At 39.2% G+C, this 288358-nt stretch overlaps 4 protein-coding genes and 1 long non-coding RNA gene across 21 annotated transcripts; 1 reads left to right on the plus strand and 4 right to left on the minus strand.

Moving 5' to 3' along the window:
* Positions 1–2448: 2448 nt before the first annotated feature.
* ATF6 (activating transcription factor 6) lies at positions 2449–204189 on the minus strand. 8 transcript variants are annotated; one of them, XM_065543092.1, is made up of 16 exons: positions 204067–204189; positions 190707–190783; positions 186733–186820; positions 184677–184783; positions 176995–177124; positions 175939–176142; positions 165698–165918; positions 150017–150202; positions 148669–148760; positions 129199–129330; positions 124071–124184; positions 122662–122761; positions 109479–109546; positions 106464–106575; positions 56710–56794; positions 2449–7813 (listed from the first exon to the last, which is right to left on the minus strand). In XM_065543092.1, the coding sequence occupies exons 1-16, from the start codon at positions 204146–204148 to the stop codon at positions 7605–7607; spliced, it is 2007 nt and encodes a 668-aa protein (XP_065399164.1). In that variant the 5' UTR covers positions 204149–204189; the 3' UTR covers positions 2449–7604. The 8 variants fall into 8 exon arrangements, 5 of the variants coding, with proteins under 5 accessions (XP_065399164.1, XP_005541202.3, XP_065399168.1 ...); XM_005541145.4 differs by having other exon boundaries at positions 106464–106578; XM_065543096.1 differs by lacking the exon at positions 204067–204189 and adding an exon at positions 192032–192154 and having other exon boundaries at positions 106464–106578.
* A 10610-nt stretch (positions 204190–214799) lies between these two features.
* Positions 214800–223132, minus strand: DUSP12 (dual specificity phosphatase 12). 6 transcript variants are annotated; one of them, XM_074038909.1, is made up of 6 exons: positions 222756–223132; positions 221108–221213; positions 220904–221022; positions 220422–220518; positions 219294–219480; positions 214800–215174 (listed from the first exon to the last, which is right to left on the minus strand). In XM_074038909.1, the coding sequence occupies exons 2-6, from the start codon at positions 221173–221175 to the stop codon at positions 215013–215015; spliced, it is 633 nt and encodes a 210-aa protein (XP_073895010.1). In that variant the 5' UTR covers positions 221176–221213; positions 222756–223132; the 3' UTR covers positions 214800–215012. The 6 variants fall into 6 exon arrangements, 5 of the variants coding, with proteins under 5 accessions (XP_073895010.1, XP_073895009.1, XP_005541204.2 ...); XM_074038908.1 differs by having other exon boundaries at positions 219294–219376; positions 221108–221221; XM_005541147.4 differs by having other exon boundaries at positions 221108–221221.
* Positions 223133–247999: 24867 nt separating this feature from the next.
* On the minus strand, positions 248000–254605 carry FCRLB (Fc receptor like B). Of its 3 annotated transcripts, none has more exons than XM_065543104.1 (4): positions 254181–254602; positions 251714–251980; positions 250813–250999; positions 248000–250518 (listed from the first exon to the last, which is right to left on the minus strand). In XM_065543104.1, exons 1-4 carry the CDS (start codon positions 254467–254469, stop codon positions 249993–249995), a joined length of 1269 nt encoding a protein of 422 aa, XP_065399176.1. In that variant the 5' UTR covers positions 254470–254602; the 3' UTR covers positions 248000–249992. The 3 variants fall into 3 exon arrangements, with proteins under 3 accessions (XP_065399176.1, XP_015309955.2, XP_065399174.1); XM_015454469.3 differs by having other exon boundaries at positions 250813–251103; positions 254181–254601; XM_065543102.1 differs by having other exon boundaries at positions 250155–250518; positions 250813–250958; positions 254181–254605.
* On the plus strand, positions 251072–257571 carry LOC123575262 (uncharacterized). The gene is made up of 4 exons (XR_006700503.2): positions 251072–251208; positions 253730–253826; positions 254980–255306; positions 256580–257571. It is a non-coding gene; the product is annotated as an uncharacterized lncRNA (long non-coding RNA).
* Positions 257572–263319: 5748 nt separating this feature from the next.
* FCRLA (Fc receptor like A) lies at positions 263320–270745 on the minus strand. 3 transcript variants are annotated; one of them, XM_045398658.3, is made up of 6 exons: positions 270631–270745; positions 267153–267167; positions 266737–266889; positions 266175–266441; positions 265451–265735; positions 263320–264587 (listed from the first exon to the last, which is right to left on the minus strand). In XM_045398658.3, exons 1-6 carry the CDS (start codon positions 270707–270709, stop codon positions 264295–264297), a joined length of 1092 nt encoding a protein of 363 aa, XP_045254593.1. In that variant the 5' UTR covers positions 270710–270745; the 3' UTR covers positions 263320–264294. The 3 variants fall into 3 exon arrangements, with proteins under 3 accessions (XP_045254593.1, XP_005541206.2, XP_005541207.2); XM_005541149.5 differs by having other exon boundaries at positions 267153–267170; XM_005541150.5 differs by lacking the exon at positions 267153–267167.
* Between the last annotated feature and the right edge of the window lie 17613 nt (positions 270746–288358).

Here is a 288358-nt window from a genome sequence, read left to right on the forward strand (position 1 = left end):
ACTTGTAATCACAAGGCAGACGGTGGATACATCCTGGGATGGAGCTGGATGCCACACTTGGGTGGGCTCTTGGGTATGAGTAGAGTAGGAGAGTTGGGAGAGCCTAGGATCTTCAATTATGGAGGAACCAGCTTGTATCCACTCCACTGGGTAACTCATCCAAGATGGAGACAAGGACTGAGGTCTAGAAGAATTGGTGCAGCAGCCCAGCATGGGCTATGCATGCAGCCAGCATTGAGTTATGCCTTCTGAGTCACTCACAGAAAACCCTTGGGTACTGCTGGACCTTGCCTCTTAGCAACTCTCCCTCTTTCCTGAACATGCCTCAACACCCTGGTTGCCCGTGTTGTGTGGCTTGATTTCTTCCTCGCTCATTTGTCTCTTTATGACTTCAAAGGATGAACCACAATGTAGCATAGTAGAAAGAATGTGGCTTTAAAATCATGACAGACTTAATTTCAAATCTCAACTCTGCTATGTATTAGTTGTGAGATCCTGGGCAAGTTTTTAATCTCTTGTGACTATTTCTTCATCTGTAATTCACAGACATGGGTATTAATATTATTATGTCGATGATGAAGGCTTGCTGCAAAGCTCAAATGAGCTAATGCTTGTAAAGTCTTAGCATGATGCCTGGAAGGTTAAGTCTTCAATAAGCATCAGCTCCTACTATGAACTGAACCAAGAGCAGGGTTCTCTTTAGGCATTTGTACAGATCACGCTGAATGAATGTGATGGAGTGAAATATGCTATAGGTTTCCTATGGTGAGCAAAACATTGGAAGGGATTTAAATCTCTACCAAAATTGGACCAGTTAGGTAAATTACAGGGTAAATGCTAAAGAAACCCTCTACTTGTGATACCATGTATTATATAAACCAAATGTCATTTGTGGTTACCCTTTGAGATTCAAAACTTGACTTGAACCATATCCCACATAGAGTGAGAAGTCCCAGGGGGACAATGCCATAAAGATTGAGGGTGGGGGGGGGTGGAAGCAGTTTTTATTGCCCTGTTTCACCTGACATCCACTGACACTTCAGTGTATGAATTATCTTGCTGTGCTGTCTTTTTCTTCACTAGTTATACCACATTGAGTCCCACCCTCAGTCTCTCACTCCCAAGGCAACATTGATACAAAACTGTGTATCTGCTTTTACTGAAGAGTTGGGGGCAATGAAGAGGATTTGCATTTCAGCATCAAAGTTTGTAAAAGTCCTTTGCCCTCCCGCCACCAGGGAGTCTTTTCACGACACCCCCCTCAGGGTCTTTAGCCTCAAGCCCTAATTGCTTGGTCCCATTCCTTTTTTCTGCTGTCAACTCTCTACCCTCCAATCTCTGCTAACTTTCTCTGCAGAAGAGGTGATTTGAGGTTGGTCTCCTTCTAGATGGCGGGGCGGGGGGGGGGTCTCATTTTCTAAATAAGTCCATTAAAGTGTCTTCTGAAACAAATGTAGTTTTGCCTCTCAGAGAACCCTGATGTTATTGTCATTTTGTAATTTATGTATATGGCTCCATGGGCTGACTGTGAGCTCTTTTAGGGCATGAACTTATGCCAGATCTATGTATCAGGAGGTGGAATAATATAGTGGTGAATAATTCACATAATTGGCTGGGCCCAAATATTGGGTCCACTATTTTTTATTTTTATTTTGAGACAGGGTCTCACTCTCACCCAGGCGGGAGTGCAGTGGTGTGATCTCGGTTCATTGCAACCTCCACCTCCTGGGTTCAAGTGATCCTCCCACTTCAGCTCCCCATGTAGCTTGTAGCTGGGATTACAGGCACCCGCCACCATGCCTGGCTAATTTTTGTATTTTTTGTAGAAACAAGGTTTCACCATTTTGCTCGGCTGGTCTCAAACTCCTGAGCTCAGGTGATCCACCTGCCTTGGCCTCCCAGAGTGCTAGGATTACAGGCGTGAGTCACTGCAGCTGGCCAGCTCCATTACTTATTAATAACCATCTTACAAAATAGGATGTAGAGAAGATTGAAATAATATAGTTAAACCAGTGTCAGAGGCATTCATTGGGTGTTCAGCAAATGCCTGCATTAATTACTCCTGGACGGATCCCTTGCTGTCAGTCTGCAGTGACTAGTTTCAAGTGTGGTGGCATTTGCCATTGCAAGCTGGGAAGGGGCCTTTGGTGAGGACAAAATGCGTGACTGAGTAACCCAGTTTCCTGAAGACATAGAAAGATAAAATATGGGTTTTTAGATTTTTTTTCCTTGATAAGATTGTAGTTTGAATATCTGGACACTTAAATAAAGGAAATTTTTACTTAATTAGGCTTGGGAGAAGAGTGGAAAATAGTTCAACAGTTTCATCTTAACAGTAACACAAGCCACAAAGCCTTTTCAGGTTTCCTTTCTCATTACTAATCCCCCAACACTGAAGATTCATTTGGGGGCTTTTTTCTCTCTTTCTACAAACAGAATAAAACAAGGTAAGTTTAAAAATTCTTTATTTGAATTTTAGAGAAATAACAGGTATTATATTATAAAGACTTGCTTGAAAGTATGAAATAGTCTGTTGTTATTATTCCTTTAGGTTTTGCAAACCAACATCATTATTAAGGGAGAGAATGGTACATCTCTCCTCCTCATCTTTAACACGTTCTTCAATTGGCATGGGTACAACCTGAGCAAAAAGATCCTGGTGAAATGGTATCTCTGACATTCCCTCCTCAGTTCTAATGGCTCCATGGATGAAGCCCTACTGGACTTAGACCAGCCATACTTGCCAAAGTGGTAACAGGAAACCAGTGCCTCAAAGGCTAGTAGTGCATAGTAGTTTTCATCTAAAGCTCTGTTTCCCCATCATCTCCTCTGTCCTGGTGACTGGCCTGGAAATTATGGCAAGTATGAGTTAAAATGGACCAATATACAATTGCTGTGAAAGTCAACCTGCTAATCTCTAGCTGGGATTAACATAAAGGGGATATGCCAAGCCTCCTGGTTTATTCAACTTCATTGAGAGCAAACAGCACAACAGTGTTGTTTGTTGGCCTTGGCAAATGATAAACTATGATTTATTTACTCCCTAGTTACCAAGCCTAATATAATTAAAAGTATTTTAGTGTGCTAAATCTCTAATGCTTAAAGTTGGCAAACCAATATGTTGAGAATGGCACCCACTGTGTGACAGTGGCTGGCCATGACATGGATTCATACGTAAGATCAAATTTCCTAATCAGATACCTTTGTCATTCTTCTTTGCATAAATTCGATTGCATCTAATAACATAGATATTAGAACAAACTGCCGAAAGTTCTAGTCTTACCCAAAATAAACTGTTTTAAGCTTAGTCATTAAAAAGATAAGAACAGAACACACTTTACTTTCTTTTTTTTAGGTAGGAGAAAACTGCTTTTCTTTTACAAGCATAGTTCCTTTTGGATTCTGGCAACATCTTTTTGGATAGTCCAGTATTATTTCCTAGAAAATTAAAAATCAATCCCAGTCCCTGTGGGTGGAAGGAAATGGGAATATTCACTTCCAAATGTTATTAGGGGTGGGAATGAACATTTCTTATATTTCATTCTCTATCTTTTAGGCTTTATTCTTGTTTTTAAAAGTTATAATTGGTATTCATATTAGCAGCAACAATCCTAATTTCTGTAAGTTAAAACCACTCAGGACTGATGAAAATAACATTTTTGGTAAGGAATATGGAGTCCACAGGTGGTAATAAGTGTTTATCAATTTTGGCAATTAACAATCTTATTTAAGAGGTTAATTGGTATGAAATAGCCAATAGTTAATTGGTATGAAATAGCAAATAGCCAATGAAAAGATCTCAGTTGGCTGAAGGAAGCTGAGTCAGCCCATTAGTATGCCGTGGAAAGAGGGCTTTCATGGCTGGAAAATTTCCCATGACTTCAGAGTGAAAGGGGGCATCGGATCCAGCTCTAGCTCTTCAGGCTGTGAAAGCAAAAGTGGTTACTTCTAATATGTTGTTGAAAGTGAAAGTCACTTTGAAACTTTGCAATGTGTCAGAAAGTCAAATACAATTACAAGTTTTTCCTGTAATACATTTCTGTCAAGTTTCACAACCTGAGCTTAGTAAAATGGCAAGAATCAAAAAATAGTAGGAAAGTGGCAAAGAGCTTGAGAGTTTTCCAGTTTTAACGATGCTAAATGCTGCCACGGCAGTCTCACCAGCCTCTTGCTGCGGTGACTACCGGGGAATACACACTGGGGAGGAAGGTTCAGGCCAAGAGGATTTAATCAGGATGATGTTTGTTTAAAAAATGATTTGAAAAATCAATTTGAATCCCAAGTTCCTTGTCTGTTTCTAAATTTGCTTGGAACACTTAAGAATGACTCACATAACACTGCTTTCAAATACCTCCATGTCTACTTCTTACTGGCAAGAAATGGCAAAGAAATGCCAGTTTTGTGCTGGAACTTGTAGTCATTTTTTTTTTTTAATTAGATGATGCTCTGAGTTTTATAATTATGGTCTGAGTTTTATATTTATGGGGGATTTTTTACTTGTGAAAACACAAATCTCACCCAAAACTCAATGTGAAATTTCTGTACTACAAGCATGGCAAACAACAGATTTGTTTCAAGGTTGATCCTTTCACATTGACTCCTAACTTTGGAGTTAGTTTACACTAACACTCTAACGAAGCTGTGTCCCTGTACTGCTGGACATAAGTCAACCCCAAAGGGACAAGCTCCTAACATCTGACTCAGTAGTTAACATGAGGAAACATCCACTTACTTCCATTAAGCCTTAAAAATTTGGGACTTGCAGAAAGACTGTTCCTATCAGCCTCCACCATTACTTCTCGAGACTGCATTATTGTTAGCCCAAAGAGTACAAAATCATCTAATAACAGGAGGACCTGCCTCCTCCATGAGTTTATCTAATTGTCTCATAAGCTTGCAAAATCCCATTTAAAATTTAATAAATAAAAAATACACATATTACCCATAATTTCTGGCTGCAACCCCCAAAAGGCAATCCCACCCCCAAAAAAAAAATTAATCTGGCATAGCAACTTCTCATTTCCTAAAGGGCCTTGTGCATACAAACATTAAAATAAAAACTACAATTGTGCCTAGGGATTCATTATAGCTTTGCCAGCAATTTAGAAAGTAGATTGCTTCTTTGCATTTGTCAATTTCCTTTCACTCATTTCCTAAAACTCTACCCTTAGGAGAATCCTGTTCCCTCATCTCAAAGATCCATTCAAGAATAGGCAATGACAAAGAGCGGAAGGGCTAGTGAGACAGAAAAGAAGGCAAAGCTCCCAGGCTGCTCTGGGCGGCACCTCACAGGCACCCCTAGTTCTGTGGCAGGGCTGCCGGCCTGCTACCACCTTCCTGCTCTTCAGTGGAGACTCCCTCCCAACCGCTACCCACCTTTTCACCTGGAAGACAGGGACTAACGTTGGTGAATATGACATAACCAAAATCTTCCATCTGAGGAGTTGGTAAAATGATCACAGAAAAAGCTGGGAATCGAGAGATGAAGTAAAAGTGAAGCGCTAAGAAGAAGGCCACGAGATAGGTCCTTCTGTGATTCTACATCACGGAGAGGAGGGAAACTCTATTTATAATCACCCCACACAAACCAGGTTTACACTGACCATGATACCGTATGACAGTTCCAGCAAATGAGCAGCTTGGGGATGACTACGTTGCCACTGTCTACTAGCCATGGTCACAGCCTCTGGTGTGGCTAATTCATATTACAGTAATAGGAAGGGGCAGGGGCAGGAGAAATATCCCACGATAAGACTGCCCAGTTACCTGAAGGTCTTCTGGGCATTTGCCTTATATTCCTTGGCACCCATTAGAAGAATGGTCCCCAGGGAAAATGGTTCTTGTCTGAAAATCACCCAGGATAGCCAAATCTAAGGGAAGTGCTGCACTGACTTAAAAATGTTTGTAATGTGCAAAAAGAGGAAGGTTAATTAGCATTTTTCAAACTCCAGAATCCCAGGTAATACAACAATAAAGCCCTTCTTTTCCCTGCTCACAAAAGTTGAACTGATTTCCTTGGAAAGCATTTAACTAGCTTGGACAAAGAGGCACCAGTACAGAGAGTTAGAAGTGCTGATGGTTCTTTAAAATTATTTAGGAGCCAGGCCTAATTTCACAGGCAGAAAACTAACTAGCTATGTATAATCCTTGAGAGGTTGCTATAATTTCTCTTTCCCTTTCTTGCAAGCAAGAAGAGAAATTGATTGCTATAGTGTGGAACAAGAATAAATCTGACAAAGGCAAGTCAATGGGGGTAAGAAACAGTGTTTGTAGATGAGTTACACCAAAAAATGGAGAAGTTTTATAGGAGAGGGAGGAAGACTCACTTTAGAAACTGAAGGCAGCACATTAGAGAGGACATCACTGTCTCAGATCCATTTCTATGAATTTATCAAATGAAACATAATTGTCTACTATGGTGAAAAAAGAGGCATAGTACAGTAAAAATGAACACAACTTTTTTTTTTTTTTAACCATGGGAGGACAAAAGATTTAATTCCTTCACTGTCTTTTCATTCGAGAAAGTGAAAATCATTGCCATATTATGGGATACACTCCCTCAGCAGGAATCCACATTCAGTAATCAGGATTGTTTTAAGGAGCAAATACTTGTCAATTCTCCAGTGAAAAAGCTTTTGTCTTGTTTAAGTCTAAAGTTACTTCCATGTTCCTCAGCTGATTTTGGTATAATTTCAATAGAAGAATGAATGAAAATGAAAGCTTTGTCCTGTGGTCCATGAGGACCTATACCAGATTAGTAAAGAGAAAATATAAGTATGTGTGCTAATACTTAGTGGCCTAGAGTCCTCAAAATAAACAATAGCTGTGGCTTTAATCTCATACTGCAATCACATCAAACTTTCTATCTTTTAAACATGTGTATTAATAGAGCTATCTCCTCTCTTCGAACCCCACCACTGGCCCTTCCCTTACCCTTCTATTTTCTCAAATCTGTACACACTCCCTGACCCCCTTTGTTTAGGTGTGAGCCACAAATCCTAAGTAAAGATAAACTTTACCAACTGGGAGTTTTTCCTTTAGAAAGCTCCCAATTGTTTTGACTGTTTTTGGAGTGTTTTTGGCTGTTTTGGTTTTGAAATGTGTTTTCTCAAATAAGCACAATATCCAGAATGAGTTTGCATTAAATGAATGAAAAATCGAATCAGTGGAAACTATTTGAACATGCATGTGCGGCATAGCTTTAAATAAAATTCACTTTATGAATCAGTAAGTGAAATGGCAAAAAGGAGAGGTGGATATTATTTGAAAGAAGATGACTGTTTAAACACAAAACCAACACAGAGGGAAGAGAGGTTTAGAAAGGTACAGAAAAAAAAATCTACACCAGGTAACACCAGAGGATGCAGGGCTACATTTGTCACTGAAGAAACATTGTTCTCTTGTGTCTGAATTCCAGTGCTTTCCAAATAGATGGGAAGATGATGAAAAATGGAGCAGCTTCTTTTATTTCTTCTTCTTTCCTCCTTGAATTCTAGTACGAGACAGTTCTCTGCCTGCCACCAAGGCAGAAAGCAGCACTTCGCTCACCTGCTCTTCAGCCTGGCAGGGTCCCACGCTCAGTTTTCCAGCATAGCTGCAGGGTGCTATTGTAATGACTCAGGGATGGTGCTGACAGCGTGGGCTGCCTCTGTGGCTGCGGGAGGGGAGCCAAAGAAGGTGTTGGTTTGATTCCTCTGCTGATCTCGGAGGTAAGGAGGAACTGATGAGCTTTTGATGTGGAGGATCCTGGTGTCCATCACCTGACAGTCAATCTGCATCATCACTTCGTAGTCCTGCCCATTGATCACATTCTCTGCAGGCAGGAATACACACAAAGAATAAATATTCAATAGAATGTGCATCTCTGCCATAAGCTTTAGCCCCAGAAAGACAGAAATGTGTTTTAAGCCTGTGAACTGTCAATAAACTCTCAAGGGTACAGAGGGACTCTCAGTCACTAAGCAGAGCTACAGGTGGGCAGGGTGCCAGGATGGCCTGTCCTCTCCTAATTCTAGCTCCCAAACAACCTCCATTGACTAAACAAGGGCTAAAGCAACTGCCAGGGTTAATAACGCCACAGAGCATCTGTCCACAGACATCGTATATCTTGCATGCTTTCCGTGCAGTGTATTACTCTGGTTACAGCAACTGGAACAGAAGGGGTTTTTAGTGGGGAATACAGAGAATTCCTAAGTCCTCTTTCCTGCCTTCAACAATGGAAAGAAACAACCGTCAAAAGGACCAGCATTCCATGGGAATGGTAAGGAGACACTGGCCAAGTGTGCTTAGCTCCTATTCATCAGTAATATTTCCGACTTCATTAAGACACTTCCAACTACGAATGTAAAGGTTTGCCATTAGGAGCGCGAGGTACAGTGAAAACTGACAAGTTATAGACATCCGACAATTATGCTCTTTTCCAGAGATCACTTCTCTTCCATATTGAGGAGATCTTTATTTCCAGAGTTCCTGATTCCAGGCACAAAGTGTCAAGTACAATTCCAACATGGAATTAAAGGGAGTCTATAGAACTGGCAGGTAAGCTAGAGAGTGTGTGCAGAGGGAACGGGAAAACCATGCGGAGCCATGCTTTCTACATAAGGGGCAACTCATTATCATGAGTTTAAATACACACACAGACTATATTCCACTCCTACTTCCTACGAGGATAAAAGCTCTTGATTTTAGGGAGAGGACCAAATTACTCTCTGATTTGTAATTCTGGGTGGTCATTTTCCAACTTGTAGTCAATGAAACTTAGACATAAAACTGATGAGAAAATTATAAATAGATAATATTTTTCAAGCCCAGCTGAATAATCACAGCAATACAGTAAAAAGATGTGTGAACATGGAAGAATTCTGAGTAGGTAACAAGGCATCTGAGTTTGGCATTTTCATCTATGAATCCAGAGCGGGGTGTGGGGCTGGGGAAGAACTACTGGCGACAGCCTAGTTCTGTACTGCCTTTCTACGAAGATGACACACAGCCAACCAATGATTTTTAAAATTAAACGTTTGGCTTTTTCAAGAGAAAGAATTGAATTTAAATGTAGAATTATTTCTATTCTACTTTTTTAAAAAAAAATTTTAACTTTGACACTGAGCATGCCAAGCATTACAAATCTGGAGGAAGAAAATCCAAAGTCTGACATTTGATCTTCAGATTCCATTGTTACGTACAGGACAACTACGCTGTGGAGCTTGTCACTTAGGGAGCTAAAACAGGACTTTGGAGATCATCTAGTCCAGGGTGTCCTAAATTTGGGTCTAATTTATAGACTTCAGGGAGTCTGTAAGTTCCCTGAAATCATATGCAAAGTTTTGTGTGTGCATGTTTTTGGAGAGAGGGGCCATCAGATTCTGAATGGGGTCTGTGGCCCCCAAAAGTTAAAAATTACTAGACAGTTCTAATCTACCAATTCTAAGTGCCTTGAGCAGATGATATATTCTATTTTAAATCCAACAGAATACATAATTCCTCCACTTCTGTTGGTCACTCATTTGTTCCAATGTTTAAAATAGTCTTCATTGATGATAAATTTCCCATTACCAGTCTTGAAAATCTCTTCCATTATAGTTGAAGTTAATTTCCTTCTTTCCCAGCCTCAGCAGGGATGAAGAACAGCTGGTTGCTGCTATGTATTAACTAACCCTACCTATTCTTTAAGACCACTGTTACGGAAGCTTAACTCCAATTTCACAAGTACGGCTGCTTTGCAATGGCTATTACTTATCTTTACAGAAATAAATTTGAAAGTCTATAAGTTAGCCAATGTTTCTTATCACAGTGTTTTCCAAAAAGTAGGAGATGAAAGAAAGAAATCTTGTTAATGTGCTTGGAGTCATTTCATTTAGGACGCGTGACTAAGTTCAGATTTCAAGGCGACACACCAGTCATTTCCTTTTGGAACCATAGTCCCTCTCTCCCCATTTTAGAAAAACTGAAGGGCTGTGTGTGTGTGTGTGTGTGTGTGTGTGTGTGTGTACGCGCATGCACTGTGGAAGACCAAATAATGGAAAACACATGTATCAGAGACATGCAATACACATTACTAATTTTTACTGGTTTCCTGGATTAACTCAGAATCCAGATGACAGTTTAAGATCAAGACCAAGTTCTCTAATACAGCCCAAACCACCTGCAGAAGTCATTAGAGCCCATGTGCCTGTTATAGTTTAAACTGATAACTGGGGTTTTTTAAAGCTTTAAATATGAAGAAGAGATGGAAAACCTGGGAATATAAGCTCAGATGCTTTGAGGAACATGTAAAGCTGTGATCTGATTCCAAGACTCAGGAGTTCCTAGCCATGGTTGGAATGGCAATGTCATCTTAAGCCCAACCAGAAGGAGACTCAGGCTAGGTTTGGTCTAGGTGGCTTTAAAATGGGATCTCTTCCTCACACTCTTCTTCTGAAGGTAACAAATTCCGGACCAAGGAAACTATCAGCATTGCTAGAAGACGACTCTACCAGATAGCATGTGAATGCCTGAAGCTGAAGTCAGGAAGCTCCTTGACAAGTTGGATAGTTCAGCGTTTGGGGTAACATGCCATTAGGAGTCCCAACATAGCCACACCTCTATAAAGGATAAAGGAGTCACAGCAACATTCTCTGGTCTACTCTATGAGACATTATAAAAAGGTTCTTTGGGTGGCTTAGTACTAACACCCTTGGACAGTTAGTGAGGCAATCTCATCATTACTGATGAGGCTTTAATGATTTTAATTAAAGGAGGACACAATTTTAACAAAATTAAAGGAGGGCCACCAGCTTGTGGTAACTCACGGTCTTCGCAGGTCCCTCCCCTTGGTGGCTGGGCATCTGTTTATACAGTACGCACCCAGGAGCAGCAGAGAGCCCCCAAAACTCCTCTTAATCGTGGCAGATGAAGCTCCTGCTACCCTTTACTTTAAGGCTTTGAGTTCCGGCCACCCCTGGGAAGAAAGGCACCTTCAATCATTGCCTACAATTTGCCCGTCAGGGTGAATAAAAATTATCAGATCAAGTTTTAACTGCGGAAACAGAGAAGACTCTGGCTTTGATGGGAAGGAAAGGAAGGTCTCTTGAAGGAAAACACAGGCAGGGATGTGAAACACTGAGGATGAACCACACCCTTTCATTAAGGACCAGGTCTTCACTGCTAATATGCAGGGCTCTAGTAAAGAGAAAGCAGTAAAATCATGGGTTTTATGACAAAACAGAACATGGTCAACATTAGATCAGCGAGTTGTGAGAGCTGAGTTATGTGCAAAGACTGATGAACCATTTTTGTAAATGTAAATTTAATGAAAAAAGACCATGACTTATTTAGGAAAAATAGAACCAAATGGAATAGTACTGGAGTGAAAACGTTAAAGGTTCACTCTTCCATCAGCACACATTTGGGCACTGCACAAATGGTTCAAATCTTATGTTCTGGGCTTTCTGAGTAAACAAGAATGAGATAAACACTGAACTGAGTCAGGAAAAGGGTATAAAATATGATTAATTCAAATTCAAAATTAATCAGGCAAATAAAAAGGAAAGAGCTAAATGGCTTCAAACATGAGCAGTAAACTATGATTCTGAATGCCCAGAAGGGTTGGAGAAGCCAGAAAAAGTGTCTGGACATTGGAGGTGGAAAAACTCTAGGCAATGTGGAATTTCAAACAACCTGTTAACATGCAATAACTGAATTAAGCATGGCCTGCCAAGAGACTGTTAGCTGGGAGATGACTAACACACAAGCCAGAACCTTGACCATAAACAATTAAATATCTAAAAATTTCACACAAAGTTTAATATTAAAAAGTGGTAAGACTTCACCAGTACTTTGCAAAGAAGCATAAATCATGAGATTTCTATTCAGAATCAAACACTAATCCTAAAAAGAGGCAGCTTTCTCTGTGTAAAGTAGGCTGGTGACAGGTAGTGCTGCTGAATATGTGCCTGAATCCCCTGGGGTGTGGGATACGCATGTGTGGGGCATGGAAGGTAGATAAATATCCACTCACACATGGACCATGACAGACACCTTCAAAAAAAAAAAGAAAGAAAGAAAGAAAGAAAGGAAAAACAAGGGAGGTGGGAATATAATGAACAAGGAAATGGCAGAATGCCATGTTTTTACTGTGGTTTCTAAGAACTTCCCTAAGTTAACTCTACTATGCCATTCTTTTTTTTTTTTTTTTTTTTTGAGACGGAGTCTCATTGTCTCCCAGGCTGGAGTGCAGTGGCATGATTTCGGCTCACTGCAAGCTCCGCCTCCCGGGTTCACGCCATTCTCCTGCCTCAGCCTCCCAAGTAGCTGGGACTACAGGCGCCCGCCACCATGTCTGGCTAATTTTTTGTATTTTTAGTAGAGACAGGGTTTCACCATGTTAGCCAGGATGGTCTCGATCTCCTGACCTCGTGATCCACCCACCTCGGCCTCCCAAAGTGCTAGGATTACAGGCGTGAGCCACCGCGCCCAGCCAGCCATTCTTACCTCTAATTTTCAATCTGAGTCCTGGTTTTGACCATCCCTACACACCATGCACTGCATTTCTGTTAGTATTTTTTTCCTCTGCTTGGCAAACAAACAAACCCCTTCCTTTCCTGCTCTTTTCTGCCCAGTCTAGTTTTCTACTTAGTTCAATTCTGTTAATTCTCTGAGGCCCACTTCTTCTTAGAAACCTTCCATGGGAACTCCAGTATTGATCTTTTCCCTTATAACCAATTTATAAATGTTCCATTTAATTGAATAATGTTAAAATACCTTTAGAAATGAAGTTTGGCTCCCTTAAGAAGTGGCTGGCAAAAATTGAGGTGGGGTGAAATTGAAGCTGGTAGGGGAGGGTGGTAAAACTAGAGCCCCTCACTCATAAGTGGGAAGAACGCTGAGTGAGTAACAGTCAAACCGCAGATGGAGTAAGTGCTTTCAAACTGAAAAATCTTTCTGGAGTCTTAAGGGAAAACACATGCATGGGGCAAAGAGCTTCTAGCCACCACTATGTATTCCTTTTGCTGAAATAAATTAAAAACAGTTCCTCTGACAGGAGAGATGTAGGATGGGAAGTGTCCAAAGGCAGGGAGGGGAAAAAAGAGAGAGCATGAGTTTGACTGTGACAGAGCAGAATTTGTTCACTGTGATAAGGGTATTGTGGACACTGGGCAATGAGGATTCAGATAAGGAGAGCTTGTCTAGTTAGATGATCTATAATGATGTCACAGAACAAATGTATGGGCCTCACTAGAACAGTGTATGTAAAAACCACCAACCTTCCAGGGCACTCTAAGTGGTCATGATGATTGAAGGGTATTACTAAAATTTAGTGAGCAGGGGCCAGGGCTGCTGGCTGTTCTGTGACACACAGGGATAGTCCCATATGACAACTGTTCTGTATCTCATATAATTCATGCAGGTTAAAAAGAAATTTGATTATTACTAAATTAGTCTAGAAGCTCACTGTTTTACAATTAAATATAAAGTACTTTTACATGGGTTTAATATACCCTAAATTTCCAGGAATGAAACTACTGAATAATAATTTACTTAAGAAACACTTCGTGTTTCTGTGTGCTAAACACTGCTCATCTAATTCTTGTAACAAGCTCCTAAATGAGGAAGAATTATTATTATTCCTATTTTGTAGATGAGGAAATGAAACATGGAGACATCATGTGACTAGCCTCTCAGCTGGCAAACGGCCGGAGAGATTCAAACGTAAGCAGTATGGTTTCAGAATCCATTCTCACCACCATTCCACTTTTCTGGGAGTATTGTTTTTGTCTGAATTCAATCAAGAATTGTGTATCATTTCAGAAAATCACATCACCTATGGTCAAAGACGCTCTTGATATCTGGGTCACCATCAAGAACACCTGGATCAGTCCATATTTGTTACATTCACAGTGACAGTGCAGATCAGTGTAAGCATCTGACTTGTTCACTGTCTCCTAATGCAATAGAAGCATTATGATATATTATATATATGTATATATATAATGCCTGAACATGAAATATTCATTAATTCAACAAACATTTAGTGAATTCCTACCACGTGACAGGCACTGGGGGACACAGTAGTGAACAAAACAGAAAAAAAAATCCTGTCCTCATGGAGCTTAATTCTTATAAAAAAAGAGAGTGAGAGGGTGGATATAGAAAATAAAGAAAATCAGTTAAGTGTAGAGAATGATGAATAAGTGTTATGGGGGGAAAAAAGCATGGAAGGTGATTAGGGAGTGAGTGTGGAGAGTAGCTTGCAGTTTTAAGTGCGGGGACCACGGGAGGACCCTCTGAGAAGGTGACCTCTAAAGACCCAAGGAGGCAAAGGGAGAAGAGTTGCACACACAGGTCTGAGTTTCCAGGAGGACATTTTAGTGGAGAGGACTGGCAAGCAGTAAGAAATTGGGGTGAGGACTGATACTCTGCAGAGAAAACAGGGCTAGAACCTGTAGGTTTGGGAGTTATCTGTAGAAAAGAGATAGATGGAACCCTGGGGCCATAGGGTATCACTCTTGGGGAGAGAATGCTGGGAACACTTGTGTTAAGAAGGAGGGGTATAATGGGAAAAGAGAAGGTTGTGGTTCCATCAGCTAATTGGGAGAGCACTTCTAACTGAGAAACCACACTCAATTTGTGACCTTCACTAATTCATTCAACAATTATATGAGCACTGATTATAGACTGGTAATGGCCAGGTACTGTTACAGACTCATAAAGATTTAGATTTTGAATCCAAATTAGACAGAGGGAGGATTGCCTAAAGGAAAATGGACACCACAAAATGGATCCACAAAACCGTAGTCAACATTTGCTGAGTGGCTTAAGAAACTGGGAGGAATTACAGAAGATGAGTTTTTTTCCCTTGTGCAGCTTACTAAAGTTCTGTGAAAGCAGAAATTACATCTAAAATACTGGTAAACCATCAAGCAAATGCATTTCCTTAGGTCTTCTCTTATGACCAAAACTCTAGTAGCACCCCCAAATCATATCTGCTCTTTTCCTTCATAGTGTCTGTTACAAAGTGTAATTAAACTTTGGCTTATTTGCTTATTTAATAATGTGTGTCACCCCCACTAGATTATCCACTCCATAAATTCAGGGAGAACATCTGTTTTGTTCACCACTACATACCAAAGCTAGCACAGTGCCTGGCACCCAGCAGATGATGAAAATATAGAACACAACCTTCAGTACTGAGAAGGCTGTTCTCTAATACTTGCTAGTCAAGTCATCAAGAAATCCTTTGCTTTCTGAGAATTCAACCATTCTTGGCTCCAACTTGAGAAAGTGCCATCCCAGAATAGTTCCAGAAATGGTGGTTTTCTGGATTTCTAATATCCTCAAATACAAATTTAGACAATACTTTGTTAGGACTTTGTCCCTAAAACACAAAGTCACTTCTCTTCAACCTCAAGCTTATCTTTTGAATTCATAACCATCAACGACTCTTTGAAAGGTGACCCGATGACATTTCTCCCCTGGGAAATTTAGCAGCCTATGCTACAGAGGTCTAAGCTATATATGATCAAGTTCCTATAATATTTTCAATCAAGTTTAGCTCCCCTAGGGCTTTTGATAGTCTTCTAGGACTATTTCAGGAAATCTGGCTAATTCCATTAAAGTTCAGAGACTAATGGTACCAGATTTGCTTTTCACTGGACCTGGCTACTCTTTTCAAAAAATGCTGCCCACAACTGTGGGAGGCTTCTCCGTTAGATCACATAAAAGAGTACCCTTTCATCGATCTCAAACACTTCCTGAAATACCATTAAAAAGAATATGACTAACAAAATTATTATTCATTTTCTTCAAATTGAGTTTCTAGACTACCAAACTGACATCTGATTACGTAGTTACAATTAGTGCCTCAAAAACAGAAAACAAGTGAACTTCAGGTATGTGTACAAAGGGGCCCATGAGAAGACCGGGTTGGGGTAAAAAATCATTTTGAAGGCTGAGTGAACTAGCCCTGGAACCTGATTTACTGTCCTAAACACAGCTTGGAGGTTTAGCCTGGGGTCGTCAGCCAACATGAGGAATGGCCTATTACTTTCTGGCTTCTAATAATTAAATCACTGGTACCACGTACTAGAAAACTGTTTTATGTCACAATCTGAAATTCAAGACCCATAAAAACTAAACCAATGTTCAGAAGCACGTCCCTATAACATCTAGTAACCACGAAATAACTACCCTGAAGACAGATTAAGGACCAAACCTCTGCAATTACTACCCGTTAGGCCAAAGAGTACTCTTTCTTCTGAAAAACTATGGCTCTTTAATTGCATTTAAAATCAAGAGATGGGAATTACATGTTCTTCTCAGAGTATCAAAATGGCATTCTCTGCAATATCTCTGCCCATTGTGTTGGACAGGCTCAGCTTCTACAAGGAATCACTGAATTCAAATTCTAGAGCATGAAGGGACTTTAAAGGATAAGAGGACTGATACTACCAAATTACTCTCTGCCTATTAAAAAGTCTGGCACACGTTTTACTGATAAAATGGAATCTTAAAATATTTTCGATAGTTGTCACACAACACTACGAATATTCAGGGGAAAAATGTATTCAAAGGCTAGAATAACTGCCTTAAGTTAAAATGATTGAGATCTGACATGACATTATAATTTTAGACCAAATTATAAACAGAATTCTCTTATATGCAGTCAGAAAGCAGTCTGTATAACATTGAAGACAACTGTTCTTCAAATTTGTGTTTTCATAGGAGGGAGTGTCTCTTCCTGCTATGATTTGGATATTTGTCCCTCCAAATCTCATGTTGAAATTTGATCTCTAATGTTGGAGGTGGGGCTTAAGGGGAGGTATTTGGGTCATGGGACTGATCTCTCATGAAGAGGTTAATGTCCTCCCTCAGGGGTGAGCGAGTTCTTGATTTATTAGTTCCCATGGGAGCTGGTTGTTTAAAAAAGTCGGGTATCTTCCCTCTTTCTCTTGCTGCTTCTCTTATCATGTGATTTCTGTACACACAGGCTCCCCTTCACCTTCTGGCCATGAATAGAGGCAGCCTGAGGCCCTCACCAAAAACAGATGCTGGCACTATGCTTCTTGTACAGCCTGCAGAACTGTGAGCTAAATAAACCTCTTGTCTTTATATATTACCCAGCCTCAGGTATTCCTTTAAAGGAACACAAAACAGACTTACTACCATACCCACACAGGTAATAAAGCCTGTTGGAGGACAAAGAAACAGGTTGGACACCCCCATTACCAAACTCCTGAGGCCTCTCAGACACATCTACTTCTGTGCCTCAATTCAACTCAGACACACTCCTAGCAGTAATCACACTAGAATATCAGTTCCTGATGGGCAGGCATTTTTATCTGTTTATTCACCACTGAATCCCTAGTCCTTGACACACAGAAGGCACTCAATAAATATGTTTTGGAATAAATGAATGAATGAGGCCTTTGTTGTGTAGAAATGGTCCCATAGGAGGCTGATTTAAAGAGGGTGTGGGTGTCAGTGACCTCCTCTGCTAAACTCAAGAAACTGAGCTAAGCAAGAATTAGCATAAGTCAGCTGCCTCAGGAGAGACACGTTGTCCCATAGATTCAGTTTTTAACTAGATAATTCCTTTCCCCTCCAAAACAGGGTGAGAGTGGGGTTGAATACAGGGTGGAGACCAGGCTTACAAGTCAATGTATGAAACATTATTTGCCATGCTGGGTCTCATTTTCTCCACTGTCAGCAGTTCTCAGTCTGCATTGAACTTGGCTGCTTTTTAATCATATAATGTTCAGCAAAGCCTAGACGTTTGAGTACATTCAAGTGTTTACTTCCTTCAGTTCCTTACAACTGATCATTTTGTAGGCCTACATAAGTGAAACCAAGGAAACATCTTCATAAAAGTGTCTGGATTTATAAATAGTTTTATTGCTCCATTTAAGTTCTACAACATGCAGCCCTACATGCCGGCAAGTTTCATTAACAATAGGTAAGGCCAAATATATGTTGAGAACCTGCAATCGCGAATTCAATCTCATCCTTAGACGGAATCTAATCGCCTGTTGAGTCATTTAAAATTTTACTTTAAAAAAATTTTTAAAAATGTAAATTTTAAGTTTATCTTTTGAAAATAAAGGTGGGGACAACAGGATTCTTTAAAATCTTGCTTAAAAGACTAATACAGATACTACTCTCAGCAATACAATCATGGGAAAAAAGTAATTGATGACTGCCTTCTTTAAACAATTCTTATAAATGACTGAAGCTCACTTCGGTATTTTCAATATTCACTTTACTCCTGCAAATGAAGTGACCAGAAAAGATTAATTCTGGAAAAGATGGGTTAAAGGATTTTCTCGTTTGCTACTATTGGAAACCGATCTAGAAAAGTTGTCTAACAAAGTACGAAGAAAGGATCTCCATATTATTCAGATAAAAAGTACTGGAGGATTCATGATTGAACAGCTAGTAGGGGTCACGACCAAGTACAATTAAGGCACTGCTCTGCCATGAACTGATAATCCAAACCAAAAACATTAGGAACGTACCCTTTCTTCAGAGTCTCAAAAGGAATGGCTTAAGGTACTTTGGGAGGCTGAGGGGGGTGGATCACTTGATGTCAGGAGTTCGAGACCAGCCTGACCAACATGGCGAAGCCCCTATCTCTACTAAAAATACAAAATTAGCCAGATGTGGTGGTGCACGCCTATAATCACAGCTACTAGGGAGGCTGAGGCAGGAGAATCACTTGAACCCGGGAGGCAGAGGTGGTAGTGAGCCAAGATCATGCAATTGCACTCTAGCCTGGGCAAGAAGAGCAAAACTCTGCCTCAAAAAAAAAAAAGACATGGCTTAAGGACTATGGAATATTTTTGATTTCCATAATATGAAATAATTTGGAATATACTATCCTGCACATTAAATAATTGTTCCATTCTGTTAATTCTGATATACTACTACTTAAGCATATAAATAGCTTTTTTTAAGAAATTATCAAGATTTCTGAATTATTATAAAATGGATATAGACAAGTCATCTCTTGCTATGATTACACTATTATTCTGAGCCATAAAAACGAATTCTTCTTTTTAGCAGGTGACAAAGACTCTCCTTAAACTAACTCTAATCAGACTTCCCTAAGCCCCCTGCTCAAATGGGCCCAACCTTGGGCTTCCCTCTCGGTCCTTATAGAATGCAGTTTGAGCAAGAATCCGGCTAAAGTTTAACAAAAATCCTCCACCCCTTGGTATCTGATTACCCTCGACATCTAATCACCCTGGCCTGCCTTCAGCAAGAATTCTGCTGAGTCGATCCAGCAAGAATCTCCCTTACCTTTGACGTTTCCACTTAGTAATTTTCCATCTACTGACCCCCACACCCTGCTCCTTGGCTATAAATCCCTACTTGTCCTTGTCGGAGTCAGACTCCAGTCCAATCTCTCTCCCACACTGCAAGACTCCACTGCAGTAATCCTTGTATTGTTTACATAGCCTCCCTTGAATAAAGTCCTCTCTATTGTCTTCAACAGTGTCATGAATAATTTTTCTTTAACTCAAGGAAATCACTGCTCTTAGTCCTATTTCTATTTCTTTCAGAAAATGGGAGCAGTAATTCTTACACATATACTGAGTGAATTCTGGTATTATAGCTCTGTAGGTAAGAAACCAAATGGTATTTTAGAAAATTGAAAAGTGAATTAACCATAAAATGCTCTGATCAATAAATGTTGTATCTTATTTACTTAGGAAAGAGTAAGAATACAGAGTGAAGGATAACAGCCAGGGATGGAGTTCAGGGGTGAGAAGTTTCTTGCTCTCATTTGTTTTAGAAACTAAATTCACAAAATTAGAGATTTTTTGTTGGTTTTTTAGAAGACCTGCCACATTAAAAATTATAAATACTGAATGAAAAATGAGCAAAATTGAGTAAATATCACATTCCAGTGTTCCATTTGACTGTGAAGATAACAAACACTACTGAAAACCGAAAACTAGGCCTGCTCCATCCCCCAAGGGCCTTGCAGAATGTATGCAACACATGCTCTGAGAATAGCTTGGAGACCAAATTCCCAGAGATTCCTGGTTGTAACTATGGAACTCAAACCATAAAGAGATTTTTTAGCAAGGATGTCATTTTGACTTTTTGAACTCCAGAGAGTTTCTCATGCTCTCTTATGGAACAATTCCTAATAGGTGGCACTGATACAGCAAAAACATAGTCTTCCTGGAGGATCCATAGTTGTATCGCTGGAGTGTTAATACCAGGGTTAAAATCAAAGAGAATTCTTCCCCAGTCTCCTCCTAATATTCACTCCTGTTTGATAAAGACTCTGCAGGGGCCAGGTCTAGTGGCTCACGCCTGTAATCCCAGCACTTTGGGAGGCCAAAGCAGGCAGATTGCTTGAGTCCAGGAGGTCGAGAGCAACCGGGGCAACATGGAGTAATCCTGTCTCTATGAAAAATGCAAAAATTCGCTGGGCATGATGGTTTGTGTCTGTAGTCCCAGCTACTCAGGAGGCTAACACCTGAGCCTGGGAGATTGAGGTTGCAGAAAGCTGAGGTCTAGCCACTGCACTCCAGCCTGGGTGACAGACTGAGACCCTGTCTCAAAAAACAAATAAACCAACAAAAAAACAGACTCTGTGGGTCTGAAGTCAGGTACTCAGTAGCATCTTATGTAAGTACTTAAGTGGGAGACACAGACATGTGCTCATCAAAGCAAGTGGCCAAGGGATGAATGTTCCAGGGTAGTATCAGGGCAGGGACTGTTCAGATGAGATGTCTAACCAAATTCCCAATTATTTGTGATCATTCATTGAGCTAGCATGCGTGAAATGCTTATACAACACAGTTTCTATCTTTAAGCAGTGTATAATCAAGTTGGTAGGTAAAATACATATGGAAGAAAAATACTAGTAACAGTTCACAAGACCAGATATGAAACATTACAGGAAAATATAACAGTATGCCTATAACTAACACAAATTAACAAACAGTAAACTTGTTATTAGGATCCCATTTGTAGTTATATTGTAAAAGATAATTATAGTATCTCACAGTGAAAAGTCATTCAAGAATAAACACAGTAAGGATGGGATGGTGTTTTGGAAACTGCAAGACTTATCTGTGAAGTCCAAACATACCGGACTGGCATAGTGACAGCAGTAATGATTATAGTAAATTAAGGAAATTTCTGTCCAAACAAAGAAATTAATAGAACTGCCTTTAACCCAAGTGCAGATATATAAAAGTGCTTAAGGGTAAGGAGAAATAAATCCTTCTGGAGCAAATGGGAATGGAATAAGAAGAAGGTGACTGAGGGTATTGGTGTTTTGTTTTATTTTGTTTTCAAATAAATGCTTTGGTTTAAATTACTGATAGGATCCCAACTTCTGTAATTAACTTGCCGTTCTTACTTCTGCAGACTTGTTCTATCTTGCCATCATTTGCAGGTTCACTTTATCATAAGCCATGTGCAGCATATAATAGAAATGAGAATTATAAATCTTACTCAAGTTGTGTATTTAAGAGCTAGTATGTGTAAAGGAGCTTGGGGCGGTGCCTCCTATTCTTAAGGATATGGACACCACCTCAAGATAACTGTATTTTACTCTTTACAGAGGGAATTTTTAACAAAGAAATGAACCAGGCTGAGATACAATGCCAAACACTGCATTTAACCTTCTTTACCAAAACTTGTACAGAGCTGGATAACCAGTGGCCTGACTTATTGGTGCACTTCTTTTAGGTCTGATTACCACATGCAGATTTAATTCAGAGTGGCAAAGAGTGCTAGGCCATGTTGTACAAACACTTCCTTTCCTGATCCCCAGACACCATTATTGCTTATTTAGTTCCCCGGCCTTAAGTGGTCCTGCCTTCCGTTTTATTTGCCCACTGGATAACTCTGAGGAGGCAGTGGTGAGCGCTTCCTTGCAGCAGAGGCTGCATGAGATCAGATCCTCGACATGCTTGCTGATCCTGCAATATAACACAGTGAGATAACAAGCCTATGTTTTGCACAAATGTACGGGAAAGAATCAAACAGATGGTAATGATGATAAAAGGAGAGTTACAGAAATACTCATGTGTAGTTTATCTACAGAACAAACTGCATACCTTGTATGCATAGAACTGAACAAATTACAAAGAAAACCAGGCATTTCATTCATCCATGAGATGGATTCAAGATTAGAGCTGTGAAGAGCTCTGAAATGACACAGTCCCTTCATTGTGGACATTAAGAATCTGAGGTCCAGAAACACCTGGGTTTATTTTAAGTTCTGTAACTTATTCTCATTATTCCTCTGCTTGGAGACAGTCCAAGGGAAGGACTGCTCTTCATCCTCTATGATATGATGAAAAAGTTATTACCCTCTATGATACTGATGAAGAAATTGATGAAAAATTGATGAAAAAATTATTTTAAAAGTGCAAATTACATAAAAGTACCTTATTTAGCTGAGTTTTATTTCAGAACATTACTTACTTTTTCTGATTCTGGCCTAACTGGGCTCCAAACTGCATGTGGATCAGAAGACCAGTCTTGGTTTTAGCTCTGATGCTACTACACCATATCATTTTGGGGAAACTCACTTAGCTTCTTTGACTTTCTATCTTCTAATCTGTTTTCATTCATCAAATATTTATTGAGTGCCTGCTATGTGCCTAGCATGTTACAGGTGCTGGAGTGGAGAAGTGAACAACAAAACAGATGAAAGCCCTACCCTCCCAGCATTCATATTCTAGTGAGCAGACAGTAAGCAAGAGAAGTAAATATACAGTATGTTTGAAAATGATAAAGACTAAGGATAAAACTAAAGCATGGAAGGTGGATATGAAACGTTAGGGCTAGACTGGAATTTTGGAAAGAGTGGTCTGGGAAGTCTTGACCAGCAAGATGGCTTTTTTGTGTGTGTGAAAAGGTGATTTTTTGTTCAAGACCTGGCAGAACTGAGGGAGTTAGTCAAGCAGGTGTCTGGGGAGAGGGCATTACAGATAGGGGAAACAGCAGGTATAGAGGCCCTGAGGCAGGAGCGTCCCCTGAGTATCTGAGGAATAGTAAGAGGACCAGTGTGACTGAAGCAGAGAGAATCAAGGGAGGAGTAGGAGGCAATGAGGCTGGAGAAGAAACCAGCGGACCTTACAGGTTGTATTAGTCCGTTCTCACACTGTTATGAAGAAATACCTGAGACTGGGTCATTTATAAAGGAAAGATGTTTAATTGACTCAAAGTTCCACATTGCTGGGGAGGCCTCAGGAAACTTAGAATCATGGCAGAAGGCAAAGCAGAAGCAGGCACCCTTTTCACAAGGGGGCAGGACTGAGTGAGTACAAGCAGGAGAAATGTCAGACGCTCATAAAACCATCAGATCTCGTGAGACTCACTATCATGAGAACTGCATGGGGGAAACCGCCCCCATGATCCAGTTACCTCCACCTTGGTCCCAACCTTGACATGTGGGAATTATAATTGAAGATGAGGTCTTGGGGCTGGGCGCGATGGCTCATGCCTGTAATTCCAGCACTTTGGGGGGCCGAAGCGGGCGGATCATGAGGTCAGGAAATCATGACCAGCATGGCTAACATGGTGAAACCCCACCTCTATTAAAAATACAAAAATTAGCTGGGTGTCATGGTGCGTGCCTGTAATCCCAGCTACTTGGGAGACTGAGGCTGGAGAATCGCTTGAACCCTGGAGGCGGAGGTTGCAGTGACCTGAGATCGTGCCATGGCACTCCAGCCTGGGTGACAGAGTGAGGCTCTGTCTCAAAAAAAAAACAATGATGTTTTGGTTGGGGACACAGCCAAATCATATCACAGGTCACACAGATTTGGGCCTTTATCCTAGATAGATGTGACACAGTTGGAAGGTTTGAGCAGTCGCATCACGAACGGACTTAAATTTTAATAAGATCACTTTGATTAGTGACTTGCTTATTTCAAAGTATGTGATAATCACTCATATTTCCAAAATTCTTAAGGATTAAATATGATGACGTTTGTGAAGGACTTTCAGGATGTCAAGTGATATAAAATGGGAGTAATTGTTATTGTGTGGAGTCAGTGTGTGTGGCACAGTGGAGAGACATCAGGCTTTGGAATTACAGACTTCATCTATAACATGGGGATGTTAATACCTAACCCATAGGGTGGCTGCAAGAGTTAATAATGTCAAGTACTGTCCCTATCACATGCGCACACACCTCTGAATACAGCAAGAACTGAAAGGTGTCACTGCATTCTGGATCACAGGAAAGAGCCCTAGGAATCAGCCATCCTGGGGTCTAGCCCTTACCTTCCACTGCCTCACAGTCTTACGGAGAAGAAATAAACTGCATTCTTCATAGTTTGCTCATTTTCTTCATCTCCCCAATGGATGGGGGTTAACAATGGCTGCTGTTTTCCTGTGGTGGTGTGAGGGCTGAGGAGTTAATGCTTGTAACACCACTGTATGAAATGAGATACTGCAGAGTGTTTCTACTGTTAATACAAGTGTGACTAAGACTTACATTAAGGAGGAAGTGAAAGAACCCAGAGAAAGCTGTTGTATTGGAAACAACATAGCTTTATTTTGAAAACATTACCCAGAATCATTTCAGTTCTATGACTTAGTGGGGAAAAAAAAAAAAAAAAAAGATAAAGAAGAGGAAGAGGAGGAGGACATGACCAAAGAAGACAAAGAAGACAGTGGATGAGAATGATGACAAGCTCGTAGCGGCAGATCTCTATCACACAGTGGGAACGGTTCCAAAGGGGAAAATTTGGCAAGGACTAAACTTTCTTTAAGTCATCATTTAGTGCTAAGAAAGCACTAAAAATTGGCAAGTTTCTCATCCCTTTTTCATTTTTAAGACAAGTTATCCTAACCTGCTTCTTATAACAGCACTTCTCACCAGAATCCTTGACATCTCTTCTTTCTGCGCTTCTTAATAAAAACCCTGGGGCTCCTCCTGACTAAAAACAACTAGAACCGCCATGCAGTTCATATGGGTCACCACTCTTCTCTAAGGGAGCCCAGCTAAAGAACTGAAAACTGGGAAAACTGGGTTGGTTTATGATAGCAAATGCAGGCCATAAACTTTCTTAAAAGAACCTACCTTTCTTGGGATTTTTTAAAAACCAAGATTTTAAAGCAGAAAAGGCAAGTCTAAGTCCACACAACTTCTTCCACAGACCAACAGTGACTTGTTACTTTTACACTACACAAAGCTACCTAGACTACAGCTGGGCCTCACAAACCCCAGACAACTGTAAAGTTCAGTCAACACCCATATTTTTGCACTATCAGGCATTGTGTAATCCTAACAGAGCAATGAATATGTTTAATTTAACCTTTATTTTTTAAGCAGGGACTAAAAATACCCAATTTATATATAGCACAGCAGATTCAGTTGACAGGGTACAATAAACAAGGCCTTTTCTCAGATATGTAAGGCAGAGGTGATGCTCTCCTAATGGGAGTTTGTTCCTATGATCAATATGATTCAATTACATAAATATTTACTTAGCAGCTATTATGTGTTGGGCACTGAGAGATGAGTAAGACCTTGCCCCCGACCAAGGTGCTTGTCATCTAGGAAAAGAGGCAGCTATGTAAACTGACATCATCCAGGATAGGTGTGATACAGGTATGCATATCGTTCAACGAGAATAAAGAGGAAGGTGCCTCCTTAGCCTGGGGATGTGGAGAGGTGACAAAGAAGATTTTCTGGCCAGGCACGGTGGCTCATGCCTGTAATCCCAGCACTTTGGGAGGCCAAGGAGGGCGGATCACAAGGTCAAGAGATCAAGGCCATCCTGGCCAACATGGTGAAAGCCCGTCTCTACTAAAAAATACACAAAAATTAGCTGGGCATGGTGGCACACGCCTGCACTCCCAACTACTCGGGAGGCTGAGGCAGAAGAATTGCTTGAACCTGGGAGGCAGAGGTTGCAGTGAGCCAAGATTGCGCCACTGCACTCCAGCCTGGGCAACAGAGGGAGACTCCGTCTCAAAAAAAAAAAAACCTGAAGGAGGTGACACTTGAGACTAAAGGATTCTTCAGCCAGGTCTGAGGTGGGGGAAATTCTACAGAGGGATAAGCATTAGTAAATACATCAAGTCATGAGGTATGTTGTGCCAGGCAGTACTGAAATACAAAATATGAGTGGAAAGTGGGAAAATGAGGCTGGAGAGATAGAAAGAGGTGGTTCACATAGAGTTTAGAGTTTATCCCAAAGGCAATGAGGAGACAGAGGAAGGTTTTAAGGAAGTGAGAAACAGGATGGGATATGTATTTTATTAAAATAAGTCACTGGTGGTAATGTGGAAGATAGATCTGAAGAGAAGTGGTTGGACTTGGAATCCATTTTGAAGCTAAAGTTAATAGGATTGGCAGATGGATCAGAGGTGGATGAAAGAGAAGGCAAGGAATCAAGATTGTTCTAAGTTTCTGGCATGAGCACCTGGGAGACCTAAGATGGGTAGGAGTTTGGGAAGAAAAGTGAAGAGTTCAATTTTGAACATGCAGGTGTTCGAGAATGTTAGGGAGGCAGCTGAGGAAAGAGTCCTGAACTCAGGAAATAGCTACAAATCTGGGAGACATTAGCTCACAGATAATATTTAAAGCCATATGTGGCAGAAACTGCTCCCTGTCCTCCAAACTCCATCACTCTCTTTTTCCTCTAGCAAAAGAACTGCTCCATTTTAGCTGGAAGCCATAGCTACCTACCTAAAGACTACGTTTGCTAAATTGTCTTCAACAAGTTATCATCATGTGACTCAGTTCTGGCCAAGCAGATGAAACATGAAACTTCTGAGTCCTAAAGGGAAGGGATATGTTCTTCACTTCCTATTTTCTTCTTCCTGCTGGTTAGAATACTGACAGGATGCAGGGGCTGGAGTAGCCACCTGGGACCAGGAGATGGAGGCAGCATGTTGAGAACAGCAGAGTGCAGGAAAGAAAGAGCGTGGGTCTCCAGTACTAACAAGCTATCCTATCAGTCTTGGACCACCTCCCACACTTTTACAGGAAAAAGAAATCAACTTTCATCTTGTTTAGGCACCTGCATTCTGGGGCCTCTGTCATAGTAGCCTAAACTATATTGTAATTTATATACCATGTGATTGAATAAGACCACCTAATGTAAATGACGAGTTAATGGGTGCAGCAAACCAACACGGCACATGTATACATATGTAACAAACCTGCACGTTGCACACATGTACCCAAGAACTTAAAGTATAATAATAATTAAAAAAAAAAAAAAAGATCACCTAGGCAAAAGACTAGAGGGTCTAGGCCTTGGGATATTTCAATGTATAGGGTTTGGAAGAAGAGACAGAGTCAAATGAGACTGAGAAGCAGCAGCTAATGAAATAAGATGAAAAACAAAACTAGACAAGTGGTCTCAGTAGAAATCAAGTAAATAAAGTGTTCCAAGGTGATGTCAAATGTTGCTGGGAATAAGATGAGGATGCAGAAGATAATAATAGCATGATGGTGATGGAAACTTTGGTAAGTAGTTTCAGTGGAGTGATGAGATGAAAGCCTATTTGGAGTGGGTTAAAGAGAGAACAGCAGGACAGAAGGAAGGAACAGCAAGTCTAGATGAGTCTTTCAAGGAGTTGTGCTAAATAGGGTCCCAGAAAAGTGAGCTGGTGACTGGAGGGGAAACTAAAATTTAGGGAATTTTTTTAAAGTGAGCACTATTACTGTCAAACCCACTGCCACGAAAAGTTTTACTAAAAAGCAAGACTTCTGAAATACAGTGAAGTAGTTACATTTTTATAAAGGAGTAATTCTCTCTTTAAAAAGATAATCGAAACTCACCTTCTTAAAGGAATGGCAGCTTCCCTCATAATAAGCTGTTAAACTTTGAGATCTTTAAGGTTAGTATCACAACCTATTGCTACACTACAAATGGAAATAGTGGTGGTTTACGGAACTCATTTGGAAATCAGTGCCTACAACTTAAAAAAACATATTTGTTACAGTGTGACAACTTTCTTCTACTAACTGCTTGCCTGCCTTACATTTTTGGCACCAATGGGTAAAATTTTTCGTGAACTTTTCTCATCTGAAAAATATGACCATTTCCTTGAAAATCTTTATGCTTTTATGTTTCTCTGATATTCAAAGGGATATCTCTGATACTACGAAAATCACTAACATTTAGCAGGAAAGGAGATGGGGGAGGACTCTTAACTCTTCACACACAATACTCCATTTATAGGCAATTATTTCTTTAGATGTAATTCTAACATATTCAGTTATGTGAGTCCAAAAGGCAAATCTATACTTGACACTAGCCAAAAGAGCCCTGTAATTTCTATTAGTAGCCCAGAGTCTCATATAATACCTTAAACAAAAATGAGAGCAGAAGGTTTCATGTGAAAGATTCACAGACAGGGAATGGGATGAAGAAAGTGCACTCCAGGCAGGTGAACAGTAGATGCAAAGGCCCTGAGGTGGGAGTGTGCCTGGCATGTTCAGGGGACAGCAAAGAGGACTCTGTGCATGCAGAGGAGGAAGCAAGGGTAGAAGGCTAGAAAATGAGGTCAGAAAAGCAAGTGTGTTTGTGTACATGTGTGGGAAAGGGAGGCAGAACCATGTAGAGTTGTGCAGGCAATTGTCAGGGCTTTAGCTTTGACTCTGAGTGAGATGGAAAGCTACTGGTAAGTTTTCAACAGAGGAGTGACATTATTTTATTATTATTATTATACTTTAAGTTCTGGGATACATGTGCAGAACATGTAGGTTTATTACCTAGGTACACATGTGCCACGGTGGTTTGCTGCACCCATCAACCTGTCATCTACATTAGGTATTTCTCCTAACGCTCTCCCTCACCTTGTTCCCCACCCCTCGACAGGCCCCGATGTGTGATGTTCCCCTCCCTGTGTCCATGTGTTCTCATTGTTCAACTCTCACTTATGAGTGAGAACATGCGGTGTTTGGTTTTCTGTTCCTGTGTTAGTTTGCTGAGAATGATGGTTTCCAGCTTCATCCATGTCCCTGCAAAGTCCTTTGTCTTCTTATAAGAGCAGTAATTCTATTCGTCAGGGCTCTGCCTTCATGATCTAATAACCCCCCGAAAGGCTGATTTTCATATCATTACATTAGTGAAGAGATTTCAACATATGAATTTTAACAGGATACAAGTATTCCAACAGAGATGAATTATTTATGGTAATTATGGTGCTGAAGTAACCAGAGATAAAAGGCATTAAAGTGAATTTTTTTTTTTTTAATTGAGAGGGAGTCTCACTCTGTTGCCCAGGCTGGAGTGCAGTGGCACAATCTCTGCTTAATGCAATCTCTGCCTCCCGGGTTCATGTGATTCTCCCACCTCAGCATCCCGAGTAGCTGGGACTGACTAAAGGCGTGCCTCACCACACCTGGCCAATTTTTGTATTTTTAGTAGGAGTGACATGATTTAAGTCTTAACAGGATCACTCTAACATCAATGCTTTAGAAAGACTAAAGAATGCAAGGGTAAATACAGAAAATGTTAGGAATCTATTTCTGATGGTTTGGTCCAAAGTGGTAGTGCAAGAAGGTAAGAAGTAAGAGAGGTATGACTCAGGATGCATTTTAGAGTAGAGCCAGTAGAGTTTGCTGAGGGATTAGATACGGGATGTGGGAAGAAACAAAAGGGGTCAAGGATGACTGCAAGGAAAGTTTTTGGCTATGCAAAGTGAAGGATGGATATGCTTTACTGTGACCAGGAAGAGAAGACTACAGGAGAAGGTTGAGGGTGGAAACAGTTTGGTTAAGTGTGAACTGACAGGAATCATGGGTGAAGATATTTAACAGGCAGTTGGTTACATGCGGAGTTCAGGGATTAGAGTGGGTTTGGAGGTATACATTTTCCTTCCTGTTAAATATTTATAAAAATTTGAGTGTGGATATTAAACACACGCTGATTAAGTGCACAGCCAAGTCACTTACTGTCATAATTAGGGTCCCAAAACAGCTTGATAGGTAAGAAGAAAATGAGCACACTCCAACAAGATGAAATTTAATATGTCAAAATGTAAAATCCCATACAAATATATGATGAGAGAGATAGGGTAGAACAGAGACATGTTTGAAAAACATCTGTAACATTTTAAAGTAACTTAAAGAGTATAATAATTGGATTGTTTGCAACTCAATGGATAAATCCTTGAAGGGATGGATACCCCATTCTTCATGATGTAATTATTTCATGTTGCATACCTGTATCAAAACAGTACACGTACCCCATAAATATATACATCTACCATGTACCCACAAAAATTAAAAATTAAAAAAATTAAAAAAGAAAAACATCTGTAGGTTTTAGTCAAGTGTAAGTTTGACAAGTCAAAGGTGAAATATAACTCTTCCTCAAATTCATGCCAACTAAGGTTGTGTTAAGAACACAACAAAAAAGGTGATAGTTCCATTCTCCACCTGCTAATTAGCACACAAGTAGTAGTGTTGCATTCCATTCTGGGTTGCTTCGAACCTAGACCATAAGGGAGCAGATGAAGAAACTGTATTTCTACGAGCAGATGTGGAGAAGATGTGGCATACAAAATGGCCATCTTCAAAGACCTGGTAGCCTACCACATGAGGACGGCATTAAGGCTTTTTCTCTGACCCCTAAAAATACTGAATTAGAACCAATAATTGAAAAGATTGAAAAGCACAGATTCTGGAGCAGTAATAGAAATAAGTTTCTAACATTTATAAAGGAAATTTAAAGCATTAAAACATTATTTCCTACAATCTCATATGAGAAAACTACAACAGAGAAAAGTGCCATTAAAATGGCACAACAGCAATTACTTTTGCACCGACCTAATAATACAGCTAAGGAAGAGATGGGATTACACTTGTCTCTGTCTGTTCAGGTTGCTGTGACAAACTGTATACACAGGATGGCTTATAAAAACCAGAAATTTATTCCTCACAGTCTGGAGGCTGGGAAAAACCAGATCAAAGCACTGGCAGATTTAATGTCTGGTGAGGGTCCGCTTCCTGGTTCACAGATATTCATCTTCTTACTGTGTCTTCAAATGGCAGAAGGTGTGAGGAAGCTCTCCAGGGCCTATTTTATAAGAGCACCCCCATGCATGAGGGCTCTGTCCTCATGACCTAATCACCTACCAAAGGCTCCATATCACAGTATGGTAGGGATTTCAACATATAAATTTTGGGGGGCTACACTTAGTTTACAGGAACATCTATACCTACCTATCTCAAAAGTCCACGATTATATACAAGTCTAAAGCTCTGTCTGTCTCTCTCTGCACTCCCTGGATATTTTCAAGTGTGTAAAGAGGATTAGGGCATTCTTATTAACAAACGGAATAAAAAATATTCCACCTAGTTTATAAGTACTTGCTAATCTAAAGAGCTTTGTGACAATGTTGTACCAATTACTGAAACCCATTTGCATCTGTCTTTCTTTACAACTGAGTGCAGTACCTATTAGATTTCTCTATAAAACCAGATTATCTATAATGAAAGGTCACTTGAATCAAGGGTAGGGAGAGAAGTAATTCTGTTTTGGGGAAGAAACTTCTTGGGAGTGGTTATCACAATGGGTGATGCCCCTAGAACAAAGCAGAGAATGTGAAAGTTGGTCATGACTCTTCCCCTGTTTCTAGGAAAACATGGGTTACCTTAGGAACATGGATTTAATGCTCTCAGTGGTAGAATGATCTTACTCCATGGAAAACAATGCATTTATAACATGCTAAGTGCCATGAAAACATATCTGTTCTTTCCATAAGCATGTGTAAAATACAGGGGGAAAAAATCACTAGCTTAAAAACAAGAGGAAAAACAATTAGAAGGGAGTTTAGAAGAAGCAGAAACACTCAAATGGTATCGACTATGGAAGAAACTTAGTTGAACCCAGGATTCTGAGAATTATGGGACTTTACACAGAGGGAGTTGGCCATATACTTTCTTTAAAAGGGCACTGGAAAAGAACGTGGTATAGCCAACAGAAGCTTTGCCAACACCACTAGGAAATATCTAGGATTGGAAGGAGTCTCAGGCACAATAGCACACAGCTGCTATGTCACTTTGAAGCACTCACTCCTTCCTCTTGCAGAGCCCCTACTGCATCGTGGTTTCTAGCCCTAAAACCTAAGCATTTCCTGGTACTTCTTTGGTGCTTCTTATTTTTTTTCAAACTTTTTTTTAAAAAGTTTTGGTTCTGAAATGGCTCTTCTGTTAGAGGAGGATGGAGGAAGGTGGCAACAATCTACCAGCATTACAAATCCGAGGGAAGATCTGGTTTTGGGAGAACGTTTATGTAGCTTTACTCATGCCCAACCAGATAATGATCATAACCAGATCATTATCAATTCACACCTGAATGAATGTGGAAGTTCCTAATTGTGGCCCCTGATCATCCATGTCTAATCCAGCCTCTGTTTACATACAAGTTATCTTGTACACTGTCATGAGATTAATCTTTTCAACTATCATTTTTATTGTGTCTCTTGCTTTTTGATGGTCCCTGCTGTATTGTGAAGAGTGGTGGTGGGATGCTTCTTTATGGTAGTGATGCTGGAGCAGAGAAGTAAATGAAGTGAAGTGAGGCATGTAACCATCTGGGTAAGAGGTTTTTAGAAAGATGGAAAAGCCCTGAGGCATGCAGGAGCGTCAACACGGGGAAGAGCAAGAAAAACTGTGCTGGAGTGGAAGGTTAAGGGAGATGGCAATAGGAAATGAAATTGGAAAGATAGATAGAGATCCATTGAGTTATGGGAGACCAAAATTAGGAGTGCAGACTTTTATTATGAGTGTAACTCATGATGAGTTAGAAGAATAACTCAATAAGCCTTGCTGAACAAATGAATTAAAGTCCATTCAGGATCTCTTATTTTGTTACATTAGGGTTGAATTCTAAAGTATGATTTAAGAAGAAAAAATATTCTTTTGTATGTTGTACATGTTTAAATTAAAATCATCTTTACATTGGCCAAAGTTTTCCAATACTAAAATTCAACAGCAATCTTTATAAGTCAAGGGGAAAACATAAAGTTACACATAAAATTTTCTATTCTAATTGTGTCTTACAACTTTAATGCTATCTCTTGATAAAATGGATTAATAAGTAGCAAATGAATATGCAGACTAAAGATGCTTTAAAAATAATACATATACACATACACATATTTTAGGATGGAGACTTCTTTATATATCTTCAGATAAAATTATCACTTGTTTGCAGGATGGATATCAATGTTCTATATAAAAACACCATGACTTTTGCATTCTCCATGATTAAACAATAGATTCACTGAGTGTGATAGGCAGCCTCTAAGATAGCCCTCAGTAAGCCCCATATCTTGGTGTTCATACCCTTGGTATTTCCCTTCTATAGAGAGTGGGCTGAATATAATAGTTTGCTTCTAATGAGTAGAATATGGTAAAAGTGATGATATATCAACTCTGAGATTAGGTTACAAAGATACTATGGCTTCCATCTTGGACACTCTCTTGTGTTGCTATTGCGACAGAAGCCAGAGGACATGTCATGTGCTGTCTCATAGAGAGGCACGTATGGCAAGGAACTGAGGGAGAACTCTGGCCAACAGCCAGTGCGGAATTGCAGGTCTCAGTCCAAAAGCTCACAAGGAACTGAATCCTCCCAACAACCATACGAGTGAGCTTGCACATAGATCCTACCCAAAAATGAGACCACAGCACCAGCCAACAGCCTGACTTCAACCTCATGAGAGACCCAGAGCAGAACCACATTGCTAAACTCTTGGATTCCTAAACCAAAGAAACCGTGAAATGAAAAATGCTGCTTTAAGCCATTAACGTTTTGGGGTAATTCGTTACATAGCAATATATAATTATTCATTGAGCTAATATAACATTTTAATGAAGTAGATCAGCTAAATTCTTAACAGTGGCTAATCAAAAAGACATTTAAAATCAATATACATTTAATCATTTTAATAGCAAGTTTACCTTTATAATTTTTTTAGCTTTGAAAATTGTTATAATTTGTTTAAAAAGGGTCAATTTGGAAGGGACGGTCAAAAAATAGAAAGGTTATAGAAATCAATCAGATTCCCTGGTTCAGAAACCAAGAAATTCCAGTTTTACAGAGACAGAAGTGAATGATTAGGTTCCGATATGCCTGAAAAAATCTAGGGATTGTAGTGGATGGAAAATGAGGCTGTAAAATAATATTGTCTTAAAAAGTACAATAGTGGAATACAAACATCCCATATAAAATGTGAAAGTTAGTAAAAAAGATAACCTGCATTGTCATTCCAATTGACCATTTATTAGCACGTTTGATTTTGTGCAACTTACTTAACTTCTTCAAGCCTCTGTTTCTTCATCTATATAACAGGAGTAATAACCCTATATTTTAGCATTGCAAAGCACTCAGCACAATGCTTGGCATAGGGTAAACAACCCAAAAAAAAAATATTAGTTCCTATAGCAATTACTATTTTCTATTATAGACTTAAATTAGAGTTTAGTTCCACTTTCAAAAAATAAAGTATTCATTTCAGGTTACTCCACAACTGGAGACCTTTAGAAAATTTAGCAGAATGTTCAGAAAACCAAAATTTAACCAGAGTTAAGAATAAGGTTTGCTCAAGATAAGGTTTGCTCAACAAAGTGAAAAGACAAACCCACTGAATGAGTAAAAATATTTGCAAGTCATATATCTCATAAGTGACTTGTACCTAGAAGATACAATTTTTATAATTCAATAAAAGATAAATTATCCAATAAAAATGGGCAAATGTTTTGAACAGACAGTTCTCCAAAGAAGATATATAAGTGGCCAGTAACACATAAAAAGATGCTCAGCATTACTGGGGTGGGGAAAGGGGTGAATGAGGAGTAGTGAACCCAATGCTAATGGGCATGGGTTTCTTTTGGGGTGATATGTTCTAAAATTGTACTAAAAACCACTGAGTTATAGATTTTAAATGGGTGAAATGTATGGTATATGAATTATAACTCAATAAAGCTGTTCCAGAAAAAAGAAGTATAAAAAAGGATAAGGCTTGCAAGGTTTAAGTGTATATTATTTAGTCTGAAAAAGACAGTAGAAGGCAATTCGATACTGATATTTAATATATAAAAACACGCAGTCATAGGGATGTTAGCTAGTTTTTCTCTATTTCCTCAAATACTTAAGTAACAATATCAGATTATGTTAACTATAAGAATTTTTTAACAGTAGTGTTTATCAGTAAAGGACCATAGTTTAGAGGTAAGTTGTTTAATAATTTTTCTCCTTAAAAACAGAACAAGGCCGGGCGCGGTGGCTCACGCCTGTAATCCCAGCACTTTGGGAGGCCGAGGCGGGCGGATCACAAGGTCAGGAGATCGAGACCACGGTGAAACCCCGTCTCTACTAAAAATACAAAAAAAAATTAGCCGGGCGCGGTTGTGGGCGCCTGTAGTCCCAGCTACTCGGGAGGCTGAGGCAGGAGAATGGCGTGAACCCGGGAGGCGGAGCTTGCAGTGAGCCGAGATCGCGCCACTGCACTCCAGCCTGGGCGACAGAGCGAGACTCCGTCTCAAAAAAAAAAAAAAAAAAAACAGAACAAACATTAGAATTTCTTGGAACCGGCCAGGTACGGTGGCTCACGCCTGTAATCCCAACACTTTGGGAGGCTGAGGTGAGTGGATCACTTGAGGTCAGGAGTTTGAGACCAGCCTGGCCAACATGGTGAAACTCCCATCTGTACTAATACAAAAATTAGCCAGGCATGGTGGCGTGCACCTGTAATCCCAGCTATTCAGGAGGGATTGAACCTGGGAGGCGAAGGTTGCAGTGAGAAATTCTAGGAACCTGTTATTGGAGCCTACATTATAGGAATATGTTTTAGATGGGGCAGTTTGTATAATAAATTCCTTCAGGTCATTCCAGAAATAAATTCTCTTGTGTTATGTCTTGTAGTCTAAGATGGTCCTATTAAAATAAATATGGTGTAATTTTTATTTTTCTGACCTGGTTTACATATGGCCATTCTTGAAGGCATGGAGATAAAATTCTCATCTCCAAATGGCTACTTCAATCTCTATCTCTGCATAAAGTTATTTCTTCGGTTTACTTTAAATGTACAATTTGCTACCATTTTCCATCACTGAATCAAAACAGTAACTGACCATTGGATACAGAATGTCTCAAAAATTCTCTTTATAATAAATGTGAAGAATCTTGCGTTTCATATTGAGATAAAGCTATTTTTGAAAGAAACATAAGATTCTAATTCATTATGACAAATGCAATTTAATGCTCAAATGTTAAAATATGCTGTAGCTTAAAATCTAAAACATAGCTCATTGAAACTAGAAAACTAAAATGGCTCTCATAAAGATAGAAGCCAAAAATAATGATGACAAATTCAATGAGTATTTCCCCTGCTGCAACTTGACTGCTTAAACTGTACTGTGTGGGAAAATAAAATTGTTTTTAAAAACCCAAAACAACTAAACTAAGTGGGAGGTGGAGATTTAATTCTTTTGGGTTTATGAAAATGTACTGTCATCAAAAAATAAGCTCATAATTTATTTGCCTTCTAAAACATACAATCAACTTGAGTAAAAACATTAGTTGTCACTGGCCTATCATGTACAAAGTATAGAATTTTAGAGCCAAGAGGGAACTTTAAAGATCACCTACCTCAACCTTCTCATTTTATAGACGAGGATACTAACTGAACTCCTTGCTTACAGGTCACACATCTGGTTAAGGGCTGCGCAGGGTAAGAACAAAAGGCTTTGACTCCAAATGTAGGTTGCTTTCCCAAACATCATACTGACCCTTTACAGAGAGAGAGGATGTTGCCTGTACCTGCACAGACAAAATGGGTCTCAAGTAGAGGCTACATTCTTTAGGACTTTATAACTCCTGAGAATATAAGCTATCACCTAGCCTTTCACTAACTGTGGGTTTGTACACTGGTTTAGGAACACATTGTTTTTTCATCTTTTTGTGATATTAAGGCCAAACTCACCATATTTCTTTTTTGGTTGTTGTTTCCTGGTTCTCGTCTCCTGTGTTGAATCTTCTCTGATTATTCAAAATGCTGCTGATACAAGTTTTGGGCCACTTAGTGCTTGACTGCATACCTAGGTTTACAGAAGCTCCAATCTTGTGAGAGAGAGCTGACCTCCCACTAGTTAAGTGTATAAAGTACCAGATAATTTATTTCCCAGACTTCCTTGTAACTAGGGTACGGGCATATGGCCTAGGCTCTGCCATACAGACGCACCAGCTCCAGCATGCAAAGAAGACTCTTCTGGAAAGAAGGGTGGCCCTAGAAGGAGTGGCATCTAGTTGCAAGGGCCAGCCATGGTTTTGGTTCTGGAAATACAGTTCAAGATCAGCGATATCACTGATGCAAGCTATGGTCTATGTCCAGCTCTGTGGTGTAATTTAGGACTTTGTTTTTGTTTACCATACCTCCAAGTTAGATTCGTTGGCCCTCCTAGAAATTCTACTTAAGTTACCAAGAGTTAGTTTCTGTCATCTGAAACTAAGAAAACTGATTGATACACAGCACCTATAAAGTAGCTAACAAATGTTCTTCTATATTGTAGTTTATCTGGGGCAGGAACTTTTATATAGTTTTCATATTTGTACCTCTCGGTTCATAAGGCAATGCCGAGCACCCATCAGGTTCTTAATAACTGTGGAATTGCACTGACTGTTTTCAAAGGTATATGTGTATGCCTAACTATATGCCAAATGAGGCTCCCTGGAGTAAAAGGGAGAACAGAATGACACATTGCTAGAATGTATGAGAGCAGCAAAACTAACCAAACACAGAATAGGGGGTGGGAGATTTCTCATGTTTATAGCCCACTTTGGCTAAATGGATCTTAGTAGCTATCTTAGTTTGAGTTCAAGCCAGTTTTCCTGGGAAAACACATGGCCACATCTATAGAAATGTAGACAGTAAATTCATTAGTGAGAAGACAGACTGTTTATTTTTACTATTAAATGGTATGTTTTGTTTTGAAAGTAGAACTGGTCTGTTGGTCTAGGACAGGCTAGTTTAAGAAAGTGACTGACATTTACCTACTAAAAAATGCTTTTTTTTTTTTTTAAAGGCTTCTGTATATTTAAATGCCATGGAAAAAGTAAGCAAACTTTGCAATAGATGGTTGCTAAATTTGGATGGAATGAATTTATTTTAAAGTGCTTTAATTAGGTAAACTTAAGATGACTAGAAAGCTATAGCTTACCATCTCCTAATGTATTTCTCCATATTTTAACATACCAGTGGGGGGGGGGGGGGGGGAGTCTTTCTGGTTTATCACGGAAACTCCAGGATCGACATCTTTTTGCTGCCATCAAGCCAAATTATGTGCTCAATATTAAATATTTATGTAATAGATGACCAGAACACAAAACAGTAGCCATTAGTCTGAAATTATGGTAACATAAACTCATATATTAGTTCTGCTGTCTTGACTTAGTCATACGCTGTTGCTTGAGGGAAAGGCTGAAGACACTATTAAAAGTTAACACTTGCTTTTCAGAAAAATGACCTCAAAGGACCATGCAGAAAGTTCAGTTGTGGTTCTCTTCATTTCTCAGTCATCTCAGCTGTAAAATGGGGAAAATGTTTATCTCACAGAGGCTTTATGAGGACCAAATGCAATTATATCTGTTAAAGAACCCAGTAATAGACTTAACATAAATGGTGGGTACTCAAAAAAGGGAAGCTGAACCTGAATGTACAACTTAAAACTATTTAGTAATATAGGCAATGAACATTTAAAAAGCATTTTGTTCTTCAAAAAGGAAACAAAACTCCAAAATACTTTAAACCTTGTAAATACTTAATTTTACTTATTTCTACTCTTACTATTCCAACAGTATAGTTCAGACATTTTTTACCATTAGTAGTAATAGTATTCCTATTACTATCTCATAATTTACCCCATAATTCTTTCTTCATTGGACACTGAATATTATCTATTTTAAATGGGAAAATTAATATAAAGATCTCACTGTCAATTAGGGTGGTCCTTGCTTTAAAAAAATGCAAGCGATGTGGCATTGCTCATTATTTTCTTCTGTATTTATTAATGTGTTATAATTTAGCTCAAAGTCACACAGTAATCAGTGACAGGATGAGTTGATCTTCCAAGAGAAGACAGAAATGTCTTCTAACACATTTATGTCTTGCCTTTCCCCATATCAAATACTAAGTCATTCTGCTTTCAAATAGAAGAATGATTTAAGTCCTCAGAGAATGTTCTTGGCTTAGTGTGGTGGCTCACGTTTGTAATCCCGGCACTTCAAGAGGCTGAGGCAGGAGGATTGCTTGAGCCCAGGAGTTTGAGACCAGCCTGGGCAACACAGTGAGACCCTGTCTCTATAAATGTTTTTTATATTATATTTTAAAAAGAATGTTATTGGTATTGTAAACAAATTACATTTTATATTTAAATAAAATGCTTGCCTACAGATCTAAAGGTCTGAGATCTGGTCTCAGCTCTGTCAGTAGCTGGGTTGGATCAGTCATTCACCTCCCTCGACCTGTTTTCTTAGCTGTTTCATGAGGCTGTTGTGTTAAACTCCCCTAAGTTTTCTCCTGGGTCTAAGATTCTCTATGATCTATGTATGCCCTGCTTTCCAGTAAAATTATTAACTCTCTGAAGGCATGTATTACATTTTAGTCTTCTTTTGAAACCTGTACATTACTTGGCATAGTGCTATGGGGCTGAATATAAAGCTGAACAGCAATCACATTATACTAAAAAAACAAACATGTAACTAAATTATCATCATTTATAGTATAAAACTAAGCAATGACTGCAAAGTAACCATTACTTGACATTTATAATGGTGGTCTTAACTCTCTTACCTTTCAGTCAAGCAAATGACTTTATTTACCTGCTCTATGTAATAGGATAGTTTCTATGTGGAGTGTTCTGTCCTCTTATCTCTATAAGTCATCAAAATATTAGGGACTTGTAGACTTACTCTTTACATTCTGTGACAAGCAGCATGGAAGGCAGCCTCTAGGATGCCCCCAAATGATCCCCACTTCCTGGTATTCATACCCTTGTACATCCCACTCCTACAATGTACCAGGGTTGGTCTAAGTAACTAACAACATGCAGCAGAAGTGATGGTATGATACTTCCAAGATTAAGTTTAAAAGTCAGTGGCTTCCATCTTGGGAGTGCTCTTACTCACTTGCTTTCTCACTCTTATGGAGCAGTTGCTTTGGGGAAGCCATGTGGTGAGCAGCCCCAGAAAGAGGCCACCTGCTGCATGAGTGAACATGGAGGCACATCCCTGAGACCCAGTCAAGTCTTCAGCCCCAGCCAACAAGTTGACTCCAACCTCAAGAGAGATCTGGAAGCAGAATCACCCTGCTAAGCTGTCCCTAGATTCCTGACCCTCAGAAACTGTCTGAGATAATGTTTGTTTTCCTTCAATTGCTAGGTTTTGGAGTAACTTGTTACACACAATAGATAATATACATAAAGAATCCTTTTTTAAATATGAAGTACCCATCATCTATTGCCTAGATGATAACTTTCTAACTGTTGTCCCTACAAAAGCATCATCCCCTGCAATCTATCTTTTATGTTGCTGCTAGGGAAATCTTTTGAAATGTAACTCTGTTTATGCCTCTTCCCTGCTCAAAATATTTTAATAGTTCCCCATTGCTCAGAGGCTTAGGTCAAACTCTTTATCATGTCCTACAAGGCCATGATGAACTGGCTTCTGCTTGCCTCTACAGCTTCATCTGTACCTTGATCCATGTGCACTTTAGTCCAACTTTAATTCCCCAAATGGACTAAGTACTTTTCTTTCTCTGATATCCCTACTTATACTGTTCCCTATGCTGAGAATGCCTCATTCACTTGGCCAGTATTGAAGATTCAGTTCAAATTTCACTGTGTGTTCATTTAATTAATTACATTTTTTCTTGGATACAATGGATAGTGCCTGGCTTATATAGATACTTCATATATTCAATTCAGCAAACATTTTTGAGCAGCTACCATATATTAAGCACTTACTCTTCTCAGGCAGTAGGAATTACAAAGAATATTGAATAAACAAGGTCCTAACCTTAAGGAGCCTCCAACTTAGCAGGGAAGTTAGATGATAACTACTGATTACAAGTAAGATGAATGTTACAAAAATAAGAGAGTTCAGAGTATTCTAGGTACAAAAAGTGGGGAAGGGATCCTAACCTATTCCATGGACTCAGGGAAGCCATCTCTGAATGTTTATTGAGTAAGGGACTTAATGAAAAACTGTATCTATTCAGGATAAAAACACAGTCCTAAACTTCAGGTCAAAAATCCAAATCAGCAAATAAAATAAAAAGGCTTGGTAGTAACACACATGAAAAAGCTAAAGACTATATTTGACAGAAGGTACAATGTATAATGTAACTAGAAAAAAACACCTTGGTTTCACCAATAGAAATACACTATATAGAATTAGGAGATACTCCACTATGCTCAGCATTCATCGGTCCTCTTTAAGAGATGTGGAAAAACCAGAGTCCATTCAGAAGAGAATCACCAGAATCGAGGCACCATGAACCCAGGTCATAAGAATAGCTTCCAAAAACTGGAAGATCTTGAGATGTGAAGACTCAGAGGGTATATAGTATACACACAACTGAAGGTTTGTCACGTGGAAGAAATACTATACTTATATATAATCCTGTGGACTTAAGAGACAGAAAAGGAACAATTTACAAATTGCCAGAGCTATTTAAAGCAGGCAGTCTCTATAAATGGAGGTGGTTATATCTAAACTGGTTGGCCACGGAGCAACATGTTGCAGAAAGGAATCCAATCCCTGGAAGGCAGTTACCATGGATAACTTTGTACTAAAGCCTTTTTAACCATGATATTTTATGGCATGAATACAGGAATATTAATGCATCTTTCTTTGTCCTAATCCATACCGTAATGATGCCAAGTAGATCACATTTCCCACAAGGTTCTGTCCTATATAATAGAGCAAAAAAAAGAGATAGGTCCTAGGTATCTTCAAAAAAACTGCTTATATGGCCTTCCTAGCAATTCCTTTCCTAGCAATAAACTATTGTGCAGTTTACATTTGTCTCATTATTTAATCTAAATATTATATTTAAGACAGGCATTTGTTTCTATAAAATTAATAATACATATACAGGCAAATATCTCTATGAATACTTGGTTGAGTTCAAAGGCACTCAAGATCCCCAAAGCAAGAACGCTTTCTCAACACAGGAACATATAACTAACAATCTGCATTTATATTTTCAATGTCAACATTCTAGATTCTTTTAAAAATATGGATTTCTTGGAACTCTCTTTTATTTGCAAAAGCTCAAGAGAAGGAATATTTCCCAATGTGAATGAAAACTACCATGTCATGGCATGTACATCTGTGAAATGACACTGGCCATCCTCAGCTTGCAGATGTCTTAAATAACAAAGAAAGTATCATGTAAGTGCTGACACACCTATATAACACTTCACAGAAAGTTATGATCCCCAGTGTTTCCAGTTGGTGTAACTGCAAAAGAGAGAACGCAGAGAAGTTGAACCTGTGCTTACTAAGCAATTCTTCTAAAACATAGAAACTTGCGATTATGTGAAGTGGCTCATCTTCTGACAAAGTGCAAGGTTCTTGATTTCCCCGCACAAAGATAAATCCATTATGAGGAGTTTAGTATTAAAAAATAAAAAAACACACAGACTTTGGAGAGTTAGTGGGAGGCTCAAACAAACTCTGTTGGCTTAAAGAGATGCTGATCTCTAGTTTTTACTTGTTGAAAGCTAAACCATCTGTTTGAGTAGAAACAGATTTTTGCCACAAGGCAGAAAGAGTGAATGTGATCTCACTGAAAGCTAACAAGATTCTGAAGGTCACTTAGGTACAGGGGGCTCAGCAACTGGTTCCTTTGGGTCAAGGAAGTAACTATTCTAGAGAGTTCAATGCAAGCTGATTGAATCTAAACCTCTGGGGTCTTGTGAAGGTTCCTATAAACTAAATAATTAATTAGTAAATCAAATAAAATAAAGACAAGCTATTCATGGAAAAATTACCCATGCAACTGCCAATAAATCATCAACACAATAAGCATTATTGGCAAAGTAATAACATTCCAAGTACATAAAGGCAGCTCTACCATTAACCTTATTTTTTCCACTTAAGAAATCTATTCCTACCTCACAGTAGAGAGTTGAGAAGAGGCTCTGCTAAGTGGGAGAAAATCTAATGGTTTGGGAAGAGTTAAAAATGGATACACTAATGACTTCAAGAAATAAGAGGGAAGTAAGGCCAACCAGAGGAAATGAGGGAGGCAAGATATAGCTATAGAACAGCTATTTTATGTGAATCATAAAAAAGCAAAAATTTCCCAACATCAAGTATATATTAAAAATTAAGTATCAGAGCATTTATTTAGGCATGGGATGAAGAGAAGACACACAGATAAATAAAAAAAATACAACACCTTCAAGGTAATTATCTTTGAGTGGTGTGAGATAAAGCCATAAATGAGAGGTGGTTACATTAAGGATGTTTAGTGGAGGAAAGACTATTTATTCTAGGACCTACAGAAGTATTCTAGTGGTCCAGAGAAGTAAGGCAAAAGTTTTGCGGAGGTGGTAGGATTTCAGCTGGATCTTGAAGGATGGGTAGGAGATAGCCTGGAGAGAAGAGGGTAGGCAATACAAGATATGGACACCACATGTGCAAAAACAGTCAGAGTGATCTCTTTACACGTACATCAGATCAAGTCGCTTCACACCTCAAACTCCTCAGCACCTTCCCACTATATTGATAAATCACAACTCTTCACCGTGGCCTACAATTCCCTGTCCGATGTGGCCCCTATTTACCTTGCTGACCTGATCTCGTATCATTCCCACCTGTCGCTACTGGATCCTACTCTAGCCTTACTGGTCTTCTGACAAATCCTAAAACTAACACATTCTTTCTGGCCTCAGGGCTTCTGCTCTCTTGTTGCTCCCTCTGCTTGGAATCTTCTGCCCCTTGGCTCTTCACAGTTGATTCTTCTCATCCTTCAGATCTTGGTTTAACTGTTATCCTCTCACTATCCTAATCAAAAAGGTCTTCTCTACCCCTGACTCCCACCATCATATTTCATCAAGGGACCATATTTATATCAAGGGACTATATTTATTTCTTTCTCCCAAATTGTCATAATCTGCAATTGTTTTGTTTGGATTGTTAATTTTTTTTTTTGTTTCCTTCCATCTCTTCCACTTAGAGGCTACAGAAAAGTACAAATCATGGGTACCTTATTCAATGTTGGTACCTCCAGCTTTCGGCATAAAGGAGAATCAGTGAATGAGTATTTTTAAATGAACTAATGAATATAGATTCAAGGAACTGTTAGTAGAACAGTTTGGTTAGAATTGAGTTGAAAAGGTAATGTGGGGACAGACTGTCCTGGGCCTTTGATGCCAGGCTAAAGCATTTGGATTTCATCTGATAGACACTGAAAATCTACTGCTGGCTCTTGAGAAGGATAATGATATAACAAAAGCAGTATGTAAGGATGACTCATCTTGGCAGCAGTATGCAGGGTGAATTGTAGGAATTAAGAAGGAAAAATAATAAATTAGTGTGACCAGTTAAAATACTACTGCAACAATATAGACAAGAGGAACAATCTCAGTAATCCCAATCATGCCCAAGGCAAAACAAAGCAAAAAAAAAAAAAAAAAAAAAAAAAAAAAAGGGAAAACAAGCAAAGAAAGCGGGCTCGTCTTTCTTTTCTCTGCAGATCCCCACTCTATATTTCTTGCTGCCCCATGTCTATCTCCATAAGCTTTGTATCTTGTAAAAGCATCAAGGTGGTGAATGAGAAGTCTAAGGCAATACAACAGACGGAAAGGCACACTAACTTGCAAGGGGGCTGGTAGTATCTAACAAAATGGAAAGAAAAGGAAATTCAGCAGTCAAGAATTTCTTGGTGGTATTCTGTTAGAAGAGATACACAAAAATATCCACCAATGCCATCTCTTATTCAAGATGCGTAAATCTCACACTGTCCCTCCCATTTTATCCATTTCTTTGAATGGCAGTACTAGTCTCTCAGTGTTCTGGTCTCAAAATCATGGAATCAGCTTTTCCTTCCCTCTCCTTTGTAGATCATCAGCTGCCAAATGCTATAGATTTTTCCTTTGGAATTTCTTGGAAATTTTTCCTTTCTTCCCATTCCAAGCTTTGAATCACCTCATCTTGAGATTGTTTCAAAGTATCGATCCTAGCTCGTCTCCTCTCTTCATTTTTTTCTACATACAATTCTCAGCCAGATTAATAATCTCTTAATAGAGTCTTCACTATGTTATTCTTATGTTTGATAGTTTAAAATTACTTCCTTAATTCATTAATGACCTAAATCATCTGGCTGCATCCCATGCAATAAATAAATATTTATTTCTCTTTTCAACATGAATCCTCTCTGTACTGTCTCTTCCCAGACACTTTGCTCAATTCCAATTTAGCACATGATGGAATGCTGCATCAAGCAGCTGCTGCTTGGCCTTAGCCACTCTTAAGTTGTTGACTCAACACAGCAACTGGCTCATCACTGTGATTCTTTTCTGTGGACTTCATCACTGTGATTCTTTTCTGTGGACTTCTCAATATACTAAAACAAACAAACAAAAAACAACCGATGGCCAGGCACGATGTAATCCCAGCACCTTGGGAGGCCGAGGGCGGACCTCTTAAGGCCAGGAGTTCAAGAGCAGCCTGGCCAACATGGGAAACCCAGTCTCTACTAAAAATACAAAACTTAGCTGGGCATGCTGATGGGTGCCTACAGTCCCAGCTACTCAGGAGACACTTGAACCCAGGAGGCAGAGGTTGCAGTGAGCCAAGATCACACCACTGCACTCCAACCTGGGTGACAGATTGAGACTCTGAAAAAGGAAAGGAAAGGGAAAGGGAAAGGAAAAGGAAAAGGGAAAGGAAAGAGAAGGGAGGGAAAGGAAAGGGAAGGGAGGGAAAGGAAAGGGAAGGGAGGGAAAGGAAAGGGAAGGGAAATGGAAAGGGTAAGGGAAAGGGAAAGGGAAAGGAAAGGGAAGGAAAAGGAAAGGGAAAGAGTAAGGGAAAGGGTAAGGGAAAGGGAAAGGGAAGCGGAAGGGGAAGGGGAAGCAGAAGGGGAAGGGGAAGGGAAAGTGGAAGGGGAAGGGGAAGCGGAAGGGGAAGGGAAGGGAAAGGAAAGGGAAGCGGAAGGGGAAGGGAAGGGAAAGGGAAGGAAAGGGAAAGGGAAAGGAAAAAGAAATGAAACGAAACGAAATGAAACGAAACCAGCTTATTTAAGCCAAATCTTAGGTTTGTGCAACTTACAGCTAGATGCCTTACACAAATACCTTACACTCTCTTTATCCTTTTATTCTAAATATCCTTGATAGCCCAGTTCAATTTTTATCTCCCAAGGTACCAACTGATGCTAGTGGTCAATATTCTATTATGTATCACGTTCTTCTAATTTTTGATTCTATACCATAGACATTGGGAATTTATATTACCTGGTACCTAACAGATCTCTTAAAAATTAATCAGCATATTGTTTCTGGTTTAGAATTGATCTAAATCATCGTTGTTGGTCCAGGCCTAACTGGTATCTTAGCATCAGTGTGGGGAAATGAGCTAAAAAGGGATCTAAGGAATTCAGCCAAATTCCACCAAATTCTAAAGATAATTTGATTCATACTCTGCCTCTGTAGGTGATTGCCTTCTCTGTAGAAAACTGCCGAATCAGTTCAGGCCTCAGGTCTCTACAAAGGTAGTACCTATTGAAGTTAGTAGAGTAAATGTGAATTCTCATCTTTTACTTGCCAGTTGCACATAATTAGTGGATCTGTATATACATTTTGAGAGAAAAAAATTATTTTTTCAGGTGAATAGTGTGATGTTTCTCCTTTCCTCAGTAGAAATTCTTAGTATGGGAATTTTACTACTAGTTTTAGTAATGAGCCAAAAGTCAGAGAACTAAAGCTGGGCGCAGTGGCACATGCCTACAGTCCCAGCTACTTAGAGGGCTGAGGTGGGAGGATCACTTGAGTCCAGGAGCTCAGGTTTAGCCTGGGGAATATGACAAGATCCTGTCTCTTAAAAAAAAAGAAAAAAAAGGCCGGGTGCGGTGGCCCATGCCTGTAATCCCAGCACTTTGGGAGGCTGAGGCAGGCGGATCACGAGGTCAGGAGATCAAGACCATCCTGGCTAACACGGTGAAACCCCGTCTCTACTAAAAATATAAAAAATTAGCCAGGCGTGGTGACAGGTGCCTGTAGTCCCAGCTACTTGGGATGCTGAGGCAGGAGAATGGCATGAACCTGGGAGGCAGAGGTTGCAGTGAGCTGAGACCGCGCCACTGCACTCCAGCCTGGGTGACAGAGTGAGAGACTGTCTCAAAAAATAAAAAATAAATAAAATAAATAAGAGACAGAAACAGAACTATGATTATGTATTTTTTTTAAATTAAAACATAGTTTTAAGAGAACACTCAACTGTCTGGATGCAATTATATGAAATTGAAATGAAATTAATTACAATGAAAATGCAAGGTAGATAATACTTTTTTTTTTAATAGACAACCTGCAGGCCTTTAAGGAGAAATAAATTGAGAAGAGTAAAAGGAAAAACTCTCAACCTGCTTAGGCAACCAGGCTGCTTGAGCAGAATTAATAGGACAGTTTCCAAATATATTTGCCTTGGGATAGCCGTGTCCAGAAAACTGTGATCATCAAAAGCAGTTATATGAACATTCTTTTATTTTTAAAACCATCACATTTATTTGGTTGGTTTGCATCCTGCCCTTCTGTTACGACCTCTCCAACTAAAAATGTGTGGCGTGTGCTGGCACTAGCATTTGCCACCATTGTTATTGAGCTGTTCTAGATTTTCTTCATATGTGTGGAAATTACTTTGAGATTAAATATAATTACAGTTTAGCCTGGTAGTCATTTGTTCATCTACGTGGGCCCTTAATTCAAGTAACAGGTATAAACAGTTATTTTTATTACACATGTACCACACGAACAGGTACAAGGCACACAGATGGGAACGGAAACAGTAAAAACAAATCAAGGAACATGTTGGTCAAATTACGAAACATATCTGCTGATGGCTTGTTCATAGAATTCATTCCCTTATGAAAGATATCTACACAATTTATCTACCATTAAAAAAACAAATATATCTATCACTAAAAAATCAAACCAAAAAACCCCTCTTCTATGCTCTATCTTGTTCAATTACTTATCACGAGTGCAGAAAGGAAATGAGTAGTTTTACTACAACATAAGTAGAAATAATTTAAAAGTAGGAAATGTTAGCTTACAGTAACTACTAGTAGAACTTTCAAAATCCTTTAAAAAAAAAAATCAGTAGCTTTTAATCCATCATCCACTGTTCCACCAACCATGCAATCATTTTTTAAAAATGCCTTTTCAAAAGCATACCTAGCATTGTATTTTTATTTCAATAATCTCCTGTGTGACAACTTCCTCAGACAAAAAAAGACTTTTTCTTGCAGCTTCACTAATCTGTTTTCAACTGTCTTATGAAACAAAGGAATTTAAATAATAAACAGAATGCAAAGTAAAAAACAACAAATTACAAAAATAAAACTGATATGGAGAACACAAATGATGTGACTGGTGATTTCTAAATGGCATTAATTTCACACCCATATCCTACTCTCTTTAGCGATTTCTGAAACTTTTTTCCATGGCTCAAAACCACAAAGTATAATCATAATACATTACAGTTTAAGAACAGACATTGACCTGGAAATGTACTTTACTGTGCTCAAATTGGAAAATCAAATTCATCTTACAAATATCCCCATCCAGCGTATTACATAAACCAGTTGCTCAATAAAATCTGAATTTCTGTCTTCACTTTCTGTCCTTTCCCACCCTCTCCAAAATTTTACAAGCTCCACTTGAGTCAGAGAGAGGGATCATCCACAACTCATTTTTGTTTCCAAGTTATATGTAACTTTTAAACTCAGAAATGACAGAAAATGTATTTTATTCAACTTTCTCAAACTCTTATATGCTCAGAATGAACAACTCTCGTATTAGGGATATCCTCACAATGTCTCTGCTCTTTCAATAAATAGGTATTCAAACTTTTTGTGCCTATATAACTTAAACTCTTCAGATTATACATTATATAATTATAATATAATTTGTCAAATCCATAAGTTTAATAAGCCAAAGAAATTTATCTCTGGGTCTTGAAGAATCCTATAGAATTATAGTTTCCTATAGGACAACTTTTTGCACAGTTTTATTTATAGAACGATTGCTGAAAAGGAGGCTAATAATTTCAGTTCACTCTGAACTCCAAATCTCAATGTGGTAGAAAAGTAGCCTAGGATATGTTTTAATTACGCTTGCAAAGATTAGACTAATCTGTGCTTGCCAACTATTATTAATCACATAAAATATTATTAAACTAGTAAAATATTTTCAAGTGGTCACAAAGTAATCACCAAATAACATTTACCTTACTTAAATTCTTTTATTCAACAAACATACCTATCAAATTCAAATGACTTTATTATGTTATACTGTTCCCAATGAATCTGTACAACCTTATAGTGTAGGAATGAAGTGGTATAAAACCTATTTTAAATTTTAGAGTCCCAAATATTTTCAATCCTTGCACATCTGTCTTTAATATTGAATTAACAATTTAATTAATTGGAAGATATTTTATACAATGTATGTAAATCTTGGCTCTGCTATATAGTGGTTGTGTAAATGGTATGAATTACTTTCTTGAGGCATTATCTACAAAAAAATAAAGAGAATAAAAGTTGAGTATCCCTAATCCAAAAATCTGAAATGCAAATTCCTCCAAAATCTAAAACCTTTTGAGTGTTGACCTGATGATGCAAGTGGAAAATCCACACCTGACACCTTTATTTTCTGATGGTTCAATGTATATTAACTTTGTTTCATGAGCAAAATTGTTAAACATTGTGTATAAAGGCTGGGCGCGGTGGCTCACGCCTGTAATGCCAGCATTTTGGGAGGCCAAGGCGGGCGGATCACAAGGTCAGGAGATCGAAACCATCCTGGCTAACATGGTGAAATCCTGTCTCTACTAAAAATACAAAAATTAGCTGGACATGGTGGCGGGCACCTCTAGTCCCAGCTACTCGGGAGGCTGAGGCAGGAGAATGGCGTGAACTTGGGAGGCGGAGCTTGTAGTGAGCCAAGATCGTGCCACTGCACTCCAACCTGGGCGACACAGCAAGACTCTGTCTCAAAAAAATAAAAATAAAAATAAAAATAAAAACAATATCCCTGATGAACATCAATGCAAAAATCTTCCATAAAATACTGGCAAACCGACTCCAGCAGCACATCCAAAAGCTTATTCACCATGATCAAGTGGGCTTCATCCCTGGGATGCATGGCTGGTTCAACATATGCAAATCAATAAACATAATCCAGCATATAAGCAGAACCAAAGACAAAAACCACATGATTATCTCAATAGCTGCAGAAAAGGCCTTTGACAAAATTCAACACCCCTTCATGCTAAAATCTCTCAATAAATTAGGTATTGATGGGACATATTTCAAAATAATAAGAGCTATTTATGACAAACCCACAGCCAATATCATACTGAATGGGCAAAAACTGGAAGCATTCCCCTTAAAAACTGGCACAAGACAGGGATGCCCTCTCTCACCACTCCTATTCAACATAGTGTTGGAAGTTCTGGCCAGGGCAATCAGGCAGGGGAAAGAAATAAAGGGTATTCAATTAGGAAAAGAGGAAGTCAAATTGTCCCTGTTTGCAGATGACATGATTGTATATTTAGAAAACCCCATTGTCTCAGCCCAAAATCTCCTTGAGCTGATAAGCAACTTCAGCAAAGTCTCAGGATACAAAATCAATGTGCAAAAATCACAAGCATTCCTATACACCAATAACAAACAGAGAGCCAAATCATGAGTGAACTCCCATTCACAATTGCTTCAAAGAAAATAAAATACCTAGGAATTCAACTTACAAGGGATGTGAAGGACTTCTTCAAGAAGAACTAGAAACCACTGCTCAACGAAATAAAAGAGGACACAAACAAATGGAAGAACATTCCATGCCCATGGATAGGAAAAATCAATATTGTGAAAATGGCCATACTGCCCAAGGTAATTTATAGATTCAATGCCATCCCCATCAACTACCAATGACTTTCTTCACAGAATTAGAAAAAACTACTTTAAAGTTCATATGGAACCAAAAAAGAGCCTGCATTGCCAAGTCACCCTAAGCCAAAAGAACAAAGCTGGAGGCATCACACTACCTGACTTCAAACTATACTATAAGGCTACAGTAACCAAAACAGCATGGTACTGGTACCAAAACAGAGATAGTGACCAATGGAACAGAACAGAGCCTTCAGAAATAATACTACATATCTATATCCGTCTGATCTTTGACAAACCTGACAAAAACAAGAAATGGGGAAAGGATTCCCTATTTAATAAATGGTGCTGGGAAAACTGGCTAGCCATATGTAGAAAGCTGAAACTGGATCCCTTCCTTACACCTTATACAAAAATTAATTCAAGATGGATTAGAGACTTAAATGTTAGACCTAAAACCATAAAAACCCTAAAAGAAAACCTAGGCAATACCACTCAGGACACAGGCATGGGCAAGGACTTCATGTGTAAAACCCCAAAAGCAATGGCAACAAAAGCCAAAATTGACAAATGGGATCTAATTAAACTAAAGAGCTTCTGCACAGCAAAAGAAACTACCATCAGAGTGAATAGGCAACCTACAGAACGGGAGAAATTTTTTACAATCTACCCATCTGACAAAGGGATAATATCCAGAATCTACAAAGAACTTAAACAAATTTACAAGAAAAAATCAACTCCATCAAAAAGTGGGCATAGGATATGAACAGACACTTCTCAAAAGAAGACATTTATGCAGCCAACAGACACATGACAAAATGCTCATCATCACTCGCCATCAGAGAAATGCAAATCAAAACCACAACGAGATACCATCTCACACCAGTTAGAATGGCGATCATTAAAAAGTCAGGAAACAACAGGTGCTGGAGAGGATGTGAGAAACAGGAACACTTTTACACTGTTGGGACTGTAAACTAGTTCAACCATTGTGGAAGATAGTGTGGCAATTCCTCAAGGATCTAGAACTAGAAATACCATTTGACCCAGCCATCCCATTACTGGGTATATACCCAAAGGATTATAAATCGTGCTGCTATAAAATCACATGCACATATATGTTTATTGCAGCACTATTCACAATAGCAAAGACTTGGAACCAACCCAAATGTCCATCAATGACAGACTGCATTAAGAAAATGTGGCACATATACACCATGGAATACTATGCAGCCATAAAAAAGGATGAGTTCATGTCCTTTGCAGGGACATGGATGCAGCTGGAAACCATCATTCTCAGCAAACTATTGCAAGAACAGAAAACCAAACACCACATGTTCTCACTCATAGGTGGGAATTGAACAATGAGAACACTTGGACACAGGAAGGGGAATATCACACACTGGGGCTTGTCGTGGGATGGAGGGAGGGGAAGGGATAGCATTAGGAGATATACCTAATGTAAATGATGAGTTAATGGGTGCAGCACACCAACATGGTACATGCATACATATGTAACAAACCTGCACGTTGTGCACATATATCCTAGAACTTAAAGTATAATAATTAAAAAAAAGAAAAAAAATAAGAATTGGGTGGACTAAAAAAAAGAGGGAATAGTTAGCTGTGTAAAATACTAACAGTATTTTACCTACAACCATCTGATCTTTGACAAACCTGACAAAAACAAGAAATGGGGAAAGGATTCCCTATATAAATACTAACGGTATTTTACACAGCTAACTATTAGCTATGTAAGAGGTCAAGTAAGATGACAACGGAGACATGATCTTTGACTTTGCGAGATATTTGTCACTGACTTCCCTTTGCAAGAGCATTTCAGTGGAGTGGAAGGGCAATGGCATTTTATGGAGTGAAATGGCAAAAGCTTGGTAAGGGTGAAAAGAAGACAAAATCGGAGGTAAGGAAATAGAAGCAGTGAGTGTGAGTGAGTCTTATGATAGTTCTGCTCTAAAGTGTAACAGAGAAATACGATGTGAAGTCAAAGAAGTCTCCCTATACCAGAGGTAACAGTAATATTAAGACATTTTGGGCTCCGTGCAGTGGCTCATGTCTGTAATCCTAGCACCTTGGGAGGCTGAGGCAGGAGGATCACTTGACTCTAGGAGTTCAAGACCAGCCTGGGCAACACAGGGAGACTCTGTCTCTACAAATAATTTAAAAATTAGCTGGGAGTGGAATGTGCCTGTGTTCAGGAGCTACTCGGGAGGCTGAGGTGGGACAACTGCTTGAGCCCGGGAGGTGGAGGCTGGAGTGAGCCATGGTTCACACTGCTGTACCTCAGCCTGGGAAACAGAGGGAGTCCCTCCCTTGAGGAAAAAAAAAAAAAAGGACATTTGTATGCTGATGGGAATGACCCAGTAGAGAAGAAGGAACTGTATAAAACAGGAATGGTATAAATGCAGAGTAAAGTCTTTGAGTATTGTGAGAGGTGCTAGGAGTCAGGGTCCAAAAGGAAGAAATTACCTTAGAAGTTGGCGATGATGTTTTAAGCACAATGGCAATGATGATTATTGCAGTAAAACAGCAGCTAACCCCAAAATAGGCACTATTTAAAGCTTTTTTATTCATTTCACATCAACTCTTAGAAGAAGGTATTACTAATATCTTATTTTACAGATGAGGAAGCTGAGGTACAGAAAAGTTAATTAACTTGCCCAATGATACATATCTAGCAAGTAGCAAAGCAGGGATTTAGAACCCAATGGAAGAGACTTTTCTTTCAGTGCAACAAGAGGGAAGGCAGAGTTTGTGGGTGTAGATGCAGCTGGGCCGGTGGTAGTGGAAACATGACGTAGCTCTTGCATGATGACATCTGTTTTCTCAGTGTAGTATTTGGTGAGTTCATCAGCTGATGGGGTGGGGAGAGAGGATGTTGGAGTTTCGACAACAGGAGGTGAGAAATTCTTTTTTTCAGAGAGGGAAAGTGATTTTACTAGCAATGACTGGCAATATTAAATATCCCTTTGAAATTAATGGTCATAAATTTGAAGTGAATCTACTTGTTCTCACTGAACGATACTTTCTAGCAATTTTCAGCTGCTTGAGACCAGGCATGGAGAGGAGAGTCGGGTTTACCTAGAGAGCAGTTTTTCCAAGAAAGTGGAACCTAAGAAGAAAGGAGCCAGGAAGTAAGGGGTGTTCACAAGAGAGTGGTGACAGTACAGGACCATGGAATTTAAGCTGGGTAAGGAGGAACGTATGGCCATTAAGGATGTGATGGGCACAGAAAAGAAGTGGCAGGGTCAAAGGACTTTAGACTTGTGAGGTAAGAGAGTAGTTGGAGTGTGAGTTTTAAAGTAAGAGAGTAAGTAACAGTCAAGAGTGGGATGCCTGAAAAGGAGATTTCAAAGGGAGTGCTGCTATTGACGATGATAAGGTCTAGATTATGACCATGTGGATGGGAGGCTGAGGTGGCGCAGAATAAAAGATGACTGGATCCAAAAAGGCTAGAGTACTAATGACTCCTCTATGCGGATGCTGAAGTTAGACAGCAGGATGACAGAGGCAGTGGAAGAGTCGTCAGTGGAGTAGATGACAGCAACAAATAAGGGTAAGAGGAGTAAAGTGTGATGTGACAGATTTGCAAGATGTTAAGGGGACTGAAGGAGAAAGAAGGAGAAATAATTTGAAAGTTGTAGTGGGAAGCAAGGATACCACCGACCCTGCTGCAGACTTTGAGGTACATGAGGAAGGGGAAAAAAATCAGGCTCTAATTTAAGAAGTAAAGAGACTGTTCAGAGAAAAGGCTGAGGATGTAGCAAGGTACTTGAAACATGGTATATATTCAATCAATATTTCTTGAATTTGAATCTTAATTTTTTAATAGGAGCTTATCCTAAAAAGGGAAGTTTTTTTAAAAAAGACTATTTACAAGGAGTCTGAAACAGATTAAAAAGACAATGTTCCTCTAATGACTAGATTTTCCAAATCCATGAAAGGCTCCTCTTCAAAAATCAGTCACCTTGCCAAGATAAACATAGTCAAACAGCATCTTGTTGGCTTTGGCTTAATATAAATAGATAGCTCACTGTTATAAAATAAGACCAGGAATTCTCTTGCATAAGAACCCAATATCAGAAGAACAAAATTCAGTGAATTCTGCCTTGATAAAACTCAGAAAACAGCCTTTCTGAGCATAAGCTGACCCTTTAGTCTATTATAGTTTAGGCAGAGAAACTTAGGTACCTACAGGTTGAGAATAAGTGAGACTTCCTAAATACATTCTTTGGAATGTAATAAAATGCACTTTGGAATATATTCTTCTTCAGGTAGTAATATAATTATTCCATGAGTAACTTGAGAGGTATGTCTTTATTGAAGAAAGAGATGTTCTTCTCAATGTTATCATTTTTCTTAAACTTGTTCTGAATGTCTTTGTAGGGCTAAGTAAATATTGTAATTTTTTATGCTTTAACAAAAAACCCATTTATGTTTACGTCTATAAAGTTACTTCCTAAGCATTTCTAATAAGCTGTCTATATACAGCTCATGAAATTCTATAGTCCTCTATGGTCTTAAAATGTATGATGAATATTACTTTTCCCCTAAAGACTAAATTTTATTGAAACTTATCTGGAATCTCCCCAAAATTCTAGTGTTTTGTTTTATAATTGTATTTGAAGGTTTAATTATTATTTATCAATCAAAATGGGAACTGGTTCAACTGCAGGTTAGTTCAAAGGGCTTTTCGTTTTCGTCTTCTTCATATACTATGAGGTTTTTGCTACCAGACAGAAAATGTACTAGTACCTCCATTATGTGAGATACACGAACTTGAAAAAGATGGCCAACTCTCTGATTTTCAATATGATGTGTCAGAGAAAGCAATGAGTCAATAACACACACTGTGCTCATTTATAATCCATAGCTGGTAATGGGAGTGAGTTATTTCTCTTCTCCATGAAGAATCAAGCTGGAAGTAATATCTGCTTCATTAGATTTCTTAGTACCTCACATATTACTTATGTGACTTTCTCTTTGGAGTACAGTGATTTTTGGGCTTGTCTTTTTTTCCTTCTAAACTATAAGCTGGTATACTATGCCTTAACATCTGTGCATTATATTATTATTTGTATTTTGCTTAATGTCCAGTGCTAGTAATAGAACAAAATACAACAGTAATACTATCAATATCAAACTCGTCAGTATTATCAACTAAACATAAATAAGCCAGGCTTCTGTGGCAAGGTCTAGGATGATATCAACATTTAGGTAACACAGGAAACTGCTTTGAGTTCCAAAAATCTGATTTACAAATTCACTGTCAGACAACAGCAGTGGCTTCTTACACTACATTTATGACTAGAAAGGTCCCAGATGCAAGTCTGTAGAGGAGTCAAGATGCTAGCTTTTCCAATTCTGTAAGTAAAAGAGAGATACTTTTTCTTTTAGGGATGTAGTGATTTTTAAAAAAAGAATAATGGATTTTAAAAATAATATTTTTGTGAAAACAGTGGAGAAATGTTTCAGAAATAATGTATGGATATATACTCATTTAACTGAACATTTTAAATGTCTTTGAACTAATGAAGAGAATCTTGGTTAAACAAAGAAATCTCATGTTGTTCATAAACCAGAATTTCAACTTACCATTTATGTTTATTGCTGGTAACACAATTGACATTTTTGGTCTTGTGGTCTTGTTATGGGTGGTAGCTGGTAACAGCAGGTGATCCTAAAATTAACAAAGAACAATCTGTTATATATAACAACTGGCTTAGTCCTAGAACAGGTCAAATTCAGGGTTTCTAAGAGGCCAATATTTCATTGAGATGATGAAAAATTATAGTTTTTATTTGAAGTTGGCTTAGACCTAATTACACACCATCTTAGAATCATTCATTCATTAATGTAATACACATTTACAGAGTGTCTACCATTGTCAGGCACTATGCAGTGATCTTGGAAAACTCTTAGGTTTCTATAACACATATGCTGTAGCATACTATAAAGAATACTGATCAAGCAGTCAAGACAAGGGATTTTAATTCTAATTCTGCCACTAAATAGCTGTATCATCTGGACAAGACTATCTATCCTTTCTGTGTTTCAGTTTCCAGTCCTGCAAAATGATGGGGGCTAGACTAGATAATGTCACAAGATACTGAAAGTATCTATCCACTAAACAACATTTTCAAACTTTTTTTTTTAAAGGCAATAAACTCTTTTTCCCATCAAAATTCTTATCCCGGGAATTTTCTACTTGTAGAAGAAAGGAACTATCAACATGTAGAAGAAAGATTCTGACTGAAGCAGGGCCAAGCCCTAGAGCCTTGCCTGCTTAAAGCAGCCTCCTCTTCTCCCTTTGAAGTCACCAGAGCATTAGACATTTATTTGCAAGTGACAGGTGCATGCTAAAGAAGATGTACAGTTTTTGCCCTTAAAAAGCATAGTGGCTGGGTGCGGTGGCTCACCCCTGTAATCCCAGCACTTTGGGAGGCCAAGGCGGGCAGAACAAAGAGTTAAAAAATTACAAATACATGCCTAGCACAATTGTATAGTCCTACATTGTGTAGGGCATCTGAGGTTTCTAATTTCCAGCACACAAGTACTAAAAGTAAGAATGAGCCAAGAGAAGTTTGGCTTCAGAAAAGGCAGAGTATAAGTGTTTTGAAAATGTATATACATCTGTAGGCATTCTAAGGCTGATTATAGATGGCTTATGACTTTGATATTAACTACTGTTTTCAATAACTCCTCTTCTTTCTAGTAAAAACATATGAACTGTCACAGAAAAAAGAAAAAAAAGCATATTAGCATTTCCATTTAAGGCAGCATGGTTAAACTGGAGATAAAACTCAACCTAAGTTTGACCCATTTTGCTTTCTTTTCTTGTTCCTGTGTTCACTGTTTTACCATTCATGCAACAAACTTACTATATGAAATAACTCATCAAAAAGTAGGGTCTGATACAGCTGAGAGCAATAAAAATTCAACAGAACTTCAAAGTTGATATGATTATGAAGTGCGATTATCAGCAAAATTAAGAAAAAAATCTAAAAAGTGAAAAACAAATTGAAATTGATATACATGAAGAGAACTGTGTAGAAAACATTTCCAGTAACTGCTTGTATTTTGTGTAATTCAAGGCAACGTTTCCAAGAGAACATGTTTTTAAAAATCGGGGAGGAGAGAGAAGATGAGTAAAATTCTGTTAGAATTCCAGCATTGCAGCAAGGGAATTTTTTGTTTTGTTTTTTTTTAAGTGCATTGTTAGACACAAAGATCACACATTTCTGGGTAAGATAACATTATAACCAAGAAAAAACAGAATTTGCTGATCTTCAAGCCATGAAAGTTATACATAGCTTAATTCCTATCATTAAAATACTGCTTCAGGGTCTCTAAATTGAATGTGAAAACAAACCAAAAATCTTGCAAGCCCCAAATTAAGGCTATTGTAAAAATAAACACACTTAGATTCCACTGGTCATGGGTTAAGGTCGGGCTCAGACTTAATTCTGAGTTTCCTGCTAAGATATAGATGCCATACTAATTGTTGTTTTTAAACACGATCTTCTGAACACAATGCCTCCTACTTTCTCTTTTCATTAACTTTTTAACGAACTAGTTACTTTTGCAGCAGAAAGCTAAAAAACGTGTGATTTATGAAAAAGAAGAATCACATCTTGCATGCATACAAATTATTAAAGTTAACCTGCCTTGTCTCTAATTATTAAAGGTTTGCAAACTGGAGTAACAGTTTTAAGTACTTGTTTACCAAGAGGCCCAAAAATTAGACTGCAGGGAACCAAAGCTGGTATACTACCAACTCTAACAGTACATATCTTGTAATAAAAATGTCTATATATCATATATCACATATATTTTATCTATCTTATCTATGTATCTGGGACAATGTAGTTACTTCATCGAATATTTACCTCCACTTCCTCAAAATAAATGTTTCTTGAACCTCACAACAATGAATCCTGAATCATTAGTTTCTCTGTGTTCATCTTACTCCTTTTTAGATCATTAATACTGTGAGCCACATTTTCAGAAACAAAGGAGCTGTAATCACTCAATAAATATTTACTGGCTTCTTACTGTTCATTTAAAAAAATTACTTAGCACAGTACCCTGTCATGTATTCAGCATTGTGCCACAGAGGATATTTTCTTTTAAAGAATATAAATCCAAGTTTTTATTTTGTTGGGAACAATGAATTGTGGCAGAAACAGCCATTTTTTAAAACTCAATATATGCTCTCCTTCTTCTATAATATTAAAATAGCAACAGGACTTGTGATATTCAGTAGGGCACAATGCCACCCAGAATAAAGACTGTATTTCCTAGCCTCCTTTGCAACCAAATAAGGCTACACAGTCTGGTCAACGGACCGTAAGAAGAAATGGCAACTTCTTCAAGGTGGTAATGGTAGAAGGCTTTCCTCCTCCTTCCCTTTCTCCTTCTTGCTAGCTAGAAGGCAGATATGACTGCTAGAGCTGGAGTAGCCATCTTTGTTCCATGAGACAGAAGCTGCAAGTTGAGAATTATGGAGCAAGAAGACAGAAGGAGACAGGGATCCTAATGATTAAGTAGCTATCATTAGATCTCTGAAATGTATACATGAAAGAGAAATAAACTTCTAATTTATCTAAGACACTATTATTTTGTATTTTCTGTCACTCAAACCTAAACTTAAACCAAATTACTAGTTAAATTACAAATTTGTGAAACAGTTCTAAAGGAATTTGGTCAAGAGGAATCTCCATAATAGTTAATCAAGAACAGCATTGTTATTTTTTAACAGCATAGAAACCATATTTATAATTTAGTCTTCTTGATATCACACCCCCTTTTACTTAAATACTTATTAAGGAACTAGTGAAGGAAATTCAATCCCGGAGGTACAATTTGATAAATCTGTACTTCTTTCCCTCCAATTAAATCGTTTAAAATAACCCAACTGTGACAAAAATGAAACTACTTAAAAATAAAAAGGATAGTAGAAAAAGGATGTTGCCATAGAAAGAAATATATTTTGGCACTGTCATTCAAAACTATGTCACTAATTTTAAGACATCTTCGAATGGACTCCTGAAATGTCTTTATCAACCTTTCCGTAGGGCTTAGACACCATAGGATTTCCTCTGGAATGAAATCATGTGGACAAATATTATGATCAATGTATTGTTACTCTTATTCCCAGAAAAAGTTAGAGAAACATGGAGGGGAGGGGGGCAGGGAGAAACACCAAAACATTTCCCCATGAAAATAAAGCATCAGTTTTCTAATGTTATGCAATATTGTACATGAGAAAATATACTACTTTCATACAGTTCTCCCAATTCCCTCTTCCAAGCAATTTGTTAGAAACCAACAAAATATGAGTGCATAACACAGCATTCAAAGTTACATTTCTTCTCTTTTCAAGAAAACAAAAGCATTGGAGACTGGCTTATCAAAAGAAAAGGATCACATTTTGCTCTGCTGAAATTAATTATGGTAACTCATAATAGAATTCAGGCCCTATTGAGAGTTATCAAATGTTGATTCTACATAGCCATGTAGAATACAAACTGATTAAATGACCCTTCCCATTCCCCCTATAAAACTCACTGACTAGTGCCCCTAGCACAGGGAACATCCACAACTATTGAGTTGTATCTTTTTTCAAGACTATTTTCATTAATTGTATTAGTCAGTATAATTGTGTAATAAAATATTACATAAACTAATAGTGTGAAAAGAGAGCAAAAAGATAAAAATAAGTTTTAAAATGTTCTCTCCTTGCAAAGCCACCATAAAAATTGTAATAGTCTGCCCTCAGATTGCTTAACAAGTACCTTTAAGTTCTTATTCCAATTTAAAGTAACTGTAACCAATACTGGAAATTATGGTTGCTGAATTGTGAGTACGGTTTATGCAAGAAAGGCAACATGCAACTCTGAAGAGTGGATCTGGACTCAAAGAAAAGATGGATTAGAGACTTAAATGTTAGACCTAATACCATAAAAATCCTAGAGGAAAACCTAGGTAGTACCATTCAGGACATAGGCATGGGCAAAGACTTCATGTCTAAAACACCAAAAGCAACGGCAGCAAAAGCCAAAATTGACAAATGGGATCTAATTAAACTAAAGAGCTTCTGCACAGCAAAAGAAACTACCATCAGGGTGAACAGGCAACCTACAGAATGGGAGAAAATTTTTGCAATCTACTCATCTGACAAAGGGCTAATATCCAGAACCTACAAAGAACTCAAACAAATTTACAAGAAAAACACAAACAACCCCATCAAAAATTGGGCAAAGGATATGAACAGACATTTCTCAAAAGAAGACATTCATACAGCCAACAGACACATGAAAAAATGCTCATCATCACTGGCCATCAGAGAAATGCAAATCAAAACCACAATGAGATACCATCTCACACCAGTTAGAATGGCGATCATTAAAAAGTCAGGAAACAACAGGTGCTGGAGAGGATGTGGAGAAATAGGAACACTTTTACACTGTTGGTGGGATTGTAAACTAGTTCAACCATTATGGAAAACAGTATGGCGATTCCTCAAGGATCTAGAACTAGATGTACCATATGACCCAGCCATCCCATTACTGGGGATATACCCAAAGGATTATAAATTATGCTGCTATAAAGACACATGCACACGTATGTTTATTGCTGCACTATTCACAATAGCAAAGACTTGGAATCAGCCCAAATGTCCATCAGTGACAGATTGGATTAAGAAAATGTGGCACATATACACCATGGAATACTATGCAGCCATAAAAAAGGATGAGTTTGTGTCCTTTGTAGGGACATGGATGCAGCTGGAAACCATCATTCTCAGCAAACTATCACAAGAACAGAAAACCAAACACCGCATGTTCTCACTCATAGGTGGGAACTGAACAATGAGATCACTTGGACTCAGGAAGGGGAACATCACACACCGGGGCCTATCATGGGGAGGGGGGTGGGGGAGGGATTGCATTGGGAGTTATACCTGATGTAAATGACGAGTTGATGGGTGCAGCACACCAACATGGCACAAGTATACATATGTAACAAACCTGCACGTTATGCACATGTACCCTACAACTTAAAGTATAATAATAATAAATAAATTAAAAAAAAAAAAGAAAATTGGCCCTGCATACAAAACTAGCCAATGAGTGCATATTAACATAATCAAATGAAATAAAGATATGTATCTTTTTAAAAACTAATTTTAACCAGTACTGTTTATTAACAGACCATCTACTAGTCCCCATTATATAGATAAGATGGCTTCTATTGTATTAGAAAACTCTGGCTCAAGGTTGCAGCCCTTTATCTTTAATAGAAAGGAATGTATTTCTATCATAATTTCCCCTAGAAATGAAGGAAACTCAGGCTGCACTTGTGACACTGAGCAGCTTTTACACGGATCAACACAGACCTCTATTAGGGAAAAAGTTTTGCATAGTAGACCAATAGTAACAACAGCCTCTTAACATTTTATATTTGGCCCATATCCACTGGCTTCCAGAGATGGGATTGGTTTTCCAATATACGAAACTGTTAGAAGCAGATCAAAAATAAAAATAGCACCTAGCCTTATTTCAAAAATTGTATTAAATTTTCTCTAACCTATGTCCCTGTCCTAGAGAGCTTTTGTTTTCTTCTATCACTCTATTTGGTATCTTTCAAGCTGTCAAAGAAGTTGAAGAGCATGTTAACCCTCAAAAATTAGAGCCAAAGCATCAACTAGAAGTAGGCCTTTCAGAGTTATTTATCTAAATTTACATTTTGCACTAGTGTTGTTTTCTAGCAGTTATAGTAATTCCTGATCAAAAAGCAAATGTGTTCATTCATTAAAGCAATGGAGTTTGAAATCATGAAAATATACAGACACACATTGTGACATATCCTGAAAATAAAAACTGCAAAAAACAAAATTAGGGGTGGTAAAATTAAGTAGAAAGTACTCATTTAAAGTCTATTAAAATGTCTACTACACAGGGCTTCTCAGCAGAGTAAAAACATAAGCAAGGTATATTACTCACCCGAAAACTAGAATTAATATAAATAGCTAATATGAATGCTGTATTTGTGCCATTAATGTATGCAATAAAACTACAGACCAATAAAAGGAAACGTAGAGCTTGCATCTGCACCATTAGTATGCATGTCAGCCAGAAGAATAAATCAAAACTATTAGTGTACAACAGATGGCCCAAGAATGAGCCAAGGTTTATGCTTTGACAAGAGGAAACTTTTGACACTTAATACAAATCTGATAATGCTGGCAAGGTCACCGAGGAAAAATGAGCTTGAAATCCTAATAAGTACAAATTCAAGTTTTGATTTAAGATACACTTTTCATGTCAAACTCTGGAGGATGTCCACTGCAAACTGCCCAATTAACTGTGCCTCCCCTTTTATTCACACCAAAAAGTATTAGGTTGGACCATAAAAAATTGTCATTTTTGTGAGTCAAATATCAGTAATTTCATAAGGTTCAATCTAAGAGTGATATATGCCTCTCTTTTTAAAAACCAGAATTAATTTTGAGTTTCTTGGTCAAAATGGTTTCTTGTAAATACTTTCCTAAGGACAGGATAGTAGCATCCAAAATCATTCTTCTCTTTTGATGAGAGTTTCAGGAAAAATGTTTCTAAACCAGGTCAGGATTGATCTCCCTAGGGAAACCTCTTAGACAAAATGTTGGTTACATGCTCTGGACAGGTATAGGACCAGGAAGTCTTCAACCATGTGCTTCATAATACTTCATTCAGTAACTTGGAGTTGGCTGGGTGCGGTGGCTCACGCCTGTAATCCCAGCACTTTTGGGAGGCCGAGGCAGGTGGATCACGAGGTCAGGAGATCAAGACTACCCTGGCTAACATGGTGAAACCCCTTCTCTAATAAAAATATTTAAAAATTAGCTGGGCGTAGTGACAGGCACCTGTAGTCCCACCTACTTGGGATGCTGAGGCAGGAGAATGGCATGAACCCAGGAGGCGGAGCTTGCAGTGAGCAGAGATCGCGCCACTGCACTCCAGCCTGGGCAACAGAGCGAAACTCCATCTCAAAAAAACAAAAACAAAAACAAACAAACAAAAAAACACTTGAGTTAATCAAAGTTCAAAACTTTGTTAGGTATAATAGAGGGCCTTTTCAAAAACTGGGAAGTACGTGATTTAGGAAAATAAGTTAGGGCCTCTGAAACTTGTTAGCAATTGTAATTTATTGAGTGCCAACAGGGCAGCAATCCAAAAAAAAGTCTTCTCAAGGAAAAAGATCAAACACTAAATGCATAAAGAGTTTAACCATTTGGGAGTTTGTCATATATAACGTTTACAAGATACTTCATTTTAGAAAATTCACTTTACTCAGGACTACTGGTAGGAAGTGAATTTCCTGAAGATTACGTTGCCTCCTACAGGTGTGCTACCAAAGAGACCACAAGGGGTCAGGTAGGAGGGTCTATGGCTACAGCAAATTGAGTCAACAAGTTTTCAGAGAAAAGTTATTAGGAAACACTTCAAGCAAAAAGTTAAAGTTACCTCAAATGCCACTTGTGTTTGTGTAGATAGCACAGCAGGGTGGGAAGGGAACACAAAGAAATACACTGGCCAACTCATGATTTCATATCAATGATTCTACAACTTTCTGGAAGGGGAGAAAAAAAGGGGTTTCATGTAACTTATATTTCTAAAGTTATCTCTCCTTGCATGAGCCTCCAGCCTTCACTCCAGATCTTGATCCTTTTCAAAGCAATTTTGATGTTGGCTTCACATAAAGAAATACGGAGGACTGTAAAATGCCCCTAAAGCACATTTTAGGAAAGACTAGTCTTAACAAGGCAAACTACAAAGTGGAATAAAAAATTTTAACCATAATATGCTTTATGTACTTGAGTGAACAAATTTTCTCTCAGAATCTTGGGTTAACAAAATAGCCAAACTCAACACTTGCTCGCATTAGAAGCTGAGCTTTATTGCCAGCTGCAATCCTAGTTAAAGATGGAGGTATGATACTATACAAAGCTGTTCCACAATCTACAAGAGTTCACTTTTCATATCACATAGGGTGTACTTTATAAAGCCTAGTAGTTTTCTTTAATCATAAATAGAATAGTAAGTTATCAGTTTCCATTCAGTTTGTGTGCGTGTGTGTGTGTGTTTCATTTTGCTTTGTTTTTTTATACAGTCTCATTCTGTCGCCCAGGCTGGAGTGCAGTAGCGCAATCTCGGCTCACTGCAAACTCCACCTCCTGGGTTCAAGTGATTCTCCTGCCTCAGCCTCCTGAGTAGCTGGGATTACATGCACCCGCCACCATGCCCAGCTAATTTTTGTATTTTTAGTAGAGACAGGGTTTCACTATGTTGGCCAGGCTGGTCTCAAACTCCTGACCTCAGGTGATCCACCTGCCTCAGCCTCCCAAAGTGCTGGGATTACAGGTGTGAGTCACCACACCTTACCTCCATTCAGTTTTAAAGTGCATTTTTAAGGTATAATGCATTTGTAGGAAATACAATTTTTAAATTGTTTAGTCAAATATTGTGCTAAAAAGAATTTCATTTAAATTTCAGGTGGTAACAGCTTAAAAGTCAAACTGGGGTATAATATTATAGAATAGTATAATAGTATTAAGTTCTGTACTAACTATGTATCTTTCAGAAAGCATTTAATCACAGAAAGCTGGGATCAGAAGCAAACACAGTGCCAGTCGTAGGTCCTTCTAAAACAGAAGCTCTTAACAAAGGATACATATCAGAATCACCTGCAGGATTTTATAATATAAATACCGACATTCCTCAACTCTTGGAAAACAATTTATTACATGGCAAATCTTGAGGTAGGCCAGAATTTTTCACTTTTAACAGTATCCCTGGTGATTCTGATGCAGATAGTTCCAGGACTCTGCATTCACAAACAGTGGCCAGAGTGGCACAGAGATTAAGAGGACGGACTCTGGAGCTAGACTGCCTGGGTTTGTCTGGCAGTTAGACAAGCTAGAAATTCTGCTTCCATCACCTAATTTCTAGCTGTAGGATATAGAGCAAGTTCCTTAATCTTTCTGTGTCCTCATTTTCTCATTAGTAAAATAGTGACAGTAACAATACCTATTGCACTGATTGTTTATAAAGATTAGACAAGTTAGTATTTCAACACTTAGAAGTGTTCAATAATTTTTTTTTTAAAGGGACCAAAAAGTTTGAGGACAGTGAAGTCCTTGAGGAAATGCAACAGTTAAATGCAACTGATACAGGAAATTTAGATTTGTTGTTTAAGTTTATTCCCTCAACCACATAGTTGAGAGCCATTGTTCCACTGCTGAATAAAATAAAGGATGACAGGCACACATGACCAATTCAAACTCTTTAGTCTAGAAATGAAATCTCTTTATAATTTGTTCCCTACTGATTTGGTCTCTCTCCATCATGATCTCACTTGTGTTTATTCCTTTTTATAAACATTAGCACTAACTGCCATAGATATTCTCTACCAGTTCAACCAGGAAAAGAAGACATCCCTATTTTTTATTTCCTTTAATATAAAAGATGACAGGGGAAAAATAACTGAAGCAAAAGTATTCAAAGCCTCCACTCTATCCCTGTACCTTTTGTAAAGGGGTGAGTTTTTGTTTTTGTAAGTGCTGTGTGTGTGCTAGGGGTAAGGAAGTGGTGGAGAGCAGAGTTGGAAGAAACTAAATTGGTTTAAACTTTAAAAGGTATGAGTTATCAGCAGAAAAAAAAAGGTCTGGAAGTTGGAAGGATGAAAAGAGATGGATAAAGAGGGGCAGCCTCAGCTGTGGCCTTTGTAGAGGCACACACCTTTACCTGCCCCTACTTCAGCTCTTCATTCAAATGTCAATTTCTCAGTGAGGTCTTTCCGGGCCACCTTAGTTAAATTGTACACATGCATTCCCACCAAACACACTCACTTTGTTTCCTTTCTCTGCTTTACTTTTCTCTCTAATCCCTATTATATATCTTTACCCTTTATAAATGAGCTCCATAACAGCAGACATTTTCATCTGTTTTGTTCATTGCTGAATCCCCAGGATCTACTACAACCTTTCATATAGTAGGTATCCACAAATGATTTATAATGTAAACTAGCTACAGGAGGACTATTATAACAGCTTTTTAACTAGTTTTTTCCCTAAGGAGGCAAGAATCTCTAAGACTCTTTCAGGTCAAACTATTTTCAAGCCTTTTTGCACTTTGTTGAAATTCACTCTGTTGGTGAAAAAGCAAAGCCAAACTGCTAAGCCTTAGCATAAATCTATGTAGTGGCACCAAACTGGTCTAGTAGTCACTGTATTCTTCACTGCCACATACAGTAACGATGAATCAACCAACAAATTAGTAAACAAATAAAATATTTTAAAGCCAATTTCAATTTAGAACATCCTTGTTGAAGCAGTAAAAATTATTAACATTCTCTGTGATGAAATGGCAAGAACATAAAAAACTGCTTTGCTGCCTACTGAAGCATAATGGCTATCTCAAGAAAAAGCACTTGGGTGAATGATTTGCAAGCTGAACAACCCACTTGTTTCAATATCACTTTTACTTGAAATAATGGCCAATAATATTGTTATTCAGGCATGGGTAACCCATTAAGCACTTTTTAAAAATGAAGTAAGCCTGATATTTCAAAGAAAACACTTGACAGTATTTGCAAATGATAAAATTTGGGATTTTGAGTGAAAATTCGAATTTTGGAAACCACGTATCTACTACTATGAGTATGACTTTTTTCTTCACGTGATTCGTGGTAATACTAATGAATGTTATTCTTTGATATTATATAATGAAATATGTTCTTATTTGGAAGATCTGCCTCTTAGTGAACTAATATCTTCTAAATGAGCAGTGAATGATGTTACAAAATCACGCATGGGTACAAGTTCCATTCAAACTGCAAGACAGATCAATGGATTTTTAATGTTACACAGGATAAAAGTGTCACTGATATGGCTTTAGATTCTATAGTGCAACTAATCTTTTAAGAAATTACCACTTGCTGAGTTTTCATGTATTATCAAAACAGAATAATTCACAATTATTTGAAAAGGCTATTAAAATACTCCTTCCCTTTGCAACTACTTACCTGCATGAGGGTAGATTTTCTTTATATATTTCAACTAAAACAATACATTGCAACAGACTGAATACAGAGACATATATAAGACTCATGTTATCTTCCATTAAATCACATATTAAAAACCTGCAAAACTGTAAAACAATGCTACTCTTCTCACTAATTTTTTTGGGGGAGATATCACTATTTTCCATTAAAAATGTTACTTAAAATTTTAATTGATTTATTCTTTTCAAATAAAACATTAGATATTTTAAACATTTCTTAATTTTTATTTCTACTAACGGCTAATGATATTGAGCATTTTTATATGCTACTCGCCATTTGTATATCTTCCTTTGGAGCAATGTCTACTCAAGGGTTGAAAAACTAACTGGTTGGGTACTATGCTCATTACTGGGTGATGGGATCATTCATACCCCAAACCTCAGCATCATACAATATGCCAATGTAACAAACCTGCACATCTACCCCGAATCTAAAATAAAAGTTAAAATTATGAAAAAAAGACTAGCCTTAAAGGTTACTTCCAATAAATACATACAAATATTTCATATGTATTACGTATTTCATATGCATGACAGGCAGAAATATCTGTAAGAATAATGTTTGTTGCTTAATAGGACAGAAGAATGTGTAAGTGGGCAACATAGTGGTCTATCTACTATAATTTTATATCAAACATCATAATGATGTTACTAAGATTATGCCCAAAAAAGTATTCTTATATATATGTACTATCCTATACTAGAAAATACTTTTTTTATCAAAGTTTTCATTTTTCAGTTTCACACAGCATTGCTTAATTATCTATTTCAAACGTAAAATTTTTAAATGTTCCTGTATAACTGAAGATAATCAGTTTTGTACAAAACTTACAGAATGAACATGTCTCAGCTAATGCATAAATGTATGTCACTATGAGTACATATGCAAAGCAAATAATTAGCATATACTATAACATTAAGGAGATACTTTTAATAAACTACTTTAATCAAGCTATTCTGACTTCATTTGTTGTCAATACTTTTAATCCTCTTTCTGAAAGTATAAGCAGAAATTATATTCATAACACTTTATTCTTCCTACCATATTGTTTGGTCTTTAGACTTCTAGTAATATAATATAATGATGTAGAGTTTAAATGCAAAAGATTATATTTGATTGAATGGCTTCTTATTGAAAATGTTAACCCCCAGCTCAATAGGCTCGTAAAAATTGCTTCCTAAGAGGTCTCTTTTCATGTCATCTGTTAATTATTTATAAGCAAAAGTTGAGTACCATTCCTCACGTTGTCCATAAATTCTTTAAGTGAAATGACATAAAGGAAACCAGTTTTACGATAGCCTAATTGATATAAACAAGAGTTGTGTTCCTACAGCATATTTCTGGCTACAAAAACATCACCAAACTTCTAAATAAAGACCCCAAGCACTTCTAATATTAAATATTGAAATAAATGTGAGCTATACAAACATTTAATAAAGACCAATAAAAACAAGTAAGATAATTTATGCAATTTTTGGACAATCAGTAAGTGATGGCGGTCGTAGTGATGGTAGGTTAAGTCAATAAATGTTTGTGAAGCAAAAGTTATAAGGATGTGGGAGGAAACTGGAGAAAACCTGTGCAGACACGTGGGGAAACCATGAAAACTCCACACAGACAGTAGCCCCAGCTGGGTACTGATTTTTTTTCTCCTTAATGTTATATTGAAATGAAGCTAAACAAAATGACATTCTTTGAGAACCTGCTGTGATCTGAGATGTTTCTTCAACTCTGGACAGGTGCCTAATAGAAGGATTGAAGTAAGCTGTGGAATATGTAGGTCACAGGTTCAATAATTCTGTGCTTATCCCACAACATAACATGTAAAAAAATAGCAGAGAAAAATTTCCACCAATAAATATGCAAGACCCAGAGGAATAAGGCAGTGGAGTTTTGAGTTGACTACACTTACTCTATTTAAACTGTTTAAAATGTATGAAATAATTTTTACCTGGAATGTTTTGTCTTTTATATTTACTACCAAATAAGACTTAATAAACTTAAGGGAAATTCTTTTTAAGCATTTATCAAATGATCTAACTTTTACATATTTAAGAAACTAACTTTTTAAGTACCAAAATCTGGAAAGGTAAATAAAAACATTATGTTCGTGACCACAGAGAATCAGTTTTGAAAAGCAATTTTCAGGATTCTTCATTCTGATACACTGGACTTATTTCTCCCCAACTCTTGGTTAGAAAAGTAATAGAGAATTACTGAAGCTGTTAATGGGGTGACAGAGTTGATTTCAAATGGGCTTGTAGAGTGTAAAGATTCAGTATAGATGTTTGGAATAACTTGCAGCTGTTGCAGGGTAACTAGGCTTAATGACATCACCGGGAATACTGAAGGAGAACTGCCTGGAGTACTTTAAAATATTTATATTATTGTGATATGAAAAAAATGTTTAATTAGAAGCCAGAAAACACATTGGCCTTTGTTTAATTCTGAATCAGATTTCTAGATGTCTCAACATTCTTACATATTCCTGGGTACACTTATCCACACATATCCTCTGTTGTAACAAAGTGCCTCCTCTAATAAGAAAGGGGAGAAACGATTTTCTTTAGTTTCATCCAGGTTTGGTTTAGCTCAATTTAATTCAGAATACTTTAGAATTTTACCATATGCAAAACACCATAATGGAAAAAAGGTGAATAAAAAATCCTTCACTATTCTCAAGAAACTTATTTAGTGAGGATATACATAAAAATACAGAATACAGGACGGGCACAGTGGTTCACACCTGTAATCCCAGCACCTTGGGAGGCCGAGGCGGGAGGATCACCTGAGGTCAGGAGTTCAAGAACGGCCTGGTCAATGTGGTGAAGCCCTGTCTCTACTAAAAATACAAAAATTAGCCAGGCGTGGTGGTGTGTGCCTATAGTCCCAGCTACTTGGGAAGCTGAAGCAGGAGAACTGCTTGATCCTGGGAGGCAGAGGTTGCAGTGAGCTGAGATTGCACCACTGCACTCCAGCCTGGGTGACAGAGTGAGACTCAGTCTCAAAAAAAAAAAAAAAAAAAAAAACAGAATACGATGAGTACTATACAACTGTATTATGGGAATTCAATGAAATCATGGGGATTTAGTTGAGTGTTCAAATATTGCTCCTTGAGAAAAAGCCTAACTGCCTATAGGTACTCTCAAGGCACCCAGAGGTACATTATTCTTTCATCCAGATAAAAACACTGGGTAAATGTCTCAATATTCATGTTAAATCTACCTCTATTCGGTTTATAAAACATATGGAGCAGCCTTGAATTAGCAATACAGAATATTAGTACTCTAGTCTCTCACCAAAAGCCTGGACATGATATTTAGAAGGCATACGTAAAGCACATGCTAGCCATCCATTCCTGTAAGCATTCTAAGTTCCAAGACCAAGTTGCACTGTAAGAAGGTTTGGCTTGCAATGTTTAGCCTCTCTCTGAATGGCTTTTACTGAATTGTACATTATGAACCAGATGACAAATCAATAAAAATTTACTAGGAGTCAAAAAAATCTATACTTAATGGAAACCCACATCTCCAAAATATACCACAAAAGCAGGTTTTGGCTCAACTCTAAGTATCATCTCAGTTACCTCAGAAATCTTAGTTCCAGAGCAGCGTTGTTTAATAGAATATACTGTGAGATATATAAGCAAGCCACACATGTAACTTTAAAATTTCGGGCACACAAAATAAAAAACTAAAAGGAAACATGTAAATTTAATTTTAATAATCTACTTTATTTAATGTATCCAAACTATTAACACTCAACATGTAAGCAACATAAATGTTATTGAAATATTTTACTTTTTCTTCACCCTAAGTCTTCAAAATCTAGTGTGCATTTTACACTTACACCACATCTGAGTTAGGACTAGTTACATTTCAACACTAGTGGCTACTGTACTGACCAGTCCAGCTCTAAAAGATAAACTTCTTTTGGGAAATGACCCTTTCAGGCTTCCTCCCTAACATAAAACTACAGCTCTTCTCCTTTCCCCCTTTTATTCTGTAGGTTTTTTAGGAGCAGTAGCCATGACATACCCACTTAGCAGTTCTTCAGTGCTGAAGGTTAGAAGGTGGGGGAGGAGTTGGCCAGTAGGATACTTTTATTTATTTTTTGAGACAGGGTCTCCCTCTGTTTCCCAGGCTGGAGTGCAATGGCGCCTTGGTTCACTGAAACCTCTGTTTCCCCAGGCTCAAGTGATCCACCCGCCCCCACCTCAGCCTGCGAGTAGCTGGGACTACAGGTACATGCCACCACGGCCGGCTAATTTTTTGTATTGTAGTAGAGACGGGGTTTCACCGTGTTACCCAGGCTGATCTTGAACTCCTGAGCTCAGGCAATCCACCCGCCTCAGCCTCCCAAAGTGCTAGGATTACAGGCATGAGCCACCGTGCCTGGCTCTTTACATAATATTTAATTAAGTAAAAATATTATAGTCCATTCTGAGTTGGAAACACTTCAACTTCTCTTACATTTTGCAGAAAAAAACAACACACAACTGAAAGGGATGTTAATTTGTTGAAATTTTACTGGTTTGCATATTTCTGAAAGAACTCTCTTCTAATGTAATTTTATTTACTGATTAGAACACAGTAAAGTGCAGTGAAAAGTGCACTAGCCTGAAATGGAAGATGATTTGACTTCTAGACCTTGCTTTGTCACAAATGAGTTGTGTGCTGCATATAACTCTCTGGGTCTAAATTTCTTCATCTATAAAATAAGGAGCTAAAAGTACACCTCTAAATCTCAAGCATCTAAAGTGGAAACTATATATTTATTCAAGAAATTCTAAATACTTCACACTTTCAAAGCAATTTTCCAATATAATATCGCAAAACCTTGTAAAAATGAGATTAAATAGTAAAGCTAAAAGAAATGGCCAAATTGTAAAAGGAATCTAATTTTACTGATAATAGGTTCAATTCCTGTTCATCTGCACCAGCTAGGTTTTCACCAATAAGTAAAAATAACACAACATTGTCTATCAAAGAAAATTCGTTAAATTCAGTTTACTAGTGAAACATTTTAAATTTCAGTAACTGGGATTACTAAACTTCACTAATAAAATTCTGCTACTGACTTGAAGACTACAAGGCTACAGTAACCAAAACAGCATGGTACTGGTACCAAAACAGAGATAGTGACCAATGGAACAGAACAGAGTCCTCAGAAATAATACCACACATCTACAGCCATCTGATCTTTGACAAACCTGACAAAAACAAGAAATGGGGAAAGGATTCCCTATTTAATAAATGGTGCTGGGAAAATTGGCTAGCCATAAGTAGAAAGCTGAAACTGGATCCTTTCCTTACTCCTTATACAAAAATTAATTCAAGATGGATTAGAGACTTAAATGTTAGACCTAATACCATAAAAACCCTAGAAGAAAACCCAGGTAGTACCATTCAGGTAGTACCCATAGGCATGGGCAAAGACTTCATGTCTAAAACACCAAAAGCAACAGCAGCAAAAGCCAAAATTGACAAATGGGATCTCATTAAACTAAAGAGCTTCTGCACAGCAAAAGAAACTACCATCAGAGTGAACAGGCAACCTACAGAATGGGAGAAAATTTTTGCAATCTACTCATCTGACAAAGGGCTAATATCCAGAACCTACAAAGAACTCAAACAAATTTACAAGAAAAACACAAACAACCCCATCAAAAAGTGGGCAAAGGATATGAACAGACATTTCTCAAAAGAAGACATTCATACAGCCAACAGACACATGAAAAAATGCTCATCATCACTGGCCATCAGAGAAATGCAAATCAAAACCACAATGAGATACCATCTCACACCAGTTAGAATGGCAATCATTAAAAAGTCAGGAAACAACAGGTGCTGGAGAGGATGTGGAGGAACAGGAACACTTTTACACTGTTGGTAGGATTGTAAACTAGTTCAACCATTATGGAAAACGGTATGGCGATTCCTCAAGGATCTAGAACTAGATGCACCATATGACCCAGCCATCCCATTACTGGGGATATACCCAAAGGATTATAAATCATGCTGCTATAAAGACACATGCACACGTATGTTTATTGCTGCACTATTCACAATAGCAAAGACTTGGAATCAACCCAAATGTCCATCAGTGGCAGACTGGATTAAGAAAATGTGGCACATATACACCATGGAATACTATACAGCCATAAAAAAGGATGAGTTTGTGTCCTTTGTAGGGACATGGATGCAGCTGGAAACCATCATTCTTAGCAAACTATCACAAGAACAGAAAACCAAACACCGCATGTTCTCACTCATAGGTGGGAACTGAACAATGAGATCACTTGGACTTGGGAAGGGGAACATCACACACTGGGGCCTATCATGGGGAGGGGGGAGGGGGGAGGGATTGCACTGGGAGTTATACCTGATGTAAATGATGAGTTGATGGGTGCAGCACACCAACATGGCACAAGTATACATATGTAACAAACCTGCACGTTATGCACATGTACCCTAAAACTTAAAGTATAATAATAAAAAAAATTTTAAAAATTAAAAAAAACAAACAACTGAAGAGTAAAAAAAAAAAAAAAGACTCATCAAAATAAAGCAAGCAAAGAAAAACATATACAAATGTATAATCATCCAATATGGAGGCTGGGCACGGTGGCTCACGCCTGTAATTTCAGCACTTTGGGAGGCTGAGGCGGGCAGATCACTTGAGGTCAGGAGTTCAAGACCAGCCTGGCCAATGTGATGAAACCTGTTTCTATCAAAATTACAAAAGTTAGCTGAGTGTGGTGGCACACACCTGTAGTCCCAGCTACGCGGCAGGCTGAGGTGGGAGAATCACTTGAAACTGGGAGGTAGAGGTTGCAGTGAGCCGAGATTGCACCACTGCACTCCAGCCTGGGTGACAGAATGAGACAAATACATCTATCTATCGATCAATTGACAGATGGATGTATTCGGCTTCCCATGGATAATTTCAGTTCAAGGTGAGCAGATATTTCTATGTGTTAGCAGTACAGTTTCCTAATGCAGAGAACAGGGATGGTCCAGCACCTATTTCTGTAACTCACTGGGTCCTTTACTTTTTCTCAAAGATCAGTAATTTTTAAAAAATGCCTGATGTCAATGCACTACAGCATTTTCCAGAAATGTTTAAGTGCTGACAGAGGAAATAGAATTCCCTCCTACTCAAATCACAAAAGCTGAAACAGTTCATCTAATCAGTATAAGACATGAATGCTTTCTTGTATATATTTTTAGAGGTAATTAAATGCTCTAGGGGCAGGGAAAAAGCACTGAGTAACAAAATGATCAGATATGTTGCTAAAGCTATTATGAAGCCCCAACCTAAAAGCAGAGTAAAATCCTATTCTAAATATGTAGACATTCTCACAGTCATATAAGCACATTTCCTCCCAGCTACTTGATCTCTATGTTCCATACTCTAATCACAATTCCTGCCTCAGACAAATATCATTTTCACAATTAGGAAACAGAGCCTTAAGAATATTTGGGGGAATGGATATATCTGTTATCTGAATCAGGGGATATCTGTCAAATGAAATTAAAATATTAGATTGAATTTAAATGCAAATATTTATCCTCTATGAAAGTATGCATATACTATATTGCAACAATGTAAAAACATATATGCATCCTTTAAAATAAGTAAAACACACACAAATAGTAACGATTTTGTTAGGCTAGTAAACTGTAGGTGATTTCTCCTTTTATATTTTTCAAATTTCTGAACATTGAGATAGTACTTTTGAAATTAAAAAGCTTTATTTATTTATTTATTTATTTATTTATTTATTTATTTATTTTTGAGACAGGTTCTCACTCTGTCAGCCAAGCTGGAGTGCAGTGGCATGATCTCAGTTCACTACAACTTCCGCCTCCTGGGTTCAAGCAATTCTCCCACCTCAGCCTCCAAAGCAGCTGGGACTACAGGCACACACCACCACGCCCAGCTAACTTTGGTAATTTTTGCTTGAGACAGGGTTTCACCATGTTGGCCAGGCTGTTCTTGAACTGACTTCAAGTGATCTGTCCATCTGCTCACCTTGGCCTCCCAAAGTGCTGGGATTACAGGTATGAGCCACCGCATCTGGCCTGAAATTAAAAATCACTTAAATTGATCACACAGTTATTTATTAATGGTTGAGACCGCGTAGATAGGAGGCCACTGTGCTCTCCACAGTCCACAGCTGGTCCACAGTGTCTTTCTGGATATCCAGACACCCTGCAGTGGTTGCCGTCCTCCACCTTCGGGATAAGCAGGTGCACCCACATCCGCACTGTGTTGCATTTTTCTTTCAGCAGCTCAGTCTCAGGTTTTACCTGATCAATCAGATCCATTACATGCTGGTTGCTCCGCAGGCGTTGTCCCCCGCTGCCAAGCAGTGCTGGGACCTCGATGGAGAACTGAGTCTGCAGAGGTGGCAGATTTTGGTTGGGCCCATCTCCCACGGTGCCTGGGGTGGCCAGGGGCTCCGGGGTTGGCACCGAATGGATTCTGGACAGGTCTTGCAGCCGGAGCTCCTGAACTTGGCTATTCAGCTCCAAGACCTCCTGAGGAAAGAAGGCGGACACGAGATCCTCGGCCTCCTGGGCGATACAGGCCCGAAACAAATGTACTTTCCCCTGCATGTCCAGCTCTAGCTTCAGCGGAAAAGCCACGGCTTCTAGAGGACTCGAGCTTTGGGGTGGACACGACCTGGGTTATGCATCCCCCTTGGGCGGCTGTGCTCGGGCCTCGCCGCCGCCACAAAACAGACCATTCCAGAAATTATGTCATAGGGTCCCAGAAGCTCGCGTGGCTGGAAAGGAAGTGGTGCAGCAGGAAGTCGCGCCCCTGCCCAACTCCTCCTGACGCCTTCGTCAGGCTGACCTGCGTCCCTGGCCCTATCAAAGCTCTGTGTGATGAGGTTCGAGGCCCAGCCGGTTAGAGGATCGAAGACCACGTTGTTAGGGGAGGCCCAGCTGGATCTAGTTCCTGAGGTTGCCCTTCTACCTACCTGACCGCCTGGCTGGCGGGGCGCCTGACTATGAAAGACAGTTCCAAAGAATGTCGTTTAAGCATTGTGAAGACCTGTTAATGGCAAGGCGGCATACTTACATGGGAGTTCAACAAATCGACAATCCCTGGGTCAAAAATATACAATCTCTTGAAAAGAACCTCACCAAATGGGCTCTCCAGAGCAACGTTCACTTCTGGGAGCCCTAAGTCACAGCTTTACAGGTAACCTGGACCTAATCCTTGCTTTCTCCATAGAAAATCAGAAGTGGTTCATTTCACTGTGGTATTTAAACCAGGTTAGCAAACTTCCGAGATCTTCTATGATTTTTCATATGATTTTTAATTTACATTACAAATGTTAACTTATATGACTCTTCCTAAACTCATCTTTTTTGGGACAATTAATAAAATCTGAATCTGGGCTCTAGATTAAAGATCAACGTCAAATTACCTGAATCTGACAACTGCATTGTGGTTACAGAGGTGAATACCCTTGTTTCTAGGAAATACTACATCTTTAAGGTATAAAGTGATATAATGTAGTATTTAACCTATTCTCAGATAGTTCACAAAAATAAATTGTATGCGTGTAAAGAAACAGAATGAAGGAAAACGTTAAAAACTGATATATCTGCATAAAGGGTATATGGGAGTTCAGGATTCATGTGACTTTTCTGTAAGTTTGAAATTATTTCAAAACAAAAAGTGAAAAAATTAACTTTTCCCTGAAGGCTTTCAGAATTATAAAGACAAACTCTGTGCTCTTCTAAAATTTCATTCAACTTACTTATATTCGTATTCCTTCCCCTGAAATGTTTTCCTTTTGTGTTTTGTAACACCACAAAATCCATGCTTTTGACTGTTATACTAAAATTATTGATGTTTAAATCAAAAAGATTCTCAAGATGCTATAGTACAATTAGTTCCATATGTAACTGTCACCTCAGACTGTAAACTCCACGACAGGGGCCAAGTCTTGATTTGTTTCCATTGTATCTGGCACAATGCCTGGCATGGAGCAGGTGCTCAATACATGTCTGATGAAATGATCTTCAATTAGTAAGATTTTTGGATAACCATAACTTCCCATGATTTAGAACTCATAAGAGAGTATCAACAAGATAAACATGTTGTTACAGCTTGGGTTCCCCAGCAAGCTGACTCTGAGAGTGTGCTCACAGGAAGTTTATTAGCGATTGTTCTTGTGATAAACACCTGTTGAAGGGAAGCTACAGCAGAGGGGGAAGTTAATTTCAGTTCAATCTCAAAGCCTCAGTGGACCCCATGGAAAACTGGGAAAGGTCCTTCAGGGTTGTCTTGAGTTGGGGACAAGGTAATTCCAGAAGAAGTCTGTCTGGCAGCAGGACTTCCAGCTGCTGGGAAATAACCCTTTAGTCCTGAAGTGGAACTTGGGGAATGCGTTATAGCTTCAACTATATACATGTGCCATATTCGGATACCTATACTAACAAGGCAGCAATCTCTGTTCAAGACAAGTATGTTCAGCCCCAATTAGGAGTCGAATTAAAGATGGTATCTATGTTCATATTGCTTCAAGGCTTGTAGGAATGTGATAAAGCATGAGATGGAGAGAATTATACATGGGTGGTACATGAGGGAGGGGATAAGGATGTATATATATGTGGTTGTATATGCGGTGGAGGTATTGGGGAACTACTGGCGAGCTGGATCTCAAGGTATAAGGGAAAGTGTCAGGAAATGAGGCAGGAGAAGTATGGACCAGCTCGTGGAAGCTGGACCCTGTTTGCCATGCTTAAGGAACTTGGATTTAATAGAAGCCAACCAAGGAATTTAGACAGGGAAAAATACATGATGGATGATATGAAGGATGGAGGTGGATTTGAAGGAGAGACTAAAGGAAGAGAGACTGCTGCCATAATCCAAATGAGGAAGTATGCCTCATTTAAAGCAGTGGTGATGAGGTTGAAGAGACACATCAAGAGAGCTTTATAAAGTAAAATTAACAGTACTTGGTGATAGGTTTGGATGTAGAGAAATGAGAAAAGGTAGAATTCAACTATGTAACTTTTTTTTACCTGGGGAAAGAATTTTTATTTATATTTACGTTAAACCTCCCCCAAGAGGTAAATTAGATATACATTTTTACACACTCATTAGGGGAATTTAGATAAGGCTAATCAAATCTTGACCACAATTTTCCCATATTCTGATCATCTTCATAACTTTGGCTATAAAAGATTACTATGTAATTATTATGGAAATTCCCTTTTATACCCAAAACATCCTCAATGGTATATATGGCTTAACAAATGGTTACTCTATTTTCAAAAAGTAAATATTTCTAGTTGCTCTTTTAAAAAAGCAGGGAAGTTTCTTTCAATGATTAATGCAGCCATTTATATGGAATTATTTTCTTTAGTTGTCTGATGATAGAATATGAAATCCTTTAGGGGATTCAGCTGTTTTTTCTGGTATGATGTAAGAGTTTTATTTATTCATAATGTTTCCTGTTCTTGTTAATGAGAGTAATGGCTGATAGGAAAATAACAGCCCCTAATTTTTCTTCCCTCACAGACCCTCAGCAATCAGCAGTTGTTTTTTAAAAAGTTATTTAATGCACTTGCATGCCTTGATTTGATCCATGAAATTAATACTGAATGCTAACAGGTGTGGAATGTCAGGGACAGCTGTGTAGAGTATAGTGCTGTTCAGGTCAGTTTCTCCTTTCTCCACAGCCCAGCAGGATTCATCATGTACTGGTGCCAATAACTGACACACCACTCTTTTTTTAGGAATACTTACAGATTTATGGGTTGATTTATCCTTTTATATGTCCACCAACTCTGAAACCCTGTGAAGAAGTGATTCTATGGTCCTATGTGTGAATTCCATTTATAGAACTACTCTAAGCAACATATTATATCACAACTATTAGACATAAAGGTAGCCTTGAGCTACGGATTGGGATTTAATCCTTAGAAATACATATTTTTCACTGATTTCTCTGTCTATAAAAGTTAGGAGAAATATAATTAGTGGGACTACATGTAGATCATCTTAAAACTCTGATGGGTGATAACAATTATCCCCTTTATAAAGTTCTTCATCTCCGGGTTGCAATGGATCTTACATTATCTAGCCCAAGGGCTTTATTTACTACTTATGAACACCTTGTAGCGAGCATGATAAAATGCTTCAGGCCGAGCGCAGTGGCTCAAGCCTGTAATCCCAGCACTTTGGAAGGCCAAGGCAGGTGGATCAGTTGAGGTCAGGGGTTTGAGACCAGCCTGGCCAACATGGTGAAACCCCATCTCTACAAAAAAAAAAAAAAAAAAAAAAAAAACAACAAAAAAAACACACACACAAAAATTAGCCAGGTGTGGTGGCATATGCCTGTAATTCCAGCCACTCGGGAGGCTGAGGCAGGAGAATAGACTGAACCCAGGAGGTAGAGGTTGCAGTGAGCTGAGATCACATCACTGCACTCCAGTATGGCTGACAGAGCGAGACTCCCTCTCAAAAAAAAAAAAAAAAAAAAAAAAAAGCTTCATTTTACAACGCAGTCAGGTTGACAAATGTATCACTTCCCTTCTCCTAGACTGCTGCAACTTAAGGGCACAGAAACAAACAATGCAGAGGTACTTGCTGCAATGTCTCTTTGTCGACTGTAGTTGCCAATTTAGTGTCTCTAGAACTGTCTCCAAACCTAATTTGTGCATGCATGCCTTTAAATGAAGAGGAGTGGCAATACAGGACTGTGGTTAGGTCCATGAAGTTGGCCTAACATGTGGAATCCTAACTTTACTACTTATTAGCTGTGTGTGACACTGGCTAAGTTACGTAACCTCTCTGTGCTTCATTTTATAGTTGTAAAACTGTAAGTACCCTTATGCACCACGTAATGATGGGTCTGTCAACAATGGACTGCATGAACTACGGTGGTCCCATAAGATTATAATGGAACATATATAGAAATCTGATACATCACACTTAATGTTGGTGTTGCAGATCAAGTAGGGGAAATGACTGACATTCAGTAATGTGGCTAAGACATTTGGTTTTCCATATGAAAAAATAAATACAAATAAAGATACACATCTAGGTTTGTGTAAGTATACTCTATGCCATTTGTACAATGAAGAAATTACCTGACAATGCATTTCCTAGAATATATCCCCATTGTTAAGTGACACATAACTGTATAAGATGTTTCTAGAATTTAGTTTTTATATGTACTTAATAAGCGTAAGTCAATGCTGGAGAAAATTTCTTCCTTTAACAGGAATTGCAAACAATTACAGAGTTACCTTCCTGAAATGCAAGTCCGATCATATTTCTGTCTTCTACAGGTTAAGAACCAAACTCCTTAAGCATGGCCCACAAATTCCTTCATGATCTGGATCCTGCCATTTTTTATTTCCTAGAACTGACTACATTCCAACAATTCCCTCACTCATCCTGTGTGCTTACATATTCACCTCTCTGTCTGAAATGCCACACTGCCTCATCTTCCTCCCACTCTCTAACCTACTCATCCTTCTATAACCAACTCTATTGTCTTCTGAAAAATTTGATACTACCTCCTCCTTCCTTGATGAATTTAGTGCTCTTGGCACAAATAAAATAGTGTAATAATATCTACCTCATAAAGCTGCTAAAAGGATTAAATGAAATAACTTCTATAAAACAGCTAGAACAGTAAATGCTTCAAACATAGTAGTTTTATTTATAATCTCAGTATTCTGCAGGATGTCTCTTTTATAGTTCCTATCTTAGTATGAAATTTTGGATTTACCAGTCACTTTCCTCTACAATAATAAATTCCTTGAGAACAAGGATTTTAGCTTATTTGTCTTTATACAGTCTATGGTAGCACAATGCCTGGTAACAGTAAGTGTTCAATGAACATTTACTGAATGAATAAACAATGAAGCAAAACAGAATAAAATTTTATCAGACAGAAGCTGACTAGCAAAAGAGATGGGACTTACAAGCAACTTATCTTTTTCTTTTTTCCCCTGAAAAAAATGTTGGATTACATGATATAAAAACCCATTTTGGAAATCTAACAGGAATCTTCTGGGCTGAACTCTTTAGGGCTTTATACAGGAAAGGTAGGAAATATATTTCTTTTTTCCTCCCATCAATAGCATACAGCTTCACATTCTGCTTTTGACTCTGATAACATGCCAGAATTCTACTAGTTACAGTATTACTTAGTTCTAAAAAACAGGCCTCACTTAAATAACTGGAGTTCATCTGTAGAACAGTAGTTACGCAGTACTACATGTTTGTGCAAAAGGAACATACTGGGGAGTACTAGAGAGGTACACACAAGGAATAAGGGTGATGCTGGCTCTGACTCATGCTCCTACTGTTTATTTATAGCTTCTTATTAATATGGGATTTGTTTTATTTGGCAAAAATACAAGATTTCAACTGACTGAGAGAGGAAGATGTAAGAAAATGCCTAAGCATAAAACTTCTACAGCCGAATAATAATCTGTAGCTCAGTGCTGTATCAACAGGCTCCCCAGGGGATAGTGCAAACTGAAACCACTCCAGAATTACAAATTTCATGAGCTGCAGACTTTACTGCTAAAAGTAAAGTAGTGGTTAACCAAAGATTTTATTCCTCTATAGACACCTCCATTTATAAATGCTAAATTCACTAATTGGAGTTAGATTTTTAGAGTAGTGTAACAAATATTTACGATGAGTTCCTAATTACTTTAAATAATTTTCACCAGCAACAAACAGTAAAAAGCAAATTTAAAAAGGGAAGCCAAAGAATTTATATGCTTCAAATAGAAACATTTCTCAATGTTAATTTAAAATGACTCCCTGCCTTCTTACTCTGATGTTGCTTTTCAACACTTAAACCAATATTTTATTATATACTTATCTGTGTATTTGTTTAGCATCTGTCTCTAGAATGTGGGCTCTGGAAAAGCAAGGGCTTGTTTGCTTTGCTCATTGCTGGAGTCCTTGTAGTGATAACAGCCGGGAACATAATGGTTATTCAGTAAATATCTCGTTGGACTAATGACAGAAAATTATTAAATTTCTTAATCCAATTCTTTGAGGATAATTGCAGTTAGAAGAGCTTTTTCTTTAAAAAAAAAACTATAAAAGTGAGGTAATTATTCAGATAGTCACACTTAGTATGAATAAAGTTGTTTTGGATAATAAAATCAACTCCTAAAAGTTTTGAGGAAGAAAACTCTAAAGTTATTTCACATTTATGTTTTCTCCTAAAGATCAACAAATGCTATTCATTTAAAAAATGTTAGTGTTTTTGTATTTATCACTGCCATTCGTATTCTTAAAGCAGAGGTGTTTGTTTCAAAATGAAAGTAAGATTCACATTTTGGTAGATGGAAAATATGCCTTCCCAGCTTTGTATTTTAAAATCAGGTCAACTGCACAAAACTGTAGTAAAATAAAAATAAAACCAATTTAATCTGGACCTTTTTGGTTCTAGTAAGTATTTTACCTAAGGAGACACTATATTCTCCCTAATCTAAGCTGAAAACAAAATTGGTCAAATAATCCTAGGGGGAGAATGGCTTTCAAATAACCAGCAACCACATATGCACAGAAATTCTGTTGACTATTTCTCTTTGCATGATAGAGTATTATACATACATATTTTAATGAAAAACAAGATAAACTTTTAAAAGCTGACCCAAAAGCCTCAGATCTAAGTGAAGTTGCTTCATCAGAATAGACCTGAACTATTTTATAATGTGAATTCAAATTATCTTAATTTCCTTATGTTTTTAACAACCTGTGGATTCCTATTATATATAAAAATGTCACATGACAGGCTTCAACTGAAAATGAGAAACAAGGAATAGCGACGTTATACAATTACATCTATTAACAATTATAGAACTTACGCTGATATAATTTTTTAATCTATATATGTTTTTTATATGTGTGTGTGTGTGTGTTTTAATGCTTCTAAAAAAACAATAAAGACTGCTTTTATGCTACACGTGAAAATAATGTTTATTACATCTTGTGAATGAACCCATGACATAGTCATGTGGCTCCTATGTAATATCAATATGAAAACGTCAGATTAAAGGCTACTTTCTTTACAGTTATCAACTGATGTCACTAAATCCATCCAAATGAATGAGATGTAGTCAATGTGAATAAACCCTAAAAGTAGCTGAAAACCTGGTGTCTGCTGTTACTCAGTTTTCTGACTGTAATCTAAGTCTCTAGTTCTATAGACATCACATGAAATGGGCATTGAATTAGAATCAATACAGGAAATATTTAAAAGAACTCAAAAGTCACTTTTGCTAAAGATTATTAGAAGATATTATATATACTATTGAGAGAAAGTCTAGCTACCTTTCTGTTTGAAAGAGCTCTTCTTTTCAAGTTTCTGATTCTCTTTCTACAAAATGGAAAAGGGGTAAGTCTAAATTATCTAAGTCTAACCTTCATAAATAAACCCGGTTAGATAATGAATGGTAATGTAATGATACCGTGCAACACTCTTGCAGTTTTAACACTCTTTTGAAACATGCCAATTTTCTGTCTGTTTATGGGTGATAAGGAAGATAATAGCATTAAAATGAATCTTTCTGGGGAGCTGGGGGAAAGAATGATTTTGCTAAATCTAATGAAAACAAACTCCTCTCCCCTTGTCATATCCATTTATGGGTACTGTGCCAGTACTGAACTTATTATTTCATTTAAAACTCTCAACAACCCAGGAAGAGATAACTATTAATATTACTATATTAGAGATAAGGACACTGAAAATTAAAACCAAGACTTGTCTGACTCCAAAGCCTGATTTTCTACAAAAAAAAAAAAAAAAAGGAAAGAAAAAAGCTGTATCAACCTCCACTAAAACTTAATTTCTCCACTAAACTAAAAAGTATGGGTGATTCTACTCACAGCTAAGTGGAAAAACTTTTTTTCTTATTTCTAAATAAGACTGCACAACACTACAGCATAAACTATTCCTGTGCTGTTTTTATATTCTTTAAGCCAATGCATAGAGTATGTATATGTGTATACATGCATAATATATATAATTTTAGAAGATTTACTCTAGAGTCTAATTCTGAAGCTCTTCTTTACCAAATTAAGGAAAACAAACTACTAATAGATTAGCCCAGAAGTAGTAGCTTTTCTTATAAGAGGCTTATTTTTAGTTCTTTGTTCATTTTTCAGTGTATTTCCTATCATTGTGACTATATAGGCACATATTATGTGTTTGTCTCATCTGGTCTCCAGAATTTTGGTTTGGCAATATCTTCTGCTACCCATTACACTTTTGCTATAATTATCTACAGTATATGTTATGTTTCCAAAGAGTATATAAATAACATTTCATTGGTTAAGTATAAAGACTGGAAATTTGAGGTTGAAGTCCAATCATAGGATACTGTTTTAAGAAGTTCCAGCAAAATGTGCAACCTAACAGAGTCAAGGATAACGCAAAGAAAACTGACAGTCTGGTATAACCTATTTAACTTGGCTTTGCTTTAATTCTTCCTTTAAAAGCTATTAGATGAAAACACAGCATTGAATATCATACAATACTGGATATCCACACACACAAAATGAACTTTGATATACACCTTGTACATATACAGAAATTAATTCAAAATGGATCATACTCCTAAATGTAAAACCTAAAATTGTAAGACTTTTAGAAAAAAAAAAATGAGAAAATATTTGTGACCTTTAGTTAGGCAAATATTTCTTAAAACCACAAAAACACAGTCCATAAAATAAAAAGCTGACATACTGGACTTAATCAAAATTAAGAATTTCTGCCCTTTGAAGAACACTAAAAAGGAAATTTAAATACAAGCAAAAAACTGGGAGAAAATATTTACAAGTCATGTATTTGGTAAGGGACTTGTATGTAGAATACATAAAGAACTCGCAAAGCTTCCAGATTGCTGAACATGAGGAGGTGCCTGGAAGGTAGCCTACTTGGAGAGGCTATGGAAGCTCCACACCCCTTACACATAGCTTGCCCTATGCATCTCTTCCATTGGGCTATTCATCTGTATCCTTTGTTAATCATAATAAGCCAGTAAACATAAACGCTTGCTTTCATGAAGCAAGTTGCCATGTTGTGAGCTGCCGTATTAAGAGGCCCATGTGGCAGGAACTGAGGGGAATCTCCAATTGAGCAAATAACAGAGACCCTCAGTCCGGCATCCCACAAGGAGCTGAATTCTACCAACAATCATGTGAACTTATGAGTGGAACATTCCCCAGTAAAACCTTGAGATGCGACTGCAGCCCTAGCCAAGACTGTGGTTGTTACTTTCAGATGAAACCCTGGAATAGAAGACCCAGCAAATCTATGCCTGGACTCCTGACCCATAGAAACTGTGAGATAATAAATGTGTGTGTTTTAAGCTGCTAAACAAAACAAAACAACACACACACAAAATCCTCAAAATGACATCTCAATCATTAGAAAATAACCCAATAAAAAATGGGGAAAGATTTGAACAGACCCTTCACCAAAGATGATTTATGGATGGCAAATAAGCACATAAAAAAATGGTCAATATTAATAGTCATTAGTGAAACGCAAATTAAAATCACAATGAGTTACCACTACATACCTCTATTAGAATGGCTAAAAGTAAAAAGATAGGCTATTTCAAGTGTTGCCAGGGATGTGGAGGCACTGCAACTCTTATTCCCACTGGTGGGAACGTAAAATGGTACAACCACTTGTACCAAAGTAGTTCGGTAGTTTCTTAAAAAGCTAAACATATGCCTACTATATAACCTAGCCATCCCACTCCTAGGTATTTACACAAGAGAAGTGAGTGCATATGTCCCTACAAAGACATGTACACAAATAGTCATGGTCGCTTTGCTTGTAGTAGCGAACAGTAGAAGGTGAATGTATTAGTAAATTGTGCTATGTCCCTACACCAGAATATTAGCAGTAAAGAAATGAACTACTGATACAAGCAACCCATGGATTAATCTCAAAATAATTCTGCTGGAAGGAAAATATATATAAATTAAGATCCCTTTATATACAATTTTTAAAACTATAAACTAATTTGTAGTAACAGAAAGATCAGTTGCCTGGTGAGAGGGCAGGGAAAAATTACAAAGGGGCATGAGAAACAAAACTTTTGGGACTGATGGGGATGCTGATGATTTTGAGGATGGTGATGATTTCACCTATATAAGTATATACATATATATACACACACACATACATATCAAACATAAAATGTGGAGTTAAATATGTGCAGTTTATCATATGTCAATTATACCTCAATAAAGCTATTAAAAAATGAATCTTCACCTTAAAAGAACACACATGACATTGCATAGCACATAAAATTTCACTATCAATTTTAATTTTGAAACTATGTTAAATAATAAATCTTTGTTTCATATAACAGAAAATTAGATTCAAACCAGCCACTCAAGACAGAAATCTGAACACAAGGATTTTATTCCTGTATACAGACAATTAGTCTTCCAAGTGGTATAGTTCCCTGATTGCTATAAAGGGCAGCTCCTCAGAAAGTAGTAAGGTCAGATACCCAAGATAAGCACTAAATGTTCAAATATTCCTGAATATAGCAGCACAAAATTGAAGTTTATTTATTTTAAAAATGATAAATGACATGCCAAATAAAAACAAAATGGTATTATTAAGTTGCATCTACAAATTCTTATAAAATTTCTAGCTACCAATAGCTAGAACTGAAGAAAGGTGTTAGGGAAGAGAAGAGGGTGAGGAAAGAGAGGGATGATACTTTTCTTCACAGCATTTCAAAGTGTTTAAAAAAAAAAAAAAGAAATTTCAAAGATGCCTGATGATGTCAGCAGAAATAAAAGCTGCTGCATAAAGATATAATAATACAGTGTGACTATCATACCTTCTAAGATATTTTTATCCCCTGGAGCTATTATGCAATAGCTTTAAGTAAGGTATTTGCAGAGCAGGCAGGTCTTAGCTTAGCTGTTAGGTCTCCATGAAGACCTCCTTGCATAGGACAGCCCCTCCAAGATTGGTTAATGTGTGCTCTTTCGACACCCTATACTTACCTTGTTCATCACAACCATCATACCATATTGTAATTAACTATATGTCTTTCATTCTTTAGATTACAAACTCCCTGAGTACAAGGGCTGTGTCTTTATTAATCAACTGTAACTCTACACCTGGCATTTCATTGCAGAGATTTGACTTTAAAGCATACTGCACATTGACACCCACCAAGGCCTCACAATCCAAATGTCTCTGGTAGGCTCACTATCCCATTGACCAAGACAACTACTTCATACTTGTGCCTCTCTGCTTAAATCTCCTATACCTCCTCCAATATCCTTACTTTCAGCTGATGACATCAGTTGAGATGTCCTTCACTGGGAAAACAGAAACTGTTAGAAGTGTCTTCTCTTTATCTTCCTGGAACCTAAGGTCCTATCTATGAACTCATCATGCCTCTACCATGATGTCCTGCCTTACTAGCAAAGGGCCATCCTTCCACCTGTTATGTGAATTCCACCCTTTTGCCCCTTCTCAAGGACTTCAATTCTCTTTTAACATTGCTTTCTTCCTATCTATGGTTTCACTCCTTTAAAATATATAATTGATATCTAGAGTTTGAAAATAAGACAAAACCCTACCTTTTCTCTATTTTCTTTTATAGGCAAACATTTTTAAATAGCTATGCTGTTCTCACATCCTTACTAATTAATCCATCTTTAACTTTCATGTCATCACTAAAAGGCTCTTGTCAAGTATATCAGTGACTTTCATGTTGACATATCCAGTGAAAACTAATCCTTCATCTTATCTAATGTCTCACCAGTATTCAAGAATAAACCACTCCTTCCCTCTTCAGAAGTCTCTTCTCTTGGTTTTCTCCCTATTTGCTGACTGCTCTTATTTCGTCTCCTTTGCTGCTCTCATCCTTCTCCAATTCAAAATCTAATTTGGTCCTGAACCCTCCTCTTTCTATATATTCTCTTCCTTGATGATTCCATTATTCCCATGTAAATCCATGAGATAATGTATATAAGCTGACCAGGCGCGGTGGCTCATGCCTGTAATCACAACACTCTGGGAGGGGAGGCAGAGGTGGGTGGATCACTTAAGGTTGGGAGTTCGAGACCAGCCTGGCCGACATAGTGAAACCCTATCTCTACTAAAAAATACAAAACTTAGTCAGGTGTTGTAATCCCAGCTTCTCAGGAGGCTGAGGCAGGAGGATCATTTGAACCCAGGAGGCAGAGGTTGCAGTGGGCTGAGATCACACCATTGCACTCCAGCCTGGGAGACGGAATGAGACTCTACTTCTAAATAAATAAATAAATGTGTATAAGCTAACAATTCTTAATTCCTCCTCTTAGCTCAGATCTATCCTCTCTTGAGTCCCAGATTCACAGAGTCAATTGCACACATTCCTTTGAATGTCTCACAGATATTTCAAATTTAAATGTATCCAAAAATAACTCCCCACATTTATACCAAACATATTACCTTGCCCTCCAAATATTTTTATCTTAGTAAATGGTAGTCCTTTCTACCTAGTAATTCAAGACAGAAATCTGAACACATCTAATATATGTCCAATTCTCACTAAATCTATCCACAAAATGTATTTAGAATCCATTAATCACTTCGCTGCCATCATTTTGCCAGAGCTACTGAAAAAGCCTTCTAATTGGTATCTCTGCTCTCTCTGCTTCTACTATTAATATATCTCGCTCAAATGCATTGTCCATGTAGCAGTGAACATCTTCTACGAACTAAATCATTCATGTTATTCTGCTGCTTAAATCCCTTCGCTGGCCCTGAGAATAAAACCGAAACTACTTACTACAGCTCATAAGGCTTTGTAGATCTAGCCCCTTCCAATCTCCCAAACCTCGTTTTCATTATTCATCCCGCATCCCATTCACTAGTCTTCTGTCACATTGGTTTTCTTTCAGTGCCTCAAATAAACCTCTTTCCTGTCTTACTTAACTGCCTTTATATGCCCTTTCCTCTGCCTGGAATCCTTGAATTCCCCCTGTGTTTGAGATATCAGCTAAATGTCACTGTCTCAGGAGAGCATCCTTGTTATTCTCTGAGTCCATTGTGTGTTTTCATGATAATACTTATTATACCTGTCAATTATTTTGCTAGTTTATCTGGTTAGCAACAACTAAACCATTAAGTTCCCTGAGCACAGAGACTATGTATTATTTATCACTGGAATCCATGCTCCTTGCATATCCTCAGAATACTCAGTACATACTTTCTGAAAAAGTATTTTCTGAGTGCATGAAAAACTAAACCTTAAGAGAAACAAGCCTCCTATGATCTAGTAGTAGAATAATGGAGAAAGTTATGAAACACATTATTATGGAGCTCAGTTATATGGACTCCACTACTAAAACTTCTATCTAAATACAACAAAGAGGAATGAATACTTTGTTTTGTTCTATAATATTATTTTTTAAAGTTTTTTGAAAAGTTTTCTAAATTTTTAATCTAAAACTTCTTAAATTTTAATATTTCATATAAAAATCTATTACATACTTTTCTTATATTTAAGAATGAATTGTTGGCTTAAAAGATGGGAGATTAGAAAACTTGCCTCCTTCAAGACAGGAATGCCCTCTCTCACCACTCCTGTTCAACATAGTGTTGAAAGTTCTGGCCAGGGCAATCAGGCAGGAGAAAGAAATAAAGGGTATTCAATTAGGAAAAGAGGAAGTCAAATTGTCCTTGTTTGCAGATGACATGATTGTATATTTAGAAAACTCCGTCGTCTCAGCCCAAAATCGCCCTAAGCTGATAAGCAACTTCAGCAAAGTCTCAGGATACAAAATCAATGTGCAAAAATCACAAGCATTCCTATACACCAATAACAAACAGAGAGCCAAATCATGAGTGAACTCCTATTCACAATTGCTTCAAAGAGAATAAAATACCTAGGAATTCAACTTACAAGGGATGTGAAAGACCACTTCAAGGAGAACTACAAACCACTGCTCAATGAAATAAAAGAAGACACAAACAAATGGAAGAACATTCCATGCCCATGGATAGGAAGAATCAATATCGTAAAAATGGCCATACTGCCCAAAGTATTTGTAGATTCAATGCCATCCCCATCAAGCTACCAATGACTTTCTTCACAGAATTGGAAAAAACTACTTTAAAGTTCATATGGAACCAAAAAAGAGCCTGCATTGCCAAGTCAATCCTAAGCCAAAAGAACAAAGCTGGAGGCATCACACTACCTGACTTCAAACTATACTACAAGGCTACAGTAACCAAAACAGCATGGTACTGGTACCAAAACAGAGATAGTGACCAATGGAACAGAACAGAGCCCTCAGAAATAATACCACATATCTACAACCGTCTGATCTTTGACAAACCTGACAAAAACAATAAATGGGGAAAGGATTCCCTATTTAATAAATGGTGCTGGGAAAACTGGCTAGCCATATGTAGAAAGCTGAAACTGGATCCCTTCCTTACACCTTATACAAAAATTAATTCAAGATGGATTAGAGACTTAAATGTTAGACTTAAAACCATAAAAACCCTAAAAGAAAACCTAGGCAATACCATTCAGGACACAGGCATGGGCAATGACTTCATGTGTAAAACCCCAAAAGCAATGGCAACACAAGCCAAAATTGACAAATAGGATCTAATTAAAAAAAGAGCTTCTGCACAGCAAAAGAAACTACCATCAGAGTGAACAGGCAACCTACAGAACGGGAGAAATTTTTTACAATCTACCCATCTGACAAAGGGATAATATCCAGAATCTACAAAGAACTTAAACAAATTTACAAGAAAAAATCAACCCCATCAAAAAGTGGGCATAGGATATGAACAGGCACTTCTCAAAAGAAGACATTTATGCAGCCAACAGACACATGACAAAATGCTCATCATCACTCGCCATCAGAGAAATGCAAATCAAAACCACAACGAGATACCATCTCATACCAGTTAGAATGGCGATCAGTAAAGAGTCAGGAAACAACAGGTGCTGGAGAGGATGTGGAGAAATAGGAACACGTTTACACTGTTGTGACTGTAAACTAGCTCAACCACTGTGGAAGACAGTGTCGCAATTCCTCAAGGATCTAGCACTAGAAATACCATTTGACCCAGCCATCCCATTACTGGGTATATACCCAAAGGATTATAAATCATGCTGCTATAAAGACACATGCACACATATGTTTATTGTGGCACTATTCACAACAGCAAAGACTTGGAACCAACCCAAATGTCCATCAATGACAGACTGGATTAAGAAAATGTGGCACATATACACCATAGAATACTATGCAGCCATAAAAAAGGATGAGTTCGTATCCTTTGTAGGGACACAGATGAAGCTGGAAACCATCATTCTCAGCAAACTATCGCAAGAACAGAAAACCAAACACCACGTGTTCTCACTTATAGGCGGGAACTGAACAATGAGAACACTTGGACACAGGAAGGGGAACATCACACACCCAGGCCTGTTGTGGGGTGGGAAGAAGGGGGAGGGATAGCATTAGAAGATATACCTAACGTAAATGACGAATTAATGGGTGCAGCACACCAACATGGCACATGTATACATATGTAACAAACCTGCACGTTGTGCACATGTACCCTAGAACTTAAAGTATAATAAAAAAGAAAAAAGAAAAAGAAAACTTGCCTCCTTAACCCGCAACTATAATGTCTACATATAAGATACAGAAAAAGACAAAACTGATATATTTGAGAATTTTATGACTCATGGAAAGGTGGAATCTAGCAAAGAAACTAGTTGAAATTGTTAATAAAAAATGACCATATGTTGAAAGTCATCTTTCTCTTGTTTCAGAGGTATGAATAATCTATCTTCTTATCTCTTATGCAACAAAATCTTTCAAATACTATAATGGTGCCAATTAAGTTGTGATGTCATTCTGAGACCAATCATGTAGACAAAGAAAAAGGAACTGGATATTTTAAACACACATGTGATGAATCCTCTAAAAAAAAATTGTTACAGCTTTTCATACTGGAAATGAAAAGACCATGGAAGTATCCTACACTGTAAGTTATTAATATAGCTTAATGACTGAAAAAGTACATATAATAGCTGAGAGACTAATAAAATTATGGATAATCGACCTTGCTCAATGTCTGCTGAAAAGTCAGTATAAGATATCATGGCACTTTCCAACCATACGTTAATTCATCAAATTACACTTAGCTGCAAACATGAAGGCTGAGTTAGTATCTCAACTACAGAATTGTGCTTTTGTTTTACAAGTGGAAGAACCTATAGACTTTATGTTTTGCTTATATTTATTCAGTATGAGCCCCAAGTAATCAACAACAAAGACCTTTTATAGGAATGCTTGGCAACAAACACTAACAGTACTGAAATATTTGGTGTTGAATAACTTTCCTAAATCTCATCATTTATTTTGAAACAACTATGTTGATACCAATGACGCAAAAGCAATGATGGTGTCCTAGCATGAATTAAGACAGCAGCACCAAACTGTATTATACAGTTCATCGTATTACTGCCCTATGGTCATATACATGCACATACCATACACAGTCAATTTCATTGAATGAAGTCTTTGATGAAGCAATAAAAGTTATTAATTTATGAAATCTTGACCCTTAAGTAGCTGTCTTTTAATATTCTGTATGACAAAATGGGAAATACACACAAAACATTTCTGCCGCATATCAAAGTACAATTGTTGTCTAGGGGAAAACCACTTGTGTAACTGAGTTGTGAGCTGCACTAGCTACTTTCTTCATGGAACACCACTTTTACTTGAAAGACTGACTGATAAACTATAGTTGTTTAGCCTTGTGTATCTGATAGATATGTCTTGAAAATAAATTAAGTGAATCTACCACTTCAAGGAAAACTGACATATTTTTTAACAATGATAAAATTTGAACCTTTGAGTGAAAACTAGAATTTTGGAAAACTTATATCTGCCACCATGAACTGCTCATAATACTTAATGACTTTTCTGATAAGATTTGTGATAGTATTAAAGAATGTGACATTTTAATATATAATAAAATGTGTCAACATTTGGAAGACCTGCATAACTCAGTGAACCAGTATCTTCAAATGGCCAATGTATAATGTAACAAAACCTTGCATAGGTAAAAGATTCATTCAAAGTGCAAGATCAACCAATGGATTTTAATTTCAGATAACTAAAAGTTCATAGATTTGGCTTCCATGTTGCAACTAACCTTTAAGAAACTACCTCTTGTTGCATTTTGGCGTAGCATCAAAGAATACCCACAATTATCTGAAAGGCTTTTAAAACAGTCCTTCCTTTCCAACTATATCTCTGTGTGAGGCTGGATTTTCTTCATATATTTTGCCCAAAAAGAACAGATATAAGAATCTAGCTGGTTTCTACTAAGCCAATCATTAAAGAGGTTTTTCTTAATGTTAAAAAAAAAAAAATGGGCCGGGTGCGGTGGCTCAAGCCTGTAATCCCAGCACTTTGGGAGGCCGAGACGGGCGGATCACAAGGTCAGGAGATCGAGACCATCCTGGCTAACACGGTGAAACCCCATCTCTACTAAAAAATACAAAAAACTAGCCGGGCGAGGTGACGGGCTCCTGTAGTCCCAGCTACTCGGGAGGCTGAGGCAGGAGAATGGCGTGAACCCGGCAGGCGGAGCTTGCAGTGAGCTGAGATCCGGCCACTGCACTCCAGCCTGGGCGACAGAGCAAGACTCCATCTCAAAAAAAAAAAAAAAAAATGCTAGTCTTCTCATTTTCTTTGAAAACATAAAGGAATTTGGAAACCAAAAAGTTTGAGAACCACTGATTTAAGGATCTCCACTCTCTTATCGCTCAGTTTGGTTTTGCACCTGATGGCAAAATAGAAGCCTGAAAGGTTAGGGTCAAATATGTAGAAAACAAGGGAATGGATAGATAGACGGATAAGCAAACATACCTACATACATCAGAAAATGTCTGCCTACATGGCTGTGGCTTAGATTATCCTCATTCCAAAGTCAAAGAAAAATTATTATTTTTACTGTATATCATTCTCTCTAGTTCACATTGTTCATACCTCTACTAGAATAGATATTCAAAAGCTGCTAATTCAAAGCACATTTTGGGGGTAGAATTCAACTAACCTCTTTAAGGAACTTCAAAGTAAGTATGTGACACTGACCCTCTCCAAGACAGACTCATTTGTAACAGAATAAAAGTTATTGAACTTCTATTCAATAAAAAATGGAATCAGAAAAGAAATAGCTGTAAAATGTAAACTGAGTAACAGTTTACATGTAACTGTTAACTATTACATGTAAACTGTTTATTCTGTATGATATATTTTAGTTTAATTTTTCAAGATTTATTTTAAGGCAAATTATAATCAGACAGAGACGACTCCAAATAAATTATTCAAAAGATAGTTTATGTCAGATTTAGCAATTTGACAAGCTTACCTTAAATTCACTCCATACATGAAATAAGCACTCTGCAGGGGACAGTCTCATCCTTCTAGGACATCACAGACACATTATAGACAGGCATGTTATACATAAGGAGCTTATTCAGTCTGGGGCTTATTCATTCCAGAGGTTAAAATGATAGCACAATCTGTTTAGCACCCTAACTGAAAAATAATCCTTTCTGTCCATGTACTACCAAGATCAGTATTTCAACTTTGAAACACAGAGAAATTCTTACTGGGTATATAATTTCCCTCATGCAAAATGGCACTTAAGACTTTTTAAAATGCATTTGAATTCACTCATTTTCAAAGACTGATCTCTAGACTTAAACATGAGACACAGATGGTCCTGATAGTAATACTCAGTAAACTGGACTATCACGATTTCTTTATCACATTACAGTGACTATATAAACTAATTGAAAATATAGTATCAAACTGATGGATTTGGTATCTAATTAATTTGTTCATTTATTCATTCAATATTTATTGAATACCTGCTACATGCCTGATATGCCATGTACTGGGAACAGAGTCATGACTAAGACACACAGGGTTCTTGCCCTCAGGGTACTTATAGCCTGTCAGGGGAAACAGACATTAAACAATCGTATAATTATTATTTAGTTAGATACTATACTCCTATTCTCAGCCAATCATCCATCTTGCAGGCTTCCAGTGTGATGCCCATATTATGAATTGGATGTCTCCTGAAAGCCTACCCATAATAAGATCTTTATAGAAGATTAGCAGCAATGTGTTGAAATAAATATCACACAATTATCAGTCTTAAGATTTTTCAGGAAAACACTGTCAGTGTTTAGATTGGTGTCAAAAGTTAAAATATTAAGAGTCCAAAATGAACAAATCACTGTATATAGGAGAGGGAAGGAAATGACATGAGTGTTTCAGACCTTGGTCCTGAGTTAGATCATAAGTCATCAATTTTTCCTAATTATAATAATTGCTTCCTCCATAATTAAGTTTTATGACATCATCAGAAAGGTTATACCAAATTTTATGTAGGCTACTTTGCTAGTTTTCTAATTTAATACAAGAAAAAATTATAAAACCATTTACATATAAGTTAAATGAGAAACAGTCCTATCAACTTTAACATTTTGAAAACTCTTTACCATTATTAAAAACCAGCTTCGTATTTAAGATTTAAAAGACTTTTGATATCTCAAGGAGTACTTTAAATATGATTTTATTCTTCAAAAATCTGGTTTCAATTCCATACACTCTTTTATTTCTTTTCTGTAGTCCTACTGCAAATAAACAAAAACTGTTCAACTTTCTCCATGCTTTTACTTTAAACAGAAAACAATACAGAGGAGGAACAAACAATGACTTGTTTATTTTCCTTTAGAACATCTGTCAAGCATAAAACATAAACTCTATTCTTATATGTATATAAACTAACTACAATAGTCCCTATTTACCTTATATCCTATCTTTATATCTCTCCTGTCCTTAACACAAACACATACACACACACTCTTAGTTCTCTTCTCCTTATCTATATCTAGGATATCTCCACCTCCTTCCAGTGTCAAATTTACCAAACCATTGTTTTTCTTTCCCATTCTCTTCTACCTCTACTCTGGATTCTGTTCTGATTACTCTACAATAAACGTAATCTCAAGTTACCAATGATTTTTATGTTTACACAAGACAAATGAGTTTCTTTCATTTCTCATTCTCAGGGAGCTCTATAACATCTGATACCACTGACAGCCTCCTTTTCTGAACTCTTCTTCCTTGACTTCCATGTTTTAAAATAACATAAACAAGTTGATTTATTTTCCTTCATCTGTACTCTTCCAATTATCCTATATTTCTAATAATTTCCTCTGTGTTTCCCTGATGGCTCTTGTTCCTCCCACACTATTACTTTGAGTAACATGTGGCTTGGTTTTCCACAGGGCTTTATCTTGGTCTCTGGAAAATGATCCTGAAACAACTCAAAATATGTTTTGAAAAGAGAGATCAATGGAATTAAACTCCAAGTTGACTACCTTCAAAGATATGATATTTGGATATCTTAAATAGGCAATAGAGGGAAATGATCAAGAACATAGACTCTGGAGCCAGACTTTCTTGGTTAAATTCTGACTCTACCATTTCTAAACTGTGTCACAATGGATAAAGTTGTTTTTTCATTTCTACAGCTGACTTTTTCTTCCTTTTTTTAAATCTTTCTTATTGGAGTTCACAATGGACACAATTGCCTCAGGTTCTTCAACTGTAAAATGATGATAATTGCACCTATCTCAGGAATATTATAAACATTAAAGGTTGTCGTATTGTGTACTGTGTAAGTGTTATTAAATAAATTACAAAACTGCCAGCTATTCAAAAAACAAACTAATTTATAGCCCCACCTTGTAACTTCACATTTTGTTGTTTTTGTTATGGTTGTTTTTCAAAACTCTTAAAATATACTGACTCCACTGGATTGAATCACTTAGTAACTTCAAAGAGTTTAAAGCAATACTACAGCTTTCTAACAGGAAAGTGTGCACATACACAAACACACAGAAGAAAACTATAGATTTCTGGAGCCAGAAAGAAAAAAGCAAATCTACACTAACTTTATCACTTAACATATAAGGAAACTGAAGATGAGAGGTACTGAGTGATTTCTCTAAAGTCACATAGCAGATGTCACTGAGTGGCAAAATTGGGGCTAGAATGCAGGTCCCTAGGGTCTGTACCTATGAGTTGTTTAAAATGTATTTTTTTTCCTCACATATTCATGATGTGAAGAAATGTTCTTCCTGGGAAAGCAGTTCTGCTTTGGGGAAATATTTTCTTCCCTCATCACAAAAAATTTGATGAGAACTTTAAGCTATCAATCATTAAATCCTACCTTTTTTTTTTCCTTTTTTTAACTTTTATTTTAAGTTCAAACAAACATGTGCAGGTTTGTTTTATAGGTAAACTCGTGTCACAGGGGTTTGTTGTACAGATTATTTTGTCACCCAGATAGTAAGCCTAGTTACTCGATAGTTATTTTTTCTGCTCCTCTCCCACCTCCCACCCTTTTTTCAATGTAACTTTAGAAGTCTTTCAGGAATTATTCTATTCCAAAGCTAAAAGTCCACCCACACCAAAGCTATATATTCTTAAAATTTTCATTGCTATCCAAGTCACTGAAGTAATTTTAAACATTCATTGAGAAAAATATCCTCCTTTGTTTCTGCAAACCCCACCTCTAGTAATCTTTTGAAGAGTAGGACATAAAAAATAAGGGTAAACGGCACAAATATACAGTTAGTGGTCTGAGTAGTCAACATTTATTTAGGACTTACTCTGCACAGCCTGCAATGCATTGCAATACATCTTGTAAAAGACAAAACAGAATGAATAGACTTTATCCCTGCCCAGAGAAAGCATACAACCTAAAAGGGGGAGATTAAACAAATGCATATGAAAAACACATTTTACAATAATAAGATTACCAAATAGCGCAAGCAAATAAGAACAGTTGAAAAGTTACCAAGACTCGGATGGATCTGCCCACCATTCTGAGAATTTTGAAGACTTCATATTATTCTTGAGTTACAAATTCTCTGTTTGTGGCTATATACAAGTTTAGTTACAGACTATTGAACAATCATTTCTCAAACATAAAGCAAGTTACTTTAGACTTTGTGTTTGAAAAGTGTAAGAAAAAAAAATTTTTTATGTTAGCTGGCAATGTTATAGAGACAAAGAATAAATAGTTAAATTCTCTAAAACCACACAACAGTAATTCACATTTAACAAGGAGTTTGAGATCAAATGCTTCTGTTCTCAAAGACCTAGCATGCCACGTACAGAAAACATAATAAAATGTATTTACACACACACAAATCCCACTCTTTTCAATGAGAAGCTCTAGAATATCAATAATTAAAACAGCTTCTATTTTTGCTAAACTACTTCCTTTTTAAGACAAAGCAAAGACATTTCTTTTCCACCATGTTGGAAATTTCAGATATTGTTTTAAAAAGAAACCAGAAACTTTCAAGGCCTATTTATTCTATTTCCTGACTTGAAATCTGAAGCTATATTATAATATTTCAAACCATTATATTATTCTCCAGCATTATGAAAACATAATCTAATAAAGTACTTAATCTATAATCAGGTAATTAACAAACAAAAACTTTTTGAAGTTGTGTAATGAATCTGCCAAAACTGTCCAGCAGATTTGTCAATGAAATATCTTGCTTTTGGAGAGTTGGATTAATTTGTTATTTACATACGCTGTAATGTATCTAGAAGTACCAGATATAAAGAAAAAAGTACCACAATGTAAAGAAAAAAAAAATCACTTTATTAAATTAGAATCCATTAATTATTGCCCTAGTTCTAATGCTTACCATTTTTGTATCCTTAGATAAGCTACTTAACCTCTCTTTGCTTCAGCTTTTTCAGCCATAAAATTGGACTAAGAATACTTATGTGATTATATGTAAGGAATTTCTAAGATTATGCACGTGAAAGAGGTTTGTAAACTACAAAGGTAGTTTACATTAAAGTGTTAATATTTGTATATAATAAAGTGAAACAGAAAATGGACATATAAAAAGAACATTATTGGTATAATGATTAAATAAATCTAGGTTAAGTTTATTAACCTAGGGTACTCAGTCAACTCTGCTCTATTTTTGTATAATGTGTTTTAGACCTGAATGAGAATATATTTTAAAGTTAAAAATTAATTTTAAAAAGCCTTCTAAAAGATTTTTTAAAACATCTCTCTTCTGAGATAAGACCCTTTTCTAAAATTCAAGTATCTTTCCAAACTCATCTATTCACACTGTTTTCCAGCTAGAATTTGGCTGAAAGGCCATGAAAGTGGAGATAAGAAAGTGGCCAAACTCCAAGATCCATGTGTACGCTCAAGTTTTGAGGTCTTAGGAACAAAAGAAGGAGCTGTACCCTTTTGAAGTAGACTTTATAAACTAATTTCCTTTGATACTAAAGAAATTCCTCCTGCCTCTGAAGATTTTATATATATACATATAATTGTACATAGAATTTTTATATATGCATATAAACTAAACATAAATTTCTAAGAAATAAATAACAGGCATTAAGAAAATATGCCATTCTTCATGTTTTAGGTATTAATCTAGGTACGAAGGTATAAAATATCATTGCTATTTTTGAAACTCGTTTTTACGCCCATCTGTGGGACTAAACCTCTGGCAAACATTTTGAACAAATAACATCACCAGTCAACCTTTTTTTTGCAATAATTACAGTATTTCCTACAATGTTTCCAAAGTTTCAAGTTTCTGGCTCCTACTGCTTGACTTTGTACAAATAGTAGAATCCATCCCTTCTCCAAAAAAAGAAATCAGTTAGGTCTAACAAAAATCTACTCCAAATTGCTCCCAACAAATAATTTTAAATAAAGATGCAAGTACCTCAAAGTTCTACTTACTGACATAGAAAGCTACACCCAGGTGAGTTATTTAGCTTTACAGCTTAGATTCAGAGACAATAATAAGCTGATCATATCTGGCTAGTGCAAACTATAAATGGACAAAACAGAGATCATCTCTAACTAAACTTTCTACTGGAGTTCAGCACAGCTTATATTACTTCTCAGATCAGTAAAATAGATTCCAATTTCTTTAAGCAAAACAATGTAAAAAAAATACCTTTTAAATGATTATGAAAAACAACAAACTTCCATCACTGTGACTTCTCTCAATGGATCACGTCTAAAAGCATTCTGCTCAGTAAGCACTCAGTGGTAGGCATCGCTGAGTGTCGGGGGTGGTCACAGAAGCATACGATATTTACTGCCTGCAAAAGGCTTATCATATAGATGAGAAGATGGGCCTTTTAGATCAAACAATTAGGAAGCAATACAAGAAAGAATTTAATGCACACTTACTAAAAATGGGGGGGAAAATAATAATAATTAAAAAAACAGGTTTGTGGTATAATAGTGTATGAAGCTCCCAGCACCTGCCACAATCATTTCCTCAGAAGAGCAGCCCCACGTTCTTCCTTCTGCATAAAGCTGTTGGCTTACAAAGCAAGAGAATACATTTAATGAAGCCAACCCTATTTCACTTGTCACAAATGAATAACTATGGATCATAAGCCAAAGCTGCCATAGTAATTCTCTGCATAAGAGAACAGAACTACCCAATCAGATCTTTGTGTTTGAGGAGTATGAATCAGTAATGTGTAAAAAAGACTAACGTGGAATCACTGGAGCTGCTGTCAAATCAGAAATGACAATAAACCTATTCCAATTCTCCATGAAGACTAGTATATATTCCACCCTAGGAAGCACAAGCACAGAGGGATTATTTGGATTCTGAGCCAGTTTCTTGTGCTTCTTTAATCTCACGTATCTTACAACAAGTCCCTATTACTTAAGGTTACCCTTATAATCCATGCCATATATATGATAGTGTTAATAATTTTTAGAAGGGATCAGTAAGGGGTAAATACCCAAATATGGTACTATTGCTAGAATATATAAAATACCTGGAAAGAGAAGAGAAAGAGACGCCTCTCAGGCAGTCATATGGCTATAGCTCAGGTTCTTCTGTAATATTATGTATGTATTTGAAACTGATGAAAAGACACTTTACGTGTTTACTTACAATTTGAGACAGGTACTGAAAACAGAAAATGTAATAGAAATAAAAAATGTTCCCAAAGTAGGCATCCATCTCATTTGTAAAAGAAAAAATATTAAACAAGTAGAGATAATATGGCAAACTGACATTCATAGTCATCTGATTCAAAGAGAACCTGTTTTTAAGGAAAAACTGCCCCAGGAAGATATGCTTTTCCTATATATTAGTGGATGAGACAGCAACATGTAAGGATGGTATTTAAATGTGTATTGAAATAATAAATTAATATCATTTCCCCACCTTTCTTCTCAATGTTTCTTTTCTGCCCTTTTAAAATCATCTTCTTATTAACTTTACTTGAGCTTTCCTGAGTATTTGTTTCTGTCTTAGCTCTTGAATTCATTTTGTTATATTATTTAATCAACCTCCTCCCTCCCTCCCTAAATAGTCTATCATACAAAAGCATTTTTAAAAGAAGCATTATTGAGCCCAGGAGTTCAAGACCAGCCTGGGCAACAAAGTGAGACCCCATCTCTACAAAAAATAAATAAAAATTAGCTGGGTGTGGTGGCACTCTCCTGTAGTCCAAGATACTCTGGACGCTGACGCAGGAGAACTGTTTGAGCTCAGGAATTGGAGACTGAAGTGAACTATGATTGTACCACTGTACTCCATCCTGGGCAATAGAGACCTTGTCTCTTTAAAAAAAACAAAAAAACAAAAAAAACAAAAAGAGCATTAAACTTAATTGGATTTTTTCTTATTAATGTATCAGTTATTCTACACTCAAAGTGACTTGGAAGTTTGAGAAAAAGTTATTCCTCAACCTCCCTCTCCAAATCACACTAAAACAAACAAATCAAAGAGAGGAGGAAAAGGCAAAGTATTTACAGGAAAATAAGCTACAAATAACTAGAACTAAGCAAAGAAAGCAGAATAGGTTACTATGTTGGTGGTAAAAAACTCTTTAAGGAAAGTCAAAAGAACAGAAGCAGTTTGGACCTTTGTCTGAACTACTGGGATCATAAGCATTTTTTCTTGCTGAGCTATAACAGGAACTCAGTAGTTACCCAAGAGTGTGTCTGCTTTAGAGAAAATAATTTCAACAGCTCAACTGTAAAGAGATTAAAAGGTACAGGAATGCAGGGTGTGAGGGAGTGTCAATTTGGGAGAGAGTGGCTTAAATAACAGTACTAAACAGTCAATGGCTATTTCTACATTTATAGATATTAAAGTATTTTGTTAAATACATGTCCATTCATAAAATAAAATAACATGGCTTGCTTATTGGCTTCATTATAAATGTGTGGTTCATGCTAAGCTGAAACCTGGGGCTCTGGAATCTTCTTCTGAATTTCCAATGTAGTATCAACTACAGTAATTTCTGCCAATAAAATTAAGAACCTAAGTGGGAGAAAAAGTCTACATCCTTCTGCACAAGAAATGATGCCACTCACCTTTTTAATGAAACTGTTAGAATATTTTATATTGAAAGATGAAAGAGAAGACCAAGTATGAGGTAATTTATTATTTCATTTTCATTTCAGCAAGAGCAAAAAGAACAATCCAGGCATTTAAGAACTAAATTCCTGTCCCATAACATAGTTTACAGTCATCAACATAAAATTAACTTCCTTTTCCCTACTACTGAACCAAAACAAGAAAAAATAGAAAAGGATGTTGTCTAACTACTATTATCTAATTCAGTTCAGGTTTATCTTTACTCTCCCTTGATAGAAAACACCAAAATGTGATAAATCAGTAATTTGAAAATGAAAAATCCAAACAGAATGTTAGACATACTCCTAAAAGTATTTGTGTGAGAAACAGTCCTAAGAGTCTTCCTGAACATCAAGGGGTTGCCGGGGGAGTGGAATTCAATAATTTTCTAACAGCACTTTTATAGCAAACTAATGAGAAATCACTTTTTACAAATGCAAAAAAATGCAATGCATATATATTTTTTAAACCACCATTCATTGTCTTTTATAAAAATACAGTCCCTTTAAAGCTAGGATTGGTTGGGCACGGTGGCTCACACCTGTAATCCCAACACTCTGGGAGGCCGAGGCGGGTGGATCATGAGGTCAGAAGATCAAGACCATCCTGGCCAACATGGTGAAATCCCGTCTCTACTAAAAATACAAAAATTAGCCAGGTATGGTGGCATGCGGCTATAGTCTCAGCTACTCAGGAGGCTGAGGCAAGAGAATTGCTTGAACCTGGGAGGTGGAGGTTGTAGTGAGCCAAGATGGCGCCACTGCACTCCAGCCTGGGCAACAGAGAGAGACTCCATCTCAAAAGAAAAAAAAAAAAAGCTAGGATTGTTTTCTCTATAAAAAATACTTGTTTTCTTCCCTTAGAAAAACTGCACTAACCATGACTTCAATCCATGGCTTGACAAGTGTTACTTCTAATATCTGTTATACTGTTTTGATCAAATAATACAGTAGTTACCCTGAACCTCAGAAAAACTGTCTATTGAGTATGAAAAACATTCTTCTACAGTAACTTCCATAAAATACACTTCAACACAATCATTTTAACACCCAGCAGGTTTCTTCTTCACAGTGCTGAATCTTATTCTTAAAAGTTTACTTTTTTTCTCCTACTTTGAACATAATTATGTCAATAGTAAAGGAAATACTTTGTTTTCATAGATCAGTATAGTTGGAGCCTTGAGGGAAACACTGTTCTTAGCTGCCCCCTTGCTGCTGAAAAGAAACTTTGAGGCTTGTGCTGTATAGAAATATACCAGTTACATCTGAGAGAGTAAGGTGAACACAGGGAATTTTGTGAAAAGGCAGTGATCATGAGACGCTATGGCTAAAGTGTTCCAAATCGACAGAGCGAGACTCCGTCTCAAAAAAAAAAAAAAAAAATAACTGAAAATATATAAGATGTTTGATCTCCCTAGTTTTCAAGTATCAAAGTTCTCTGGTCCTAAAAACCTGAGCTGCTAGATATTTATACCTTAGGAAAAGAATTAACTAGTTAACTGAGAATTTCAGTGATAGTAAGTGGTAATAATCAGAGAACGAATTTGCTCATTCTACTGTTAGTATAGACACTCGTCCCCCTGTTTATGTAGGACTGGTTACAGAGCCGCCTGTGTATCCCCAAATCTGCACACACTCAAGTCCCACAGTTAGCCCTGTGGAATCTACATGTGTGAAAAGTTGGCCCTGCATATAAGTGAGTTTGGCATCCTGCTAAGGTTGAGAAAAATCCACATATAAATGGCCCTGCTTCATTCAAACTTGTGTTGTTCAAGGGTCAACTGTACTTACTTCTAACCACACCCAGTGTATTCTTAAAAAAAAAAAAAAAAGTCAGCTACTCAGTATCACTTGAGCCCAGGGGTTTGAGTCCAGCCTGGGCAACATAGTGAGATCCCTTCTTTTGTTTAAAAAAAGAGAGAAAGAAAAAACAGCTTGGGATAGAAACCACTACTGAGGAATTCTAATTCATTCATGTGCTCCTGGGTTAACATACAGCACTCTAACAGAGATATTCACATGGCAACTCTATGAAGAAACTATTTTCATTTTATAGAAAAAGTAGATGAAATATAAACAGCTATGCATTTTTTCCATTTAGCCTAATATTCATAACATTCAAAAGTGCTAGTATAAACATTTACTTTTACATAAGCTAACTGATTATCTAATGCACTCTTCACCAACCAAATGTTTAATTAAGAAGAGATAAAAGAGGAATAGAGAGTCTTAGGAACACAGATCCAAACATTCCACAATTAATAATCAGCCTATAATCCATCTCAAATCTACATTTCAGAAGTCTATTTCTCAATAATCAAATGGGAATTGGTTTAAAAGCCTAAATAGGAAAAGCCTAAATAGAATATTTTTATGTTTTTACTTTTTCTTTCGTTATAAACAGTATGGCTATCAGGATTACAAACAGTAAAAATCAACAAGTAGTTTATATTTCCTAAATATAAACTCATAGTCTGACACCAATTCCATGTTCATCTTTATAATACTCAACAGCTCAAAGTAAAGCATGTATTACAGTACCTAGACTGTTCCACTCACATAATTTATTTTATATTGCTTCCTATTTCTCACATCTTTGTGTTTTCCACAATATTCAGCCCAATGTCTTATGTACGGCAAGCACTCAATTCTTTCAAGATGAACTTACCCTTCGAAATGACACAACATAAAATGTGTCTCCCCTTCTGCGGATGGCTTCAAAAAAGTCTTGATAACTTCTGGGTGAAGCATAATACACTTGTAGCTCACTCCCTGAGTTCCTGCTAAAGTAAGAAAAATATAAGGTATTACTAAAATAAAAAGTTTCATGTCTTCCCAAAATACTTCCCATTCTAAGGCTGTGTCTGAATTCTAAGAATCTCTCTCAACCAAAATATTAGTTGCACTTTGGCAGTAATTTTTATAACAACATTTTGTAAAGCCCAAGGACCAGGATATTTTATAAGAACCCATTCACTAATGCTAAAATTCTGATTTCTGAATCAAGGCTCTAAAATGTACTAGATGGTCAAACACATTGCAAAGCATGTAAAAATAATGAAAGTATCAGAAAATAGAGAGATTTCTACATAGGTTTGAAGGATTTTTAATTTTTTTAGTAATACAAATTAAATCTGAGGAAAAGTCATTTTTCGTCACTCTGTCGAATATATGAAGATGTGCTTGCCTACGAGGCTGTGTGAAAGGTGGAAAAAGCTGAGGATTTGAAAACAGACTTGGTTTAGAATTCCTGCTTCACTTCTCAAGTGGGCACTCTTGGGGAAATCACCCTCCATGAGCAAACTGTTTCCTCATCAATAAAAAGAGGATAACCACACAAACCTTGCAGGACTGTTATTGGAGATATTATATATGTAAAGTGCCAAGCATGGATCCTGTCCCATAGGATTCACTCAACAATTGCTAGTCATTGATATTAAAAGTACCATGTGTGTGCCTTACTAAAATTAAAAACTAAAATGATAATACCTCAAACCACATCATGCCCCAAAAGATACAGTCAAATGATTCTAATAGAGTTCTTAATGTGTTCAAGATCTTCTAGTGTTTAGGACCAATATCTGGAAGAGTTAAAGGGATCCTGTAATGCTTCGTTTTTCCTCAAAGAGAAAACTTGTATGTATCAATCAAATATTATTAACTTAAGAGGAGAAAAAGACTGACCTAAATGGAAGTAATAAATGAGTTATAAGAACTTCCTTTGAAATAACTCCATTTGTTCACTAGGCCATTTCTGATTACAGCATTTTGAATATATAGTCGCTTCTTGCATTTTGTGATAGTTATGTTCTAAAAAGTCACTGCCATCAATGAATTAGTGAATCCTAAACCATTCTCCTAGGGGAAATACAGGGTTCGGTTCCTACAAGCCTCTGGTTACAATATTTCTGTCAAGTGATCAATATATAACCTTATTTATGTGTTTCTGTTTAAAGACACCTTCTTTAACATATTCATTCACTAACTTGAACTCACAGCCAACAGCACTATAAATCATGCCTGAATGAAACTTATCTAACACATGTACTTTCTCCACACAGCACACCACAGCCCATTTGGGCTTAGCAACACTACACAGCAATTCAGCAATATGCCTCAGGCCATTTCAAACAACAAAATTACCAACAAAAAGCACAAAAATATGAAAAATGTGGACTGTGAAAAGGACCTTGTTTATATAGCTGAAACTAGAAGGCAGAACACTGCCTTGTTCAACCTCACCAGGGAGCATCTACGCATGTTTGCGAATGATGACAAAAGCACTGCTAATATTAGGGGTTACAAATACCTTTTAGCAGATTTTAGTAGGTGAATTAGCAAATACGGAATCCACAAAAAATGAAAATTGGCTGTCATTCACTAAAACATTTTAACTAATGAAGAAATACCACGCCATCATAACCATGCATCAAAAAATTGATATATTTTTAAAACAAATGTATTGTAATTGAAGGATATATTCTGCTTAGCAGAGAATTATTAGTTACTATTTAAATATATTTGAATTATCAATTTCAGCAGGATAATACAATCTCAGGATTTTAACCATTCATGATTGCCGATATGCTGCTCACTGCCATTTAATAGGAATTCTCAGTTATTAGTATAATGAATAAAATAGCTTTCGACTTACATTTTTACTATCTATCTATATGTATTTTTTTCTCAGTGCCTACAACACTGGCACACAGTATATTCTAAATAAATGTTAAATTCATGTAAGTGAACTACAAGTGTGTGGTAAAGCTACAGATGGAAGCTGAGATTCTCAACTTTCACTTCAGTGATACTGTTGTCAATAATATCACATCATTATCATTTACCATTGTCATTTACGTACCATGCTAAGTGCTCTAAATATATTATCTAATTTAACCATTATATCATCTCTGTGCAGCCAGCATTTTGTAGATGAGGAAACTTCAATTGCATGTAATCTGTTTGAGCCCACAAAGTAAGAGGCAGAGTTACAATTTGAACTCTGCCCAACAGGGCAAATAAAGCTAGCATCTTAACCATGATACCATATTGCTTCCCATATTATCTTTCCCTTTGAAGACATTTAAACTTCTAGATACAACATTCTCTTTGAAATCTTTCAAAATCTTAAGCAGTATTATGTAGTGAAAAATGCATTGTCAGTAAAACAGCTAGGATCCGAATGCTGAGTCTGCCACTAGGTCTTATGACTCTGAAAATTACAAAAAAAAAAAAAAATGAGTTGACCAGTTTTTCTATATATAAAATATACTTTTAGTTTTTATATAGATTTAAAGATAAATGCATGTAAAGCACTCAGGAAGACACCTGGCACAGAGCACTCAAAAAATAATATTCCTTTCCCCTAAGTTCATGAAACAGATGCAAATCAAGGGCAAGAGAGCTATGGGTATTCAAGATTTTCATCAAAATTATGATGGAACAGCATTCTGACTAAATTTGTATGTAAGGGATTTGGGAGAGTTGAACTTTTGAAATTATCTGGCTTTATTCCAACTGCTCAGTAGTATATGTTATATATATCTCTCTCTCTCTCTCTGAGTATATGACTAAAACTCATAGATGAGAACAAATTTAAGGTGAAAGGGAAGTGTGAATTTCAACTTTCTTAAAATACCAGCTATTTTAAATTCCCTGGCCAAGAGCTTCTGCACTGTCTTACCTGATACTAGTGGTTTCTGTGTATTGAACAGCCATCAGCTGAGAATTTGAGCCCTGTTCCAGAGCACCCTGGAATATTAAAAAAAAAGTTTAATGCTGTATCATGAAATTATATGAAATCTTCCTATACTGGCTCATTCTATACTTAAATTGTTAAACTTCCATTGCTAAGATTTCTGACATATTCAGTTCAAATAATTAAACACTAACAGATATTAGAACTCTTTAGGTCCATTCTGAAGAGAATGACCTTCTGGGAGAAGTGTCTTAAGGAGATTAAGGCATTTAAGGCACTTCCCATTAAGTTTAAAGAAAGAGCCCAAAAGCTTAGTACAAACACCACTTTTATGACCGAGCCATATAAGTGTTACCGAACATATAACAATGTATGCTTGTCTAAAATAATTATCTTCCCAATGACAAGTTCCTAAGAAGTATGAAAAGTCCATTATGAAACTAGATCCTATTGTTTACTGAGTTAAACAAAGATATTCATGCCAAAATACATCTATGAACTAAGCCATCATTAAAGAGTTCTCACTGATGACTCTTGGCAAGAGAACAGTTCTATCTACACCCATTAGTGGCCCACATATGCTACACTGGACACCTGTCTTTCACATAGCATTTGCTTTGCACTATGCCTTTTTATTCTCCCTGGTAGTTTTGTGAGCTGATTTTCAGAAGAGGTTTGTCAGGGTATCAGAATTCAAGGGCATATTACCAAGTTCTATTACATTAGAAAGTAATCTTGCCCTGTCAAACAACGGTTTAAATACTTTTTTAATCATTTGTTCATTACTGTGTCCATATATCCATCTTTCAGTAATCAAAGCACCTACATGCGCCCAAGCTACAAAATTAAATATTTGACTTCTGCCTTTAAAAAGCTTGCAGTTTAACTGGGAAGACAGATATAGGAAAACAATACGATGTGGTAAGTGCTAAAACAGAAGCAAGTACAGAAGTTTAAGGGAGAAAAGAAGAGGAAACAATTTTGTTCGGTGGATGGAACCAATATGCAGGGATGAATATAGGGGTCTCCACTTCTGGCTCTGTAATAAGTCAAGGATCTTATTTTATAAAAATCTAATGTGGGTCTTGTATATTGTAGCTATTCGATAAATGTCTTGTTTAACAACAAATGAAAAAAATCACCAACAAAATGAAAAGAAAAACACAGTAAAAAAATAAAATACTATACTTACTGGCATAGTTATCCAGTAAGTAGTAAATAAAACCAATATTAAATTATAGCTAGTTGATTAAAACGAACAGATTAAATAGCTGGTGAATTTTAAATGATTTGTGCTACTTTGGCCCATATGAAATGAGCAAAGAAGTCTGAAAGAAGCCAGACTTCTTTCCCTAGTCTCAGAAAGGAATGGGTAGGCCTTAGGGAAAGCCAAGTTACAGATATATCAGGCAAACAGAAAATAGATATTCCGTTTACCTATCCAAGATTTGTATCAATTAACTAAGGAACCTCTGAAAAACTGGTCATGAGCTTTTCCATTTTCAGCTGTGTGGGTTTAGCAAAAGATCATAATTGGCAAAAATGTGAGAAGCATTTACAAAGAAATGAGAGGATGTTAAAAATCTCCAATTATGCTGTAGATCTTTTTCTCAATTTGTCACTTTTTGCTTTGCGTAGGTTGAAGCTTTGTTATTAGGGGTCTATACATTTAGAATTGTTTTATCTTATTTGTATGCTCCTTTTACCAATAAAAAATTTCTTTTGTTGTCTCTTAGAATGACCTTTGTTTGGAAGTCTACTTTTTCTGATTAATATAGCGATGCCAGCTTTTTAATGCTTCACGTTTGCATGGCATACATACTTTTTCACCTTTATTTTCCATCTGTCAGTGTCTTCATATTTAAAATGCTGTTTCTTATAAACAACATATAGTTGGATCTTTCCTTTTAAAAAAAATCTAGTTTGAAAATCTCTTCCTTTTAATTGATGTGTTTAGCCCACTGAATTTAACTACTATATGATTGGATTTAAGTCTACCACCTTGGTATGCATTTTTAATTTATTCAATTTGTTCTTTATGTGTTTCTCTTTTCCTGTCTTCTTTTCATTGAACTGCATATTTTTTAGTATTCCATTTTTATTTCTTACATTGTCTTTTTAGCTATACTTTTTCTTTTCTTTTTATGACATGGGGTCTTGCTCTGTTGCCCAGGCAGGAGAGCAATGATGAAATCATAGCTCACCGCAGCTTCTCAAACTCCTGGACTCAAGTAATCTTCTGCCACAGCCTCCCAAGTAGCTGAGATTACAGGCACAAGCCACCGTGCCTGGCTCTAGCTGTACTTCTTTATGTTAGCTATTAGTAGTTGCTCTAGAGATTATACTTTGATCTAAGTTACCACAGTCGATCTTGAAATATTATTTGAGCAACATAAAAACTTTATTAATAGTATAATTCCATTTATCCCTCCCTCCCTTTGTGTTCTTATTGTCTTATATTTTACTTCTATATAAGCTATAAACCCCACAATAAATTGCTATTATTATGCTTTAAAAACACAATAGTCGGGGGGCAGAGCAAGATGGCCGAATAGGAACAGCTCCAGTCTCCAACTCCCAGCGCGAAAGACACATTTTCAACTGAGGTACTGGGTTCATCTCACTAGGGAGTGCCGGACAATCGGTGCTGGTCAGCTGCTGCAGCCCGACCAGCCAGAGCTGAAGCAGGGCAAGGCATCGCCTCACCTGGGAAGCACAAGGGGGAAGGGAATCCCTTTTCCTAGCCAGGGGAACTGAGACACACAACACCTGGAAAATCGGGTAACTCCCACCCCAATACTGCACTTTAAGCAAACGGGCACACCAGGAGATTATATCCCAAACCTGGCCGGGAGGGTCCCACGCCCACGGAGCCTCCCTCACTGCTAGCACAGCAGTCTGTGATCTAAACACAAGGCAGCAGCGAGAATGGGGGAGGGGCGCCCACCATTGCTGAGGCTTAAGTAGGTAAACAAAGCCCCCGGGAAGCTCGAACTGGGTGGAGCTCACAGCAACTCAAGGAAACCTGCCTGTCTCAGTAGACTCCACCTCTGGGGACAGGGCACAGCTAAACAACAACAACAACAACAACAACAAAAAAGCAGCAGAAACCTCTGCAGACGCAAACGACTCTGACAGCTTTGAAGAGAGCAGTGGATCTCCCAACACGGAGGTTGAGCTCTGAGAAGGGACAGACTGCCTGCTCAAGTGGGTCCCTGACCCCTGAGTAGCCTAACTGGGAGACATCCCCCACTAGGGGCAGTCTGACACCCCACACCTCACACGGTGGAGTACACCCCTGAGAAGAAGCTTCCAAAGTAAGAATCAGACAGGTACACACGCTGTTCAGCAATATTCTATCTTCTGCAGCCTCTGCTGCTGATACCCAGGCAAACAGGGTCTGGAGTGGACCTCAAGCAATCTCCAGCAGACCTACAGCTGAGGGTCCTGACTGTTAGAAGGAAAACTATCAAACAGGAAGGACACCTACACCAAAACCCCATCAGTACGTCACCATCATCAAAGACCAGAGGCAGATAAAACCACAAAGATGGGGAAAAAGCAGGGCAGAAAACCTGGAAATTCAAAAAATAAGAGCGCATCTCCCTCTGCAAAGGAGCGCAGCTCATCGCCAGCAATGGATCAAAGCTGGACGGAGAATGACTTTGACGAGATGAGAGAAGAAGGCTTCAGTCCATCAAACTTCTCAGAGCTAAAGGAGGAATTACGTACCCAGCGCAAAGAAACTAAAAATCTTGAAAAAAGAGTGGAAGAATTGATAGCAAGAGTAATTAATGCAGAGAAGGTCATAAACGAAATGACAGAGATGAAAACCAAGACACGAGAAATACGTGACAAATGCACAAGCTTCAGTAACCGACTCGATCAACTGGAAGAAAGAGTATCAGCGATTGAGGATCAAATGAATGAAATGAAGCGAGAAGAGAAACCAAAAGAAAAAAGAAGAAAAAGAAATGAACAAAACCTGCAAGAGGTATGGGATTATGTAAAAAGACCAAATCTACGTCTGATTGGGGTGCCTGAAAGTGAGGGGGAAAATGGAACCAAGTTGGAAAACACTCTTCAGGATATCATCCAGGAGAACTTCCCCAACCTAGTAGGGCAGGCCAACATTCAAATCCAGGAAATACAGAGAACGCCACAAAGATACTCCTCGAGAAGAGCAACTCCAAGACACATAAATGCCAGATTCACCAAAGTTGAAAAGAAGGAAAAAATCTTAAGGGCAGCCAGAGAGAAAGGTCGGGTTACCCACAAAGGGAAGCCCATCAGACTAACAGCAGATCTCTCGGCAGAAACTCTCCAAGCCAGAAGAAAGTGGGGGCCAATATTCAACATTCTTAAAGAAAAGAATTTTCAACCCAGAATTTTACATCCAGCCAAACTAAGTTTCATAAGTGAAGGAGAAATAAAATCCTTTACAGATAAGCAAATGCTTAGAGATTTTGTCACCACCAGGCCTGCCTTACAAAAGACCCTGAAGGAAGCACTAAACATGGAAAGGAACAACCAGTACCAGCCATTGCAAAAACATGCCAAAATGTAAAGACCATCGAGGCTAGGAAGAAACTGCATCAACTAACGAGCAAAATAACCAGTTAATATCATAATGGCAGGATCAAGTTCACACATAACAATATTAACCTTAAATGTAAATGGACTAAATGCTCCAATTAAAAGACACAGACTGGCAAACTGGATAAAGAGTCAAGACCCATCAGTCTGCTGTATTCAGGAGACCCATCTCACATGCAGAGACATACATAGGTGCAAAATAAAGGGATGGAGGAAGATCTACCAAGCAAATGGAGAACAAAAAAAAGCAGGGTTTGCAATACTAGTCTCTGATAAAACAGACTTTAAACCATCAAAGATCAAAAGAGACAAAGAAGGCCATTACATAATGGTAAAGGGATCAATTCAACAGGAAGAGCTAACTATCCTAAATATATATGCACCCAATACAGGAGCACCCAGATTCATAAAGCAAGTCCTTAGAGACGTACAAAGAGACTTAGACTCCCATACAATAATAATGGGAGACTTCAACACTCCACTGTCAACATTAGACAGATCAACGAGACAGAAAGTTAACAAGGATATCCAGGAATTGAACTCATCTCTGCAGCAAGCAGACCTAACAGACATCTATAGAACTCTCCACCCCAAATCAACAGAATATACATTCTTCTCAGCACCACATCGCACTTATTCCAAAATTGACCACATAATTGGAAGTAAAGCACTCCTCAGCAAATGTACAAGAACAGAAATTATAACAAACTATCTCTCAGACCACAGTGCAATCAAAGCAGAACTCAGGACTAAGAAACTCAATCAAAACCGCTCAACTACATGGAAACTGAACAACCTGCTCCTGAATGACTACTGGGTACATAACGAAATGAAGGCAGAAATAAAGATGTTCTTTGAAACCAATGAGAACAAAGATACAACATACCAGAATCTCTGGGACACATTTAAAGCAGTGTGTAGAGGGAAATTTATAGCACTAAATGCCCACAAAAGAAAGCTGGAAAGATCTAAAATTGACACTCTAACATCACAATTAAAAGAACTAGAGAAGCAAGAGCAAACACATTGAAAAGCTAGCAGAAGGCAAGAAATAACTAAGATCAGAGCAGAACTGAAGGAGATAGAGACACAAAAAACCCTCCAAAAAATCAATGAATCCAGGAGTTGGTTTTTTGAAAAGATCAACAAAATTGACAGACCGCTAGCAAGACTAATAAAGAAGAAAAGAGAGAAGAATCAAATAGATGCAATAAAAAATGATAAAGGGGTATCACCACCGACCCCACAGAAATACAAACTACCATCAGAGAATACTATAAACACCTCTATGCAAATAAACTAGAAAATCTAGAAGAAATGGATAATTTCCTGGACACTTACACTCTTCCAAGACTAAACCAGGAAGAAGCTGATTCCCTGAATAGACCAATAGCAGGCTCTGAAATTGAGGCAATAATTAATAGCCTACCAACCAAAAAAAGTCCAGGACCAGATGGATTCACAGCTGAATTCTACCAGAGGTACAAGGAGCAGGTGGTACCATTCCTTCTGAAACTATTCCATTCAATAGAAAAAGAGGGAATCCTCCCTAACTCATTTTATGAGGCCAACATCATCCTGATACCAAAGCCTGGCAGAGACACAACAAAAAAAGAGAATTTTAGACCAATATCCCTGAAACATCAATGCAAAAATCCTCAATAAAATACTGGCAAACCGGATTCAGCAGCACATCAAAAAGCTTATCCACTATGATCAAGTGGGCTTCATCCCTGGGATGCAAGGCTGGTTCAACATTCGCAAATCAATAAACGTAATCCAACATATAAACAGAACCAAAGACAAGAACCACATGATTATCTCAATAAATGCAGAAAAGGCTTTTGACAAAATTCAACAACCCTTCATGCTAAAAATGCTCAATAAATTCGGTATTGATGGAACGTATCTCAAAATCATAAGAGCTATTTATGACAAACCCACAGCCAATATCATACTGAATGGGCAAAAACTGGAAAAATTCCCTTTGAAAACTGGCACAAGACAGGGATGCCCTCTCTCACCACTCCTATTCAACATAGTGTTGGAGTTCTGGCTAAGGCAATCAGGCAAGAGAAAGAAAGAAAGGGTATTCAGTTAGGAAAAGAAGAAGCAAAATTGTCCCTGTTTGCAGATGATATGATTGTATATTTAGAAAACCCCATTGTCTCAGCCCAAAATCTCCTTAAGCTGATAAGCAACTTCAGCAAAGTCTCAGGATACAAAATTAATGTGCAAAAATCACAAGCATTCTTATACACCCGTAACAAACAGAGAGCCAAATCATGAATGAACTTCCATTCACAATTGCTTCAAAGAGAATAAAATACCTAAGAATTCAACTTACAAGGGATGTGAAGGACCTCTTCAAGGAGAACTACAAACCACTGCTCAGTGAAATAAAAGAGGACACAAACAAATGGAAGAACATACCATGCTCATGGATAGGAAGAATCAATATCATGAAAATGGCCATACTGCCCAAGGTTATTTATAGATTCAATGCCATCCCCATCAAGCTACCAATGAGTTTCTTCACAGAATTGGAAAAAACTGCTTTAAAGTTCATATGGAACCAAAAGAGACCCCGCATTGCCAAGACAATCCTAAGTCAAAAGAACAAAGCTGGAGGCATCACACTACCTGACTTCAAACTATACTACAAGGCTACAATAACCAAAACAGCATGTTACTGGTACCAAAACAGAAATAGTGACCAATGGAACAGAACAGAGTCCTCAGAAATAATACCACACATCTACAGCCATCTGATCTTTGACAAACCTGACAAAAACAAGAAATGGGGAAAGGATTCCCTATTTAATAAATGGTGCTGGGAAAATTGGCTAGCCATAAGTAGAAAGCTGAAACTGGATCCTTTCCTTACTCCTTATACAAAAATTAATTCAAGATGGATTAGAGACTTAAATGTTAGACCTAATACCATAAAAACCCTAGAAGAAAACCTAGGTAGTACCATTCAGGACATAGGCATGGGCAAAGACTTCATGTCTAAAACACCAAAAGCAACAGCAGCAAAAGCCAAAATTGACAAATGGGATCTCATTAAACTAAAGAGCTTCTGCACAGCAAAAGAAACTACCATCAGAGTGAACAGGCAACCTACAGAATGGGAGAAAATTTTTGCAATCTACTCATCTGACAAAGGGCTAATATCCAGAACCTACAAAGAACTCAAACAAATTTACAAGAAAAACACAAACAACCCCATCAAAAAGTGGGCAAAGGATATGAACAGACATTTCTCAAAAGAAGACATTCATACAGCCAACAGACACATGAAAAAATGCTCATCATCCCTGGCCATCAGAGAAATGCAAATCAAAACCACAATGAGATACCATCTCACACCAGTTAGAATGGCAATCATTAAAAAGTCAGGAAACAACAGGTGCTGGAGAGGATGTAGAGAAATAGGAACACTTTTACACTGTTGGTGGAATTGTAAACTAGTTCAACCATTATGGAAAACAGTATGGCAATTCCTCAAGGATCTAGAACTAGATGTACCATATGACCCAGCCATCCCATTACTGGGTATATACCCAAAGGATTATAAATAATGCAGCTATAAAGACACATGCACACGTATGTTTATTGCTGCACTATTCACAATAGCAAAGACTTGGAATCAACCCAAATGTCCATCAGTGGCAGACTGGATTAAGAAAATGTGGCACATATACACCATGGAACACTATGCAGCCATAAAAAAGGATGAGTTTGTGTCCTTTGTAGGGACATGGATGCAGCTGGAAACCATCATTCTTAGCAAACTATCACAAGAACAGAAAACCAAACACCGCATGTTCTCACTCATAGGTGGGAACTGAACAATGAGATCACTTGGACTCGGGAACGGTAACATCACACACCGGGGTCTATCATGGGGAGGGGAGAGGGGGGAGGGATTGCACTGGGAGTTATACCTGATGTAAATGACGAGTTGATGGGTGCTGACAAGTTGATGGGTGCAGCACACCAACATGGCACAAGTATACATATGTAACAAACCTGCACGTTATGCACATGTACCCTAGAACTTAAAGTATAATAATTAAAAACAAAAACAAAAAAAACACACAATAGTCTTCTAAAGACATTTAAGTACACACACACAAGATAAAGATAGTTTAAAAAAAAAAAAAAGGTCTGGTCTTTTTACCCAAATATTTGCCCATTCTAATGCTCTTCCTTCCTGTTAATCTGGGGATCTATCTGGTATCATTTACCCAAGTCTTTTAAAAAAACATCCTTAGCATTTGTTACAGCACAGGTCTTCTGGAGACAAATTCCCTTGGTTTTCTCTATGTGAAAATGTCCTTATTTTGCCTTCATTTTGAGAGATATTTCATTAATTTTCCCCTTTACCTTTTCTAAAAACTCAAAGTCTAGGAAGAGGATAGAACTATGAAATAGGACAAATCAAATCAGAGACATAATGCTTAGATACAATGGATATTTCAAAGAAATGTCAGTTCACTAAAATTACAGAATATTTTATAAGACTTAATGTCAGTTCACTAAAATTACAGAATATTTTATAAGATATACTGCTCAGATACAACAGATATTTCAAAGAAATGTCAGTTCACTAAAATTACAGAATATTTTATAAGAGTTTCGGATACTCTTAGCAACTGAAAGATGTAAACTAGAAGAAAAAAAAGGTTGAAATGAGAAAAGAAAAAGGACAGCAGTTATAGGCTCTTTACACTAAGAAACAGAATTTTTTTTAAATCTTAATATGCTTGGCATTGACAACAACATAAAAGCAGAATAATTCTTCTCCTTCCTCTAACCAGGAACTTCTTTACTATTGACAAATATAGATTCTTCCCCATCATTCCCTTCTATAGTAGCTAAGATTCTCACATTTCCAAGCATATCTAAGCTCCCTACAGAAAGATATGTACCCAAAATAGCACAGAATGAAATAAGACTTTAAACTACACATCTCCTTCAAATGAACAAAGAGAGTAAAATTAAAACAAAATTCTTTTTCTTACATTAGAATTCCTTTAAGATCAAAGAATACCAAGCACCCGTTCCACAGTAAATGATCTATTGATTTATCTAACGAACAGGAAAGAAAAACATGACAAATTACATGTAATGGTAAGGCAAAAAAAAAAAACATTTAGGGTAAGAATTTTAATCTAATTTTTCATTAAGTTCATTATACTAGCTGTGTGGGATTACCTACTGGCAATGATCTATTCCTGACTCCTGTGCTCTTCTTCTGTATAGTAAAGGACGGACGCCTGAAACCTATATCACTCAAACTATTTTGCCACCAGAGCTCTGGATATAATTTAGATTCTGCCAATAAGATGCACTTGCTTCAGATGTGGAAAGCAGAAGAGAGACAAGGTCCATTTTTCCTCTGACCATGGTAGCAGCTGATGTGTAGGCTTTGGCAGACATGAATTTTTGAAGTACTAGACTCCACATTCCAATGCCAGTAAGCAGCTTTGGGACTTTGGGGTATATGTGATATTGTGAATGACTACCTGCAGCCTCTATTAGTATAAACAACTAATAAAGTTGCCTACTATATTAGGTGAAAAAAGTTGTTGGAGAGGCCAAGGGAAGCACACAGTGGATTATTACAGAATTTCAGAATGTCAGAGTTTGAGCTCACCTGGACTAGCCCTCATTTTATGTATGAAAACAGTTCCATAATGGTTAAAAACCCACGTTTCTTGTTATCCTTTTAATGTACTTTAGAACATAACACATACTGCTTCCAATTAGTCATGAAATAATCAGTTTAAGATGTTTCCATTAGCATGTAAACATGTAAACCTGGTGAAGTATTTCCCATCCAAAAATAAAACTCTTCTCTGACTCCTGTAGCTACTCCATTTCTCTATTCCCATGTATAGGGATCACCCTGAAATAATTTTCTTCACTTCCTCTATTATTACTTCCCTGAAACCACTTTAGTTGACTTTTGCCATTACCACTCCAATGAAAGAACTTTCACGAAGATCACTAACAAGTTCTCATGGTCAATTCCAAGGTAATTCCTCACTCTTTATCTTAATCATCATCTCTTAGCTCTCTTGGTGCTTGTAATTAACTGTTACATCCCCTTCTTTAATAACTTTCTTTGCTTGAATTTTGGGACATCACTATTCTACATTTTCTCCTATTTTACTGGCCAGTTACTCTTCTTCCTTTTCAAGTACTGGTTCCTCTTTCTCTTTCAGCCTGTAATGTTGGAGATGGCCCAGAACTTGGTACCTCACTCTGTTTTCTTTCCTCTGTGTTTCTCTCTAGGTAGTAGCACCACAAATTAAACTTCCAGTTTCAACCTCTCTCCTAAACTCCAGACCCAGATATTTGATTGTCCACTTGACTTCTCCACTTGAATGCCTAATAGCCATATCAAACTTAACACATCTAAAATTCTTGACTTCCACCTCTAACTACTCCTTCCCCAGGACTGGTCTCAGTAAATGGTATCACCAATCATCCAATACCTAAGCATAGGATTTATCATTATATCAACAATTTCTATCAGCTTTACTTTCAAAATATATTTGGCATCCAAGTACTTTCTGCCACCTTCATGACTACCACACTAGTATGGACCACAAACAATCTCTCTCATCTAGCTCACTAAAATGGCTTCTTAACTTGTCTCCCTACTTCCAGTCATACTCCCCATCATGGTCCATGTTATGGAGTAACTACTAATTTTTTTAAATATAAATCATATCAAGTCACTCCCATACTCAAACCTTTCAATGGCATCCCCTCAAACCCAGGATGAAATCCAAAGTTCTCAACAAAGCCTATGAAGTTTTCTTTGAGCTTACATCTGCTGCCTCTCCAATCTCATCTACCACTCTCCCCTCAGCCCCTGCATTCCAGTTGTACTCAGCTTCTTCATGTTCCTTAAATATACAAACTGTTCCTTCCTGAGGGTCTTTACATTTGCTGTTTCCTCTGTCTAGAAGCTCTTTCTCCATATTTTCCCCTAAATCTATTTTTTTTCTTTTTTAGACGGAGTCTCACTCTGTCGCCCAGGCTAGACTGTGTGATCTCGGCTCACTGCAAGCTCCACCTCCCAGGTTCGCACCATTCTCCTGCCTCAGCCTCCTGAGTAGCTGGGACTACAGGCACCCGCCACCATGCCTGGCTAATTTTTTGTACTTTTTAGTAGACATGGGGTTTCACCATGTTAACCAGGATGGTCTCGATCTCCTGACCTCGTGATCCACCCGCCTCAGCCTCCCAAAGTGCTGGGATTACAGGCATGAGCCACTGCGCCTGACCCCCCTAAATCTTTACATTGTTATTTCAGTGATTTTTCTGCCTATAGCAAAAGCAATGTTCTCACCAAACCCTTGTCTTCTTCTTGAGCACACAGAAGATACATGATCCCAGTCTCTCTTACAGTAGGCTGGGCAAAGTGACAGAGTTTTAGCCCACTAAACGTTGGCTAAAAGCCAGGCCTGATTCTTAAAACATTTTGCACAATACACCAAACTCTTTCTTCCCTAATATCCCAAGCAAGAAGCAAAGAATTTCAAGTTGTTGGGGCTACACAATAGAAGGAACCTGGATCCCTCACTCCCTGCTTGGAGAAAAGCAATCCTAGAAAGTGAAGTCAAATTTTGTGCAAGTGAAAAAATTTTATTCCATTAAGCTACTGAGATTTTGGGGCTGTTAAAACAGCTAGCATTAATTACCTTGACGATGTTGTCTTAAAGTGGAACTTCTTCAGAGAAGCCTTCCCTGACCACTCAGTCTAGTCACTCATTTCTCGATTCAACTTCTAACCTCCTATGCTGCTTTGTGTTTCTTTAGAGAACTCAGCTCTAATTTTTAGTGTATTTATTTACTTGCTTATTGTTTAGCTCTGCACTAGAGTGTAAGATCCATTAAGGTAGGGACTATATTATACCCATTACTTTATTTCAGGTTCAAGAACAGTCCTTGGTTCATTATTGGGAACTTGCAGATGCCAGTTGCTGGTCTGAGTTCTACCAACAAATATTTGATGAATGATGGAATGACTTAATGGTGTTTTGTGGCAAACAGCATTGAGATGGAACACACACTTAACAGATTCTAAGTAAGACCTGTCATTAACCCAGAGTAGGACATGTCTAAGTTCAGAAATGCCCTACATGGATATGTCTTCATTTCCAAACTGCCCCATGTCTCAACATTCTCTTTTTGAAAAGCTCTAAGAAGAGAGGAGATAAGCAGTATTATTTATTATACCATTGTGCCAAAGACATTTGATATAGATATCCATGCATAGGAACTCCCGGCGTGAAAGTAAATTTGAAGATGAGAGCAAGAAATAGCATGATGCCTGATCAGGGAACTACTAATACTATAAAACCTAAACTAGTGCTATAAAACCTGGGAAGAGGACTTCAGTGGCAATGACAGCTGCATCAGAAGCAGCAGGAGACAGTGAGAAGTGTCTAAAGTTTAAGCTTACCAAATTTTCTAGGGAACAGAGCAAGCTGGGAGAAGCCTTCCAACAAATATGCCAACTATTGTTCAAAGACAAGCAGAAACAAACCTGAAGAATACGGGTTTTCTGTTGATTATTTGTCATTCTTCTTGACTTGGTCCTTTCCACTTCATGTCTATGAACCCATCCTCGAAGTTCATGATTTAACCTATAAAATATAGTTTAATTGATTAAACATAGAAATTAACTAAACACAGAAATGAATGTTTCACCCTGTGGTTGGAAATGAATCTAATCATTTGTAGGTTCTAAAGTGCATTCCAAGTGCCTGATGACTCAATATTGCTTTTTGATTTGAAAAAGTTGACACCTAATGTTGTTTTTAATAAGACACGCATTTTCACATGGTAAACCTGTCAACCACGCATTCAAAATTCAAAGAAAACTACAGCTAAATACCTCCCAAATATAAACACTGGATGTTAAGGTTTTTCAACCAAAAAAAGTATTTCCTTGCCGGGCACGGTGGCTCACACCTGTAATTCTAGCACTTTGGGAGGCTGGGTGGGAAGACTGCTTGAGTCCAGGAGTTTGAGATTAGCCTGGGCAACACAGTGAGACCCTGTCTCTACAGAAAATTTTTTTTAACAATTAGCTGGGCGTGGTGGCATGTCCCTGTAGTCTCAGCTACTCAGGAGGCAGAGGCAGGAGGATCACTTGAGCCTGGGAGTTTGGGAAAGCAGTGAGCTATGATCAAGCCACTGCACACCAGCCTGAGCAACAGAGCGAGACCCTGTCTAAAAACAAAATAAAAGTCATAGGACCCCTAACAACAAATAGATGTATTAAAACCTCTTGAAAATCCTGCTTTTTTGGGAGAAGAAAAAGAATGAACTCAATTGCTGGGGGTAAAAAAAAAATGCAAATTTTTCAACACAGGAAATAAAAGTGTGGCTCACATATAACTTCCTTTATTTTGCTTACTTTTTACAGCAGCTGTGAAGATGTTAAACTATGTTTATTTAACTGTAGTTGATTACTGCCTATCACAAAAAACCTGAGGTAGCTTTTGAGGTTTTAAGGATAAGGTCCAAAATCACAGGAAAAAAAATTAAGGGAAAAGCTGATAAAGAAGTGTGTACTAACGGTAAAGTATCTCCAGAATCACATATCCACAAATTATTATCTTCCTAATTAGAAGAAAAAGGTACTTTCTGCTATGAATGTTACCAACTATAAGCCTAACACCCTGAAATTTTAATATTAATTTCATTCTGTAGTTTTCAAAGAAGACATACTTAAGTAAGCAACCATCATATAAAATAGACCCATCACCGTATCTATCAGGTTGGTGGAGAAACTGGACGACTAATATGCCTACAGTTATCCAACAAACAATCCAGAGATTCTCTCAGTCACTTAGTGAACCTGACCAATTACTTGCCTAGGTTCCAAAGCTAAACATGGGAACCAACTCAGATGTTCTGAGTTGTTCTGCAATAATCTACAACACTCACCTGAGAGACTCTGTTGTGTTAATTAGGGGCTGACAAGGAGGTGGAGGAATATAAAGCAATGGTTCTTCAGTTAGCACCATCAGGGCTTTGTCATTTGAAACAGAATGATCATATCTGAAACATGGATGCACAAAGTTTGTTTCCTTATATCTTAAATTCCTAAGAAGTTTGCTATGAGAAAATCATCATTAGTGTTAACTTTTCAGGGAAATATAGTAAACATAATATACTGCAAGATAAAGTATAAAATATAAAAACTTATTTTACATGAAATGTCATTTTCTGATTTTCTACAGAGACAGGATGGTAATTCACATTTGTCTAGTCACCATTTATTAAGCAATTAATTTGGAATATGGGATACAATAACACATGGTTCATCATGTCTTCAACAAGCTTAAGACATGCACAATGCTGCTGGTACAGAGGTGGTAACACAGTAATGGGGTAATTGAGGGGAAAATCAACCGGTATTATGTGACCAGACTAAAGTTTTGGGGTTATTCACAGTTCTACGATAATAAAACTGGATAGTACCCAAAAAACAGGTAGAAGTGTGTGTGTGTGTGTGTGTGTGTGTGTGTGTGTGTGTGCGTGTGTGCGTGTGTGTGTGTTAGGGATAGGGTAAGACATAAAATGCTTGGCAGAAGAAAAGTGAAAGAGTTGAAAAGCCGAATATATACTATGGGATCATGGAAGAATCTGAACCACTAGTAAAACAACAGGGTGACTGACATTAACTAGTTACTCTATTTGCTTCAAAAATACATAGTTTGCTAGCCATCACACTGATGTAGATCATGTGAATTCATATCCAAGGTGTGATGTAGGAAGCAAAACTGGAGTTGAAAGTTAGAATTTGAGATTTACTGCTATTTGTGCTCTTCAGTCTGCAATCTTAATCTCTCTCACTAAGAAAACTTGCACCTCTCCTGAATTTCTTTATATAGGATGATCTGGATTTAGAAAACTAGATATGCTAATATCTCAAAAGAAAACATGTAAACATATAAAACTGAATATAGTGAGATTCACACTTTTCATTTATTCATTCAACAAAAAATTGCTGAATACCAACTGTGTGCCAGGTATTGTGCTAGGTGCTGAGAATCCAGTAGGGAATAAGAGAATCAAACTTTCTGTCCCCAAAGACCTTAATGGGGAAGATGGACCAAATAGAAGAAAATAAATGGATAAAATAAATCCAAACCCTGGTAAGTGCTATGAGAGAAACAAGCAAATGGTTGAAATGGAAAAGCAATGGTAGTATATACTTTAGATAAAATGGTCCGAGAAGGAGATGGTAGTTACATCAAGGCCTAAATGATGAGAAGAAGCCGCCTCTATAGAAACTGGGGTAAGAGCGTTCTAGGCGTAAAAGAGGCAGATGGGGGAAAGGTGGGCTCAAAGAACTTTAAAAAGACCACTGGTTGAAGAGTTGCAAGCAAGCGGGGAGGTAGAGGGGGAACAGGATGAGGTTGGAAAGACAGAGACCAGGTCATAATAAGAAATTACTAAACGTAATAAGAAGTCACAAAAATGTTTCAAATAAAGAAGTGATACATTTCAATTTACATTTATACCTTGCCATGGTACCAAAAATGGACTCAATGGATGCAAAAGGGGAAGCTAAGACACCAATTCGGAAAGAGCTATGGCAATCCTGGCAAGAACTGATAATGGCATGGACTAGGTTTGCGGCAGCAGAGACGGAGAGGGGTGGACCAATTCAAGACAATTTTTGGGAAGAATATCAACAACACTTGTTGAAAGACAGGAATCAGGATTTCTGGCTTAAGCAATGGAAAGAAAAAACATAGCTGGAGAAAATTGGTTGGAAGTAAAAGAGGGAGAGGAACTGAGTTCCACAGTGCACGTGTTAAGTTTGAAATGTTAAAACAGAGATGTCAAAGAGACTATTGGATATGTGAGTTTGGAGACTCAGAAAAGAAGTCTGGACTGAAAATATAAATTTGAGAGTCATCAGGATATACAGATATGGAGTGTGCATGAAATTATGGATGAGTCGCCTAGGCAGAAAGAAAATTTTAAAAGTTCACAGTTCCAAACCTCGAGATTTGGGTAAAAAAGGAGCCCACAAAGATTACTGTGAAGGAGTAGCCAATAAAAAAAGGAAACTAAAAAAACGTAGCAACACAAAAGGAAAGTCTTTCAAGGAGCAAAAGACCCACATAGCCAAATGCTGAGGAAAGGGCAAGTAAGATGGCAGAAAGCACTGGCCCCTTAACAGAAATAATTTTGGCAAAGTGGAAGGTTAACTTCAAGTTAAAAGTTAGAGATATCTATTTATGCCCCATAAGAGAGAAAAGAAACAACAGCAGAGGATATATAGAACATTCTTCCCTGCAACTTGCACCAGGAATAGTCTCAATGTCCTCTCTTGCGGCTGTAAGGGTTAAGCAGGTTTAAGTTGTTTGGAATAAAACAGACATGTTGGTGCACAGGTAATGACTGCAAACAGAAAAGGATCAGCCTAAAATGAAGCACTGAGTGAGAAGGAAAAAAAAAATCTGCCTTGTGTTTGATAAATCTGAATGCCTGTAAGAAAAGGCTGCTTAGCACCTCTTCTTATAAATCTATGACATACGCATTATTTTAAAAATCATGCCTGCATACTTAGAAAAATACAAACACTGTAGTCCATGAGAAAAGTCCAAAACTGCCTTTGAAAATGTATTTCTGATCTGAACTCTAGTAACAATTTCTGCACATCTGTGCTAACTGGCTTTGTTCTATCAGCCAAAAATATTCTTCAGAAAAGAAAAAAAAAAAAAGTCTGATAGGGGAAATACCAGGACAAGGATTGGGTGGAGTTAAAGGAGAAAGAAAATCAGCCAACATGCAATCTGGAGACAATTAGACCAACATTACATTAGCCCAGAAACAGTCAGAGTTCGAGTCTGCTTGCAAACATTTTATGCCAAGAGAAAAAAAATCAGCAAATAAATCACTGAAGTAAAGGACAGTGCTAGGGAGCTAGAGTTAATGAGAATTCTTGGAGTAAAGATCAGTTCTGGGTGACATCTTATATATATAGGGTGACCATCCTTTCCCATTTATCCAAGACAGCAGTACTGATGTTCTGATGTAATTATTACTAGCAGTACCTTTCCTTCTTAAAAGTGTCCCAGTTTGACAGAACATTATATGGTCATACTATTTATATGCCACACATTTCTATGACTGAAAAAATATATGCAGTTAATTACTAAATGATATGCTAATACAATATTATAAACTATGGGATTAGAATCTACTTTTTTTATTGGAACCATATCTCATAGCTCTCCTTAGAAAAATAAACATAAAGTAAGCTGCATTTAAAAATGTATCGGTATCATGGCTGAAAATAGATAAAACATCTAAAATTCAGTTCAGAACACAGAACAAAGTAATATTAGGTGCTTTCAAATGTTTCACAAACATTTTTTGGTATCTTGTATTCAGTATTTATACTGATAAAAGCAAGAACATCAAATTAATGGACTGGCATTTTTTTAAATCTCTCAAGTTGCTGAATAATATTTCAAGAGACTTGCATGTAATCAAGAATCCATAATCTTTCCTGGGTTGTTTTTTTTTTCCCAAGACCAGTAACCCAGATTATTCACTCGATGGTGACTTTGGAGTAGGGAGAGAGAAAACAGTTTGCATTCCATGTGCTACTTTGAAAGCTGATAAATTTCAGCCAGAAAGTCATTCAGACTTCTAGGCTGAACTAGTATGATCAGACTACCATGCTTTCTGGGAGCCACCATGTTATCTTATGCTAATGTGAACAAAAAAGTGAAGGCTTCTATTTGCTGTAGTTAGTGCAGAAGAAATAATATTCTTGTAAAGCTTATCTGAACTGTAATTTCAAGAATTCAATCCATAACTTGTTCTATTCTTTAGCGAGAAGTCATCTTGACTCTTGTAAATCCAAAGGCTATTAGGTTTAAATTTAATTTTTGATGGATCTTATGTGGACACTAACAGAATTCAAAATTATAGAACATGTAGGGCAAACCTGGACAAATTATTTAGTAAAATTAAAGATACTATTAAACTCTACCAATACTCAAGGGCACTGTTAAGAGATCATCAAGGTCAATATTTAAGAAGTACGATGAATTTTGGCATGTAAAAACACAGGAAATGTTATGTTTTCCAACATTATGACATCTACCACTGCTATGCTGCATTGCAGCTACTGCCATAAAATCCTTTGGGTCCTCCACTGACTTAGCATACTGCATTCCACAAAAATAACAGTTTTTTCAGGAAGGCTAAGTGGAGACAAGCCTGCAGGATTGTGGTGATCATCTTTCAACAGTATGGATGTAACAGTAAAAATCAGAAAGAAAGATTGCCCTATAAATCCTTAAAGAGATAAAAGTAAACAAATGTGTAATAATTTTCAAGCATTATATTTTGCAAGGGTTACCATACTGTGACCTCTCTTTGCCTTGTTAGTTAGTAAAGGAGCTGGCCCCATTTGGCTCTAATACAAATTCTAAATAACACAGGGAAATGTTTATCAAAAAGTACACAACTATAAAAATGTCCACTATACCTTCTTCTAGTTAACCTAATATGGAAATTCCATTTTTATACAATTAAAGCCTTTTGCTATTGACAAGCAATATGGAAATTTATCAAGTCATTATTAAATTGCAACAAGGGAGGGATTCAACAAAGATCACAATAAATGAGTATAAATGATTTTACCTAATGACTGCAAATAGGTTATTCCACCATATCATATCCATCCACAGATGAGAGAGTAACAAATATTAGATGTGTTATATGTATAAACACATGATAGATAAAATAACTATTAAAGACATTGTATATAATATGTATATATTTCTATATGTATATTAATGCATACAAACTGAGATTTTAACATTACATCTCTATAGGAATTTTAAAACTACAAAAGGTTTCAAAGTAAATTTAGTTTTAGAATATTAAAAGTAAAATTTATTAATGGTTTCAGTAATTTATGTGTTCTGCTACTCAAAATGATACATGAACAATTTAGATGCAATGTTATACTACAGATAATTCTCATTTCAGCTTCATTAAATCACTTAGGCCGAAAGATAGATGCATGCCATCTAACCTGTAGCTGTTTTTCTGGATGATACCATCTGATGTGTCCTGTGCCTCTTTAGCAGAAAATCCTAGAAGGTGCCTCCTCTGATTTGCAGGGCTCACACTAGGGTTCATTCTCCTGGAATCCTGTTCCAGCATGCTGAAAATTAAAAAACAGGAAATAATAGCTGAAATAAAAATACATCACACATATGCCTGCTACATGCAGCTCTGAAACAAACCACCATTCCTTTGTAGATCCATGCATGTAACAAAAATGCTAGGCATAGAAGCAAGTACAAATAGTGTACTGATGTGTTCAAATCTGTAGCATGGTAACCTGCACATATCAAAAACAATTTTTATAAGTATAAAAGTACCTTATTTATAAACTGTTTAAACAATAGTGTTCTATATGCTTTAAAAACTCTATAATTACATGCATATATGAAGTAGAAATAAATATAACACACCTAAAAACAAATTTTAAACTCAGATAATAACTGAAGTAAAAAGGCCTTCTGGATGGTGCAAACTGGTGTTTTCAATGAGGGAATACTTCAAATGAAGTAGGAATTATTCTCTTTCTCAATAGTCAAATTCATTATCAGCCTTTCACAATTCCAGAAGGCAGGGTATCAATTAAGCTAAGAAAAAATTATTTTTAAAATACTTCTATTTGTATTTATATGTAAAAACTTCTATTCTTTCTCCCTACCCTCCCTAGTATATTCATTCATCAATGTATATCCTCTTCAGAGGCATAAGGATTTGGGGAAAACAACAAAATATATACATACAAGCAAATACTCCCTACTTACTTAACACTTTTTTTTTTTTCCACAGGGTCTCACTCTGTCACCCAGGCTGGAGTACAATGGCGCAATCACAGAAAGCCTTGACCTCCCAGACTCAAGCAATCCTCCCACCTCAGCCCCTCTGAGTAGCTGAGACTACAGGCATGTGGCACCACACCTGGCTAATTCTTTTTGTTGTTTAATTTTAGTAGAAATGAGATCTCGCTATGTTGCCCAGGCTAGTCTCAAACTCCTGAGCTCAAGCTATCCTCCCGCCTTGGCCTCCCAAAGTGCTGGGATTACAGACGTAAGACACTGCGCCCAGCCTTAATTAACACTTTCAACTTATTAATAGTGCTTAGGAACTTGACTCATCAGTAAGACTGTGTGTGTTCACACTTTGTTTTATGATGCAACCCACATAATTTACACTACTCATAATCTTAAAATTCAACACAAAGGGAATCTCCCTTTTGAAGCACAAAAGATTGTATTTGGAGGGATAAAATGCAAGAGGAAAGTAAGGCTAATGAAAAAGGGTATAGTTAAGGAGCCTGTGGTTCTAAAGGAAAAGCCGTTCTTTGAGATGTAGTAGTTTGCCTCCAAATTTGGGGAAATCAGTGTTGGGGGAAAACAGGGAACAGACATGTCTCTCTAGAATCTTTTTCTGATCCCTTAATATATTTTCCATTCTCCTCGATTCTTCACCCCCAGAAATCACTGCTACCCAGTGATTCTCATATGGTATGCTGTAGCACCTGGGCATACTGCAAACTCTTCAAAGGTATACCACCAATTAAAGCCATTGTGTAAAATTTAATTTTGCTACAGCTGAGGCTATATTTCATTACAGTTGTATCTTTCAAACTAAATGTTTACCAAACCTTGCCACAAATGAGGTAAGAGGCCTAGTGGAACGTCTAACTAAACTTAAGAAAACTCACCCTGATGAGTATTTAAGAAAACATGAGAGAAGCAGAAAACAATAGCAATTTGGGAGGGAAGTCAAACGAAGAGTTGATGATAACTAAGAAATTTTATTTCTTCTTTTGGAAACTAACTTTGAAAAAAAGTGTTTACTTTTTCTTTCAAGCATGGTGCCAAAAATTCTACTTATGAAAGTAAGCTATGAATAAAATCAAAGTTAAGAACTTTCCCCTAAGTTAGAGAATCTCAATTCAACCCCTACTGACCCTGCTATTGTATTAGTGAAATATCCACATACTAATGTTCCTGTTTGGTGGAACACTTACTCCCTGATCCCTCCAGTAACTCTACCACCCTAATTATTAAGAGTTTCCCCTTGTTTTAACTAGAAATGTGCTTCCTTTTTAAAACACAAAAAAACAAACTTCTACCTTTTGATACTAGTTCTGGATTCAGTGACTATCCAGAACAGTCTAAGTAAGCCTTCTTCTAATGTCCAAAGACATCTAACATCCCCCTTACCCCAGGCTTTCTTTTTCAAGGTTATAGTTTCTTGATTATTTCACCTGCCCCTCTTTATAGCATAGTCTGAAGTTCCTTTAGCATATTTGGTCACTCTCCTATCAATATGCTTCTCAGAGGTGATGTCCAGAATTGGCCACAGTACTTCTTAGGTAGCATAACCACTACGGAATGGAAAAGGATGATTCCTTCACTTGTTCTAGACACTGTTGTTCTACTGATGCAGTCTAACATCGCATAGGCTTTTCTGGCAGTTATATTACACTCTATTTATATTGAGCCCAGTGTAATTAAAACCCTAAGTCCTTTCACACAAACCGATTTTGAACCATTACTTTCGCTTCTTCCTATCCCACCTCAACTCTGAATTGATGTAACTGAGTTTTAGGATCCAGCTGAATAATTTATATAAATTCCTTTAAAAATATTTGCCTACTAATCAATCAAGAACTTTTAGGCTCCTCGTTAGCAAAAGAAATTCTTCCAAGAAAGTATCAGCATGCTACCAATATCCTGTACTGAGTTGTTATTAAAATAAAAAGCTCCTTCTGTAAAATCTGTAAAAATGTAGGTTTATCTACTTATGAATTAACTGAAATATCACCTAGATCAAAATTTCCCATCTTGACCATAAAGATATCACAAGAATGTTAAATGTTCTTCTAAGATGCAAATACAGTATACTTTAACAGTAGCTACCACTTTTAAGTACCTACTATGTACTAAGGAATGAAGGCTCAAAGGAAGTTGAGGCTCAAAGAGTTTAAACAGTTTGCCCAAAGTTATGCTCTAAATAATAAAGTCAGGATTTGGATTCAGGATTGGAATTCCATCACTGCACTGACCACATTTCCCAGGAATGAATGATACATCCATTCATTTATTCATGTATGTAGTAAATACCTATTACGTTCTAAGAACTATATTTGGTGCGAATGACTCAAAGATGAAAGGTAAAAAAAAATCAGAATACAGCAAGTCTTCAAATAATGCTGGTTCATGCAATGTCATTTTGTGATAACACTGATGACAAGAAAAAAGTCAATTCCCAGCCAAGGTCACTGTCTGTGTGGAGTTTGCATACTCTCCCCAAGTCTGCATGATTTTTCCTGTGGGTACTCCAGTTTCCTCCCACATCTCAAAGATGTGCATGTTAACTGGCACGTCTAAATGGCCCCAGTCTGAATGAGTGTGGGGACCATGTGTGAGTGCACCCTTCAAAGGGATGGCACACTGTCTGGGGTTAATTCCTTACTTGTGTGTCGAGCTGCCAGGATAGGCTCCAGCCATCTACCACCCTGAACTGCAATAAACACATTGGAAAATGACCACAAATCATTGTAAAATAAAAATGTGTACAGTATACAATAATCATACAAGTGCATGACAATAAATGATGAATGAAAGCTCTCAGCAAGCCTGCCATATTTGTGACTGTTTTTGAACTGTGTGGTGGGAGGTGCTCCTTTCACTTTGCAACATTTATCCCTTGATTTAAACCACCACTACTATAACCATGTCACTTCACTGTTTTACCAAAAACTGGATTAATAATTATCTTTTTTTAATTTTTTTATTTCCACAGGTTTTTGGGGAACAGGTGGCATTTGGTTAGATGAATAAGTTGTTTAGTGATCTGTGAGATTTTGGTGTACCTATATCCCAAGTTTAGCTCCCACTTATGAGAGAGAACATAACAATGTTTGGTTTTCCATTCCTGAGTTAGTTAACTTAGAATAGTCTCCAATCCCATCCAGGTTGCTGTGAATGCTATTAATTCATTCCTTTTTATGACTGAAAGGTATTCCATCATATACATATACCACAGTTTCTTTATCCACTCGTTGACTGATGGGCATTTGGGTTGGTTCCACATTTTTGCATTGCAAATTTTGCTGCTATAAACATGCATAAGCAAATATCTTTTTTGTATAATGACTTCTTTTCTTCTGGGTAGATACCCCATAGTGGAACTGCTGGATCAAATGATAGTTCTACTTTTAGTTCTTTAAGGAATCTCCACACTGTTTTCCACAGTGGTTATACTAGTCTAGGTGACTTTACCAATGTTTGAGAACCATTATTGTAAACTAACCCTGTTTTTCACAACATCTTTCCCATCTCAGTTCCCCAAAAGGTACACATTTTTACAATGAATTCAACAGAAGTGGATAGTTTAGAAAGAGGGACTGGGGGAGTTTGGAGGGGCATGAAAGGGTACAAACAAAGTGGCTATTTGTATGACTTATGGATAATTTATAAATTGAATTAATTAATTCAGAACTATTGATACTTTAAAGTTTGTAAACAACTCTTCTACTAATCATTGTTCTTTTAATGATTTTACTAACACTATGAAAACTGGCATTCAAATTCACAATTCAAGGCTGTTAACAGGCAAATGCTTTGAGCTTAACTATCAGTGTAGTCTATCCCATCTGTATCCAGGCTGTCCTATAATCACTTAGCAGCTGTACTTACTGGAAATCAGTTTTAATGTTGATTGGTTTGGCTCATAAGTGGTCGCTATTTTTCCCACTGCCCACTTGGTAATGATTATCACATTGTAAAGACAATATACCCTTAAACATAGCTATTTCAGTTAACTTTTAGCCTTTTTTGAGACAAGGACCTCAGATGCATTCAATGAGCTTCACAAAAATTATCTTATTTACATTATACAGAGTCAATAAAGTATTTCCAACAAGGGAGTCATGATGAAGCAAAATTTAGGATCCAAATAGTCTGTGGATTTCAATTTTACTATCTCTCCATTGGCTACAATATATTTTGAAGAGGTAATATATTAATAAATTCTGCTAAGAATCTTTTAAAGTTTTTCACTTGTTTGTTTTTGGTTATTATTTTTTGGCCTCCATTTCCTGTAGTTTTTTTGTCTTAAAATGGAATTTCTCTTAAGCTAAATTACAGACAAGCTGATTGTCCAATTCAGCTAAAAAAACAAAATGTAAATACTTAAACTGTATGAAATGACCCACAGAAACTAATTTTAACCATCTGAATAACTACAGGTTTGTATTTCCCTTATTTATATTAATATCTGAAAGACAGGTAAGAACTTCATTTCGCTGCCAGAATTCAAGATTGTTTTAGTATGACTGTGATACCACAAATATTAAGAGAAGAATTTGACAGTTCTTGTAATGGTCAAATGTACAAAAGAGTATGAGAAAATTATTGTTTATATGAACTTTTAGATTCTTGACACGAGTGTTTTTGCATCATTCAAATGTCCCTCTTTTGTTAATTTTAGAAAAATTAAATTTCCAAGAACTCGAAGAAATGACTCAGTCATAGTAAGGATTAGTATAATGATTGCGCATTTGGTGACTGTTTCTAGCTCATAATATTAATAAAGCAATCTAACCAAACTTTGTATAATTAGCTTAAATCAGGTTCTATTCAGTACGTTTAAAACAAGCTATAAATATTAAGAAAATAGAAGAAGTCTCTATGTCTCTATGATCAGAAACATGCCAGTCCACAGAGTCACAGTAGTTTTAAGCCACAAAATAATCATTACACCAATAAACCTTGCTCATATTGTGGGCCACTGGTCCTGAAAAGCATGGATTAATAAAGCACAAATGATTTCAATTTCTCCGAAAGTCTGGAAAAAGTATTATAAGAATTGTTACCTTACTTTTTCATTTATTAAATTCTAAAAGCCAACAACTGTTTTAGATTATTTATGAAGCCACTTAATCCTTACAATGTGATTTCACATACTCAGTCTTCATACCAAGTAGCTGAACAAAAAAATGGCATATCTCCAAGTCTATTCTACTCCTTGCAAACCTGCTTCCTTATGGTACAAGTAGGTCAATTTCGAATTCAATCCATCTCAGCAGGTAAGAATCATACTGCTTCTTATCCTCAAAAGAAATTGCATGCTGCTGCTGCTCTGTGACTCAAAGAGCCACACACGAAAAGCTGAAATTACTTTAAGATGAAAAGAGCATGGAGATCTTCAGGTTTTACTGTGAAATAGTGGAATGAGCACAAAATTTGGAGACAGGAGATCTGGGTTCAAGATGTTACTCTGAGACTCCTCACTTGAGTATATCTGGGATACTTGGTCAACTTCTCTAAGCCTCCAATACCTCACATGTAAAACATGAAAAATAACAAATATTTCACAAGGTTTTCCGGAGATTCAAATGAGGCAACAGACGGGAACATGGTTTATAAAGCCCAAAGATGACACAGAGCAGGACACTTGTCTTCCTGCCTACCAGGTTCAGGCTAGTGGCAACATAGTAACTAAAGTGATCTTTTAAAATCTAGGTCAGATTATTATGTCACCTCTGCTCAAAACCTTCTGATGGCTTCCCATTTCTATCATGGTAAAAGCCCAAATCTTTAAAATGACAGAAGTCTTACCTCAATTGACCCCTCCCTGTATCTTGCCTCTCTGACATCATCTCCTACTACTCTCGTTTTAGCAAAGCCACACTGACCACCTTGCTTTTCATTGAACATGCAAGACACACTTCCACCCCAGGATCCCTGCAATGGCTGTTTCCTCTCACAGGAATGTTCTTCTTCCCCAGATATCCATATGGCTAACCCTTTCCTCTCCTTTAAGCCTCGGCTCAAACACCTGCCTTACAGTGATCACCATTTAAAACTACAGTCCTGGGAGGGAACAGTGACTCACACCTGTAATCCCAGCACTTTGTGAGGCCAAGGTGGGCAGACTGCTTCAGCCCAGGAGTTTGAGACCAGCCTGGGCAACACGGTGAAACCTCATCTCTACAATAATAATAATAATAATAATATAATTAGCTGAGTGTGGAGGAGTGTGCTTGTGGTCCCAGCTCCTCAGGAGGCTGAGGTGGGACAATCGCTTGAGCTCAGGAGGTCAAGGCTGAGAGAGCCGTGATTGCATTGCTGCACTTCAGCCTGGGGAACAGGGCAAGACCTTGTCTCAAAAAAATTAAAAATAACTAAATAAAACTACACTCCCAACAACCACCCTTCCACGTGTAAAACCATTTACCCTACTATACTTTAACCCTTTGTTCAAAAAATTTATAATTTTCTCATTTTACTTATGTTTATTGTCACTCTTCTCGCTAGAATCTAAGCTAAGGGGTGTTCCAGCTCCTCGTTTATAGGAGGTATTCCTTTTTCAAAAAATAAACAAAGAAACTTTATGCACCATCTGCCTCTTGTCAAGATCTACATTTTAGGGAAACTAACCCACAACTCAAGAACGGCAGGTGGTGAAGTCACTATTATACCATTTCCAGATCCAGGAACGGAACATTGTTAATTATCAATGCAACTGAGGCTAAAAAGGAGAAAAAATGGGGAGTTTTCAAGGTAGTTTCCAAATTTTAAAAAGGTTTTCTTTTCTCTGTTTATTGAATGGTTCAGAGATGATTTTTGCAGCCTAGTAGTAACTGGGGGTAATTTATTAGAAACATAAATGTGGTTAAATGAAGAAATAGACCTTCAAGTCAAGATAAAAGAACCCTCTAAATAGCAGTTCTCAGAGCCAGGGATTACCGTGCTCTGGGAAGAAACCTGCACTTTACAGTGGCTATTTGCCAAATGGGCCAACATGAGCAAGAAAACAACCTGAGATTCTTTCATTCATTCAGTAAGCAATTATAAAGCAAGCACTATTCTAATAGATGATGCTTATTCTTGGAACCGAGCCACTAAACAGTGAGGAAACCCAAGCAGCTGTGGAGAGGTCCAAATGGAGAAAAACCAAGAACCCTGGCCCACATCCCAGGCTCAGGTCCCAGCTGAAAGCCGTCACCAACTTACTGGCCATGTGAATGAGCCAATCTGAAAGTGGGTCCTCCAACCTAAGCCACCCCAGTTAACACTCCATGGAGGCAAAGAACTGTCTGTCCTGAATGCTGCCCAATTTGCAGATTTTTTAACCAAAATAATAACTGTTGTTGTCTTAAGCTTTTAGGTTCTGGGATGGTTTGTTCCACAGTATTAGATAACTGATACTCTATAGGAATTAGATTGCTGACATCACCGAGTCAGTGTTTAATATAAAAGGTGTGTGTGTGAACAACTCTTTGTATATTTCTCACTACAGAAAGGTATCCTCTGATTATTCTAAATGTCAAAAAATATGGCTGCAAATTTGAATACAATCTCTCTTTTCTGTTATACTTCCATCAGTCCAGTCAACTCATAAACTACTTTCCCCTATTACAGCCAATCCTAAGCTTTAAGGGAATGGGCAGAGTTACTAGAGTCCTAACTCCTCTAACTGTAAATGCCAACTTCTTTTTCTCTGCCTGAGTGGCTGTTGCTCTGTCAGTGATTAAGCCAAGGCTCCACAGGCAGATTGTGATTCTGATCTCTGCCACATATTAGCTGTGTCTTCGGTTTCCTCATCTGTAAAGTGGGGATAGTAATACCTACCTCATGACATCAAGAGAAACAAATGAATTAATCCACATATCAAATAGAATACTTGGATTAGTATTTAGTGCATAAAAAGTAATTAGTGTTTGACAAATAATGGCTTAATACAACACGCAGAGAAAACTAGCTACCTTTACTACTCAAGCACACATGGTATCAACATACAGCCAACCTAGCTTATTCCAAAACTAAGAATCTTCACCTGTTTTCATCCTCTTTTCTTCCAGCTGCCTTATTTCCATTTGTCTCTTATTGTCTAATTTACCAAAAAAAAAAAAAAGGGAGAAGGGAAAAATAAAAGCAAGTAATCGAGAAATCTGCTTTATTGAGAATTCCGGGAAAGGGCTGAGACAGAAAATAATATAAGGTATATAGATCATCTGTACATTCCCTAATTCTGGCTCCTCAGAGGCCATGGATTGTAATAAACTGACTGTGTGCATAACATACTAATGCCAATTTATGTTCAGAACACACAGACACCAAAAAGTCCAAAGGCACGGCACACACCTACAGTTCATACTGACATTAGTCATAAATCAATTAAGAACCATTTGTAGAATGACACTTAAAATGTATGTTTCAAATGCTTACTGAAGTGACAAAACAGCTCAATCTGGACACAAAAAGAGACATGAATGGCAAACTGCCTAGAAATCTAAGCAATATATAATAATTACATATGTACTTCTGTACATTCAAAGGTTTCAAAGGTATCCTATACTACCTTAATATTAGCCTAGACCTTCACTTATTACAAAATTAAGGTGTTTATTTCCTTTATTATTTATGTTCTGCAGTGCTTACACAGCATGATTCCACCTAGCTATATTAAGTACTGAAAATGGTGGTTGAGAAGGCTATTTCAACAAACTATCCACTAGTCCTTGTTTTATGTTAACTAAGATGTATGGTCTGAAGAACATATCGAAGTACTCAACTTAAACTCTGAGAGTAGTTTTCTAACCCGGCCTAGTTTCTCACTGACCTCTTCTCACTAGGTAGAAAGCAGAAGTTACCACTTTATCTCCTTTTCTCTCTTAAGTTGGCAAGGGATTTAAGTTTCTGGTTTCAACTGCCTTTCCCTTCACTATAACAAGGAAGCGTGGGGAAAAAGTAGCCAAGTGATACATGATAAAGCCACTGGGATGCTCCTTATAAGCCTCCCTATGTACAACTCACATGAAAGCCAAAACTAGAGAAAAGCATCAGCAGAATTTTCCATGCCCTCAAAACCCAGCTCCGCACTTGATAGGCTCTAAGACATCTTTTTCAACAAAGCATGAAATCTACAGAGAAAAGAGAACCAATTACTTTGTGCAGACACATTTTTGACAAACATGAATATGTTAGACTATTTGGGGAAAGGACTGCCTTTGGCTCTGTTACCCTCCTGCAATTCCAGATTCAATAGCACCTGGTCCTTAGATACATTGTATTTCTTCAGTTCATGTGTCACTTTGATAAATGTGGAAAGTATTTTTAGCCAAAAACTCAAATTAGATTTCATTTAAAAATCTGGCTGAACAAAACCGTATATACTCGGTGGTTTGAATTCTGACGTTTAAGTTACACTGTAACTTTTAACCTATAGCCAATAGTGATATCATATGGTGAAATGTGCTCAACAACAACAACAAAAATTGGAACCAGATTTGGGGACAAGCTCATCTCAGGATAAGAAGCTAGAATTCTTCCTATAAAATAATGAAAAGCTGACAAACTGAGAGAAAGATGGAATAGAAACATTTTACTTCTAACCAGTTCCAGATGACTCAAACTCAATGCCATATGCTCCATGGTTACCTTTTCCGTAAAGCGCAGTCTCATAAGAAAACCACAGAGTAACTAGCCCTCTAGTAGCATGATTTACCCTTCCTCATCCAAGTCTGATGTCTCAAACTATAAAGATTCCAGACCTAGTGAGGGCACAGCACTAACCCAGTACAAAAACAGGGTAAAAGCACTGTCAATTCCAAACATTTGTTAATTTTTTAAGACCTAACTAAAACATATTTAAAACCTCCTTAGTATGTTCATTTATGATTTGCAGTAAAGGAGGATGACTATCGTGACCTTTAAAATAGAAAGGGGAAAACATAACAAAGGAATCTATAATCTGCAATCTTATGTGCCAGGAAGAAGTTCCCCTCACAGATTATGCTGTGGCTCCTTCTCTGTCCAAAACAGAGGTCCACAAATTTCCTCAAGTACATAAGACAAACCTATCCATACAGAGGTGTCTGTCTAGAGACATTTTAATAAAAACTTCCCTTATATACATTATCCTACAATCTAATGAATAAGTGCTTTTACAATTTCCATAGTGGCTAATGTATAGGAAGAAAGCAATACAAAACTATACACAACAATGTATAAGAAGAAAGAAATACAAAACTATACACAACAGTTTTCAACCCTAGACATACTTCAGAATCACCTGGGAAAAATGTTTTGTTTACAAACAAATGCCTTTGACCTATCCTATCAGACTCCATAGGTCTTGGGTAGGGCTCAGTTAGCAATATTTTTAAGATTCCAGAGAAGAGCTGGGCACGCTGGCTCACATCTGTAATCCCAACACTTAGGGAGGCTGAGGCAGGAGCATCACTTGAGCCCAGAAATTTGACACCAGCCTGGGCAACATAGCAAGATGTCATCTCTTCAAAAAAATGTTTTAAAATGAGCCAGGTGTGGTGGCGTGTACCCAGAGTACTAACTACTCAGGAGGCTTGAGCCTAGGAGTTCAAGACTGCAGTGAGCTATGATCATGCTGCTGCACTCCAGCCTGGGAAACAGAGCAAGATCCTGTCTCTAAAAATAAAAATAAAATATAAAATTAAAGACAATTCAGGTTATACATTTTTAGGGACAAGAATATCATAGAAGTGATACTGTGCCCTTCTCAGTGCATCCCATCAGGAGCTGCAGATGTCAATATGTCTCACGACTGGGAATGTTACTTTATTACTTACGTATGGTGGCATAACCTCGTATGGTGGCATAACCTCTCGTCCAATATCTCTCACACTTTCTACCTCTCTGTCTCCCTGTGTTACATTCTATATAATTTCTTCAGATCCATCATCCCATTCACTATTTCTTTCTTCAAGTATACCTATTTTGCTGTCTTAACCTCGTCATTGTTTTTATAATTTTAACTTAAATTATTTCCAGATTTTTTTTTCAAAATGTTCTGGCCAATTCTGGTAGTCTTTTGTTCCTTTACCAAACTTTAATTCCCTCTTTTATTTAATATATTCTATATTCTCTATCTGATAATTCAAATATCTATAGTCTTTCAGAGTGTGATTCTGTAGTTTATTTTTTCTAACTCTTACTCATGGTGGCATGGTTTCCTGGTGTGTTGAATGACTTTTGAGGGGAAGAAGCAGACGTGTGGTCATGTTTAACTGGCTCTCTATCTGTGGAAATGTTTCTAGGATGGACACTTTCTTTTTTAAAGTGTCTCTTCTAAGACTCTGCATTCGATTCCTTCAGGTGCCTACAGGTACCACCAACATAAGCCCAACTAAACTGCATTTTTGGCTTGATTTTGGGGGGATCACACTACTAGTATAAATTTAGGCTCTAACCTGATTAGTTAGGGGCTTAAACAATTATCAGGAAAGACTTTTCATTTGTTTCCACACTAACTAAAGCCAAAACCAATATAGGTACTTAATAACAGTCTCCCTGTGGGGTATGGCAACTTTTGTTCCCCTCTTTTGGCAACCAAATGTGTCATTCTTTGGAAGTTCTGGCTTTATTTGGGTAGAGGAAAAGGGGGGCCTCAGTTGTAACTTCCCACCTCACTTGGGTCCAGAGCTTTCTTTCCCATCCCCAGACACTAGGCCACAAGGATCAGGAACTATACCCAGAACAAGCACCACTTCCAATGCTAGCTTACCATTATAGATTCATCTTATCTTTTATTATTTCTGGCCTCTGAGAAGCCCTTACTTTGTCTCCAGTTGAGCCAGTAAATAAAAGTTTTGATTTATTTTTTAATCCATCATTTTCTAGTGTGCTAAACTGCAATGAGTTTCTCTGTATCTTTAGCCCACCATATTGCCAAAATAAAAAGTTAAGGTTCCTTAACCTTAAGGTAGGAAAAAAAAAAAGTAACACTTTACAGTATAGTAGAAAAGGCAGAGTCTGTAGTGATAATTAAAAAAAAAAAAAAAAGCTGGGTTAAATTTTAGGTTTTTCAACAATAAAATATGATGAAAAATCATAGAATTAACCCCAATGAGTAATAAGAAGTGGGTTTTCTTTTTAACCAATTCACATTTGTCCTGCTTAGCCATTCCCTGCTGCCTAGAGTTACTATTTTTATAGACCACCCAGAGTAGGCCAGCTCCTTGAATCCTATGCCAGAAACAGCTAGATGGCTTCTTTACCATCCACAAAATATCAATAAGGTCAGAAAAATTAACCCTCATAAGTCCATTTAGTTTATTTTCTTTTTCTGTGTGATGCCTATTCAGTAACCCAAACCTCTTCAAACTAGTCAGCTTTGCTGCACATTACCTCTGACAAAACTCTCTTACTTTATATGTAAAGATATATTTATATTTCATCACCAAATGCCTTCAGGAAATGTTTAAGGCATACCAATATTTGGCAAACTTGTGTGTTTTACATTTTTTTCATTTGGCCCATACCAATAAGGCACAAACATTCAATTCTACATTGAACATCTGAAACCACATTAATCACTTTACTTGGTAATGTGATCTGTTCTAAAAGAGTTTAGGTTCCTAAATTTAAAACACTTCGGGAATCTGATTCAAATGTCTATTTGTCTGACAAACTTAATTTTGTGGTACTTAAGAAAAGTTCAGATACAGCTCACAATCTGTTTTCTTTTTAAGCCTATGCAGTTTCCAGTTAAAACATAATAACGCATGCTTAAGGTCTCTAGATACACCAGACTATAGATGTGACACTTGTTCAATAGATATCTTCCAGGTAGTAACAAGGTTCAAGTGAGAAGTTCCTGCTCCTCTGGCAGACTCCCAGACCAGAGAAGATCACGGTCTTGCAGTAAAAAGACTGAAAACAAAGAGGCCAATCACGAAATGCTTTTGAATAACACAAATAATGAAACATCTCAATTCCCAATATTGGATTCAGGGACAAGTTTCAGTCTTTCAAATCACTGTTGCTCTCTGGGCTTTAATATTTCACTGTTCATGCCAAATTTTGTCTATAAGAAATAGTTCTTGGTTTTTATGAATTTCACAGCCATTTTCCTCCCTATTTCCTTGTTGGTGTCTAAAGATATTCTGACTTGTTAAGATACTTTTCTGTATTTCCTCATTTCTTCCAGCTTTTTTCCTTGATGTTTTTCTTCAACTTAAGCCTTTTAACATGTTTTTTTAACTTCAATAGTTCCTAATATTCCCACTACTTCTTGGCTGGCTGTTACTAAAGTCTCACACAGAGAAAGATACAGATCTTAACTGACTGATCCTCGAGATTTTCAAATATTTAAACTTTCTCCAATTTTTATCCCCCTTTTCTACTGTCTAATTCCTTTTTGAACACAAACCACTTCTTGATAAAATAGGGACCATCATCTCTTCCTTTCATCATCAATCAATCTACCATAGAAATGAGATCCATCCCCACCTGCCCCCATTACTTCAGCAGCTGTGAAGATCATTAATTCATTTAAAAAATGTTTTTGTCTGGTGGGCACGGGCACTCAAAAAAATTTTTTTGTTCCAGTCCTTCCTTTCCTAAAATTCTATTGATTCATGAGGGCTTCTACAATGAGATGTCCCCACAACCCCACTGTCACTTCCTGTAGCATAATCTAATACTCTTTATTTCTTCATTGAGTACTATGGCATAAAGCCTCCCATGATTGCCATTAGCAGCGTTACTGGTTACTTCTATATTCCCTCAAGAATATGCCTGTGAATTTGTGATACAATAACAAATAATACATTTGGTTTTTATTCTGGTTCCTTTCACAGAGCTTCTAAAACCCTTGGAATTTCCTGAGTTACGGGGGTAAGAAGAGTATCTTTTGTTATCCATAATAAGCCCCTTCCAGCTGGACCTGAGTTTATGCTAATGAGGTGACTCTTGGATGATGGAGGCTGACTGCCAGAGAAACCAACCACATAATTAGTGGGTTGGGATTTTCAGCTCCATCCCTCAACCTCAGAGTATGAATGGCCAATGGTTTAATCAATCACGCCTACCTAATGAAGCTCCATAAAAACCCCTAAACAATGGGATTTGGAGAGCTTCCAGGTTAGCAAACACAAGGAGGTACTAGGAGGGTGGTGCACCTGGAGATGTCATGAAAGCGCTGCACTCCTCCCCTATGCCTTACCCTATGAGTCTCTCCCATTTAGCTTGCCCCATATATCCTTTATAATAAACCAGTAATAGTAAATAAGAGAGTTTTCCTGAGTTCTGTGAGCTATTCTAGAAAATTATCAAACCTCAAGAGGGGATTGTGGGAACCCTCAACTTACAGCCATTTGGTCAGAAGTTACAGGTCACAACCTGGGACTTGCAACTGGGGACTGAAGTCGGGGGCAGTCTTTAGGGACTAAGCCCTTAAACTGGAGGAGCCTGTGCTAACTCCAGGTAGTTAGTGTCAGAATTGAGTAACATTTGCCAGACATAATGGCTCACACCTGTAATATCAGCACTTTGGAAGCCAAGGAAGGAGAATCATTTGAACTTAGGAGTTCGAGACCAGCCTGAGCAACTTTGTCAGGTGTGGTGAGGTGCACCTGTAGTCCCAGCTACTTAGGAGGCTGAGGTTGGGGGGATTGCTTAAGCCTGGAAGATGGAGGCTGCAGTGAGCTACGATCACACCACTGCACTCCAGCCCAGGCAACAGAGCAAGACCTTGTCTCAATAAAAAATATTTTAAAATTAAAATTTAAAAAAGAATTTAGTTAAATTGTAGGACATCCAGTTGGTGTCCAGAGAATTGGAGAATTGCTCAGTGTAGAAAATCCACATATCTGGTCTCAGAAGTGTATAAACAAAAAGTTTTTCCTTGTATTCATGCCTATATATTCATATGACATCCATATAATTCTTTCTCGCACAATTGTTTACATATCTGATTCTCTTACTAGACTGTACTTTTATTCATATTTGCATCCTTGATTCCTTGCTCAGTACCTGGCAAACGTTAAGTGCTCTATAAATATTTGCTGTATGTCTGACTAAATAAACAAGTACCACATATGGCCTCAGATAAGAAATGAGGAACTAATAGAACACACAGTTTTTTTGAGAAATAGTTTATGAACAAATATAATTCCTACTAATTGGGTGAGGGAGATATTCATTCATTCATACTGCAGGTATTTATTGAGTAACTACTATGTGCCAGGCACTGTTCTAAGCACTGGAAAACAAAAGAGATAAAAATACCTGCAGGGAAAGAAAGAAAATAAAATAAATAAGTTACATAGCATACTTGAAGGTCAGAGGTGCTATGTAGAAAAGTAAAGAAAGAAAGAGGATTGGGAATGCAATGGCAGGAGCTGGGATGGACATTTAGAAAAGGTAGTCCAAGAAAGCCTCACTGGGGTGGCATTTGAGCTTTTTTTTTTTTTTTTTGACCAAAAAAAATTAATGTTTTTTAATCACTTTTTTTTAACTTTTAAGTTTGGGGGTACATGGTATTTGAGCTTAACACCTGACAGAAAGAATCTCTGAGGGAAGGGCATTGCCGGCAGTGGGAATAAAAGTGAAGTCCATGAAGTGCTAGCAGGCTTAGAGTGTTTGAGGAAGAGCACACAGGCCAATGTGACAGGCTAACAATAACATTTTTGATCCACAAGATAGGCAAATATTTTAAAAACACAATATCCAATGTTAGGAAACATGAGAAAATGGATACTCCTCTCTCCTGCTAGTGGGAATGTAAACAGATACAGTCTTTTTGGAAGGCAGTTTGGCAAAATCTATCACAATTTCAGATAATCGTAACCTCTAGTTCTAGTCTAGATTCTATCATACACATACAGACACATAGATATATGGAAATACATTTTATGCACACATATCAATAAATAACTGGAAATACCCTAGCTGCCTATCAACAGATGGTTAAATAAATTACAGCAGCAGTTGTGCAAATGTGCACTGGGGTTTTAAGCAGTCCAAGGAACTCTGGGCATCCTAAAAGTCTTTCAAAGTCAGCAAAGTTCTCCCTTTTCCAACTACATACCTATGTGAGTCTAAATTTTCTTCATTTATTTCAACCCAACAATATAACAGATTACATGAAAAAACAGGTAAGAGAATCCTGCCAGATTCTGTTAAGTCGGACATCAAAGATTTTTACGAAACTATTGATTTGACCTAAAGAAGCAACAATAGGTCTCAAGTATCCCCATGTGTTTTAGAAACCTGAAGTCAGTGAGATAAAATCCAACATTAAGAATTTAAAGGAAAGTAACCTGTGGGGAAAGAATGTAAAGAAAATACTGGGTAGTCTGGCTAGAGCATAATAATAATTAATTTGGTTTTCTGGTTTTCAAAATTTTGGATTGTAATAAGAGGAGATTTCAATATGCTATTTCAATTTTTAGTAGCAAATAAACGTGTATTTAGAGAAAAACTAAAACTGATGTATTTGAGTTCCCTCCCCCCCAGAAAAAAGAATTTTACAAAACTATAAAGTACTACCACTCTTCTGTATCTCACTAAATTTTTGGAGGTTTGGGAGATATAATTATTCTTCATTAACATGTTATTTATGTTAACACGTAAAGTAATGGTTTATGGTTCATTATTTTTAAACGAAAAATTTTCTAATTTTATTTTTAAAGTTTTAATTTCTCACATAATAAATGCCAGTATACATAAACCACAAAATCAAAAATTATTTGGGATCCTTGGTAACTTTTAAAGCTACAAAGGGGTTCCCAAGACCTAAAGTTTGAGAACTGCTAAATAATGGCACATTTACACTACAAAAAAACTATGTAGTATTAAAAGAGAATAACGTATTCACATATTTTAAAGAAAGCACAATTTGTATATAATTCTTTCACGTAAAACCAAAATTTTTAAACTAAATACATATAAACACAAAGACACAACACGAATGTGGGTATAGATGTTTATATATTCTATATGAAATGTTCTTCCTGTATCTTACCTAAATAATTCCTAATCTTCTTTTAGATCTTAAGTCAATCACTTCTTTCTCAGAGAAACCTTGCCTTACTTCCCTAACTAGGTCAAGTGACCCTATTATATGGGCTTATGATATCATGTACCTTTCCTTCATGGCACCTTATGTTACAATTTTTCATTTATTTGTGTAATCATTTTGATTAGTATATGTCACCTATATTAGATTACAAATGTCATGAGAGCAGGGGGTTGATTATATTATTTTCTCAAATTTCCTGTATATTTGAAAATCTTCATAACAAAATGTTTTTTTAAAAAAAGATTATTCAACTTTAACTCCTTTCAATTCTCAACCAATTTTACTATAGACTTCTTCATGCCTAATCCTACTAAATCTGCTTTCCAAGATTACAAGTGATCTGATAATTGCCAAATTCAGCTTTCTGTGTCTCCCAAGCTCTCAGCAGCATGTGATACCACTGCCCAAGACCTGCTTGAAACTCTTTTTACTTTGGCTTCAAAAAGCTACTTTCTTTCAGTTCTTCCCCTAATTTGCTGTGATTCCCTAATTTCTTTTCCCAAGGCTATCTACTATTCATACTGGTGTCCCGCAGATTCTTCTTACTTTCCTTCCTCTACTTGTTCTCCTTGGATAATCCCATCTACTCCACTAACATTATCTGTCTGTCAGTCTGTCTACCTATTTATAATGTTAATTCTCAATATCTAGTCAGTGCCACAAACTTACTATACTTAAAAACTATTGTCTTTCTTCATAAAACTGTCTGTCTGTCTATGTTTGCTTCCTCAGATGACAGCACCACCATTCAGTCCCTCAAGATAGAAATTTTTGAATTATCCTTAACTTCCCTCTTTTCTTCCTCATGTCCCACATTATACCAGTTAACAAATCCCACAAAATCTACATAAGAGAGGTACCCTAAGATTGCCCATCCTTTTTATAACCATAGTATAAGTTCAGACTCTCATTTATTACCTGAAATACCTCAATAGTCTTCTAATGCTTTCTCTGCCAATAGTCTCTCCTCACTCCAGTCTATACTCAATACAACCCTCAAAATCCTCTTCCTAATATGCAAAGCTGATTATGTTACCCTCCACCTAAAATCTAGGGGTGCCTCATTGTACACAGCAGCACCTATACCTCTAGTCATACATCTAGCCTCATGCAGACTCCCCACATATACAAGATACACTGAACTTTTTACTTTTTTATGATCATGTCATACCATTTCATAACTGTGCCTTTAAACATGCTGTTCCCTTTGCCTGGCATGCCCTTATCATACTTTGCACATGGCAAACTGATATCACAGTTCAATGTTCAGCTTCCTTCGTAGGTATCTCCCTTATAACTCAGTTACTCAACAAAAAACTTATCGAGTACCCATCAATACGACAAGAACCTTCACCTCAAGGAACTCGTACTCTGTATTATGTTAGGACTCATTAACCCTGCTATTATTACGTTCATCACATTATACCATAGTCATCCTTCTACTTGTCTCTCCTCCCAGCTGGATCATGAGATCTTTGAAGGCATGGCTCCTGTCTCATTACTCTTTACACATCTTGAAAAACAAATCATTTTTTCTCTAGTTTATGATGAAAGCTAAAGAATAATGAGAATTTAAGTTTTTAGCATTAGTATCCAAAACAAATATCTATTCACTTACCTCATAGGTCCATAGTTCAGTATTATAAATGCCAATACTATCATCACACAGACAGCTCTTCGCTTTGGACTAGGGACTTTAAGCCTCTGGTTCTAAAGGAAATGACCACATTAAATACAATTAAACTACACATCAATTTCAGAAAAAGCAACACTTAAGATTAGAATTTTCCTCTTTACCAGTTACGTAAATACCTTGTCTTATAAATACCTTGTCTTATTTTTTTTTAAAAAATCAAAGGTGTGTAAATAATACTTTTCAAGACTAGAGCAGAGACTTCCAAGTTCCCTTTTCTAGCAGGGAGAGAAAAGGAGAGAAGCAGAAGAGAAAAAAAACACAGCAGCCACTCCATTGCAATTGCCTCTTCACCCAAGAGGAAAGAATTCAATATATATCTGTATATATATTTTTTTGAGATGGAGTGTCACTTTGTTGCCAGGCTGGAGTGCAGTGGCGCCATCTCGGCTCCCGGCGATCTCCGCCTCCAGGGTTCCAGCGATTCTGCTTCCTCAGCCTCCCAAGTAGCTGGGATTACAGGTGTGCGCTACCACACCCAGCTAACTTTTGTATTTTTAGTAGAGATGGGGTTTCACCACGTTGGCGAGGATGGCCTTGATCTCCTGACCTCGTGATATGCCCGCCTCAGCATCCCAAAGTGCTGGAATTACAGGCGTGAGCCACTGCGCCCGGCCAGAATCAACATTTTTATATTTTTATGGATCCCCAAAGAATTTTGAGACACTTCTATAGTTTGCCTCCCTAACCTTTTAAATCATTGTTTTCAGTAAAATACAGGAGTATACCCATGTACTCAGGGCCAAGAGAAAAAGAATAGTGTAAGAAGTCCCATTCGATAGGCATCTGTATGGTTCAGCACTGCAGTGAGAAATTCTGAAAACAGTAAATTTCCCGAATAGAACTGAGGAGATTAACCCTCTTGGAGTCAGCATAGTAACAGAATGCAAAAATCACATTAGTTGTTAGGTGGACTGAGAAAAAATAAAAACACTTTTATTTTATATTGCTTTCTTTTTTAAAAGGAACAATATGGCAGGGCTATTTAGAAGCCTCAATGTGATTCATTTAGTCAGAAAAGAGGGTGTTAAGGCAATGAGTGAAGAGAAACCCAGGAAAAGGAGACAACTTTTCTATGTAGACTGGAGAGTGCAATTCAAAGGGTCCTCTTCAAAGGCTTTATCCTTACTGCAAATGTTTTAGGACTGATTGTACCCTCCTTTTCCTAGCACAATTGTTTACACAATTTAATTTAAAATGTAAAAGTTTATCTATTTATTTATCCAGGGGATACTTTAGCCCATCTCGACCCAGCCCTATTACTAACACTTACCTCTGACACAACCTCATCCAGCTGCCGCTTCAGTGTTCCATTTTCTTTCTTCAGTTGCTCATTCTCTGAAAGGGCAGCCTTTAATCTCGCCTCTAACCCTAGCATATATTCTTTCTTCTTCTTGCGAGACTGACAAGCAGATTCTCGATTTTTTATCATACGTTGTTGTCTCCTTAGCACAGCAATCTAGAAAAAGTTACAATGAATCAGAATATCCTGGTTTTAGAATCAGATGAAATAGATCAGAATATACTAATTTTTACAATTATTTTTAACTGTTTTTTCAAAGCACAGGTTACTAGTTGTTTCAAAACAGGTTTGAAAAAACACTGCTCAAACTAAATATGTTAAAATCAAATGGTTAAATAAGGCCTTCTAAAACCCAAATGTTAAATAATTTCCTCTGATGTTTTCTAAGGCTCATGTATTAATCTTCTAATTTTCCCCTTAGAAACTCCCTCAGAAAGTATCTTTAAATATATATGCATATATACATACATCTTAAATCTACATCTCTGGCCCTGAAATGGCTATGCCCCAGAACCATATATTCAATTAATTATAAGACCACTTCTACTTACACAGTTATTACCACTTCAAATCCATTATGTGCAAACTGAACTCACTATCTCCCTTTAACTAGATTTTTAAAAAATCTATCCATCTTCTATCAATAGTAACTTCTATCAATAATATTATTTTTCTTTATTCACTATATTCAGTCCTTCTCAATCCCTCATTCACTCATTGAATATGTTAAAAGTATATACTAACGACCAAGTTTACTCCAGTGAAAATGTGTCTCAGTTATTCCTTTCTCTCTATTCCCTCTTCCATTCTCCTAATACAGGCACTCATTAACTCATCCCTGTACTACTGCAACAGACTCCTATTTCAATTGTTTTCCATCTCATCCTGTCTACCATTTCTTAGATAACTTCTCCCAAGAAGATATTTTTATCTTACTACTCAATTGCAAAAACAAGCTAGTCATATACCCCTGCTACCCATCTTTTCTTTTAAGGTCTTCCATATTGTGACCTCCCACTGCCTAACCAGACCTTCTGCCCTAAATCTACAGCTATTCAAGCCACATTCCTCCAATCTTATCATTTACGGCTAGTCCATAATCTCCATACATGTCTAACTTGTTTCGTTATTCACATAGTTTATTTCCACTTGGAATGCTATCTCCTCCACTAATCTAATTCCAAGGCCCATTCAAATTCAATTATTCTAACCCACCCTTATTTTTTATTTTCTCTGAACATCTTATACCCTTAGAATTTGGAGGATACACTGGAACACTCTAATGCTCTCAATTGTTTCAAGAATGTTAACGCTCTCTCTCTTTCCCCACCTGAATTTTATAAGTTGAAAGCCAAACCACATCTGATCCTACTTTTTTGTAGGATATACCAACAATATCTACTACAATAGAAACTTACTGAGCGAAATTATTTTTGTTATATCTTCTAAATTAAGTTATGAAGCCTATTATTACACATTAGTCTAATTTCTTTGGGGAAGTGAGAGAGGTGGCAAAATTAAGTCCATAAAAAGCACCAACCTACATTAAATTGATTAGTATGAGTATACGGATGGCTGCATTATAATTTCTACATATTTTGCAATAGACTTTAAAAAGTAACACTCTAGAGTGTTCAATAACTCTTACTGAGACCAGTAAATAAAGTTAAAGAACGTAATCTATTTCTTTTAAAACAACAACACAATTCCCACCCTGATACTATATTTCCTAGAAAGAAAAGTATGCCAAAGTCAACCAAGTGAACTCCCAACACCAAATATTTTCAACAACCTTTAAATCAGAACCCACAAGGAAAAGAAATGTTACATGAAATGTCAAAAAGGGCGTTTTTTATTTAAACTACAAAAATCCTGATTTTTATGAAACCATCATCTGTAAAAATTTCCCTGCATAATAACTATCTCACTTGTAAGTAATGCTAAACACACACACACGCACACACACTCACACACGCACATACAAAGAGCAATGGCAAAGCCATGATGGATTGATTATTCACCAAATGCAAACTATTCTCTGGACAATGCCACTTTGTTCAGTCTACTTTTATTTGTAGTGATCTTCATTGTTACTTAGAATGCCAGTGTCCGTAATTAATACTAGAGGGCTGAAGTACACAGAACACTGAACAGGGACATAAAAGTGAAAGTCCCCAGATGGAAGAGTTTATACTAAAAGTTAGACAAAAGGCAACCTTACTTTAAAGGCTAATTAATCTGTGGAATTTAGAGGGGCTTACAGATGGCATACCATTTAATAAATTTCAAACAAGGATTAGGCATTTCTATAAACAATAAAAGCACCTGCATATTACACAGCATTCAAGTTTCAAAGGCTGTCAATCCACGTGCCTCATACTAAAAAAATGAAAACCATCTGTGGTCAAATATTCACGTCCTCCCATAGAAAAAGATACATTATAATAGTTCTGAAAATAAATATTCGACACTACCAATAAATACAGAGGGTAAAGACAGTAAAAATAAATGAAACCCACAGCAATCACCAAACACAGGGCTCCAATGTTTTATCTCAGCAAGCCATCTTCAGCTATCTGAATATAAAATATTTAAATTATTCTGTACTTCCTAGGCAAAAAAAAATATGATCTTTAGGCTAAATACACATACACATTGTGGTGTCTGGTATTTCTTTAAGCAGGGGGGAAGTGGGTATTTTCCTATATAAGAAAAAAACAATTACACTGTATGTAATTCTGTTTGGTAAACTGCCTTTGCACATACAATGTATCACAATGACTTCTGACATGCAATAATGGCAGCACAGATTTTCAATTATCTTGATGTTTCATAATACATTCAATTAATCTCCTCTTGTTGAAACTACTATAGTTTTCGAGATTCTTTAAAATAAGCCTCATCATTTAATCCACTGTTAAGAGAGTAGAAGAGCCAAGGCTAGAACTTAGGTCAGTTGACTCCAAGTCCAGTGATACTTACACAACAGCTTCAAACTGCTTTTAAATACCAAATAGAGAGGCTTCATCACAGCATGGGACTCTAACCTCAGAGAACTGTGTGGTTACTTTAATTATGCGCCTGTCTGAAAACAGAGACTTGTGGAACTGCTTGCATCTGGAAGCCTCATCTCTCTGTTAGCAATCTGAAAACATAAAATCAATACTCTGGCCCATTAACCAATTGACACATCTCCCTTATGGGCATATCAGATGATATAATACAGACTGAAATAAGCAGATAGCTGGCCAGTTCCTGCTTCTGATCATCCTGCCTCCAGACAACTCTCCCACCAGGCATCTTGCCTCGGAAAAAGTAAAAAGAACAAAAGAAAAAAACTCCACGGCTGCAAAATAGTTTCCTTTTAGTGCCACTGCACTATAAAATGTAGTGTTTCATTTAGTAAACACTTATTTGACTGTACGAAAGACTTATATAAAAGGAAAACTTTCACAAATGGACAAGTTCCTTTGAAGGCTGCATCAATGTAAGAGTCAAAGTTTCAAGTACGTCCACATTTTGTTTTTAATTTAATTTTTTGAGACAGAATCTCACTCTGCCACCCAGGCTGGAGTGCAGTGGCACAATTACAGCTTACTGCAGCCTCAACCTCACAGGTTCAACAGATCCTCCAGCCTCAGGCTCCCCAGTAGCTGGGACTACAGATGCATGCTACCGTGCCTGGCTAGTTTATATTTTTGTAGAGATAGGATCTCTCTATGTTGTCCAGGCTGGTCTTGAACTCCTGGGCTCAAGCAATCCTCCTCCTGCTTCAGCTTCTCAAAGTGCTGGCCCAGCTTGTTTTAATCTAATTATCAATTTAATTTAAGGTTTTAATTTTAAAAACCTTATTGATTGATAAACACTGAAAGCTATGATAGTCTTTTTATTAACAGAATTCACTAAAGCCTTGTTTCTGTGATGTCGCTAAGAGATAAGCTCAATTACTATAAATCAAATTAGATATAATATTAGATAGGAGTCAGGAGTGGTGGCTCACACCTGTAATCCCAACACTTTGGTAGGCTGAGGCAGGAGGATCACTTGAGGCCAGGAGTTTGAGAACAGCCTGGGAAACATAAGAAGACCTCGTCTCTATAAAAATAAAAAATTAGCTGGGCATCGTGATGCACAATTGTAGTCCTAGCTACCCTGGAGGCTGAGGCAGGAGAATCACTTGAGCCCAGGAGGTTGAGGTTGCAGTGAGCTATGATCGCACCACTGTACTCCAGCCTGGGTGACAGAGTAAGAGCCTAGCTCCAAAAAAAAAATTAAAATGGGATTTTTATGCTAAGAAATACATTCGAGTATTTCACGTAAATTCAAGTCAGATCAAGTATCGATAACCTATGGATGAATCACACAGTAATCACTGACTTGCTGCATATCTTTCTAACAGTTCTTAATCTCATTTGGCTGAATCTTGCCCTCTAAACTGATAGATAAAGTGGAAGCCATTACTGATTAACCTCTTCACTGTATCTGATCAAAAATAAAAATACAATCTTTCAATTAAATAAAAATTATGTAACATACATTATTGCATATGTATTGCAGTAAACATATTTATAGATACATTATTAAAAAACACATATAGTTAAAATCATTGACAAATTTAATTTGTGGCAATCCTTAAATATTCAAATACATTTAAAAATTTAACTTGATTTTTGTTAAGAATCTTACGTACACTTCTTTTTTCTCATTAAATTGTTTAAAGCCGAAAAAAAGAGAAAATTTAGACTTCCACTTTCTCTACTCTTCTCAGTCTCATGACAGTCAAAATTTTATTTTACTCTTTCTATTAAGTTTTGTGTGTATGTATGCATATAACCAGTTCCCATTTGCCAAAAATTAAAGAAGCTTCATACTGACAACCTGAACCATTTATTTGGCAGATTATCAAGGAGATAATCTTCATCCTGCAAACTATTTCCTTCTAATTTTTTAAATGAAGAATGCCTTCTGATATGTAGTATAATTTCCAGGATGAGAACAGATAACAGACAAAGTCCCTGCCAGATTGTAGGATGGGGCTACCCTACCAATCTCATCTTCTGAATGAAGGTAAAGAACAACCAAAAGAGAGGTAAAAGCAGGAGTATGCACCACATGCTCTTAGGAAAGCCACACCATGGGCACAGCCTCTTGAAGAATGGAGGGACTCAAGTCCTGTACACAGGGATCTTCAAAGGAGCCGCAAAATGATTTCCTGTTATTTCAGTTAATGACTCCACTTGATGTAACTATAAAAAAGTAATACTTGATGTAACTAAACAAAAGAAATACTTGATGTAACTAATAAAAGTTAATAGTAATTTAAGTCATTAAATGAAAATACAAAATTGGAAGTTAGGTGTCCTTAATTCCTGACCCAGCATTGCAATGACCTAATTGGACAATCAAAAAAAAAAAGAAAAGTCACGTCGCCTTGTAGGGTCTATTTACATATTAGTAAAAAGAGAGAGTTAAGCCAGAATAGTGCTTTTGACATTATTATAACCCAATATCAGGTTTATCGCTTTAGTAAATCACTACAGCCTTTAAAAACAATTTGACAGAAAAGCACAGGACAGAATAAAAGAAAAAGGGTGCTTTATATGTAGTAAGAGTTGTTTCATGAGATTGTGTATGAGAGAGAAAGAGAAGTTAAATACATTTCTCACTGTGGATTGTGGATAAAAAAGTTTAAAGCCACTTCATTAGTCCTCTAAAGGTCCCATCCAATCCGAAAACAAAATAATTCTAGAGCTGCTGCTAAATAGATACACTTAATTTAATTGGCACAACGATGTAGCACAACAATGACTACTATATAATAAAATATGGATCTTATTAGTTTTGCTAAAGGTTTCATTTGATACCACCAAATTATTCAAATAAGGTCAATCTTTCTGAAACTTTGTCCCTCATGACTTAAAACTATCTGCTACTTTAATTTTAAAAAATTAAATCTTAAAACTATCTTAATTTTTGAAAATTAAATCTTAAAACTATCTTAATTTTTATGAATTAAGAAAAAACATTTGTAAGGGGAGAAAAAAGGTAGCACCAAGTTTCGAGATTTGGGTAATTTGTTCTTTTTATTTTTCTTTTCTTTTTTGTTTTCCCATAAAGTTGTAAGCAAAGGACTTGGGTAATTTAAAGTCTGAGCTGCATCAGGACTACCTTGAAAGTAAAGCCTCTATTAATGGAGCACAGAGTAATGACGACAGCACTAGATTAGGAGAAGACCAGTTATAATTGAGCTAGGCTTGAATCCTAACTCAATTATAAGTGGTCAAATGATCTCACCTCAAATGGGGTGAGAATCAAATGGGTAATAGACATGAAAGTTCTCTGTAAGCTATAATATACCATACAAATACGACTTTCAGGAAAATTATGTAACACACACACACACATGTACACACAGAGAGAGAGAGAGGAGGCAAAATTATTACTTCCATCAAGAATGTAACTCACAGCTGCTCTGATATACCATGCAACTAAAGCAATATTGAAAATACCTGCACCTTTTCCAGCTCCCATTTTCAGATTTTAAGTTTTAAAATTAACACACACACACACAAAAGCATGAAATCTTATTTAGTCACTACAGAAGCAGAAAAAGTGCCTAAAACTTAACATTCCCCTGGGCACTCTGTCTGTTCCTTACTCTGTATTCCTCAGGGTCCTGATTCATTTCAAAGAGCTGTTATAAGATTTAAAGACAGTATTTACAAGTTATGCACTTAGAAAAGTGCCTGGCACATAGTACTTTATTACATTAGCCATCTTAGCAATACGACATTTGTTGAATCACTTAGCTAGTTGATTCCTTCAGTAGTAAAATGGGAATAAATGCCCCCTTCACAAGGACTTTGTGAAACCCAGTAAATATTGGGTCGACTGACAGAATTGTAATATTGACAGGTGATTGAACTATTTTATTAATGTAAATTATTGAAGTTGATAAAAGAATGTACCTATTCTTAGAAAATGCACACTGAAAAAATTAGGGGTAAAATACTGTGAGGTATGTAACTTACCCCTAAAATAGTTCAGGAAAAAAATTGTGTGTATAGGGATGGATGGATGGTTAGATGGTGGATGGGTGGATGGATGGATGGATGGATGCCGGATGGATGCCGGATGGATGGGTAGGTAGGTAGATAAAGAATAAGCCAGCAAATTGGGTAAAAGGTTAACAACAAGTGAATCTGGCTGAAGAATACCTGAGTGTTCTCTGTACTATTTTTGTTTTTGTACTTTTTGAAATTTAAAATTATAACCAAATACAAAGTTTAACATGTGCACTCATATAATAACCAAAGTTTAACATGTGGGAGCACACACACACAGCTGCAGTGTACACACACTGGGAAGTTATAAGAAGCCATAAGATACTTTCCTTTAGAACTCATACTCAAGGGAGATAAGAGCCACAGAAAAGTCTAACCATAACACTTCAAATTCTTGAATATCATTCTCGAACTACCTGTAAGCAGCCACAAGATCTCTCCTGCTAACAATTAATATTCTTTCACATGGTTATAAAACAGTAATCTTTCAGAGGGAATACCTCTTCAAGAATATACAGCCATCGACACTTTCATTTTTAAAATTTACCATTCTTCTTTGTGAATTATCTATTTGTACATATTGTCCACTGATTGTTGAATTTGCACTTTTCTGATTTATACCTTTATATATTAAAAACGGTTCTTAAAAGACTGTGAAAATATACACGAGAGTTCAAAGTAGCATTATTCATAACAGACAAAAAGCGGAGACAACCCAAATGTCTACCAACTGATGAATGGATTATCAAAAATGTGGTATACCCATACAACAGAATATTATTCAGCCATAAAAAAGAATAAACACTGATACATGCTTCAACATGGCTGAAGCTTGAAAAACATATGGTAAGTGAAAGAAGCCATAGACAAAAGGGCACGTAGTATATGATTCCACTCATATGAAACGTCTGGGACAGACAACTCCACACAGACAGAAAACAGATTAAATGGCTACCAGGGGCTACAGGAAGGGAGGAATGAGGAAAGACTATGGCTAATGGACCATGGGGTTTTCTTTTTAGGGTGACAAAAATATTCTGGAATTAGACAGCAGTGATGGTACCACTAAATTGTATAGTTCAAAAGGGTGACCCTTATGGAATGTGCATTTTATCTCAATGAAGCTGTAAAAAAAAAAAAAAAAAAAAAAAAAAGACAACAAAAGAGGTTATAGACTCCCCAGACAAATGCACATGCACATTGCTAACAACTATATGAGGGATGGGGTGAGGTGGGGTAAAGGGGTGTGATCTGATCTGGATTTGTGTCTCTACCCAAATCTCATGTTAAACTGTAATCCCCAATGTTGGAGGAAGGGCCTGGTGAAAGGTGATTAGATCATGGAGGCAGATTTCTGCCTTGCTATTCTCATGATTGTAAGTTCTCATAAGATCTGGTTGTTTAAAAGTGTGTAGCACTTTCCCCTTCTCTGTCTTTCTCCTGCTGTAGCCATGTAAGATGTGCCAGCTTCCCCCTCACCCACAGCCATGATTGTAAATTTCCGGAGGCTTCCCCAGTCATGCCTCCTGTACAGCCTGCAGAACCATGAGACGATTAAACCTCTTTTCTTTATAAATCATCCAGTTTCAGGTATTTCTTTATAGAAGTGTGAGAACTGACTAATACAGCATGCTGATTATGGAAACACTGAAACCCATGCAAGGACTCCATTAAGCCCTGTGACTTCTCAATTAGAAATATCTCAATGGAGGACCATTTGGTAAAACCTATCAAAATTGAACAAGTACCTACCTTCTGGCCCAGCAAATCCAATTCTAAAAATTTCTCCCATAGATATATTTGTATATGAACAAAATGAAATAAGTACCAAATTATTCAATGTAGAAATGTTTATAAAGAAAAAGACTGCAAAATTTTACAGTAATTATGGCACCCCTATGAAGTAGGTTACTATGTAGCTATTAAAATGCAGCTATTAAAAGAATAAGAAAAAGGCCAGGCACGGTGGCTTATGCCTGTAATCTCAGCACTTTGGGAGGCCACTGCAGGAGGATCATTTGAGACCAGGAGTTCAAGACCACCCTGCGCAATATAACAAGACCCCCATCTCTACAAAAAAAAAAAAAAATCAAAATTTAGCCAGGTGGCACATATCTAGCTACTCAGGAACCTGAGGCAGGAGGATTGCTTAAGCCCAGGTATTCAAGGCAATAGTGAGCTATGATCGTGCCACTGCACACGACTGCAACAGAGCGGCAGACAGTCTTTAAAAAAAAAAAAAAAAAAAAAGAACAAGAAGGAAACTTTTTATGCACTGATATGAAAAGATCTCTAAGGTATAAGTGAGAAAAGCAAGCTGCAAGATGACATGTACAGTATACTACCTTTTCTATAAAATAGGTCAATAAATAAAACTATAAGTACTTATATATTAAAGAACTGTCTCCGGAAGAATGCACACAAAACTAGTAAGAATGACTACCAGACAGGAAAACTGATTTGCAAGAAAGCCTCTGGGGCATAAAAGGACTGTCTCCCTAGAATGAGTCCCCACAAGGTTTTGAGAATGGAAATTAGAGAAAGGAGAGAGAAGTATTTCATTATTTATTAAGATAAAAATCAGAATCCTTAAAAATAATTATTTATTATTCTTACAAAGATGCCAAACTGCTGGGTGCAGTGGCTCATGCCTGTAATCCCAGCACTTTGCGAGGCTGAGGCAGGTGGATCACTTGAGGCCAGGGGTTCGAGAACAGCTTGGCCAACCTGGTGAAACCCCGTCTCTACTAAAAGTACAAAAATTAGCTGGGCAAGGTGGCGCACAGCTGCAGTCCCAGCTACTCAGGAGGCTGAGGCAGGAGAATCGCTTGAACCTGGGAGGCGGAGGTTGCAGTAAGCCAAGAGCGCGCCATTGTACTCCAGCCTGGGCAACAGAGCGAGACTTTGTCTCAAAAAAGAAAAAAAAATGCCAAACTAAAAAGTACAAAAAGTACAGAATAAAGAATGCTAAGGTTGCCATAACATAAATTTACCCTAATGCAATGCATCAGGAAGGGAAAATAAACAAAAAAAAAAACCTGCTCACTTCCCCTTCCAAAACTACTATAGCCTCAAATGAAACTGAACTGCCAAAATCTTTATTCAAGATAAATGTTTAGAAGCTCCAAACCTACATTTAAAGAGATACTGCAATATTTTAACGAAGCATATTTTGTTTTATTTGCAGAGTTCCTGGTAGCAGCAAAGCCATAATGGAGTCAGCACAGAAGTAATTTTTTTTTACTAAACTCTGGATAACTCCAGCTCTCAAGATCCTTCCTATTGGATTTGTTCTGATAGATTCCTCTACTTTGCAGCCTAAAGAAACATCATGATCTCAACTTCTTGGTTGTTAGAAGTTATTAAAAAGTGCCTATTCATTATTTATCTTCTGATATCTAAGCTAGCCACATAATTTAAGGAGATTCAGCTCACGTATTGACCTAACCAGAGTCCTATTCTTGGGTGTTACAGATAAAACAAGCAACTTAAATGCCCATTGAAGTTTTGCTTTTTTCCTGAAATAAAACATAGGCACTCTCTGTTTTTCTGAGTTGCTATGCATTGCAAATAGATTATTATAGACATATTTTCTTGAGAAACACACCTCCAGGGAGTCTCTTATGAGTTTTGCTCCTACACGTCTTATTGGGTATGCAAAGAATGCAAGGCCCGGATCACTCTTTTCTCAGGCCATTCTCAAGGTTCAGTTACCAACAAGCAACCTTGAAGGATGAGATGAAATCTCCCTCTGGACAATGAGGAGGCTTGCTTTCTGCTTGCTATAAGCATGATAGATTCTCCAAGCTCACGTTCCTCCACTGCAAGAGAGGAACACTGTGTGCAGGGCACCCATCTAGGCCCATATCACATCACTTCCATAGAACAATACTAAAAATACCTGAAATCCCTAAATTAACTGTACACCAATTCTAGAGAAAGGATATACAAAGTTCTAATTTGGTATGACAGGAGAATCCCCTTCATGCCATTTCTAATACCTGCAAACCAGTAGAAAAGGATTCCCCCCAGCACCTGCCTTCTCATGATGGTTCTAGGAACCCAAGGCAGGGACTCCCAAAAGGTAGTCATTTTGGGATGGAGGGGATCAAGTTTCCTAACTATAGGATTTAGAAACAGGGTGAAAGGTGATGAAGAGTTTGGAAGGTATTCAGTGCGGTGACTGAGCCGGAAGGAAGGAGGCTCCTAACGGTAGTTTGTATTCCTTCATCAACCTCACATCTGAGGTTATTTCTAGTTCTGTGTTAGTTCTGGAAACTTTTCTTTCCATTATTCCCACTTGGTGATTTCCACTAAAAGTATTTGCTCCAATGTGGCCCACTGTGGAAAATGTAGAATTTTACCACTTTTTTTTCTGGTCTTTTGTGCCAATAACTAAAACAATGTAATTCCTATAACCTTAAAACCAGGGCAGTAATGTTTCATAAACTTTATGGGATTATGATGGGTAGGTGGAAGTAGTGAGTGCAATGCAGATTTAAACAGACTGCTTGTTGTTAAGCCCTTGGTTTGACGTGTGGCAACATTAAATAGCCCTTTAAAGAAAGATAAGCATGCTCTCCTATAAAGTCAACTTTGTAGTTCCAAGATTGCCATTATTAAGAAACTGCACAGAGAACTTCTACACTGAAATGAGAGATCATGTTCATTTTTTCCATCAGGATCACAGTCAAAAACAAACCATATTTCTTGAAAACTTAGGTGAGGTCTCCAAGAGTTAAACAAAACAGATTTGCCAGCAAAAGGCAGGAAGAGTAAGATTATAATTTGAACCAGGCAAACTGTTTCATAACAGAAAATGTGGCATTTAATGCAGTTTGCAGAATATGGTATGCTAAAAACACTACTTATGGCAGTAGCAGGCCTCTAGAGAGTGAAATCAGCCAAACAAAAGAACTAAAAAAGGTAGAAAAAGAAGCCATGTCAGCATTACAAAGCCACAAAAAACTGATATGATTTTTTTCTTGGTGATTTATAATTTTTTTACCATACTTTTGGTTTAAAAGTACAAAAAGTATACGATAAAAACATTTTCTTTTTGACCATTTTAAATTAGGAATTTATATTAATTCAAATTTATCCTAATTTAACAGGACTAGTGTTTTAACAGACACATGTAATACTGAGGTCAACAAAGTTACTAATGCAGAAGACTATCAAAGTTCTGATCAAAGTTCTGCTCTGCGACACCTTCTGGAACAGATTTACTTTGGGTTCCTGAGTGGGTTGGCCTGCTGCTAGGATAGACTAATGTTTCTTTACTTGAAATAAACATTCAGTCAAAATTTCTACCAAAAAAAACCCTCATATTGAAAGGCTTGGCTCATGTCTCAATGTGCTGGCCAAGTAAAAATAAGCACAAAAACCTCAATGCAGGTTGACTAGAAAATTATTCTAATTGTCCTTAGGTCTCTTTGCATTAAACATAAAGTACTTGAATCTTTCTTTCTTTTATAATCCTGTCAGTTCTAAACTTTGAAAAGACTGTGTCTATTCGGCTTTTGTACTCTTAAGGGGGCTCTGTAAATTTAAAGTATTTTTAATAAAATATTTTAGACACAAAAAAAGATAAAGACTAATTAGAACTTTAAAAATACACAGGTCAATGGTATATCACTGTTAAAAAAATTAACAATCTAAATGCACATTCATACAATAAATGTACACACTCATACATTTTACATTCATACATTGAGACTTTGTTGACAAAGTCTCAATTAACATGGAAGAACTGGGGGATGTGTGAGATAGGAAAACATAGAACTAATAAGTATTAGCTTTTGTTTCTAGCAGTATTTATTGGTTCTATATTTTCTCATATTTTTAACAGTGATATACTGTTGACCTATATATTTTTAAAGTTCTAATTAATCTTTATCTTTTTTCATGTCTAAAATAGTTCATTAAAAATACTTTAAATTTACAGAGCCCCCTTAAGAGTACAAAAGCTGAACAGACACGGTCTTTCACACCAGAGAACTAATAAAGGATGTCTGGGTAATAGACCAACATATAATTAATTGGACTATGTTTAGAGAGTATAAAATGGGTCAATGGCATATAGTGATGATTGCCAACATTAAGATGCTCTTTATTCAGACAGTAAGCCTAAAAGTGGGGAAAAAAAAGGCGGGGGGTGCTCTTCTGGTTTTTAAATACAATGACTGTATCCAAAAACCTCATGTTTAGAAGAAACCTTTCTATATCTTTCCTGCGCCTGTTCCAGATAACTCTTCTGGAACAAGCCAAACAATTCTATTTTCCACATAACAACCCTCCTTTCCTGGAAGATGGCTCCCAGGTCTACTTTCCATCCTCTCTTCTTCAGTTTACTGAATCATTCCAACCCTTAACCCACTCCTCTACCTATGACATGGTTTCTAGATATTCTCCCCATCCTAGCTATGCTTCTCTGGACTTTTCCATGTTTGGGATGACTTAAATTAATATTGTTAATATTTTTAACAACAGTGATATACTGTTGACCTATGTATTTTTAAAGTTCTATTAGTCTTTATCTTTTTTTCATGTCTAAAATATTTCATAAAAATATTTTAGCCGGGCGCGGTGGCTCAAACCTGTAATCCCAGCACTTTGGGAGGCCGAGGCGGGTGGATCACGAGGTCAGGAGATCGAGACCATCCTGGCTAACACGGTGAAACCCCGTCTCTATTAAAAAATACAAAAAACTAGCCGGGCGAGGTGGCGGGCGCCTGTAGTCCCAGCTACTCGGGAGGCTGAGGCAGGCTGGGAATGGCGTAAACCCGGGAGGCGGAGCTTGCAGTGAGCTGAGATCTGGCCACTGCACTCCAGCCTGGGCGGCAGCGCGAGACTCTGTCTCAAAAAAACAAAAAACAAAACAAAACAAAAAAATTTTTAATGTACTAACATATTACATAAAGGCAACTTTGGATATTTTCTGTTGCAAGTTTCATTTGGTATTATATAAGAAACATTCAAGTTCATAATTTAAAGAGTATTAAAAACAAATTTCAAAGGATTATTTTAAAAAATCCTTTTTCATCATTCTTAACCTGGTTGGTCTCCCATGAAAACCATACTCTTTTCTTATTGGTCACACAACTTTTTAATTGAAAATATCACAGAAAGCTTTTGGATTTTTGTTGTTGTCATTTTTTTTTTTTTTTACATATTGTAGAAATTTTTCCATGCACCAAAAGGATAGAAAAATAAACACCCAGCTTCCATGATTATCAACATTTTGCCAATCCAGTTGCCTCTATCCTGTGCTCACCACCTTCCCATCCCAGCAACATATTGTTTCATCTTCAACTGAAACACACACTATGTATTAAAGCCTATTACACCATAAGCATTGTGCTTACCTCTTCTAGTCCTCAAAACAAACCAACATAACAGTCAAGCCTAATCCTGTACTGTCCACGATCTCTAGTCTCATAGCAACACTAATTTTCCTATTCCATGTCTTGACATGCATTGTTTTCAATACCTATACAAACGATGGGACTCTTATTCTAGAAATTGGATGCTCTACTTTCACTAGACAATATTCCTTTGTTACGAATTCTTACAATATTGCTGGCTGAGATTACTGTTCATGCAACTGTGGAGCAATCTTATAATTAAATGGGTCACTGACATGCCGGTTAATAAATTCTGGTAGACAGATCAGACAGTAGTCTGATAAACAACCTTGCATAACCAACAGGATTTTAAAATTACTTTTCAAATGCATTCTACCTAAAGAAAGGATGAAGAAGTAATATTAACAACTGGTAGTATCCATTTTTATTTTAAAGAAAACATACACACTTTGCTTTCCCAATCATAACTTTAGAGAATCCACTGTTTCACTATATAACATTCATTAAATTTTAGGACCAAAATGTTCAATTACTGTTTAATACATAACATGAGTTATTTCCAATCATTTTGAAAGAAAGCAAGAGTTAGTTCACAAGTGCGGTCACTGGCTTTAGAGAGTGACAGGTCTTAGGAAACCAATTGATTTACAAATCATAAGAAATCCCTACAACATGCTAGAAAATTTAAAGGTTTGCAAAAATGGGAAAGTACCAAATAATCACGAAGAGACAGAATTCCTAGGAGTAGCAAGTCATCATTATGAAGTGGTGAAAACCCTTCAAAAGGGCAAGGAAGAAAGCTAAATATAAAACCCGCCTAAAAAGTAGTCTATAGACTCTTATCTGAAGAGTTGCTAAAACATTTCAATCAGGAAACTTTGAATCTGTAAAATATTAATGGATGATTGGGTTGAGGGTGTAAGGGCTTGAAAAGAGTAATAAGAGGGTTGGTTCTAAAGAAGAAGTAAAGAAGAGGGAGGTATGCATACTTCGCTTTTCATCAAACCACTTCAGACTTTCAAAAACCTTTTCACTTAGATTCTAACATAGTAAGCCTTACCCTAATTTTCCTCCAAAGACTAGATGTGCAATTCAGCACACTCTTTTATTTGATGCAATATAAGAAACTCTAAAAAAAAAAAAAGGCAACAAAAGCAAAAGGTGTTTTTTGTTGGTTTTTAAATCAGGCATTAAGAGAAGCACTAAGTTTCAAAACTTACATCTGAACCCACATTTCTCATGGTACTTTGTAGGACAGGTTTAGTCACAGAAAGTTTTCCATTCACTGGGCTATTCGCCGAAGGGGCTGGTACCACATTCACCACGTGATTAGGTAGCTGTGTGACTCCCCCAGCAACAGCAAGGACTGGCTGAGCAGAGGGCAGAACTCCAGGTGCTTGAAGTTGTACCACAGTAGGCTGAGACAGCAAAACCGTCTGGCCTGCATTAGAAAAAAGAAAAGCAATCAGAGGGTACACAACTGTTGTGGCAGGGGAAGCAGCTTATAATTAGGTCTCTTCTGCAGACGTAATGGGTAAGATCAACACCAAGGGATTTGACACCATCAATTAAAACATTGGATCAATAGCAGCACACACTTACGGTGACTTTGTTATGTTTTTAATGGGACCAACTAAATTCATCTCTTTGAACTATCATTAACAATATACTTTCTTATTTATCTTTATCAACTAAATAGCTATCAAACTTGCTGTAATCCCTGGATTTCTAAGAATTAACCTCTGAAGTTTGTTAGTGCTAAAAGGATTTGTCTTATTATAAATAACAAATCTTTTACACTGAACATGGAGAGTCATGTATTCTAAATTAATAGGATTTACAAATGCACACAACACCAAAAATATCTGAACATAAACGTAGTAATAGTAACTCAGTATTAGAAGAAGAAGGAGCTACAGGCCAGGCACTGTGGCTCACACCTGTAATCCCAGTGCTTTGGGAGGCCAGGAGTTTGAGACCAGGCAAGGCAACATAGTGATACCCTGTCTCTACAAAAAAAAAATGTAAAAATTAGCCGGGTATGGTATGGTGGTATGTACCTCGAGTCTTAGCTACTTGGGAGGCTGAGGCAGGCACATCCCTAAAAAGGACAAAAAAAAAAAAAAGGACTACAAATACCAAAAAACTTAAAACCATTTGAGATTAAATCTTAGCTAACAATCACGGTAAACATAAATCTGTGATTCAAAAAAGTCTGTAGATGACACCAGCCCTTTCCCTCTTCCCCCAAAAATGGCCTTCAATTCTTTTCAGAGTCTTTGGATGTATCATTATTTTAAATTTATGCTAATTTGAGGAGAATTAGTAGAGGTTGAACATCCTTAATCCAAAAACCCAAAATCCAAAATGCTCCAAAATCCAAAACTTTTTGAGTGCTGACACAACTCCACAAGTGGAAAACTCCACACTTCTGGTCCCAAGTATTTTGGATAAGGGATACTCAATCTGTAAAAATGACAATGAAGATGGTGTTGTTAACTCAGCAGAAAAAGTGCCTATAGATGGCATGGTAAAAATGTGTGATGGGCCTAGTAAATGACTAAAGCAGCATACAGTCATAACAGAAAAAGAAATCATGTCAGTTTATAAAATCAAAAAGAGACTTCTAAGACAAAAACTTGTTAATGAGGCAGATGACTCCATAGAAAACATTTCTAGAAGTCATCCAACAGAATGCCTCCTCATCCCCAGAGGACCCACTTCCAGTCCCTCAACTGCTTCTGACGTTTCTTCTCACCTGAAGACATAAAATAGAGGGTACAGTAGGCTTTTAATGAAAACATAGCATCAAAAGCAGAGACTGAAAGCTGCCATTTTTTGTTGTTGCTGTTGTGTAGTAGCTGACACTTCTATTCTGGTGATTCTACTGTCCTGTCTAGTTACCCTGTACACATTATTTTTCCACTGTATTGATGGTATGTCATAATTTTTGTTAAGTTCTTACGTGTGAATTTGTGAATAAGTGTAACAAAATGATTGCTTGTCAGTAGCATATGAATTTAGAGCCAGGAATGATGGTGGTGCCAAACAACTACAGATTGTCCACATGAGATAGTGACAACTGTGCTTTCTGATGGTTCAATGTATGCAAACTTTGTTTCATACACAAACTTACTTAAAATATTATATAAAAATTACCTTCAGGCTATGTGTATAAGATATACATGAAACATAAATGAATTTCATGTTAGACTTGGGTTCTGTCCCCAAGATATCTCATTATATATATGCAAATATTCTAAAATCCAAAAGTACCCAAAATCTGAAACACTTCTGGTTGCAAGCATTTCATTTAAGGGGTACTAAACCTGTACCATTAACCTAAAGACTTATACAACTCATAACACTAATCTATTAAAAATTTTACTTGCCTGCTAAGTGCTTCCTTTCAGATCTGGCAGATTTTTACAAGGTGTTGAAAGCCTTGCCTAACATCCACAGCTGCTTGAGCCTATCTAACAAAATGAAGGTACTAAAATAACTGGCAACTAAAATCCCATGTAAATTTATAATTTAAGAAAAAAAAAGCATTATGCTTTCAAACAGGTTGACACATGTAAAACTCAGCTCAGTATTTCAAAGGATCGGGGAAAACTAAAAATTAAAATAAAGATTCAGAACACCTGTTTGTCAAGAACATCTGTCTTAGCTAAAAAAGATAACTTATAAAAGCAAAGCCCTTATTTCAGATGGCCTCAAAAAACACACTGAAAGTAGCAGAATACAATAAGCAGCATTTTATCCCAGATAAGAAGATCTAAAAATAATTTCATGGATTTGGAGTAGAGAATATGTATTAATACTTGGGCATAAATGATCATTAAACATTTTTACCTTCTTATTTTCCCTTGGACTCAGTTTTTCTTTCCCCCAACTTTTACTTTAGGTTCAGGGGGTACACATGCAGATTTGTTACATGGATAAATTGCATGTCACAGCTGTTTGGCACTCAGATTATTTCATCACTCAGGTGATGAGCACAGTACCCAACAGGTAATTTTTTGATCCTCACCCTCCTTGTATCCTCCACCCTCAAAAGTAGCCCCTGTTGGACGGGCGCGGTGGCTCAAGCCTGTAATCCCAACACTTTGGGAGGCCGAGACGGGCGGATCACGAGGTCAGGAGATCAAGACCATCCTGGCTAACACGGTGAAACCCCATCTCTACTAAAAAATACAAAAAACTAGCCGGGCGAGGTGGCGGGTGCCTGTAGTCCCAGCTACTTGGGAGGCTGAGGCAGGAGAATGGTGTAAACCCCGGAGGCGAAGCTTGCAGTGAGCTGAGAACGGGCCACTGTACTCCAGCCAGGGAGACAGAGCGAGACTCTGTCTCAAAAAAAAAAAAAGTAGCCCCTGTTGTCTATTGTTCCCTTTTTATGTCTATGTGTACTCAATGTATAGCTCCTACTTATAAAAGAGAGCACGCGGTATTTGGTTTTCCGTGCCTGCGTTAATTATCTTAGGACAATGGCCTCCAGCTCCATCCATGTTGGTGCAAAGACCATGATTTCATTCTTTTTTATGGCTGTGTAGTATTGAATGGTGTATATGTACATTTTCTTTATCTAGTTCACCACTGAGGGGCATCTAGGTTGATTCCATGTCTTTACCATTGCAAACAGTTCTATGATGAACATATGTGTGCATGTGTCTTTATATTCCCTGGGGGGTATATACCCAGTAATGGGACTGCTGGGTCAAATGGTAGTTCTGCTTTAAGTTATTTGAGAAATCTACAAACTGCATTCAGTGGATGAACCAATTTACATTCCCACCAGCAATGTATATGCAATCACTTTTCTCTGCAATCTCACCAGCATCGGATATTTTTCAACTTTTTGATAGTAGCCATTCTGACTGATGTGAGATGGTATCTCAATGTGGTTTTGATTTGCATTTCTCTAATGATTAGTGATGTTGAGCATTTTTTCATACGCTTGTTGGCCATGTCTATGTCTTCTTTTGACAAGTGTCTGTTCATGTCCTTTGCCCACTTTTTAATGCGGTTGTTTGTTTTTTGCTTGTTAATTTAAGTTTCTTATGGATTCTGGAGATTAGACCTTTGTTGGATACACTGTTTGCAAATATTCTCTCCCATTCTGTAGGCTGTCCTATTACTCTGTTGATAGTTTCTTTTGCTGTGCAGATGCTCTTTAATTGATTTTTATTTATTTATTTTTGAGCTCTGTCGCCCAGGCTAGAGTGCAGTGGCACAATCTCAGCTCACTGCACCTGCGGCCTCCTGGGTTCAAGCAATTCTCCTGCCTCAGCCTCCCAAGTAACTGGGATTACAAGCATGCACCACCATGCCTGGCTAATTTATGTATTTTTAGTAGAGATGGGGTTTCACCATATTGGCCAGGCTAGTCTTGAACTCCTGATCTCAAGCGATCCACCCTTCAGCCTCCCAAAGTGCTCGGATTACAGGTGTGAACCACCACACCCAACCTCTTTAGTTTAATTAGGTCCCATTTGTCGATTTTTGTTTTTGTTGCAATTGCTTTTGGAGTCTTCATCATGAAATCTTTGACAGGGCCTATGTCCAGAACCGTATTTCCTAGATTTTCTTCTAGGGTTTTTATAATATAATTTGGGCATGTACATTTAAGTCTTTCATCCATCTTGAGTTGGGTTTTGTATACACTTAAAGGAAAGGATCCACTTTCAATCTTTTGCATATGGCTAGCCAGTTATCTTATCACCATTTATTGAATAGGGCATCCTTGCCCCCAGTCTGTTTTTGTTAAAGACCAGATGGTTGCAGGGGTGCAGCTTTACTTCTGGGTTCTCTAACCTAATCCATAGGTCTATGTGTCTGTTTTTGTACCAGTATCACGCTGTTTTGGTTACTGTAGCCTTGTAGTACAGTTTGAAATCAGGTAGTGTGATGTCTCTCGCTTTGTTCTTTTTGCTTAGGACTGTTTTGGCTACTTAGGCTCTTTTTCAGTTCCATGTGAACTTTAGAATAGTTTGTTCTAATTGTGTAAAAAATGTTATTGGCAGTTTGATAGGAATAGCATTAAATCTGTAAATTGCTTTGAGCAGTATGGCCATTTTAACACTATCGATTCTTCCTATCCATGAGCATGGAATGTTTTTCCATTTGTTTGTGTCATCTCTGATTTCTTTCAGCAGTGCTTTGTAATACTCATTGTAGAGATCTTTCACCTCCCCAGCTTGCTGTATTCCCAGGTACTTTATATTCTTTTTTTGGCTATCGTGAATGAAACTGCATTCTTGATTTGGCTCTCAGCTTGAACATTACTGGGGTATAGAAATGCTGCTGACTTTTGTACATTGATTTTGTATCCTAAAACTTTGCTGAAGTTGTGTATCAGATCTAGGAGACTTGGGCAGAGACTATGGGTTTTCTAGGTATAGAATCGTATCATCTGTGAAGAGAGATGGTTTGATTTCCTCTCTTCCTATTTGGATGCCTTTTATTTCTTTCTCTTGCCTGACTGCTTCCGGCACTATGTTGAATATGAGCGGTGAGAGGGGCATCCTTGTCTTGTTCTGGTTCTCAAAGGGAATGTGCTTCCAGCTCTCATACATTCGTTATGATGCTGGCTGTGGACTTGCTATAGATGGTTCTTATTATTTTGAGGTATGTTCCTTTGATGCCTAATTTGTTTTGAGGTAGACTCCATTCTTTTATGAAGTAAAAACATATAAAATAGAGAAATTACTCATAAGCAGACATAAATATGTTTACGCCAAATACGCAAATAAAAATTAGTAACACATAAAGTAAATAGCATATGACCAAGTGTTAGGTTTTAATAACAATAAGAAATTACAGTCAATCTGGCACTATGAAAATACATATTCATCATATTGTAGAGAAAAAAAAAAAAAAAAATCAAGAATTCCCAAGTGCTCAAGTCGCAGCCAGAGCAATCAGGCAAAACAAAGAAATAAAAGGCATCCAAATATGAAGAGAGGAAGTCAAACTACCTCTCACACAGATGATATAATTCTACACCTAGAAAACCCATAGTCTCTCCCCAAAGGCTCCTGAATATAAGAGCTCTCTTTTAATATAAAATAATATCATGGTCACCCAAAATCATCAAGGTTGTCCTTTTAGTTTCTGTGGATTGAGAAAATACATGATGGAAAAAGGCTGCTAAGAATTTAGTGAAGATTTAAAATGAACTTGGAGTTTACTAGTCAGAAGTATAGCTATACAAATTTGAAGAGCTGTACAAAGATATATGAAACAAATTATTTATTTGGTCTACAGAAAATGCTTGCTTCAAGTATGGATTTACAGATGCTCTGCAAAATGCCATAAGGCTACTACCCCCATCACCCACACCCCAGGGTCCACAATACACAGATTGAGAACCACTGACTTAAACCAATACTTTGAGAAGAGTATTACAGGAAGCCATGTTCTACATCATCTGAGTTTAAAAATTATGATTAAAAGATACCCCCCCAAAATTAAACACTGTTCAGGGAAATTTGGGACTATTTTAAAGAACAGAAGAGGTATAAACATAATGAATTAGGTAACTTATAAGAAAGAATCCTATTTCTAGCTACAGTTACAGATTTAAAGCCCTGGCAGATAACTTGTACAGAAGGCTTTGTAATATTTCTTAAACTAATTAAGAAAAATAATCCAAATCTGTACTGCCAATTGTGTAGTACACTGTGTAGTCACTGTCTCCTTGCTGAGAGTGCTGAGCATCACACAAAGGAGATGTGTGTGTACCAAAGGCAAGGCATCTGTACCAAATGTGGCTTGAGTCCTACCAAGCCACTGCTGCCTCCTTTTTTTCCCATATAGTACATCAAGCCTTTTCATCCCAGAGTACCCAAGTATCCTCAAATTACCCAGCATCTAAATCAGGGATACCCTAAATATTCTAGGCATGTTTGGGTTCAACACAGAATGAGGGGAAACAACTAAATTTCTATGACAATATGTCCAAGTGAAAGAACAAAAAACTCTCATGGTGACTTGGTAAATGCTGACCAGGCCACAAATTACAACGCAAAGAATTGTCTGGGGCCTTAAATAGCAGCTGAACATAGTTACTACTCTTCCTAGTGTGGAAACAGTTAAAAAGGACATTCCAAAGGCTGTTTATCCATTTCAGCATGCTCAAAATCCTCTCTGGCATTACATGCATAACCTCCTTAATGGAACATGGCTGGATTCAATGCCATACTTTTTTGACTATGTGTAACTCACTGATTTTGATAGTTCTTTCTTTTAAACTTTCTTCAAAGATTTTAAACTATGTATCAAACATTTATTGAATGCCTACTTTGTCTGAAATAGCATAGCTGTGTGACTTTACGCAAATAATCTGTGCTTAGTGTTCTCATCTATAAAATGGAGATATCAGAACCCATCACCATAGAGTTGACATAAGGATTAAATAAGATAATGCACTTAAGCACTTAGAAGAGTGTCTGGCACATAGTAAGAACTTAAATGCAATTATTATTATTATTAATCTCCTTTTCTATATAATAATAGCTTCCATATGGGCACTGCATGAGTTATTAATGTATTAGTTATCACAGTGACTGTTATTTAACTGTTTGTGTGAATTTAATTCCCCAATTAAAGTGTAGAATTCTTGAGAGCAAGGAATACATCTGTCATTTTTTTTTAAGGCAATACAGTATAGTGATTATTTACATAGACTCCAAGCCAGACCACCTGGGCTCAAGTTCTGGCTCTACTTCTTATTAGCAGAGTGATCTGGGCAACATATTTTACCTCTGTCTCCCATTTCAATAATTTTCGCCATCATCTACCCAAAAAGCCCCAAGATAGAAAAATGGAAGTCATCCTAGATACCTTTCTCTCTATCCTTCAGCCTCCTTCTACATGATCCAATTACCAATCTCTATGATTCTACACTTTTAACATCTCTACTCTTCATCCTGGTTCTCCACTTTTACTGATATTCCAGGTTTTCATTATCTCTCATCTACACTACTCAAAACAGTCTTAAAGGACATGGAGGACTGAGAAGTAGAAGTAGGCATAAGTTGTTGCTGGTTGGTAGAAAATGGTGAGCCAAAAAACTAGGAAAAACAAGAGAATTCAAAGAACAATGCCAGATTAGTTGAGCTAGAAGAAGGGATTTATAGAAAAGAGTAATATTATAAAGTTCGAAAACTAAACTAGAACGCCAGGCATGGTGGCTCATGCCTTAACCCCAGAGCTTTGGGAGATCGAGGTGGGTAGATCCCTTGAGCCCAGGAGTTCGAGACCAGACTGAGCAATATAGTGAGACCCTCTATTAAAAAAAAAAACTAAAAACTAAACTAGAGCCAAATTGTGAAGAGTTTTATATTCCAAGCTAGAGAATCTGAGTCTTAAACCTGTGGAAATTATCTCTTCTTTTTCAATGATAAAATACTTACTACTAGTATAAACATGATTAACCGCATAATGCCTTGCCTATACTTCCCTTCTTCCTCCCTCTCCACTCTCAAATGAATGAAAAACATACCTTAAATCTGTATGTTATTACAATAACACCACCTATTTAGATTGTACTATAAAAACAGACAAGGCGCCAGGCGCGGTGGCTCACACCTGTAATCCCAGCACTTTGGGAGGCCGAGGCGGGCAATCACGAGATCAAGAGATCAAGATCATCCTGGCCAACATGGTGAAACCCCACCTCTACTAAAAATATAAAAATTAGCTGGGCATGGTGGCACGTGCCTGTAGTCCCAGCTACTCTGGAGGCTGAGGCAGGAGAACCACTTGAACCCAGGAGGCAGGAGTTGCAGTGAGCCGAGATCACACCACTGCACTCCAGCCTGGCAACAGAGACAGACTCCGTCTCAAAAAAAAAGAAAAAAAAAAAAACAGACAAGGTGCAGTTCCTCATATTAGCACATGCTCACAAAAAAATAAGTATAGTCTTCATATCACAGGAAAGTACTGAAGTTTCAAATAACGTGTAATTCAGGTTTCTGGAACTGATAAACTGCTCAGAAAAGAACAGTTTGTCTTCTTACTATAGGTAAGATCTTCCATCACTCAAACACAGTCAATGATCTGCTAAGGGCAAATTCTTAGGAAGACCCCTGCTTTATACACTAGTCATATTAATGTCAGACTTTCTGTATAGACGTATTTTAATAGCTTATGGGAACTAAATGAGTTTCTTCATTAGTTTAAATTCTTAGCCTCTGGGAAGGCACAGATCCTTATGAGATCCTAATGAAAGTTTTGAAGACTATCCCTAGAATAATCCAAATATGAACATATATTAAATCCTGCATTTTATTTCAAGGAGTTCATAAACCCTTAATACACACTTATAAATCACAAGAATACCTATTCTATAGGATTGCTATTTTTCATATGGAAAAAGCAGCAGTTTTGACTTTGTACTGAGAGGACAGGAATTTCAAACTGGTTTTTGTTTGTTTGTCTGTTTATTTTTGGTGGGACTGATTGATGAATTTCCACTGATCCATCCATTTTCTCATCTAGGTCTTCTTTTCATCAATGTCACATTGTCTATGACCATGTAATAGAACAAAGCTAAAAGAGTATCTGGAAATTAAATTTATCAAATTTACCCTCATTAAAACTATGCTCCAAAAAACGAGCTAACTATTTACAATTGGAGATGAGATACAGTCATAAAAGCAAATGTAACAGTGGTATTTATTTACAACCCATACCCCCTTATCGCCTAGTCACATCTGGTGCCAACAAACTAAATCCAGAGAAAAGAATGTTGCACAAGTTTTCTTGAACTCAATGTACACAGACATCAGTATGAGTACAATGATGACTAACCTACCTAAGAGATCTCCATACGCAAATGACTCCTATATCTGAATAGTACCAAATCCTCAGACTTGAACTTCTTTCAATTATGACCTAAACCTCTTGTAGAATCACAAGTATATGAGGCCATCTGGTGGATAAAATATGAAACACACAAATTCTTAGCTAGTTGAAAACAGAGTTCATATCTGCTCATAGTGACCAGGTCAATATACTGTTTACTAAACCACGCACCCTCCTCAGAGATTAAGGGCTTGATTCTATTGCTATCACACACCTGAAATGGACCCTATTATTTTAAATACTCCTTAAAAACAAAAAAAGTTCACAGCCACAAAAATCTGGCTGACCTGAACTCTGCATTCAACTAGCTAAAAATTTGTGTTTCTGTATTTAATCCACCAGATTAAAATGGTACCAAGAAAATGTCCCAGATTTTCAAAATAGCCATCGGATGTAACTGGTCTGGAGAGCTATATCCCTTGTTATGACAGGAACCATACATTAGTCATCTCTGCAATGTCCTCATAACCAAATACATTCCTGACAAACAGCACGTGCTCAGAAATTATAACCTGAATTAAAACAAATCATATGACACAACCCTTACTGCCCTCCAAATAAACATACACAGCCTTAAATTCTGCTCAGGTACCTTTAGTGGGTGCAGGTTGTAAACTGATAATTGGTGGCTGCTTTGCCAATGGCATAAGCGTTGGTACTGTCTGAATAATGATGGTTTTTGCTGGAACGCTGGAGTTTGTTTGAGTCTTGGGTGCTGCTGGAAGCAATAAAGGCTTGGGCTGAATTGAAGGTTTTGAATTCACCTGAATTTTTTTCTTTGGAGTCAGTCCACTTTCTGGAGAAAAAACAGACAAACCACAAGTCAATGTGAAAGCAATTAAGCAAGCCCTAAAACACAGATTCTATCACACACCTTGCTACAATACATATACCTGAATGAACTGAAGAAAAGTACTTCAACTGTTACCTTCTTTTCTAGCCAAGCTGCAGTTTTGGGAATGGGACACACTAACTGCTAAAGGAGAAGAGCTAAAATCGCGGAATAACACCCAGAGATTAACAGGTAACAAACGTCATGGTTGGGCCGGGCGCGGTGGCTCAAGCCTGTAATCCCAGCACTTTGGGAGGCCGAGACGGGCGGATCACGAGGTCAGGAGATCGAGACCATCCTGGCTAACACGGTGAAACCCCATCTCTACTAAAAAATACAAAAAAACTAGCCGGGCGAAGTGGCGGGCGCCTGTGGTCCCAGCTACTCGGGAGGCTGAGGCAGGAGAATGGCGCAAACCCGGGAGGCGGAGCTTGCAGTGAGCTGAGATCCGGCCACTGCACTCCAGCCTGGGTGACAGAGCCAGCCTCAGTCTCAAAAAAAAAAAAAAAAAAAGTCATGGTTGAATGGCCCTCCATTCAGTTATCTTTAACAGAAACTTTGAAATCTCTCCTGAAGATGGTGGGGTCTGAGTCTATTTTAAAGTATCTTTCACCTATAAAGACAGAGACAACCAAAGATTATTTCTCCCCTTTCCTCTCCACAGTAATCACTCACAACAAACAATACAGGTCCACCAATTAAAAAACAGAAAGCCAGCCTAATAAACATAAACTTAATCCAGCATTTTCCTTTAAGAAATGGAACCTAAGCTCAATCTGAAACAGAAATAACAGAAGTTAGGAGATAGAGTAATACCAGTCTTGTTCCTAGGACCAGTGACAGGCTTATCTTCCTTCAGTGGCTCTGCTGAAGAGGGACTATTAGAGCTTTCACCATATAAGGAAAGAGGAGACATCTGAGAACTAGAAGACAAATCCAACTCCTCCTGTAGCAAAATAAAAACAAAGATTAATGAGTATAATCCTTAAGCAGCAAATTGCATAGAAAAGGAGGAGACCCATATATAAACAGAAAAACACTTCAAGGTAACTTCAAGGGAAAGGTATATTAGAAACTGTATCTATATATTAAGTAATAAGTGACTATCAGCATGATCCATCTATATCAAAGGAAAAAAAATCAAAATGCTGAGTAAGTCTATGCCATCCTGTTATATTAAAGATATGAGTCATTGATCTGTTTCTACATTTCTTCCTACAATCTACAAACACACACACACACACACAAACATAAAACTTGATTGCTAGTCATACGAACATCCAGTATCAGTATAAGGTTGCAGTTAAAATGCCAATATCCTTTCTCCATAATCTCTCTTATTCAGTCTTAAAAGAATATCAAAAGCAAAATAATTTTATTTTTATCCTTTTCTATTTTCTATTTTGTAATACTGCCTTTCTTCCAAATGTAAAAGAAAGATACATGAATGGAGCAGTGCTATTTTCTTTTTTTTGAGGCAGAGTCTCACTCTGTTGCCCAAGCTGGAGTGCAGTGACGCAATCTCAGCTCACTGCAACCTCTGCCTCCCAGGTTCAAGCAATTCTCCTGCCTTAGCTTCCTGAGTAGCTACGACCACAGATGTGTGCCACCATGCCTTGCTAAGTTTTTGTATTTTTGGTAGAGAGGGGTTTCACCATGTTGGCTGGGCTGCTCTAGAACTCCTGACCTCATATGATCCACCTGCCTCGGCCTCCCAAAGTGCTGGGATTACAGGCGTGAACCACACCACCCAGCCAGCAGTGCTATTTTCTTTAATTTAGTAGGTGAATTCATAATGACTGAGATACATAAAGATAACATTCGCATTGTCCCAAAGTCTTTTAATATTCAGTGAATCTGTCTCAGTTTGTTAGAATAAAGAAACAACATAGAAGTAGCAATTCAATTCAGACAGAAAAGATGGCATGTATGATCACGCAATAGACATAATCTCTACTTCATACCATCTTCAAAATAATCTATAAGAATATAAAAACAAAATTTAAGAGAATACTTGTTTATTCTCAGGATGTTGCAGACCCTCTTAAGTCTGAACACCCAGAAGCCACAAAGGAAGAAGAAATAGATTTGAACAAATAATAAGTAAAATATGTAACAATAAAAACTAGACCATAAACAAAGTTAAAAGATATATATTGATAGAAAATATTTGCGAAACATAGACAAAGGGCAGGAACAGTCATTTCACTGAAAAGGAAATGCAAATGGTAGCCAAAGGCAAATGTAAACTTTAATCACAAAAAAATTAAAATGACCTGGAGAGGATATGGGAGAAAGGGATGCTCTTAGTCTCACTGGTGAGAGTGACAATTGCATCTTCATTCATCCTTAACACCTACTCAGCACGTAAGCCGAGCAAAATGTAGAGTGTATTAAAATATATTTCCAAGAAACCAAAGAGTACAAGGTAACATGGGAGGAGACTATTATCTTCATGGCCTTCGATGCTTAAAAAGTATTTGATAAAATTCAACAAGTATTCCTCAATAAAATCCTAGAAAACAAGGATTCGAGGAATACTTTCTTAACATTAAAAAGTTATAAGTAATTATACAGCCAAAGCCAATGCTGAATGCATTACAATTAAAGTCAGGATAAAAAATAGCTACCTGCTTTTTCTGTAATTCTAGTATAATTACACTAAAAGAAGAAATTAAAAAAACATTAAAACAAAAGAGACAGCATGCCTTTTAGCAAGGTAATATGCTATACACTTGAAGCACATGTAACCATCCACTGGCAAAAAAATTTGACCTTGAAAATATTATATTAATACTCACTTAGAAAATACAATAAAAAATAAATATTTCAAGTCAGGCACGGAAAGACAAACATCACATGTTCTCACTTATTTGTGGGATCAAAAAACCAAAACAACTGAAATCATGAACGTAGAGTAGAAAGATGGTTACCAGAGGCTGGGAAGGGTACTGAGAAGCTGGTAGTGAGACGGGGATTGTTAACGGATTAAAAAAAAAAAAGGGAGAAGGAATAAGACATATTATTTAATAGCACAGCAGGGTGACTATACTCAGTAAGAGCTTAGTTGTACATTTTAAAATAACAAAAAGACTGTAACTGGATTGTTTATAATACAAAGGATAAATGCTTGAGGGAATGGATGCCCCATTTTCCATGATCTCATTATTTCACATTGCATGCCTGGGTCAAAACATCTCACGTACCCCACGAATATATATGCCTACTATGTACCCAGAAAAATTAAAAATAAAAAAGATTTAAATAAAACAAATAAATATTTCACTCACAATAGCAATAACAATTACAAAATACCTAGAAATTTTCTAAGGAATGTGCAGGACCCATATGAAGAAAACTACACAACTGAACTAAGAGGCATAAAAGATTTGAGTTAACAGAGAAATACACAATATTGTTGAACAGAGTGATTACAAATGATTACAAAGATAATACAGTTAGGAAAACTGATTCATTTCTATAGAGAAAATTAAAACTAGATCCCTACCTACTGCTGGATCCCTACATAATAGCACATATTAAAGTGGAGTCTAAGAGTATTAAGAACCCTAAATGTGAAAGGTAAACCATATGGGTAATAGAAGAAAATGCAGGAGAATATCTCTGTGACCTAAAAGCATGGAAGGACTTCTGAAATAAGCCATAAAGGAAAAGAAAAAAAAAAGATAAGCCTGAGTAATTCAAAATTAACTATTTATACTTAATAAAGACTACAAAGTTAATAGATAATAGAGAAAAGAGATAGGCAATTTGAATGTCTAAATCCAACAAGAGTTTACTATTTCAAATATATGAGGAATTTCTACAGATAAACAAGAAGACAACAACTGAGTAGAAAAACTGGCAAAGGACAGGAATAAACAATGTATAAAAGAAGTCCAAAAAGCTCATAAGAATATAAATAAATGTTGAAAACAATAACCAAAGAAATACAAAGTAAAACAAAATAAAAGCAAACAATAACAAAACACATTGTGCCATGGGGTAAACATTAAAAAGGCAGATAATGCCAAGCATCAGAAGTCACAGGGACCCTCGAGCACTGCTGCCAGCCCACAGAGTACTGTGATGATCCTGGAGAGCAATATGGAAGCACTTGTCAAATTAAATCTCTGCACATTCTATCACCCAGCAATCCTAGGCATATATCCTAAAGGATTTCTCACACGAGTCCGTAAGGGAACATTTTTTAAAATATTCCTTATGGTGTAGGTAAAAATGTAGTGAATGCATACTTGAATGTTGTACAGAGTTAGATTCAACAGATTTGATTACACAGAGCAATAGGAATTGATCTTAAAAACACTGTGCTGATTTTTAAAAGTGAATAATGTAAAGATATATACTATAATACCATTACATAAATTTAAAATACATGCATATAATTGAAATCAGATGAACTTTTTAATAAATGGTACTAGAATAATCCTTTTGGTAGTCATTTGGAAAAACATAAAATTGTATTTGTATCTCATATCATACACAAGGGTAATTTCAAATGGATCAGAGATCTAAACGCTAAAAATAATATCTCATGATAAATATTTATTCATAGTCACTTAGAAAATATTCCTTCCTGAATAATTTTATCCTAAGCCACTAGATGGGGCAAGGCAAGACCACCATCCATGCAGAGAAGCAGCCTGGTGGAATGTCAGGGTCCAAGAACGGTGGAGAGGGCACTGACATGGCAGGCAGCCTGGCATGAGGAGTCACAGCAGAGTGATGAGGGCATCCACATGGGAGACAGCCTGGTGTAAGGACATCAGAGCCCAAAGGAGACATGTTAAAAGAACATAAGAGCTGGTGTGAAGGGACCCCCACTGACGAAATCCAGGACAATGTAAGAATCAGAACAAATAATTACAGTAATGGATAATAATCTGTTGCATAAAATAAGAAATGATGAATCTATATTGATATTAACAAATAAGTGAACAAATATAAAGTTTGATGACGAACAGGATATTTTTACACAGTCTTAAAGTATCTTCCTCACAAAATATGTATGGCAAAGAGAGAAAAAGCAACTTCACAATGGAATAGGTTGGCAGATAACATCTATGAAGTGATCAAAGTGAACATAATCAGTATTAGAAAAAATCAAAATTGAGTCATCAAAAGTAAATGAGATGGACACAGACATCACTTTCCTACCACAGATATAAAACCTGAATATGATCCTAAAGAAACATTAGACAAACCCAACCGAGAAACACTCTTCAAAATAACTAACCCCTAATCCCCAAAAGTGACAAGGTGAAGAAAGTCAAGGATTAATGAAGAACTGTTTCATACTGAACAAGATTAAAAAGACAAGACAAACATATGCAATGCTTGATTCTGAACTGGGTTCTTTTGATAGTCTAAAGGACACCTCTGGGATATCTGGCACAATTTAAACGAGAGCTGAAGGTTAGATTATAGTAACATATCAATGTTTATTTCCCGATTTTGTGCTTGTATTATGGCTATCTAAGAAATATCTGTGCTTGTAGGAAGCAGACACTAAAGTATTGCAGTGATAGGGCATCGGACTGGTAACTTACTCTCAAATGCACAAGGAAAAAACAAGTTATTTGCAATGTACTAACAACACTTCTGTGAATTTGAGATTGTTCCAAACAAAAAATTAACTTAAAAAAAGTAAGAATAAAAATATGAGTGAATTATTTTATAACCTCTGAGTGGTGAAAACCTTCCTTTGAGTGACCAAAAAAGCAATTAAAGAAAAGATCAATAATTTGGCTATAGAAAACAGTATACCCAGGGAAAATAAACACCAGAAACAAAGAGACAAAAGAAAAACTGGGGAAAAAATATTTGCAGCTTATTTCACAAACTAAGGACTAATAACCCCAATATATAATAAAGCTAAAATACTAAAAAGACCAATACAATTCAATTAAAAAATGAATGGCCGGGCACCGTGGCTCATGCCTGTAATCCCAGCACTTTGGGAGGCTGAGGCAGACAGATCACCTGAGGTCAGGAGTTCGAAACCAGCCTAGACAACATGGTGAAACCCTGTCTCTACTAAAAATACAAAAATTAGCCGGGCGTGGTGGCAGGCGCCTGTAATCCCAGGTATTCAGGAGGCTGAGGCAGGAGAATTGCTTGAAGCCAGGAGGCGGAGGTGGTAGTGAGCCGAGATCTGCCATTGCACTCCAGCCTGGTGGACAAGAACGAGACTTCATCTCAAAAAAAAAGAACAAAAATTTGAACTGACAGTTCATTTTTTAAACAGAAATGCAAATAGGCCTTAAACATATAAAACATATGAATAGATATTTAACCATACTTATAATAAAAGAGATACAAAATAAAACCTATTGTGGAGTGATGATGGGAAAACGGGCCCTCTTACATACTGCTGATGAGGATGTAACATTTTACAACCCCTATAGAGAGAAATTTGGCAATATCTAGCAAAATTCAAGTGTATTTATCCTGGTTTCAGCAATCCCACCTCTTGGAATATATCCCAAAAATATCCTGGCAAAAATATAAAGTGACTTATGTACCAGGTTATTTACTATAGGTTATTTGAGTCTGGAAAAGACTTATGTACACGTTATTTGGGTCTGGAAAAGACTAAAAACAACACAAATATTCATCAATAAGGAAATCACTGAATTAAGCATGATAAGGTTATGCAATGAAACATTATGTAGCATAATGGGAAAATTATATACTCTGAAATTAGAGTTATCCTGCTAAGCTAAAAAAGCAAGGTACAGGACAGGGTATATAGTATGCTACCTTTTGTGTAAAAAAGGATGGAAATGACATGGATAGAAACCAGGCTTTTCTGAATATATCTTATTATATAATTTTGACTTCAAAAATAAATTATTAATTTTTTTAAAAAATTATATCATTTGGAGAAATTGTGGGACCTCAGAGAGCTACCAATAGTAGCAATCCGAGAAAAGCTTCATAAAGGAAGTAATTTTTGAACTGGGACTTGAAGGATGAGTTTTCCAAGACAAGAAAAAAAATGGGGCTATTCTAGGCAGAAGAAAGAGGACGTGCAAAAACCTAGAACTGTAAGAGCAGCGATCTCACTGCTGTTGTTCACTGCCAGCATCTGGAAGTGCCTGGCACAGCGGTTGAATGAGTGGAGTGCATAGGAGCTCTCAGACAGGAACTCTCACAGGTCTCAAGTTAAGGGGAATGTGGAAGTAGGAGGGGATAGCAAGAAAGGAGACTGGAAAGGTAAATGCAGGCCAGATCATGGAGGGCCTAGTACTCTGGGAATTTAAATTTCGTCCTTGTAAGGACTGGGAAGTTACTAAAGTTTTAAGCAAATTACTGATACAGTAAAGTTTGTGACACTGAAAGATTTCTCTTTGAAGATTCCATGCTAAGAAAGGTTTGAGGAGTTGGAAGGCTGACCAGTTAAAATCTTATTGACTTAATTCAGGCGAGATGGTGATGGCCTGACAGGGGCAGAAAAGATAAATCCTTGAATTAAAATGTGCATACAACCACCAGGATTTAGTAACTAAATGTAGAGCCTGCAGGAACAAAGATACCACAATTTATAGCACATGTAATATACTAAAATATTATTTGATTTTTTTATTTTTCTACATTCCCTTTCCCCATTCTAAAAAGTACCTAAATCAGGTACTTCCTTTTCCTGGCCTCAGGGCTTTTGTTTGGACACAAAGCAGAAGCATTCTTAAAAGAGCTACCGGACTTCTATAAAAATGTCAGCCACTTCAAAAGGTAGCACTAGGCATTCTCAAACTAAGGCAATCATTCTAGATGCTGTGGCTAAAGAGTTATAAAAACTGACCATCTTACATTCTTCTATGTCCATATATAAAGAATGTATATCCTAATAGGGAGGAGAAAGAAAGGGAGGGAGAAAAGACAGTAAGCCAAAAAACAAATACTGGATACTGCTAAAATGCAATGAAACAAATGAAACAATGAAATTATGGAGGCATGAACAGAGGGGAAAGAGGGCAAAACCAAAGGCACTAACAACTTTCTAGCTCCCATAAGGCCCTTTCTAAAGTCTCAGTTCCCTCATTAAATGAGATAATATAGCCGGGCGCGGTGGCTCACGCCTGTAATCCCAGCACTTTGGGAGGCCGAGGCGGGCGGATCACAAGGTCAGGAGATCGAGACCACGGTGAAACCCTGTCTCTACTAAAAATACAAAAAATTAGCCAGGCGCCGTGGCGGGTGCCTGTAGTCCCAGCTACTCGGGAGGCTGAGGCAGGAGAATGGCGGGAACCTGGGAGGCGGAGCTTGCAGTGAGCCGAGATCGCGCCACTGCACTGCAGCCAGGGGGACAGAGGGAGACTCCGCCTCAAAAAAAAAAAATAAAAATAAAAATAAATAAATAAATGAGAGAATATAACTCACAGTAGTATTCAATAAATGTTAACTGTCTCCCCCATATACATATTTTCCAGATAGCATATTATAGCCAAAATCATTGTAAAAAACTGGCTACTCACAGGAACATGCTGAGTTGAAGAATAAGAGTCCACTGACTGAGGAGACGAGACTGAATAACTTGAGGAGGCTGGAGAAAGTGGCTGAGGTTCTGCCTTAATATCTTTAACTGGAAAACATGGAGGAAAGGTTTTACCCACTGGACAATAAAAACTTAGAATAAAATGGACAAGAAAGAAGGTAAAATCTACTTTTAAAATTCAATCGGATATGGAAGCTAAGGTCACCAAAATATAACAAGTGAAAAATGCAAGATGCAGAAAACAATATATCTAGTAAGCTTCCACTTGTATAGCAAATTATATATGTGGGGAGGGGGGCTGTATATATATGTATGTCTGTGTGTGTGTGTGTGCATATATGTGTACACTTGCATCTGCACTAATTCTCTGGAAGGGTAAACAGAAGAAACTGGTAACAGTGGTTGTCTCTGGAAAGCACTTGTCAGCTAAGGAATAAAAGCAGGAGACATTTTTCTACTATACAGATTTTTGTACCTTTTGAATACTATACCATATGCAAAATATTATAGATTCCCAAAAACTTACTTAAAAAAAATAAGGAACAGGAAATAATTATTTTGGAAAGCATTTTTGACAATACAATTAAAACTCATAAAAAATGTTCATATCTTTTAAACTATTAATTTATCCTATAAAAATGTACTGAGCAACTATGGCCCAGGCAGTATCCCTTGGTGTCAAAGACAGAATAGGGTGGAGATGGCAGATTGTGTTTTCCAAAGTTAGCCATGCAGTATCTACCATCCCTCATGATCTTCCCTCATGATCTTCTACAATGTGATCTTGCCACTTTCCCATCAAGAAGTAGAGTTGATTTCTCCTCCCCGTGAATTTAGGTGGGCTTGACTCCTTCAATCAAGAGAGGATAGAAGTAATGCTATGTGAATTCTGAGGCTGGAAATGCAGCCTCTGCTTTGTGTCCTGGAACACTCATACTTGGAGCTTTTGAAGTCTGACTACCCTGAGACCACCATGATTTGAGAACATTACACCACATAGAGAAGCCCTATGCAGGCACCCCAGTTGGTAGTCCTAGTCTTCAAGTCATTCCACCCCAAGTGTCACGCATATGAGTAAAGAAACCTCAAGATGATTCTAGCCCCCAAATGTCAAGCTACTACAATCTTCAAATCTCCCCAGTTGTGGTCTGGACATCATGGAGCAGAGACAAGCCATCCTTGGAGCACCCAGTCAAAATTCGTGACCCACAGATTCTAGCAATCTAATAAAATGGTTGTTGCTTTAAGCAACTAAGATTTAGAGTAGTTTGTCAAACAATAAAACCAGAACACTGACTTTGTGTATCCCACATTCTATGAAGACAGACAGGCATGAAGCAATATAAGTAAATACATAAAACGAAGAGAAATGGGTAGTGCAGGGGAGAGAGGAATTTAGATAGGAGAATGTGCTGGTTATTTACTCACTGTCTCTCAGCACTAAGTCCACTTTCTATAATCAGTGATACAAATTATTCCCAGTTGGCATCCTTTTAGGTCCTGTCAATAGGGGATACTAGAAGCTAGAAGGGAGAAGGGATTTTCTTCATTCTACCATCAGCTGTACCCCAGCATTGGCAATTTGCTCCAGGTTCTGGCTTCTTTCAGTATACTCAACCCAGACGTCATCAGGCCCCCTTAAAGATACTGGCATCACAAGGTGCTGCCCCTTCTCAGAAATACATGTATAAAATGCATGGGACTCCTCCACCAAGTTCCTAGGTTCTGGTAAGCCCTGTCTGGTTCTCAGGTTAATCTTATATAGGGACATTATTCATAATTCAAAATAACTGTTTCTATTTCTGATACAAACTATTCATTCATTACACTACTGAAACGTAACTATGAAACTCCTCATATCCATTTTTGGCAAGAAATTTGTTTACACAATTGCCATACCAGAAGTAGAATGCATAGCACCAGGAATCTTTTAACCTACCAGTATAGCCCAATAACCCCACCTAATTTTGAGTATGACCAAACTACAAAATAAAATTGATCTTTTTAAAACTTTTACCAGTGAAATACATAATTACCTGTACAGATTTGGTTGTTAATGTCCCAAATGTCTGACTCCCAAGGCATCAAATCCAAATCAAAATCAAGATGATCAAAATTGTTTTCCTGTAGGTTTCAAATCAGCAAAAGAATATTAAAAGAATAAAACATACACATCTTAAAATCAAACTGTCAAGGCACAATTTGGCACAAATAATATAACTGCTACTAGCCAACCTAGTAAAAAGAATACTCTAAGTCAGTCTTGTATGAGAATACATCTTGGATAGCCTAGAGATAAAATCAATTCAGTTACTTGAAGCACAGCAGCAACAACCAGGAAAGAGGTAAGGGATTCAGTATTTAAAACATTCAGTTGGCTTCATTCTTTTTTTTTTTTTTTTTTTTTTTTTTTTTTTTTTTTTTGAGACGGAGTCTCGCTTTGTCGCCCAGGCTGGAGTGCAGTGGCCGGATCTCAGTTCACTGCAAGCTCCGCCTCCCGGGTTTACGCCATTCTCCTGCCTCAGCCTCCCGAGTAGCTGGGACTACAGGCGCCCACCACCTCGCCCGGCTAGTTTTTTGTATTTTTAGTAGAGACGGGGTTTCACCATATTAGCCAGGATGGTCTCGATCTCCTGACCTCGTGATCCGCCCGTCTCGGCCTCCCAAAGTGCTGGGATTACAGGCTTGAGCCACCGCGCCCGGCCGGCTTCATTCTTTTCTATGAGAATGACCATTACAGGAATCAAAAATGTGTCTTTTATCTTAAGGGAAATCCAGCAAAATACATTTTCCCATTGCCATTAAGAAAAACAAGACAAAGCAAATGCTATTCATAATATAATCTCTATATACAATAGAAATAATATAGATATACCCAAAAGACAGGCAAGAATCATAAAGAGGTAGTTACCACTGAGTAATTTTCTTTCTTTTCTACTGTTCTATACTTCCTAAATTTCTAAAACTTTTATGAATCCAAAAAAAAAAAACACACACACACTTTTTAATCCTATAAAATAAAACTACGTTTCTCAAACAGGAATCAGCAAACTTCTTAAAGCCTCCAGTAAGTTCTTTTCATTTAGGTGGTTTTTCTAACTGAAATATAAGCATATTCTGGGTCATCCAGATAACCACCTTATACTATATACATGAATAAAGAAGTGTCACATAATTTCAGAGCCCTCATGTAAGTCTGAGATCAAGTTAGTACCAAACAGTACTTTTTTAATTAAGTGTCTGGAGTCACAGAGACAAGGAGAGAAGTAAACTTAATACATAAATAATGCAATAAAGTCAAAAGGCAGTAAATATTAACTTAACGTCACAGATGATAAAACAGCAACAATAGAATTGCTTGAGCCCAGGGGTTCAAGATCAGCCTGGGCAACATGGCAAGACCCATCTCTGCCAAAAAAAATACAAACACTAGCTGGGCATAGTGGCGTGCACCTATGGTCCCAGCTACTCTGGAGGCTGGGGTGGGAAGATGGCTTGAGCCCAAAAGATAGAGGCTGCAGTGAGCCAAGATCATGCCACTGCACTCCAGCCTGGGAGACAGAGCCAGACCCTGTCAAAAAACAAAACAAAAACAACCAAACAAAACAGCAACAATAAAATACACCTCAGGCAAAAAAAAAAAAAAAAAAGTAAAAATGTATCTAGGAATTGGTAACAACCATTTGTTAATAATTTCTAGAAGAATACTATCATTTCAAAATGACTATTATATGGTTCATTTTTATTGAGAATATAACAGAAATAGAGAAGGGACACTATTTTCTTATGATGCCTACAACTGAATAAATATTAGTACAAGGTACATAGAGAGTACATGTGAAAGTGCACATGAAAAAAAAAAACTATCATAAAAAAACTATTTTTAAAAAAATCAATCTCCTTCACTTTTTTCTCTTATTTGGATATTCACACCAAAAAATTAAGCAGCTTTGGCCAGGCGTGGTGGCTCATGCCTGTAATCCCAGCACTCTGGGAGGCCGAGGTGGGCAGACCACTAGAGCTCAGGAGTTCAAGACCAGCCTGGCCAATGTAGTGAAACTCCGTCTCTACTAAAAATACAAAAATTAGCCAGGTGTGGCAGCATGTACCTGTAGTCCCAGCTATTCAGGAGGCTGAGACATGAAAATAGCTTGAACCTGGGAGGCAGAGGTTGCAGTGAGCCGAGATCACACCACTGCACTCCAGCTTGGGCAAGAGAGTGAGGCTCTGTCCTTTAAAAAAAAAAAAAAAAAAAAGGCCGGGCGCAGTGGCTCACACCTGTAATCCTAGCACTTTGGGAGGCCAACGTGAGAGGATCACAAGGTCAGGAGATCGAGACCATCCTGGTTAACACGGTGAAACCCCGTCTCTACTAGAAATACAAAAAAATTAGCCGGGCATGGTGGTGGGCGCCTGTAGTCCCAGCTACTCAGGAGGCTCAGGCAAGAGAATGGTGTGAACCCAGGAGGTGGAGCTTGCAGTGAGCCAAGATCGCGCCACTGCACTCCAGCCTGGGTGAAAGTGCGAGACTCCGTCTTAAAAAAAAAAAAAAAATTCAGCAGCCTTATACTTTCAGCAACCAAAAAATCCTTAAACTTTCCTAATCTAAGTAAAGTTACCAATGTTGCTTGCCTGAGTGCCAGCAATACTTTTAAATAAGGGCATGACCTACTTCAGGAAACTCTGACTCAATCTTCAGCCAAATAAGTCAAATACCTTCTACAGCATAAAGATTTTATCTCGTCAGAAATTTAACAGGCCCAGTTTATGCAAAATGAAACATACAGGCGCTTATATACTCTAGCTCTTCAGTGATTTAGCATGGGAAATTCTACTGCCACTTGGAAGAAGAATGACATAAGGGCTCTCAGAGATTCAATCCCTTCATGTCATACTAGAAAAACTAAGGAACTGAAAGACTGAGTGATTTTCATAAAATAACAGAATGTTAGTTGTAAAATCAGGAATATACTTCCCTTAATCTTTCCAATTGAGCACAGTTTCTTGACACAGTTTAAAAGAAACACTTTCTTTTAGGATTCTAGATGTTACGAAATATGAGTATCAGTTGCTTATTCAAATAGTCAATATTAAAGGGCAATTTAATCAACGGGCCACATTCTAAAGTATCCCATGGAGAAATGAAACCATTAAAATCCATGTACTGAGTTTTTAAAATATATCATGTGCTTCATTCTCTTCTGTCAATTCATGGTAAAACAACTGCTAAATCATTGTTTAAGAAATATCTGAAATTCACTAAGCAATCTTTACATACTTTGTACTTAAGTTAATAAGAGCTTAAAATGATGTGATATTCAACCTGATTGATAAATTACTCTGCTCACTTGAATTACTTCTTAAGTGAAATAGCACCTCATCCATTAAAGAATAAGACAAAATCAAAATTCTATACGGCAAAGAGCTTTATATGTACTAATCAAGAAAAGAAAATCTAAGATACTCTTGGGGACTCAGAGTGTTATAGTAGTTTTTACACAGACCTCCAACCAAAGGTAAGGATATACCTACTTTTCAGAGCTTTCTACATGAATATACAACTTTTAAAAAGGAAGTTGGTAAATTCTGCTTGACTTACCAACTTAGTCAAGCAGAACTTACCAACTTCCTTTTTAAAAGCAAAGAATCTGTAAAAACCAAGAAGTAGGCAGGTTAGCAACTTTTCCAAAGTCACCTGCCAATTCCCTTATGTAGCAAACTATCTGTAAAAACCAAGTAGGCAGATTAGTGACTTTTCCAAAGTCACCCACCCCTAGGGCCAAAGGTGGGCCTAGAATACAAGTCTCACACCAAGACCAATGCAATTTCTACTGTCTTACATTTACTGACTACAAAATGGCTATTAACTTTCATACTTAATGGTAGAAGCTATTTACCCATTAAGTATGTAGCTTAAATTATTAGCCTGAACCTGCTGTCCTGAAACTTTCTTGCAATAATTAGGGTTAAAGACTAAATATCACATTATTCAATCTTAGTAAATACTTACATACGTCTCATTTGCTGCTTCCAATTGCAGCTCATCAGTGTCTGTGAAATAACCGAGTTCAGCAAACAGGCCAGAATCTTTGGACAAAGGAAAAGAATAGAATGAACTACCAATTCAATTATTTGACAAAGAAACAAGTACTGTATCCCTATGTCGCCTCTATTAAGGTTTCTCATTAGCCACTACTATTATTGATAAACTCCAGGAATGTGAATAAGTAATTCAAAGCTCATTTCTAATTTATGTGTTGTTTTCTGCATAATTTTTATCTTGTGAACTGAATTCTTACACCAGGGATCAAAAAAGATTTTATGTCATATGTCATGTAAGACTAATTGGTAGTGGCTTTATGGAACATTACTAACAAGAATTCTGATGCTACATCTGGGTTCAGCATGAAAAGTTAATGTGGTTCATAAGTAATAGGAGACGACTGTGGAAAGCAGACATGGTTCATAAGCAATAGGAGGGGGCTGTGGAAAGTATATATGCACTGCGTATTTGTCATCCATGCCTTAAGCTAAGGGCGCAACCAATTTTCTATCTAGACAATAAAGGATTCACTCATCTAAACCATCAAATTCATTTCAGCAAATCTAACTATATTCCAATTTCCTAATGAGGTTTCATTATAAACCAAGAAATATATGGATACAGAAAACATTCTTCAATACACTATACTGAAAACTTTTTGTAGAGAAAGCTCAAGGTGTTGACCAAGGCCCAAGAAGGCTGCTTACCATAGAATCTATGAAGTTCCTATTTTCTCTGACACTTTCAAAACTTTAAGCACTCTGAAAAGTTTTTCAAAACTAGGTCTTCCTTTGTATTCTCTACCTATTTTATGCCACTGAAACTGATCTGATGATTTCCTCAGTGCACAAGTGTAGGAACTATACTGTCAGTCAGTTATTAACTTGACCAATTACAGTAACATTTCACCATCCTAAGACCAAATAGTATTTAGCAAAAAAAATGTATACATAGTAATAACAAAAGGTTACCCACATGACTCTCAGAAAAGACTACTCAGGTGCAGAGCCAATAAACATGTAAGCAGAGTACTGTGGCTTATATATAGGCTGAAACTCCTTTAAAGAGTTCTCTGGCTTTCTCATTTCTTTCTTCCCATTCGTTCTGAACCTGCTCCAATCAAGCTCCCCCTTCCACATACACATATTATTAATGTCCCCAGTGACTTCCATATTGCTAAATTCAGTGGTAAACTCTCATCTTACTTGACCTATCAACAGCATTAACATAGTTGATCCTTTCATTTTAACTGAAAGATTTTCTTCACTTGACTTCCAAAATATCACACTTACCTGGTTTTCCTCCCACCTCACTGGTTGACCTCACCTTGCTGGTTCTTCCTCATCTCCCTAACACGAAATTGTCCCTGGGCTCAGCATAAACGTTTCTATCTATCTTACTTCCTTGGTAATCTCAGCTGAGCTCATGGCTTTAAATAAAATCTATATGCCAAGGATTTCCAAATATACATCTCCAACCCACACTTCATGATGCATGTACAGTGAGTACTGACATCTCCTCTTACATGTTTAAAAGGCACGTCAAACCTAACATATCCAAAATGAGCTCCTCATCAACCCCACCAAACCTCATACTGCTTTGTCCTCATCTCAGTTAATGCTTACCAGTTGCTCAGGCCAAAAACCTTGGGATCATCATTACTTCATTATCTACTTCTCTTCCTCACTCTCCATATTCAATCTACCAGAAAATTCTGTCAGCTCTGTCCTCAAAATATATATCTGCAATGTGACTTTCTACCTTTCCTCCTATTCTTCCTTCCCTTCCCAACCTTCTTTTTCTTCCCTACCCCTCCCAACACAGAGACGTCAGCTTCCGAGGAAGCAGGGCAACAAAGGAGATGGGGTTTTGTGCACAGTCATCTCCAGTAATGTGCCCCATATCCAAGGAAACAGGATGGTGTGGGAGAGACTATTGCCCAGCGAAGGTGCCAGCATGCCCCAGCCCAGTGGGAGGGGGAATGGAGTAGCAGATGGAAAAGGCAGCCTGAGTGGTTAGGAGAGTGGTCATACTGAACAAATATGTTAGGTGATTGTGCAAATGGTTGAATATATCTAAAATAATTAGAATGTTCTGGTTTCTCTTCAGAATGAATACATCTTTTGCCTTTTACTAAAATAATTGGAGTTAGATTTCTCACAGTTGGAGAAAGGATTTAAAAGCATGGAGAGAGGCCAGATGCGGTGGCTCACACCTGTAATCCCAGCACTTGGGAGGCTGAGGCAGGTGGATCACAAGGTCAGGAGATCAAGACCATCCTGGCTAACACAGTGAAACCCCATCTCTACTAAAAAATACAAAAAATTAGCCGGGCGTGCTGGCGGGTGCCTGTAGTCCCAGCTACTCAGGAGGCTGAGGCAGAAGAATGGTGTGAACCTGGGAGGCGGAGCTTGCAGTGAGCTGAGATTGCACCACTGTAATCCAGCCTGGGTGACAGAGTCAGACTCCATCTCAAAAAAAAAAAAAAAAAAAAAAAAAAAGAGCATGGAAAGAGTCGGGAGACTAAAAGAATCCTAAGATGCTGGATTAGAACTAGAAGTATTAGTAAATAAACTCATTTAAAATATAACACATACAGATAGCTATAGAAATATATATATGTACACACATATACCGATGTTTGTATTATGCATATATACATATATACACACGCACATATACATATATACATGTATATATATATTTCCTAGTTCTGTCTGCTAAGAGGTCCTAGAAGCAATGACATCCGAGTAGCAATGAAAATACTAGGTGACCAGATCTTGGATACTAAATACCATCTTCTACCAAACAGAAGTCCACTAAGGGGTTCCTTGGAGAAATAACCAATTAAAGGGCTGCAGCAGGGAAAGTGCCAAAATAAGCCTGGAAATCTTGCTGTGCCAGAAATTCTCAGCAAATGATAGGAACATGTCAAAAAGAACAAAGGCCCCAATATGAAAGAATTCTCAGTGGTCAAATCTGGGAAAATCTGAGAATCCGAATAAAATGAGAGTAGTAGTTTACCAACCACCAAATAAAAAAGAAATCAATAAGTTCATCACAGAAGGAAAGAAGGAAGGAAGGAAGGAAGGAAGGAAGGAAGGAAGGAAGGAAGGAAGGAAGGAAGGAAGGAAGGAAGGAATTCTTATAGTACAATGTCAATTAACAATGATAGAATGATAAGAGTTAGATAGTTACCATTTGGCAACCATTAGAGTGGTAACTGATATAGAGTGGGGTTATTAATGAGGCTAGGGCTCATGGTTACAGGTTTAATAAGAAAAGGATATTGGTGTCATGTCAGATTATCTCCCCCAAAATAGCAATAAAATACAAAATGGGAAGCAGTAGCTTTACAGTGGTGAAACCTGGAAGATAACAACTTGACCAAGTGATCATGTGAATATATCACAGGATGATATGATGGCATAGGAACATCACATAGTATTTTCACTACAACGTATACCTCATTTTATTCTGATGCTCAAATTTTCCCAGATTTGACCACTGGGAGTTCATTCATATTGGGGCCTTTGTTCTTTTTAACATGTTCATTTGCTGAGAATTTCTGGCACAAGATTTTCTGGGCTGATTTTGCACTTTCCCTGCAATTTCCCAGCCCTAGAATTGGTCATTTCTCCAAGGAACCCCTTAGTGGTTTAGGATCATCTTGTAGAATAAAAGACTTGTACTCTTTAAGACTGTCAAGGACATTAGAGACAGGAAAAGACTAAAGAACTGTTCCAGATTAAAGGACACTGATGAGACATAAGAAGTAAAAGCAATGAATGTTTGCAAGTAAAATCCTAGACTAGAAAAACAAATCATTATTGAAACAGATGGCAAACTTTGAATGGTGTCTTTGAATTGAATGATAGTGTTGTATCAATGTTTATCTCCTGACTGGAAGAAATATAAGGTAGTAATACAGGAATGTGGCCTTGTTTTGGGGGATAGAAGGATAGAGAATATACACTATAGTATTTAAAGGTGATGGGTCAACACATCTCTCTCTCTTGAAAGGCAGAGAGAGAGAAATAGAGTAAATGCGGCAAAATTTAACAACTGAGGAATCTGGTAAAGGGCATGCAAGAGTTCTTTGCACTGTTCTTACAACTTTTCTATAGGTTTCAAACTATTTCAAAATTTTCAAATGTATGTATATATACATGTGTATATGCGTGTGTGTGTGTACATATCCATAATCCAACTACTTCTCATTACTCCACTGCTACTATTGTAACTCATGGGGATTGCTATAGTAGCTTCCAAAATGTCTCCCTACTTCTGCCCTTGCCCCTCTTTCAGTCTATTTCCAACAGAGCTCCTAAAGTGAGCCTATAAAAACAAAGGATGGGGTTTTTTTGTTTTTTTTTTTGTTTGTTTTTTTTGAGACGGAGTCTCGCTGTGCCGCCCAGGCTGGAGTGCAGTGGCGCGATCTCGGCTCACTGCAAGCTCCGCCTCCCAGGTTCACGCCATTTTCCCGCCTCAGCCTCCGAGTAGCTGGGACTACAGGCGCCCGCCGCCGTGCCCGGCTACTTTTTTTGTATTTTTAGTAGAGACGGGGTTTCACCATGTCAGCCAGGATAGTCTCGATCTCCTGACCTCGTGATCCACCTGCCTTGGCCTCCCAAAGTGCTGGGATTACAGGCTTGAGCCACCGCGCCCGGCAACAAAGGATGTTATTGGGAGTCAGGATTCTCATAGTGGCAGAAGAGAAATACAAGCATATAGTGCAAGAAGGTGAAAAAGAACCCTGCGATGTTACCTTTGAAGTGTAACTATATTAAAATGAATTGATGCTTTTTAAAAATATTTCCTCATTCTTAGGAAATACATGGTGAAGTGTTTAGGAGTTTCATATTATCTGCAGCCCACTTTAAGATGTGAAAGAGGAGGAAAGTGTGGGTAATATTAAGAGATAAAGTGAATGTGGCAGGATGTTAACAGTTGGTAAATCTAGATAAGGAAAATGCAGGTTTATCAATGTACTTATTTTTCAACTTTTCTGTGGTTAAAAAAATAACTGGGCCGGGCGCGGTGGCTCAAGCCTGTAATCCCAGCACTTTGGGAGGCCGAGACGGGTGGATCACGAGGTCAGGAGATCGAGACTATCCTGGCTAACACGGTGAAACCCCGTCTCTACTAAAAAATACAAAAAACTAGCCGGGCGAGGTGGCGGGCGCCTGTAGTCCCAGCTACTCGGGAGGCTGAGGCAGGAGAATGGCGTGAACCCGGGAGGCGGAGCTTGCAGTGAGCTGAGATCCGGCCACTGCACTCCAGCCTGGGTGACAGAGCGAGACTCCGTCTCAAAAAATAAAAAAATAAAAAAAAAATAACTGAAGGTGGGTTGATAAATATACTTGTATATTTATAGAACATTCTGAAAGAATCCATGAGAAACTGTTAGCATTAGTTACCCCGAAGTATCTCTAAAACCTATTGCCTATTTCTATATCCTTTGCACTAGTCCCACACTATTAGATTTCCCTCAACAGTAGTAAACGATGGTAGTTATTATTTTTAGTGTACTCAGTAAGCTTTCCCACCTCACCTCCATCTTGCCCATTTATTTATTCATTTACTCCTTGTAAGTTTAACAAGATGAGACACAGTCACAGGGTTTAGCAATGTGGAAAACAGTAGTGCCCTTAAAAACAGCAGTTTCAGGCCAGGCATGATGGCTCATGCCTGTAATCCCAGCACTTTGGGAGGCCGAGGCGGGTAGATCACCTGAGGTCGGGAGTTTGAGACCAGCCTGACCAGCATGGTGAAACCCCGTCTCTACTAAAAATACGAAATTTAGTAGCTCACGCCTGTAATCCCAGCACTTTGGGACACTGCGGTGGGTGGGCGGATCATGAGGTCAGGAGATCGAGACTATCCTGGCTAACACAGTGAAACCCCATCTCTACTAAAAATGCAAAAAAAAAAAAAAAATTAGCCAGGCGAGGTGGCAGGCGCCTGCAGTCCCAGCTACTCGGAAGGCTGAGGCAGAAAAATGGCGTGAACCTGGGAAGTGGAGCTTGCAGTGAGCCCAGTGAGTCACTGCACTCCAGCCTGGGTGACAGAGAGAGACTCTGTCTCAAAAAAAAAAAAAAAAAAAAAAATTAGCCAGGCATGGTGGCAGGCACCTGTAATCCCCCAGCTACTAGGGAAGCTGAGGCAGGAGAATCGCTTGAATCCGGGAGGTGGAGGTTGCAGTGAGCCAAGATCGCGCCACTGCACTCTAGCCTGGGCCACAGAGCAAGACTCAAAAAAAAAAATAATTAAAAAAAGAAATTTTTTTTTTTTTTTTTTTTTTTTGAGACGGAGTCTCGCTCTGTGGCCCAGGCTGGAGTGCAGTGGCGCGATCTCAGCTCACTGCAAGCTCCGCCTCCCGGGTTCACGCCATTCTCCTGCCTCAGCCTCCAGAGTAGCTGGGACTACAGGCGCCCACAACCGCGCCCGGCTAATTTTTTGTATTTTTTAGTAGAGACGGGGTTTCACCGTGGTCTCGATCTCCTGACCTTGTGATCCGCCCGCCTCGGCCTCCCAAAGTGCTGGGATTACAGGCGTGAGCCACCGCGCCCGGCCAGAAATTTTTTTTTAAAACAGCAGTTTCTGTGGAGCAGTGGCACCTGACTGGACTGGGTTCAAGTGACAATGAGAAATAAAAAACTAGAGACAGCAGTGAACATGGAGATTTTTTAAAAGGAATTCTGCCGTAACATACAGTAGAGAAATGCAGTAACAGCAAGAGAGGAAGTAACATTGAAGAGAGTTTTGAGTTTGTTGGTTTTGTTTTGGTTTTTTTTACTCTAGAGTACTATCTAGATATAGAAACAGTACTTCTAGGAGAAATAACACGTTCATTTACTGACAGAGATGATCTAGTAGCGAGGGGAAATGCTGACGCAGGAAACAGGAGGAAGAATAGCTTGAGCAATATTCTTGAAGAAAAGAGGAAGGATCTAAAGCACATATGGAAGGAGTGGCTCTAGCTAGGAGCAAGAAGCCACTCACTCTCAGCAACAAAAGAGAAAGCAAACATGTTGGTAGGTGGGTAAATGAGGTAGTGGGAGGCTGTAGAAGCTCTCTTCTGATTCAAAGGATGGGAGAGATGTTGGAGGTTTGAAGATAGAAGAAACTTTATAATGCAATCATCAGAGTGGGACAGTAAAAGGACCAGGAAATATGATTGGTCTGGCAACACTTAAAGTGAGATTTTTTTTCAGCCACATTCAGCTATAGTAAGGCAGGCGTGAAGTGGGCAAAACTGAATTTAACTAATAGGTTTATCCAAGAGAAACCCACAAGACAAGAGACAGACAAAGATATGAAAGGTGAAAGGAAGGAAATGGTGACAATGATTGTTCATGGTATTTAAACTGGGTAAGGGGGACATGATGAACTGAAGGGAATGAGAGACACTGGAAACATGGCAAAATCTCAGAAGGACTGAACAACTATTGAAACTGGAATACTAAAGGGAGTAAGCTGGTAAAACAGGTGAAGGTAGTCAGAGCAGGATGTTTGAAAGTGAGATGTTACTGGTAGTGACAAGACTCAGGCTTATGATCAGGAAAGCAAATGGTCGAGACTGGGTAAAAGGTGCAATCAGTGATAAAGACGAGGTCCAGAAAATGAGAGGTCAGTGTATCTGAAGGATCTTCTCTAAGGATACTGAAATCATCCAAGAATCATGATGCAAGTAATGGTGAAGAACGTAACAGTAAGCTAGAGGCAAAATTTTTTCAAAAAGTCAAGGAGAAGCCAGGCATGGTGGCATTTGTCTGTAGTCCCAGCTACTTGGGAGGCTGAGGCAGGAGGATCCCTTGACCCCAGGAGTCTGAAGATGCAGTGAGCTGTGATTGCTCCACCGCATATTCCAGCTCCAACCCAGGCAAAAGAATAAGACCCCATCTCTAAAAGAAAAAAAAAAAAGTGAAAGAGAGTGATCCAGGAATCAGGAGAGGTAGAGGATGGGATATTGTGACAAAATGAGATTTAAACTTAGATATTTTTAGGAAGGAGGAAAGGAGAACAGTCGTGAAGGACAATGGAGACACCTATCCCACCATCAGAGGTCCTATGGTGAAAAGGTTTTGAGAATAAAATTAGCAACCGTTCACCGGGGCATTAAGGGAAGTTGTGTCATCCGGGAGCACCAGATTTTGGTTTAGTGCTAGAAAGCCAAGAGAACCCTCATAGAAGAGACTGAAGACATAAAAGAAACCACAGTGGCAGACGGAAGCTTATCATCTTGATACACATATCTTAAGTACAGCTGACAGAAGGAAAAAGGAGAAAGAAGAAAGGAGGAGGGAAGAAAGAAGAAAGCAGAAAAAGTATCTTTTGCACAAATTCAAGCAAGAGTAAAAGAGAAGAGAGAAGGAGAGAGGAGGGTAAAACATACGATGGCAAATAAGCATATGAAAAGATGCTCAACATCGTATGTCATCAGGAAACTGCAAATTAAAACAAGATACACCTATTAGAATGACTAAAATCCAAAGTACTGGCAACACCAAATGTTAGCAAGGATGTGGAGCATCAGAAATGCTCATTCACTGCTAGTGGGAATGCAAAATCATATAGCCACTTTGGAAGACAGTTTGGCAATTTCTTACAAAACAAACAAAAAACATGTTCTTACCATACAATCCAGCAATTGTACTCCTTGATATTTACCCAAACAATTTGAAAATGCATGTCCACACAAAAACCTGCACACAAATGTTTTCAGCAGTTTTATATGTAATTGCCAAAAGTTGGAAGCAACCAGGATGTGCTTCAATAGACAAGTAGATAAGCAAACTGTGAATTTATGGACTAAACTGTGTCCTCTAAAATTCTTTTTTTTTTTTTTTTTTTTTGAGACGGAGTCTCGCTCTGTCGCCCAGGCTGGAGTACAGTGACGCGATCTCAGCTCACTGCAAGCTCCCCTTCCTGGGTTTACGCCATTCTCCTGCCTCAGCCTCCCGAGTAGCTGGGACTACAGGCGCCCGCCACCTCGCCCGGCTAGTTTTTTGTATTTTCAGTGGAGACTGGGTTTCACTGTGTTGGCCAGGCTGGTCTCGATCTTCTGACCTCGTGATCCGCCCGTCTCGGCCTCCCAAAGTGCTGGGATTACAGGCTTGAGCCACCGCGCCCGGCCTCTAAAATTCTTATGTTGAAGCCCTAACCCCAAATACGACTATATAGAGAGATACAGTCTTTAGGAGGTAATTAAGGTTAAATGAGGTCATAAAAGTGGGGCGCTAATCTGATAGGACTGTGGCCTTATAAGAAGAAGAAGATTCTCTCTCTCAATGCCATGTAGGGACACAAGAAGGCAGCCATGTGCAAGCCAGGAAGAGGGCCCTAACCAGAACCTGAACATGGTGCCATCTTGATCTTGAACTCTAACCTCCAGAACTGTGAGCAAATAAATTTCTGTTGCTTAAACCACTCAGTGTGTGGTGTTGTCTTATGGCAGCCTAGGCAGACTAATAGGCTATGGAACATCCATACAATATAATACTATTTAGTGCTAAGAAGAAATGAGCTATCAAGCCATGAAAAGACATGGAGAGACCTTAAGTGCATATTGTTAAGTGAAAGAAGCCAATTCAAAAATGCTACATACTGTATGATTCCAACTATATGACATTCTGAAAAAGGCAAAACTATGGAGACGGTGAAAATATCAGTGGTTACCTGACCAGAGACAGGGAAAAGGAGGGAGGAAAAAATAGGTAGAGCACAGGGCTTTTTTAGGGCAGTGAAACTATTCTGTATGATACTGTAATTATGGACACATGTCATTATACATTTGTCAAAACCCATAGAACAGGTTGGGAACCAGGCCATGCAGCGGGAGGTGAGCAGCAGGTGGGTGAGTGAGTGAGTGAAGCTTCATCTGGATTTACAGCCATTCCCCATCACTTGCATTACCACCTGAACTCCACGACCTATTAGATCAGCAGCAGCATTAGATTCTCATAGGAGTGCGAACCCTATTCTGAACTGCACATGAGGGATCTAGATTGCACGTTCCTTATGAGAATCTAATGCCTGATGATCTAATCACTGTCTCCCATCGCCCCCAGATGAGACTGTCTAGTTGCAGGAAAACAAGCTCAGGGGTCCCACTAATTCTATATTATGTTGAGCTGTATAATTATTTCATTATATATTACAGTGTAATAACAATACAAATAAAGTGCACAGTAAATGTAATGCACTTGAATCATCCCGAAAACATCTCCTGTGCCTCCCCGTCCCCACCCCCTGTGGAAAAATTGTCTTTCATGAAACCAGTCCCTGGTGCCAAAAGGCGGGGGACCCCTGCCATAGAATGTACAACAGAGTGAACTTTAAACTATGGGCTTATAATAATAAGTTCATAATAATGTATCAATACTGGCTTATCAATTGCAACCAATGTACCACACTAATGCAAAATGTTACCAATAGGGGAAGCTGGGGATTGAGGGGAAGTACATGGAACTCTTTGTACTATATGCTCAATTATTGTGTAAATCTATAATTATACTTAAAAAGTAGGCCTATTATTTAAAATAATTATGTGAAATTCAAATTTCAGTGTCTATAAAGCTTTATAGAAACACAGCCATGCTCACTTGTTTATGTTGTCTCTGGCTGCTTCTGCACTATCACAGCAGACTCGAGTAGTTGCAACAGTGACCATGTAATCACAAAGCCTAAAATATTTACCATCTGGACCTTTACAGAAAATGTTTGAAGACCCTTGTTCTAAATTTCATTACCTAAGTTAAAAAGAAAAAGGAAAGCACATCCCTCACAGGCTCTTCTGAGTTAATCACTTTATTTAAATTGTTTAGAGTTGTTAAAATCACGAGACATACTAACTACATAATCTGATTTTAAAATTTTAACTAGATAGTATCTAATATTAAAAAAAAAAAAAATCAAGGCTAGGCACGGTGGCTTGAGCCTGTAATCCCAGCACCTGGGAAGTTGAGGCAGGATGACTGCTTGAGGCCAGTTGGAGACCAGCCTGGGCAACACAGCAAGACCCCTGTCTCTACCAAAAAGTCAAAAATTAAGAATTAACCAGGCATGGTGGTGGCGTGCACCTGTAGTGCTAGCAACTCAGGAGGCTGAGATGCAAGGATCACTTGAGCCCAGGAGTTTCAGGTCACAATAAACTATGATTGCATCACTGCACTCCAGCCCGGGCGACAGAGCGAGACCCTATCTCTAAAAGAGAAAAAAAAAAAACAACAAGTAAATCAGTGAAGTACTTGAACATCCAAAACAGCAACTGTCACAGAATGAAACACTAGCAGACAATAGTGTTTCACTCTATTGCCAACAAAATCTATCCTACTTACTGAACACCTAAGGAATTAAAGTGTTCAAAGAAGAGAAGACTGTTAACAGTTTGAAAAGGGAAACCTGGAAAACAATGGAAATGGGCACATTCAGGGAGGGGCAGGGCAGGATACCTGATAGAAATGAGTCAGTGAACTGACTACAAAGAACGGAATGCTCTGTTAGAGGACATTAAGTCAAGTGATCAGATAAGTCAGGAAAATGCAGCCTGGGTATCAGAAGACAACATAAAATAATGCCATGAGGAAGTGTCCCACAGTTATAGTTTAAGAAATGTTGCTGGCCAGACACAGTGGCTCACAACTGTAATCCCAGCACTTTGGGAGGCCGAGGTGGGTGGATCACCTGAGGTAGGGAGTTCCAGACCAGCCTGACCAACATGGAGAAACCCCGTCTCTACTTAAAATACAAAATTAGCTGGGCTTGGTGGTGCATGCCTGTAATCCCAGTTACTCGGGAGGCTGAGGCAGGAGAATCGCTTGAACCCGGGAGGTGGAGGTTGCGGTGAGCCGAGATCGTGCCATTACACTCCAGCCTAGGCAACAAAAGCAAAACTCCATCTCAAAAGGAAAAAGAAAAGTCATGAAAATATAACAGCTGACTAGCTGACAAAAACAAATCATAACTACCCAATATATTCAAGTAGTCTTATTAATAACCAGGGATCTTAGGAAGAATAAACTCTGCAGACACGAGTTAGGAAAGCATTATAGAATAGATACTAGAGGTACAGACTTCGGAGGTCGAAAAACCCGGTGTGATCTTTCTTCTGCCATTAACTAGCTTCAAGAATCTGAGCACAAATTCTGTTAGCCTCAGTTTCCTCATCTCTAAAATAAACAGTACCTCATTGGACTGTTGGTAGGATTAAACAAAATACTGCATGTTGAGAGTTTAGCAGGGTGCCTGACACAAAGAAAGTGCTAAATAAATGGTTACTGTTACTAATGTACTTGGCTTAGGAAAATGGGAATAGAAGTCTTAAGTTTTCCAGCAACTCTTAGAAAATCTACCCAAGGATTGAAATAAATCTCCAATAGAATATAGTTTTAGAGAACATCTGCCCTTGAAAAAATTAAATGACTTTGTTCAATAAATAGTTGAGATTCCTTCCACTCATGCTATTGAGAATGCTGATCCAAGGGAGAAAGATAAACTGGGTTCCCCTCAATTCCGAGGCTGATGAGTGGTGTAGGCTCACTAGGGGGCCCATTTGGGAACCTACACAATCCCAAATTCATATTGGAACCTAAGAACAATATTACTATTATATCTTGCAATCAAGAGGAGAATAAAAGTCTCCTCTAAATACTTAGATAAAGCTTCTCCATTCTCATTTCCACCTCATTCCATTCCATTCTTCCTGACTACCAAAACCAAACAAAATATCCATTAGCAAGAAAATTAAGAGCTGTATCTGGAAAGCAGTCAGGATTCTACCATGAGTATTAGGTCTAGCTAAGCAGGGACCCGAGGTCAGGTGCTTGGGTGTTTTGCTTTTCTGCCAAGATGGACATCAGGTTTAAACCAATAGTAAAAGCTGTAAGATTAGGATTTCTTGTATATGACCACATTCTCTCATGCACATCAAGCACACAAAAACCCACTCCATTGTGCTCACCGCCCACATTTCACACTCAGGAAATAGCTTGCAGCCTTTTTGGCGGTCCCAGCCATCTTGCCCTAAACCTCCTAACGACGTCCAGTGTTAGCCACACAAAAAGATCATCCAGTACTTCCCCAAGGGAACAGTGAAAAACGATAGTTAACTCCAGTTAGACAATATTCTACTCTCCCTGTGGCCAGGACAGAAGCCGAACGATCCTCCCAGACTCTCACAGGGGCACGAACGAGAGTGACGAGTGGCCTCACTAATCAGGCAGGGTTGGTCCACACCTGTCACCACGACTGGGCGGAAGTAGGGAGGAAGAAACCTGTAGATGCGAAGCCGAGCCAACCTGGTGCATTATCAGATCCCACTCACCCCAATCTTCATCCAGCCTGTGAGAGAGTCCCGGGCTAAAAGGTGACTCCATGGTGCCGGCAACACCTCCCGACTCCCCCATATCACAAGTTCCTCTTCCCTGGAACTCCGTGATTAATATCTGGGACGGCGGCGGCAGGCGGACAAAATACTCCGTAACGCTGACGAGACGGTGGCCGAGTAAAGACAAACTGCTTCTGCCGCACGAGGGAATTAGTACGACACAGAAGAACGTCAGAGACTAAGCAAATTTAAACAGACCTCTGAGTAAATATTTCCCTTTTGGAGTTTTCAGGACTTTCTGTCCCGCTGTTTTATGGGGGAGGCGAGGTAGGACACGCAGACATCGCTTCGACTGAACAAAATTTATCAACATTACAAATAAAAAGTAAAGCCCCTTTCTGAACATTCTGGCTTATTCCTTGATTATCCTTCTTAATACCACAGCGTGGCTATCTCAGAACAAAATTAGAAACTAATAGTAAATTTAGTTTAATTTTTACAAATAATTCTCTATTCGTGTAAAAATTCTTCATATACGCATGTATGAAAGAAAAACACTACTATTTTTCCACATTCGTGAAAACTGCTTAACTGGCACAGTATCCGAGGTAAGTGGTAATATAAAACATACTTCTAGAAAGCCTACTTTTATTTAAATAAATTGAAACAAAGCAAATATAAAAGGTAACCCCCCCAAATTTATCTCCTAAAGATAAGTTTCTAAAGCATAGTATTTAGTCAAAGTCCAAGCGAGCCTCCCCTAAGACCTACAGTAATCGAAGTTCCCAATATCTGTATTACTAAAACATTCGGGGTTTATTGAAAGGAAATTCACACACATCACGAACTCCAACTGAAAATATGAACTGAGTTTGATAAAGCAGTTTCAAGAACGCTACTTAAGAGAATTTCTTTTTCATCCATTTTAAATTTCAGCGGCCAGTGAATATTTAAAATACTGTAACATAAGAACACGTATGCCTCTAGGACCACGTGGAATCTTTCCCATGAGTGGTAAGCAAAACAAATGTGCTTCCCGGAACCCTCCAAACTGCTCTTGGCTGTATATTACTACAGATTACATAATGCAGGAGCGTTCTGGGAGGCAAGCTCAGAAAAAGACCATGAAATCCCCTTACGTCAGATGTGACTACTTTTGTCATCAGAAAACTAATAAGTTTTCATTAAGGTGAAATGTATAACACTTTTATTCTCACCCAATTACAAATTCAAAAATTGCCATAAAAACTAAAATAAGACCAGGCGCGGTGGCTCACTCCTGTAATCCCAGGACTTTGGAAAGCAGAGGCGGGCGGATCACGAGGTTAGGAGTTCGAGACCAGCCTGGCCAGCATAGTGAAACCCAGTCTCCACCGAAAATACAAAAAATTAGCCGGGCGTGGTGGCGGGCGCTTGTAATCCCAGCTACTCGGGAGGCTGAGGCAGGAAAATCGCATGAACCCGGGAGGCAGAGGTTGCAGCGAGCCAAGATCGCGCCACTGCACCCCAGCCCGGTCGACATTGCGAGACTCCGTCTCAAAAAAAAAAAAAAAAAATTAATAAATAAACTAAAATAAAATCAACAAGTCTTCTGTATCCCACTAGACACCTTAGTCTTTTAAGAAAATCACCATGACAAATCGCCAATTTTTTTAATTTCCAAAAGATTTTATTTTTTATTCAAAAAGTGCAAGTAGCCGGGCGCGGTAGCTCAAGCCTGTAATCCCAGCACTTTGGGAGGCCGAGACGGGCGGATCACGAGGTCAGGAGATCGAGACCATACTGGCTAACGCGGTGAAACCCCGTCTCCACTAAAAAATACAAAAAACTAGCCGGGCGCGGTGGCAGGCGCCTGTAGTCCCAGCTACTCGGGAGGCTGAGGCAGGAGAATGGCGTGAACCCGGGAGACGGAGCTTGCAGTGAGCTGAGATCTGGCCACTGCACTCTAGCCCGGGCGACAGAGCAAGACTCCGTCTCAAAAAGAAAAAAAAAAGTGCAAGTAATTATGAAACAAATATTTTTGGCCTATCATTGAGAATTTTAAAATTTAACATTTTTCATTTTTGTCCCAGATTTTTCATAAGAAATTAAATATGACAGAATTCAATTCCTCTTTCCTCCCTGCTTCATTTTCCTTTCTTGGCATAGGCCACTTCTTTTTTTTTTTTTTTTTTTTTTTTTTGAGACGGAGTCTTGCTGTGTCGCCCAGGCTGGAGTGCAGTGGCCGGATCTCAGCTCATTGCAAGCTCCGCCTCCCGGGTTTTTACGCCATTCTCCTGCCTCAGCCTCCCGAGTAGCTGGGACTACAGGCGCCCACCACCTCGCCCGGCTAGTTTTTTGTATTTTTTAGTAGAGACGGGGTTTCACCGTGTTAGCCAGGATGGTCTCGAACTCCTGACGTCGTGATCCGCCCGTCTCGGCCTCCCAAAGTGCTGGGATTACAGGCTTGAGCCACCGCGCCCGGCCTACATAGGCCACTTCTACCATGAATTTTATGGGTATAAAATTCTATTTTATAAAAATAAAAGTGTAATTCTAGTCCACTTTTATTTTTACTTTTACGATGCTTAAACATGTTTATAGACACATGCATTTAGTGTCATTTGGGGTGTTTTTTTAACGTATGTAAACTTATACTCTAATGTTCTCCGAATCATTTTTCTTATTGGACATTACTTTTTAAGGATCTACCCATGGTATTTCCTTGAATAAATACATATATCACAATTTATTTTTCCATTTCCCTAAGCATGGACAAAATTTGGGTTGTTTCAATTGTTTACATAAAATATATCCTTGTATGGCTCTCCTTGTGCATATATGCAAGAATCTCAACCTCTCTCTCTCTCCCTCCTTTTTTTTTTTTTTTTGAGACGGGTTCACTTTTTCCCCTAGGCTGGATTGCAGTGGCGCCATCTCAGCTCAGGGCAGCTTGACCTCCCAGGTTTAAGTGATCCTCCTGCCTCTCCCCCAAATAGCTGAGACTATGGGAACCCACCACCACACGCGGCTAATTTTTGTATTTTTTGTAGAGACAGGATTTTGCCATGTTGCCCAGGCTGGTCTCAAAACTCCTGAGTTCAAGCAGTCCGCCTGCCTCTGCCTCCCAAAATGTTGAGATTACAGGCGTGAGCCACCACACCCAGCCTCAAGAATGTCTTTAATAATGTATGTACTATTTTATCGGTTTACACCCTCGCTAGCATTGATGAGTTCTCTTTGCTCCACATTCTCTTCAACACAAGATATGGTCAGACTTTTATCATTTTTACCACTGTGAAAATTGCAATTTATATTTCCCTAACAAAGTGGTGCATTCTTCCATACTTATGAAACCTTATTTCCTCTTCTGTGAACTGTCCACTCTTACCTTTTATAAAGTTTGCTACGGAGTTTTCTTTCACAAATGATGTGTACGTCATTAGATAGCCTGCTCTATTCACTGACTGTATAAACTAAAAATAAACTCCTAAGTCCCCCACCACCAGAATAGGCCCCCTTGTGGCCAAGGGGATCCTAGAAAACCTTAAAACTGAGTTTTAGACCACGGTGGAACAGGTTAGACACACCTTGTTATACTCCCTCTCTTTTGTGGTTTAGACACAACTGGCCAGCATTAATGTTAAAACAGTGATGATAAGACTGACAGAACAGACTCTGGCAATAAGATGCCAAATTATAAACAAGACCTAAAGCCATTCCAGGCAAGGCTTTAGTCCCACACCCTTATACTTAAAGAATAAACTGTGTTCTAACTGCCACAAGTTCTTCTCTAGCAGCTAAACAAATACAGGCCTCAAGAGAAGCAATATTAAAACAATGTGCAGCTCCACCAGATGCTGACTTACTGATCCCCAGCCCCAGCATAGCTACAGATGCTGACACCTCCACCAGATGCTGACACCTCCACCAGCGTAGCTACAGATGCTGACAGCTCCACCAGATGCTGACTTACTGATCTTCCACCAGCGTAGCTACAGCTTTCACTGGACAACTTTTTGTTGATTTCAGTAACTTTCTCCAGATAAGAACACCACTGGCCATGGACTGGTTCTGGCTGGTTTACAGAGGTTGCATATTTACATGGCTTCATGTCCTGAAAGACCTTTCGATGTATAGGGCTCATTGTAATACATTTAAATATTAAGTCTCTGGTGTGGGTGTGGTGGCTGGGTGTGGTGGCTCACGCCTGTACTTTGGGAGGCCGGGGTGGGCAGATCACGAGGTCAGGAGCTTGAGACCAGCCTGGCCAACATGGGGAAACCCCATCTCTACTAAAAATACAAAAATTAGCCAGGCATGGTGGCGGGTTCCTGTAATCCCAGCTATTCAGGAGGCTGAGGCAGGAGTATCGCTTGAAACCGGGAGGTGGAGGTTACAGTGAGCTGAGATCGCACCATTGCAGTCCAGCCTGGGTGACAGAGCAAGACTCTGTCTCAACAACAACAACGACGAAAGAGTTAAGTCTCCATCCCAAAGTGAATATGGGTCATATGTTACATGAGTTTTTTGTTCAATACACATGTGTCAGGACCACTTTCATGAATATCCATAGCTCTTCCTGTAACCTGTTGAAAATGTATGTTTAGCCAGCCTGTTCAGCCTGAAGCTCCTACACTCCAAGCTCTTCTCCTTCAAAGTGCCTCTTTCTGGAGGCACGCTTCCCAGCCTGCAGGATGGCAACCTTGCAGGCCATAAAGTCTCCCCTTCTTTTCTAAATTTATTCATTGTGGGGTTTTTTAATGTATACATTTTTTAAAGAGAGAGAGAGAGAGAGAGTCTCGCTTTGTTGCCCAGGTTGGTCTCAAACTCCTAGGCTCAAGCTATCCTTCTGCCTCAGCCTCCCAAAGCACTGGGATTACAGGCGTGAGCCACCGCACCCAGTCCATTGTTGGGTTTCTTTTTAAGTTGACACTTGGTATATATGTTGTAAATACCTTCTCCCAGGTTGACACTTGTCCTCTTTGTTTATGGGGCTTTTGTTCTCTAGATTTTAATTTCAATGTAGTCAAATTTATCAATCTGTTGTTATGATAGCTGACATTCATAGCTTTTTTAAGAAATCCTTCCCTCTCCTGAGGTCATTAAGACTTTTGCTTTTATTTTCATAGTTTTATAGTTTTGTTTTTCACATCCTTTTTTTTTTCTATTTGGCTATTATTGGGGTATAGCAACACTGTGGATTTTTGTACAGCAATCTTGTACCAAAAACCTTGTTGAATTCTGTTATTCTAATATTTTGTCTGTGCCAGGCACAGTGGTACACACCTGTAATCCCAGCTTCTTGAGAAGCTGAGGCAGGAGGATTGCTTGAACCCAGGCGTTCAAGGCTAGCCTGGGCAATATAGCAAGATTCTGTCTTTTTTTAAAAAAAAAATCATATTATGATAGATGGAAACTAGTATGTGATAAAATGACTTTTAAAAAATTGTCTAAAGTTACTGAGGATTTTTTATTTAGAAGAACATTATGCAAACACCAACCTTTTAAATTATTTTATTTAATGTTTTAATTTGTAAAATAAACTTTTAGTATGAAAATTTTCAAACATGAGATGATGTAATGAATCCCCTTGTTCCTATCACCCAGCTCAGCTTCAACAATTTGCCATTCTTGTTTTATCTATCCTACCTCTCCTCTCCACAACTTTCTTCATTTTGTTTTGTATTTTTCCCAGAATGGTTTTTTTTTTCCCCCTTAGACGGAGTCTCGCTCTGTCGCCCAGGCTGGAGTGCAATGTGTAAGCTCGGCTCCCTGCAACCTCTGCCTCCCAGGTTCAAGTGATTCTTCTGCCTCAGCCTCCCAAGTAGCTGGAATTACAGGTGCCTGCCACCATGCCCGGCTAATTTTTGTATTTTTAATTGAGATGGGGTTTCACCATGCTGGCCAGGCTGGTCTTGAACTCCTGACCTAAGGCAATCCGCCTGCCTCGGCCTCCCAAAGTGCTGGGATTACAGGCGTGAGCCACCTTGCCCAGCCTTCCTGGAATATTTTAAAGCAAATCCAGATATCATATTATTTTACCCATAAATACTTTAACATATATCTCTAAGAGACAAGGCCTCTTTTTTTTTTTTTTTTTTTTTTGAGACGGAGTTTTGCTCTGTCGCCAGACTGGAGTGCAGTGGCATGATCACTGCAACCTCTGCCTCCCTCCCGGGTTCAAGCGATTCTTCTGCCTCAGTTTCCCGAGTAGCTGGGACTACAGGCATGTGCCACCACACTCAGCTAATTTTTGTATTTTTTTAGAGATAGGGTTTCACCATGTTGGCCAGGATGGTCTTGATCTCTTGACCTCATGATCCATCCGCTTCAGCCTCCCAAAATGCTGGGATTATAGGCATGAGCCAACGCACCCAGCCTGCCTTTTCTTATTTTTCAAAAACGTGCTGATAATACCATTATCATACCCAACACAATTAGTAATTCCTTAATATCATCTGATACTTGTTCCATGTTCAGTTTTCTGTCTCAAAAATGCCCTTCCTTCCAGTTAGTTTGTTAAAATCAGGATCCAAACAAGATCGTCACATTGCATTTGGTTCATATGACAATTCCCTCTCCATTTCTTCCCCCCATGCCATTTGTTGAAGAATCTAAGTCATTGGTCCTATAGAATTTCCCACTTTGTGATTCTGCTGATTACATCTTCATGGTGATGCTTAATTTGTTCCAGAAACTGCCAGTGACATCTAGAGGCTTGATTAGTTTTTGCTTTTGTTTTTGTTTGTTTTTGCAAGAATATTTCATAGGTACTTCCTTGCATCATAGCAGGAGGCATATACATACTGTCCCACTTTTAGAGATGTCGAGATTTATGAGTGAGTTCAGATCAGATTTTTTTCCTAAGTCTTAAACTGTTTAGCCCCTTATTTTACTGCAATGGTTAGGACCTCTAATACGATACAGAAGGTAGGGGATAGACATCTTTTAACTTGTTTCTAAATTTTAATGTGAATGTTTGAAAAGTTTTACCACTAAATAAGATTTTTTCCCATAGATTTTTCGTAGATACTCTGATTAAGGAAGCTTCCTTCCACTCTAGTTACCAGGCTTTTCTTTTTAAATCGTTAAGTGTTGGATGTTATAGAATTCTTTTTCTTGAATCTACTCATTTGTTTTCAACTTAAACCCTTGGAGTAGAAATACAATTTGAAAGAGAACCTTATGTCTAGAGACAATACCACTCTTTGGTCTAGGTAAGAGGAGCCCCTACCCTGGACCCACACTTTAGAAGACTTTACTCTGACCTCTGACTCTGTCCCCACAGGATAAGAATCCATACTGCCAATGTGATGTGCCCAGCTAGAACAGATGCCCCCTTCTAGAAGTGCATCTAACACCCAAATAGCTCCAAGCCTGCTTCTAGGGCTTGCTCAGGCCTCTTACCTCTTAAGAGTGAAATGGGCCAATGGTATACACCAGGGCTGTAGCCAGATCTTATACATATAGGTGGGGGATCCACATATATATATATGCACCAGGCTCTTCATGATGCAGAACAAATCAAGGGATGAGGAAATAAAGGAGGCACCCTGTGGGCGGGGGCCACCTCTCCCTGCATTGCCATGCTTTGTTATGGAATCTTATAAAATCAGAGAATTCTAAATTCAAACCTGGTCTGACAGGTCATCACGAAGGTATATTTGTCAAGATAATAGAATAAAACATTTTATTTGACAGATAGCTTGATTTATAATTTTATTTTTTTAAGACAGAGTCTAGCTCTGTCGCCCAGGCTGGAGTGCAGTGGCGCGATCTCGGCTCACTGCAAACTGCCTCCCAGGTTCAAGCGATTCTCCTGCCTCCCCGCCTCCCAAGTAGCTGGGATTACAGGCGCCCACCACCATGCCTGGCTAATTTTATATTTTTAGTAGAGACGGGGTTCCCCCATGTTGGCCAGGCTGGTCTCAAACTCCTGACCTCAAGTGATCCACCCATCTTGGCCTCCCAAAGTGCTGGGATTACAAGCGTGAGCCACTGCACCCGGCCAATTTGTTAAGTTTTAAAAGTTAAAACAAACAGTATATAGGCCTCAATGTGTATTATTGTTGGAACCCTGCAAATAGTGGGGAGCATGACTAGCGAATTTACAACTTAATTAAAATTGCATTTGATCCATACCATTTGATTTTACAATCTGACCAACAGTGTATGATAGATAGGCATTGAGTCATATTAAACTGCAGCTATGTAACTACTTTTTACCTACAAAAGGGATAACTTCATATGCTGCAAACTATTATGATTTTTTTAAATAGAGATGGGGATTTCACATATTGGCCAGGCTGGTCTTGAACTCCTGGCCTTAAATGATCCACCCGCCTTCATCTTCCAAAGTGCTGGGACAGGCATGAGCCACCACACCTGGCCTCCTCAACCTGTTTTTTAAAACTTTCTAGAGAATAAAATATGAAGAAAAAAGTAAGATTTTATGAAAGCTAAAACAAATGGAGTAATTTTTTTCTCAAAAGAAAAAATTATGGCAGGAAGCGGTGGCCCACGCCTGTAATCCCAGCACTTTGGGAGGCCAAGGCAGGTGGATCACTTGAGATCAGGAGTTTGAGACCAGCCTGGCCAACATATGGAAACCCCGTCTCTACTAAAAATACAAAATTAGCAAGGCGTAGTGGCACACGCCTGTAATCCCCAGCTACTTGGGAAGCTGAGGCAGGAGAATCGCTTGAACCCGGGCAGCAGAGGTTGCAGTGAACTGAGATCACGCCATTGCACTCCAGTCTGGCAACAACGAAACTCCATCTCAAAAAAAAAAAAAAAAACAGAAAGAAAAATTACTACATGGAAACTGCCAAAGTCTTCTAGTCCAATGTTAAGATTTTTCTCAAGAATTTTCCATAACACTCCTATACATTTAAAAAACTGAGCTAGGCATTTTTTAAGAGGATCATTATTCACAACGTATTTTTGCATTTTAAAATTACTCCCACTACAGTGTTTATGGACAATATTTTTCTTTAATTCTTGTTTTTTTTTTTTTTTTTGGAGTAGCCTCCCGAGCAGCTGGGACTACAGGCATATGCCACCATGCCTGGCTGATTTTTGATTTTCAGTAGAGACAGGGTTTCACCATGTTGGCCAGGCTGGTCTTGAACTCCTGACCTTAAGTGATCTGCCTGCCTTGACCTCCCAAAGTGCTGGGATCATAGGCATAAGCCACTGCGCCTGGCCTTTATTTAGTTAATTCTGACTCTTGTAAATGTTCAAATATCTAATTAGGTCCAATTGTAATTATTAATAATGAGTCAGGCCAGGCGCGGTGGCTCAAGCCTGTAATCCCAGTACTTTGGGAGGCCAAGACGGGCGGATCACGAGGTCAGGAGATCGAGACCATACTGGCTAACAGGTGAAACCCCGTCTCTACTAAAAAATACAAAAAACTAGCCGGTCGAGGTGGCGGGCGCCTGTAGTCCCAGCTACTCGGGAGGCTGAGGCAGGAGAATGGTGTAAACCCGGGAGGCGGAGCTTGCAGTGAGCTGAGATCCAGCCACTGCACTCCAGCCTGGGCGACAGAGCAAGACTCTGACTCAAAAAAAAAAAAAAAAATGAGTAAAATAATTCTAGTTTCTATATACCAGGTTAAAAAACTAATCTGGAAGTATTACCTTTTCCAATACTCACATATTGGGCTACAAAATGACTTGATATATAGTAACTCTCATTTGTTTTCTTCATCATTAGAAACACATCTAACATTTATACATTTCTTTATGTAGATCACTTCAAAAGGCACCTCAAACACTTTTTTAAAAATATAGATAATTGGCCGGGCGCAGTGGCTCAAGCCTGTAATCCCAGCACTTTGGGAGGCCGAGACGGGCGGATCACGAGGTCAGGAGATCGAGACCATCCTGGCTAACACGGTGAAACCCCGTCTCTATAAAAAATGCAACAAACTAGCCGGGCAAGGTGGCGGGCGCCTGTCACGGGAGGCTGAGGCAGGAGAATGGCGTAAACCCGGGTGGCGGAGCTTGCAGTGAGCTAAGATCCGGCCACTGCACTCGAGCCCCTGCGACAGAGCAAGACTCAGTCTCAAAAAAAAAAAAGAAAAAAGAAAAAAATATATATATATATATAGATAGATAGATAGATAGATAATTGGGATTACTGAACAGCAATAGGAAAATTGCATTTTAATCAGCGTTTTACTAATGGCCTTTCCATTTCCAAGAAAAAAAATCCAGACATGTACGGGTTTACTAATGTCCCTTAAAAAAAAGAATGTCGGCCGGGCGCGGTGGCTCAAGCCTGTAATCCCAGCACTTTGGGAGGCCGAGACGGGCGGATCACGAGGTCAGCAGATCGAGACCATCCTGGCTAACCCAGTGAAACCCCGTCTCTACTAAAAAATACAAAAAACTAGCCGGGCGAGGTGGCGGGCGCCTGTAGTCCCAGCTACTCGGGAGGCTGAGGCAGGAGAATGGCGTAAACCCGGGAGGCGGAGCTTGCAGTGAGCCGAGATCCGGCCACTGCACTCCAGCCTGGGCGACAGAGCGAGACTCCGTCTCAAAAAAAAAAAAAAAAAAAAAGAAAGAAAGTGAAATAATTCCAAAATATGTCCAAACAAATCTGCTTTATATGTCTAGAAATAAAAGAATACCCATTTAAATATAATTTCAAATTTTTGTACATAATTTTGTCTATACAGACCTTAAGATCACATAACATTCCAACAATCAGAACTTTTAAAAATATATGAAATGTAGACAGTATCTGGTTATAAAAGATTTTAATATCAAATAAAATATACATGATCAAAAGGCTTTGATTGCCATGTAAAACAGTTTCCAGGTTACATCAAGTGACTTTATCTTCTCCCATTTCAAATGAAATGTTAACAGCATAAACAATTTGCAATGAATGATAAGAAGCAAAGGCAGTACATATCATCTGCAAGTTTCTTCCAAAGCTATAAAATATCATGTTCATATTTTTCTTGTTTGTGATCTCAAAACAGGCAATATTTTCATTTCATCCACTCTGTTCTTATGTATTTGAAAAGCAGGTGTTATCCACCTACCACACGAGCACTGTTCACCATACCAGTTGAAGGAACCCAACTTGGCACTGCATTTTGGGCAAAGAAGCTGAAATAAAGCAAATGTGTTACTTTATTCATTCACTTTTATACAAAACAAATCATTATCTTTGGCAATCAATATAGGATATAAAAACAAGACACAGTCCCCACCTTGAGTTTATAATCTAATCAGTGAGATAAAATGCATTGGAAATTTACTGTAATAGATAGTAGACTACAATTATTGCATAGGAAGAATGTTGTATTCAGGGAGCTTGAAGGGAGAAAGGAAAGCTTATGATTTGATTAAGGAAGGTTTTGTGGATGTGGCATATGTATATATAGCTTTTAAATCAGTTTGTAATTTAGGATTTCAAATGAAAATCATCATGGCTAAAGTACAGAAAAGCATGTTAGGATTTTCATGCTGTATTACTAATTGTATGTATTGACAGCATATAAGTCAGTTTCTTAGCTATTTAAAGACAAACTGATATTCCAGGAAAATAGATAAATCAAAAAAAGCCTAATAAGACAACTGCATTTTCTTCTAATGTAATTAGTTATAGCATTATTTTTTATGTTTAGCTCTTTGATTTGTGCATGGTATAAGGTAAGAGTTTTTATTTTTAACATTGAGCTATAGAAAACTAGACATAAAACTCAGAAGTGGGCTGAGTGCGGTAGCTCACACTTGTAATTCCCAGCACTTTGGTAGGCCGAGGCGGGCAGATCACCTGAGGTCAGGAGTTTGAGACCAGCCTGGTCAACATGGTGAAACCCCGTCTCTACTAAAAATACAAAAATTAGCTGGGCATGGTGGCAGGTGCCTGTAATCACAGCTACTTGGGAGGCTGAGGCAGGAGAATCACTTGAACCTGGGAAGTAGAGGTTGCAGTGAGCCAAGATCACGCCACTGCACTCCAGCCTGGGCAACAGAGCAAGACTCTGTCTCATAAAAAAGAAATTCAGAAGCCATAAATAAAAAAACTAACACATTTTATTATGTAACTATCCTTCATTTTAATATGACAAAACATATAAAAAATCTGATAAGCAATAGACTAAAGAAAATAGTTGCAATATATTAGATGAACTATTAACATCTAGAATATATAGAGTTCCTACAAATGAATAAGAGACAAAACCCATAGACAAATGGGCCTAGGAATATGAGAGCAGTTTATAGAAAAGGAAACTGTAAATGGCTGGTAAATACATAAAGATGGTGGTTGATGACTATTTTCATAAAATTCCAATTAAACATTTTAGGATTAACATTTTTTACCCCACAGATTGACAAAATGTTAACAGTTTTACAGTATCTATTATGTCAAGGATATGGGGTAACAGGTACATGCATTCAGTTACTGAAAACCAAATTTGTATGGGCATTTTGAATGTCGGCCTGGAATATCACTAATATTTAAAATACATTCTTCAAGCCAGGAATTCCACTTCTAGGTATATATTCTACAGAAAAAAAATCAAACATGTATACAAATAAGTATGCACAGGATTTAGAATCTCACATAAAAATGTATTTAACTTGGTTGGAATATGTGTGTGTGTTTCCCAGGTTAAGTAAAATTAGAAAGCCAGAATCGCAAGCCACCAAAAAGAAAAACTGATAAATTAGATATCACCAAAATTAAAATCTCTAACTGCTACAAATAATACCATCAAGAATGGGAAGTGAGGCTTCGCATGGTGGCTCACGCCTGCAATCCCAGCACTTTGGGAGGCTGAGGCGGGTGGATCACCTGAGGTCAGAAGTTCGAGACCAGCCTGACCAACATGGAAAAACCCCGTCTCCACTAAAAATACAAAATTAGCCAAGTGCAATCCCAGCTACTCAGGAGGCTGAAGCAGGAGAATCACTTGAACCCGGGAGGTGGAGGTTGCAGTGAGCCAAGATTGTGCCATTGCACTACAGCCTGGGCAACAAGAGCAAAACTCCGTCTCAAAAGAAAAACAAACAAAAAAAAGAATGAGACGAGTAGGAATGTGAATTGTGATGTGATATGGTTTGGTTCTGTGTCCCCATCCAAATCCCATCTCAAATCAAATGGTAATCCCCACGTGTGGAGGAAGGGAGGTGACTGGATCATGGAGGCAGATTCCCCCATACTGTTCTCGCCATAGTGAATGAGTACTCATAAATTTTGATGGTTTTATAAGTGTTTGACAGTTTCAACCTCACACATGCTTCTCTCTCCTGCCACCTTGTGAAGAAGAGGTCTGCTTTCCCTTCCACCATGATAATAAGTTTTCTGAGGCCTCCCCAGCCATGCAGAACCATGAGTCAATTAAACCTCTTTCCTTTATAAACTACCCAGTCTCACGTACTATCTTTATAGCAGTGTGAACATGAACTAATACATGACGGTTGCAAAAAACACCGTGAATACACTTTAAAAACCACTGAATTGTACACCTTAAATAGGTAAATTGTATGTATGTGAATTATACTATAATAAGGCTGTTTTTTAAAAAGCAGCATCATCTGAAAATGTGAGTTTGATCATAGGGTACCACTTTCTAGGCAAGACACTACTCATAAACAGTTTCCTGGCCGGGCGGGCGCGGTGGCTCACGCCTGTAATCCCAGCACTTTGGGAGGCTGAGGCGGGCGGATCACGAGGTCAGGAGATCGAGACCATACTGGCTAACGTGGTGAAACCCCGTCTCTACTAAAAATACAAAAAACTTAGCCAGGCCTGGTGGCATGCGCCTGTAGTCCTCGCTACTCCAGAGGCTGAGGCAGGAGAACGGGCGTGAACCCGGGAGGCGGAACCAGCAGTGAGCCGAGATCGTGCCACTGCACTCCAGGCTGGGCAACAGCGCAGGACTCCAACTCAAAAAAAAAAAAAAAAAACAGTTTCCTCATGCATAACGTATGAATATAACTGCTCTACCTATTTTATAAAGCTATGGCATTCTTCAAATGGTATAATATAGTGAAAGGGTTCATAAAATAGCCACTATACAAACTTTTATACAAACCATACAAACTTTCAAAATCATTATTATAATTATTATTATAGAATACCTTCACATTAATATCAAGTAAACCTAAAGGAGAAATGTGGCTGTCATGGCACACTCCCACCAAGTTAAACACTTCTTTATGTAAAATGTCACATGAACTGCATTCTTTGTTTTTCTTTTTTTCCCCACACACTGGTTATAGGAGCAAGAGGATGAGCTGCATTATTTAACTGGAAATGAAAAAGAATCTCATAGTAAAACATACTAAATTTCAATTTCCTAAAAGATCAGAAAAAAAAGAGAGACACATACAGGAAGCCAACAGAGAAGAAGAAAGACAGAACTTTTAACCTAATTTTAAAATCCCTGATTTACCCTACTCTTATTATAAAAGTTCAAATATTGTTAAATACATTTTTTTTTAATTAAAAATTGTTTACTTTCTTTTATAGAGATGAGGTCTCACTATGTTGCCCAGGCTAGTCTTGAAACCCTGGGCTCAAGCGATCCTCCCGCCTCAGCCTCCCAAAGTGCTCAGATTACAGGCATGAGCTAATGAGGCATGAGTGCTCAGCCAACATATTCTAATTAGTTTAAAAATAAATGTTAGTCTTATATTTGAAAAAATATAAATAGCCTTAAAGGAAATTTATTAACTTAGACCAGGGCTCTCAACCAGAAGTAGTTCACTATTTTGGATCAGCTGGTTTTTGAAAAATATTTTATTTTTGATAGGCTTATCTACACTAGAAAGATATAATCTTCAGAAATAAAGGAATTAAATGGAGTAAAACACTAGTTAAAATAAGAGTTTAAAATGCAAGAAGGGTGGCTCAAGCCTGTAATCCCAGCACTTTGGGAGGCCAAGACGGGTGGATCACGAGGTCAAGAGATCGAGACCATCCTGGCTAACACAGTGAAACCCCGTCTCTACTAAAAAATACAAAAAACTAGCCAGGCGAGGCGGCGGGCGCCTGTAGTCCCAGCTACTCGGGAGGCTGAGGCAGGAGAATGGCGTGAACCCAGGAGGCGGAGCTTGCAGCAAGCTGAGATCCAGCCACTGCACTCCAGCCTGGGCAAGAGAGCGAGACTCTGCCTCAAAAAAATAAAAAATAAAATAAAATAAAATAAAATGCAAGAAGGAATAAAATATAGATGATAAAATAAAATTGTAGAAAATAAAATGTGTTCTCACCTGTCCATCCATCACTCCCAACAAAGCAGATTCCATCCACTGTACAGGTTCAATGAAATAAGATGTACATTGAGCTTGTCTCCCTGTGGTAAGCATGAAAGATGGTGTCATTCTCTTGTGTGCAAAGGCTATAGGTCCACTTCCTTCATGGTGATCCAGAATACTAGAACTTCGAAATAATGATCGCCTGCAACCCCCAAACAAACAAAAACATTAATGACTTCCAAAAGGATGAAAACATGGATTAAATGTGCAGTATTTCTTTTTTGTTTGTTTGTTTGTTTGAGACAGAGTCTCACTCTGTCGCCCATGCTGGAGTGCAGTGGTGTGATCACAGCTCACTGCAACCTCCCCCACCTGGGTTCAACTGATTCTCCCGCCTCAGCCTCCTGAGTAGCTGGGATTACAGCCACCCGCCACCATGGCCAGCTAATTTTTGTAGTTTTAATAGACACGGGGTTTCACCACTTTTTTTTTTTTTTTTTCAGATGGAGTCTCGCTCTGTCGCCCAGGCTGGAGTGCAATGGCGCAATCTCGGCTCACTGCAAGCTCCCCCTCCTGGGTTCACGCCATTCTCCTGCCTCAGCCTCCCCAGTAGCTGGGACTACAGGTGCCGGCCACCACGCCCGGCCAATTTTTTTGTATTTTAGTAGAGAGGGGGTTTCACCGTGTTAGCCAGGATGGTCTCGATCTCCTGACCTGGTGATCCGCCCGCCTCGGCCTCCCAAAGTGCTGGGATTACAGGCATGAGCCACCGCGCCTGGCCGGGGTTTCACCACTTTGGCCAGGCTAGTCTCAAACTCCTGACCTCAGGTGATCTGCCTGCCTGGGCCTCCCAAAGTGCTGGTATTACAGACATAAGCCACCGCACCCAGCAATATGTGCAATATTGCTTAGAGGACAAAATAATGTAACACTGATTATGCTACTTAAATTTTCAATAACCCTTACAATCTGATTCTTTCTCTTTTTAAGAATTTATATTCTTCCTGAAAACAGATCTGAACTAAAAATTTCTATATTCTTCAATTAAACAAAATCTTCCTACAGAAATTTAAGAAAATAAAACTTTAGCTACTTTTCAGTTACTGAGAAGATAAAATATCCAAAGGATACAAAATATTTTACCTGCACTTTCTACACTTGTAGAGAACCTCATCTTTCAATCCTTGTGAAACCGTGGTTGGGTCAACAGCAAAGAGTTCTTGAGGTAAATTCTGCAATTCTATATGATATAACTAAAATGTATTTATTTGTCAAAATCAACTGCATTTTCAGATAAATTCAGTTAATGTCAAATTGAGGCAAGAAGTGCTAACCTCAGAAATTAAAATAAAAAAAAAAAAATCAAATTCCAGTGTTGAGAAATCAGGCTAAGGTAGGAGAGGACAGTGATTTAAGTACTTAGGTTCTGGGCACAGGCTGACCGAGTTCAAATCCCAACCCTACCATTTATAAACCATGTGATTTTGAATAAGTTATTTCTGGCTAAATCAGTTTCAAAAAGAAACAATAGTTTCTCGGGGATTGCTGGAAGTGAGGTAATGCATGCAATGCCAAAAGTAAATGACATTTAGAAAGCCCATTACACACTAGTGATTATTACTTACCTGGATACTTCTCTGTAACCTTTTGTAAACGATATTGCTTATAAATTGCACTAGAGGTATCCACTTCATATCCCATTGCCTGGTATAATTTCAGTTGCCACTCAAACCCCTCATTCATCCTGTAATGATAAAGAAATACAAAGTTTCATTTTCTTAAAATAACATCACAAAAGCAGAATTATTACTATAAAAAAAAGAACCCACTTGGCCTCTGGTTTGAGAATCTGGAGCTTTTCATAGGCTTTTTCAAAGGGAAGTAGGTCAGTCTTCATGAGAAAAGCAGTTATTATGGCCACACTTCGACTGACTCCTGCGTGACTGAAAAAGAGACCTTTAAAATAAAACAGCAAATAGCAACAATTAAAAACAAACACACAAAACCCAGCCCCCTATTAATAGTAAAGTTTAGGCCCACTTCATTTCTACTTCTCAGATAAGCCCATTGCCTCTGAAATATTATCAGGTACAAAAGAATTATTCCTTTTTCCTTTTGAATTCTGAACCATGTGACTGTATTACCTATTCAAAAATAATAACAGTAATTTTTAAAATTTTTATAATGGCTCAGAACAAATCCAAACTCCTGGCTAGACACAGTGGCTTACTTACCCCTGAAATCCCAGCACTTTGGGAGGCCGAGGTACGGGATTGCTTGAGCCCAGGAGTTGGAGACCAGCCTGGGCAACAAAGTGAGACCCCACCTCTACAAAAAATTAGCCGGATGTGGTGGCGCGTGCCTGTAGTCCCAGCTACTCTGGAGGCTGAGGCGGGAGGATCACTTGAGCCTGGGAGGTTGAGACTGCAGTGAGCCGTAATTACGCTACTACACTGCAGCCTGGGTGACAGAGCAAGACTCAAAATAAAAATAAATAAAACAAAACAAAAACAAATCCAATCTCCTTTCATCTTAGCATTCAGGGACCTCAAAATCTGGTCCCAGACTTCTTTCGATTCTATCACTATCTTCTGTCTTTTATGTGCTCAATAAATTTAAACTATTGTTATTATACTCCAATCCAACCAAGAACTGCTTAGGGATTCCCATTTTCTTTTCTTTTCTTTTTTTTTTTTTTTTTTTTTGAGATGGAGTCTTGCTCTGTTGCCCAGGCTGGAGTGCTGTGGCACAACCTCGGCTCCCTGCAACCTCTGCCTCCCAGGTTCAAAGTGATTCTCCTGCCTCAGCCTCCCGAGTAGCTGAGACTACAGACGAGCGCCACCACGCCCGGCTAATTTTTGTATTTTTGTTAGAGACGTGGTTTCACCATATTGGCCAGGCTGGTCTGGAACTCCTGACCTCGTGATCCGCCTGCCTCCCAAAGTGCTGGGACTACAGGCGTGAGCCACCGCGCCCTGCCGGGATTCCCATTTTCTTTTTGTCTTTGCTGCAACTATCTCCTCCCTAGGTAAAGCCCAGGGATCCTTTAGATCCAAACCAATTCTCCTCTTCATCAACCACCCCCTACCCATCCCAAACAAAAACATTGAACCCTAAATCTTTGTAAATCCTGTTTACAAGACACCAAGCAACCTAATCTGCATTACAATCATCGGTGGGTGTCTAGCTTCTCCAACAGAGCTGTAAACTCCTTGGGGCGTAGGTAATTTGTCATTTATCGGATGACACCTCCCCCGCCCTCTGTTGCAGCAGGAAGAACCAACTAAAGCATGAATGAATGAAAGCCTGCACACACCAGGGGCCCGCCTCCAGCCTCCTCCTCTCTTGGATACACGCCTCCTGCGGGAGGTAGCTGGAGGAGGTTCACGCGGCATGACCGCGCTCTCGTCCTCCCGAGGGCCTCGGAAGGAAAGGGGTGCTTGGCGGGGCACGTCGCCCACTGACCCGGCCACTCACCAGTGCACCAACACCGTACGGCCCTCAGCGCGGGCCTGACCGATGAAGGCCACGCACCGGTCCAGATGGCTGAGCAGATCGGTCTCGGGTTTGTCCAGCGCTGGCACGAAGAGGCGCCACAGATCCTCGACCCCAGGCCCCGCCTTGAAGCTGGGCTCCTCCGAGTCCACCGTTAGCACGGCCGTGATGCCCGCTTCCCTCAAGTGGTCTGGCTCCGCGACGGCCGCGACCCCACTGAGATACAGTCCTCGCTGCACTTCCAGCATCTGCCCGGCGCAGGTGGCTCTGCTGGCACCGGGGTTGCAGGGCTCGCAGCCATGACTCGGGCCCGGAGCCTCCAACATGGCCGCGCCCGGACACCAGGCGGCTCCTGCCCTACCATCGAGTAGGCTCCGGCTAGAACATCCTTCCCCTGGGACTTGCCAGCCTCAGCGGCTCAGCTGCTCCCTTGGAGGACCACGTTGGCCGCAGGAAAATGGACTTATCGCTAAGGGGCGGAGCTTCGGCCCCATTCAGCGCGGCGTTTCGTGCCCTGTTCCCTCTGACCCCCACCCCAAAGTTGATGGTAAAGGATAAGCTTCCCCAAATACAGGGTTTCTCTGGCTTTTAATATTGAAATTTTCAGGAGAGAGACATCAGGAGCAGCTGAACTCAAATGTGAAATAAAGGTCGCGCCGGCTGAATCAGAAGCGTCATTTTATGCATTTGAAGTACAATTATTTTCAGTATTATAAAGCCATCTGTACTTTGCATCTTATGATTATTTTTCCTTTTTCTGCCCAATTTCATTATTGGTGTGTGAATCCTTGTTGATGTTTACTGTCTATTTATTTTGAAGATGTTAATCCTATATTTTTGTAAGTCAATGTCCTCCAGCCAGGACTACCCGAAACCAACTTTAATTAAGCAAGTTGGTTTTATTACTCAGTCATGAGCTATGGAGAGTTTCAGGGCATCTCAGCACGAGGATGTTAGGAAGATCCTATACAGATTTTGGGCTTTTATCTGGGGATTTTTGGAAAGGGTTTAAGGAAGCCGGCTTTGCTCCAGATTGAATGCTGCAGGAAGATACTCAGTACTATGAGTATCTTTTATTTATCTCTTGTATAGGGAGGACTATTGGGGGAAATTCAGCCCCCAATATTTCACGTAGGTTCTTTTCTATTTTCCCTAAGTGTCAGCTGGTCTGAGAAATAAAGGGAAAGAGTACAAAAGAGAGAAATTTTAAAGCTCGGTGTCTAGGGGAGACATCACATGTCAGGAGGTTCCATCATGCCCCCTGAGCCACAAAACCAGCAAGTTTTTATTAGCAATTTTCAAAAGAGAGGGAGTGCACAAATCGAGTGTGGGTCACAGAGATCACATGCTTCAAGGGCGACAAAAGATCACAAGGCAGGAGGTCAGGGCGAGATCACAAAGTCAGAGTGAAACTAGAATCACTAATGAACTTCCATGTCCAGCTGTGCACACATTGTCATGGATAAACAAGGTTCAAGAGCAGAGAACTGGTCTGACTAGAATTTGCCAGGCTGGAATTTCCTAATCCTAGCAAGCCTGGGGGCACTGCAGAAGACTAGGGCGTGGTTCATCCCTATCTACATCTGCATAAGACAGACACCCCCAGAGCAGCCATTTTAGAGGCCTCCTCTGGGAATGCATTCTTTTCCCAGGGCTGTTAATTATTAATATTCCTTACTAGGGAAATAATTCAGTGATATTTATCTTGCCCGTTTTCAGTAATGAGAGAAATATGGCTCTGTCCTGCCTGCCCACTGGCAGCCAGACTTTAAGGTTATCTCCCTTGTTCTCTGAAAATCGCTGTTATCCTGTTCTTAAGGTGCCAGATTTCATATTGTTCAAATACACATGCTCTACAAACAATTTGTGCAGTTAACGCAATTATCACAGGGTCCTGAGGTGACAGTCATCCTCAGCTTACAAAGATGATGGGATTAAGAGATTAAAATAAAGACAGGCATAGGAAATCACAAGAGTACTGATTGGGGAAGGGATAAATGTCCATGAAATCTTCACAATTTATGTTCAGAGATTGCAGTAAAGACAGGTGTAAGAAATTATAAAAGTATTAATTTGGGGAACTAATAAATGTCCATGAAATCTTCACAATTTATGTTCTTCTGCCATGGCTTCAACTGGTCCATCCATTCAGGGTCCCTGACTTCCCACAACAGAGGACAGGCGAGAGAGATACTAAAGTTGTAATTGGTCAAGACGTAGAAGTTATAATGCTGGTATAAAGATAGATACATCGATCTGTCTCTGTTCTAGAACAGAACAAACCCTTGCATGTGGAGTCCTAATTAGGGAAAAGGAGTCAGGCTGGCTGGACGAAGGGAAGCAAAAGGAGAAAGCAGATAAGCCACAAGTCTGCCTTTCTTCATGGTCCAGGACACACAGCCCCGCTGTGCAAATAACTCAAAATCTGCCTGAGCCCAGCCATCACCAGACCCCTAGCTGATAGAAAAATGGAAGTTAGTTCACTGCAACCTTGACATTATTAGTACTGCACAAAGCCCTCTTCTGCACACAACATAAGCACCATTCTACAAAATCCCCAGCAAGCCTTTGTTTTCTAGCAGTCAACTTCTCTCTTGCTGACCTGCCTGTTGTACCCTTGCAATGTATTTTCATACTTTCTCTAATAAACCTGTCTTTCTTTACCTACAACTGTGTTGGTAAATTCTTCCTACCACCTGTGTCACCAGCCCAGAAAGTTGTTGATCACCTGCCACATTGCATATATGTTAGAATAATCTTCAAAAAGAGTGTCAAGACCACACAATGGAAAAAGGACAATCTCCTCAACAGTGTTGGCAAAAACTAGATATCCACATGCAAAAGAATGAAGGTGGACCCTTACCTTGGACCATATACAAAAAATAACTCCAAATAGATTAAGGACCTAAAAATATAACATTCTTAGTAGAAAACATATGGGGAAAGCTTCATGGCCTTGGATTTGAAAAAAAATTTAAAACAGGTAAGGGTCAATGGTCTCATTGTCTAACGTGTTATCCGAACTTGTTGTCTCATGACTGAGAAAATTAAGGAGCGTGGGCACAAAGAGTGAGGTTGAAGCAAAAGTTTAATAAGCAAAAGAAGAAAGCTCTCCACAGCAGAGAGGGGAGCCCAAGTGGGGTGCCATTTTTACAGTTGAATTCAAAACATGTTATAAGAAACTCCTCTCATCTCTATAGCTGTTTGAGTAACTTCTCTTATGAATAAAGCTGTCTGTGCAACTTCCCTTATCTTCTACAGATGTGGGTATGTCTCTAGGCAAGCACAAAGCATGGCTTCTCTTATTTGTATCACTGTGGGTTTGTTTTAGGTAAGGCCGCGTCCTTCTTGTGCAAGTTCCCACAGAGTCCACTATGTATATGCCTGAAAAGGGGAGGAAAGTTTTTCCTGGGAGCTGGCCAATTACATGAAGAATGAAAGGCATCCATGCTGGACCCTGCCTGCTTATCTATGCAGGTACAGCCTGAGTTTTGCCTAAGCTGCTCTATTTTGCTTGTAGCTGTGGTTTTTCAGGCAGGCTGCTTCTCCAAGGGCTGGCCTTAGCTGTCTACCTAACTGATTGTTCCTTTCCTTCTCCCTCAATTTCTTGGATAAAATACCAAAATCACAGGCAACAAAAGTGAAAATAGACAAATGGTACTATATCAAACTTTAAAATGTCAGCATATCAAGAGAAACAGTCAATAGAGTGAAAAGGCAGTGTATGGAATGGGAAAAAATAATTGCAAAGCATATATCTGACAGGTTAATATGCAGAACATATAAAAAAAACTCCTACAACTTGACGACAGAAAAACAAGTAACCCAATTTTCAAAAAACTGGGCAAACAAGCTGAATAGACATTTTTCCAAAGAGGATATACAAGAGGCCAAAAAGCATAGGAAAAAGATGCTCAAGTTGCTAATCATTAGAGAAATGCAAATCAAAACTATAATGATATATCATCTTATACCCATTAGGATGGCTGGTATTTTTTTTTCAAGCACAGAAAATAAGTGTTGGCAAGGATGTGGAAAAATTGGAACCATTGTGCATTACTGAAGGGAATGTAAAATGGTGCAACCACTAGGGAAAACATTATGGAGTTTCCTCAAAAGATTAAAAATAGAATGACCACATGATCCAGCTTCTAGGTTACATAGCCAAAAGAATTGAAAGTGTGATCTCAAAGATATTTGCACACCCATATTTATGGCAACATTATTCATAATAGCAAAAAGGTAAAAGTAACCCAAGTGTCCATCATGGATTAATGGATAAAGAAAATGTGGTAGGGGCCTGCCACAGTGGCTCATGCCTGTAATCCCAGCACTTTGGGAGGCCAAGGCAGGTGGATCATCTGAGGCCAGGAATTCAAGACCAGCTTGGCCAACATGGCGAAACCCTATCTCTACTAAAAATATAAAAATCAGCTGGGCGTGGTGGTGGGCACCTGTAATCCTAGGTACTCGGGAGGCTGAGGCAGGAGACTCGCTTGAACCAGGGAGATGGAGGTTGCAGTGAGCCAAGATCGTGCCACTGCACTCCAGCCCAGGGGATAGAGCAAGACTCTGTCTCCAAAAAAGAAAGAAAGAAAGAAAGAAAGAAAGAAAGAAAGAAAGAAAGAAAGAAAGAAAGAAAGAAAGAAAGAAAGAAAGAAAGAAAGAAAGAAAGAAAGAAAGGAAGGAAGGAAGGAAGGAAGGAAGGAAGGAAGGAAGGAAGGAAGGAAGGAAGGAAGGAAGGAAGGAAGGAAGGAAGGAAGGAAGGAAATGGTATATACACATGATGAACTATTATTCAGCCATAAAAAAGAGGGAAATTCTGTCACATGCTACAACACAGATTATCTTTGAGGTCAGGTGCAGTGGCTCAAGCCTGTAATCCCAGCACTTTGTGGGGCTGAGGCTGGCAGATGACCTGAGGTCAGGAGTTTGAGACCAGCCTTGCCAACATGGCAAAAACCTGTCTCTACAAAAAAAAAAAAAGAAAAAGAAAAAAAAAAGGCCAGACATGGTGGCTCACACCTGTAATCCCAGCACTTTGGGAGGCCGAGGCAGGTGGATCACCTGAGGTCCGGAGTTCAAGACCAACCTGGCCAACATGGTGCAACCCCATGTCTACTAAAAATACAAAAATTAGCCAGGCATGGTGGCGGGTGCCTGTAATCACAGCTACTTGGGAGGGTGAAGCAGGAGAATTGCTTGAACCAGCTTGAACTCATGCCACTGCACTCTAGCCTGGGCAACAGACTGAGACTCTGTCTCAAAAAAACAGAAACAAAAACAAAAAAATTAGCTGGGCATGGTGGTGCATGCCTATAATCCAGCTACTCAGGAGGCTGAGGCAGGAGAATCCCTTGAACCCGGGAGGTGGAGGTTGCGGTGAGCCAAGATCGCATCACTGCACTCCATCCTGGGTGACAGAGTGAGATTCCATCTCAAAAACAATAAAAACTTTGAGGACATTATGCTAAGTAAAATAAGGTACAAGTGTAGATGCTGAGGATATAAAAATGTGCGACAGTCTTTGCTCTCAAGGAACTTGGTGAAATGCTGGAGTGAAAGTAAGTAAATAGCCTAATTAGTGTTATAGTAGAGGCAAGGACAGTGTACTAAGGGAGCACATGGAGGCATCCAATCCTAATGGAAGGGGGGTAATTAGGAATGGCCTCCCAGAAGAGGTGATGCTTGATCTGCATCTTGAAGGATGAGTGGGAATTTGTCAGGGAAAAAGGAGGGAGATGAGGAAAGAAGTTCTAAATAGAAGGACCAACATCTTCAAAGGCGCAAAGGCCAGAAAGTCCCATCGAAGTGTAAAGTAAAAGGGAGAAAGAAGGATGATGCAGATGGTGTTCACAGTTGCTTTCAAGACACTGGAAAGATAGGCATGACCAGGTCATAAGGGCAACATATGCCTTGCTAAGAAGTTTTAAATTTTTCCTAAAGATCATGCGACTGTTAACGAAGTTTAAGCAGCAGAATAATACCACTTGATTTGAATTTTAGAAAACAACCCTGATGGCCGGGCGCGGTGGCTCAAGCCTGTAATCCCAGCACTTTGGGAGGCCGAGACGGGCGGATCACGAGGTCAGGAGATCGAGACCATCCTGGCTAACCTGGTGAAACCCCGTCTCCACTAAAAAATACAAAAAACTAGCCGGGCAAGGTGGTGGGCGCCTGTAGTCCCAGCTACTCGGGAGGCTGAGGCAGGAGAATGGTCTAAACCCGGGAGGCGGAGCTTGCAGTGAGCTGAGATCCGGCCACTGCACCCCAGCCTGGGCGACAGAGCAAGACTCTGTCTCAAAAAAAAAAAAAAAAAAAAAGAAAACAACCCTGACTACAGTGTGTGGAATAGGCTGGGAGGACAATTCTAGAGGCAGAGTCCAGTTAAGAGATTAAGGCAATAATTGAGTCAAGGAATGAAGGGTACTGGTAGAGGAAACACAGAGGAATGGAATGTGTTTAAGAGCGATTAAAAAGGCAGAAGGGGCCGGGCGCGGTGGCTCAAGCCTGTAATCCCAGCACTTTGGGAGGCCGAGACGGGCGGATCACGAGGTCAGGAGATCGAGACCATCCTGGCTAACACGGTGAAACCCCGTCTCTACTAAAAATACAAAAAACTAGCCGGGCGAGGTGGCGGGCGCCTGTAGTCCCAGCTACACGGGAGGCTGAGGCAGGAGAATGGCGTAAACCCGGGAGGCGGAGCTTGCAGTGAGCTGAGATCCGGCCACTGCACTCCAGCCCAGGCGACAGAGCGAGACTCCGTCTCAACAAAAAAAAAAAAAAAAAAAAAAAAGGCAGAAGGGAGGAGGCTTTGAGACCAAATGGATATGGGAGAGGAAAGAGGGAAGAATAAAAGATAACTTTATTTCGAGTTTGAGTGATTGAGTGGATGACGATTTCATTCACCAAGATGGGGAACAAAGGAAGAGGGACAGTTTGGAGAAAAGTAAATGTCATCATTGGCTGGCTGGAGACTGGGATATGACACTCAGAAAACAGATAAAGAAGAGATCCAATCATTATCATCATCATCATTTTTTTTTTCTTTTTGAGATGGAGTCTCGCTCTGTTGCCCAGGCTGCAGTGCAGTGGTGCAATCTCAGCTCACTGCAATCTCCACCTCCCAGGTTCAAGCTATTTTCCTGCCTCAGCTATTCTCCTGCCTCAGATCAAGCTATTCTCAGCTACCCAAGTAGCTGTGATTGCAGGTGCGCACCACCCCGCCTGGCTAATTTTTTTTTTTTTTTTTTTTTTTTTTTTTGGTAGAGACAGGTTTCACTATGTTGGCCGGATTGGTCGTGAACTCCTGACCTCGGGTGATCCACCTGCCGGCCTCCCAAAGTGCTGGGATACAAGTGTGAGCCACCATGTCCAGCCCCACTCATCATTTTATGAGTGAGCTAGGATTCATGAGATTGCCTAGGATGAGAGAACAAAATACAAAAAGAATTGAGCAATTGCTGAGGACAAATGAGATATAAGTAAAAGGAACCCACAACAGAAACTGAATCATAGTGGAAGAGACAATAAGAAAAATTGTTATCTTGGAAGCCAAGGATGAGTCATACTAGATAGGCCAAACAAAGTGAGGACTAAAAGCTTTCATTGGGTTTAACAATCACAAGGTCTTAGTATCCATAGTGAGAATAGTTTCGGTGAGATTGTTGGGAGTGGGGTTGGGGAAAGGGAACCTGACTGCAGGGGGCAAGGAGGAAGTGCAAAGCGGGAAAATGGAGGCGGTGGGTGTGGACTCATCTTTCAAGATGAAAGAAAGAAGAGACCGTACCCAAAGAGAAGTGTGAAAGAGGGAGGTGTTTCTTTTCTTTTTCTTTTTTCTATAGTAAAAGTTGTAGACATATCAGAAGAGGGAAAACAGTTAAAGATACAGGAAAAAAGGAGTCCTTGAATTAATTAGGGGATAGAATGGGATCCAAAGCCAGGTGGACCGATTATCCTTTCCCATGGTAACCAGAGGAAAGAAGAAAATAATGGGCGGGGATGGAGGGAGGCTCAGGAGTTTGGCGGCAAGAAGTTAAAGGCATTCTCTTCTGACAGTTTCTGTTTTCTGGGTGAAATAAAAATCTAGTTTATATGCTGTGAGGATAGAGCTGTGAGAAGAATAGCCAGTTTGAGGAAAAATTGCCTGAGGAGAGTGGCGAATATATGAATATTCTCTGTGGAGAACATATATGGAAGCAGACCTGTGGGAACGGGCTGCTGAAGGCCTACTCAGTGTTCAGATCATAAATATAAAAGACGTATATGTAGTAAGGGATTAACTGTGCAGGCTCTGATTGCTCAAGCCCTGCAAGTTCAAAGAATGGTCTGTCTTCGGGAGGACTGGCCCTTGACCAACTCCTCATGCCACACTATATCAGTTTGACTAGATGTGCTAATAGGGTGACTATGGTAAAGCATGTTTCAGTGTGCCTGAGGCCCTGGGCTATGCTGTATCAGTTTGACCTCTGGGAGGCTGGAAATTGAGTAGGTAAGGTCAGTCATGCAGATGACGCGTGCCCATGTAACTGACCCCCAATAAAAACCCAAGGCTTGAGTGAGCTTCCTTCTCGGCAATACTTCACACATGTTGCCATACATCATTGCTGGGAAAATTAAGCACATCTCTGTACAAATTCTTCTGTGAGGCCACACCTGGTTTCTCTTGAACTTCACCCCTGGGCCTTTTCCCTTTGCTGGATTTTAATCTGTATCCTTTCACCCTAATAAACCATAACTTCATATATCAGCTCTTCCTATATCAGTTCTGTGAATCCTCCTAGTAAATCAGTGAGCCTGAGGGAGCCTGAGGATGATCTTGGTGACTGCTGACACAGCATCCATTGTCTGTAACACTGAATAACTGGAGACATGTAAATGACTACAAGTAATGGATTGGTTAAATGGATTGTTTTATTGATTCAGTGAAATACTAGGCAACTACTAAGAAATATAACAAAGAGGGCTGTGCTAGCTATATCAGAAAGTTTTTTAAAATAATATTTTATTTTTTATTTTGTGGGTACACAGTAGGTGTATATATTTATGGGGTACATGAGATGTTTTGATACAGGCATGCAATGTGTTACAATCACATTACAGAAAATGGGGTATCCATCCCCTCAAGCATTTATCCTTTGTGCTACAATCCAATTACACCCTGTTAGTTATTTTTAAATGTACAATTATATTATTATTGACTATAGTCACCCTGTTGTGCTATCAAATACTATGCCTTATTCTATTTTATTTTTTGTAACAATTAATCATCCTCACCTCCTCCCTAACCGCCAACTACCCTTCCCAGCCTCTGGTAACCATCCTTCTACTGTCTCCATGAGTTCAATTGTTTTGATTTTTAGATCCCCATAAATAAGTGAGAACATGTGATGTTTGTCTTTCTCTACCTGGTTTATTTCACTAACATAATGATCCACAGTTCCATCCATGTTGTTGCTAGTGACTGAATCTAATTATGGCTGAGTAGTACTCTATTACGTATAAGTACCACATTTTCTTTATCCATTCATCTGTCAATGGACACATAGGTCACTTCCATATCTTGGCTACTGTGAACAGTGCTACAACAAACATGGAAGTGCAGATACCTCTTCAACATACTGATTTCCTTTCTTTTGGGTATACACCTAGCAGTGGGAGTGCTGGATCGTATGGTTATATCATAAAGTATTAAAAAGCTGATGTAAAAGTAGAAATGTCTGAGCACATTTACTTTAAAAAGACATATATATATGCACATATATGAAAAATGTTGAGAGATGTATAGTATATCAAACCATTAACTGGTTATTTCTGGGAGCAGGCATTATGAGACAGACTTACATGAAATGCATTATATACTTCTTCTTACATAGTTTTTATTTATCTATTTCAACTAGTATTATTAAAATTCTTCACCATGAGCAATAATAGATATTTATATTCTGGAAAAGAGGTGAAACGTAAGGGTTCATTTACTGACATTTTATTATGGTATCCTTAGAAGTAAGATTTCCCTTCTCAATTCCCTAAAATTACTGCATAAGTTCCTTCAAGGATAGGAGCAGGAGACACATCTCGATTGTTACTGAATGCCCACAGAGGCTGGCTCAGTATATCTCTAACTGGGTGAATAAATATGTCTCCATTTCTACCCGCTGAAGTGAATTTAACAGCTTCTGTATTTAGGATTTTAACCACAAGGGGGCATTATTTGCCTTTTTGTAAGATATGTTTTCTATGCACTTGTCTTGAAAAAAGGAAAAGTGAATATGGAAGTCCTGCAAAAGAATTATCAGGGTGTTAGGCCCAAGGAAGGAATTGCTATCTTTAGAGAGGGAGCTGGGTTTCTTTCCTGTCAAGGAAAGGAGAAGAGGCTCTCTGTCTTAGGATTAGTAGCTGTACACACACACGCGCGCGCACGCGCACACACACACACAGCCACAATTTGTTTTTATCACCATTGAAACTGCAATCTTGATAAATATTGAGAAAGCAAAAATTTTTTATAATTGCTAAGAAATTGTCAAGTGTGTGATGGCTTGCTTTTTTGAGAAGGCACCCATTTTATGTAACAAGGCTGATGCATGCAGATACACATGACCCAGTCTTCTTACTCTAGTTGTTTCTCAAAACTCGTGGGCTTCTAGAGCATAGTCACAGGTATGATTTATAATTATCATCTTTAGAACATTTACTATAAGTGCAGATCTCTGCTGAGCAGTCACAGAGAAATTTCTCCTCTTTTGTCTCATCACCTCCTCGTCATGGTCCAAAGACAAGTTCGTCTCTCTATTAATATTTCCAGCATTGCCACCAGTGCCCTCTTGCATCCCATCAGTTATCAGTAAATGTTTGTTAATTTTTACGATTATGTTCTTTTTTTTTTTTTTTTTTTTTTTTTGAGACAGAGTCTTGCTCTGTCGCCCAGGCTGGGGTGCAGTGGCCGGATCTCAGCTCACTGCAAGCTCCGCCTCCCGGGTTTAGACCATTCTTCTGCCTCAGCCTCCCGAGTAGCTGGGACTACAGGCGCCCGCCACCTCGCCCGGCTAGTTTTTTGTATTTTTTTGTAGAGACGGAGTTTCACCAGGTTAGCCAGGATGGTCTCGATCTCCTGACCTCGTGATCCGCCCGTCTGGGCCTCCCAAAGTGCTGGGATTACAGGCTTGAGCCACCGCACCCGGCCAGGATTATGTTCTTAATGCGACTTAAGATCTAGGACAGATGTGAAAATACACTTTGAGGCTCCCAAATAACAATGTCGAACAAAAATATAAATGGAAGAATAATAACATGATTCTATAGAAGGTAGGTACCTAGGACGTAATGAGTTCAAATTTAGCACTGTCTTTGAGGGACATAGTCTGAGGCCAGAGAAAACCTAGAAGTGAATCCCAAACTGCATCTGGGCCTGCTACTTACTAATAGGTAATCATGTACTCTTAAAAAGTTATTTGATTTCCCTAAGTCTCAGCTCCTTAATATGTGAAATAGGAATAAGTATAGCCACATTGCAGAGTCGTAATAAGAATGAACTTAACATATCTCATTAGTGCGATAAAGAAATTCTAAGTTAAACCACTGCACTAGAGGCAGTTCAGAGGGGATGCAAAACAGGAGAGGCTGGAGCTATGGTGAAGAAGTGGCCTGGAGAAATGGCTGTGGGTGACTGGTAAGAAAAGCTGTTGGGCAGAGATAAATCACTGCGCAACCAGTCCAGAAATTCAGTGGTCATGAGAACTTAGAGAAAAGCAGATCTTAATGGCCGGGCGCGGTGGCTCAAGCCTGTAATCCCAGCACTTTGGGAGGCCGAGACGGGCGGATCACGAGGTCAGGAGATCGAGACCAGCCTGGCTAACACGGTAAAACCCCGTCTCTACCAAAAAAATACAAAAAACTAGCCGGGCGAGGTGGCGGGCGCCTGTAGTCTCAGCTACTCTGGAGGCTGAGGCAGGAGAATGGCGTAGACCCCGGAGGCGGAGCTTGCAGTGAGCTGAGATCCGGCCACTGCACTCCAGCCTGGGCGACAGAGCAAGACTCCGTCTCAAAAAAAAAAAAAAAAAAAAAAAAACCCAGAGAAAAGCAGATCTTAACAATCTACCCTGCCACAACCACATCACTAAGTCTATATATTAATTTAGAGGTCTGTCTTTGTAAAGATGTGTCCTCCTTCTGTATCTCCTATTATCAAGATTCTGAGGCAATAACTTCAGCTCTACAGAACCCTAGGATCAGCAATAACGGATTGGTAGTTGAAGCCCTCTCACTGCATAGGAATAACTTGGTCAACTGAGCAAATAACTCTTCCTACCCAACTTCTGACCCTCCCCACCCAACCCAACATTAGCGCATCCCTCACATTGTTTGTCTGTCCTTCTGAGAAATGCTGGGGTAGGAACCGGTTTGTGATATTTGGGTCATGCTCTCAGTTCCTTTTTTGACTTAAAAAGAAATTGGTAAACAGAGAGTCAGATGTGTGGGGCAAGGGAGACCACAGATGTTCCCCATTCCACATCAGGGTTTTCTGAGTGACATTTTGCACAAACTCTCTCCCTCCATTCTTTCCCAGACAGACAAAATGCAGAGAATGGCCATGGGTCCCCTCACCCAGTGTCACAACCTTGGAGAGCTTTTGCTGCCTGCACTTAGGCCAGTGTGTTATAGTGGAAAGAGCTCTGGACTTGCATGCACAAACCCTATATTTAAATTTTGGTTCTGTCACGTAGTAGTTGAATAACTTTGGGCCAGCCAGTTAAGCTCTCTGAACTTCTGTGCCCCTATCCAAAAAAGTTAAGGCCAATAATACCTTCTCTAATATTCCCTAAAGGATTTTTGCACAAGAAAAATCAGAAATCCTATAAACTTTAGGTTAGTCCACAGATTATTTCCAAATCCTTTAAAATGTCATGCCAACAAACATATCTCCTTACCACCAAATATATCCCCTTCTTTCTCTCAGATGTCTCAAACCGTACGTTCAATTGACAGCATAAACAAAATACTTTGGAGGTTGGGACAAAGAAATAATTCATTTTAGCTGGAGGAAGCTGGGAAAAATTCTTAAAATAGGTGACTGTAAGCTGGGTCTTTCCCACGGGTGAAAGAAATGAGGGGTAAGGGCCTGAAAAGGGTGGTAGAAAGAGCAATGAGGCAAAGGTGGCAGAGACATGAAGACTAAGACACTTCAAGTTGTTTTATTCAATGTGCCTGGCATGTCTAGGCAAAAAGGAGAATCAGTTTTGAGACTTTGCAAGCTGTCCTGGAACATTTTCCAGTCATCCTGGCCACATCTGCCCTTATGGTGGCCACAGAGTTGCGGTGCTGTCATGGGCAGGGGCTCCTGCAGTCTTGTGTCGTTGTCCCTCACAGGCTTCATGTTCACAACCCTCTCACAGAGGATCTCAAATCCCCTTACTGGGGATACAGGGGTACTCCATGGGCAAGTCCCACCTGCTTCTATACCTTCAGGCTATCAAATCTTAAGGATGCCTCCAATCAAAAATGATATTCTCAGAGCAAATGACTGCAGGAAGGGCTTGTAAATGATCCTAAAAAGAAGCAGCATCCACTAGGTGCTAGCATGAGCTTACCAAGAATGGTCTTGCCCTGATAGTCTGTTTGTTTGTTTGTTTGTTTGTTTGTTTGTTTTTCCTTTTTTTTTTTTTTTTCTGACAGGGTGAATAGACAGACAGGTTAGGGAAATGTTCATATACTGGGTACTTCCCTAGGCTTCTGGACAGACCTCCTTGTGGACAAGGGAGATAATTATGAGCTCAATATGAGAACAGTCAACTACCCAGCCTGGCCAACATGGTGAAACCCTATCTCTACTGAAAATATAAAAATTAGTCCGGCGTGGTGGCAAGTACATGTAATCCCAGCTACTTGGGAGGCTGAGGCAAGAAGATAGCTTGAACCCGGGAGGCAGAGGTTGCAGTGAGCCAAGATTGTGCCACTGCACTCCAGCCTGAGTGACAGATTAAGACTTCGTCTCAAAAAAAAGAAATTACAAAACAAACAGAGAAAGAGAGAGAGAGAGAAAACAGTCAACTAGGCTGGTAATTGGTTAAACAATTATACCAAAAGAGTACGACACGGATCGGTAGCAATCAAGAAATAGATTTCTAGTGAGATAGAGCTCCACCCAAATTTCTTTTATCTGCTTTATTCAACTTTTTAAAAAAGTAATTTTGATTAGAGCACAAAGATATGCTTACCTAATATGCATGTGTTACAAACTGGGAGGGACTGTACTGGGATCAAAAATTGTCTTATTACATTAACAAAGACATAATTTAAAAGAGATAAATATAAGGTTCTGCGTTTTGGTCTCCAAAATGAACTGCATAAACACAAGTTGGGGAGCAAGGAGGTGTGCTTTAGATGAAAACAATCTCGGCCGGGCGCGGTGGCTCAAGCCTGTAATCCCAGCACTTTGGGAGGCCGAGACGGGCGGATCACGAGGTCAGGAGATCGAGACCATCCTGGCGAACACGGTGAAACCCCGTCTCTACTAAAAAATACAAAAAAAAAAAACTAGCCGGGCGAGGCGGCGGGCGCCTGTAGTCCCAGCTACTCGGGAGGCTGAGGCAGGAGAATGGCATAAACCCGGGGGGCGGAGCTTGCAGTGAGCTGAGATCCGGCCACTGCACTCCAGCCCGGGCGACAGAGCCAGACTCCGTCTCAAAAAAAAAAAAAAAAAAAAAAAAAAGAAAACAATCTCTCTGGTAAGTTTATAGGCAATAAGCCCAGTGAGGCTGGAGAATATCACCTGATTCCTGGAGAGGAAGCTATCTTGTTAGGCTACACTCAACTCCATGTAAATGACTGGAGTTCTATTTCTATTCCATCACTACCAAGTCATTTCAGCTCTCTGGGTCTCAATTTCCTTTCTCTAAAATTAACAAGTTAGACTAAATCCCTAAGTCTTTCCAGCAATAAAATTCTAGGACTAACCCCTTTATTGTCTGTAGAGGTGGTGTCAACATCCACTCATTACCATCTCAAGTGTCTTTCTGAACTGCAGAGCCTGGAAAGGTAAAAGGGACTGTGACACCCTGCAGTGAGGTGCTGAGTGTAATTTAAGTCTGGCCACTCAGAAGCCCTTGTACAACACATGGAAGGTAAAAGTGAAGCGGAGGCTATACTGCTGCAGCTGATGTTGCTTCTGGAAACCTGGTTGAGGAAGATTTTGGTTTTTCTTTACCAGCAATAGTACTTACCCAGTGTCCAGGATCTAGCTTTGTGCTGCTAGGGGCAGGGCCCTGAGCATCCATTCCTTGGGCCATAGAAGACAGGTATGGTCTTGGCACCCTAGCATTAGCAGCATCTTTTCTATCGTGGCTGTTTCTCAATCATGGCAATGGCTGTGTGACCCGAGGCTGGCAAATTTCTGATCTTGGAAAAGGCAGCAACTCTCTTGTTGAACTGATACTGGGAAACTTTGCTGAAAACACAAACTACAGTCTGTTTCTTCATCTCTCCCAACCATTTCATAAGCTATTAAGTACTGTGTAATAAATTCCTTCATACTTAATCCAGCTAGAGTTAATTCTGTTCTCTGAAATTGAATCCTGATCAATACAACAATATACTTAAAAAGCTCTTTTTTGCAGCACTTTGGGAGGCCGAGATGGTGGATCACCAGGTCAGGAGATCGAGACCATCTTGGCTAACCCAGTGAAACCCCGTCTCTACAAAAAAATACAAAAATCTAGCCAGGTGAGGTGGCGGGCACCTGTAGTCCCAGCTACTCGGGAGGCTGAGGCAGAAGAATGGCGTAAACCCGGGAGGCAGAGCTTGCAGTAAGCTGAGATCCGGCCACTGCGCTCCAGACTGGGCGACAGAGTGAGACTCCGTCTCAAAAAAAAAAAAAAAAAAAAAAGGTCTTTTTTGAAATAAAAGACCTAGAAGAGTGCACATCAAATTGTTAAATAGTGATTACATCTATAACCCACGAAGGGAGTGGGTGGGAGGATGGCAAGAAAAATAGGCCGGGCGCGGTGGCTCAAGCCTGTAATCCCAGCACTTTGGGAGGCCGAGACGGGCGGATCACGAGGTCAGGAGATCGAGACCATCCTGGCTAACACAGTGAAACCCCGTCTCTACTAAAAATACAAAAACTTAGCCGGGCGAGGTGGCAGGCGCCTGTAGTCCCAGCTACTCGGGAGGCTGAGGCAGGAGAATGGCGTGAACCCGGGAGGCGGAGCTTGCAGTGAGCTGAGATCCGGCCACTGCACTCCAGCCTGGGTGACAGAGCGAGACTCCGTCTCAAAAAAAAAAAAAAAAAAAAGAAAAAAAAGAAAAATAGACAACATTTTTTCTTAATACAGTATGCAGTTTTCAAATAGACTATATTCATAATAGTGTTTGAAAAATTAAATAAAGTGGGTAACTTGTATGTTGAAAGCACAATTCATTACCTGATCAAAATGTAGCTCTTTTATCTTTCAAAATCAATTTAAAATTTATTCAGCGTGGGTAATCTTCCCTGGCTCACAGCACTCTGTTACTCAAAGTGTGGCCCAAGAACCTTCAACATTGGCATCAATTGGAAGCTTCTCAGAAATGCAGACTCTCAGGCCCCACCCCAGACCACTGAATCACAATCTGCATTTGCCGTGGATATTTGCAAACTTTAACATACACATGAATCACCTAGAGCCCTGGTGTTCTAGGTGTTAATCAGCCCTCCAGTCTTTATCCAAAGGTAAGTCTGTCTTCTTACTTATTCAGTTAAGGTATTGACTTGGGGAAGGGACTTGATTGATGTTTCTCTCTCTCTCTCTCTCTCTCTCTCTCTCTCTCTCTCTCTCTCTCTCTCTCTCCCCCCACCTCTCTCTCTCCACATCCCCTCCTCCTCTCAGTAGCATCTGTTTCCTTTGCTTCTCACCTAGGCCAAAGTAGGAGAGCAGAGGGAAGAAAGGGAGGATAGGTAAGGAAACAGAAAGTTATTTGGCTGAGCTGCCTCCTACTCTCTGAATTTGGCAGGTGGCTAAAGCTAACTTGTTCTGCCACGAGCATTTTTGTAGACTTTTTTGGATGTTTATTTCTGGGATTTGTTTCCTTATGGTATTGTGCTCAAGGCAGATGCATGTCTCCTCCAGGTGTTCTGTTGCACCTCTTTCCTCTGCCCCTAGGAATATAGATGCAACTCCAGCTTTTTGGTGCCTTTGTCTACCCCTCCTGGTAATCTTATAGTACAGGAACTAAGGCAACCCCATACCAGGTCTCTTTCTTCTTAATTTTATTGTTATTGTTTCTTTCTTTTTATAAAGACATAGTGCCTTTCTGTGTTGCCCAGGTTGGAATGCAGTGGGTATTCTCAGGTGTTATCTCATTTTAGCACAGAGTTTTGACCTGCTCCATTTCTCATCTGGGCCATTTACCTCTCCTTAGGCAATCTGGTGGTCCCCTGCTCACAGGAGATCACCACACTGATGCCGAACTTCGTATGAATACCCAAAGGGCATAGTGTACTAGAGCCCAGAACTCCTAGGCTCAAGCGATCCTCCTGCTGCAGCCCCCTGAGGAGATGGGACTACAGGCATGCACCACTGTGCCCAGCAAGCACCATGTTTTTAATAGGCCACAGAAATACATATAGGTGAGGCTTCTGGATCTTTTGTAGGGCTGGCTAATCCTCAGACAGGCTCTTCTATCCTACCACCATAGCTCACTTTAGCTTTCTCAAGCCTAAGTCAGTCCCAGTTCCCTGTATCTCCCTACTGCAGAGCACACATTTCAGACCTACCTGGGTGATTCCATGGGTATCTCTCTCATTAGGCTTGAAGGGGAAATATGGCAAATACATTGTTTCACAGATCCGCTCTCCTCTCCATATCCTGGCCCTTTTTTATCCCTTGACATGATTTCAGTGTCCGAAAGTCAAGGAACAGATCCTCGACCATTTCCTTTGTAAATTCTGCATGTGATGATCCAGCTTCAGAATTTCATGTCCACTGTATCTTGAAATATCGTTTTTGACATCCTGTCACAAGTACAATTGTTTAATTGTACAAAATAAAAATAAAACCCTGCTTTCCTGTCTTATTCTCCCTGGACACATCCATCTGAGGAACATGGTAAGTCAGTCATGGGTCCCAAATTTTAAAACTGGAGACATGGGATTAAAAAAAAAAAAAAGCAGATGAGGGGGACATGGATGAAACTAGAAGCCATCATTCTCAGCAAACTAACACAAGAACAGAAAACCAAACACCACATGTTCTCACTCATAAGTGAGAGTTGAACAATGAGAACACATGGACACAGTGAGGGGAACATCATACATCGGGGCCTGTCAAGGGGTAGGGGACAAGGTGAGGGAGAGCGTTAGGAGAAATAGCTAATGTAGATGACGGGTTGATGGGTGCAGCAAACCACCATGGCACATGTGTACCTATGTAACAAACCTGCACGTTCTGCACGTGTATCCCAGAACTTAAAGTATAATAAAAATAAAATAAAATAAAAATAAGTTAACAGCAAAAAAAAAAAAAAAAAAGAAATTTAAAGGCCAGGATGGAGAAGGAATTCCAAATTTGAAAAAGTTAAAAACTCTGAGGAAAAAAAATTTTTTTTAATGAAAGAGTATACCTTTAAGAAAACACAGGCATGAGCCTGAAGGTCTGTCAAGAGAACCAGAAATTAGATTTGTTCTGTGTAACATAAGGGGTACAGTGTGAGTAGAAGTTACAACAAAATCATTTTGCTCATTATGGTAAGGAAGAACTTTCTAATTTCTAGAGCTGTCCAAAGATAGAGTGGACTGTCCTTGGGAAGTAATGAAGGCCACATTCTCACAAAAACTCAAGTACAGCTGTGTGGCCACATGGCAGGAAAAGTTTAGAAGCTTTTTTTTTTTTTTTTTGAGACGGAGTTTCATTCTTGTTGGCCAGGCTGGAATACAATGGGGAGATCTCGGCTCATTGCAACCTCTGCCTCCCAGGTTCAAGGAATTCTCCTGCCTCTGCCTCCCAAATAGCTGGGATTACAGGCACATGCCACCTTGCCCCGCTAATTTTGTATTTTTTGGTAGAGAGTGGGTTTCACCATGTTGGTCAGGCTGGTCTCAAACTTCTGACTTCAGGTGATCGGCCTGCCTCGGCCTCCCAAAGTACTGGGATTACAGGCATGAGCCACCATGCCCACCCTGAAGCGTCTCAATAAATGGTGTTTGTTTTGTTTTGTTTTGTTTTGAGACGGAGCCTATATCTGTCGCCCAGGCTGGAGTGCAGTGGTGCGATCTCGACTCACTGCAACCTCCGCCTCCCGGGTTCACTCCATTCTCCTGCCGAGTAGCTGGGACTACAGGCACCCGCCACAAAGCCCGGCTAATTTTTTGTGTTTTTGGTAGAGACGGGGTTTCACTGGGTTAGCCAGGATGGTCTCGATCTCCTGATCTCGTGATCCGCTAGCCTCGGCCTCCCAAAGTGTTGGGATTACAGGCGTGAGCCACTGCGCCCGGCCAATAAATGGTTTTTTGGTTGAACTAAACAGTTTTTACTTTCTCTTTCAGATTTTTGAGGACCTCCAATTCATCCTGAAAGATGTCCACCTTTAGTCTCTGGTCACATGTGACTATATGTAACTTTTTTTCCTAGACATTTTGAAGTTTGTTTGCCTAGAGCTCAGGATTTTTTTATTATTATTATTCTAAGACTTTTTAAAACAATATTTTAACATCTCTGAAATCATGATGTATCCAATAATTGCTATCTTGTTATGGTTTTCATTGCTTATATAAATATGAACATTAAAGTGCCAGCATCAAAACTTACAAAAAGGTGTAAGCAGCTTGGAGAAAATTTCTAGAGACAATAGTGAAGCAACTGTTAGTTGTGGGGAAAATGGGGCCGGTGGTGAATCAGACTTGTGTAGCAACATTCCTGAAGCAGAAGTCAAAAGCAAGTTAGCTCCAGATAATTATAAAAACAGCTTAAAAATCTGGCAACAATGACTGTTACTTTTTTAAGACTTCTTTTGAGAAATGCTGCACTTCCCGTGCTTTTCATAGAAAAGAAGATGTCACAGGAGTGAGGAAACATGGGCACTGATAAATCTGAGTTGGAAAGTGATTCAGAAAAGTCAGATTCTGAATGTAAAAACATTTGAGAGGTATCTTACCCAATTTATTTCACATATGTTTCCCTGTTTCTTCATTATTTATGCTTTCTACTTTTATTAAGTCAAAAAGACATCGTGTAGTTATTTGGCCATGCTTTCCCTTTTCTTAGTGTTTTCTTTAATGGTGCATCCTATAATTAATATCATTTTAGATTCGGTGAATTACAGTCATAATAACAATTTACTGCTTCTTATGTATTAGTTGTACTACTTACAAATCTCATTTAATCCTTCTAGCAATTCTATAGGCGTGTACTATTATCATTCTGTTTTACAAAAGAGTAGACAGAATTTCAGAGACAATGTATCTTGCCCAAAGCTACACAGCTGTTAAGTAGTAAAAGCAACATTCGAACCCAAGTCTATTGACTCCTGAGTCAAGACTCTTAACTTTGTACATCTCTCTAGGTCCAAAGCTAATTAGCTTGGCTATTACAACTTAACATGATACACTAGGGTATATTTACTGTTAAGAGAGGAGAGAATGGTCATCTCCTACACTGCAATGAGACTGATGCCTTTGAACTGAAAAAGACAGTAGTGTGTTGTACCAATTATTTAGTCTCAACTCTATCAGGCATGTACATTTATATGAGGATTCTTATTATAAGTAGAATGTCAAACATTGAAACCAATTATCTTCACAGGTAGAGTGACTGGGGAACAAACTAAACCAATATGGGCTAACTATAGTACATGCTGAAAATCTCACGAAGGACTAGAATGATCTAGCTTGGAATAAGAGCTCTAATGGACAGAAAATGGGTATTTAACAAGGGAGTATAGTCAGAAGTGCAGTTCTTTGAGCTAACTACAGAACAGCTAGCCAGGAATTCAGGAGTTGGATGGATTAGTATTACAAATAAGTGCACTGACCCTTGGGGTACTGTACCACTGGACTGCTGTATGGCACAGGATAGTAAATCTATCAGGATCTGACTAGGGACACTCAACACTGGATAAAGAGTTTTCGTGGGTTTAATTAAAAGTAAAAGTACACTGATGTGCTCTCTTGACCAAGGTAAGAGAAACAAGCTTTCACCTTCATAATTAGTAGAAGCACAAATTGGTACATTCTCTTTGAGAAATAATTTGCAACTATCTATTAAAATTCAAAAAAGACACATATCCTTCAATGCAGCAATTCTACTTCCAGGAGTTTATCCTACAGACATATTCAGATATGTGCATAAAGATACAGATGTAAAGATATTCATTGCAACATAATTTAAAACAGCACAGGTTTCAAAACAAATAGCCTATCAGTGGGGACTGGCAGGAAGTTGATTCCTGGACCCCCACATTGGGCTTAGTATCTCTCCTCCGTGCTTCTTATTACCAACTGTTTTAAAACCTCTAATGATGAAAGGATCTGTTTGTCTGTCTCTCCCTGTGAGGTTACTATTATTTCCCTCACTTTGCAAGTGAGGAATCTTGGGCTCAGAAGGCCTGTGCAGCCCTCCTATAAAGGTCGAAGCAAAAATATATACAAAAATAAAGTCATGAAAGGTGGTGGTGTGTTGGGGAAAGAGCAGGTGGTTAGTGTGGCCATAATATATGATGAATGGGCTCAATATGCTGTGATAGGAAGTTTGGACTTTAACCTGGAGGATTTAATTCAATCTCTTAGGAAAAAAGCCATGAGTGTGAAACCTATAAACCAAAAAGCATCTGAGACAGGTCTCAATCAATTCATAGGTTTATTTTGCCAAGGTTAAGTACCATAGCCCATGATACAGCCTCAGGGGTTCCTCAGAACATGTGCCTAATGTGGTTGGGCTACAGCTTGATATTACACATTTTAGGGAGACAGAAGTTACTAACAAAGACATACATCAATACATGTAAGGTATACATTGGCTTGGCCTGGAAAGGCAAAACATCTCAAAGTTGGGTTGAGGGGATGACTTCTAGGTAATTGGTGGATTAAAAGATTTCCTGACTGGCAATTGGTTGAAAGGGTTAAGCTATGCCTGAAGAATTGAAGTCAGCTTGAGTTAAGGGAAGGGAGTGGTTGTAACGGAAGCCAAGGTTATTCTCATGTAGATGAAACCTCCAGGCTTCAGAGAGAATAGATGGTGAATGTCTCTTATCTGACCTTAAAAGATGTCAGACTCTTAGTTACATCTCTTCTGGAATGGGAAAAGACCTGGCGAGGGAGGAGGATTCTCTACAGAACGTAAATTTCCCTCACAAGAGACAAAGTTGTAGGGCCATTTCAAAATATGTCAAATAAATATAGTTTGGGGTAAAATACTTTGATTTTCAGTCAGGTTGGAGTTGGTATCTTATTGCTACAGAGTCAGTTCTGTCAGTCTTAGGATCTCTATTTTAATGTTATGCTGGTTAGTTTTGCTAAACTCCAAAAGCGAAAGGGAATAATAAGGCATGTCCAATATCCACTTCCCTTCATGGCCTAAACTAGTTTTTCAGGTTTCTTTGAAATCTTCTTGGCTGTGAGGGGGGTCCATTTGGTCTATGGGGGGCTTAGAATTTTAATTTTGGTTTACAAACCAAAAGAGAGCCCCCTTCCATAATGTAAGGTCAAGTAAAAACTGGGACTCAGGGAGGAGAGAATGAAAGAGTAAGGCTGAAATCCAAAGGGAATTCGACAGGATTTTTTCTGCTCTCTGATAGAGGACATTTGGGTTCCTTGTCTGGCATCTGGTATGGACAGCAGCAGGATTAGGATTTGCAGCCTAAGTCTGAGACATAGAACTGATGAGAGAATCAGAGAGAAGCAGATTCCTCCCTAGGTTTCTCCAGCATTTTTCTGCCATCCCTGCTGTTTGGGAATGAGCTCTGAGAGTCCCCTTGGACAACCTGGGCTAGCTAGCCTCCCGGTTTCCCTAAATGCTTGCTGGAACCTCAAACAGAAGGGATGAAGATGAAGCTGTATTTCCTTAATGCAGGTCTTCCTGGGAGATCAATAACAGATATCTTAGAAAATCATCTTGATCCTGCCCTCCTCTTTAAAAGCTGGGGTGCACGAACAAGACAGTGGCCTCTATAGGTCGTAAAAGTCAATTCCTCTCCCCCACACAGGAAAGTTGAGTCATGAATGATTTTCATTCTCACCAAAAAGTTCTTGTTCTTCCCCATCCCCCCATATCCTAGTTCTAAATGGAAGTAGATGGCAAAACAAGAACAAGGATGTTGATGTTGCCAAAAACGTATGAATGAAAGACTTACTGCCGCCTTAGCTCCCCTTTGAGTAACTATTCCTCTTTTTTGTACTCTTCAAAAATGATCAACTGATTTTTTAAATGACCTGAGATTCTTTGATTACTAAGCCTCTTGCCACTAACGTTAGTCACTTCCTGTCTAGATCAAGATGGCAGAAACCGGCCTGGCGCGGTGGCTCACGTCCGCAATCCCAGCACTTTAGAAGGCTGAGGATGCACTTTGGAACACTTCAGGGTGGAACACCTGAAGTCAGGAGTTCAAGACCAGCCTGGCCAACATGGTGAAACCCCCTTATCAGGAGAACCCACTCCCGATGTTTAACATGGTTTCTTCTCTATTTCCTAAGTGTCTCGGCTGGGTTGAGAAATAAAGGGAAAGAGCACAAGAGAGAGAAATTTAAAGCTGGGTGTCCGGGGGAGATATCACATGTCGGCAGGATCCCTGATGTTCCCCAAGCCGTAAAACCAGTAAGTTTTTATTAGCGATTTTTAAAAGGGGAGGGAGTGCTCGAATAGGGTGTGGGTCACAGAGATCACATACTTCACAAGGTAATAAAATATCACAAAGCAAAGGGAGGCAGGGCGAGATCACAGGACCACCCGAGGAGGAGAAATTAAAATTGCTAATGAAGTTTCGGGCACACATTGTCATTGATAACATCTTATCAGGAAACAGGGTTTGGCAGCAGGTAACCTGTCTGAGCACAATTTATTAGGTGGGAATTTTCCCATCCTAGTAAGCCTGGGAGCACTATAGGAGACCCGGGCTTATTTCATCCCTTCGGCTTCGACCTTAAAAGACCGGACGCCTTAAAAGGGGCTGTCTATAGGCCTACCTTCAGGGCGCATTCTCTTTCTCAGGGATGTTCCTTGCTGAGAAAAAGAATTCAGCGATATTTCTCCTATTGCTTATGAAAGAGGAGGAATATAGCTCTGTTTCCGTCTGGCTCACCGGTGGTCAGTTCAAAGTCACCTCTCTTGTTCCCTGAACATCGCTGTTACCCTGTTCTTTTTTAAAGATGCCCAGATTTCATATTCAAACACACATGCTCTACAAACAATTTGTGCAGTTGACACAATCACAGGGTCCTGAGGCGACATTCATCCTCCCCAGTTTACAAGGAAGATGACGGGATTAAGGGATTAAAGTAAAGACAGGCATAGGAAATCACAAGGATATTCACTGGGGAAGTGATAAGTGTCCATGAAATCTTCACAATTTATGTTCAGAGATTACAGTAAAGACAGGTGTAAGAAATTATAAAAGTATTAATTTGGGGAACTAATAAATGTCCATGAAATTTTCACAATTTGTGTTCTTCTGCCGCGGCTTCAGCCAGTCCCTCCCGTTCGGGGTCCCTGACTTCCCGCAACACCCCCTCTCTACAAAAATAAAACAACCAGCCGGGCATGATGGCGGGTGCCTATAATCCCGGCTACTAGGGAGGCTGAGGCGGAAGAATCGCTTGAACCTGGGAGGCAGAGGTTGCAGTGAGCAGAGACAGCTCCAGCCTGGGCGACACAGCGAGACGGGAGACTCCGTCTCAAAAAAATAAAAAAGGTAGAAATCTCAGGGAAACAAAATCAGAAGGGGAAATGAGCCTGGTCACTGAAATAGAGTGCAGTTAACTAGGAAAAGTTGCCTTGGAAGACAGTTCTGAAAAGTGAGATGAGCCTACATCAGAAAGCTGGAAATCAGAGCCACTAAGGCCCTTGTAGACCGGGACCCCAGTACTGAATTATAGGGACTTGGACATACCTCCTCCGAGTTAAGAAAGATCCGCTGAGATAAGTTTGATTCTTCTTGTCTAATTTTAAGTTAGCATTTCCTCCAGTTAGACATACTGATGCCTTCATGTCAGGAATGCTTTCAGATGCTTTCAGCCATCCCAAGTATCCAACAGGCTAAACCACTTCTTTTTTTTTTTTTTTTTGAGACTCAGTCTGGCTCTGTCGCCCAGGCTGGAGTGCAGTGGCCGGATCTCAGCTCACTGCAAGCTCCACCTCCCGGGTTTACGCCATTCTCCTGCCTCAGCCTCCCGAGTAGCTGGGACCACAGGCGCCCGCCACTTCGCCCGGCTAGTTTTTTGTATTTTTAAATAGAGATGGGGTTTCACCGTGTTAGCCAGGATGGTCTCGATCTCCTGACCCCGTGATCCGCCCGTCTCGGCCTCCCAAAGTGCTAGGATTACAGGCTTGAGCCACCGCGCCCGGCCGCTAAACCACTTCTTAACAAGACTTTCGTGTTCTGATTTCTTCCTACTTCCCCATATTCATCTCTGCCACCTCCTCCCTAAAATACACCTACACGCATATACATAAACATACATAATTCTCCAACCACTCCCAATTATTTGCAGCTCCATAAACATGCTACATTCTTTCATTTCTCTGTGTATATGCATCCTCAGCCTACTTGCCATACCCTCAATCTTTCTCACATCTCCATGTGGTAATTCTTGCTCTTCCTTAAAAATTCAACTTTCTTCCCTGAATTCCTATCATGTTTCATAGAGCACTTATCACATTGCATTGTAATTTATGTGTGCACCTGCCTGCCTCTCTATATAATTTTAGTGGCTTTGTAATAATAATACGGTGAAGAACAATATTTAGAAGAATAGGATGAAAGCTGTTGATATTATTCTGGTTAATCACTCAGAAAGAAATGGAAAATGGGATTGTGACTGAACATCTATAAGCAGAAGTAAAGGATGAGAGAGTACAGTTGTTACAGCTCTAAGCCTTAACAGTGAAACTTAAGAATGGTATGGACCTGATGAGAACGAGGCCTCCTGAGGACAAGTCACACTAGCCCTGCAGAGGATTGATGGCTCCAGTAGGCAGATGGGAAAACCCATCAAAATGGGACTTTCCAGGAACATAACCATGAAATTGCAATTGAAATGGCTTCTCACTTTTCTTCTTTTAACTAAGTGACAGTAAAGTCATCATGCAGGATGGCATTCTGATCTGTGCATGTGCATATCTTGGTGTATTCATGTTGGAAAGGCTCTTACGAAACAAGTTGCTAAGAATGAGAACTCGATTTTGAGGATTTGTCTTAAGGTTTCTTCAAAAAGATTTATCAATGCAAATGGTACACTTATGTAATATATGGCTAAGGTTAGCATAGTCTGCCTGTTGCTACCACAGCCCATCAGTCTGTCTAGCTGCATTGGGGCAGGGGGTGCACCCAGGTGATTTTAACAGAATTCTGCCTGTTTTTTGTTTTTTTGAGACAGAGTTTTGCTCTTGTTACCCAGGCTGGAGTGCAATGGCACGATCTCGGGCTCACTGCAACCTCTGCCTCCCGGGTTCAAGCAATTCTCCTGCCTCAGCCTCCCGAGCAGCTGGGATTACAGGCACCTGCCACCACGCCTGACTAATTTTTATATTTTCAGTAGAGACAGGGTTTCGCCATGTTGGCCAGGCTGGAACTCCTGACCTCAGGTGATTTACCCGCCTCAGCCTCCCAAAGACTCTGATCCTTTTAACCAGCGAATGGGAGGCCCACACAAACAACTTTTGCTCTCCAAAACTAAATAGAACCCAGGAGTTATTTGAAGATGTAAACTCATCAGTAATAGGACTGAACGTCTTTTTAATATCAACAGAGTAAATTCATTATGAATAATTACACCTCGACCCTAAAATATTATCAAGTCCTCAGTTGCCTCAATGTACTTAAATACCAAAAAAACTGCCTGTGCTGAAATATGTACTGGCTAGGCTTATCTGAAGGGCTATGGGTGACTAAATTCACTTCCAAAGTTAAACCACAATGTAGTAAATAGCAGGTTTCTACTTCTTGCTGAATTCTGTGAGAATTCAAAGAGAATGCTTGTGGTTACAAACTGCTGTGTAAGGTTGAAATCGTCAGCCACTACACTTCGTGGGCGCTCCTTTAAAAACCACAGCAAAACACAAGGATGCAAACAGATGGCTTTGAAAGAACTTCGCCTGAGGGGAAGCAGGCGACCAGGGAGGAATGAGCCTGCAGAGGGGACGGTAGCCGCCCCCTCAGCTCTCCACAGGAGTGGTCTCTGGGGTTCCCAGGCTCACAGCAAAGTGAGAGGTGGGGGTCTCGGGCGTACCCCTGAGCTCCGGGAGGGCCTGTGGCTCCTTTAATTCCAGGACCACCCGGCTCAGAATGCCTTTGAGCAGCTGCATTTCTCGGAGCAGAAGGTCCACGTCGGGTTTCAGGACTCCAGCCGATTGTTCCAAGGGCGTCGGCGGAGCGCAGGCGGGTGGCCCAGCAGTCGGGGCGCCACTTGCCGGGAACTGCAGCCCGGTGGAGGTGGTGCTGGGGACGGAGGTGACCGACGGGACCGATCTGGACACCGGGGGCTTTCTGAAGAAAAGCGGCTTGTTTCCAGGAGCCAAGGCTGCGGCCCGTGGGGCGGTGGTGGAGGCCGGGTCCAGGGGAGAACCTGTGAATGCATCACTCCCAGTCACGCGCGGCTTTCATGGTTCTTCTCGGCGCGGGGCTGGGGGAGAGGCGTGGGGCGGTGGGCGGGGATGGGGAAGGCCGGAAGAAGGGTGAAGAGGAGGGTGGCGAGTGGGAGATGGGAAAGACTGGGGGAGGGAGGGCGGGACCCGGACCGGGAGGCGGGGGCGGGGGGGCGAGACGGGGACCGGGAGGCGGGGGAGATTCGTGGGTGCGGAGAGGTGGAAGCAGGGCTGCTCGCCAGGGTGGGCGTCCGGGAGGGTGTGCAGGCACTCACCCGGCCCCGGGAGCTGCAGCCACGGACTGCGTTTCCGGACACTGCGGGTGGCGGTAGCCGCCTCGCACCAGTACGATTCCAGCTCCTCGACCTCCGGCTCCGGGACTGTGTACTCGGCGCCCCAGTCGAAGCGGCGCACCACACGGCTGTACTTGTAAAACGCGAACTGCAGCGGAGTGTCGCGCTTCTGCGGGTGCAGGTGCGTGTCGCAGCGCAGCACCACCCCGCCCAGCGCCGCGCCGCGGGCCTCCGGCGGACCCATCACCCTCAGGACCGGCGCCCGGAACAGTTCTGCGAAGAGGGCGGGGAGCAACGACGCCGGTTCGTCCACCGCTCCACGACCCAGCTCCTTCCTGCTTCCCGCCAGGGCTCCTTGCAGACCCACAGACCATGAGGGTGAGGGGAGGAGGCCGTGTGTCCACGTGGAGGGGGAAGGGGAGCCTTCTGAAACGTGGGGCAGGGGGACCGAGTCCACGAGGGACGGGGAAAGCTTGAAAGGAGGAGGGACCGGGCCCCACGCTTCGTGTCACATCCCGACTGACACTCAGCTCGGGTTCTGCAGCCTAGGAGAGGAGACACTGCGCCTGCCTTGCAGGACGCTAGGGAGTCGCTCCTTCGTCCCAGTCCCACGGTGCCCCCTGACCCTGCCAGAGCTGCCCTCTATATGGGAGCCAGAGTGAGAAGCCAGGGTGTGCGTCGGGGAAAGGGACCAGCCTCCAAGCAGGCTGCAGATCAAGCGCTCCTTCGCGGCGAAGGAGAGGAGACAGCGTCCGTAGTCTAAGAGAAACCCGCCAAGTGGCAGCTATTTGAACTTCCCGCCCCGTCTTTTCCCGCCGAGCTCCTGTCCCCAAATTTCTCAGTGCTCATTTGCCTCCCTCCCGGGGCCCCTGGTCTCTCCCACCTTGCACTGTCACAGCCACCTTAGCGGAGAACATGGGCGCGCTCTCCACCGGGATGCGCATGGTGCCCGAGCACTGGTAGCGCCCGCTATCGCTGGCGCGCGCCTGCAACACAGTGTAGTTGGCGCTGGAGTGGAAGTAGCGCACGGCCTGGCCGTCGTGGTAGTAGTGAAGCTTGTAGACCACCTTGTCGTACCAGCCGCGGCAGCGCAGGACCAGCGGCTCGCCCTCGAACACTGGAGTATAGGGCACTTGCAGAATCAGCCAGTCTGCGACAGACACCACAGACACGCTTGACTCCACAGAAAGTCCAGCCCCGGAGATCTCTCACTCTCACAGCCTCTCTGCTTTCTCCCCATAACTCCTCTCCCTCCCTTCCCCGCCATCTCCCACCGCTTTCTTTTTTTTTTTTTCTTTTCTTTTTTGAGACACGGTCTTGCTCTGTCGCCCAGATTGGAGTGCAGTGGCACAAACTCGGCTCACTGCAACCTCCACCTCTCGGGTTCAAGCGATTCTCCTGCCTCAGCCTCCCGAGTAGCTAGGAATTACAGGTGCGCGCCACCACGCCCAGCTAATTTTTGCATTTTTTAGTAGAGACAGGTTTTCGCCATGTTGGCCAGGCTGGTCTGGAACTCTGAGCTCAGGTGTTCCGCCCACCTTGGCCTCCCAAAGTGCTGGGATTACAGGCGTGAGCCACCGCGCCTGGCCTCCCACTGCTTTCCTGAGCAGACAGGCCTTCCCTGGTGGTTGGCACCCAGTAGCCTCATAGTGCAAGATATATTTGTAGGTGACTGGGAAGGAAGGGGGAGGGCTGGTCTTTCTCTTAGCCAGGGAGGCAAAGATGCCAGAGACTTGGCTCCAGCCTCAAAGAGTTTTGACCATAAGAATCAACTATAACCCCTTTAGGATGGTGTCAGGGTCTTCCTGACTGGATCCTGCTTACCTCTCCCTCACCATGGCAGTATTCACTCCTGCCCCATTTCCTCTCTACTTTCTTCACCTTCCACTCCTAACAGGCTAAGCTCCAGCCATACTGAACTGTTGAGACAATTGGCCCTGTTTAGAGGATTGAGCCCAAGGCCTTTGTACCTGCTATTTCCTCAGCCAAGAAGACTCTTCACCTGTTTAAGTTGAGGCCTGCTTCTCCTGCAAGTCTAGGCTTAGACCTTATCTCCTCCAGAAAACATCCTTGACACCCCAGGACAGCCTTAGGTATCTCCTACAGCACCCCATAATTACCCTGTGATCATTGTAGGACAGTTACATAGCCCTAGCACAGAGCAGATGCCATTTTAGATGTTGTACATTGAGAAAGAATCCTGCAAGTAATAAGCATAATCCACATGCACTGTCTGTAAACAGTAATTACTCCTATAGTACTCAGTATAATTATTGCTATCACCAACAATTTCCAAACAAGAGGCCACAGAGTATGAATATGAAGTGTGTGTAAGTGCTAATCTGAACATTGAGTGATGTGCTTTAAATTCGAAACACAAATGGTGGCTAGGAATGCAACGGCATGATCTCTGCTCACTGCAACCTCCGCCTCCCGGGTTCAAACAATTCTCATGCCTCAGCCTCCCGAGTAGCTGGGACTACAGGCAGGCATCCACTATCATGCCCAGCTAACATTTTTTTTTTTTTTTTTTGTATTTTTAGTAGAGACACAGTTTCACCATGTTGGCCAGGCTGGTCTTGAATTCCTGACCTCAGGTGATCTGCCCGCCTTGGCCTCCCAAAGTGCTGGGATTATAAGATTGAACCACCATGCCCAGCAATCCTGTACCTTAATGAAGAAATTATTGTTATTTTTCTTATCCTGTTTTAAAACTCTTCAAGCATCTCGAGAATGAGTTTCTCAGCTGACTCCTGTGTACACATATATACGTATGCAATAAAACTTTGAGTAAGTGCTCAGTTCAATTGCTGCTTTTTTTTCTTTAGCAAATCATAATTCACTTTTAATCCTCAGAGCAGGCAAAGAGGTACATACTATTATTGTCCCTTCTTTACAGATGTAGACACTGAGGCACAGAGAAGCATCACACTGTTCAACTGAGAGTAGATCCTCTATCTGCTCGGCCTGCCAGGGAAACTCACCTTTCCTGTTTGGTGAGTTTCCTTTACTACTCAGTGCTCCCCTACCCCCTAAAGTTCTCTGTCCAGCACTCCAGGTCCTCGGAACCTTTTGCTCTTCTGAGCTGGTCTCAGAAACAAACAGAAATGTTCACACTGTGCCTCACACTGTGGCAGGAGGGTAAGGGGACCTTTGGGGCTAGGCATGCCTTACTGCATCTCTCGCATAGTGCCATGCAGGTCCCTACCTGCTCCAGAGACTTAAGATAGGCCCCAGTGTGGCCCTTGTTTCCTGCACCTTGGGATTGACCTAGTGTTCCCTCCCACCAGAGGGCTAGTATTGCCAGAGGAGACAAGTGCTCCCCCTCCCCTCATGCTCAGACTACTCACCATTGGATACAGAGAGGTGAATGGGGTCACTGACGGGTGCTCCCCGTGTCTGGCATCGATACACCCCTGGTGTCTGCACCTCAATGCTTTTCTTGTGAGAGGGCAGAAGTAGGTGGCCCAAATACCAGAGAGTGCTGATGGGCCGGAGCTCCAGGAGCAGTGGGTGGTATCCATCACACTTCAAAGTTACCCGCTCCCCCTTGAAGATGGTGGTCCAAGGTGGGTGTAGAGACAATATGGGCTTCTCCAGAGTAGCTGGGGTGAGAGGTGGGATAAGAGGGGGCAGCATGCAAAGAGAATCAAGGTGAGGTGCCCAAAGAAACGACCTGAGTTTGGGAAATCTTAGGAAACCCCAGCTCCCAGACCCCAGCCCATGTACTAACCCATCCCTGCAGGACAGGAGATCACATTCATTGGGTTACAGACTATCAGTCCATCAGCCAGCACCCATTTCTAAATGCCTTCAAGCAAATTTAGTCCCAGTGGTTGAGGAGAGTAGGAAAAGACACTATCCCAGAGCAGCCAAGAAGTGAGGAGTCTACTTGAGCAGGTAACTTAGGGAGTTGGAGTGGAAGTTGTAGAAAATTGGGATGAGAAATGTATAAGACTCACCAGCTTGCCCACTGCTTGAAACTGCAAAACAAGAAAGAAGGAAGAGAAAGGGGAAGGAGAATGTTGGTGATGAGAGGAAAGAGACTCTTGATGACAAGAAAGGCTGAATGATCCCAAAACCTGTTTTTCTTCTTTTGCCCCTGGTTTCCAAAGCTCTGAGAAAGCCCCTTCTTCTTTACCCCTCCAGAAATAATGAACCACCTGGAAACTGAGGATTGGATACCTACTCTCCTCTCCCCATACCTTGCTCCACCCTATTCTCCACCACCCAAAGCTCGTCTGCTGCCTCACTGCGGACTCACCGAGGAGCAGAAGGGCTGTCAGTGCCCACATGATGGATCTGACTGCAGCAGCTGCAGAAGGATGGAGATGTGCTGGCATGGGATGGGGAACAGAGAGAAAGAAAGTGGCCAGCGGATGCCACTGAGTACTAGGAGATATTGCTGCTTCTCCCACCTACTGCTGGTTCCTAAGATGGCAGACTGGAACGAGTAGAAGACAGGCTGAATATCAGGTATCCCAAGTGCCAGGCACTGTCTCATCTACCGCCTCTATAGCCACCTCACAGCTCAGGCCAGCTGTGACTACTGTAAGGAAGGCCTGCAGAACTTGTGCCCTCCACAGCACAAGAGAGCCCCATAGAATCCCAGGCTCCAGCAGATGACCCTTCCATCTTCCATCTTCAAGCTCCCATTGACATCCCACTCCCATCCCATCCCTTCTCCAACTTCCAGCCAGCCCTGCAAAGCTCAGCTGAGGAAGACACAGCCTCATGTCCTTAAGGTCCTTTTTCCTGCTCACTCCTGATAATAGACATTGGCGTGAGACCTAGAGAGGTCAATGTTGGGTTGCCTGCCCCCAGAGCTCACATCCTCCCACAATGAGTAGACAAAAAGGCATGACTCACCAACCACCCTTCCCATCCCTATCATCTAGTTCCCCAGTCAAGGATAGAAATGCAATGTGTTTCTTCTTCCTCCCTTCCTGAAATCTTGAGTTCTCATAAATTCTTAAATTCTTAATAAGTTAGAAAACTTCTTTCCTACCCACCCCAATGAGCTCATCCTGAAGCACTTCCACTCACTTATTCCTTTCTTCCTTCCTCCCACCCTTCCCTGCAACCCCTCCCCAACCATGCCCCAGTTCCAGGAATCCTGACCTGCAGCAGAGAAGTCACTGCATCAGCCCCTCAGAAGCCTCTCAGGTCTGACCTCAGGGCTCTACTTCTTGTGCTTTCTGAGCCATGTGACCATACCTGAGCAATGAGGAACCTGAATTTTCATGTAAATACTTAATGAATTTTCCAACCTGATAGTATGTCTTCTTGGACTCTATCCTGTCCTTACTTGTGGTTGTTTAAAACCGGGACACCTTGATCCCTTGGAAATCAGATGGGAAGGAGATCAATTATCAGATACTGTCAACTCCCAGTGAGATAGTATCTTCCCCTCTTGTGGATGCCTGAAGTTCCACTCTGAGAATCCCCTCATATTTTGCTTAATGGAGCCCCTTTTAAAAATGCAAATGCCTCTTAGGAAAATGTGACTGGTCATTTAAATTATGCTGGTCACTTCAGATCATGTTTTGAGTGCAGGTTTTGATAAAAGAGATAAAGTCATGTAGATCTCAAACAAAGTAGGGACACATTTGATAATGTGCCCAAGAGTTGGGGAGGCAGAGAAGAACTAATTACTGGGAAGAGGGATGATCACCTGTCTGCTTTAGGAGTGCCTGGGCTGGCCAGCACTCCTGTGCTTCCCTTCTAACCTGCTAATTCTTCATCTCAGGGCCAGTGTGTGGCTTTCCACATGATCCACAGCCTGCCACAGAGGTCTGACTTCTGCACCACGCCACCACCTGTATGGTAAGAATGCAATGCAGTTGTCAGCTGTCCTCTTAGGCAACAGAAGCTGGCTCTATTTTGGCTTCTCATCCCCCAGACCACAGATATCAGCCCCTTTACTGGATTCAGAAGAAACCTGAGTACACCAAAACTTTGTGAACTGTACAGTCTTCCCCAGAAATCTCTGGAACCATCCATAGTGTTCATATTATACAGTGCTCAGAATTTGACTTGAAAAATTTCCCACCAAATATTTCTTTATTCTAGGCTGTCCTCTAAGTTTTTCCCAAAGTGAGTCTTCTTACTCCATCTGGGACTTTTCCCCAGAATTTCTAATTCTTCACTCCTTTACAATGCAGAAAAGTTTAGAAATTATGATTTGTAACTTGAGCAATTATTTGAGGCCTATCACAACACAACATCTGGACAATATATGTTACCATTTGATAAGCATTCTGGTGATGAAACGTTCTCAGTGATAATTATGGTAATGAACTAATGCTGTTGTTGCTGATGACAGCTCACTTTAGTGTCTCGGCATGTGGCAGGCACTATGCTAAGTGCTTCATAGATATTACTTCACTTAATTCTTGTAAGGCCCTTTGAGGAAGAATTATTAATATCCCCATTTTGCATATGTCCTCATCACCTCAGTTTCCTACTGAGATGATGAAACTGGAATTTGAGTAGAAGTCTGTCTCCAAAATCTGTTCTCTTGTCTCTCTGATTGTCAGGGATTCAAGATGCTGCTCATGGCCGGCTGCCATTATTGGTCTTTGCAAGTTCCCCCTCTTATTGTCTTACCTTGTTGACTTTCATCCACATTACTGTTCTCATCCCCTCCACATAAGCTCCCACTGTACAATGTTTACTGTATGTTCCCATATACATGCAATTTTTATCTTTGAGAAATATTTAGTGTTGTTAATTTACATAAGTGGCATTGTGTTCTAGATATTATATTCACTTTTACTTTTAAAAATTAATCCTAGATGTTTCAAATTTGTTCAGATTGCTCTACATGCATCGTGTTTATTGCTTTTGACTGCCCTAATATTCTTTTTTTTTTTTTTTTTTTGAGATGGAGTTTTGCTCTTATCACCCAGTCTGGCATGCAATGGCATGATATCAGCTGACTGCAACCTCCACCTCCTGGGTTCAAGCGATTCTCCTGCCTCAGCCTCCTGAGTAGCTGGGATTACAGGTGTGCATCACTACGCCGGCTAATTTTGTGTTTAGTAGAGATGGGGTTTCACCGTGTTGGCCAGGCTGGTCTCAGACTCCTGACCTCAGATGACCCACCCACCTTGGCCTCCAAAAGTGCTGGGATTATAGGCATGAGCCACCGCCCCCGGCCATGATAGCCCTAATATTCTTTGCTTCTGCTACACTGCACTCGTCCATTCCCCTAACATCCTAATTGCTGCCCACCCTCAGCTACCACAGACAATTCCACAGTGGACTTCTTGGTACATATTGTGAGGGCTGGATGAATTAACATATGTAAAGGGCTTAGGACAGGGCTTGGCACATAGGAGGTTTCATGTAAGTTAGTGCTGGTAAGGACATGATGCTCCCCTACAGAGCCCTGAAGTGCCTCTATGGGATACACACCTGAGAGCGAGACTGCAGATTATGCTCATGAGTTACATGCACACTCATTCTAAAACCCAAATCTAATTCATCAGCAAGTCCTGATGACTCTACCTGCTACATTGATCTTTTCATACAGTAATTTATTCACTGAGTCACTAGAGAGATACTTTTAAAATGTTAACCATATTGTGTTACTTTCCCTCAAAATTCCGCAAAGGTACCCTCAGAATAAGTTCCAAACACCTTCCGATGGTCTACAGGGCCCTACAAATCGGGCCTTTCTCTGACCGTTGGCCTCATTTCCTATGACTGTCCCCCTCACTCACTCTGATCTAGCCACATTGTGTTTAGAACAGTTGCTGGAACATTCCGTGCTTAGTCTTGCTCCAGGGCCTCACTTGCTGTTCTTTCTGCCTGAAAGATCCTTGTTCTCCTCCCAGATCTTTATAAGTTTCACTTCCTCACTTCACTCAAATATTACCTCCTCAGAGAGATGGTCGCTAACCATGCTGTCTAAAACAGTATCTCCTCACTGTCATTGGCTGGCTCCATATTTTGCTTTATTTCTCATCGTTGTACTTGTCACTACCCGGAATTGTATTTATTTGTTTGTGGTAGGTTTCCCCCCATTGGAATGTAAGCTCTACTGAGGCAGGAATTTTTTCTCATTCGCTGACGTATCACCTACAACAGTGACAGCACATAGCACATACTGTGTGAGTATTTGTGACCTAAACAAAGGAAGAGATTGAATACTGTGAGATTACTCTCAAAAGTGGCTGCAGAAGCTTATACACCCACCGGCAATTCATAGGGCTCCTGTTCCCTCTTGTCATCAATATTCAGTATTTCTTATCTTTGTAATTTTACCAAACAAGTTTTTCTTTTCCTAAATAGGAATATTTTAAAATTATTTTTATTTTATTTATTTTCTGTAACCCAGGACAGGGCTGATAATAATATATTTTTTTAAATTACTATTCTTTTTTTTTTTTTTTTGAGACAGAGTTTCGTTCACTCTTCTTGCGCAGACTGGAGTGCCATGGTGCGATCTTGGCTAACTGCAACCTCTGCCTGCCGGATTCAAGCAATTCTCCCGCCTCAGCCTCCCAAGCAGCTGGGATTACAGTCGTGTGCCACCAGGCCTGGCTAATTTTGTATTTTTAGTAGAAATGGGGTTTCTCCATGTTGGTCAGGCTAGTCTCAAACTCCTGACCTCAGGTGAGCCACCCACCTCAGCCTCCCAAAGTGTTGGGATTACAGGCGTGAGCCACCATGCTCGGCCTAAAATTATATTCTTTAATGTAAACTTTTCAGCAAAAGAAAGGCATTTCAATACCAAAGGAGTGCAAAGGACAATTTCAGAATAGAGAGCAGAGTACTTCTTTACATTGAATGTCTTTAGCTTTATGAGAAATTCACATATAGTTAATGAAAACTAACAGTGCCTGTCTGAAGGAACTCTGGCAGGAAGGCTGTGCTGTAACTCGTATTTCTCCACATCTCCTCTTGTCCAGTGGGAAGGAAGAAGGTTGATACCAAGAGGGAGGAAAAGTTTTAAGAAGACAGGACTAGGATAAGGCCTATCCAAACACACCCTCCTTAAACTTCCTCCTATGATTCTAGCAGGTCATTTTATCCCTTCCCTAGTCTCTTCTAAGTTGTAACTGAACCAAGTTTTTCTACCTTGGGCTACTGGGCTGGGCATAGAGACCTTTGTGTTTGAGAGGAGCAATGCTACTCCATATCTGATCACCCAGACCTGTTAACACCTCTCTTCCTCCTGTCCCTAGCTAAGGTCCTTGTCTGTGAAATCTGTATGAGAACAACAGCCTTCAAATCTACCTCCCTCAACCCCTCTTCTAGTCGCCCCATTCGCCTTGTACCAGAATAATCATACTAAACATCACTTTTCATGAGTTCCTTCTTTACTCGAAATTTACCTACAGAATTCGATCAATTTTCTTATGGACATTTAAAGAGCCTCTATAGCACATTTAAGAGCCTCTATAGTCTGTTTACTTCTCCATTATTATTTCCTTCCACTAAACTCTGTTTCAGTCAAAGGATTTACCTTCTTTTTCCCTGACATCTGCATGCCAATTTTCCCCTTTATGCGCTTGCTTACATCATCCCACTCTGGAACATCCTTCCCTGTCTTCTCCTGTTCTCTAGGTCTGTCATGTTTTTCAAGGCCCCACCCATGTATTATCTTCTTCATGAAATGTGCCTGAACACTCCAGTCCCCAGTGAGTGATCTATTCCCTGAGTTCCCGTCTTGTTCATCATCATCTCCACTTCCAAATGCATAGCTGGTAGTACAATATCCTATTGATAGAGTTTGGTGTTTAATATGCTTTGAAACAAATTAACATGGTAATTTACTCATTTTCCTGTTGGTGGATATCTGCACTGACTTCTTTTCAACAAAAGAAAGGTATTTCAATACCAAATTTTGCTTTTACAAGTTTTGTTACTATAAACATTATCATACCTGTTGTCTGGTGTGCATATGCTAAATTTTCTCTTGGGCACATCCACCTAGGCATGGAATTCTGGGTTATAGAGTATGCATATACACTATTCAGCTTACAAGATAATGGATGTGTGTAACACAATAAGAAATATATACTTTTCTCTGCCACTTTGGGTAGCTCTTTGGCACAGAGCTACCAAAATCCTGGGGATTTCCTGAGTGATAGGGATGAGAGGAGTATCTCTTGTTATGTATAATTAGCCCCTTCAATCATATCTGACTTTATGCTAATAAGGTGACTCTTAACTCTGCAATTATAGGGTTGGAACTTTCAGGGGTCTGTGCTAACTCTGAGTAGTTAGAGTAAGAATTGGTAAATTACACAACATCTAATTTGTTTCTGCTGAGAATTAGAGAATTGCTTGGTGTGGAAAACTCACCCTGACCTCCTGGAGGAGAGAGGGGCTGGTGTTTGAATTAATCATCAATTGCCAGTGATTTAATCAATCATGGCTGTGTAATGAAGCCCTCATTAAAAACCCTAAATGGTGGAGTCCTAAGGGCTTCCAGGTCAGTGAACACATGGAGAGGCTGGAGGGTGGCACACCCAAAAAAAGCATGCAAACACTGCACCTCTTCCCACTTACCTTGCCCTACGTATATTGTCATTGGCTGTTAAGTAAACTGTTTTCCCAAGTTTTGTGAGCCATTCTAGCAAATTATTGAACCCAAGGAGTTGTGAGAACCTCTGACTTATAGCTGGTCGGTGTCAAGTACCAGAGACCTGGGATTTGCAATTGGCTTTTGAAGTGAGAGCAGTCATGTGGGACTGACCCCTTAACCTATGGGGTCTGTGCTAATTCTGGGTAGTTAGAGCCAGAACTGATAAACTGTGGAACATCTAGTTGGTTTCCACTGAGAAGCAGAGAAAAACTTGGAATGGAAACCCACATATTTGATGTCAGAGGTATTGTGAGTGGAGAACAGTTTTCCTTTCATGTGCTGGCTATCTAATGTTTATTTCAGAGACAATGTTGAGCATAGCTGCATTGGGACCTCTGTCAATTACAGAATCTTAAATGGCACAAGCCATAAGCCAGATCCATTGTAACAATTCCTCTTCCCTACTCCCTCTCCAACCTTCCCAGGCTAGACAGAAAGAGATAGGTAAATGCTTGCTCTCCCTCTCTCTCTCTCTCATTCGTTTAGCTCTGTTCTTGCCTTCCTCATCCCTGTTGATAGGAGATCCTCTTACTGAAGTTTCTAAGTCCTTGACCAAGGCTGGGTCCCCTGGAGAGAGTCTAGAGATTTAGCTGATGCCAGATATAACATTCATCCTTTAAGGTCCAGCTTCATTCCCATCCTCTTCAAGATGTTTTCCCTTATTTTGCTGGCCCAACTCAATTCAACTAAACAAAATATACTGAGAATTTACATATGTCTCATTAAACTAGACATCAATGACACAACATGGAACAAAGAGCTCAGGAGAATTTTCAAAGAGCTCACCCTCTGGTGAACAAAAATGAGTAATAAAAAATTAAAATGCAGTGTGATGATAGAGGTGCACAGATACACATGGATGAGGTGTACAGAGATGATATTTATCTCAGCCAACTGCATCCACTTTTTCCTTCCCAGATCTCTGATAGCTTCTACTATCTGTAAATGAATTCCCCATTTAGCAGGAGCTTGCAGGATGCATTCATGCATATGGGAGCATTAGCCGAAATCAACTCCATGTAGAGTGGTTATAATACAGCATCTTTGGAGACACATCTACCGTGGTACATTGGCAATTGAGCTTCCATTTTTTCAAGTCCATCAAAGTCATGACATAGTTCTGGTCACTCTTGCAACTCCCATTCATACAATTGTAAATCAGTCCTCTCAGGCTGTAGTGATGTTTACGGACTTCTACCTATTCCCAGATGCCTGCTGATCTTTTTTTTCCCTCAAAGGTGCTAAGAACTACCATAAAACTCTCATTTTACCATCAGCATGATTCTATTTGTTTCTTTGTGGCATGTCTAGAATGATCATGTGCATGTCTTTTATAAATCATTTTGGGTCAAAACTGCACATAATAAATGGCACAAAGAAAGGCCACAGTGGAGAAAATCACACCGTATAATTTAGGATAACATGGTAGAACAGCCATTGGTTGAGGTCATTATAAAATGGTGTGCTAACTGAGTTGAGGTTACTATAGAGTCTGCCAGGCCAGCTCTCATTGGCTGAGAATGTACAATAGAAGTCCAAGCATAGAAAAAAGTATTAATACGAGACTAAAACAGTGTCATTATTGTGTTATTAAAGAAAAAGATTTCAGAGACAGATGAATTAAATAAAAACAACTATCTGCAACTCTGGCAATATTATATTCGGTCACTTATTTCTGAGCCCAGTAGGATCCTGTGGGAAATTTTTATATACCCTGCTTTAATTGTGTTATAGGATGGGCTACTATTCTCTTCTATCCCACAGTGTAAGCCCTCTGTAGACAGAGACACTGTTTTATGAGTATTTTTAACATATCATAAACTCAGCCATGTAGCAGAGGCCAACTGCCTAGTCTATTTGGGTTGCTATAACAAAATACACAAACTGAATAGCTTACAAACAACAGAAATTTACTTCTCATGGTTCTGGAGGCTGGAAGTTCAAGATCAAGGCAGCAACAGAGTCGGTGTTCGGTGGGAGCTGTTTTTTGGTTCTTGTATACGTCATCTTCTTGCCATGTCCTCATATGGTAGAAGGGTGAGTTAGCTCTCTGGGGCCTTTTTAAATAAGGGCACTAATCCTAATCATGAGGGCCCTGCCCTCCTGATCTAATCACTTCCCAAAGGCCCACTTCTTAGTGCCATCACCTTGGGGATTAGGATTTCAACATATGGCTTTTGAGGGGACACAAACTAGAACTAAAGAACAGACCATCGCACCAACTAAAGACTAGTATGTCAATAAGAATAGCTGAATGAGGCTGGAAAGAGATAGTAATTAGAAAGGGCAAAGTCCCATGCCAGAGCCCAACACTTAGGATTTCATTAGGCTGGGGTTTCTCAAACTCAATACAACTGACGTTTTCGGCCAGATTATTTTTTGCTGTGGGGTACTGCCCTATGCATTATAGGATGTTTAGCAGCATCCCTGGCTTCTATTTACTAGATGCCAGTAGTACACACATCCCACCACCCCTCAACCCCCCAAGTATAATGACCAAAATGTCTCCAAATATTGCCCAATGTCGTCTGGGGAGCAAAATTGCCCCCAATTGAGACTGCTGTATTAAATCCACCTGCATTAGTTCTCTTTAAATCACAAAATTCTGGTCTACATAACAGATAGAAATTCCTGATCTAAAGAGCAGAATTCTGTTGTGTTAAGAGAGAATACGCAATTATAACTAAACTCCAATTCTCACTTTGTACAAATTTATTTACACTCACCTATCTACATTATTCTAACAAAACACTGGGACAACCTGTAAAAGTACTTATGCATATGTGCAGGACAGGAAGAGAAAATATAGAAAGAATCAGATTTATTGGGGTGGTTAAGCGAGATCGTGGACGAATTGTTTACTCCTATTCAGCAGTAGCCTTTGTGGTCCCAGGCTTCCGGTGGCCAGATAATTCCCTCAACTCCATAAGCAGGTGACCGAGGAGAACTCTCACATCCTGCATGTGTTTGAGAAGAAGGCCCATCTGGTGATACAGATGGGGATCTGGCATCCCCAGAGGAGAAGAAAAGCCTGGATCCTCAGAAGATGGGGTTGGCGGTGGAGGCAACGGCCCAGGAGCCTCCTCAGGAGCAGTTCCTGGAGCAGCTGATTTCTGAGGAGCTGGATTCAAGGTGGGAGGTGCAGAGCCGGAGGGACCTGGATTACGGGGCAGGAGGCACATACAAGAGTGAAGTCCGACTCTGGCCCTTCCCTCCCATCCCTGGCCAAACTTTCTTGTTCTCTGAAAGTGGCTGTAGGACTCAATGGCAGCAGGGACTTGAGGACTCTAGTGTCCCTCCTGGTCCAAATTTTAATCTGAAGCTTGGCCACCTCTGTTTGAAATTCTTCAGCAGTGAGGCTTTACCACTGGACAGCTATAACCATTAGCCAGTTCTTTCTCTATCAAGGCTGAATCTAATTCCCTGAAGCATGAATGTGGTAACTGGTTCTAGGTCAGCCTCTTTATTATATATGACATTAGTCTAATTCCTTGTGCTAATGCCAGCCTTCAGCTTTTTGAGGACACCCCTGCTGGCCTCTGAGTCACCTCCTATTCAGGATAGCATCTCCAGCCCCTTCCATTATTTTTCATATGGCATGACTTCAAGCCCCCTTATCACCCTGGACACCTCCTCTGGGAGTGTTTCAGGTCAAGGGCAGCCTCTTAACAGTGGCTCCGAGAATTGAACATAGACTTCAGACTATCCCATCTTCATTCCAGATATTAAATTCCTATAAATGCCCAGAGAGCATGGGGGGGATGCTAAGGCTTGCGTGGCAGCAGGTGTGGAGCTGGCTCAGCTCTTGGACTGGTGAGGTGTACACCACAGTCTGAGGGAGAAGTTCTCTATTTGTGCTGTCTCTCATCATCAGGGATTCTGGCCCATTGTTCCTGTCTTTTCTGTGTCCCTTCTTAACCTGCTCACACCGAATCCCAGCTCACAGGCCAATTCATCCTATCTCCCCTTTTCACTCACATGCATGCCAAACAGACACCCTGCACTCTGATACAAACTCACCCTGCACTCTGATCTCTAGCTGGGGGCTCTGTTTCCAAACTTGGTTGTCCTCAGTGGCTGCCTCACACCAGTATGAGCCGGAGTGATCTTCTGAAGCTGTGGGGATCTGGAATTCTGAGGAGAGCCCCCTGCTTTGCACTGTCCTTCCATCCTTGTAGAAGGAGAAGAGGAGGCGGGCAGCTGACCTCTGCAGGGGCAACTTTGTCTGACAGCTCAGGGTCATGGGGCCTCCTGCTTGGGGTTCAGCTGAGGGTATAGCTCTGAGAATTGGCGCTGGAAACAGTTCTGGGAAAAAGGCAAGAAAGAAGAACTCAGCCGCATGCAGGCGAAGAGCCTCGGGGAGTCACACTTCCTTTCCCATTTCCAGCAGGAATGGGCTGTCTTAGATTCCATTTGAATCTGTCAAATTCTTCCTGCAAGTAGACAGGACTAGGAAAGATCCACAGATGGGCAAATCTGATAGTAGTCCAGACACCCAATCAGTGAGCGCTGGGAAGCGTAGATCTGGGTGGTAGGAACCATGCTGGACTCTGAGTAGGGCTGGATGACTTGAAAAGGCAATGTTGAGGTCTCGTCCCTTTTGAAGCCCAACTTGGGCATTTGCCAGCAACCTGCTCCATAATCTTTTGATGATCTTGCCACCTCTAGGCTAAAGAAAGACAATTTGGGTTCTCTATCTCTCCTTACCCTCCCCTGCCATGAAGATGCTGCTTCTAGCTCTCACCTTGGACTGTGATATCCACAACAGATGCTGTTTCTGGGCTCCCAGGACCAGGGCTCTGGAAGATGCCACTGCAGTGGTAGTGCCCGCTGTCTGCCTCTTGTACCACGGCGATGGAGAATTCCCTGTTAGGCCCGGGGGGACCCAGAGCTGAGCCATCTCGGTAGAAGGTCACCTGAGTCAGTGGCCAGTCTTGCCAGGCCTGGCAGCGCAGAACTAGCGGGTCCCCTTCAAATACTGGCTTGGCTGGACCTTGGAGGATCAGCCAGTCTATGGTCCAGAGAAAGAGCTGAGTGTCACCCAGGGCCTCCCTTGGGAGCTACCCCCAGGGATGCCTACTCCTGTAAACTGTCTCTGAGGGTCCAGGTAAACTCTCACCCCTGGTTGGGAGTATGGGACAACTTCCCTAGGACCTAGGACTTAGAGCACCCTGGTTGCTGTGGGCTGAAGACTGGGAAGGAAGTACCTCATCCCATGGCCAGTTTCCTAGGGACACGTTCCTGGGTGGGCTCTGGGGCTGAAAGAAGGGGTTTAGGGCACTGTTCAGGTCTTCCCAGGACCTCACCGTAGGACACAATCAGGTGGAAGGGTTCACTGAAAGTGTAGCCCTTGACCTGGAAGCCAGCTTCCCTTGCATCCGTCAAATCATCCTCCACGTGGCAGCTGCTCTCCTCGGTGCAGACAGGTCCCTCACACTGCAGCGTCTCAAAACTGGCAGCTGAAGAGGGCATGGCCCAGGGAGAACCAGAAAATGATGCTGCAACTTGGAGAAAGAGGACAGGGTTCCTCCATCTCCCAGGAGAATCATCCTTCTTAGAATGAGACTAGTAAGACACCAAAACCTTTTTTTCAGAAAGACCCCTGTGAGTGTCTCAGGGGGATAGTTTTGACCTTGATTCACGGGCGCCCAGGTGCTCTCAGCAAATGCACTGTGGTTTGGAGAAGAGGGAGGGGAGAGAATGAAAGAATGGTGAAACTCACCGGCATGACATCCAGCTGCTGGTACGGGAAACCAGGAGCAAAGACAATGGTAACTCGAAGCAGGTGAGGCATAGGACAGGAATGAAAGGGAGACATCAGATTCTAATGTTCATTGGGTACCAGACCCTGCTAGCACTTGTGTGCAATATCTTACTTCATCTTCACAAACTTTCCAGGTATGTGACTTTATCCTCATTTAATACTCTTAAAGAAACACACTTAGAAAACCAAATTAGGCCTGGCGTGGTGGCTCATGCTTGTAATCCCAACACTTTGGGAGGCCGAGGCGGGCGGATTACGAGGTCAAGAGATCGAGACCATCCTGGCTAACACCGTGAAACCCCGTCTCTACCGAAAATACAAAAAAAAATTAGCCAGGCGTGGTGGTGGGCGCCTGTAGTCCCAGCTGCTCGGGAGGCTGAGGCAGGAGAATGATGTGAACCTGGGAGGTGGAGCTTGCAGTAAGCCGAGATCGTGCCACTGCACTCCAGCCTGGGCAACAGAGCAAGACTCTGTCTCAAAAAAAAAAAAAAAAAAAAAGAAAGCAAGAAAGAAAAGAAAGCCAAATTAATATACCCAAAGCTTAAAAAGAGACTAAGCAATGGAGCAGGAAAGGCAGGTGTGTCTGAATCCAAAATCAGTGTTCTTTTTACTTCACTGTGCAGATATGGTATTATGGTATACTTCAGTCCTCAGACCTTCCTCGGGGACTTTCTTTCATATTCTGATTTTTCCCAAACTTCACTTGGCTCCTCAGCCTTGAATATGTTATCTATCAAAGAGCTTTCAGTACCCAGCGGTGTCTCTCCTCCTTTCTTCCTCCCCCTTTCAGGTCTTCACTTTTCAGCCATCTCTACTTTAATGTCCTCTGCCACTTGAATTTTCCCAGGTAGTGGCATAGAGCTTTCTCTGTCTTTTCCCCATCCTTCCAGTCCATACCAGTAACTGTGGAACAACTCTTTTCTCCAGATTGAAATTGAGAGTCATCCATTTCTCACCACATCTTCTCAACCTATCTCTTACCTTCATGGTAGACCCAGGCAAGGGAAGTGACATGTCTCCCTTCTCTGGGACTGCTCCTTATCTCCCTAACTATTCTCCCCTTTCTCCAGCCTCATGACCATTCACATGTGCATACTTCTTCACTCCATCCGACTGTCATTTCGTGCCCCACTTGCCTTTATTCTCTTGCACTCCCAATAGCCCAGGGTTCTTCTTTGATTACCAAGGCCCCTCTTTACTTCCTAATTCTCATCACAGCAGTACCAGGTGTTTTCTTTCCATCCTCTCTCAGCTCCCTTCACTGTAATGCTACCTCTTTTCAGTTCCTCCACTGTCACCCAACTGTGCTCTGCCTCCTCTCCATTTTTTCTTTTTAAAAATAAAATCTTGTCCAGGCACGGTGGCTCATGCTTATAATCACAGCACTTTGGGAGGCTGAGGTGGGAGGATCCCTTGAGCCCAGGAGTTTGAGACCAGCCTAGGGAGCATAGAGAGATCCTGGCTTAACAAATAATTTTTTAAAAATTGGCCAGGCATGGTGGCACTTGCCTGTGGTCCCAGCTACTTGGGAGGCTGAGATAGGACAACTGCTCAAGCCCAAGAGGTCAAGGTTGCAGTGAGCAGTGATTGCACCACCGCACTCCAGCCAGGGTGGCAGAGTGAGACCCTGTCTCAAAAAACAAAATAAAATAAAATCTTGTTGGGTTACTGGGAACTCACTCAATAAACCTTAGGTAGTAGGTACTATTATTTTCATTTTACAAATGATAAAACTGAACCAGAGATATAAAAAGTGATTTTCTAAAGTGACATAGAGCTGGTACATAGAAGAGGGGCTTGAAACCAGAGTATCTGATTCCAAGTCTGCCGTTCTTATCACAAGACAAAAACAAAAAAAAAAAATTATCCCTAACCACAAGTAGCTCTCAATTTAGTGGAAGACACAGGTAGATGAAAATATTATTTCAGCATAAGTAGGAAAATATTATAGTAAGAAAATGTATCGCAAGCAGCCATTGGAGCAGAAAGAAGCATTCAAGAAAAGCTGCCTGGAAAAGATACCACTTAAGCTGAGTCTTTAGGGGTACCTACACATTTGCAAGGAGGAGGAGAATAGGGGGCCATCGAAATAGCTCATTTCAGGTGGAGATGGTGGTATAAGCAAAGCCTTAGAGACAGGCAAGAGTCTGGTGTGTGAGTATGTAACTATGAACTGATTGAGATTTATTAGAGCATAAGTTACAAGGCTGAGAGGGTAAAAGCAGAGGCTGCTTGGCCTTTTGTGCCATGATAAGGAATTTGGGCTGGTAAACTTGAGTTTTAGAAATTACTCTGTCTGCAGGGTACAGAATTCATTTCAAGAACACAAGGTTTGGACAAGGAGATTAGTTAGGAATTTACTGGACTAGCCCAAGTCATAGAGGATGAGGGCTTGTCCTAAGACATTAGTGATGATCCCTGGAAGGGACTGCTTCTATGAGCAATTTAGAAGGTAAAACTTGCCAAACCTAATGATTGTCAGATTTAGAGAATGAAGAAGAAGGAAGAGTCTGGATTGTTTCTCAGGTTTATGGCCTTGTAAGGGTAGATGTTGGTGTCATTAGCTGAGATCAGAAATAGTGGAAAATGAATTAGTCGAGGCGGGGGGCAAAAGGACAGATAAGTTCAGCTCTGGTCACATAGTGCAGAGACACCTGTGAGATATGTAGGTAGATATGTCTGGTATGAAGCGTGATATTTGAATGTGAAGCTCAAAAGCATGGTTAGGTTGGGGATATGATTTGGGACTCTTAAATACAGAGTTATAGTGGCAAAAATTATATAGTCAAATAAGCTTATGAAGGAGATTGTCTAAAGAAAGAGGAGTACAGAGGCAAGGCTATGACTATAGAGAACACTACTGTTTAAGGGGAAGAGAAGAGAAGCTATTAAGGGATCAAGAGAAGTCCATGTAGTACGAGGAGAAAATGGTGCCATGGAAGCCAGGGTAGTAGAGAATGCAAAAAGAAGTAAGTGATAAACAGTGCAGCAGAGAAGTCCAGCAGGATATGAACTGAAAAGCATGCCATAACCCAGTCAATATGGAGGTCATTGTGCCCTAGACAAAACCGATTCCAGTGGAAGCCAGGCTGCAAGCATTGAGGAGTGTATGAGAAGTGAGGAAGTGCAGATAGCAAGTGCGGACTATTCTTTTAAGAAAATTTGTCTCATAAGTGAAAGAAAAGAGTTGAGATTACAGCTAGAGAGGACATCATGGTCAGAGGGGACTTTCAGGATGGAAAAGGCTTGAAGATTTTTGTATTCAGAAAGTCATTCAATCCTGCACACCAAACTTTCTTATACCTACCCTTCTTATTCCACCTGAACACTGCTTCTCTGGAGGGCCAGAATTAGTCCATGTTTCTTTCCTTCAGGTCCTTTCCCCAAAGTTAAGCAAAGCTCCATTCCCACACCAATATTCAAATATTTTACTTACCTAGTAGCATCTGGGATGTCCAGAGCACACCAAGGGAAAGGTAGAGGGCCCAGGCCATGAGAACACAGCCCAGCTTCATGGTGACTGTGTTTAGGTCTCCTGCAATCCCAACAATGATTTTCTTCAACATGAAACCTCTTTGATTAGAAAAGAGGAAGTAAATCTAACTGTCTCATCTCCTTGCGTCTGGGGTCTATTTTCATTTTCAAGTTTGTAATTGGCTTTCATCATTCAGATTTGGACAACACGCTTTCAGCATAATCTGCATCCTTAGGGCTGTGACAAAATGGTAGCACTCTCAGCTGTTCTCAACTGACCTCACAGAGGTCAGGGGACTTTCAAAGCATGTCATTGTCTGATAGCCAGCTGGCCTTCATGTACACTCTGGGAAAGGTCAGTGCAACAACCACACTTTTCAATGGTGATGCAACTGGGGACAGAAGGTGGGATGTTGTTTTAAGGCCAATAGAAAATCACTGGGGAATCAACGATGAGAATTCAAATGTCCTGCCCATTCCAATACTTATATGTTTCTAGTGACTAGAAGGTAGCGAGACAGAGAAGGAAGATTAGTCATAGCACCAAGTTAGATATCAGATTAGTCTCTAGTAGGCTCTGACTATCCAAACCCCACACAAATATGCATGCAAATTTCTCTAGACTCATGTCAGCTCTCTGCTTCTGGAGCATGACTAAGGCTGCTCAGTCTCAGTGGAAATATGAGTACAAGGCAGGGAGAGTCCACTGGGAAACAGTAGAGGAAAAAGAAAATCTATTCCCAGAGGATCCAGCAGTCAGCTCAGGGCTTAGGCTCATAGCCAAAGCTCAAGCCACTGATCCTGAGGAAATTAGAGACAGGAGGCATCCGATATCTTGAGAAACCTGAGGAGACTCAGGAATAGGGGCAATATAGAGGCTACAGCCTCTCCCTTCAGTTCCAGGTGGCCTTCTGGGAACCATTGTCGCTGTCTCTGAATGTTTTCTATTTGCTTGAGGCCTCCTCAATGGCAGGGCCCATGTGTCTTTTCACAGTGACCACATGCCTCCCCTTTCTCTCATCATAACACCCACCAGACCTCCAATAGGTTATTTGGAGATGAGATGAGCCATCAGAAATGGGGTAAGGTAGGCCAAGCACTGTGGCTCATGCCTCTGTAATCCCAGCACTTTGGGAGGCCAGGGTGGGCAGATCACTGGACTGGAGGTCAGGAGTTAAAGACCAGCCTGGCCAGCATGGTGAAACCTCATCTCTACTGAAAAAAAAAAAAAAATTAGCTGGGCATGGTGGTACTTGGCTGTAGTCCCAGTTACTTGGAAGGCTGAGGCATGAGAATCATTTGAACCCAGAAGGCGAAAGTTGTAGTGAGCTGAGATCACACCACTGCACTCTAGTGTGGGTGACAGAGTGAGACTCCATCTCAAAAAGAAAAAAAAGAGGGAGAGAGAGAAATGGGGGAAGGTAGTTTGGTCCTCCTTGAAGGCAGAGAGAGGGACAGTATGACCCTTCAACTGTGCAAAAACCACAGGTCAGAGCAGGCACATCAACCACACGGGCATAAGAGAGTGGATCTTTCTGTGTCTAAAATAAGCATTTAGAATAAAATTTCCATTATCTGAGAGGCATATGCTTTTGTGCAGGTGGCCCCAGGGAGTCCGGGGGTGGTTGACTATGGGTGCTGGGGAAGGCAGTGAGGCAGTAAGCCTTGCAGCTGATGTGATGTGAAGCCTCAGAAGAGGAAGAAAACCCTAGCTAGCCCTAATAGTTTTTTTAATTTTTATTTTATGTATGTATTTATTTATATATATATTTTTTGAGACAGAGTCTTGCTCTGTCGCACAGGCTTGAGTGCAGTTGCGCAATCTTGGCTCACTGCAAGCTCCGCCTCCAGGGTTCAAGCCTGCCTCATCCTCCTGAGTAGCTGGGACTACAGGCACATGCCATCACGCCCGGCTAATTTTTTGTATTTTTTGTAGAGATGGGGTTTCACCACATTAACCAGGATGGTCTTGATCTTCGGACCTCATGATCCACCTTCCTCGGCCTCCCAAAGTGCTGGATTACAGGCGTGAGCCACCAAGCCTGGCCATACAAATTAAATAAATAAAATGTCTTTAGATGCATTGCCACTCCTAAAACTACATAAAACATAGACCCTCAGGATTAGCCAGAGGCTAAGCGGCTTCTAAACAAATCACAGTATCTTTCTCTTCTTATGTCACCCTTTCTCCTTAACTGCCCTTTCCATAGCATTTTACCCGAATAGAGACCCTCCCCTATAGCATCTGCAGCAATCCTTCCAGGACCCCACTCTCAATATGGAAGGCAAGGAGCCCTCTGAAAATTTGAGTTGAAGCTGTCAAGGTCTTTACACTGAAATCTCCATTAAGCTGCTGGGAAAATTTACTCGCTTGAAGCTTAATCAATGAACTATTTAGAATAGATGTGATTCACTGCGGGGGGTGAGGGGAAGCAACACTGGGTCTGCTGTGTGTTCATGGAGACTGAGATTCAGTTTATTGAGTAAGTTCCTCCATCAGGATCACCTCAGAATACTCAGGGGGTGATGGGACAAATCCCAGCTCTCATCCCATCCCAAGACCAATTAGGTGGTGGATGCCCTCCTTTGCCGTTCCTGGTTTGTCACTAGTGGACTAATGCTTATCTTCTCTTTATTTTTAATTGACTAGATAAAAACATTTATTAAAAATGTGAAGGTGAAAAAATAATACAGTGTATACTTTTGAACCCTCATATGGTTGAAGGAACAGAATAGTACTGCTATCCTTGAAGTACTGCATGGATCCCTGTCTGATTATACTGTCTTCCCTCCCCACCATCATCAAACACAATCCTTACCTTGTATTTCTCACTCTCTTTATTTTATGTAGTAATCATTTTGTATTTTTGAACTTTTTTTTATTCTATTTTTTCTCCACTTCTATGAATAGTATTTATTTTGGAATTTTCATAAAAAAATAAACATTATTTTAAAAACAGTTTAGATTTACAAAACATACAAAGACAGTACAGAAAATTCCCATGTACCCTGCACCCAGTTTACCCTACTATTAACATATTAATATGGTACATTGGTTATAACTAATGAAACCTATATTGTTATATTATCATTATATTTGCCTACTTTTATTGATTTTTTACAATTAAAATTATTATTATTTTTTCATTATTTATTTATTTATTTATTTTTCTTATACTTTAAGTTCTAGGGTACATGTGCACAACATGCAGGTTTGTTACATATGCATACATGTGACATGTTGGTGTGCTGCACCCATTAACTCATCATTTACATTAGGCATATCTCCTAATGCTATCACTACCCCCTTCCCCACACCCCATGACAGGCCCCGGTGTGTGATGTTCCCCTTCCTGTGTCCAAGTGTTCTCATTGTTCAATTCCCACCTATGAGTGAGAACACGCGGTGTTTGGTTTTCTGTTCTTGTGACAGTTTGCTGAGAATGATGGTTTCCAGCTGCATCCATGTCCCTACAAAGGACATGAACTCATTCTTTTTTATGGCTGCATAGTATTCCATAGTGTATATATGCCATATTTTCTTAATCCAGTCTGTCATTGATGGACATTTGGATTGATTCCAAGTCTTTGCTATTGTGAATAGTGCTGCAGTAAACATACGTGTGCGTGTGTCTTTATAGCAGCATGATTTATAATCCTTTGGGTATATACCCAGTAATGGGATGGCTGGGTCAAATGGTATTTCTAGTTCTAGATCCTTGAGGAATGGCCACACTGCCTTCTACAATGGTTGAACCAGTTTACAGTCCCACCAACAGTGTAAAAGTGTTCCTATTTCTCCACATACTCTCCAGCAGCTGTTGTTTCCTGATCACCATTCTAACTGATGTGATATGGTATCTCATTGTGGTTTTTAATTTTTTTTATTTTTTTTGAGACGGAGTCTCGCTCTGTCGCCCAGGCGTGATCTCGGCTCACTGCAAACTCCGCCTCGCGGGCTCACGCCATTCTCCTGCCTCAGCTTCCCAAGCAGCTGGGACTACAGGCGCCTGCCACCACACCTGGCTAGTTTTTTTGTATTTTTAGTAGAGACAGGGTTTCGTGTGTTTGCCAGGATGGTCTCAATCTTCTGACCTCGTGATCCACCTGCCTCGGCCTCCCAAAGTGCTGGGATTACAGGCTTGAGCCACCTCGCCTGGCCTCGTTGTGGTTTTGATTTGCATTTCTCTGATGGCGAGTGATGATGAGCATTTTTTCATGTGTCTGTTGGCTGCATAAATGTCTTCTCTTGAGAAGTGTCTGTTCATATCCTTCACCCGCTTTTTGATGGGGTTGTTTGTTTTTTTCTCGTAAATTTGTTTGAGTTCTTTGTAGGTTCCGGATATTAGCCCTTTGTCAGATGAGTAGATTGCAAAAATTTTCTCCCATTCTGTAGGTTGCCTGTTCACTCTTATGGCAATTTCTTTTGCTGTGCAGAAGCTCTTTAGTTTAATTAGATCCCATTTGTCAATTTTGGCTTTTGTTGCCATTGCTTTTGGTGTCTCAGACATGAAGTCCTTGCCCATGCCTATGTCCTGAATGGTATTGCCTAGGTTTTCTTCTAGGGTTTTTATGGTTTTAGGTCTAACATTTAAGTCTCTAATCCATCTTGAATTAATTTTTGTATAAGGTGTAAGGAAGGGATCCAGTTTCAGCTTCCTACTTATGGCTAGCCAGTTTTCCCAGCACCATTTATTAAATAGGGAATCCTTTCCCCATTTCTTGTTTTTGTCAAGTTTGTCAAAGATCAGATGGTTATAGATGTGTGGTATTATTTCTGAGGGCTCTGTTCTGTTCCATTTGTCTATATCTCTGTTTTGGTACCAGTACCATGCTGTTTTGGTTACTGTAGCCTTATAGTATAGTTTGAAGTCAGGTAGCTTGATGCCTCCAGCTTTGTTCTTTTGGCTTAGGATTATCTTGGCAATGCGGGCTTTTTTTTGGTTCCATATGAACTTTAAAGTAGTTTTTTCCAATTCTGTGAAGAAAGTCATTGGTAGCTTAATGGGGATGGCATTAAATCTATAAATTACCTTGGGCAGTATAGCCATTTTCACGATATCAATTCTTCCTATTCATGAGCATGGAATGTTCTTCCATTTGTTTGTGTCCTCTTTTATTTCATTGAGCAGTGGTTTGTAGTTCTCCTTGAAGAGGTCCTTCACATCCCTTGTAAGTTGGATTCCTACGTATTTTATTCTATTTGAAGCAATTGTGAATGGGAGTTCACTCATGATTTGGCTCTCTGTTTGTCTGTTATTGGTGTATAAGAATGCTTATGATTTTTGCACATTGATTTTGTATCCTGAGACTTTGCTGAAGTTGCTTATCATCTTAAGGAGATTTTGGGCTTAGACGATGGGGTTTTCTAAATATACAATCATTTCATCTGCAAACAGGGACAATTTGACTTCCTCTTTTCCTAATTGAACACCCTTTATTTCTTTCTCTTGCCTGATTGCCCTAGCCAGAACTTCCAACACTATATTGAATAGGAGTGGTGAGCGAGGGGATCCCTGTCTTGTGCCAGTTTTCAAAGGGAATGCTTCCAGTTTTTGCCAATTCAGCATGATATTGGCTGTGTGTTTGTCATAAATAGCTCTTATTATTTTGAGATATGTTCCACCAATACCAAATTTATTGACAGTTTTTAGCATGCAGGGCTGTTGAATTTTGTCAAAGGCCTTTTCTGCATCTATTGCAATAATCATGTGGTTTTTGTCTTTGGTTCTGTTTATATGCTGGATTACGTTTATTGATTTGTGTATGTTGAACCAGCCTTGCATCCCAGGGATGAAGCCCACTTGATCATGGTGAATAAGCTTTTTGATGTGCTGCTGGATTCAGTTTGCCAGTATTTTATTGAGGATTTTTGCATCGATGTTCATCAGGGATATTGGTCTAAAATTCTCTTTTTTTGTTGTTGTGTCTCTGCCAGGCTTTGGTATCAGGATGATGTTGGTCACATAAAAGTTAGGGAGGATTCCCTCTTTTTCTATTGATTGGAATAGTTTCAGGAGGAATGGTACCAGCTCCTCTTTGTACCTCTGGTAGAATTCGGCTGTGAATCCATCTGGTCCTGGACATTTTTTGGTTGGTAGGCTATTAAATATTGCCTCAGTTTCAGAGCCTGTTATTGGTCTATTCAGGGATTGAACTTCTTCCTGGTTTAGTCTTGGGAGAGTGCATGTGTCCAGGAATTTTTCCATTTCTTCTAGGTTTTCTAGTTTATTTGCGTAGAGGTGTTTATAGTATTCTCTGATGGTAGTTTGTATTTCTGTGGGGTCAGTGGTGATATCCCCTTTATCATTTTTTATTGCACCTATTTGATTCTTCTCTCTTTTCTTCTTTATTAGTCTTGCTAGTCATCTATCAATTTTGTTGATCTTTTCAAAAAACCAGCTCCTGGATTAATTTTTTGAAGCGTTTTTTGTGACTCTATCTGCTTCAGTTCTGCTTTGATCTTAGTTATTTCTTGCCTTCTGCTAGCTTTTGAATGTGTTTGCTCTTGCTTCTCTACTTCTTTTAATTGTGATGTTAGGGTGTCAATTTTAGATCTTTCCTGCCTTCTCTTGTGGGCATTTAGTGTTATAAATTTCCCTCTACACACTGCTTTAAATGTGCTCCAGAGTTTCTGATATGTTGTATCTGTGTTCTCATTGGTATCAAAGAACATCTTTATTTCTGCCTTCATTTCATTATGTACCCAGTAGTCATTCAGGAGCACGTTGTTCAGTTTCCATGTAGTTGAGCGGTTTTGAGTGAATTTCTTAATCCTGAGTTCTGGTTTGATTGCACTGTGCTCTGAGAGATAGTTTGTTATAATTTCAGTTCTTTTACATTTGCTGAGGAATGCTTTACTTCCAACTATGTGGTCAATTTTGGAATAAGTGCGATGAGGTGCTGAGAAGAATGTATATTCTGTTGATCTGGGGTGGAGAGTTCTGTAGATGTCTATTAGGTCCGCTTGGTGCAGAGCTGAGTTCAATTCCTGGATATCCTTGTTAACTTTCTGTCTCATAGATCTATCTAATGTTGACAGTGGGGTGTTAAAATCTCCCATTATTATTGTGCGGGAGTCTAAGTCTGTTTGTAAGTCTCTAAGGACTTGCTTTATGAATCTGGGTGCTCCTGTATTGGGTGCATATATATTTAGGATAGTTAGCTCTTCCTGTTGAATTGATCCCTTTACCATTATATAATGGCCGCCTTTGTCTCTTTTGATCTTTGTTGGTTTAAAGTCTGTTTTATCAGAGATTAGGATTGCAACCCCTGTCTTTTTTTGTTTTCTATTTGCTTAGTAGATCTTCCTCCATCCCTTCATTTTGAGCCTATGTGTGTCTCTGCACATGAGATGGGTCTCCTGAATATAGCACACTGATAAGTCTTGACTGTTTATCCAATTTGCCAGTCTGTGTCTTTTAATTGGAGCATGTAGCCCATTTACATTTAAGGTTAATATTGTTATGTGTGAATTTGATCCTGTCATGATGTTAGCTGGTTATTTTGCTCATTAGTTGATGCAGTTTCTTCCTAGCATCGATGGTCTTTACTTTTTGTCATGTTTTTGCAGTGGCTGGTAATGGTCATTCCTTTCCATGTTTAGTGCTTCCTTCAGGAGCTCTTGTAGGGCAGGCCTGGTGGTGACAAAATCTCTAAGCATTTGCTTGTCTGTAAAGGATTTTATTTCTCCTTCACTTATGAAACTTAGTTTGGCTGGATATGAAATTCTGAGTTGAAAATTCTTTTCTTTAAGAATGTTGAATATTAGCCCCCACTCTCCTCTGATGTGTAGGGTTTCTGCCAAGAGATCTACTGTTAGTCTGATGGGCTTCCCTTTGTGAGTAACCCGACCTTTCTCTCTGGCTGCCTTAACATTTTTTCCTTCATTTCAACTTTGGTGAATCTGACAATTATGTGTCTTGGATTTGCTCTTCTCGAGGAGTATCTTTGTGGTGTTCTCTGTATTTCCTGAATTTGAATGTTGGCCCACCTTGCTAGGTTGGGGAAGTTCTCCTGGATAATATCCTGCAGAGTGTTTTCCAACTTGGTTCCACTCTCTCCGTCACTTTCAGGTACACCAATCAGACGCAGATTTGTTCTTTTCACATAGTCCCATATTTCTTGGAGGATTTGTTCATTTCTTTTTACTCTTTTTTTTTTTTTTTTTTTTTTTGAGACGGAGTCTCGCTCTGTCACCCAAGCTGGAGTGCAATGGCTGGATCTCAGCTCACTGCAAGCTCCGCCTCCCCGGTTCACACCATTCTCCTCCCTCAGCCTCCCGAGTAGCTGGGACTACAGGCGCCTGCCACCTCGCCCGGCTAAGTTTTTGTATTTTTAGTAGAGACGGGGGGTTTCACTGTGTTACCCAGGATGGTCTCGATCTCCTGACCTCGTGATCCGCCCGTCTCGGCCTCCCAAAGTGCTGGGATTACAGGCTTGAGCCACCGCGCCCGGCCTTTTTACTCTTTTTTCTCTAAACTTCTCTTCTCACTTCATTTCATTCATTTGATCTTCAATCACTGATACCCTTTCTTCCAGTTGATCTAATCAGTTACTGAAGCTTGTGCATTTGTCACGTAGTTCTTGTGCCATGGTTTTCAGCTCTATCAGGTCATTTAAGGACTTCTTTACATTGGTTATTCTAGTTAGCCATTCGTCTAATCTTTTTTCAAGGTTTTTAGTTTCTTTGCGATGGGTTCGAACTTCCTCTTTTAGCTTGGAGAAGTTTGATCATCTGAAGCCTTCTTCTCTCAACTCATCAAATTCATTCTCTGTCCAGCTTTGTTCTATTGCTGGCGAGGAGCTGCATTCCTTTGGAGGGGGAGAGGTGCTCTGATTTTTAGAATTTTCAGCTTTTCTGCTCTGTTTTTTCCCCCATCTTTGTGGTTTTATCTACCTTTGGTCTTTGATGATGGTGACGTACAGATGGGGTTTTGATGTGGATGTCCTTTCTGTTTGTTAGTTTTCCTTCTAACAGTCAGGACACTCAACTGCATGGCTGTTGGAGTTTGCTGGAGGTCCACTCCAGATGCTGTTTTCTTGGGTATCGGCAGCAGAGGCTTCAGAAAAGTGAATATTGCTGAACAGCAAATGTTGCTGCCTGATCATTCCTCTGGAAGATTCGTCTCAGAGGGATACCTGGCCATGTGAGGTGTCAGTGCCTCTACTAGGGGTTGCCTCCCAGTTAGGCTACTTGGGGGTCAGGGACCCACTTGAAGAGGCAGTCTGTCCATTCTCAGATCTCAAACTATGTGCTCTTCAAAGCTGTCAGACAGGGACATTTAAATCTGCAGAGGTTTCTGCTGCCTTTTGTTTGGCTATGCCCTGTCCCCAGAGGTGGAGTCTACAGAGGCAGGCAGGCCTCCTTGAGCTGCGATGGGCTTCACCCAGTTTGAGCTTCCTGGCAGCTTTGTTTACCTACTCAAGCCTCAGCAATGGCTGGTGCCCCTCCTCCAGCCTCACTGCCACCTTTGCAGTTAGATCTCAGACTGCTGTGCTAGCAATGAGGGAGGCTCCGTGGGTGTGGGACCCTCTAAGCCAGGCATGGGATATAATCTCCTGGTATGTCATTTGCTAAGACCCTTGGAAAAGCGCAGTATTAGGGTGGGAGTGACCCAATTTTCCAGGTGCTGTGTGTCATAGTTTCCCTTGGCTAGAAAAGGGAATTCCCTTCCCCTTTGCACTTCCCGGATGAGGCAATGCCTTGTACTGCTTTGGCTCTCACTCAGTGGGCTGCACCCACTGTCTGACATACCCCAGTGAGATGAACTCGGTACCTCAGCTGGAAATGCAGAAATCACCCATCTTCTGTGTCACTCATGCTGGGAGCTGTAGCCTGGAGCTGTTCCTATTCAGCCATCTTGGAACCGCCCTACCATTTTTGAACTTTTAGTAAGTGGAATCATACTGTATTTATCATTCTAAGACTTTCTTTCTTTTTTTCTTTTCTTTTTTATTTTTGAGTCTCACTCTGTCACCCAGGCTGGAGTGCAGTGGTGTGATCCCAGCTCACTGAAAACTCCACCTCCTGAGTTCAAGCAACTCTTCTGCCTCAGCCTCCCGAGTAGCTGAGTATCTGGGCCTACATGTGTGTGCCACTATGCCCGGCTAATTTTTGTATTTTTAGTAGAGACAGGGTTTCACCATATTGGCCAGCCTGGTCTTGAACTCCTGACCTCGTGATCCACCTGCCTCAGCCTCCCAAAGTGCTGGGATTGCAGGGGTGAGTCACCATGCCCAGCCAACTTGCTTTAACTCAATTGTATGTTCCTGAAATATAACCTGATGTTCTGCCTAACTATAGTTAACCAATTGTATTGCTGTGAAGTATTCCACCATGTGATCATGTCACAAATTATTCTACTGACAATGGGCATGTGAGTTATTTTCAGGTTTTTGCTGTCAAAAACCATGCATCTATTCATGTACATAATTTGTTATTATAAGAGTTTCTCTAAGGTACATATATGAATGGAATTTTCTTATTGACTTTTAAGAGTTTTTATATGTTCTAAACATAAATATTTTGTCAATTATATGTGTTACAAATACTTTTCAATTTATGGCTTGTCTTTTCATTTTATGTGTTTGTAAAATCACTTTATTGAGAAATAATGACATACACTAAATGTATGTCTTTAAATTGTACAATTTGATGAATTTTAACAAAAGTGTGCACCTATGAAAACATGACCACAATCAAGATAATAAGCAGATTAATTACCCCTGAAAATTTACTTGTGCGCTTTTGTAATCCTTTCCTTTCTATCCAACTTCTCCAGGCAACTACTAATCTGTTTTATGTCATGATAAGTTTTCTATAGTTTACTGAGATTTTATATAGATGGAATCATTCAGCATGTGCTCTTTTTGTCTGCTTTCACTCAGTGTAATTATTTTCAGATTAGTCCATGTTGTGTCTATCAATGGTTCATTCCATTTTATTGCAGAGTAATATTCCACTACATGACTGTACCACACTTTGTTTATCCATTCACCTATTGATTGATATTTGGGATGCTTCCAGTTATGGCTACTACAAATAAAGGTACTATAAACTTTCATGTACAAGTTGTATGGATACAGGCTTTCATTTATCTTGGGTACCTAGCAGTGAACTGGCTGGATCATATAGGTGTAGGTATATTTTTAGGTAGGTTTTTACATTTTTAGGTAGGTAATTTAATTTTTCTTTACAAATTAAAAATATTTAAATTTTTAAGAAAATGCCAAGCTGTTTTCCAAATTGGTTGTATTAGCCAGGGTTCTTCAGAGAAACAGAAATAATATATGCATACAAGGAAACACAGGAATTGACTCAGGCAATTTTAGAGACAGACAAATCCCACCCTCTGCCATTAACAAGCTGGAGAACCAACAAAACCAGTGGTATAATTCCGTTCAAGTCCAAAGGCCTGACAATCAGTGGAGTCAATAGTTTAAGTCTCAGTCCAACTCTGAAGATTCAGAACCAAGAGGGCTGGTGTCTGAGGGCAGTTAATGTCCCAGCTCAATCAGAGAGAACAAATTTGTCCTATCTCCGTCTTTTGTTTTATTCAGGCCCTGAGTGGTGGGATCATGCCCATGTACATTTGTGAGGACAGATCTTTACTCACTCTTCCAATTCAAATGGTAATCTCTTCCATAAGTATTCCTTTTTAATTTTTTCAGACAGTCTTGCTCTGTCACCGAGGCTGGAGTGCAGAGCAGTGATCTCGGCTCACTGCAACCTCCACCTCCTGGGTTCAAGTGATTCTCCTGCTTCAGCCACCCAAGTAGCTGGGATTGCAGGCACCTGCCACCACGCCTGGCTAATTTTTGTACTTTTTAGTAGAGACAGGGTTTCACCATATTGGCCAGGCTGGTCTTGAACTCCTGACCTCAGGTGATCCATCTGTCTCGGCCTCCTAAAGTGCCGCGATCACAGGCATGAGCCACTGTGCCTGGCCCTCTTCCATAAACATTCTCACAGACACAGCCAGACGTAATGTTTTACCAGCAGTCTGAGTGTCTCTTAACCCAGTCATGTTGACACATAGTTAACCATTACAATGGTTGAAACATTTTACAATCCCACCAGCAGTGTATGAGAGCTCCAGTTGCTAGACACCCTCAACGATACCTGGTATGGTCAGTCTTTTTACTTTTAGCAATTCTAATGGGTGTTTCCTATAGCTCACTGGTTTTAATTTGCATTTCTCTAATGAATAGGGGGGTTTATTTTTTCATATATTTATTTACTAACTGCATATAAATTTTGGGGTAGTATCAATTCAAATCTTTTGCCAATGTTTAAAAACTGGGTTGTTTTCTTATTGAGTGGAGGTTTTTAAAAAAAATATATAGATATGTGTCCTTTGTTAGATATATGTTCTGCAAATATTTTCTCTCAATCTGTGACTCGTGTTGTCGTTTTCTTATCATTATCTTTTAAAGAACAATCTTCGTGTGAGTGTGTGTGTGTGATGGGGTCTTGCTCTGTTTCCCAAGGTGGAGTGCAGTGGCATGATCATGGTTCACTGCAACCTCAACCTCCCGGGCTCAAGTGATCCTCCCACCTCAGCCTCCTGAGTAGCTGGAACCACAGACATACACCACTACCCCTGGTTTTTTTTTTTTTTTTTTAGAGACGGAATTTAGCTATGTTACCCCGGCTAGTCTTGAGCTCCTAGGCTCAAGCGATCCTCTTGCTTCAGCCTCCCAAAGTGCTGGGATTACAGGTATGAGCCACTGTACTCGGCCACATTTAAATTTTTATGAAGTCCAATTAATCAATTTCTTCTTTAACAGATCGTGATTTTTGTTTCATATTTAAGAAATCTCTCCCAAATCTAAGGTTACTAAGATTTTCTACCATTTTCTACAGATCTAGCTCTTACATTTAAATATATGATTCATTTCAGGTAAATTTTCATATATGATGTGAGTTAAGGGTTGAGATTGAATTTTTACGTATGGCTACCAATTGTTCCAGCACCGATTTGTTGAAAAGATTATACTTCCCTCATTGAATTGCCTTAGCATCTTTATCAAAAATCAGCTGATCATATATATTTCCTCTTCCTCAACTTTGTTTTTCTTTTTCAGAATTTAAAAAAGGGATTCCATATGAATTTTAAATTTTCATATAAATACGTTTGTACTTCCAAAAAATTTTACATCAGCATGTCATGGCTGGGCGCAGTGGCTCCCGCCTGTAATCCCAGCACTTTGGGAGGCAGAGGTCGGTGGATCACTTGAGGTCAGGAGTTCAAGACCAGCTTGACCAACACAGTAAAACCCTGTCTCTATTAAAATACAAAAATTAGCCAGATATGGTGGTGCACACCTGTCATCCCAGCTACTTGGGAGGCTGAGGCAGGAGAACTGCTTGAACCCAGGAGGTGAAGGTTGCAGTGAGCTGAGATCAAGCTACTGCACTCCAGCCTGGGCGACAGAGCAAGACTCCATCTTAAAAAAATAAAAATAAATAAATAAATAAAATCAGCATGTCATTTTTTTAAAGCCTGCTGAGACTTTGAATAGGATTGCATTGATTCTATAGATCAGTTTGGAAAGAATTCACACCTTAACAATACCAAATCATCTGATCCATGAAAACATTTCTCTTCATTTATTTAAGCCTTCCTTAATTTCTTTCAGCAGTTTTCAGCATATAGGTCTTGTACATCTTTTGTCAAATGTATCCCCTAAGTATTTTATATTCTTGATGCTATTATAAATGGTATTTTAAAAATGCATTTCCGATTGTTCATTGTTGGTATACAGAAATAGAACTGAGTTTTGTATATTGACTTTGTAACCTTGCTGAACTCACTTATTAGTTATAAGAGTTTTTCAAAATAGGTTAGTGGGATTTTCTATATAGACCATCATGTCATCTATAAATAGGGACAGTTTTACTTCTTCCTTTCTGATCTGTATGCTTTTAAATTTTCTTTTACTGCCTTATTACAGTGGCTAAAACTTTCAGAACTATGCTTGTAAGAGCAGTAAGAGCAGACTTCTTTGCCTTTTTTCCAATCTTAGGGAGAAAGCATGCAGTCTTTCACTTAAGTATGATGTTAGATGTAGTTTTTTTGTATATGTCCCCTATAAGGTTAATGAAGTTTCCATCTATTCCTAGTTTACTGAGAGTTTGTGAGTATTTTTGTTTGTTTTGTTTTATCATGAATGGGTATTGAACTTTATCAAGTGCTTTTATGCATCTATTGAAATGATGTTTTTTTTCTCTTTTTTAATCTGTTAATATGGTAAATTACATTCATTGGTTTTGAATTGGTCCAGATTTGTACTGGTCGATATGTATTATCCTTTTATATAATACTGAATTTGATTGCTAAAATTTGGTAAAACTTTTTGCATCTATGTCCATGAAAGATATTGGTCTCTAGGCTTTATTTCTTATTTCTTATTTTTATTCTATTCTACTTATTTATTTTTGACACCGTCTCGCTCTGTCACCCAGGCTGCAGTGCAGTGGTGCCATTTCGGCTCACTGCAACCTCTGTCTCCCAAGTTCAAACGATTCTCCTGCCTCAGCCTCCCCAGCAGCTGGGATTATAGGTGCCTGCCACCACGCCAGGCTAATTTTTGTATTTTTAGTAGAGATGGTATTCCTTAAATGTTTGTTAGAATTTGGCAGTAAAACCATCTGGACCTTAAGTTTTCTTTGCAGGAAAGTTTTGATAATAAATTCAATTTCTTTTTTTATTATTTTTATTTTACTTTAAGTTCTGGGATACACGTGCAGAACATGCAGGTGTGTTACATAGGTATACAAGTGCCATGCTGGTTTGCTGCACCTATCGACTCATCATCTAGGTTTTAAGTCCCGCATGCATTAGGTATTTGTTCTAATGCTCTTCCTCCCCTTACCCCTACGCCCCAACAGGCCCTGGTGTGTGATATTCCCCTCCCTGTGTCCATGTGTTCTCATTGTTCAACTCCCACTTATGAATGAGAATATGTGGTGTTTGGTTTTCTGTTCCTGTGTTAGTTTGCTGAGGATGATGGTTTCCAGCTTCATCCTTGTCCCTCCAAAGGACATGAACTCATCCTTTTTTATGGATGCATAGTATCTCATGGTGTATATGTCCCACATTTTCTTTATCAAGTCTATCATTGATGGGCATTTGAGTCGGTTCTAAATCTTTGCTATTGTAAATAGTGCTGCAGTAAACATATGTGTGCAGATGTCTTTATAGTAGAATGATTTATAATCCTTTGGGTGTATAACCAGTAATGAGATTGCTGGGTCAAATGGTATTTCTGGTTCTAGATCATTGAGGATTCACCACACTGTCTTCTTCCACAATGGTTGAACTAATTTACACCCCCACCAACAGTATAAAAGTGCTCCTGTTTCTCCACAGCTTTGCCAGCATCTGTTGTTTCCTGACTTTTTAGTAATCACCATTCTAACTGGCATGAGATGGTATCTCATTGTGGTTTTGATTTGCATGTCTCTAATGACCAGCGATGATGAGCTTTTAAAAATGTTTGTTGGCCCCCTAAATGTCTTCTTTTCAGAAGTGTCTGTTCATAACTGTGACCCACTTTTTGATGGAGTTGTTTTTTTCTTATACATTTAAGTTCCTTGTAGATTCTGAATATTAGACCTTTGTCAGATGGGTAGCTTGCAAAACTTTTCTCCCATTCTGTAGGTTGCCTGTTCACTTTGATGTTAGTTTCTGGTTTTTTTTTTTTTTTTTTTTTTTTTTAGCTTTTTTTTTTTTTGAGATGGAGTCTCACTCCGTCGCCCAGGCTGGAGTGCAGTGGCCGGATCTCAGCTCACTGCAAGCTCCGCCTTCCGGGTTTAGGCCATTCTCCTGCCTCAGCCTCCCAAGTAGCTGGGACTACAGGTGTCCGCCACCTCGCTCGGCTAGTTTTTTTGTATTTTTTTAGTAGAGATGGGGTTTCACCGTGTTAGCCAGGATGGTCTCGATCTCCTGACCTTGTGATCCACCCGTCTCGGCCTCCCAAAGTGCTGGGATTACAGGCTTGAGCCACCGCGCCCAGCCGATGTTAGTTTCTTTTGTTGTGCGGAAGCTCTTTAATTTGATTAGATCTCATTTGCCAATTTTGGCTTTCGTTGCAGTTGCTTTTGGTGTTTTAGTCATGAAGTCTTTGCCCATGCCTATGTCCTGAATGGTATTGCCTAGGTTTTCTTCTAGGGTTTTTATGGTTTTAGATTTTACATTTAAGTCTTCAATCCATCTTGAGTTAATTTTCGTATAAGGTATAAGGAAAGAGTCCAGTTTCTGTTTTCTGCATATGGCTAGTCAGTTTTCCCAGCACCATTTGTTAAATAGGGAATCTTTTGCCCATTGCTTGTTTCTGTGGGGTTTGTCAAAGATCAGATGGTTGTAGATATGTGGTGTTATTTCTGAGGTCTCTGTTCTGTTCCATTGGTCTCTATATCTGTTTTGGTACCAGTATCATGCTGTTTTGGTTACTGTAGCCTTGTAGTATTGTTTGAAATCAGGTAGCATGATGTCTGCAGCTTTGTTCTTTTTGCTTAGGATTGTCTTGGCGATATGGGCTCTTTTTTGGTTCCACGTGAAATTTAAAGTAGTTTTTTCTAATTCTGCAAAGAAAGTCAATGGTAGTTAGATGGGAATAGCATTGAATCTATAAATTACTTTGGGCAGTATGGCCATTTTCATGATATTGATTCTTCCTATCCATAAGCATGGAATGTTTTTCCATTTGTTTGTGTACTCTCTTATTTCCTTGAGCAGTGGTTTGTAGTTCCCCTTGAAGAGGTCCTTCATGTCCCTTGTAAGTTGTATGCCTAGGTATTGTATTCTCTTTGTAGCAATTGTGAATGGGAGTTCACTCATGATTTGGCTCTCTACTTGTCTATTGTTGGTGTATAGGAATGCTTGCGATCTTTGTACGTTGATTTTGTATCCTGAGACTTTGCTAAAGTTGCTTATCACCTTAAGGAGTTTTGGGGCTGAGACAATGGGGTTTTCTAAATATACAATCATGTCTTCTACAAAGAGACAATTTGACTTCCTCTCTTCTTATTTGAATACCCTTTATTTCTTTCTCCTGCCTATTTGCCTGGGCCAGAAATTCCAGTACTATGTTGAATAGGAGTGATGAGAGAGGGCATCCTTGACTTGTGCCCGTTTTCAAAGGGAATGCTTCCAGTTTTTGCCCATTCAGTATGGTATTGGCTGTGAGTTTGTCATAAATAGCTCTTATTATTTTGAGATATGTTCCATCAATACCTAGTTTATTGAGAGTTTTTAGCATGAAGGGATGTTGAATTTTACGAAGGCCTTTTCTGCATCTATTGAGATAATCATGTTTTTGTCATTGGTTCTGTTTATGTGATGGATTACATTTATTGATTTGCATATGTTGATCCAGCCTTGCATCCCAGGGATGAAGCCGACTTGATCATGGTGGATAAGCTTTTTGATGTGCTACTGGATTCAGTTTGCCAGTATTTTACTGAGAATTTTCACATTGATGTTCATCAGGGCTATTGGTCTGACATTTTCTTTTTTAGTTGTGTCTCTCTGCCGGGGTTTGGTATCAGGATGATTCTGGCCTCATAAAATGAGTTAGAGTGGAGTCCCTCTTTTTCTATTATTTGGAATAGTTTCAGAAAGAATGGTACCAGCCTCTTTATACCTCTGGTAGAATTCAGTTGTGAATCTGTCTGGTCCTGG

This window comes from Macaca fascicularis, chromosome 1 (assembly GCF_037993035.2).
Source record: "Macaca fascicularis isolate 582-1 chromosome 1, T2T-MFA8v1.1".
Classification (NCBI taxonomy): Eukaryota; Metazoa; Chordata; class Mammalia; order Primates; family Cercopithecidae; genus Macaca; species Macaca fascicularis.

Coding starts and splice junctions, on each gene's coding strand:
- ATF6 (XM_005541145.4), bottom strand. CDS start 204,148: ATGGGGGAGTCGGGAGGTGTTGCCGGCACCATGGAGTCACCTTTTAGC. Junction 129,331..148,668: donor CTGAACTATGGACCTATGAG/GTAAGTGAATAG, acceptor TTTAATTTTCAG/CATGCTGGAACAGGATTCCA. Junction 109,547..122,661: donor AGAAAACCCGTATTCTTCAG/GTTTGTTTCTGC, acceptor TTAATATTCCAG/GGTGCTCTGGAACAGGGCTC.
- DUSP12 (XM_005541147.4), bottom strand. CDS start 223,099: ATGTTGGAGGCTCCGGGCCCGAGTCATGGCTGCGAGCCCTGCAACCCC. Junction 221,222..222,755: donor CGTACGGTGTTGGTGCACTG/GTGAGTGGCCGG, acceptor TCTCTTTTTCAG/TCACGCAGGAGTCAGTCGAA. Junction 220,519..220,903: donor GGTTACAGAGAAGTATCCAG/GTAAGTAATAAT, acceptor TATATCATATAG/AATTGCAGAATTTACCTCAA.
- FCRLB (XM_065543104.1), bottom strand. CDS start 254,469: ATGCTGCCCCCTCTTATCCCACCTCTCACCCCAGCTACTCTGGAGAAG. Junction 251,981..254,180: donor TCACCTCTCTGTATCCAATG/GTGAGTAGTCTG, acceptor TGTCTGTCGCAG/ACTGGCTGATTCTGCAAGTG. Junction 250,519..250,812: donor GCTGCAGCTCCCGGGGCCGG/GTGAGTGCCTGC, acceptor ATGCATTCACAG/GTTCTCCCCTGGACCCGGCC.
- FCRLA (XM_005541149.5), bottom strand. CDS start 270,709: ATGAAGCTGGGCTGTGTTCTCATGGCCTGGGCCCTCTACCTTTCCCTT. Junction 265,736..266,174: donor TGTGGATATCACAGTCCAAG/GTGAGAGCTAGA, acceptor CCTTTTTCCCAG/AACTGTTTCCAGCGCCAATT. Junction 264,588..265,450: donor GCTAGAGATCAGAGTGCAGG/GTGAGTTTGTAT, acceptor CCCGTAATCCAG/GTCCCTCCGGCTCTGCACCT.